Source organism: Equus asinus, chromosome X (assembly GCF_041296235.1).
Source record: "Equus asinus isolate D_3611 breed Donkey chromosome X, EquAss-T2T_v2, whole genome shotgun sequence".
NCBI lineage: Eukaryota > Metazoa > Chordata > Mammalia > Perissodactyla > Equidae > Equus > Equus asinus.
In genome coordinates this window covers 68,698,331-68,986,688 of record NC_091820.1, presented here as the reverse complement: position 1 = coordinate 68,986,688, position 288,358 = coordinate 68,698,331, and the positions used below count along the sequence as shown (strand labels likewise).

At 36.4% G+C, this 288,358-nt stretch overlaps 1 protein-coding gene across 2 annotated transcripts; it reads left to right on the top strand.

Annotated features, from left to right (window-relative positions):
* Positions 1-47,853: 47,853 nt before the first annotated feature.
* Positions 47,854-203,211, top strand: CHM (CHM Rab escort protein). Of its 2 annotated transcripts, XM_014827907.3 has the most exons (15): positions 47,854-47,921; positions 68,173-68,239; positions 97,336-97,408; positions 100,148-100,272; positions 112,649-113,036; positions 117,138-117,254; positions 117,769-117,889; positions 119,441-119,666; positions 158,341-158,418; positions 168,007-168,111; positions 168,518-168,581; positions 173,528-173,624; positions 187,691-187,789; positions 193,578-193,738; positions 199,767-203,211. In XM_014827907.3, exons 1-15 carry the CDS (start codon positions 47,873-47,875, stop codon positions 199,956-199,958), a joined length of 1,962 nt encoding a protein of 653 aa, XP_014683393.1. In that variant the 5' UTR covers positions 47,854-47,872; the 3' UTR covers positions 199,959-203,211. The 2 variants fall into 2 exon arrangements, with proteins under 2 accessions (XP_014683393.1, XP_070358362.1); XM_070502261.1 differs by lacking the exon at positions 168,007-168,111 and having other exon boundaries at positions 199,767-200,561.
* The last annotated feature ends 85,147 nt before the right edge of the window (positions 203,212-288,358 follow it).

The following is a 288,358-nucleotide window of genomic DNA, read 5'->3' as shown; positions in this document are numbered from 1 at the left end:
TTTCAATTCTCTTGTAAGCCATGGACAATGTCTTCAACACAAATAAAAACATTCACACACACACTCACACACACTCCTCCCTCCTCCCTTCCCCCACAAACACATGCTCATTCTACCACTACTACTAAAATCTCAATCATGGGTTACTATGTATCTTCATCTTTGGTGCAAGCAAACAAAAGTTTCCATTTTACTGCTTTACTGCAAAAGACCCATCCTGGAGTTACCGCCATCTAGTGTCAAGTAGGGGTATTTAATCCTTTTATTTTTCAAAACTAAATTGCCTACAATTATAAAACATAAAATAACAAGAAAATAAATATAAAAACTCTGAGAGAACCCTTCAGTCTACAATATATCCGCCACAGCATTGTTTGATTGTAAATGAAAGTAATTATTTTTGTTTTCAAAGAAATTGGACTTCTTCCAGGTTTCTAGCATGTTAACATTTTACTTTGTGATGAAAATGTAAACTATACAGATATGTATTCCTTTGCATCTTAAACGTATTGAAATTCTACGCTGAAATAATATTTCTTTTTTATTGACTTACCAATTGTTTTCAATAATAATAATTTGCTATTTTTATAGAACATGCTTACATCTGTAGCTCTTATCTTGAGAAATTTCTGTGTGTGCAGGTTCCTGAGATGTTGTCACAAATGATTTCCTTGCATTCATGACTACATAAATATTGCCGTGGAGGAAAAAAGTTAACATTTGGTCAAATATTTCAGAATTCTTTCAGAAATGGGGTATTAAATGTTATGCTAAATATATCTGAAAAATCTAGCTGTGTAGGAGTTAGAAAGTTTCTTTTTTTACAACAGTGCCCTACTATCGTTTTTCAGGGTCACACACATAGTAACCTCAATCTGGAAAGTGACCTTTTGTTTAAACTAGGAAACACAGAGATACTGCAGAATTTCAGCTCAGTCTTCCTAAGAAACAAATGCATCCCTATTGACCTCAAGTGGTAACTTTCATTTAAATGTACACATTTTATAAAGAACTAATACTTAGTGTCAAATAGTGCTTATTTAAAAATTATCTGTCCTGACTTTAAAGATGCAAATAATTATATATAATAGTTTTAGTTAGTTCACTTTTCCCTGAAGAACAGGATAAAAATATCTACCATGGATACTGACCACTCCAAACGGGCAATTTAATCACTTCATCTAGTTGAAGAACTGCTGGGGTGCATAGGCCTGTTCTTTTGTCTCTGTCAGTAAGGAAAACCCTTAAATATGAATGGGTAGGTTCTGGGTCTCTAGGTTAGCAACCACTTTTCATTTCTCAGAGTCACTGGAACCAAGTCTCATTAATCTATGTCTTGTAAAAAGTTACAGAGGTCACATTAAAATGTGTGTGATATAACGGTTTCTCCATCTGGGGTAGAAAGGAAAACAAAAGTAACAGTAGATTTCTGAGGCTTAGCTCTTTCATAATTTAATATCAGAATTGAATTCAAGTGTGTCAGTGATATTACTGAGTCGTTATACTAGAAATGTAAAGATTAAAATCAGCTGAAGCCTTAGAAATAGACATCTACTAATTGATTGGAACATTTGGTCTGTGGTTGGAGTATGTTTTAAATGATTTTGAATTAAATGCAAACAGTGCTGACTCAATTATGTTGCTATTTGAGAATTACAAAAATTTATTTTCCTTACTTAAAAGGCAATCTATTTGTACCATATAAAATATTCAAAGCAATGTAAAATACTCTTTGTTCTGGTCATCATTCTCTGTTCTCATAGTCATGATTTTACCCAAGAAGTGGAATCTAAGTTGAGAAATAGTTAATGAGTGCCAGTGGGGTACCCTGGATATTATATAACACTGCTTTAATGCATGCAAATAAAAAATGTGATTGGAATTATGTAATGGTTTTAACATTAGGAAAATCCGAAATCTTTTATGTTCAATGTGAAAATAAATGGGGCATTAAATGACTAGATCGAATAAGTACAGACCCCTCAAACATCAGAAGTACATTTTCTCAGCTTGATTTCTTAAGTGGCCATGGCTTCATCTGTATTACGGGACTCTTAAATATTAAAAAAGAGTAAAATTTCTTAAATAAGTAAGATATTAATATAGCAAGAGGCATATTAGAAGCAATGTTTTGCTTTAGTGAGATAGACACAAAACATTTCTTTTCAGTTGTCCAGGAATCATCAGTGAGAATCTTATAGTAGAAATTTAACAGACATTCATTAAATAAAAGATTTATTTCTCCAAATATTCATGTTAGTTTCTTTAATTCTGAGCTAGATGTTTGACTTCAAATTTAAAATGCATGGTTTGAATTCATTCAGCATTTCTTATTTAAAGTCAGCATGTAGGTCAGGGGTTAGGCTACAGTAATTCATCAGAGGGAAATCTCCCATGTGTAAACTCTGGAGTGGGAGGTTTTGTTGTAGCATTCTGGAAAAGCAGCGAAACCCTGTATTATTGTATCCTGTGGCATCATAAGGCAAGAATCAGACTGAGAAGTAATTCCTAAATTTAAGACAAAGACAAGTTTAAAATCAGGTAACTCTGATTGTCTAAGTAACCCGAGGCAGTTACATTCAGAGAAAATGTTGTTCTGAGCCCGTTGACTGAGATTCTAATAGAGAAACGGTATTAAGAGGGTGGGAAGTTCTCAAGAATGAAAATCTCACTATACAACTAAAAATAATCCTGAAGTAAAAGAAAAGGAGAGTGAAACTAAAGAAGATGATGTGACCTTATAGGGAGCTTTCAGAAGAGCTCAGATTATAAAAGGAGGCACACAAAAGATGGAAAAATAAACATGCTCAAGGACAAACATTTTTAAATGGCACATATATACCTATTTATACAACCTATGAAGGTTGGAGCCAAGGAAGGGATAAGAACTGTAAAATTAGAAGAAAAGTTTAAAACCACCAAAGTGCCTTTTAAAAAGTAATATTTGGAGTAAGAACCAAAAAGGGCTACACTGTATACTGATGTGTTTCTCAGAGTTGGGATGTTTATTTAAAATGTCTATTCCTTCCCTTGCACTCAATGAATCCAAATCCCCAGGAATGGGCCCAGGAATCTGCATTTTAATTAATTCCCAGGTGAATTTAATTTTTTTCAAAGTAGAAAGTGAATCTAGTTTTAAAAGTCAAATAATGCCAAAAGACATCTAGTAAATAATAGTTTCCTTGGCCAATCCACTCCCAAACCCTCAGACTTCCTCCTAAAAGGTAACAACTTTCAAACGTTTCAGTTATCACTACTGGCATTTACTTCCACATTTCTAAATAATATTGCTATTTCTTGATTATTCACTTTTCAATATTGCCTTTTGACTTCCTCTTATAGTAGATAAGGATTTAGATCTCTTACACTTCCACCCTTATACTTCCCCTCCCCCACACTCCCAGTATAGTTATATCACAATTTGGGGAAAACTAGGCTTCAGTGTTTACGTTGGTATGATCATATATATCTTATTCATAGTTGAGCCAATTAGTATACTGTGATTACATTTCCTTTCTCTAACAATGCTTGTTTTTCCAGACATTAATAATTGCTTCATATACGCTTAGATTTTTCCGTACTTTTGGGTGATTCTGCCCGAATGCTCCTTCATTGTCTCAATCCTATTTTCTACACGAGCGAACACACCATATAATGCCTAACTTCCTATTTTCCCAGAAGTCTTCCCTCCTGAAGCCCTTTACCTCTCTGCTCTGCTCTGGGTTAGTTTCTCTCCAAGTCAGTCACATCTATTGTTCTAGGAATTTCCTTTGCCACCATCCTGTGTTGGATCACCTATTCCTTTAATATTCCTCCGTCCTGATTTACTCCCTTCTTTTGGTAGTCTATATCCTCCAGTTACTTTCTGAGTGCTGCATAGAAGGCACTTTTTGACTCCTGGGATGTATGAAAATATCTTTGTAGCTACCAATCAGCTTTGTAGTGTCTCATTTTTAACATGAATGGGAAGGCAAATAGTACTAGATATTTCAGGAAGGCCCTTGCTGAAAAAACAGACACCAAAATAGAGAAAACTTGGAGAGAGAATAAAAGAAAAGAGCCAAGGCTAGGAACAGAATAAAACTTTAAAATATATAAATAGTATGCTCAGACAGGTGAGACAAGATGTAGTAGCTATGAAATAAGAACAAGATACTATAAAAATAGTAATCAGTCCACAAGACTTAGAGCCTGGAAATTTAAAACATGACATAAAAAGAGAATCAGCCCTATATCCTCTCTGGTTGGTTAATATTACATTGTTGGATGTAGCCTAGTGCTCTCAAGGTTTGTGCCTGAAAACCACCTGGAGACCGTAGGTTGAACATGGCGGAGTACACAAAGACATTTATCCACTCTTCCCTCCCAAAACCACATTAAAATAATAGTAAGGGATTTTTGTTAATGCCTTAATTGTGACAGAGACCAAAACACAGAAAGGGAAATAGGAGAAAATAAAGAAAAGGCTAGGAACAGAAGAAAACTTCACAAAAATTATAATTACTATCCTTAGAGAGATGAGGAAAGATGGAAAGTGCATAGAGGTGTGGTAGCTGACTTAGCATATGAAGGAGAACAATGCACATAGGCTTGCTTTTCACCAGACCATTCTGGAGCAGTCATTTCAGCTTCCTCCAAAAGCATGTTAACTTCTCTTCTCCGTTCTTTGTGTCCATGGGTAGAGCTTGCAGATACGTAAGCTTCAATATCTTCCATGTCGGCCGGCTGATTCAGCAATAAGCCAAACAGATCTCAAAGGTCAGTATTTAGAGTTCTTGAAGAACAGACATCTCAATTTTGATAATGTCTAATTTATTAATATTTTCCTTTATGGTTAGTGCTTTTTGCGTTCTGCTTAAAAAGTCTTTGCCTACTCCAAATGATCATGACGATATTTTCCCATGTTATATTCTATTAGTTTTATTGTTTTATCTTTCACACATATTTATATTTTCAATCCTCTGAGAATTGATTTCTTTTTACAGTGTGAAATAAGGGTCTTTTTTCTTATGTATATTAAAATGACCCATTTATTTAAGTAAAGCATTCTTCCTCCATTGCACTTCAACATTGTCGTAAGTCATGTGACCATATACATGTATGTCTGTTTCTGGATTCTCTATTCCATTCCATTACTCTGTCTATACATACACCAATACTATACTATCCTAGTCAGTCTATATCACTAATAGGTATTAATATCTAGCATTTTCATTTTATTAATCTTCTTTGGGTTTATTTTTCTTGACTATTCTTGGGCTTTTGCATTTCTAATATAATTCTGAGAATTGACATCAATTTCTACATAAAACCTACTGAGTTTTTCATGGGGGTCAAAAAATATCAATTTGCAATGAATTGGCATCTTTACAATTTTGAGTCTTTTAATTCAGGAATATGGCATAAGCTTTTTCCATTAATTTTGGTCTTTTTTAAATTTCCTCTAATGTTTTATAACTTTCTATGTAAGGTTTATGCACATCTTTTGTTAGATTTGTTCTTAGGTATTTGATGATATTATAAAAGATCTTTTTTTCTCAAATTCTAACATTGATTTTTTATATTGACCTTGTATCTGGAGAACTTATTAAATTCACTTATTATTTCTGACATATGTGTGTAGATATTTCTGGATTTTCTCCATACATAACAGTGTCATGTGCAAATAATAATGCCCTTATTTTTTCATTTCCAACTCTTTTACTTTTTCTCTCATTTTTTTTTAAAGATTGGCACCTGAGCTAACAACCGTTGCCAATCTTCTTGTGTTTTTTCTGCTTTTTCTCCCCAAGTCCCCCCAGTACATAGTTGTATATTTTAGTTGTGGGTCCTTCCAGTTGTGGCATTACTTTTTATTTCTTTTTCTTGCTTTATTGCACGGGTTAGGACCTCTAGTACAATGCTGAGTGTAAGTGATGATAGCAGGTATTCTTGTCTTATTGCCACTCTCAAGAGAAAAGCTTCCAATATTTCACCACTAAAGATGATCTTTCCTGTAAGATTTTGTTTTACGTACTACTTATCAGATTAAGGAAGTGTTCTTCTATTCCTGTTTTGCTAAAAGTTTGTGGTTTTTTTTTTTTAATCATAAATGGGTGTAGAATTTTAACTCTAACTCATCTATTGAGATTATCATAGGCTTTTTCTAATTTCTCCTTCTTTTCTCATTTCTCTTTAATTGATTTTTATCAATTTAATTTATAATACATTGAGTGACTTTTCTTTACAAAAGGTTAATTTTTATTATTATCATGGATTCAAAATCCAATAGCTCATATTAAATTGTTCTCAAAAAATGTTAAATGTACCGTATGAAAAGATGGTACTCCTAAACCTACAGCTATCAAAATTTTGGTTTATTAATTGAATAATTTTTTTAATTTCATTTTACCTTGAAATTCTTGGGATAAAGCCAACTTGGCCATGATGATTATCCATTTTATATATCACTGGATTTAATTTTATAATATTTAAAAAAAAATTCATCTATGTGCATCAGAGAGATTGGCCTGTAACTTTTCTTCCTTATAATGTCCTTGTCAGACTGTGTTGTACTATTCTGATCACATAAAGTGAATTGGGAAGCATTCACCCATTTTCTATTCTCTGGAACAGTGTTTGTGTGACATTGATGCTACTTCTTCCTTAAATGTTTTGAAAGATTTACTGTCATCTGGGGCTGGAGTTTTCTTTGTGGGAAAGTTTTTAATTGTAAATTCAATTTCTTTTTTTTTTTTCTTTTTGAGGAAGGTTAGCCCTGAGCTAACATCTGCTGTCAATCCTCCTCTTTTTGCTGAGGAAGATTGGCCCTGAGCTAACATCTGTGCCCATCTTCCTCTACTTTATATGTGGGACGCCTGCCACAGCATGGCTTCAGCAGCAGTGCCTAGGTCCACGCCTGGGTTCTGAACCAGGGAACCTCAGGCTGCCAAAGCCAAGCGCACAAACTTAACCACTGTACCACCGGGCTAGCCCTTAATTCAATTTCTTTAATAGATATAATACTATTCAAATGTCTTATTTCTTGTGTCAGTTTGGTAAATTGTATTTTTCAAGGAAGTTTTATCTAAAATTGAAATTTATTGTCATAAGATTAAAATATCCTATTATCTTTTTAATATTTGTAGGATCCTTAGTGGTATTCCTGGCTTCATCCCTAATATTGGTGATTTGTGCCTTATCTTTTTGTGTGTGTGTGCCTTGAGGAGTTTTGCAAAGAGTTTATCGATTTTATTAGTCTTTGCAACTAAGTAACTTTGACTTTTTGAATTTACTCTATTGTATGTCTTCTTTCTATTTAATTAAATTCTGCTTTTATCTTTATTATTTTCCATCTACTTTCATTGAGTTTAACTTACTGTTCTTTTCCTAATTTCTTGAGATGGATATCTAGATTACTAGATAAATACACCTTTCAAACTCCTGCCTCTGTCTTGGTGAACACATCAGAAATCAGCCAACATATGAGTCTGGGAAAAACTACCACATGAGGTAGTCCCCTTTTGACTCAGAGCAGAAAAAAGGAAGAGCAAGGGATGGATATGACGGCCCACAGGCAAATGTCTAATACAGAGTGTGAAATCTGGAGAAAAATGACTTGGGTAGGACATGATAATGCTCTTTAAGTTCTCAAAGAGTTGTTTTATGGGAGAAGGACTGAATGTGTTAAATATCAATCCAGAGGTCAGTACTAGAACTAATGGGGGAAATTACAGAAAAATAGACTGCAGCTCAATATAAGAAAAAACTTTTAACAATTAGAGTCACACAAAAACAGAAGAGCTAAAGTATAGGGAATCAGGCACTCTCATAAATTTTTGGTTGGAAAGCATTTTGACAAAATCTATTAGAATTTAAAGTACTCTTTCACTCAACGATTTTACACTTAGGATTTTTTTCTATATGTATTATTGTTAATGTACACCAAGAAGTATGTGCAAGGATAGTTACTGAAGATTGCTTGCAATAGGAAAAGATTGGAAACACTCTAAAAGGCTATCAGTAGGGAATTGACTAAACAAATTATGGTAATCCATACAATTATAATACAGTGTAGCCAAATGCTGCAGATCTAGATTTACTGGAATAATGTCCAAGATATATTATGTGAAAAAAGCAACATGCAAAACAGTTTCATAGTAGGCTATCATTTACATAGCATGCTATTATTTGTGTAAAAATAAAGGAATACAAATCTACACACAGGTGTATATACTTTATATGCACAATAAGGCTGTGGATGGATACACAGGAAACTACCAAGTGGTAGAAAAAGGAATCTTGAAAGCATAGATTATCTGAATTTTCACAAACCAAATGAGTTAGAAAACTTTCACATTTCAAGTTACATTTTCATAGATAAAATAAAGAAATGTTAGCTAGATAGTTGAGTGAATACTAATTAGGGGATCAATATCAACCACAGGTAAAATCTCTGTATTGCACCACAGAGCCCTGTCTTCCGTTCTACTCAGCACGGGTAGTAATGACTTGAATGAGAACGTAGATTCATAGACCCTTAGATGAGAATATGAAACTCAGCAATGTCCATTTTAACAGAAAACTCGTAAGAGTAGCAAATACATTGGATTGAACAACAAATACGTTGTTAGTCAGTGTTTAGCCTTCTTGTCAATCAAAGTTATCTACATTTCTTAAATGTGCATTTGGATAGAAACAGAGCAGATAAGAGGAATTGCTATAATTGTCATCAGTTTCACATTTCAAATTAGAAATTTGACTATGACTATTTTCTCTATACTTGCTAAGAATTGCGAATTTGTTGAATTCCAAGTCAAAAGTGGATTGTTAGTTTTCTTTAAACCATAATAAGAAAGCTTACTAAACGGAGATTTTTCAAATCTGCCTGTAAGCATTTGAAGATTTTTTTTTAATTTTAGTTATTTCCATTACAAAAAGTTGATAAATGAAAACATGTTTTAGACTACTTAATGGATCTATTACACCTTATTAGATGACATACGAAATATTAGAAATGAGTATCTCAAGAGCAATGATGTAAGGAGATTCAGTTCACCAAAAACACAAGGATTTGCAGCTCTCTCATTTGGTATATTAAAACAATCATACAAATCTTCACCTATGCCCCTGTTGTGAATCTAAGAAAAATCAGATTTGGGTAAAGGAAAGCGGGTATAGCATCCTTGTTTCAAGACTGATGATTCTTTGACTTGCCTCATATGTACTCCTCACACGGTCAAAGTAGGACATCACTAGCTGGCAGCCCTTTTTAGATTTAACTCTTATCCATCATAACTCTTCCTCAATGCAGACTCTCAGTACAGCAGAAGCAATAGCACACTTACAAGAAAGGGTCATCTATTGTTTCCCCGTGGGAGCACCAAAAGCCATTCAAGCAGACAACACTTGGAAAAATAGGTCTCTGTACAAAGTTTTTAAATATAAGTTGTTTGTCTCAAAGGAGTATCTATGCAGAATATAACACGATTATTTTATTTACATAGGGTTTTACATGTCATTTTCCCCCCATCAGACCCTTTGAGTATACTCTCAACTTCTTGAGTTTTAGTCATTTGTTCTAAAGCCAGTAGCATGACGTTCCCAATAAGGAGTTGAAAAGCATTGATCAGTAAAACGTCCAAATCCAGCTCTATACCTGCCATGTATTCAGTTTGGCGTATTGTTTGGGAAAAAAATTAAGACTGGGAAGTAGATATTATATAAAAAAGGGGTCAATTCAAAACAGAAAATTTAATAATGTTATCTCTTTAATCATGCTCCTTTTTTTTTGCTTGTTGCTTGCGAAACATGAAGATCTACCTATAAATATCATATAATATTGTTAGAAAGATTTAAGATCTAATGAAGCATTTTCAATCTATGAGAAGTGCCAACAGTGTCAAGCCTAAAACTGCAAAGAAATTGCCAGCTCTTAAGCCCTACTTATGGGTCACTGAGATGGATCTTGACCTTATTTGGGGCACCTAACTGACAGTTTACACACTAGTGCAAGTTATACTAAATTGCATCTGTTTGGAGAGAGATATTGGATCCACAAATCAAAATTCCAGATTGAAAAAGTGCTGTGTTGCCTTCTCCTAAAGAATACATACTAAAGGCCTTTTTGCTCTCCATAGTGACTTCAAGTTTTTAACATTGTTGGCAAAAATTTTAATTGCGCACATTTTAAAAATACATTTTTATGATAATGCTAACACGTCAAGGTCAGTTTTCTAAAATGTTTGTGAAGGGACTTGTAATTTTAGAAACAGTGCAGCTATGTAACACCCTATCAAGTTTAGCTCTCTACCTGTAATTAAAAGTGATCCTTTAAATTCTACTAGAGATGCAATATTACTAGCACTGATAACTGTACCCTTGCTACCTGGTTCTCAAGTGAAGGAAGGGCTCCTGTTCACTTGATATGTTTACTCAGCTCCCACTAATGTGGATAGGCAATCCTCGAGGACAAGAAAAAAAATTATAGGTCTAGCATATGAAACACCAACTCAATAAATTTAATTCTGCAAAGATATGTGAAATTCTTCCTGACACTACAAGAATAGCAATTACAAGAGGCTTTGGTAAACAAAATAGAGGTTGAAAGGATTCAAGATTGGAGGAAACAATCTCTCTGTCAAATCCTGGCAATAAAAGTCACCACGATTTTGGTAATCTGCCTTGAAAAGTTTTGATACTATTAATGTACTGCAATGTAATCACAATACTAAAGGACAATGAAACATGTTGTCAATTAAATTTAAAACTGTGATAAACACAAATGTGCTAACTGAATTATGTGGGAGAGCACTTGCAGAATGAGAAATACCTTTGAACTCTCCCTTTTCTCTATTGATTTCAAGTTTTTAAATAAAGAAAGCCTGCAGGGTATATTTGGGATTCATTTTTTGAAACTCTAGAGTAATTGGATTTCCAAAGTCATCTTTAGAAAGAAGGATTTATCTAGATGGACAAAATCTCTGGGCGATTCTGTCTGCTCACCTGGTGAGGGACTGAGTAAGTCAGCCTTTCCATGGCCCCGAACGCAGTCCATTGAGAGGCTCAGGTGGAACATATTCACCAACCAGCCTTCGCCTAGCCTTGGAGCAGCTACAGTTGTAGCTATTCCCAACATCTTTAAAAGACAGAAGGAAATGGATTTTTTTCACTCATGCAACTCCTTTCTTTTTCCACTACCTCTGTATAAGCTCCTGTTTCCCATGTGGAAGAAAAATAGGAGTTAATTATACTCTTAAATACCTATAATATAGGTGTTTGTATAATGTAGCTCAAAAAAGATGGACTACATGAGCTCACAAGGATGCTTCTCTTTACACTGCAGTCTATTTTCCCCCAAAACACTCAAGTTCCCTCAATTTCCAGCTCTGTCCAAAACTTCTATAATCCTCATAATGATAAACTAATGCTTTCAGATTTAAGGAAGTTACCCCTTCACCACCTCTCACAATATACTCAAAATGGAAAAGCAATTGCATAAGTAAAATTTCTTAGAAAATCATGGTGAAGACTCAATTTGCACCTAGATTTAGTTGGGGTCTCCATTGAGAACTTAGGCTATGTATTTTCTAGAAATCAGGCATGTCTGGTGGTACACTAAAAGCAGGTTGGCCATGGATCTATTACATGTAAGTCCTGGGGAAAAACTCAAACCAAATGAGGGAATCGAAGCACACAAAGACAGTCAAGGAAATGGATGGGGAGGTTCACTTCTGAGTTCAGCCCCGAGATTGTCATTCAGCATGGTCCCCTGGCTGAACGTTTGTGGACCCATGGCTGAGTGCAATAAAAGAATAAAAAGGAAAAGAACTGCTTCTGTGAATCTTAAGAGTACTGAGTAGCACTTCTCTGTACCCTACTTAGTAGGATATCACACCAATGGAAGTAAAGGGTACTTTCTTCAATGGGGTTAATTACTAAAACAAAAACTGGGCAAAATACTGGTGGTTTTGGTGGGCTTCAGTGGTTATGGGTGCCTGTGGTAGGCATAGGGGTAACCTTATGTGTTGCAGTCGTGTATATAAAGCACTTAGCACAGTTTCTGACACAAAATATCTGCTCAGAAAATGCTGGCTTAATAACACGGTTATTAATAGTAGCAGCACCCTTGGTGAGTGTTACGGGTTGAATTGTGTGCCCCCCAAAATTCACTTCAGAATGTGACTGTATTTGGACATAGGGTCTTTAAAGAAGTAATTAAGTTAAAATGAGGTCATTAGGTTGGGCCCTAATCCAATAGGAGTGGTGTCCTTATATGAAGAGGAAACTTGGAGACAGGCACATACAAAGGGAAGACATGTGAAGACACAGGGAGAGGACAGCCATCCATGAGCCAAGGAGAGAAGTCTAGAACAAATCCTTCATGGCCTTTGGAGGGAGCCAATCCTGCTGACACCCTGATTTCGGACTTCTAGTTTCCAAAACCATGAGAAAATACATTTCTGTTGTTTAAGCCACCCAGTCTGTGGTATTTTGTTATGGGCATTACTAAATCAGTGGGAATTGGCAGCAACAGGATACATCATGCTAGCAAGCTGGGGGAAGAGAAGAAAATAGTGGTAGCTGATATCACTAGTTCCTAAGCATTAATTTATTCATATACATTCATTGAATAAATATTGGCTGGTCATTACCATGTGTCAGACATTATTCTAAGTGTTAGAAGTTGAAAGACCAACAAAGCATAGTCCCTATCAGTAAGGAACTCATAGTCTTGTGTATGTGTGGTCGTTTGGGAGTGCGAAAAGAGGAGGAGAGGAGGAAGGAGGGGAATGAGATGATGAAAAGGGCATAGGGCAGCAAATAAGTAAATCAATGATTACAATTCCATAATCAGCACTGTGAAAAGTAGGACAAAGTTAGACATAATGTTTTATGGATGTACAGAGGCGGGCCATCTAAATCAGAATGGGGGTCAGGAAAAGCTTTCTGAAAGAGATGTCTCTTGAACTAGGCACTGATGAGTGAATAGGAGTTAGCTAGATGAAAAGAGGAAGGGCATTTAAGACACACTAGCCCATCCTCTTCTTCTTTTTTTTTTTTTTTTTTGCTGAGGAAGTTTAGCCCTGAGCTAACATCCATTGCCAATCTTCCTCTTTTTTGGCTTGAGGAAGGTTGGCTCTGAGCTAACATCTGTGCCAATCTTCCTCTATTTTTTTGTACGTGGGACACCACCACAGCATGGCTGGTGAGTGGAGTAGGTCTGTGCCTGGGATCCAGGTCCATGAACACAGGCCACTGAAGCAGAGCACGTTGAACTTTAACCACTTGGCCACAGGGCTGGGCTTCCCTTCCCCTTCTTCCTGAATTCCTTGAACTAAATGGGGAGGTCTTGCAATAGTTATAGGGGAAGTGTCAGCAAAATTCAGTTTTGTCACTCTTCTAATTAATACAATTTATCAGGCTGGAATGGCCTAGAAAATTCAAGACTTTTACACACAGTTCACACAGTTCAGTTTTGTATTCAAACTGAAAATCGAAAGCTACACACACAGACATACACACATTTGTGAATGCTAAGAAGGCCCAATTCAGGAAGTGTAATCTTTGCTTTATAATGACTATATTGAACCCTGAGAAAAAGAGACTGAAAATAAATTTCAACTCATATTCCAACGATATAAAATTATTCTTTATTGTGCTTTTGCCAACTTCTACATGAAAACTCATTTATCCTCCCTTTGATTTCAGTATCTGATTTGTATCTAGTTCATCTACTATTCAAAATAGTCTTTCATAAGTTTAGTGAAGAGATCTGAAGTCACACAGAATAATACATGCATTAAGATTTTCTAATATCTCATTTCATGTACTAGTAGCACTCCTATGTACTATGGAATCAACTAATATCTCTGTATATCAGTTTTTTGTCTATAAGAAGGTTGATATTTTTCCTCCCAGCAAAAATGGCAAAATATATTTCAGCACAAAATAGCTGTTCTAGTTTTAAATTGTATTTGAACAGTGAATAATGTAGGCCTACGAACTGAAAAGGATGATAATAGCATCTTTGAATAGTTCAGAGGCTAAAGAAAGCAAATTTTAAAAAGGAAAGCATGACAGTAAAGAATTAAGGTGACATGTGAAATGTACTACCATTCTATTCCAAATCAGTCATTTAGGCTCACAAAGATAATGATGATGATTATGATGACATAATTATATTCAGCTAAAATATCAATTTTAATTCATCCATTTTCTTTTACAAATTAAAAAAAAACATATTTCTTTCTCTTCCCAATAGGAATGTGACCATTTAAAAATAGGTCTTCTTGCCAGTCTCCTTCTAATAACCTGCTTCAGAATGAAGAACTGAATAGTCATTCTTTGAGTGTCAAAGTTTTCACTGAATGCTTTGACTTCTATAGAAGACTGAGAATACTGTCCTTTAAACTGCTGGAGTTAGGCTTATGGTATATTTGAATACAGGCATGCCTCATTTTATTATGCTTCACTTTATTGTGTTTCACAAATATTGTGTTTTTTCCAAATTGAAGGTTTGTGGCAACCCTGTGTCAAGAAAGTCTACCAGCACCATTTTTCCAATAGCGTTTGCTCACTTTGTGTCTCTGTGTCACATTTTGGTAATTCTCACAGTACTTCAAACTTTTTCATTATTATTATATTTGTTATGGTGACCTTTGATGTTACTATTGTAATTGTTTTGGGACGCCATGAGCACAACCAGATAAGACAGTGAACTTAATAAATGCTGTATGTTCTGACTGCTCCACTGCCCAGCCGCTTCCCTGTCTCTCTCCCTCTCCTCAGGCCTCCCTATTCCCTGAGACACAACAATATTGAAATTAGGCAAGTTAATAACCCCACAATGGTCTCAGAGTGTTCGATTAAAGGAAGAGTCACATGTCTCCTACTTTAAATCAAAAACTAGAAATGATGAAGCTTAATGGAGAAGGCATGTTGAAAGCGAGATAGGCCGAAAGCTAGGCCTCTTGTGCCAAACAATTAGCCAAGTTGTGAATGCAAAGGAAAGGTTCTTGAAGGAAATTAAAAGTCTATTCCAGTGAATACATGAGTGCTAAGAAAGCAAAACAGCCTTATCGCTGATATGGAGAAAGTTTTAGTGGTCTGCATAGAAGACCAAACCAGCCACAGCGTTCCCTTAAGCCAAAGCCTAATCCAGAGCAAGGCCCTAACTCTCTTCAGTTCTCTGAGAGCTGGAATTGACTTCTTCAGAACTTCTGTTAATGTCGCTGCATTATTGGGGAATGCAGCAGATCAGGAAGATGCAGAAGAAAAGTTTGAAGCTAGCAGAGGTTGGTTTGTGAGGCCTAAACAAAGAAACCATCTCCATAACATAAAAGTGGAAGGGGAAACAGCAAGTGCTGATGTGGAAGCTGCAGCAAGTTATCCAGAAGATCTAACTAAGATTTTCAATGAAGGTGGCTACACTAAACAACAGATTTTCAGTGTAGATGAAACAGCCTATTAGAATAAGATGTCATCTAGCACTTTCATAGCTAGAGAGGAGAAGCCAATGACTGGCTTCAAAGCTTCAAACAACAGGCTGACTCTTGTTAGGGGCTAATGCATCTGGTGACTTCAAGTTGAAGCCATTGCTCATCTACCATCCTGAAAATCCTGAGGCCCTTAAGAATTATGCTAAATCTACTCCGCCTGTTCTCTGTAGATGGACCAACAAAGCCTGGATGACAGCACATCAGTTTACAACATGGTTTACTGAATATTATAAGCCCACTGTTGAGACATACTACTCAGAAAAAAGATTCCTTTCAAAATTATTGCTCATTGACAATGCACCTGGTCACCCAAGAGCTCTGATGGAGATGTACGATGAGATTAATGTTGTTTTCATGCCTGCTAACACAACATCCATTATGCAGCCCATGGATCAAGGAGTGATCTAGACTTTCAAGTCTAATTATTTAAGAAATACATTTCATAAGGCTATAGCTGCCATAGATAGTGATTCTTTTAATGGATCTGGGCAAAGTAAATTGAAAACCTTCTAGAAAGGATTCACCATTTTAGATGCTGCCAAGCACATGTGTGATTCATAGGAAGAGATCAAAATAGCAACATTAACAGAAGTTCGGAACAAGGTGATTCCAGCTCTCATGGATGACTTTGAGGGGTTCAAGACTTCAGTGGAGGAAGTAACTGCAAATGTGGTGGAAATAGCAAGAGAACTAGAATGACAAGTGGAGCCTGAAGATGTGACTGAATTGCTGCAATCTCATGATCAAACTTTAATGGATGAGGAGCTACTTCTTATGGATGAGCAAGGAAAGCGGTTTCTTTCCTTTTTTTGGTGAGGAAGATTGGCCCTGAGCTAACATCCGTGCCCATCTTCCTCTATTTTGTATGTGAGATGCTGCCACAGCATGGCTTGAGGAGTGATGTGTAGATCCAGGCCTGGGATCTGAACCCACAAACCCTGGGCTGCTGCTAACTTAACCATTACATCACCAGGCTCACCCCAAAAAAGTGGTTTCTTGAGATGGAATCTACTTTTGGTGAACTGCTGTGAATATTGTTGAAATGACAACAAAGGATTTAGAATATTACAAAAACTTAGTTGATAAAGCAGTGTCAGGGTTTGAGAGGACTGACTCCAATTTTGAAAGAAGTTCTATTGTGGGTAAAATGCTATCAAACAGCATTGCACGCTGCAGAGAAATCATGCGTTAAAGGAAGAGTCAATTTATGCAGCAAACTTCACTGTTGTCTTATGTTAAGAAATTGCCACAGCCACCCCAACCTTCAGCAACCACCGCTGTGATCAGTCAGCAGCCATCAATACGGACGCAAGACCCCCCCCCCCCACACACAAAAAGATTATAACTTGCTGAAGGCTCAGATGATGGTTAGCATTTTTTAGCAATAAAGTATTTTTTTAACTAAGGTATGTACATTGTTTTTTTTAGACGAAATGCTACTGCACACTTAGACTATAGTGTAAACATAACTTTTATATGCACTGAAACAAAAAATTCATGTGACTCACTTTACTGTGATATTCGCTTTATTGCAGTGATCTGGAACCTAATCCACAATAACTCCCAGCTAGGCCTGGATATATTTTGGACGCAGCATGGCAAGATTTTTTTCCTTACTCTATTAAGGTCCTAACCTCCCACAATAGTTTGTCCTTTTTCTGGGAAGACACCATTCATTATGAAAGGATGGAGTATGAAAACAGCTGAACTCTTGAAAAGCAGTCTATTTCAGATAAAACTCTGGCAGCTTGGGACTTTTCTAGACTCTGTCAGAAACCTAGAGATACAACAAATGCTGGTCCCAATCTCATTATGGAGGCCAGATTTAGTGTCTGAAACAGAAAATAATGCAAATAAGAACTATAATAAAATACTAAATTATGTGAAAGAGAAAAAAAGGACAACTTACCAGAATATCTCCCTTACCAACTCACGTGATGGGCAGATAGACTTTGGGATATCCAAAGAAATGCAAACAAAATTAAAATCACAGAAAATAAGATGATTATTGAGGAAAACTGTTATGTTCTCTTAAAGAGTTAACTTTTAAAAGGCTCTCCTCCAAACCACGATTAATAATCTTGTTTTCATAGCTAAATTGGAAATATTGGGAGAGAGTCCAGAATGGTGAGCTTTGTCTTGCTGTTTGTTATGGAAAGCTAACACACAAATGCCTGGCATGAAAGAAAAACTTGTTTCTGTCAAACACATTCTGTTCAGGAAGAGTGCATCCGTGTGAAAATATGACCCCTATAATACTGCCAAGTTTAGCAAAATCTAAGGCAAGCTGTCGAGGAAGTACTAAAAGCAGCTTTAACTTACACACTCAGTTTGTAAAGGCTTTCAAAAACAAGCTCAAGGAGAACACTTATAACAGACTCTTTTGGTAATTCCCCTCTCTTTCCGACTTCCTTTGTCTCAATTTAGACACTAGATAAATGTATTGTTCCTGAAAGAACTGGAAACATGATGTTTAACCTGTAACATGTTTTTCAACATTCTGGTTTGCATGTCTTGGGTATTAAAGTTTCATATTTGTTTATATTCTTTGTGAGTTTAAAATAAGGGTCTTCTGCAACAAATCTGAGTTTGCAAGAACTTATTTCCTGTGTTGTCTTTATGGTCTTTTGTTTTTGGGTTCTCTTTAAAACGTCCAAGTTAAGATATTGCATATGGGAGACATCAATGCTTTAACTTTATGAACCACCTTAAACTCTAATTTCGTGATGAAATATATGGTAAAATTCCCAAAGGAGTTTAACCAGTTTCAAAACCTTGGGGATTATGAAGGTCTTTTTCTTTTGGTCATGTATAATTTTATTTTTTTCAGGGTTGTGGGAGGTTATATTTTTTAAAAATTTCCCTAATTTTCTCATTTCTTAAATAGCACAGACAAAGCTTCAAATTGGAGCTCAGCTATGCAGTGACTCAGAGATTTCAGTGCACCCAAACTAATAGTATGTGATTTGGGTATATGTGAGTTGACTACTGTGGGTGGGTTCAACACCTGTGATCAGAGTTTTGGTGGACCTGTTATGATGTGTTGGTGAATATATATATGGTAGTAGTCAAAAACTCATACGTTTACAGGGGCCTGGCAGGTAGTATAAATGAGTGAAGTTGTCTGGCGTAAGAATAAATATCTTGAAACAGGAAGCAATTGTGGTCTTTAATTTCCCTACTTTTGATTGAGATACAGCTACAGCTTTTTCTTTGTCTGTTTTCCTTTGAATTATTTTAGGGAAAACAACAATGCAAGCAAAAGAAGAAACAGAAACTAACAATTGGATTCAAAAGTATCAATGTGCAAGATTTGGCTATGATTATCAGTTTGTGACTGCTGGTTTAGAGTGAAATATAATAATTGTTGGGCTCTCCAGATACTGTGATATCAGGCACACAGCACCATCTGCGAAGCACTTTTGCCAAGAAGTTGACCCTGAACCTAATTAAATCTCTAAAGTTAACTTTCATTTACAGAAATATAAAGGATAGAGGAACAAGTAAAATGATACCTGCAGGAAGGAGACAGACACATATAGAATGTGGGATATTCCATATGAATCATTGATGTGATTTCTCCTACTAGCCAATGGCAGGGAAAATAAAGGTGGAGAGAAGATACTGCCCTAGATTCAAAGAGACCAAACAGGCATATCGATCAAATGCAGTTGCGGATCTGATTTGGATCCTAATTCAAACACATATTTTTAAACAGTCAGAAACATTTGTTTATGGACTAGATACTAGATAATACCAAAAAATATTGTTAATTTTTTTGACATGATAATGGCATTGTGATTATGTAAGAGAGTATCCAGGATTTTTACAGATACATACGGAAGTATGTAGAGACAAAATTATGTGGTGACTGAATTTGCCTGAAAGACTTAAGAAAACTGAGAAAAAGCAAAAAAGAGATAGATAAAACATGTGAGACAAATCTTGATAATCTGGCGACGGGTATATGGGGATCCATTGTACTATTTTCTATTTTTGCTTTTGTTTGAATTTTTTCATTTAAAAATCTAAAACTGGAGAGAGTTATACTTCCAGGTATGAGAGATTAAGACCCTACTTGACAACTCTCCACCTCCACCCCTTTGCATAAAATAACTATGAAATCTGGGCATAAAACAACAAGAAAATACCTGAACATACCGGAGAGTGAATAGACGTGTCTGCTGGGTTGGTAGTGCAATGTAAGGTCACTTGGAGGAGAGAAGACAAGTACATTCCTATCTCTGCGGTTCTTATCCTGAGGCTAATTGTAGTCCGAACTTGGCTGGGAATCATGTATAAAAAAATGTACAACCTATCTCTGCCTTGTGAAAAAAGAAAATTGAACCCAGGAAACTGACTGCTGAAGAGAATGGAGGAATCCTGCAAGGGAAAGAACCAGCGAGCAGATTCCCAAACTCTGTCCAACTAAATTTCTGACTCACCTTTGAGGCATGTATGGAACGGACCAAAAGCGTCTCAGCTAAAGGCCACCTAACTCTACACTAGAGGTTGCGAACTGACAACTCATGGGTAATTTCCACACATAGACGCATTTGCACCCAATCTGAACTGAGTTTGAAGTTCAAGCCCAGCCCCCCTTCCAAAAAAATCATCTGCTAAAATAAAGAAGACAATGCTCATCAGGGAAAAATAACAGAATCCAAAATCTCTACAATTTAGCATTCAAAATATCCAGGATACAGCAGAAAATTACAAGGCACATAAAGAACCAAGAAAACGAAACACATCCGAAAGACGGAAAAAAATCAATCAGGTCTAATTCCAAGATGAATCAGTTGGTGGAGTTAATATACAACAATTTTAAAGTGGCTATAATAGCCATCCTCAGTGAAGTAAATAAAATGTGGTTTCAATAAGTAAAAATTTCAGTAAAGAAAAAGAAACAATAAAACAGAACTAAATGGAAATCTTAGAATTGAAAAATATACTTTCTGAAATTAAAAGTTCAGAATAGACTTAACAGCCAAATGGAAATGACAGAGGAATGAGTAAGTGAACTTCAAGATAGATCGATTAAAATCGTCTAATGTGAAGTACACAGAGCAAAAAGTTTGAAAAATAATGAACCGAGACTCAGGGAACCGTTAGGTGATATCAAGTGATTTGACATGTGTGTAAATGCAATACCAGAAGATGAGGTGAAACAGAATGGGGCAGAAAAATAATATTTGAAGAAATAACAGCTCAAAACTTTCCAGATCTGATGAAAGAAAGAAATTTGAAGATTCGAGATACTCAATAAATATTGTGCAGAATAAACTAAAAGAAGATCATGCCAAGGAACATCACAGTCAAACTATCGAAAGCCAGAGATAAAGAGCCAATCTGGAAAGCAGCAGGAGTAAGACAATGTGTGGGGGAGGGGACAAGGTTCAATTAACACATGACTTCTCCGAAAAGAAGGAGGACAGAAAAGAACAGAGAGAAAAAATTTTTTAATGATGAAATAAAGAAAACTGTTAACCTAGTACTTTATATTCAGCAAAAGTATTCTTCAAAAATGAAGAGGAAATAAAGACATTTTCAGGTAAAAGAAAACTAACATAATTCTATCACTAGTTTATCTGCGTTACAAGAAATGCCAAAGAAAGTTCTTCAGGTTGAAGGGAAATAATACTAGATAGAAACTCAGACCATTAGAAAAGAATAAAGAGCATCAGAAAGAGCAAATACCTGGGTAAATACAAGGACCACATTTTTCTTTGTGCCCTGTTCTTCTTAATTGCTTTATAAACCGTATAGCTGTTTAATGTAAAAATAATAATATTGTCTTGTGGGCATTAGAATGTATATAGACATAATACTTATAACAACTGTAGCAGAAAGGACATTATTAACTGTAAATGGACTGCAGAATTTAAGGATTAATAACGTAAACCCTAGGGAGATCACAAAGAAACTAAATGCAAAGAATTATAACTAAACATTTATCAGGAAATAATAATGTAATTCCAAAAAGATTCAAATAATTCAATAAAAGGCAAGAAAGGAGGGAAAGAAATGAAAAACAGGATGCAAACTAAAAACAAAAGAAGTGGTAGAATCAAACACATTAAAAATTACTGAACTAAATAGTCCAAGTAAAAGGTAGAAATTATCAAAATGGATAGAAGATATACTTTCATAGTTGAACGTAAATGGATGTAAAAGATGTACTTTACAAATAGTAAGCATAAGAAGGCTAGAATGGCCATATTGATCAGATGAAACAGATTTCAAGATGAAATATATTATGAGAGATAACGAAGGACATTTTAGAGTGACAAAAGGTCAGTGCATCAGGAAGATGTAACAATTATAAATGCATGCGTCCCATGAGAGAGCTTCAAAATACATGAAGCAATAAGTGACAAAAGTAAATGGCAAAATAGATCATTCCACAATCATGTTGGAGAATTTAATAGTCTGCATTAGTTATCTACTGCTGCATAACAAATTACCTCAAAACTTACTGGCTTAAAATGACAAACATCTATTTCACAGTTTCTATGGGTTAAGAATACCTTCTGCGGGGCTCTCACAAGGGTGCAGTCAAGGTGTTGGTTGGTGTTGCGGCCATCTCAAAGATTCCCTGGGGGAGGATGGACTTCTAAGCTCAGACACGGAACTGCTGTCAAGCCTCAGAAGAGCCACTTCAGAGGTCATTCTCTGTTGGGAGGTGTTAGGTCCTCACTGGCTTTTGACCAGAGACATTAGTTCCTTGCCACATGATCCCCTCCATGGGGTGTTCACGATTTGTTAGCTTGCTTCCTCAAGAGCAAGGGTGGAGAGAGAAAGGAATGGGGGAGCGACTCAGGGAACACTTCATATGCTGCACTGTGACCAAATTCTTTTATTTGCCTGTACTTTTGACATTCCAAATTTCTGTCTTCTCATATTGTAAATTCCTCAATAGAAGAAACCACGCCTTTTCTGTATGACATCCCTCCCCTCATAGCGTTGAACGAATTTATAGCAGAGTCAACATATTTAATGTTACTCGTGGTGTCAGGAAAGGCACACTGACATGTGCAAAGCCATCTAAATAGAACACCGAGTGGAATAAAAGACTGTAAACTGCACCTAGCTAACCATTCTATAGTCAATTGACGAAGTTTAGAATTTTGCTAGTTCCAGCTGAATTATCTCAGGCTATATTTCTTAATATAACAAAGAAAGAGGTACTTGAATTAATGGCTCTAGGTATTTTGACCTCTTGTCTGTGTATAATTGTGCTATGGAAGGGAGCTAAGGGCACCTAGCAATAGCAAAGGGGGAAAGTGAATTCTCATCCAGCTCTACTCATTGGAAGTTGCAGGATAGCAATACAAAAACTACCTGAGTCTCAGTTGCTCAGCGAAAATTAAAATCCAATCTCAGGAGCAAACTCTCACATACCATTAATGGGTTCTCTAGAGCACAGTTTCTCAAACTGTGACTATTGACAATTGTTGTTGTTAGTGCTGTCAGTCCAACGCCTGGCCACCCTGTGTACAGCAGAGGAGAACCCTGCCCGGTCTTTTTGCACCATCCTCTCCCCTTCTGGCGCTGTATCAGACAATGCTCTGCTGCTATTCATAGGGTTTTCATGACCATTTTTTTCAAATGTGGGTGCCTAGGTCCTTCTTCCTCAACATGCAGCCACCACAGTGTGACAGACCGGTGGTGTGGTTCCCTGACTGGGAAATGAACCTGGGTGTGGTGCTCTCTGAACTTTAACCTCTAGACCACCAGGCCTGTCTATTGACAACTGAAGCCGGATAATTCTTTGTGGGGGGAGGAGGGGCAGGGACTGTCGTGTGCACTGTAGGAGGTTGAAAGGCATCCCTGGCCTCTACCACTAGATGCCAGTAGTTGCACCCCCCTCCCAATTGCAAGAAACAAAAGTGTTTCTAGACATTGCCAAATGCCCCCTGGGGGGCAAAATTACCTCCCTTTGAGAACCACTCCCCTCGACAGTACTTTCCAAACTGAGAGGCACATCTTTTACTGGGTACTGAAATCAATTTAGTGGGCATCAACCAGCATTTTTTAATGAAATCAAATTGAATAGAAAACATCAGAGAGAGCCCAGCCCTGTCATACAGTGGTTAATGTTCCATGAGCTCTCCTTTGGCAGCCTGGGTTCACGGATCCCAGGTGCAGACCTACTCCACTCATTAGCCATGTTGTGGAGGTGTCCCACATACAAAATAGAGCAAGATTGGCGACAGATGTTAGCTAAGGGCGAATCTTCCTCAGGAAAAAGAAAGAAAGAAAAGAAAAAGAAAATATCGGAGCACTTAGACTGTAGTACACGTAATACATTGTGTGTGTACTGTGTTGCTATGTAAAATCTAATTTTTTTTGTCAACTTCAATCTCTCTCTACAGAAACACAGATATGCCTAAGTAATGTGATGTGCATGAGTTGTTTCTTTTTAATATTGAGGAAAAAAGTAGTAGGTTTGGTTTGAAAACTCTGAAGGAATTGTAGAAACTCTTAGACATTAGATGAGGCATCAAAACCCAGATTGACTGTGACTGGTTTTCTCTCAGTATTTATATTAGAATTAAAGGATTCTTCCAGACTCTTGTCATTATGCTGTTCTTACTCCTCTCCTATGGGTCCCTTCTATTCCTGATGATGCTTCTTAATTCTTCTATATTTCAATAGAAACTTACTATGAATTGCTCCCAGAAACGTTGGAAAGCAACTGTGCCCAGAGCACAGCTGAAAGTACTCAACCAGAATGGCTGCTTTAAGGTCACAGACTTTATCCTAGCTAATCTAAGATCTAGTAGTCCATGATCCCTGTATGAACTTCATCCAAGCTTGACCAGGCCCTACTGTGCCCTTCAAAAATATTCTCATGGCCTCCTGTCTTTATGCCTTTTCTCCTACAGTTCTTCCTGAACTCATATCCTTATCAATACTACCCATCTTTCAAGGTCTCTCCAGGGCCTCTATGATGTAATACCTTACATTCCAGTAAAAAATAATCCCTCCCTTCTCTGAACACCTTTTGTACTTCTTGTCCACACTGTAGAAGCCCTCTTAAATGACGTGACTGGGAACCACACTTTGGAGGTTACTAGCAAAAAATTAGTGAAAGATGTGACTTATCTTAAAGATTTTGTCAAAACCTAAATAATACAAATGTACATTAATTTGACAATATTTTGACACAAATGCCAAGGCTTTTTCCTTGAGAACACATCTGCCAACTGAAGTTCTGTATAGTCAGTTACTATTTGAATTTGTCTCTTTAACATAAAGAAATAACTTTTTAAATACCTTTGTAAATATATCTAAGTGCAGATTTCTTCAGATTATGATTTTTCTCAGTCTGTGGCAGTTTTTCTCTAATTCAACAAGTTTTTTAAAGCTTTTAAACTAAACCTTATCCTGTCCTCCTGAAGTATTTGACTCAGTTTTCATAAACTGACTCTTGCTGAGTATATGACCGATAGAGCAGAGGTATGGAGATAGCCCCGAGCATTCTAGTTGTGAGCATTCAGTGTGTCATTGGCATCCATCAGTATGTGGGGGGAATGAATGGCATGAGAAGGACAAGTATTTGTAGCGATTACCATTCTCATCTTTTCTAGACTCTTCCCGTCTCACTATTGCTCCAAAGGCGAAGTATGAGTAGAGAAGGGGCAGGGTAAGTTGTTGCTCATGCTTGAGATCTGCCTCCCAAAGTAGCACCTTATCCACAGTTCTAAAGGTAACAACTGGACATTGATCTAAAAATTGCTTAGACCAGTGCTTCTCAAACCATCTGTTGTGAAGTAACTTTTTAAAAAATTTGCAATTACAGACTGATACCTTGTAAAATGCAATGAGCAATTACTAGGAAAATGAAACAAAAAAAAGACATAAAATACAAGCCCCAGTTTTTTTATTATTATATTAAACATACATAAAATTACTCTGTTAAATTGCTATATATATAAAAGTAAATGTTGACTGTCAATTTCTGTACTTATCCCAGGCCAGTAACAGTTTGGGGACAGGTACTGGTCAAAGGACCTCACTTTGAGTTGCCTTAGAATATAATAAGACCTTAGAGGAAATAATGTTAATTATGCAATTGAAAACACAGTAGCTAGACCCTGAGATGGGAGTAAAAGGGTATTATTTTTGTATGTCCTCACTCACCCACTGACAAAAAAAGCGCAGGCTCTTGCACGTTCCCACAGCCCCGTTGGAAGCTGGCAAGTTCTAGCAGGCAAGGCAGCAGGGACAGAGAGGAACCTCGTGCAGAGCCTGGAGGCAAGACTGCTGTTCACGCCGGGGCTTCCTTGAAATCCCACTCCGATCCTCTTCTACATGACCTACTTCAGAAACTGCCCTGCTAGACCTAATGCCCATTAAAGAGTTACTTCCCTAAAATTCGCCACTCTGTCTAAAAGAAACCAGGAGAATTTACAAAACTAAGCCATGTTAAAAAAACTTCCTTCTTGAAATTAACATGTATTTACTCTTTTGGTGAAAATGTAAATATTTTAAGCACCTTTAAGCCTCTTTCCTTCAATTCTGTTTTCTCCTAGATGGCCCAAGATTTTCTTTTTTAAAAAGACACACAGAAAGTGAAGCCAATGAACTCCGTGTCTGGAAATGAGGGAACATTTACCTAAGAAGCAGTAAGTACCCACACTATTTCTAAATTGGAACACATTTGGTATTAGAACCAGATAGACAGTAATTATATCTACACTAAATACTTTCAGTAAACATATTAAATATGTAGTAAGTGTCAACAGATATAAATAATTTTCATAATTATAATATTCCACTGTGCTCCAGGGCTTGTAAAGGTAATTATTAGGAATTTTCTTCATTATTTTGAGTTTTAAAAATAGTTTATGCTCTTTGCTGCTAATGTACTTTCAGCAGTTATTGAACAAAGACTTATTTAAATCATTCACATTACAATTATTTCTTTTCCTTAAAATTGTGTAAGCTCCAAGAAGGTAAGGATTACGTTTTTCTGGTTCATTGCTATATCCCCAGCATCTGTCACAGTTCTTGACACATGGCCAACGTTCAACAAATGCTTGTTGAATGAATAATACCAAAAAATTTTAATGGGCTAGTTGTAATTGTTTGTTTGTGTTTGGAATTTAAGCTCTTAAAAGTGGGGTCTGTGCGTTTTAGAGTCTGTAGGGGATCTAACCTGAAGCGCATGTCCGCAGTCATTACCATCTCTAGGCAGGGGCGTGCTGGTAAACATGTGTGGTGAAAATCTTCCACCAAGTCTGAATTCAAGCTACCAGCCTGACCTTCCTGAACTTGGAGCTGGGAAGAGACGTGGACACTGCCTCTCAGGAGCCAGTGTGAGCTGGATCCAGCGTACCACTGCCCGGGAGATGTCAGTCTTCACTCTGCCCAATCAAGCTTTAGATATTGAGACCTGAAAACTGTACATTTAACATTCTCCCCTCCTAAAACAATCCTGACCAAGCCCGGCATCTTAGCAGGAGCTCTATCTCCACCAGAAAATGGGAGTCTGTAATTAGTCTTGTTGCCATAATCCAGGAGTTTTCAAAGCGAAGTTCCAGGATCAGCAGCATTAGTGTTACCTGGGAATTTTCTACGAAATTCCCAAATTCTCAGTCCCCACCCCAGCCCCATCTATCCAATCAGGAACTCTGGGAATGAGTGGAGGAATTGTGTTTTAAGCCCTCCAGGTGATTCTGCTACTTCAATTTGAAAACCACTGCTCTAAGCCAATAGTCAGTAGGCCTAAGGCACGCTCCACAGGCACCTGCACTTTCAACCAGCTGCGATCTTTCCCTCTTTCATTCATGTAATTTCAGTCAGTTTGACTTAGTTTCTGCCCCTTTCAATGAATCTTAGTCCACGTCTCTGAAGGAACTAGTGTCTTGGCCTAAACCACAAATAGAACTCTTGAAAATTAGATACAGATGCCAGCTGAGATGGAACTAGTTACTCACACTCAGGATGGCAATGTTAGTCTTCCTACCCCAACTGCAACTCTTTCTCCAGTAGCTTTTCAGTAAGCTTTCATCCTAGACTCCACAGGTTTTGGCTCTAGGCTAAAATATCTGGAAGACTTAAGTGATAGACATGGTAGTATTTTTGTTGTTGTTGTCTACCTTTTCTCACAAACTCTCTAAAAAGGTGATTTAGGTATAGTTTTAGTTTTGAGAGCCCCTAAAACAAAATGTAGGCTTAAAAAGTGTGCCCTATGTCTCCTGTAAAAAGGTTAACATATAATGAAGCCATATCTCCAATGATGACTTTCTTAGTTGTCATATTATTTAAGCACTAAATCCTGGGACTTCTTCCTAGGAAAGGCAATCCCCAGGGGCTCTTTTTGCTGTTCAGGTCTACCACAGAAGTACAGGATACATGTTAACAGGATATATGAATATAAAGCACTAAGAAAAAGAGAAAATAAAGGCTATATTTTAAATTACCAGAAACCACAAATAAAAATATACATTAGTGGGCCGGCTCCGTGGCTGAGTGGTTAAGTTCACGTGCTCCACTGCGGTAGCCCAGGGTTTCACTGGTTCGGATCCTGGGCGCAGACATGGCACTGCTCATCAGGCCATGTTGAGGAGGCGTCCCATATGCCACAACTATAAGGACCTGCAACTAAGATATACAGCCATGTACCAGGGGGGATTTGGGGGAGATAAAGCAGAAAAAAAAGAAAAAGAAAAAAGATTGGCAACAGTTGTTAGCTCAGGTGCCAATCTTTAAAAAAAAAAAAAAATATATATATATATATATAAATTAGTAAAGTCCTTGAATTCTGAGATGTGAAAGAAATCAACAGGATCTTAAAGAAATAGAATTATACATAAGTTTAAAATTCAATAAAAATAGAAAATGTAATCCTATATATTTTCCCACTATCAAGATGCTGTGGTGGACATCTATTACTTTTACTCCTGAAGAATCATTCACCAATCGGTTTGTGACAAAATATACCATAATTTTTCTTGGGGACACTATCTCTCTTCTACTCTGTTTATGTGCTTAGGGTGGATCTGAGTCCATCTCAAGCTCTAGGGGAAGCCACCTATGTCACTTGATCCTTGCCATTGAGAAAATCACATTTCCACAATGACTGGTTCAGAGATGGGCACATGGCCCAGTTGCAACTAGTGAGACTTTTACTAGGTTGATTGAAAGAAAAGCAAGTGATGTTCCCTGCTGGACAATTGTTAATGTAAGAGGATCAAGCTGCTGCAGCCATCTTGCCACTAGAAGAGGAGAGCCTAGAGTCACTGGGGGCCACCACAGTCTGAAAAAGAAGTGACACACAACAGAAGGTAGAACTGAAAAATGGAGTGAAGTGGAGCTCTAGTGACATTGCTTGGGCCAAACTCCTTGACATTTAGTTACACAAGTCAATATATTCTTTAAATTGCAGGAAGTTAGAGTTTGATTTTCTGCCTGATAAACATATATCATCATAAAGTCTGTAAGTTGTGAGCTTACAGCTACTCCACGCACCATAATGTCCTGAAGGAAGAATCCACAAAACGTCAAGGGTGCTCAATAAAGTATGTAGAACACAGGAAGATGCCTCCGCAGAACAAGCTGAACAGATAAGCTGACCGATTAAGGATCTGGAAGAAACTGGGGGCAGGTGAAAAACAACTCTTCTGAGGAAAATTGTGAGGGGATGAGGGGACATCCTGTTCTCTTTCTTGAAGACTTCAGAAAGCTAAGCCATTTGGGAAGGAACCAAATGATTAAGAAGTCTTATTGGTAAATAATGGAGAATGTTTTTGTGGATTTTTAAAACCTTACATGGGAAGCTTATTTTTACTTTTTTTGAAATGAGTTTTATACCTCAAATTTTCAAAAATATAAATCAGAAAAATGGATAAAATGCTCATTTCCTGATGGGCTATTTGTTTTATTCTGTCAAATAGTAGATAGATATCTCAACATAAAGTTATTCAGTATGTGTGTGCATGTGCACGCATATGTGTGTGAAATGTATTAATAACTTTAAGAAAGGATCACAAACTCAAATATCTAGAGATCAGGCAGATAATATACATGAAGAAAGTGGGCTATTTGAGACGAAGGATCAGTGGGATACTGTGGTGAAGTGGCAAGCAAATATGCTACTTAATTCAGTTGCCCTATGGGAATACGGATCCAGTATTGCCATATCCCCCAAGTTTTTAAGAAAGCCTCAAAATCTGTATTTTAACATGAAATACTGCAATTTTTAAATATTGGCGACTATTCTCTTGTTGTTGTCAACACTGTGCATGCCAAACAAAATAAAATCCAGCTATTAGCCACCATTTTAAATTCCAGCATTCAAGCAAGACATATTTATTGAGTTCCTACTAATATATTCTAGATCTTATTTTAATCACCGAGGATAAAAATAGTGAACAAAACAGACAACCTATCTGCCCTCATGGAGCTTACTGTCCTAGGAGCACAGAGTAGGAAACACAGTTTATAGTAATGCTTCTCATGTCCTTGTCCATAAAAGTTGACAAAAAGCAGAGTTTCAATGGAACAAATATGAAAGTGTACATGTGTTTCCACATATGTCATTTTTCCTTCCTCTTCTCTTGTAAATAAATATTAATTCAATTTGTGTCTGGGTATTATTGTTATATTATTGTGTAACAGGAATTATGTTTTTCTAATTTTCCACTGCTTGCTAGGGAGTGTGGATACTGGTAGATTTAGGGACCTTTATTTGTTGAGCTCCTGTGTGTATGTATGTGAAATATTATGAGGTAATATTTTGAGATGTTTCATCTCCACTGTCTCTATTCTTTGTATCCGTTATTCTTTCCCGCTAATTGGGCAACAGCTTTCTATATGCTCTGCCCTTCCTTGCACGATAGACTTGTCTTCGAACAAAGATGTCTAATGAGTCGCTGATTGGATTTTGAAACTTACAGCAGACATGATAATTTAAAAGCCAAAAAATTTTGATTTGTAAGAGCCAAATATGGTTGATACAAAAAAATGTTCTTGGAATTCTCAAATTTATATATGGAGCCAAAGCTGAGAACATTGAGTTTATATCATCAGCCATTAAGTGAGGTTTTTGTTTTTTGGAGGGTGGGACCCAGACCACCAGAGACCACTGTCTAGCTTCCCAAGGTGTAGTGTCCTAAAAATTAAAAGTTTCATAAGGATGTACCTTGGCAGTAGATTAGCAATGGCGGCGGGAGGTGTTCAGGAAGATAGACCTCAGGGAAGCCTGCACACATCACGCATACCTCAAAATGGTGCGTGGAAAGCAACTATGTGCTCCAGAGCCCCCAAGAAGAGATCAAGCAGTGCTGATGGAGTTAGTTTTGAAAATAAAAGGAGAAAGAGGAAGTAATAAATTTAAATCATGCACTGATTTAAAACTAAAGGTGACTGAGTTACGTTGAATTGGCAGGTTTAGGTTTCCTGCCAGTTGTGAAAATGGGATTCATGAACTAATTTAAATTACAGTACAATAAAAGTTCTGAAGCTTCACATCTGACTTTTGGGGCGGTGGAATTTATATCTGCTGCATGAGTTTGGAAAAGCTGAGGTAAACTTCAACAGTGCTGCTTATGAAAGGAGCAAGATTTAAAGGTCCAGAGGGAAAGATCTTGGATCAAAGAAGATACAAGTCAGCAAGACTGGACAAGAAAGGAAGATTGAAAGTAGAAAGAAACGAGAGGATGGAAATTCACTGCTCCCTGCCTAACACACACACACACACACACACACACGCACACAGATTGGTGGTGCAACTAGGGAAACCTGGAAGGAGACGTATATCTACTGAGGATGTTTGTAATTAAATTCTATGCAACAGGCAACGTGATCCTTCCTGTGTTCCCACGAATGTTCAGTAAAACTCAAAACAAAAAAAGCAAATAAAAAAAAACAGCAATGATAGGTTCATTATGATTGGAATTCTTGTGAAAGCCAGTGAAGCAGTCAAGATTTGTGTCAAGGTTTGTGGGAGGCCAAATTACATTCCCAATATGCAAATAGGGTGTGCAACCAATAAGTGAGCTTTAAAGAGTTAGTTATGTGTGAGAGAGTTCAACACAGGAATTATGTCTCAAATGTCTTGGTATCTCTCTGAACATCAGTTATCTAATCTATAAAATGAAGATGAAGATATGTACCCTGTAAAGTTGCCCAAAAGATTAGAGATAATATATTTAAAATACCTAACATATAGTGTCTGGCACAGCAACGCCATGAGAAATTATGGCAATTGCAATATTACTGTTATTATTAATATACCTCATTGCATTTAGCTTTTAAAATCAATATACATTGTCCAAAATTAGACATTATTCTGCCATTTAAAAACTCTGCCTTTAGCCCATATGTTATAAAGGAGCTTGTTTCAATCTTCCTTTGTCAATGTCTCAATCAGCGTATATTTTTAATGAACCACGTAAGAATTCATATATTGATTACATCGAGAAAAAAAAACTGGCTTGATCACCTAACAATTATAAAGATATCCAAAATATATGTTGTATTACTTAAAAAATCTTTATGTGAAGAAATAAGTTTAGACAGATTTATTTAGCTACAGCCACACAGACCTCTTTCCTGTTCTTGAAACATATCTTGACTTTTATGCTTTTTTTCTTGTTGAAGACCAGCCCTCCAAGCAGGAGGAAGGGCTCCTTCCTTTGCATGTCCATGACATCTTGTTTATTCCTTTATGCTGGCATTTATCATTGAATGCCTGGTATTATAAGCCATTTGTTTGTCTCTTCTCTCAAAGAAGAATATGTCCACTTCTTATTCATCTTTATACACTCTGCTAGTGTCTTGTACCTAGTAGGTCTACTCAATATATATTTTAACTTTAACAATTTTTTATTCTTTCTCATTTACATTCTCCAAGAAATGCTGTGAATATATCTTCTTAAATAAACCGATCTCAAGATTTTTAAATAACCTTTGCTTTATCCTAAATGTTATGATATTAGTTTGAAGGTCTTATGTTAGCCCCAAACAATTAGAGAAATGCAGCTAAAAATCATAATGAGATGCTATTTCGCATTCACTAGGATGGCTGGCATAAAAAAATCAGATCACAACAAGTGTTGTTGAAGATACGGAGAAATCAGAACCCTGATACAATGCTGGTGGAAATGTAAAATGATGCAGTCACTTTGGAAAACAGTCTGGAAATTCCTCAAGCCGTTAAACATGGAGTTACCACCTGACCCATCAATTCCATTCCTAGGTATATATCTAAGAGAAATGAAAACATATGTCTATTCAAAAATTTGCACACTAATATTCATGGCAGCATTATTCATAATAGCCAAAAGGCAGAGACAACCCAAATGTCCATAAACTGACAAGTGGATAAACAAACTGGTACATCCATACAATGGAATATTATTCAGCCATAAAAAGGAATGAAGTACTGATACATGCTGTGACATGGATGAACCTTGAAAACATTATACTAAGTGAAAGAAGCCAGTCACAAAAGACTACATATGGTGTGATTTCACTCACATGAAATGTCCAGAACAGGGAAATCCACAGAGATAGAAAGTAGACTAGTGGTGGCCAGGAGCTGGGAAGTGGGGGTGGCACCAAAAGGGGAGAGTGGGTGATAGCTAAAGGGTGTGGGTTTTCTTTTGGGGATGATGAAAATGTTCTAAAATTGACTGTGTTGGTTGTTGCACAATTCTGTGAATAAACTAAAAATCCACTGAATTTTACACTTTACACGGGTGAACTCTATGGTATATGGAACTATTTTTCAATAAAGCTGTTTTAACAAACTCTGCTTTATCCTAAACACTGAGAACATTAGTTTGAAAGCCTGCTATTGGTCCCAAACATCTACTTCTTGTAACAATGCAAATGAAACAGCATAGTAAACTAATACATAAATAACATTTAAACACACAGCTCTAGTCACTTCACTGAATTTATTATTGAACTTCACTTGTTTGCTTGCCGTTCCCTAAATTTTATTCTCTTACTTTTTTTCTTTACTGTATGGGTCACTTGTCATCTTAGAAATCAGTGCCAGTAAAATTTCTATTGGCCAATAAGAGGAAATGGCACTTTCTTAATACAGGAAGGAAACAGACGCAAGGACCCTCCTTATAGCCGTGCAGGCTGTGCAGGGTGTGTGCTGCACTGCTCCAGAGGATGTCATTTACATAGCCCACAGTGCGAATGCTGCCTCCTAGAACTGGGCAATGTGATAGCCTTGATAAAATCTTCTTTGCTTTCAGTGCCATTCTCTAATTATGTAGGGTCAAGTGTGACTTCTCCTCACTTATTCTCATACCCACTCCACAACATATTGACTGGTCTGTCATTTCTACTGATATGTCTGCCAAATTCATTCTCATTCCATTCTCGCTACCACTGCCCTAGTTTAATCACTCATTTTTCTTTCCTAAATTATTCCAACAGTCTCCTAACTGATCTTTCTACTATATCCATCATATCACAAGCCGAATTTTCTTCTAAAGATACAATTATATCTTTCCCTGTACAAAAAGCTCTCAGTGCTTCCAGTTACCTATAAATTCCACAATTCTTAGCCTGCCATTTAAAATCCCTCGTGATCTCACTCTAACCTAGTTTGCAAATCTCATCTTTAACCAATTCTTTCCGTGTTTCATACTACAACCACATAGCTCTATTCTCTGTTCCTCAAACCCATCATGCACTTTGCTGCCTCCATACCTCAGATCATGTTCTCTCTCTTGTTTATAACGTCCTTTCCATCTGGTTAAATTCTACTCTTTCCTTAGGGCCTAGCCTAAATGCTACCATATTTTGGATGCTTTCTCCTATCCTTCCTGGCAGAATGAATAGATCTTTATTCTGTAGGTTCCTACTATTTTATTTACACCTTTCTTATCATACTCATCTTATGGCTGGTATTATAAAACATCTGTGTGTCGATCCTTTCCATCATGACTCCTCATCTCTCTTAATCATCTCTGAATATAACAGGTGCTTAAAAATGTTCAATGAATGGAAAGAAAAATAAATGTACCATATTGGATTTGTGAAAGACAAAATCAACGGCAGATGAAAAGAAAGAGCTATATAAAACACAATAAAATAAAAAGATAGTGAAGAAGATGCTGAAGTCCTACTATAGGTTGGATCCTTTAAATAAAAACTCAGAAAAGCTATGAGTTTGTATCATAGGAAATATACAATTGATGACTGATGATTCACATTTTAAAAATATCTTTTCGTAGAAGCTGTTTGATGGCTTCTTAAAATAAAAAGGCTTACAACAGAAAATATAAAGAGGAGTAAGTGAATGTGTGAAATTGAGGCTAAATAAGCAAGAATAACGTTGATAGCATTTCTAAACTGAAGTATTTCTTTTTTTCCCTTCTAATTGTAGCAAATCCAATTGTAGCACATCTCACATTTGTAATTTGTATGATTGTGGTCACAAACATTTCCCACATTATCCATACCTCAACTGCCATGACACTATTTCTTATTCTGAGAATAGGTCTGGAGCAGGCCCCATGGCCTAGTGGTTAAGTTTGGTGTGCTCCACTTTGGCAGCCTGGGTTTGGTTCCCAGGCATGGACCTACATCACTCGTTGGTTGCCATGCTGTGGTGGCAACCCACATGCAAAAACAGAGGAAGGCTGGCACAGATGTTAGCTCAGGGCGAATCTTCCTCAAGCAAAAAGAGGAAGATTGGCAACAGATTTTAGCTCAGGGTAAATCTTCCTCAGCAAAAAGAAAAAATAAAAAAGAATAGGTCTGATGGAACCAGGGAGTTTACAAAGGAAAAGCAAAGACAAACTTATAATTTTAGTTACAAAGATTAATGTCTTCTTTTGGTGATCCTAAACTAATATTTATTAGATTATATCCAAAATTCTGTCAATGTTACATTTTAGGAAGTCAAACCACACCACTTCTATACGATTTGCACAGATCTGTCATTTTATTAAAATAAAAGCGTACTTCCAGGATAATTAAGGACATTGATTATTATTCCAGTTGACTAATAACTACGATTTTGCACATAAGTTTCTGTAGTTTAAACATTTCAGAGTTCTACTAGGAGAAATTACACATGGCACGTGGTACATTTCACCTCTCTCAACTTCACCATTATTTAACTTCTATGGCAAAGGTCAAACCAACTTTTTAGTAGGTCTAAATGCCTAGAAACAGGCAGTGATAAATATATGGAGCTACACATTCATGTACATACAGGAAATGCACCTTGGGGGGAGGGTTTTCAAATCAGAAATTCTGATGAATTGTAAATCCTAAACTCATGTCGTTCTGAGATAAGGGCATCTGTGCCTAAGATGCAAGCTCTGGTATAACTTCTTGTAAGAGGAAAAACATACAAATCATCATTTCCATGCATTTAAAAAAGACATCTCTGAGCCAACTTGGAACATATGAAACTTCCCCAAATAGAATGAACGTAAGAGTTTTACTTTATACTTCCATTAACTGTTCTCAAAACACACAAACAAAAAATATTTCAACTCAATATTCATTAACTTTATTTAAGAATTGTCATGCTCCAGGCATTGTGATAGGTGCTGCAGAGGACTGGAAGATGAGAAAAAAATAAATAAGTTGTGTTCTCCAGGTAGTTTCAGTCTGATAGGTGAGATAGGTAAAGACAGAACTAACTATAATTTAAGATTTATATCAGTAAGTGCCCTCAAAAAATGGCTAAAGCAGAATTGAGTTTGCATTATACATACTTTTTATCCAGCATCATTTTTTGGGGGTACAACTCCTGTACCAATCTGTAGTTCTGATGGTCCTGTTAATTATTGTGTCACCTTGCCTCCATCTCAGACCCCTTCCCCCAGAGTGACCATGTGACACAAGCAGGCCAATCTCACTGGGCTGTCCTGTGCCACAGTGATTGGACTATGTGTGGGCACATGACCCAAGCAAGGTGTCCTAAATATTTTCTCTTCATCCCTCCAGATCCATTATCCACCCTTTTCTACTCTGCTCTGAGTTCGAGGAGGCTGACCTTTATGAAATACATTAACGGGCTTCTTTGCCCTCTGTCTTCTTGTTGGCTTCAACCAATGGGGAGCCTCAAGAGATTAAAAGAAGGGAGGAAAATGAGACCAGGGTATTTATTCCTGTGGTCCCTTCCTTGCAAGCTTGCTGCAAATTGACTACAACCCTCTACTGAAGTCACAGCACCTGCCAGGTGGCCTTCTCCATACAGCTACCCTCTCTGGACTCAGGTAACTCTTCCCACCTCTTCTCTCTTCTGGTCCAGAGATGACAACAACTCTCTTCTGTCCTAATTCCTGCACAATTCTCTGTAGGTTTCCCCAAACTCTGACAACAAATTACCCAGGTTGAGTGTGCCCTTAATTTCTGCTGGAATTCTGATAGACAGGAACAGAGTCTTTCCTTATACATGGAGCTGAGGAGAGACAGATAGACAGGAACAGAGTCTTTCCTTATACATCGAGCTGAGGAGAGACAAAGAGACTCTCTACTTTTGGATAACAAACTGTAAGGATTTAAATGGGTCTTTCCAACAGCTATTTTTCCTGACAATTAAGAGACTGCCTACGGAATGAGGGAAATCTTCACAGGCAATCAAGGAAGTAGGACCAAGAGATGGGAAGAGAGAGAGAGAGCGCGAGCACACCTCAGGGTCTAGTCATAGTTAAGACATCTTCACCCGTTGTCTATCCTGGTTACGTAAACCAATAAATTCTCTTTTTGCTTGAGCTATTTTGAGTTGGCATTCTGTCACTTGCAACTAAAAGAATCCTGAATAATACAGGACTTAAAAGGAAGAAGATATATCACCCAGTTTGGGAGATCAGTGAAGCTTATATGAAGCAGGTGGCTGATGAGAGGGATTTTGAAGGAAATGTGTGACTTTTAGGGCAAAGATAGGGAATAGAAATGCTTTTCAGTGAAAGGAAAAATTTGAATAAAGACACGGAGACATCAAAATGTTCAGGGAATAGGGAACTGACCAGTTTTGCTTGACCATAGAGTACAGGCAGTGGAGAAGTAGTGGAGATGAAGCTGGAAAGGTCAAATTAGGGCTTGACTTGGCTAAAACGTTTGGGATGGGGTGGGGGCATATGTTTCTGGGATGTAGCAGTGGCAGTTCTCTCCACGACTCAGCATGACTGAAATGTCACCTTCAGATGGATTATAGTACTTTATTTTTCTACTAGCTGCCTATGGCTGAATAAGAAATCACCTTGGAAATTAGTGTCTTAAAACAATAAATATTTATTACCTCACAGTTTCTTTGGGTTAGGAATTCAGGAGCAGCTTAGCTGAGTGGTTCTGTTTTGGAATCTCTCATTAGGATGCAGTCAAGATGGCAGCTAAGGCTGCAGTCATTTGAAGGTTTAACTGGGGATGGAAGATCCACTTCCAAGATGGCTCACTCACAAGGCTGCTGGCAGGAGGCCTTGGTTCCTTGCTACATGTAGGCAGAAGTTATTGCCGCATAGACCTCTCCATAGAGTCATTTCAGTGTCCTCATGAACTGACAACTGGCTTTTCCCAGAGCGGGTGATCCTAGACGGAATGAGGTGGAAACTGCAATATCTTAAATGACCTGTTCTCTGAAATCACACCCCATCATTTCCACAGAATCCTATTTGTACACACGTCAGCCAATTTTGTGTGGGAAGAGACTGCACAGGGCATGACTGCCAGGATGTGGGGCCCATTGAGGCCATTTTGGAGGCTGACTGCCACAGTTTTGAAAACTTGTAATTTGTATACTGCTGTAGGGAGATTATGACTGCAACTGGGGTTTCACCATTAATGCAGCTGCTTTCACATGTTTTGATAGCCCTCTGACAATTCTCACAGACTCCTTATGATACCATGCTCATACTGGTACCATTGTATGGAGGGTTTTCAGTGCTAGGCTGAATTGGCATTAGTTGTTTTATTTCCAATCATGTCATGATGTGATATTAATATGTTATTAATACATCACTCAGAACTCCAAACTTAATATAAAAATTGTACAAATCAACATTGTAGCGGTAGGGTTTCCTAACCCTAGAAATGGGGAAAAAAGAAGGAAAATGAAGAAATGGGCAAAAAAGAAGGAAATACACCTCTCCAGAGGTATTCAAAATAGGATAGCATTTTCCAAATAGAATAGCTTTTTTCCAGCTGCCTGGAATAATTTGGCTATGAACTGGGCTGAAGGCAAAGGATAGATAGACCATCTCTTAAGATCTGTTCTCATCTTATGATTTCTTGATTACTATTTAGATTTGAGTTAATATTTCTCATATTTGAATAGTGATAATAAAAACCTCTTCCAGTTGTAACTTTTAGGTGAAGAAACAGTTTGCAGAGAACCATCTGTAATTGTCTCTCATTTTGTAGGGCTTGTATGCTAATTTGTTTTTGGCTACATGGGCATTATAAAATCTTTTAATCAAAACTTTTTTTTTGCAGTACTCACCCAGGCTACCTGAAGACAAAGGGGTGTTATTGTAAGAATACACTGCAGTTTGCAGGAATTGAAGGAAAAGAGACAAAACACAACCAATCTTCATGGGACAGAGACCACAACTTTTCTCTCACAAGAGCAGGAACTTGCTCTTGCTCCCATGGCAACTGGACTTCTTTGTGCAGGTCTCCTCCACTCTCCTTTCTCCCGATCAGTTGACTTCCTTTTTACTTATCTTGATTATGGCTATATACAAGATGGATGCCTCACATCATGACGGCTCCAGCCCTCTTTACAACAAAACAAATCTCAATACTTTTTTCCAGCTTCTGTTATACTGCATCTTCCATTTCTGTCATTTATTTAGAATTTCCTGAAAAGAGAATCTGATTGGCCCAGGTTATCTTTTTAAAACAGGCCTCAAGTCCAGGCATAAATCTTTGCAGGCCATGGATTCTCTTGGGTCAGCTTTATTCTTTGCCCTCCAACCAACTGTGGTTAGAGGCTTGAAGTCATGTGGTATTTAAAACATGACTGTTGCCTTTTGGCAGGGGTGTTGGAGGGGTAGCTTCCACGAGAAGGTATAGTGGCAATGGTAGACATTGCTACTACAGAAATACAGAGACAATTCCTGCTTTTCAGTAGGCGTTTCAAATATTTCTCTCCAAACTCCTGTTGTGTACCTATATACAATATAAAATATGGTTCAAATGACCCCATTACATTCAAACTTGGAACAAAGATAGTCCAATCATGATGTGATTCTTTCTATTCTTAATGGTTTGATTTATATATAAACTTAATAAAACATTATCCTTGAGGATTAGAGAAAACTAAAAGCTCTGAATCTTAGGTTATTCAACCATTTCCTGATAAAGACTAATTAAAAATGCTTTTGCAGTGAAATAAAACATGAATGTATTATAGTAAAAACAAACTGTAGTAATGAAACACAAATAATAGGAGAGACTACTAGTACAAACTGTAAAATATTTTAAAATTTTACTATGAATAGCCATGTTATAAATTCTGATGTAAAGTTTTGTCAGCAAATTTGAGAATAGTTTATAGTTTGAGATTAAATATCTCTTTAAATAAAAAATTTTTTCTCATTAAAAATGAAAAGTCAAATACAATTAAATGTGAAACCATCCCATGATGCTGATTTCCATGTGTTTGTCTGAACTTTTTACTTTGTGCAACCATACAAACAATTTATTATATTGAAATTTTAAGGATAATAAAACACAAGAAAACAAATTAAATTATTGAATGGTGAAATGCAAATGAATAGTGTTTATACTTAATCTTTGCAATGTGTGTGCTTGAATATGTTTAGACAATTTTAATTAACTGGATGCTAGTTTGATAAAATATAGGGAAACTTTGCAATCAGGCCACTGAATATTCAGTTTAATTATGTTGGTATGCTCTTCTATTTGCTTCTAATGCTAAGGATCCATTGGTAAAATGAATGCCCATTTTGTGGTCTGTTATGCAGAAAATGTTTAATCCAGTGTTTGATTTACTCTGTTAAATCTTCCTTATTGAATGTGCTTATTCATCCATGCAGAATTGGGTATGCTGCTTTCTGTTACTATGACATTACAATTAAGCAGCTAAAAGAAGAACAGCAAGACTTTCTGTAAAGGTTCATGAAATTCCCACAAAATTATTCATAGTTTATTGTTTTGTTTTGTTTTGCAAAGACTATGAAAAAAAGCAAATGCATTCTGAATATTTCTGTGTTGAAGAAGCTGACAAATATAATAGTACAAATAATCATTTTGTTATTCAAACTAGCACTTAAAATATATTTCTGATATAGTGGAAATGATTGCTGTCATGACATTGATTATCTTTTAAAGATGGAAATGAACATGAACTCAAAGAACCTGAATTTTATACAACAGAAAATGGTACGATGGAATAATATTTGTACATATTTGAAATGGAAAAGTCCAAGTTGACTTCATCTGGGTATACTGTAAAACTCCTGAAAGAGTTTTTATGCTCACAGGAGTACTACTTTGTGTAGTTTCAGGTTATTCTCCAGTAGACTGGACTTTCTCCACTTTTAGCTGTTTTATTGTCCAGAGCACTTATGCCTGTGAATATTTATTACTAACGTGAACATAGACTTAGAGACAGAAAATTGTTAATTCAAAGGAAGTTCTAACAGTAGTTCTGCATTTACAAAAATTTCCTTTATAAGTCTGAAACTTGTAATAAGGTGTTAATAATCCACTTCCTGAAATGTTATTGCTTGTTTGTCTTGGTGTTAAAAGATATATGTTCATACAGACATAACTATTTTCTAAGAATCTCTCTAAAACTTAAAGAAATCAGGGTATCGATGGTTTATCTGACACTCTTACTTTAGTTTATACTAGAAGATCAGTGACTGGTTAGTTTGGTTGTTTAAAATATGGTAAGAATGAGATTCCACGATAGTGGATTCAATTTGTGTGTGTGTGCGCATGTGTGTGTAAAATTATGTGACTGCTGGATCATAAACTACTAATAACACTAACATCTTGGAAGAGTGTGTAATAGTTCTGGTCCACCTGGTCTATTACCACACCCAGAAACTTTTTGCTGTGTCCTACTGATGATGGGGCAATAATATCATCTACGAAAACATAAGAAATACCATTCTGGGTCAGACCAATAGTCCAGCCTAGTGTTTCCCAAAGTGTGTTCTGTGGTTTAAAAGTTATTATGAAATCCTCACAGTTTATATGTATATTTGTTATAAAAGATTTGAAGAGTCCTCCAGTAAAGAAACCATTTAATTTTAATTTCTCCCTAATTGTTTTCATTTGATCATGAAAGCCCTATTAATCTCCTGCAGAATTACGTTTCCTCAGAGTATACCTTGGGAAAAAGGCTAACCATGGGCACTGAGAGGGGTTTCATAGGGGAGTATTAAGATCTCCATCCCTTTTGCATTCAAGAAATATTTATTAAACTCTTACTCAATATAGGCATTCTTCTAGATGCTTGGAATAATTCAGCGAGCAAAGATTCCCACATTCCTCCTACTTTTACAATCCTTGAGTTTATATAAGCCTTTCTTATATATGTTTATATATTCAATTCCCAAGCCATGTTGGAGTGAAAGAATTTATATTTTATTTAAGAACAGATTACTTATGCTATGGTACTGCATGTCAAAATAACCATTAACATAAAAGTTACTTTTTGGTCACATGAATTTAAAACCCAAAGGTCAGGAAAATATTGAAATGATCAACACAGTGTTATATCTTTGCAAATAAGAATTAAAAAGTTCACCTGTCTATAGGATAAATTACAAATGATAAAATGCTAAATCACCAAGCACATGCATTTAAAATATTGACAGATATTGTCAAATAACCATCCAAAGAAATCGTATCAATTTCCACTTCCATTAGCAGCATGAGTGTGCCCGCTTCCCCATACCTTTACCAATACTGTGTGTTATCAAATATTTTCATTTTTGCCAATCCGATTGTTGAAAATTGGTATCTCCCACATGCTCACAATGACTACTACTGCTGCTGCTGCTGCTCCTACTACTAACAACAACACTTACTGAGTGCTTACTACGAGTCAAATATAGTTGTAAATATTTTATTTATTTACCCCTCGTAACCACCATGGAAGGTAAGTAATATTATTGCTGCCATTTTACAGATAAGGAAACTGAGGTTCATAGAGGTTAAATAACTTACCTGAGTCCGTTCAGTTGGTAAATGATGGAATTAGGACTCAAATCTAGGAAGTATGGCAAGAGTCTGAGCTCAGAACCATTATCCTATACTGCCTCTCTAAGAAGAGGATGTCCATCGCAGCAGTATTTGTAGTAGCCAAAGACTAGGAAAACACCTAAATATCCATCAACAGAGGAATATTAAATTAATCACGGTGTATCCATATAATGGAATTATAGGAAGCCATTAAAAATGAGGCATCCCTATATGGCCTGAGAACACAGGATCTCCCAAACACATTAAGTGAAAACATAAAGGTGTAAGGTGAGAAATAATGTTTATAGCATGCTACCATTTGTGTCAAAAAAGAAATAAAGGGATTACTGCTCCCCTCACACATAAACACACACACACAATCTCTAGCAGGATTCACAGAAGATGGATATTAGTGCTTATCTCTGGGGAGGACAACTAGAGGGGCAGAGAGGGTATGGAGGCTTATTTCTCTTACTAGTCTTTGAACTTTTGTGACTGGATTTTTTTATTAACCATGCGTGTATTACTTGTTCAATTACAAACACAAAACCAGCAGATGAAACAAGTTTACTGGGCAATCAACTCATTTTATTCCAATTTAAAATACTACTCAGGTGTTGTTTCCTGAAGATTTTCTATAGTTTATTATTCATCCAATCATTCAGCAGATTTTTTAAAAATTTATTTTTTTGACAAACAAAAATTATATATATTTAAGGTGTACAATGTGATGTTTTGGTATATGTATACAGTATGAAGTGATTACCACAATCAAACCAATTAACATATCTATCACCTCCCATAGTTACCATTTTTTTGTGTGGTGAAAACACTTGAGGCCTAAATCTCAGCAAATGTCAAGTATACAATACATTATCAGTGACTACAGTCACCATGCTGTACATTAGGTCTCCAGAACTTATTCATCTTGTAACTGAAATTTTGAACCATTTGATCAATATCTCCCTTTTTCCCCTAACTCCCAGCCTCTAGTACCCACCATTCTACTCTCTGTTACTATAAGTTCAACTTAAAAAATTTCTTTTTAGATTCCACATATAAGTGAGGTCATGTGATATTTGTCTTTCTGTGTCTGGCTTATTTCACTTAGCGTAACATTTTCCAGATTCATCCACGTTGTTGAAAATGGCAAGATTTCCTTCTTTTTAAAGGCTGAATAATATTCCATATATATATATATATATGTATGCACATATATATATATATATATATATATATACACACACACACACACACACACACCACATTTTCTTTATCCATTCATCTGTTGATGAACACAAGTTGTTTCCATATCTTGGCTACTGTGAATAATGATGCAATGAACATGGGACTGCAGATACCTCTTTGAGATGGTGATTTTATTTTCTTTGAATATATACCCATAAGTGAGATTTCAACAGATATTTTCAGTGCCTATTATGTGCCAGGCTCTGAATGATGTATTGGAAATATAATGATGAACAATATAGGCACAGTCCTTGACTTTGTGGAACTTACCTTCTAGGAGGATGGCAGATATGAAACTAGAAATTGCACAGGTAATTTGATATTTGCAATCATGAAAAGTTCAACAAAGGAGGAGTACAGGGAGACAGGAGACCTAGGCTAGACCGAGGACTCAATGAAGACTCGGCAGAGTATGTGATATTTCGAATGAACTGCAAAATGAGTAGGGTTAAGCTAGGAGAAAGGGGGAAGAAGGATAAAAGTGCACCTCAGGCACATGGAAGAGCATGTCTGAAGTCCCTGAAGCAGGAAGGAGCATGGGGTATTAGAGGAAGTGAAGGAGAGCCAATATGGCTGGAGCTTAGAGAGAGAAGGGTGCGAGGTATGAGATGAGACAGGAGAATTCAGCAGGGCCTTTTAGACCATGTTTAAAATTTTGGAGTGTATCTTAGGAGCAATGGGAACTCATGAAGGCTTTAGTAGAGGAGGACATGATCAGATTTGAATTTTCAAATTTTACTCTACCTGCAGTGTGGAGAGTGGACTTGAGAGAAGCAAACATGAATAAGGGCTCTAGCTGAGACCCACTGTAGTAGTCTAGGCAAGAGATTATGGGGCAGTGAAGATTGAGAGGTAGATGTATTTACAATATATCTTTGAGATAAATCTGCAAGAGTTGCTGATGAATTGGCCTAAGGGTGAAAGAGAGTGATACATCAAGGATGATTCTTAAGTTTTTGACTTAACTGACTCCAAGGCGGTACCATTTCTAAAGTAAATAACATTGGACAAAGAAGTTTGGGAGTGGGGTTGAACTGTTCAGGAGTTCAGTATTCAACGTGTTCAGAAGAGATGTTGCATAAAGGGTTGGATATATAGATCCGGAACTAAAGGAAAGGCCAGGGATAGAGACTATTAAACTACTATTCATAAAATATGATACATCAGATCCCACAGTTGAGTAAACTTCTGAATACAAGGTAAATGTTCAGGGCATCATGGTTTTTCAACTCAGGAAATCAATAAGTACAAAATTAGTGTCACAGTGATTTAATAGGGTAGTCAATTTGTAGGTATCCATCATCTCATTGTACTGTGACTTACTCAAATAAAATATTACAGTTCTCAAAAATAGATGTCCTTAGAATAACAGAATATATAACAATTAAGCTGCTTTGCTTTATATTTTACTGACATTATCAACTCCTATATTTATCTTTATTTTGTGAAAAATCTACAAAAATGCATTTGAAAGAAAAGGTATTTTGAGCATTTTCCCCATGCAGAGGCTTTAAGTTTTTCAAATGTAATAATCTTTTCCATGCCCAGAGAGGGTGTGATAACTTTAGAGGAAGGACAGCTAAATATAGGCTGGCAATTTTATCTTCCTGGGAGTTGTGTTTTCTAGCCTCAGAAAAAAAGGGATTTAAAATTTGGGGCAAAACATATTGGAAAATTAGAACTACAGAGTAATCACTCGTTTATTTTTTCTTACTCCACTAGATAGAAACTTCATGAAGACAGGGGCTTTTCTCTTTTTGGTTCATTGCTGTAATCCCAGTGTCTCAATTGGTTCCTTGCACATAGTAGGTATTCAATGAATATTTGAGGAAAATGGAATGAATTAATGAGTTGTGTCTTCACAGTGTGGTTGTGTTTGTTAGAAAATTCCTGAATCCATAGAAAGTCAGATATACTCATATTGAAAAGGATATATATATATACACACACATATACATGTATAGACATATATCTCCAAAGTAAGATGGAAATACTTTTATTTATCATGTTTTTAACCATCCATCTATGGCCTCTCTCTATTAGAGGAGATTTTGGAAAGTTTCCTGTGTTTACCTTGGGAAATCTATTAATTTCCGTTTTCATTGGTGGTATTAAGAGTCTCACAGATCTCATAGATATGATCTTTTTCACTTCTGATAATACTCAAAACTGTCTTTTCACATCAAGGCAAATGGTAGAGTGGTTTACTGAACAATACATTACACTTCTCAGAGGAATCTCTTTTACACAAAATATTCATCAGAGGACACATCACATCAGAATTGTTCAATATAACAAGATAATCCATAAAAGAAATTAATAAAACATGCACGATGTCGCTAATGATTATGGCAAAATGAGGGGGAAAAAACCCCAGTAAAATACAATTTCAAGAATTTTCATGGAACTCAAGCAAAGTAACAAACACCTATTGAGCATCTTCAAAATATAAGACACAGTATCGTGGTGGGCAGATATAAAAGTGGAGACGAAGTCCCTGTCTCCATAGTGCTTACCATCCCACAGGGAAGTCGGAACTAAGCTCAGTTCAGCAAACACCTATTGAATTCCTACTCTGCACCAGGCTTATGTTAGATGCAGGGGGTAAAAAGATGAGGCACAGTCCCTGTCATTCTGAGGCTTATAATTTAGAATGCTGTATATCTAGATGTGTATTTTTGTGAGTACGTCTGGGGCTATGTGTACTGTGCAGGAGCCAACATAAATGCAAATAATTTCAGCGCAATATGGGAGGGTATGACAGACTGGTAGCACTAAGTAGGGAAATTTAACCCCAAATAGGGAGGAGATGACAGGAGGAGGTGGTGGAAGCAGAGGTGAATCTTGGGGATAAGTGCTAGCTAGAGAATGGGAAGATCATTCCCCGCTGAAGGAAGAGCGTGACTGGGGAACCATAAACAGCTCAGAGGGCAGGTGGTGAGGGAAGCTCCACTGCTGCACTCTCTCTTTGAATTATTTTGAAACTCTTGCAAAATAACTACATAATGAATTTCTGGGATCAAAAAAGTACCCTCCCTCACTCCCATGCTCCCTCCCCCTCTTTTCTGCTTTGGTACTGTCAGACAGCAAAGCATGTTAAATGACGGGGAGAGGGGGTGGGAGGAGGCCGACCTTGAAATACGTATGATGGCTATGTTAGCTGCTTGGCATAGACAATCTAAACCCCCTCACCAAATCCAATCAGTTTAATATAAAGCCCATTTTACCTTGATTATTTCTGCGGTGGCTTATCAGGAGAATCTTGTACGGACTCCTCGTATACGTATAGAAAACGAGCTTCAGAATCAATAAACGCTTATCAAGCAAATACTACGCTTTCGTATTTTTTCCCCTCCTGTAAAGCAAGGCTAATTTTGCAAATATATATCGCCAAGGTGGCTGTTTGGACTAACTAGAACAAATAGAAGCGGTGAGGGTTCCTTTCGGACGAAACTAGGGCGAGAGGTTTTCTGTGGGTTTTCATTGGGGAGACATAGAGACGAAAAAAAGTAGGGGATACAGTTTGAAGGTATTGTGTGAAAAATTATGCCTCGGGGCTAAAACGAAAGTACAGACACGCTGGGGGAATCAGTCTGCAGGCTGGAATGAAAATTTCCTTTGTTCACAGAGCAACCCCCTTTCAATTTCACTCCGCCCTCCGTGTCTCCTAGCAATTCTTGCTTCATCTTTGTCAAGGGGTACACAGGTCTTCCCACATTCATCCTAGCCATCGGAGTAAAAATCTACATCTTTTTTCTACCCAGACCTCCAGGCTAAATGTGCTACTGTACTCAGCCTGGAAAATGAATCGAGCTTTTAATATTCGTCTAAACATTTCAAATACAACGCTGTAGCCGCCTACCTGGACCTGCCACCCAAGAACTACAATACCCAGAATGCACTGTTTTCCCTTCCGCCTTCTACCAAAGCAATGCCTAACTTGATCTCATTTCCACAAGCAATAGTCACATGACACGTTTCCTGTCAAGATGGCGGATAATCTCCCTTCGGAGTTTGATGTGATCGTAATAGGGACGGGTATGTGTGGCTCTGGTACTCCCCGGACAAAGTGTAGGAAGTCTATCTCGTTCCTACCTTCTCTGTCAGTGGCGAGGATTGGCGAGAAATGCCGAGGATCGAGTATGGGAGGGAGGAACAGAAAGGAAGTGAGGTAGTCTGGAGTCAGCGCGGGACTTGGCAGCTCCAGGGAGGGGCTTGGACCCGCGGCATTTAGCGCCATTTGAGTAGGGGTCGATCTGGTCGATGCCGATTGCTGAGGTTGGTTGCTGCGGGTGATTCTTGTAATTTACTTAGAGGGAGGTGGGTTTGCAGTGTCATGAGAATGGACGGTCGGGATTTTATCAATGGAGACGCCTTTGGCATGATATTATGATTCCCTCGTTGATTTCAAGGTGATATTACCCATCATTTTGTCTCGCCATTTCATAGGAATTTTTCATATATTTGTATAATCCTAGGGTGCACTGCAGCTCGGATACAGCTTAATCCTCAGTTTTGCGAGAAAGATGCTCAGTTGTTGCCCTTGTGCGTATTAATGTACCAGGGCGCGGAAACGGACTTTTTTTTATTGTGTTGAGAAGCTTAGGGAATTGTATTTTGTTGAGGTAGCCATTATTCCTGCTTTATGGTGCTCAAAGAAAGCATTTTGCTTTCTACCACCCACCTGTCTGCCCACAATGAAATGAGCTGTGAACAAGCTCCTGTTAATTTCAGTTCAGGTGTGTGACCTTATCTTCCCCTTTTTTTCCCATCGTTTACTCTCCATGTTTTGGGTGGAGCCAGAAACCCCTAAGCAATTTCTAGTTGACAGTTCAATGTACAGCACGTGGCAGAAGACCTTAGGCAGCAGTTGGTATTTTGTTTTTCTTAACAGTGTAAGGAGTGGATTTTAGATGGGGTGAAATACGTTGTTGAGTGGAGTTTCTCCTGTCTGCAGAATGTGGTAGGCCAGAGAAGGTCTGGTGGATGAGACCCTGCCTATTGTGTTCATGAATTTAGTTCGTTGTCTTCTCAAACAGTAGGAGCAGCCATGTTACCAGGGCGGGAGTAAAAGTAATAGCTACCTGTTTTCGAATGCTTATTGTTTGCTAATGGATGTGCTAAGCACTCTACAGACCATATGTAATCCTCACAACAGCCTTATTAGAATAGGTATTCTCTACACTTTACAAAAGAGGAAAAAGGAGGCTAGAAAGGTTGCAGTTTGCTCAAGATCACACAGCTGGTAAATTTCCAAAGGCCCATTCCATTCTAGAAGGAGAATCAGTGGTTCTGATCCTCAGAGTTAACCCATATTAGTAAAAGTAATTGGGAAAACGTGGTTCTAGACCTTGCTTGGCCATTAGCTAGCTGTGTGAGTTGCTAGGGCTAGGCACTTAATCTCTTGAGTCTCAGTTTCAGTGTTTTTGAATATAGGAAGTGTAAACCAGATAGCATTTTAGGTGTTGTCTAACCAAAAATTCTCTTATTCTAATTGCACCTGAGTAATTGTTCACAGAACAGCAAGGACATGTTTATTTCCAACCTGAAAACTGAATGGGTGCAGATAACCTGGCTCCAGTTGCTGCGTATAGATGTTTGATGAGGGCTGGAAGGAGCCAATAGACTATTCTCTTATTTTCTCTAGTCTATCCTAAAACTAAGAACATCCATTTTAGAATAGTTATACCATACTGGGATCTATATTATTGCCTTTCTTTTTTGTTCCCTAGGAATTTAGGGGTATTTTAAAAATTTTTCTTGAATCATTAGGAGATTTTTTTGTTATCTGGATTCAAATTTTAATGGATGAGCACTAATTCTTATTATTAAATGCTGTTAAGTCTTATAATAAATTTTGCCTTCTGGTTCAGTTCATGATATGGACTACAGCCATCCTGTTGGAGTCTATTATAATAGAGGTAGGAAGACACAGTGAGTGATCCAGAAAATTGCATCAGGAGGCATTTGGTGTTATTTGGAAAAAGATTCATTTTAGACTTATTCCAGTGAGAGTAATCTTGTTTCTCAAAGCATGAGAAAAACTTATTTGAAGTTAATCTTAAAAGTTAAGGTGTTCATATCGCACAATGGTGAACACATTCCGAGTTTATCAAGCACATTGCTTAAATTTATGATATGGAGCTTTTTTTTTAGGTTCGTCACATTGGGGAAATTGGATGAAAGTCATTTTCCAAATAAATGATTCCAATAATGCCAGTCATTACTTAATTGGAATTGTTTTTAATGTGTTTGGACTCTTCTGAAATAGTTTGCTGAAAGTAGCCTTTAAAATGTGTTTGCTTTGCTAAATGTACTAGCTTGAGTAAATCATAGGAAAAGCAGTGTTTCGTAGATTAAATTTTACCAACAAAAGCAAAATTAATCATGCATGTATCAGAAACATGAAGAAATAGGCTATGAGATGTAATTTTTCTTTTAGCGGATTTAGTTCCAGTTAAAATGTCAAGAGACAGTTGCTTCCAGTAAAATCTGTGGATAATATTTTAGATCCTTTTGACCTTAATTAATATGTATTTCTTCATTTTTCATAACACAAGGTTTTCCTAGAGATCATGTTTTGAAGAGATTATGGGAAAGTAAAGTTTCGTATGTATTTTCTTAGTTAAGCCCATTTCCTTCTGATTACAAAATACAGGAAATCTCTTTCAAACACCCAAAGGCAGAGGACTAAGATAAAATACTTAAACCATGGAAAATACAGAAGAAAATGGACTAAGGAAGGAGGGTCAACTGGAGTCTCAAGGGAGACGACAAAAATAGATATGTGACAAGTGTCTACAAAGTGGCCTTCAGTTTGGGTACACATTGTCATTTTAAAGACTTTTTGTCATTTGAAAAGACGTTCGAATGATAATTTTGTGGTTGTAGAGAAGTATCTTTGGCTTCAGGTTAAAAATAGTCCCAGTAGCGTAACACGTTACCGGAGGTGACTTATCCAGCAACCTGTGTAATCTGCGGCAGAGCCCACAACTCAATAGAAGAGCAGGCAAGATGGAAGGTACAGGAGCTATGTGATAATATCCACATGCTTTTTACGTAGGGGAGTCCCCTCAGGCCCTCACTTAGAGCACACTCATTCTTGTTCTAGAAATACTTCTAGCATGCTCAGAGCGTATTAGAAGATAGAAGGAGTGTTATCAACTTCTGCAAAAGGTGTGTTTGGGGGGTGTCCTTAGACATAAGTGGCAGTTCATATCCTCTGGGAAAGGGAAGAGACAATCATCTAAAATGAAAAACCTACAGCATTTTTCAGGGTATTCAACCCACATTTACCGAGAACCTCGTGCCTGCCCTTGTGAAGTTTCCTGTATTGCCTGTTCTCAGGAACTATTTGGGGTTCCTGAAAGTCACATCCTCAGAGCTGTTCTTAAGCCATTGTGGGCTTTTCATTGCATCCTTCTTGCTTTCTGAAGACCACATAGAGATTCAGTCTGCATCCCTTTCCATTCTGAAGTACACCACACACATTATATTTTGGAGTTCTTCCCCCACGATGGGCTGTGGAGTAGGCTAGCTTAAACCTTTTCCTGCAGAGAATAAACACATAGATCCTTTTGGATTTAAGAGTTTTATTGCTAAAGATTATGGGGAAAGAAATGAGATAACCCAAATAATAAACGTGGAGAAATTACAGGAATATTGCTCCTAAATCCTGACTGTCTTGCTAGATAGTGCTCAGCATAGTGTGGCAGCTTGGCCTTCCTACTGGGTGACTTTGGGCAAATTGCATAACCTTGGGATGTCAGTTTGTGCATCTGTGAAGTGAGAGATTTGAATCAGGTTACCTCTAAAGTAAGCACCTACGGACTCTAAAATTTACCATTTTGTGTGCGTAATTATTACCCTGGGTCCTTGAGAAAAGGCTAAATTCTGTATAGTCCTTTTAAGAAGTCAAGTCAGTGCTTAATACACTTTAGAAATTTTTCAATCAAAATAGTTCGTAAAAAGATTTCTTGAAAATGATAAGCTGCTTTTATCAGAAATGGTCGTGTAGGTAACACAGCTCTGTCTCCTTGATGTTGGCTGAGAATTGAAATGTTAAGATAGTTAGCCTTAGCCGGCAGCTCATTGACGTTAATGCTTATGATGATGGTGGAGTAGCTTCACTTCTCTAAGCACTGGGGGATAGTAATGCTGTAGGAGGTGTTGTGCAAACTAATATTTACCAAATACCAGTTTGTGCCAGATTCTATGCCGAGCGATTTCCCATATATGTATCTCATGTAATCATTTCCCAGGATGACTGTATGTGGTTCTAACATCATAGGATGTCCATATGTCCTCTGCCTGCATTTCCAAACATCTATGCACTTACGGTCTAGAGCAGGGTTTTTTTTTCAATTGCAAGATACTGCCTATTTGTGGGTCTTGAAACCAATTCCAGTATTTTTTTAAAAAATGTAGAGTAGAAAATAGCAGAATACATTACATGTAGTAAGGATGAGAATACTTTTATGAAACACATTTCATATGTGTATAGTAGATCACTATAGTATACACATATACATATATATATATTACATACACACACATGCGTATACATATGGTATTTTTTTTCTTTGGAGGGATGGCCTCGGTAAAAAGTTTTAAAGTCTAGAGAATGTTGATTAAATGAATAACAGTGAGTAGGAATGAAAATGGTATTTCTGAAAATGGTATTTCAGAAGTCCTTTAGTTTTATGAATGTTATACGATCCGTACATTTTATTTACATTAACATGTATGTGTCTCATTTGAGAAATATGGTATAGTGATGACAGTGTGGCTCTGAAGTCAGACTGGATTTGAATCATCTCTGCCCCTTGTGCCATCTCACACATCTTCCTTAATGTCTGTGTCAGTTTTCTCATCCTTAAATGAGAATAAACCTCACAGAGCAGTGTAGAGGATTCAGTGAAATAATTCCTGTACAGTGATTACTAAGTGCTCAGAAAACGTAGTTGATTTTTATGGCACATAATGCTATACTGAGGTGCTTTTATCATGACTACTTTTGCCTGAATGCTTCCCAGGAAGGACTCCTGCTTTCCATGGAGAGCAGTGGAAGGATTCAGGTGTCTCAGTCATCTCCCTCCTCTTTCCATTGGCTGCTTGCTGGGAAAGACCTTTGTGTGTCTATTACCATTATTTCTATCAGATTTCTTATCTGGTGGTTTACACATTTTCTATGTTTTTTCTTTTATTCTGTTTTGTTCACCAGCTTGCATTGTCATTTGTTTTGCCTAAAAGTTTTGAACAGATTTCTCTTATTTTGGGCATAGTATGAAATTCTTCCTTGTCGGTGTAAGAATACTGAAGGAGCTAAAGAAAGCCTACAGATTTTGCTGTTCTGAAAAATGCTTTGCAATTCTTCAGGCAGTTATTGATGGGAAAGTGTGTCTTTTCTGCTCTCATACCTAGAAAAGTAAAGGGAGTTATCTAACTCTGAAGAAGATTCTGGGAGAGGCTTACCTTTCCCTGTAAATCAGAAGTTTGAGCCAATCTTTCAGAGAGAGCCGCATCTGCAGCATCGTTTTCATCTGCCATACTTCATGTCGTTTTCTCATTTTCTCCTGTGTTCTCATGTTTTGGATAACTCAAGCTACAGCAGTTAAAATCAAATACGCCGCTCACCATCACATTTCATGTTTAGCCTAAAATCCCAATGCACGGAAACAATTATAATTCCATATAATTGACCTGTTACTCATGCTAAATCATCTGCTATTCAGTTTCAGTGCGGTCTTTTAACTGAAAAGTTAGGCTGTGCCTGCTATGTATGTAAATGGTTTTAAAAGTAAAATGGACTAAAAATCACATCAGTTCCCAGTTTATATTAATATATTACAAAACTATATATATGTATAGTGTGTGTGTAAATATATATATATATATATAAAATATGCTCGACAGATTGGAAACATTTTGGGGATATTTAGTTGTGACCAACAAAATAGCGGTACTTTGAAAGACTGAGTTATTGTCTTTTTGCTTTTCCAATAATCCTATTAAAGGGAAGTATAAAAAGATAATAATTTATCATAGATGTGGTTTCTCAAAGCATGATTATAGGAGCTGTCATATTATCATATTGAGATTATTTAAAAAATAGTTTGCAAATAGAAGAGACCAAGGGCAGCTTGGCCAGTGTGGTGCTTAGCATAAATGTTTCATCTCATATTGGATTTTACCAAGAGCTTAAGTGGGTAATGTCATGCCACTTGACTGATTGGGTTTATATCACATTTAGAAAAGTACCAACGTCTGCTTTTTCTTCTGAGTAGTGTTCTTACATATCTTTTTTGTCCAGCCCAGTGTTCATGATGAGTTACAATGGCTATTAGTTAATGGCAGTTTTAGTCATTTTATGTTACTTTGAAATGTTTTGGATCATATATCTGTGATCCAAATTTGCACATTTGTTAAACTAGTTTTCTGTATATGGATTTAAAGTAATTATCATGGGAAAGTTTACACAAGCTAAAGTATAGGGAAATAACGTATTATGTACAGATATCAGGCATATTAGGAAGACGCCAAGTTGTGAGTTCTAATCCTTATTTTCCATGGACTGTGTTACTTTGGCGTGAGCTGTCTAAGCTAAACAGATGACAACTAGAGAATTAATTTTAGTACCTACAACACACTGTTAAACAAGTATATGAAAACAATTTTGTAGCATTTATTATATGCCTAGTGCTGTGCTAAGTCCTTAAAATGCATTATTTCCTCTGATTCTCACAATAACCCTGTCTGTGATAGATATGATTATCTCCATTTTACAAGTGTGGAACCTAAGCCTTAGTTAAGTTTGACTTAGGTCAAGCTGTGAAGGCTGGAGTTAACTCTGGCTTGTTGCATTCTTCCAAGTGAAAAAATACCTTATACTATTTAGACTAGTGTGCCCTAGCTTAGTGGTTGGCACTTGCTTCATTTTTGGGAGTTACCATTGTTGACATTAAAATCCTGATGCTAAGAAAGCCTTGTGGTGTTAACTCATTATTGACAGCGTCATGATATCTGTGTCAGCTTGCAAACCTTTTGATGAAGGTGAACTGAATGACCTGGTGGTGTTTTTCCCTTAAAACTAGAAAAAAAACCAGAATCACAGCCACTAAAGGAGTGGCAAGAAGTGCGATCAGAGAATACAGTCATATTTCAAACGACAGTGTTTCCCTTGGGATTATTTATTGATTCTGAGATACTTAATTTCCCACTCAAATAAAATGATTATTAAAAATGACCTCTAGGCTGTTTGTGCATGTTCTGGAGTTTACCATATTATGTCTTTTTAAGTTTTCTTCACTTGCAAATTAAATTTTCAAGATCAAGCATGGTACTCATTGTCCTGTTTATGAAGCTTTTCGTTTTGTGGTTGAGTATTCTTTTGGTTCCTACAATTTTCAACAATTGTTGGCACTTACAATGGATGCATTTTAATTGACAGAGTGGATATGGTAATATCTTTTTCCTCCAAGGGCCTTGTCATTAACAAATGACAATAATATCTAACACTTTTATGTATATACTTCCAGACTTTTTCTCACTATGTGTGTATAGATGTATGTATACTTTTCTATGTTTATGAAAGTATCTTTTTTTAGATGCTGTTTTTGACTTCACAATATGTCATGGACATCATTTAATGTCAACCAAATATTCTTCCTTAGTGCCCTTTTTTAAAACTTTATTTGGAGATAATTGTAGACTCTCATGAAGTGGTAGGAAATAATATAGGAAGATCCTGTATACGCTTCACCCAGTTTCCCCCAATGGTAAGTAACATCTTGCATAACTATAGCATAACCAGGAAATTGACCTTACCCAATGACCTTTTTCACATTTCACCAGTTTTACATGTACTTGTGTGTGTGTGTGTGTGTATGTGTGTGTGTGTGTTTTAGTTCTGTGCAGTTTTATCACATTTGTAGATTGGTGTGAACACCACCACATCCAGATGCAGAACAGTTTCATCATCAGAATCTCTTGTGGTACCTATTTATAGCCACAGACACTTCCCCCTTCCCCCATCTGTAAGCCCTGGCAACCCCTACTCTGTCCTCCATCTCTAATTATGTGATTGTGTCATTTCAGAAATCTTATTAAATGTCATTGTAAATAGATGCTTAGTAAATACTCTCTTCTAAAGATGTCCTGTCGTTTATTTAAACACTCAACTTTTGTTAGACATTTAAGATTTTCACTTTTTCACTTTTATAAACTAATGCTGTGATGAACACATCATACCTAAATCTTTTGTGCATATTTAACTATTTCCTCAGGATAAATACCTGGAACTGTAATTGTTGGGTTGAATTTTCAGAGGGTGGTTCAGTAACGCTTCTAGTTTATATTGATCAATTGCCTGAAGGAAAGTTTGCCAATCTATAATACCCCCAGCAGAGTATGAGAATGCTTATTTCCCCATATTCTTTTGGCTATGTATTACGTATACTCTGAATGTCTCTCTCAGTGTAGTCTTTTTAAAAGTGGGAAGTAGAAAGTGGGAATAGTCAGAGCCATCTGGTCTATATAGAAGTGATAACTTTCCCTCTTTGAAATCTCAAAAACAAAAGGTAATATTTGAATATGTAAAAAATTATAGCATCTACCCTGAAAAATAGCAAACTGAAAGAAAAAGGAAAACAGAGTGGGGTTATTTGCAACTCATAACAAAGGATTAACTACATAAAAAGAGTACATTCAAATTTATATGAAAAATATCAAGATCTCTATAGATAAATAGGCAGAGAATGTAAACAGACAGGAGAAGATAGAAGTAGTCAACAAGCTGTTGGGAAAATATTTTTTCTTATTAAGAGTCAAATGCAAAATAGCCTAATAATTAAAAAAATTAAGAGTAATAACTAAGTGTTGGTAAAGTTGTATTCAATTGATATGCTGATGATACTATAAATTGGGACAACACTTTGGCAAAGTAATATGACAGTTTGTACTAAGAGTTGTCAATATGTTCATTCTGTTACACTGAATAACTCCAAATCTGAGAATTTATTCTGAGAAAATCATTCAATAGAGATAAAAAGCTACAAGGGTGACAACATCTATTTTAAAGCTGCTTATCATAGTACAATTTGAAAATAATATAAACGTTGTATATCAGAGAGCCCCCATACCTCAGAAGCTGGGTACTGATGCAGTAGGCAGTCTTACAGGATGGCCCGGCATCTGATCCACAGCTTTCTTTTTTGTTATAAAATATCATACATACAAATGAAATATATGTGTGTGTATGTATATGTATATTTATTTATTTATTTCAGTGAACAGTAATAAAGTGAATGGCATGTGTGTATGACCCAGCTAAAAAAAAAGAACATTACCGGTACTGTAGAAGCTCCCTGTGTGTACCACCACCATCTAGCTCCTCTTCCTTTCCCACAAATTTAGCCATTATGGTAAGTTTTATTGATTGTTCCCTTGCATTTTTTCGAAGTGTTTTTTACCGCGTGTATGTATCTCGAAACAATATATTGTTTTATCTGTTTTTGACCCTTGTCGAACTTTTGGAATTCTACTGTATGTATTCTTTTGTGACTTGTTCTGTTGATGGGTGTTATGTCTTGTGAGATTCATCTGTACAGATTCATATAGCTGTAGTCCCCCCCATGCACACACACACACTGCTATTATATAGTATTCTAGGTTTGCAGATCTTCAACTTCAGTTGGTTATATCTGTTTACCAAAGTAATTGTATTTATTTGCCCTTTGGTTTTCAGCTTTTCAAGCCCCTGCCCTCCTCAAGAAATGTGTAATTCATGACAAGATCAGCTCATTCTATACCCACCATTCGGCAACTTTTTCAGTCAGTAATCCTCACCTTTCTATCCATTTAGGGCTTTTTTTCTCATCTAGCGTATAGACCATATTTAACTTTGCACAATCTCCCATCCTAAAATACCTTTTTACAAAGGGCACAGACTTGTGTCCAGTTCATCATCATGCATTGCTTCTGCTTGCTGTGTCCTGTAAGTCTATTTTATTCTAGGCTAGTTTTCTTTTCTTTTTCTTTTTTTTTGTTTATAAGCTTTTTTTTTTTTTTTTTTATTTCTTCTCCCCAAAGCCCCCCGGTACATAGTTGTGTATTCTGCGTTGTGGGTTCCTCTAGTTGTGGCATGTGGGACGCTGCCTCAGCGTGGTCTGACGAGCAGTGCCATGTCCGCGCCCAGGATTCGAACCGACGAAACACTGGGCCGCCTGCAGCGGAGCGCGCGAACTTAACCGCTCGGCTACGGGGCCAGCCCCTCTTTTTCTTTCTTTTTAATGATGACTGAGATGTTGAAGAGACTGGGCCAGTGACCCTACAAAATGTTCTACCTTTTGAATTTGGCTGCTTTCTTCCCTATAGTATCATTTACCTTGTTCCTCTAGCTTGTGTTTTTCCTGTAAAATGAAAGTTAGATCTATAGGCTTGATGGAGTCAAGGTTAACATTTTTGGCTAGAAAACATCTTTGGTAATATGGATGCTATGTTGGATCATACCAGAAGACACGTAATATCTGGTTAATGGACCATGAGTGTTACTAAAATTGACCCTGTAGTAGGATAATGACGATCTGATACCTCCATTGTATGGATATATTTTCCCCCTTTGTATTGAAAATAATCTATATATTGCTAATTTGGTACTGTACAACTGTTCAGCTTGATACCAGCTATTCACATAATTCTTTTGACATCAATAAGTAATCCACGTATAAATAAGTATTTTCATTAGGACTTGCAAAATGATGTTTTTTCCCCCAGTCCTTTGATTTCTTTTCCATTTAATAGTTGCCACTGAATGCCAGTTTCTTAATTTACAAAAGGGAATATACCTTTCTAGCATTACTGGTGTGTAGGGGTTAGAGTACCCATTTCTAAGAATCAAGTCATTTAGGAAACTGAATTAATTGTCAGGTTACTTGGTAGGGGTGGACAAAGAGATTGAGATGTGCTGAAGCAGTAGGATATAGGACTTAAGAGCACAGACTCTGGAGCCAGACTGGCTAGCTTCCAGTATTGACTTTGCTATTTACTGGGTATATGACTTTGGGCAAATGAGTTAACCCGTCAGTGTTTCAGTTTCCTCATCCTCTCCTGCCTTGTGTATCCATGTGGACAAGGACTGGAAAATAAAAGAAAAATGAAAAAGAAGTTCTGTTAGTGGTCAGGGTATGGATGATTAAAATGTTTTCTTTAGTTTTGTATCATATTTACAATGTAAGAGAGGAAACGAAAACGAAAAGTAACTGTCATGCTGCTTTTTAGGTATTTTTAATGTGCATTTTAAAGTGCAGACTTTGATCATGATTCATGAACCTTTTATGTTGAGTTTGGTTTATCCTTCTTGATACAGTGTTTAAGAAATTCTTAATGCAATAAAATTGTAATTTTCATTAGATAAAATTTTATCCTTCAACTGTTTTATTTTAATAAACTCAATGTAATCACTGTTCAGCTTTTTAATAAGCAGGATAGGATAATTATCCTCAGTGTTTTCTCAGTGATATGTAGTCAGTTTTCTCTTAAATACATATTAAGACTACATTTAAAATTTAATTTGAAGTGTTTTTACCTTAAGGAATGTTGCATAGTTAAAAAGAACAAATTAAGTCCTTTCATATTTAGTTTATGAGGCTCATTTCTTTTTCTCTACTTTTTAAAAAATGAGTTTCATGATAGGATTTCATATAAGGGAAGAAGATTATTTGTGTGATTTTATAACATTCTTGGAATGAGCACACAGTCTCTCTCATTGTCTCTTTTAGTCTCATAGCTTTATAAGTAATACAATAAAGGTCACTTTTCCTCTGTGGCACATAAGTAAAAATATGTTCTGAACAAAGAAACTTTGTTTTCCTCATCACAAGTTAAATATTGTTATTAAGTTAGAAGAGAGCTCAGCTGGGATATCCTTTGCTGTGAAAAGATTATTTTGGTCGCTTAAATTGATAAAACAGAAATATTAGTGTTAAGAAAATTAAGTAAAAATTAATTGTAGTGGAATCTGCTTATTTTGTTTCCCGACATGGAATAGGTCTTTGGCCAATATTTACATTACTTAATAAAACTTTCATTAAGAGAATTTGAGTTGATGTAGTTTTCTCGATGTAGGTAAAAAAACAGAATAATAAATCTCAGCTTTCCAAGGGATTATTTTATTTGGTAGGCCCTGTCTTTCATTACCTCTCTAAAATTTGGTATTGAATTTTATTTTTTAAACTTTTTATTATGGAAAATGTCAAACATAAACAAGTAGAATAAAATAACCCCTCATGTACTCATCTCCCAGTTACAACGGTTATCGATTTCTGGCCTGTCTTGTTTTCTCTGTACCCTCCATCTTCTCCTCATTTCACCAGCCAACCCTGGATTGTTTTTAAGGCAGATACCAGATTTCATACCATTACATCTGTAAACATTTCAATATATATGTAAGAGATAAGGTCCCTCTCTTGTAAGCGTAAGTGCAGTAACTTCATGCCCGTTTGCATCTTCAGTTTTTCCGAAGGCTCTTATCCATGGTGTTGGTTTGCTCTAGTGTTCCTTCTAGTTTAGTTTTCATGTCTGAAATGATTTTTGCTTTAATTTCTTCTTGAGTCATTTCACTCTCTTTTCAAATGTTCCTGTTATCTAATCACTATGCTTTCGAGTTTTTTACATTCTTATTTATGTTGATCTTTCACAGCTTCTATCATTTTCTTAATTTCTTCCAGCTTATATTGCCATAGTTGTAGTTTTCATCTGATTCGCAAGCATGTCTTTCTGGCATGTTTTCATTGTCTGTTGGGATGTCATTTCACTCCTTATTCTGTTTTTTACTGTACATTGAATGGGATTCAACCAAGATCCTTTTGCGTTGCTCATTTTTAAGCGAAACAAGTTTTCCATGTGTTTTTAATAGGAAATGCGGATCAGGAGGGCTTTTCTAACTTCTCTGCTCTGGATCTCTTCTGTGTTTTCACAAAGTAATAAAAAAACACAGCCTGAGATCTGCGATCTGCTGGCTGTGTTACCCTCTCCGAGTTTTGTATGGACCTTCTCTTTCCTTTGCTCTATTTTTCCTGTTCTGCTGAATTTGGATTGGATTCCCAATAGTTACTCCTCAGCGCAAGGGTTTTTCTAGAGCGAGAGTGCGGTTTGCCAATTTCCTAAATTCTTAGGGCCCAACTCCACCCCTCAGCACCCCACCACTCTAAGCACTCCCAGGAGTTCGTTTGCCCTCATCCACAGGTTGGAGCCTGCAAAGTGCCCTCCCACTTTCTGCCGGTGTTCTCAGAATGGCCTGCGCAGCTTCCGGGGAATGCCTGGCTCTCAGGGCTGTCACAGATTTCTTTGCCTTCCCTTCATTTCCTCTTGCACACTTTCTGATACCATGTGGGTCTTAAAGCTATTGGTGATCGGTTTGTAATGACCTGCTTGTATTTTGGAGTTCATCGTGATATTTTGTCCCCTAGCTTTGCTGTAGATGTCTCTGGGTGTTTGGTTTTGGTGTCCTGGTTGCACTGTTTTTCTGGAGGTCTTGGAGGATATTCAACAACTTTGATGCTAATGCCATCTTCCCAGAATCCTGTTTTCATTTTTAAGTTCAGGTCATTTGCCCAAGAACAGAGGCCAAGTTGTTGATCTGCCATTAAGATTCACCTTTGAGAACGCATAACAAACCTTATGGGTCACTTAGTTCAAGCCCTTCATTTTATCTGTAAGGAAGCTGAATTCTAGAGAGGTTAAGTAACTTTCCAGCTATTTCGTATAAACCTGAAAACCAGAATCTTTCTCCTGACTCTCAGTACCCTGAAGATTGAAGCAGTGTTCTTGTTATTAGACACTCCGAAAAGCTCACACTATATTGAATTTTAAAAAATTAACGTAAGTTTCGCGAATTTTTTATGGATAGTATATTTTTCTAAAGTTGTAAAGATTATATAGATATTAATAATAATATTTTCTCCCATGAGGAAGAAATCCACAGATATTAAATTACTACATTTACTAATATGTTTGGCATTTTGTGTAAGTCAAAGTGAATTAAAATAACTGTCAGTTTAAAAACAATATTTTTGTCTGTATTTCTTGGTAGTTTCTTAAGCTACTTTCACTGGCAGTTTTTTTTTCTTTTTTAAGGTAACCACTAAAAAGTAAATATAAGATATAAAGTTTTAATTTGGAATTTAATAGGAATGAGCAAAGCTGCTTGAACCTGGGTTGAAATTCCATTTCTGCCTACTTTTGTGATGTCATTTCTTTTGACTAGCTGTGACCTGAGTTAAGCGCAGAGTTTTGCCTTTGCATTGCTCAGTCTAGTCATTCTGTACCTAATGTTTCTGCTTTGTTTGCAGTGGTGCAGAAGGATCGTTCATCGGGTTGTTTAAGTAGTAAATGATGTGGCTCTCTAAAAACTTGTTGTACTCACAAGTTTTTTCTTGCCAGTAATTCTGCTTCTTTTCCTAAGAAGTTATTCTTTATAAAAAAACATCACAGTAAATTTTCTAGTTCTGTGTAATTTTCTTTCCATTCTGGTCCTCACTGGTTATAAATAACACATGAAATGACTTTCAAGGTAGAAAGCAGGAATCCATTTTGAAATGTTCTATAAAATAAAGAGTGATTTATGGTTTCTTTATGATTTGGGCTGAAAGCACTCGGGCTTTGCCAGGTCATCAAAGTCCTGTCAGGGGAATCTATTATTTATTGTTCGATATGCTGGGAGTGGTGTAAGTACTTTATTTTATGTTTATCTTATGTAAGTATAGTGTTAGGAAAAATCAATTCCAGATACTAATACAGTTTTAGGAATAGATCGGAGAAAACTAACCTAAATATTATAGTTGTAAATGTGAGGTTCAACATTAAGGATTTGGATGAAAGGGGGATTTTGAAAAAGGAAGGAGTAATGGTTTCGTTCCTGTGAAATAGTTTAGATGAGATTGTTGAAAATATTAATTTCATACCTCTTTGGTGCTGATTTTAGTCTAGCCCCTTCATCTGATAATGACACATCTCTATCTTATCTAGACAAGTTTTGGAAACTTGCAGACAACCAGGACTACACATGTTTGTTATATGATCGTATAACATTTCATAAGCTTCTAATATATTTTTTCTAGCTACCAACTTTATAACAGAACCTCAACTGAGACGGGCATAATGTAACAAACCTCAGTTTCCCCCATTCCAAACTGTTATGAAATGCTAATTTAATACCTAATATTTACCTGTGTTAGATAAAAATGACTTGCCGGTAAAAGTTGTTGGTCTTGCATCAGAATTACACATTTTCCCTATAATGCTTTGGCAGAGTTCTTTGATACAGCCTCACTAATGAGTTTGATAATCATATTCAATAATGTGATGTGTTTAAATGATATTGTTTGATAAAATTCTATAGTGTACATATAGAAAAGGCTATTTGACATTTTAAAAAACTATTTTAAGTCGTTAGATCTTTGAAGATAATGTAAGTAAATAGTAAACAAGTAAGTTTTTTTCCCCCCTCAAATATGTAATCTTATCAAAGGGATAAGAAGAGAAGGGAAGAGAACCAATATTTATTTATTTATTTTATTTTATTGAGCTAACGTTGGTTTATAACATTATGTAAGTTTCAGGTGTACAACATTATAATTAGACATCTGTGTGTACTACGGCATGTTCACCACCGAAAGTCTCGTTTGCATCCGTTACCGTACAGTTGATCACCTTTACACATTTTGCCCTCCTCCTCCCCACTTCCCCTCTGGTAACCAATCTATTGTCTACTTCTATGAGTTTTTGTTTTGTTTTCTATATTCTACATATGAGTAAAATTGTATGGTATTTGTCTTTTTCTGTCGGACTTATTTCACTTAGTTTAATACCCTCAAGGTCTATCCATGTTGTTGCACTGGCAAGATTTCATCTTTTTATGGCTGAATAATATTCCATTGTGTGTGTGTGCCGTATCTTCTTTATCAGTTCATCTTTCTCTGGGCATTTAGGTTTCCCTGTCCTGGCTGTTGTAAATAATGCTGCAATGAACATAGGGGTGCATATTATCTTTTTAAATTAGTGTTTTCATATTCTTTGAATAAATACCCAAAAGTGGAATAGCTGGATCATATGGTAGTTCTATTTGTAATTTTTTGAGGAATCTTCATACTGTTTTCCATAGTGACTGGACTAATTTCCATTCCCACCAACAGTGTACAAGGGTTCCCTTTTCTCCAACACTTGTTATTTCTTGTCTTTTTGATATAGCTGTTCTAATGGGCGTGAGGTGATATTGCTTTGTGGTTTTGATTTGCATTTCCCTAATAATTAGTGATGTTGAACATCTTTTCATGTGCCTGTTGGCCATCTGTATATCTTTGGAAAAATGTCTATTAAGATTCTTTGCACATTTTTTTAATTGGGTTACTTATTTCTTTGTTGTTGAGTTGTATGAGTTCTTTATATATTTTGGATATTAATCCCTTATTGGATGTATGATTTGCAAATATCTTCTCCCATTTGGTAGGTTTCATTTTGTTGATGGTTTCCTTTGCTGTGCCGAAGCTTTTTAGTTTGCTGTAGTCCCTTTTGTTTCCCTTGCTTGAGGAGACATATCCAAAGAGATATGGCTAAGACCAATGTCAAAGAGTATACTGCCTATGTTTTTTTCTAGGAGTTTTATGAGAACCAATATTTATTGAGTGTCAGTGACATGCTAGGAGGCACTGTGTAAGGTGTTTTGTTTTTTTATCATTTTGTACCTATTCTTCCCTTCAACCCTTATTATTAACCCCACTTTCCAGTTGAAAACATTATACTTGTATATTTGTATTCACATATTTTACAGTGTGTTTCCCCTGTATTGCTGTGTGATTTGACTCTGATCTAGGTTATCTGTTTCTAACTTACATCTGGCTTTGCCTTGTGGGAAAGACGGTATAATTCAATGTAAGCCTATGTATGTTTCATATACATGCCTCACAAGGATGTTGTGTGAATTTGAGTAATGATTCAGAAGTTCACTTTTTATGGTGCCCAGTGTTAAAAAAGATTTTATTTTGAAATTAATCACGGATTTAAATGCTATTAAAATTGAGCTTATAAATATGAATTTAAACAAAACAAGTGGTTATTTTATTTTGCTTAATTATCAATAAGACCAAAAAGTTTATTAAATTTTCCTAAACAAGAGTTAACCAAAAAACCCTGAAACTTAAAGTTCCAATTATATATGAGTTCATCCTTCATGCTGTGACTAGGGTTGTTTTTCTGAAGCACTGATTTGATCGTGCTGTTCTTCTGGCTACTCCCTGTTCCTTACAGGTTCAAGTTCAGACTCCACACTTTGGCTCCAACCATTCTTTTTGGAGCATTACCTTTTGGTTCTCTCTTCCTTCACCCTTTGCCAGGAATACTCCTTTCCATTTTCCTTTTTTCTTCTTCTACACTCTTCGGTTGGGTTATTACAGATCTTGGAAGACCCAGCTAGTGTACCCTGCTCTCTTCGCAGCTTTAGCTCCTCTCTACAAAGGAAATGCTTCTTTCCATTGTGTTTCTCTAGCAGTTTTAATTGCATTTATTATTTTAATCCCTTTAAATTCTTGTTCTTTACACTCTGAGCTCTTTTCGGCTAAGAATTGTCTTAATCTTATCTTTTTTTTTCTTACCACCTATCACAGTCTGTTTCATCCCTCTCTCCCTCTTCCCTTTCCCCATTTTCTCTTTCTCCAAATATTTATGGAGAATTACTACGTGCCTCCTCTGTTCAAGGAACTCAGTGTTTATTGAATGAGTGGGAAGAAATATGAAATCCTGGCCAAGAAGACATTACTAACTGTAGTATTAGTCTGTTATTTTAATCATTCTAAGCATGAAGATAATAGGCCCTGGCCATTTAACATAGGAATAGCCTATCAGTTTCACAAAGTTGTGGGATGTCTGGATGAAAGTATTAAGGGAAAACACAAATGATAGTCATTTTGGTTTTATGTAATTTGGTCTTAAATCATGTTCACTATTGAAATCCATCCTTGTCTTTGCTTTGTCAGCAGAGACATGACTCCTGACAGTGTTGATTGCAGCTGTGGAAATAACCACATATGTATTTGCTTATCCAAAATAACAGCTTATTTGGGCCAAACAGAAGAGTGATTTTATTATTTGCCAGTGGAGTTGGCATCTGGTAAAAATAGGTGCATGTTTCGAGTAGTATTTAGATGAAAGTCTAGTGCTTCTAAAATATCTTTATGAAGAATAATAAAAGTAAATAGTGCTTATAGAGCCAATACCCTGTACTAACAACTGAACAATCCTATGAGGTAGATGGTGGTATTCCCATTGATGGATCAAGAAACAAAGACTCGGAGAAGTCAAGTGACTTGTCTGAGGTCACACAGCTAGTTAAGCAGCAAAACTAAGACGAAACCTAGGTCTGTCTGATTGACACCATACCGATTTCGTTACATTGCTGTCCTGCCCTTAAATCCTCATTCTCAGACTCATGTCCAAGTTGGAGAGAGTGAATTTATGTGGTATTTTGAATTTGAGATACCAAATTACTGAATTACTTGATCTTTGGCGAGTTGTTTAACCGTTCTCATCCCATTTCTCATATGGATAATACTGCCTGCCTTCCAGGATTATAATGTGGATTAAATGAGATGATGGATGTAAAAAGACATTGTGAACCATAATGGCCTATGCTAATGTTTGGTGGTATTATTAATGCTGTCGTTATTACATGCTTTAACATACTAATTCTGTTTCCTGAATATTTCTTTGCTGTTGTCCTTTTTAACTGAGCTGCTTAACAGCTTTTAAAGTACCATAGTGACTGCATTTCATGAATAAGAAAAGTTATTTCTTTAGGTGTAAAAAGTTCAGATAGTTTTAAGATAAAAAATATTAGAACAACATAGTTTTAACTTTTTGAAGAAGTAAGTGTGCTTAACTATTTAAAACTTTCTCCTATTTCCTTCCACACCACAAATTCTCACTTTGTTTTTATTTGAATTGTATCCAGAGTTAAGGTTGAAACTTTATGATGGCTTATTTCCAATAATTGATATTTAATGGCTATATTCAGTACATTCGGTCAGAACAACTTTTTTGAACCAAACATTATATACCCACAGTGTTCACCACTGGAAAACTCTAGTTCTTCCGTGAATGCAGCTGGAGCTTGTGTTTAATGTGGTTTTTAACTGGAGATTGACTATGTCAATTGCTTCCACATGGGTATTGCTTTTTGCATAAAGGAGATAACTGTTCCCTTTTCTTGAAATCCATGACGCTTAGTGTGTAGTTTAAACCCTTGCCAAAAGAATGGTGCTGTTTCTTTTCTATTAGGTAAAAATCCAAGTGGCTCAGGGCGTTTTATTGTAGCGAGTCAGTAGTAGCCCTATAGAATTGCATCAAACCTTCAAAACATGCTTTGTTTGTCTGACTGATAGAAAAGATTTAATAGCCTCTATTGAAATGGTAGATCTCACGATAAAAAGTTATAGAAGAGTCTTGAACTTACAATATAAGGTATTGACTAGCCGATGTAGCAGAACACCTGAATTTTTTTTATTATCCAGTCATTATCTTTGATTAAAACAATTTTTTTTGCTGGTACTGGTCATAGTAATATATTTCCTCTTATGATAACCAGCTTTATGGTGGGGCTCAATTTAATTCCCAAACAGTAATGTCCTTTTCAAACTTCTGTGTTAACCAGAAAGTAAAATCATATAGCTTGTGAGTGGCCTCTTTTTAAACTAGCTAACCTAGCGGCTTAAATTCAAAGATGTGTGCCGTTCCCGCTTAGAGACGCTGTGGCTTTGGAGTTATATTTGAGTTCCAATTTCAACTCTAAAGCTTTTGTTTTAAAGCATTGGGCAGCAAGTCAACATATTTGCACCCTAGTGTCATCTTCGTCTCTAAAATGTGTGTGCAGATGCTTCTCTCTCACTGCAGTGGGGAGAGTCAGATGAGCTAGTGTGTGAATGTGTTGTTCAAATGACTAAATAACAAAGTGCTGTAGGAACAATATTTTGGCAGTTGCTCATTTATGGTAATTTGCAGGTCAAAAGAACTTAAGTACTTGATTTTTAAAAATATCTCTTCCACATAGTAAAATTTTCAGTATTAGTAGGATCTGTTTAAGAAAACATCCAGTGGTATAATAATATAAACTTTATGATTTTGAATACAAGGATGAGTCTCTTTTGTTAAACTCTTCTATACAGCGATGGCATGAATTGAACATTTTGTGTACTCTCTATATATATTTCTACATTCTAAATGATATAGGTGTGTGTTTTTATAGGTTTGCCTGAATCCATCATTGCGGCTGCATGTTCAAGAAGTGGCCAGAGGGTTCTGCATGTTGATTCGTAAGTTTATCAATGGTAGCATTTACTACTTCCTAAATATCTCTATATATAATTAAAATTTAAATATATGTGTGTGTGTATATATATGTGTATATGTATGTCATATATGAACTTTTTAAGTTAAAAAATGATTGGAATTGTTTAATTTTCACCAGAAATATGTGAACTATGTAACATACAAGTTTTACTATTATACTATGTGAAACAGTGATGTTTCCTTTGAGAATAAGCCAATTATTATGTACCACAATTTTATTTTTCACAAGTGGTTTTTGTTTTTGTTTTTTTGGCAAAGGAAGAGTGGCCCTGAGCTAACATCTGTTGCCAATCTTCCTCTTATTGCTTGAGGAAGATTGGCCCTGAGCTAACATCTGTGCCAGTCTTCCTGTGTTTTGTATGTGGGATGCCACCACAGCATGACTTGATGAGTGGTGTGTAGGTCCGTGCCCAGGATCTGAACCTGTGAACCCAGGGCTGCTGAAGCTGAGCACACGAACTTAACCACGACACCACTGGGCCGGCCCCATGATTTTGTTTTTTAAATGATAAATAATTCTCCAAGATGCTTGGAACCCTCACACCTGCCCTTTTTCTTAAATATATGTGTGTGGGTGTATACAACCTGTATGCTGTTGTATTTAAGCTTCATGTTTGATTGTTGAAAAATTTAGTTAATAGATTTAGAGTATTTGGTTTTTAAGAAATTCATCAAAATTTAAAGTCTTAGAAAAAATTTAACTAAGAAAAATATCTAGAGTTTTGTTTTCCCCCTTTTCCCGTAAATGTGATGATAAAACAGAAGTTCTTGGAACATTCAAGTTTACAATAAAGCTGAGCTTAAATCTCGCCATTCCTGCTTCCTCCGGAAACATACCCCTAACTTGCCACCTGTCTAATGGTTTTGATCATTGTATCTTGGCACTTGAATTGTTCATTAAATAGGAGTGAAAAAGAAACAAGAAATGGACTTCATATTTTCTGTTAGATGTTAACCACATTGTTTCTCAGAATGCCAGAATAGAAAGAATAACTAGATTCATTATTATTTGTAGTGCCTTCTAATATATTATTATCCTGTTGTAAATATGTAGGAATTCAAAAAGTAGTGTTAGTTCATTTACATTTAACCCTTTCTAAATTTATTTTGAAAGCACATTAACTCCTCAGTTATTGGATGAAATTTCTAAATCAAATTAGTTTTAGTTTTCAAATAAGTTCTGCCCTTGGAATATTTTTTTTACTATTGTATGCGTAACTGCTTGTGTGTTAATGTCTTAATTTAGTTTTTTTGACATATTGTTGATTCACCTGCTGAAAAATCTGCCACCTTGAAAGCCCAGGTACTGGGCCAGTTTGCTGTAAGAGGCTTAATAAAAACATTAATTCCAATTTATTTTCCCTAACACTAATTAACCTAAAATTGAAAATAAAGTGATTTGTTGTGCTCGCCCTATGTGTTACTCATCATATCAGTCTTCTTTACACGTTCTGTAATTTAATTCCCATTGCAGCCCAGTGAGGTAGGTGGTGTTACCCCAATCTAACAAATGGTGACTGTGGGTAATTTTTCTAACTTTACCCAGCTAGTGCATGTCTAACTTTAAATTCGAATTTATTTTGTGTTTTCTTATTCTAAAACCTGAGGTCTTCCCAGAATGAAGAGTATTTTAGAAATCACAGAAGGTTTACTGATATTCAAAAATAAATTTTGATTTGGAATATAAGAAGCTAAATCTTATTTTGATAAATAGTGAATCAAGTAGAAAGGCTTGATAATGTGGGTGCCTTAAGAACTTACAGCTTAATGGAAATAGTATTTCAAAGTGACAAAACTTTTTTCTTCTGTTTTAGATCTTCAGCCTTGGTGGCTTTTGAGAGTTTAGATGCATCTAGGTATTGATTTATAGGATGTTTTCCTGCTTTGGGCCAGGTTTAAATATTTTCTCATTTTTATTCATTTTAGCATTTAAAGCTCTTCATAGATTCAGTCTTCCTCAGCCCTGTCTTTCATTTCTGTTTTACATGTACACTAGGACCATATTATCTCTGTTCCGTGGACATATCTTCCCATGCTTTTATTAAAAATAACTTGTGAATAGTGGTAAAAGGCACATAACATAAAATTTGCCATTTTAACCATTTTTAAGCATAGAGTTCAGGAGTGTTAAGTATATTCGTGGTGTTGTGCAACAGATCTCCAGAACTCTTGATCTTGCAGAACTGAAATTCTCTACCCATTAAACAATAATTCCCTATTCCTTTTGCCTCCAGGCCCTGGCAACCACCATTCTACTTTCTGTCTCCATGAATTTGATTGCTCTGAAAACCTAATATAATTAGAATCATGCAATATTTGTCTTTGTGTGATTGTCCTGTTTCACTCAGCATAATGTCCTCAAGTTGCATCTATTTTGTATCATGTGTCAGAATTTCCTTCCTTTTTCAGACTGAATAATATTCCATTGTCTGTGTATACCACATCCATTCATCTGTTGATAAACATTTGGGTGCTTCCACCTCTTGACTGTAGTGAATAATGCTGCTGTGAACGTGGATGTGCAAATATATCCTCGAGATCCTGCTTTCAATTCTTTTGGATATATACCCAGAATTGGGATTGCTAGATCATATGGTAATTCTATTTTTAATTTTTTGAGGCACTGCCATACTATTTTCCGCAGCAGCTGTACCATTTCACATTCCTACCAACTCCCCATGCTCTAGCTCCACTGCGAAGTCGTGTATGGGCTTTTAAGCCAGGATGCCTGGGTTCAAATCCTGATTTCTCCACTTACTAGGCATGTAACCTTTGACAAGTTATGGAATCTTTCTATACCTCAGTTTCTTGATATAAAGGGCATAATAATAGTACTTAATGTATGAGATTGTTAGTAGGATTAAATAAAATAATCTGTAAACCCTCAGTAAATGTTAACTTCAAGTAATACTGCTGCTGCTGTTACTACCTAGATTCAAACAGTGAAGCCAGAGAAAAGAGCGACTAATCGTGCCTGGGAGATTAGTGGAAAGTATCACAGAGATGATATTTCAGCTTAGCCTTGAAAGATGAGTAAGGGTTTATGAGGAGTTACAGCATTCCAGAGAGAGGAAACAGATTGAAAGGGCATGACACGCTAGGTAAATGGGGAGAATTTTATGACTGAGAGATTGGCTCAGTGAGTTGGATTAGTGAGAGTTGAAACTAGAGGTGATGGGAGCCATATTGGTAAGGCCTAGATGCTGCAGTAGGGAGTGTTGATTTTATCCTTAATCCTTATCTTTATTGTCTTTATGTCTTTCCCTCAAACGCATATTCAGTCCTTCAGCATATCCTGTCAGCTCTACTTCCAAGACATAACTCAAATCTAACTAGTTTTCTCTGTCTCCACTCTTTCTTCTGGTTCATTCCACCATCGTTTACCATTGAACTACTCCAAAAATCTCCTAATTAATTAGTCTCTCTGTTTTCAGTACTGCTCCCAGTATTTAGCCAGTTCATCCTTTCTAACTGCATCACATATGCCTCTCTCCCTTGCTTGCAATGCTCTGCTATATAGCTCTAATTATGGACTCATTTTTTATTCTTAATATTTTTTGTGCCTTTTTTATTCTTTCTCCTTGATCTCTTTTGCCAGAGATTTATCTATATCATTAGTCTTTTCAAAGAACCAGCTTTTGCTTCGTCGTTTCCTTCTGTGGTATCTTTGTTTTCTATCTAATTAATATTTATGTTTATCTTTATTATTTCCTTCCTTCTGCTTTCTTTGGCTTGAAATCACTCTTGTTCTTTTTCTAGCGTCTTGAATTAAATTCTTATTTCTTTATATTTAAGCTTTTCTGTTTATTTGTGATTCTGGTTCCTTCTTGGGATCGCATTAGCTGACTTTCATGAGTATTAAGTATTTTCTAATAGCCATTATGATTTCTTCTTTGATCCATTAGTTATTTAGAGGTATGTTTTTAAATTTTCAGATACATTTTTTATTTCAATATCTTATTGAATTTATAATTCCAAACACTCGTGACAAAACATGCAAATGAGGAAGTAAAAACATTCTAGCGTGCCTCCTCTCTTTTCTTGCCTGCACCCCGCTTTCCCTCTCTACCCTGAGTCTCAACTCCTGGAAGCAGCTACTGTTAACCTTTTATATGTCCTACAATATGCTGTTCAGAAGAAGAAGTTTCAGAAAAATATGTAAGTTTTTATCCTGTGCACGTTAGATTCAGTGTAGAAAAAGTGACAAGATACTGAGCAGTTCCAACACCAAAGATCCCTTGTGTCGCCTTTTTATATCCATACCCACCTCCCTCCCCTGCCTCCCCTATTTGTAACCCTGGCAACTACTGATTTGTTTTTTAGCTCTATAATTTTGTCATTTTCAGTATGAAACTGTACAGTATGCAGCTTTTTGTCATTGGCTTTTTTCACTCAGCAAAATGCCCTTGGAGGTTCATCAAGGTTGCTGCATGCATCAATAGTTTGCTCCTTTTTATTGCTGAATAGTATTCCACATTACATATGTGTCATAGTTTGTTTAACCATTCACTTGAAGGGCATCTGGGCCAATTCCAGTTCTCGGCTATTACAGATAAAATTGCTGTGTGAACATTCGTCTATAGGTTTGTGTGTGTGTGTGAACTTAAGTTTTTATTTTTCTGGGATATGCTCTGGAGTACAATTACTGGGTCATGTGGTAATGGCATGCTTAGGTTTTTAAAAAACTGCAAAGTATTTTCCAGAGTGCCTATACCGTTTTACATTCCCGGTAGCAATGTTCAAGTGATCCAGTTTCTCTACATCGTGACCAGTATTTGGTATTGTCAGAGTTTTGGGGGGGGGTGGGGGGATCCTGATTGTTGTGCAGTGATATCTCATTGTGATTTTAATTCACAATTCCTTAATGTCTAATGATGTTGAACATTTTTCGTGTGCTTATTTGCTATCTGTATCTCCTCTTTGATAAAATGTCTTCATGTCTTTAGCCTATTTTCTAATTGGATTGTTTGTTTTGCTATTAAGTTTTGAGAGTTCTTTATACTTTCTAAACAAATATATTTTTTAACTTTATGGTTTTTTTGGTAATTGGTTTCTAATTTAATTACATTACTGTCAGATAATGAGCTCTGCATGATATCAATTATTTGGTATTTTTCAGAATTGCTTGATGGTTTGGAGCTATATGACTCCATGTGGCTTAAAAGCAATATTTTTCAGTATGGAGATTCTTCAAAAAATTAAAAATAGAACTAACTATCATCCAGCTATTCCACTTCTAAGTATTTATCCAAAGAACTTGAAAACACTAATTTGAAAAGATATATGTACCCCGATGTTCATTGCATTCATAGCCAAGACTTGGAAGCAATCTAAGCACCTGTTGATAGATGAACAGATAAAGAAGATATGGTATTTATATACACGCACACACACACACAGACACACACACACTGTGGAATACTACTCAGCCATGAAAAAGATGAAATCTTGCTATGTGTGACACGGATGGACCTTTGAGGGTATTATACTAAGTGAAAGTCAGAGAAAGACAAATACTGTATGATTTCACTTATATGTGAAATCTAAAAAAGAAAACAAATGAACAAACAAAACAAAAACAAACTCATAGTCACAGAAAATAGATTGGTGGTTACCAGAGAAGGAGAGTTGGGGGAGAGCGAAATGGATGAAGGGGATCAGTTGGATGGATGGATGGTAATTAGACTTACAGTGGTGATCACTATGTAGTGTATACAAATATCGAATTGTAATGTTGCAAACCTGAAATAGTGGTACACCAGTTTTACCGCAATAAAAAAGTGAACAGAATTATAAAGAAAAATAAAAATTCCACAATCAGCAGGAAAATTTTAATATACATCTCCACAATTAATAAATTGATCAAATACTAGAAATTCTGAATAGCAAAATTAACAAATTTGATCTATTTCCATAGTTAAAGTTTACATTCCCACCAGTGGTGTACGAGGGTTCCCTTTTCTCCACATCCTCTCTAACACTTGTTACTTTTTGTCTTTTTGATAATAACCATTCTAACAGATGTGAGGTCATAGCTCATTGTGGTTTTGATTTGTATTTCCTTGGTAATTAGTGATGTTGAACATTTTTCCATGTGCCTCTTAGCCATCTGTGTGTCTTTGGAAAAACATCTATTCAGAGCCTCTGCCCATTTTTAATCAGGTTGTTTGTTTTGTTCTTGTATTAGTTCCTTATATATTTTGGATATTAGCCCCTTATTGGATATAAGATTTGCAAATATCTTTTCCCATTTAGTAGGTTGCCGTTTTTTTTATTGGTTTCCTTTGCTGTGCAGAAGCTGTTTAGTTTGATGTTGTCACATTTGTTTATTTTTGCTTTTGTTTCCCTTGCTCTTGAAATCACATCCAGAAAAAAACATTGCTAAGATTGATGTCAAGGAGCATATTGCCTATCCTTTCTTCTAGAAATTTTATGGTTTCAGGTCTCACATTCAAGTCTTTAATCCATTTTGAGTTAATTTTTGTATATGTTGTAAGATAGTGGTCTAGTTTCATTCTTTTGCATGGGGTTGTCCAGTTTTCCCAGCACAATTTATTGAAGAGACTGTCTTTTCCCTATTGTATGTTCTTGGTTCCTTGGTCATAAATTAATTGTCCATTTACATGTGGGTTCATTTCTTGGCTCTCAGTTCTGTTCTGTTGATCTGTGTGTCTGTTTTTATGCCTAATTCTTTTAATTTTTGCTTTATGTATTCTGAGTGTATATTCAGAGACATATAGATTTAGAATTATATCCTTATGTACTTGCCTTCTGTTTTTCCTGAGAATGGTTTTTTGCCTTAAATTCTGTTTTGTATGATATTACATAGTGATATCAGATTTCTTTGTTTTTCCCCAAATGTATCTTTTCTGCCCTTTTACTTTTAATCTTTTTGTACCTCTTTGTTATAGATGTGCCTCTTGCAAATAGCATGTAAGTAGATTTTATTGACTTAATTCAATTTGTCAATCTGTCTTTTAAATGAATTTGGTCCATTTACATTTACTGTGATTCACTAATATTTGGATATATTTCTACCATCTTACGTGCTTTCTCTGTACCCTGCCTTTTCTTGGCTTTTTTCTCTCACCTTTCTACCTTTTATTGAATAGACAGAGGTATGTTTATACCCTTTTTCCCTCCCCACAACTAGTTTGGAGTTATAAATGAAATTTCTATTTATTTTAGAATAGAACCTTAAACAGTTTTAGAACCTTAAAGTTTTCATATATATATTCAAATTAAATTCCAAAACTAATCAAAGTATTTACTCTTGGCAAGCAATACAAGGGCCACCCCTCTCATGTTTGTTATTATGTAGCATTTTGGTGATACTTTGATCTTATACCCCTTTTGGTTATTGTTGTTATTACTTTATTTTTTTTCAGTCAGTGCTTATCTAGATTTCCCTACATCTTTACCAGTTTCTTTGCTTACTCTTCATTCTGGGGCCAATATCCTGCTTCCTGCATTTCAACCTAAATCTGTTAGTGGTGAGCTCTGTCTTTGTCTTTTGATGCCTTTATTTCACTCTCAATCTCAAATTTTAGTTTAGTTGGTTCTGTGATTGCACGTTGAGAGTGATTTTCTTTCAGCACTTCTTTCTCTGACTTGTTTTGTTACTGTTGAGAAATGTCATTCTTTTGTAGATGAATTCTCTTTTCTGATTGCTTTAATATTCTCCTGTTTTTCTTTATAGTTATAGTCTTACTCTTATCTGTCTAGGTGTGGATTTTATTTCTTTTTATCCTGTTCAGAACTTGTTTTACTTCTTGAAATCAAATGATTTATGCCTTTTATTGGTGGGATAATTCTGAACTGTTTCTTTAAACATTACCTCTTTCTTAGTGTTTCTTTTGGAAATTCTCTTATATTTTGGACTTTCTCATTCTATCTTTTATGCTTGTTAATGTCTCTTTCTTATTTTTCATCTTTTTACCTTTGATACTGCATTCTGGGTAGTTTCCTCAGCTTTATCTTCTAGTTCTGGGATTCCAAGCTATGGCCCACAGGTCAGCTATTTATTTTTGTAAATAAAGTCTTATTAGAACCATGCTTATGACAAATAAAAATGGCAAGTAATAGGATATATTGGAGTATATGAGGAAGCCATTTTGTGTAAACCTAATTCGGCCTGACCTTGTCTTTCCAAAAGGGCCTGACTGAGGCCGTTGAGCATGCATTGTATATCTGCTTTAGAGATTCCCTATGGTAAGAGCAAAGGCCCTTGAGATAAAGGTGCAACTTCTCTCCCCTTCCCAACGTTGGCATCTCCTTAAAGATTAAACATCTTTCTTTAGGCTGGGAACTGATTGCAGCACTCATATGTCACTGCCCAGCTTGAGGCAATGGACCTGCCACCCTGTGGGGTTCACTGAGACAGCAGGCCTATCTGCCGTTTCCATCAATCGCTGTGCTGACAGAGCAGCCTCGTGACTATTGTAAAAGGGACATTTCAATCATATGTGAAGCATACTCTTTGAGGGTATATAACCACCCTGTGTACCCCCACCTCTTTGGAGTGCTCTTTTACTTTGTGGAAAGACTCTCCTGGGTTATAATCCTAAGATTTAAGCTCAGAATAAACTCACCCAAATTTTCATTTATAGATTGGTTATGGATTATTTTCGTTGACACTTGTATATTTATACATAGACATGTTTACATATTGACTATGGCTGCTTTCACACTACAAAGACAGAATTAAGTAGCTGCAACAAAAACCACGTGGCCTACAAAGCCAAAAAATTCACTGTCTGGCCCTTTATAGAAAATGTTTGCAGACCTCTTTTTTAGTTTATTAATCCTGTCTTGCGATGTGTCTAATTTTCTGTTTAACCCGTCATTTTTGTTTTTTTCAGTGAATTTCATTTCTAGATGTTCTGTTTGGTTATGTTTTAAAGCTTTCATGTCCTTTCCTTGTGTTTCAATTCATTATTTCATTTTTTTTAAACATGTAAACTATTTATCACATAATTCTATTATGTGAAGTTCTTGGAGATTTAATACTGCTGTTTGTTACTTTCTTTCCAGCTTTAGGGTCAGTATTTTTTCCTTTTTTTCCCCCTAAAATGTTTAATTTCAAATTTTTCTTTATCTCTGAGAATCCTGTGTGACCTTGTTGAGGGAGTATGGTCCTACTAAGTGGTTTTGTGTTTCCTGTTGTTTGGTCACCCAGTGCTATTACTGACTATGTTAGTTTCCTATTGCTGCTGTGACAAATTACCGCAAATGTAGTAGTTTAAAGCAACACAAATTTATTCTTTTATAGTTCTGCAGGTCAGAAGTACGAAATGAATCTCATAGGGCTGAAATCAAGGTGTAGGCTGACAGTGCTACATTCCTTTTTGGAGGTTCTGGGGGGGACTCTGTTTTCTTTTCTTTCCCAGCTTCCAGAGGCCACTTGTATTCCTTCCTCATGGCCCCTTCTTCCATCTTCAGGTGCATCACTTCAACCTCTGTCATACCATCTCATTTATCTGCCTTTGACCTTTTTGTCTCCCTCCTATAAGGAAGCTTGTGTTTGCATTGGGCTTACCTGGGTAATCTAGGATGTTCTTCCCATCTCAGGATCCTTAATTTATTCACATTATTAAAGTTTCTTTGCCATGTAAGATAACATATTCATACATTTTGGGGATTAGAATGTGGACATCTTTGGGGAACCATTGTTCTGTCTACTACACTGGCCCAAAGCAATTTTTATGTTAATTTCTAGGCATGAGGGTTCCTGGTTTATGCAAGTAGTATACAGTAGAGCACCATAATCACCTGTGGTTCAGGTTTGCAGTTATAAATTCTCAGAGAAATTTCCCCTTCCACCTACACGTGCTTCAGCAGCATCCCACCATGTACCCTCTCTGAATATACAATATTCTCTCATATCTTTATGCCTTTTTTTATGCTTGCCCCTATTCTATGTGAACAGTTCTTACTCCTCCTCCAGGACATAGCTAAAATACTGCTTCTAGTGACATCTTCCTTGATACTCCCAGTAGTATCAATTTTTCTGTTTCTCTGTACTTTCAAGTATTCTGTACATTTTTGTAATGTAACATTTTTCACACAGTATTGTTATTGTTTATAGATCTGTTGGCCCTATTAGACTCTTGGATCATGTCTTAGGTTATCTTTATGTCCCCAGTACCTAAGAGGCCTGGAGTATAGCAGTCTCTACATAAATATTTGATAAATATATAAATGTTAAGAATATCGCTATGTGCCAAGCCACTGTTCTGGTGATGAGAATTTAGACTTGCTTCATACATGCTGAATGCAGCATTGGTCCTTGCTGATCCACAGATGGTAGTTTAGAAGGGAGTCATCTGTTGATGAGAAAGTTCAGGTTTGCCCAGGGTCAAAAGAGCAGATGACTGGGACCAAAACTCAGGTCTTATTCCTATTCCACCATTCTCTGAAATATATCACACTAACTTTGTTATTGATGGTGATTTGAATTACTCCAACTAATTCTAATTTGTAGACACAGTAGAAAATCATTACCTTGTATTTTTGCGTATTTCTCAATTAAGCTGTACTGTTGAATAGGTTAGAACCATGCTTCTCAAACTGTAGTGGTATTCTAGCACTTAGTTGGGTGGTGGTGGAATATGAAGCCAAAGGATAAACAGTGGAGCATCTGCTTGGTTTGTAAATTTTATAAACATTATAATGCATTAAATGCATTAAATTAAAACATTAAAATTTTTAGAACAGATTTTAGACTTATGATGAAGTTGCAAAATTAGTACAGAGAATTTCTGTGTATGCTTTATTCAGTTTCCCCTAATGCTATTATCTTATGTAGCCACAGTACAATGATCAAAACTCAGAAATTAATTGGTGGAATACTAACCACTAAACTACAGACTTAATTTGAACTTCACTAGTATTTTTAATAATTGTTTTCTCTTCCAGGATCCCATTGCATTTAGTTGTTAATTGTCTCAAAGTATCTCCCCCAATGTGCATTGATGTTTGCCTAATTGTTATTTTCTATTTTCCTCTTCCCATCTTCATTTATTTGTTGTAATTCTTTTGTAAAGAGCTATCTCTTCTCCCCCACTTATTTATTCAATTATTTATATCTGTATGGGTTCATGGATATTTATTTTATTCTGTGGATTATAATCTAATACTACCATTGTTTATTTTATTGCTCAGATTGTTCCAGCTTTGGTCATCGTGAGTTCCTTCCAGGCAGTTTCTATGTCTTTGTGAAATGTCCAGTCCTTATTTGAGCACTTCCTTCCTTTTTGACACTGCAAGATGCTCCAGGCTCATCTTGTGTTTTCACTGCTCTAGCCCTAGAATCAACCACTTATCCAGGAGCCCTCTCTCCATGTATTTGATAATAATATTTAGAAACCAAGTTCTGAGTATTACGTGTGCTCATTCCTACTGGGGTGTTACTGCCTCTAGGGGCCCTCAGTGGACAGAGCTAGTTAGTATATTTATGTATATTAAGCCATTCATACATACACATCTATATTTAAATGTTTATAATTTAAATAGTTTATAATTAAAATAAATGCGAAGTGTCCAGTGCTAATAGGGTGATGGCTCTGTTCCATAAGGACTCAGACTCCTCCTTTCTGGTTTCTGTACCCTCCCCTAAAGTATTCCTTGTTTGCATGGTCTAAACTGGGTCACAGATTTGCCCAGCTTCCATCTTCCAAGCAGACAGAGTGTGATAGACCCTTGTCCTTTTATGGCCTGGGCCTAGAGTGGCGTGTATCACTTCTGCTCCTATTTCCTAGACAAAACCTTGGTCACATATCCGCATACATTTGTATAGTTGTATAGTTCATGGAGGCGTGAAACCCGTTCCTAGCTCAATGGCCACATGTCTACTCCCAGCTGGGGGAGAAGGGGAGATTTTGGTGGACAGGTAGTAGTCACTGCTGTGGGTTCGTAAGATTTCTTATAGAAGATATACTTTAAAAAAGAAAAAACATTTTGACGTGTCAAAAATATTGTTTTACAGTTAATTGTAATGGTCCGTATATTTTTTTCCAGCAAACACACTACAATTTAACCACTTCTGTACTGCAGTATTTTAAGTTATTTCCAATTTCTAAACAAAATGTGGTCATCTGTATGCATATGGATTTTTTTATAGATGTCTAATACTTTGGGGAAAAAGGTCTGCAATTTTTACCATGTTTGTATATTTGTAAAATGATCATATGATCTTTTTCTTGAATTTAAATTGTCACAAAGTCAGTTTGACCTTTTGAGTTTGTATAACTCCTGTGCCTCAATAACTAAATGTAATGGTGAAGAATTAGGTAAAATTCACTTTTTTTCCTAGAAGATTTATGTAGTTAGGCAGTAGAATAGTGACCTGAACTGATAATTTCCTCCTGACAAATTGACTGGTGTTATTTTTCTTATTTCAATGAAAGTCTTTTTTACATTAGAACATTAAATATTAAATAAGGCCAAAGCTATGAGAATAACAGCAGGCAAAAATGCACTTTGATTTTTTTATGTGTATGTATTATATTTATGACTTTGTGAAGATGAACTTAGTACTTTACTTTTCTGCCACTATTTGCATTTATATACCATTTAAGTGGTGGACGTTGATGGCTCTGAAGTGGCCCATTATAAAATACTAAGTACAACCTTTGTTGACTTATAAATGCTATCCGAGCATCATCACTATTAACAGTAGCTAATCTTACTCAAAATAGTCACTTCATTGCTCTGTTGTCATAAATTTCTGTAGACAGATTTTAAACGAAAGTTAACTTCTGCCAAATTGTAATTAAAGGAGCTCTATTTTTGTGTGCCAGCTATCTGTCTCAATAAATGTAAAATCTGTGGTTCTTTTCAGAGAACCGCATTTACTGTAGATATTAATGAGCTGTTGACATGTGAAATTTTAAGAATAGATGTTGTGATTTAGAAAACCAATTTGCAATTCAAACTATAGAGATTGGCATTTACTTTAGACTTGAAGTTGCTAAAGGGAGGTGCAACAAGACCAAAAGTTTATACTGAACAGAATCTACTTTTACTGATATGTGTTTGTCTCCACAGCCTCGGTCAGTCTTTTCTGCTAATCATATATGCGATTGTTTGGTTTTATTTTGTCTCCTATCAGTCTTCACTGCTACAATTGCTTCAGACAGAGAGAAATAAACTAAATAAATTGAAAGTAATGATGTTACCTCACTGCCTTTATTTAAATTCATGTTTTCTTTTAAAAAGAGTATTCAATGTTTGAGGTCCTTGAATCGCATTATGTTACGTTTTTAGTGGATCTATGATATGGGCCCAAATGAATATCATAAATACAACTGTTGATGTTTTACTCTTTTATGATAACCATGTTCTTATTCCTAGAAGTTGAAAACATAGCTATACTTTACTAATTTGACCAAAGAAGCATATTAATCTAAGTAGTATTATCTTGTAGGGTTAAGAACTGATGTCACTATATCACATGTCTATCAGTTTCTGGGCTAGATTTCTCTTTGGTCTGACAAATGAAATTTCTTTTCTACTTAGGAATTGTGATAAAGAGAAGTAAACAATTATTTTGTCTCTGGAGTTGTGTTTTATTCTCGTTTGTTTGTTTGAAAAGATCTTTTTCCCCTAATCATAAAAATATACATACGCTTGTCTTAAAAATTTATGCAATATAAGTCTATATATTACATGCACATATACATATATACGTGAAAAATATGCATGTCATTCCTCCCACATACTACTCTCAAGAGACCACTGTTAGTGTGGTTAATTCTATCTGGAAGACTTACAGATAGTTTCATGAGAGAAGAATGAGTGCTTAAGTGAAAGGATAAAATGAATAGATGAGGTGAAAATATGCCATAATAGTGTCTCATCATCACTTCTATGTATTTGCTCATTCTTTTCTCATTTAAGAATATTATTTAGTAATATTATGTTGTGGTACTAATAGTGAACAAACAATAAAAACTAATTTTTTTTGACAGATAAATAGTTGATCAAAACTAAATGAGATCATATAGGATTGTGTTAGGAATATTCACCCTGTTTCTTGAGAGTGGTAGAGCTATGGCTGACCATTTCAAAGCGTGCTTTCTGGGATCACTGTTTCTCTACCGTTGACTTGACGTTGTTTTGACATCCCCTTTTTCTCTTTGTAGTTGTTCATCACTATGTTTTGGCACCGAGGTGAGAGAGACAGAAGTTTGTTAAGAATGGTCACTTCTCAGGAGATATATACGTTAATTAGAAACCAGTTGTAAAACCAAATGAGATCATGGGCTTTGCTAGTCCCTGAGTATCGAGAGGTGAACAAAATAGACCATGACACCTGCCCTCATGATGACCTTGAACCCTAGTAGGGGGATATAGACATTAAACATGTTTAGGAGCTGGCCCGGTGGCACAGCGGTTAATTGTGCACGTTCTGCTTCAGCGGCCCGGGGTTCGCTGGTTCGGATCCCAGGTGCAGACATGGCACCACTTGGCAACAGCCATACTGTGGTGGGCGTCCCACGTATAAAGTAGAGGAAGATGGGCACAGATGTTAGTTCAGGGCCAGTCTTCCTCAGCAAAAAGAGGAGGATTGGCAGCAGTTAGCTCTGGGCTAATCTTCCTCAAAACAAACAAACAAAACACCCAAAAATGTTTAAATTTTGTATTATACATTGTGCTTATGAAGGAAACAAGGGTAGTGCTATAAGAGAGTAATAGGGGCATTGTTTAGATTTGGTGGTGGGAGAGGGGCATGAATGGGAGTGGTAACAATAACCTCTTCTGGGCTTCTCACCATGAATGTGAAACTATGAAGATCTTTGAGAGCTAGCAGCATTTTCCTTTTATAGAAAGAGTTACTTGATTTCTTATTAGAGGCAAATTTTTTATGGCTTCATGTGTAACGCTCTACGTCATTGAGTCAGCTCAGAAACTGCATCTGCAGTTGTCTCCCAAATCGATTGGGTGATATTTTTCTGCTCTAGAAATTAACTCTACGTATGTGGAGATAAGTGAAAAATTTAGGTCTATGGCTTGCTTCTGTAATGAAAGGACAAAAATACTGTGTGTAGATGTTCAGTGGTTATTAGCTCCTAAAAAAAGAAACCAGTAGTGATTCAACAGCTTCTCTTACTGTGAAGTTTCTTTTTAGTGGCTTTTACTTCTTAGAAATTGAGGTGTGTTTATGTTTTCTTTAAGGAAAAAAGTAAAATAACATGTCTCTTTCTCTTATATTGGAATGCTCGCACATGTGTGAATAAGGTAGCTCAAAGATAAGTTTTTGAAAGGTTTTAGATTTAAGACTACCATAAATGGATAGGAAAATAAAAGAAAATGTAGCCTCACTTAGAAGAAAATTTTTATTTTTACCTTCTATTATTTAGATAAAAGAAAGAAAACAGTGCGCTCCTGTAAGGGTGAGAAAAATGTATATGAAATATCAAACAATCAAGGGTTATCCTAGTTTTCTCCTTTCTGTGTTCTCCCATGTTAAAAACAGATTTCATGATGTCTGTGGCACTCATTTATGAGTGAAAGTAATTTTCATTTGCTTAACCTAATCAAGTATTCAAGACATGCTGTATGCTATTAGAGACGATGTGATGTAATAATAATAGCTATCATTTACTGAATATTTGCTCAGTACTGTGTTAGGTACTTGACAAATATTAACTTATTTAATTCTTACTACATTTCTCTAAAAGAAGTATAATTTCCCTCCTTTAACAGATGAGGAAACAAACTCAGAGAACTGAAATAACTTGTCCAATGTCACATATCTATTAAGAGGAAGAACCAGGATTTAAACCCAGCTTCATTTGACTGCAAAGCCTGTGGTCTTTCACTAACATAAGTTGTAGGGTTGGGAAACAATTACTGGGCTTGATGGTCAAGAGTCATGATTGTCACTGATTACTTATGTCACTTATGTTGTTTTCCGGAACCATAAAATGGGTCTAGTGCACAACCTCCCTTGAAGAGTCACTGTGAGGGCCCAGTGGGATATATGTAAAAGGTTGAGGTGTGGCCAGGAAGGTCTGACAGTGAAAGGTACCAGGTTTACTAAAACAGACTTTTATTTTGGAATCATCAGGAATATGTTCAGCCTTTATTTTGAAGGGCAGTGCGGGAAAAAAATCCTTGGAAGCAATTCACGATTTTTTATGGTTTTGAAACAGAAATGTCATTTTATCTTTAGGTCACTGAAATCTGTGTGACAGGAGCTTCATTTGCAAATGACAGTTCTTGCATAAGGAGGATTTTTTCCCATAGAGCTCAAACAGAGGCTAGATTGATTGAGACAGCTCTTTTCAGAAATCATGGTGCATCAGCTTCTCTCTAGATATTACTAATTTTGACTTGTTTGATTCAGTGGGTTTGAATTAGGGTAGCTTTCACACACAAACTAGAAAACGACATGCAAAGGTCATTGAATGTACATATGCATTTTTCCACTATATCTCCCTCCCTCACCCTTCTCCCCTTGAGCAATTTCTTTACCATTCACCCTCTTTTGCAAAGAAAATAAAGAGAAATCTTTTATATTTTTCTTCCTCCTTGTTTTGTTTGTTTGCCTTTTGTTTTTACTTTGAAATGGCAAGTATTCCTATCAGCTCCTTGGGGGTTTGAAGAATATTAGTCACCTTCACAGCTGGAAGCAGAGTGATCTACAGCAATAAAGCTTAAAGCTTTTTCCTGTCACTCTAATTTCCATTTTTTCCCCCAATAATGAAAATGGCGTTTGATTTGCCTTTCCATGACAAAGAAAGTGTTGAATTTTAGGAGCCGTGACTGCTTTGAAGTAGAGGGTAGGAAAAAATGGGAGAGCGACTCAGCAGTCCTCAATCCTTTGATCCGTCAGTTCGGTCCTTTTCTTAGCAGTGTCTCCATTCCTGGCTCACTGTGTCTCTTCTTCCTTCTCTGGGTTTTCAGTGAACCTAGCTGTGGCTGGCTGGCACTGGACTCTGCTAGTTGCCAGTGAAAGGGCACTAGATACTCCTGTGGGCTTGTTCCCCTGTGTCCACAGTTTGGGAGGGGAGGAGGAGGTGGAGGAGGATGTAACCTACTATGTGCTAGGCTCTACTATGTGCAGAGCTATGGAAGCACAGAGATAAGCCTTTCTGGTTATACGTTGGAGAGCTGGAGGCTTCACAGAGAAGGTGATATTGGATTTGAGTAGTTCTCACTGGTCTCACTAGTTCCATCATTAGTTTTGTGAAGGAATAGCATTTGGGCATAGGGAATAGCAGTAATAAAAGCAAAAAGACATGCAGGCACTTGGTTTGCTAATGCTATGTTGAGTGTGTGGTTGTGGCTGATGCATTGGGTACACGGCTGAGAAGGGTGATGTCCACAGATAAGCCTGGAGAGTTAAGTTGGAACTAAGTTTTGAAGGATCTAGTAGTGATGCCAAGGATTTTGGACTCAATTCTCGAGGCATTAGTAAACCATTAAACATCTTTAAGCCAGGGAATGGTCTAATGTGGTCTGCTGAGACTTGATCACGATGGCAGTAATGTAGAGGCTGGGTTGAAAGGGAAAGAGACTAGAGACAGGGAAGCCTTTGAGGAGGCTAATGAATAAATGGGATAAGAGATAGGGCCTAAAGTAAGGCAGCAGTGGTAGGGATGGCAAGGATAGAAGAGGTTTGAGAAATTAACTACAATTGACACATGAGGAAGCCATGATGAGCAACTTCAAGATTTTATTTTTATTGAGCTAACATTGGTTTATAATATTATATAAGTTGCGTGGGTACGACATTGTAATTCGACTTCTGTATACACTACAGCATGCTCACCACCAAAATCTAGTTTCCATCCGTCACCTTACAATTGACCATCTTTACTCATTTCACCCTCCCCCAACTCCCCTTCCCCTCTGGTAACCAGGAATCTGTTCTCTTTATCTCTGTGTTTGTTTTTGTTTTGTTTTGGTTGGTTGGTTCTTTTGTTTTTTTATATTCCACATGTGAGTGAAATCATACAGTATTGAGCTTTCTACATCTGACTTATTTCACTTATCCTAATACCCTCAAGGTGTGAGGTGGTATCTCATTGTGGTTTTGATTTGTATTTCCCTAATGATTAGTCATGTTGAACATCTTTTCACGTGCCTACTGGCCATCTGTATATATTCTTTGGAAAAATGTCTATTCAGAGCCTCTGTCCATTTTTTAATTAGGTTGTTTGTTTTTTTGTCATTGGGTTCTATGAGTTCTTTGTATATCTTGCATATTGACCCCTTATTGAATATATAATTTACGAATATCTTCTCTCAATTGGTATGTTCTCTTTTCATTTTGTTGATGATTTCCTTTGCTATGCAGAAGGTTTTTAGTTTAATGTATTTCCATTTGTTTGTTTTTGGTTTTGTTTCCCCTGCCTGAGGAAGCATAGCCAAAAAGATATCGCTAAGACCAATGTCAAGGAGCATACTGCCTGTGCTTTCTTCTAGGAGTTTGATGGTTTCAGGTCTTACATTCAAGCATTTAATCCATTTTGAGTTAATTTTTGCGTATGGTCTAAGATAATGGTCTAGTTTCTTTTGCATGTGGCTGTCCAGTTTTCTCAGCATGATTTATTGAAGAGACTTTCCTTTCTCCATTGTATGTTCTTGGCTCCTTTGTCATAAATAAGTTGTCCATATATGTGTGGGATTATTTCTGGGCTCTCAATTCTGTTCTGTTGATCTGTGTTTTCTGCCAATACCATGCTATTTTGATTATTATGGCTTTTTTTTTTAATTTGAAATCAGGGAGTGTGATACCTCCAGCTTTGTTCTTTTTCCTCGGGAGTGCTTTGGCTACTTGGGATCTTTTCTGATTCCATACAAATTTTAGGATTCTTTGTTCTGTTTCTGTGAAAGATGTCATTGGGATTTTAATAGGGATTGCATTGAATCTGTAGATTGCTTTAGGTAATATGGACATTTTAACGGTGTTAATTCTTCTAGTCCATGACCATGGAATATCTTTTTATTTCTTTGTGTCTCTTCAATTTCTTTCAACAATGTCTTACAGTTTTCAGTGTACAGGTCTTTCACAAACTCTTTGGTTAAATTTATTCCTAGGTATTCTATTCTTTTTGTTGTGATTATCAATGGGACTGTTATCTTAATTTTTCTTTTGACTAGTTTGTTGTTAGTGTATAGAAACACAACAGATTTTTGTATATTGATATTGTGTCCTGCAACTGTACTGTATTTGCTTATTATTTCTAAAAGTTTTTCGGTGGATTCTTTAGGGTTTTCTATATATAAAATCATGTCATCCACAAATAGAGACAGTTTTACTTCTTCCTTTCCAATTTGGATACCTTTTCTTTCTTTTTCTTGCCTCATTGGTCCAGCTAAGACTTTCAACATTATGTTGAATAAAAGTGGCAAGAATGAGCATCCTTCTCTTGTTCCTGATCTTAGAGGGATAGCTTTCAGTTTTTCACTGAGTATGATATTAGCCCATATATGGCCTTTATTACATTGTGGTATGTTCCTTCTATACCCATTTTATTGAGAGTTTTTTTCATAAATGAATGTTGAATTTTGTCAAATGCCTTTTCTGCTTCTCTTAAGATGATCATATGATTTTTATCTTTCATTTTGTTAATATGGTGTATCGTGTTGATTGATCATCAGATGTTCAACAATCCTTGCATTCCTGGAATAAATCCCACTTGATCATGGTGTATGATCCTTTTACTGTATTGTTGTAGTTGGTTTGCTGATATTTTGTTGAGGATTTGTGCATTTATATTCATGAGAGATAGTGGCCTATAATTTTTCGTGTCTGTGTTGCCCTTATTTGCTTTTAGTACCAGGGTTATACTGGCCTTGTAAAAGGAGTTAGGAAGCATTCCCTCCTCTTCAATTTTAGAAGAATTTGAGAAGGGTAGGTATTAAATCTTATTTGAATGTTTCGTAGCATTTACCAGTGAAACCATCTGGTCCTGGAGTTTTGTTTTTTACGAGGTTTTTGATTACTCTTTCAATCTCCTTACTAGTGATTAGTCTTCAGACTTTTTGTTTCTTCATGATTCAGTCTTGGAAGGTTGTATTATTCTAAGAATTTATCCATTTCTTCTAGGTTGTCCAATTTGTTAGTGTATAGCTGTTCATAGTAGGCTATTATAATCCTTTGTGTTTCTGTGGTATCTGTTGTAACTTCTCTTTCATTTCTGATTTTTTTTATTTGAGCCTTCTCTCTTTTTCTTCTTAAAGAGTCCAGCTAAAGGTTTTTCAATTTTTATCTTTTCAAAGAACCAGTTCTTAGTTTCATTGTTCTTTTTTCTATTGTCTTTTTAATCTCTATTTCGTTTATTTCTGCTCTGATTTTTATATTTCCTTCCTTCTACTGACTTTGGACTTTGTTCTTTTTCTGGTTTATTTAGATAAGGTTAGACTGTTCATTTGAGGTTTTTCTTGTTTTTGAGGTAGGCCTGTATTACTATAAACTTCCCTCATAGTACTACTATTGTTGCATTTCATAGGTTTTGGTATGTCATGTTTTCATTTGTCTCCAGATATTTTTTGATTTCTCCTTTGATTTATTCATTGACCCAGTAGTTCTTCAGTAGCATGTTGTTTAGTCTCCACATATTTGTGATTTTTCCAGCTTTCTTCTTGTAGTTGATTTTTGGTTTCATGCTGTTGTCATTGGAAAAGATGCTTGATGTAATTTCAGTCTTCTTAAATTAAGTGAGACTTGTTTTGTGTCCCAACATATGGTCTATCCTGGAGTATGTTCCATGTGCACTTGAGAAGAATGTGTATTCTGCTGCTTTTGGATGAAATGTTCTGTATATGTCTATTAAGTCCATTTGATCTAATGTTTCATTTAAGGCCAGTGTTTCCTTGTTGACTTTCTGTCTGGATGATCTAGCCATTGAAGTAAGTGAGGTGTTAAAGTATTCTATTATTAATGTGTTACTATCAGTTTCTCCCTTTAGTTCTGCTAATAATTGCTTTATGTATTTTGGTGATCCTATGTTTGGAGCATATATATTAATGTTATATCTTCTTGATGGATTGTCCACTTTATTATTATATAATGTCCATCTTTGTCTCTTGTTACCTTTTTTGGCTTGAAGTCTATTTTGTCTGATATGATTATGGGTACATTCACCTTCTTTTGACTGCCTTGCTTGGAATATCCCCTTTCGGCCCTTCACTTTGAGCCTCTGTTTGTCTTTGGAGCTGAAATGGGTCTCCTAGAGGCAGCATATTGTTGGGTCTTGTTTCTTACTCCATCCAGCAGTCTCTGTCTTTTGATTGGTGAATTTAATCTATTTACATTTAAGGTGATTATTGATACATGAGGACTTTGTACTGCCATTTTGTTTTTTGTTTTCTGGTTGCTCTATATTTCCATTGTTTCTTTTGTGTTGTGTTTCTGCTATTTTAGTTTGGTGGTTTACTATGATGTTTTTCTCAGTTTTCTTTTTTTTATGTTTTATGTCTCTGCTTTAGGCTTTTGTGGTTGCCATTAGGTTTGTCTAAAATGCCGTATAGATAAAAATAGGCCTTTTTCTGCTCATAGCATCTTATTTTCATTTGCCTGTTGAATTCTGTCCTTTTCCTCTTCCTCTTGTGTGTTTTTGTTATCACAAATTATCCCTTTTTATGTTGTGCATTTGTTACCAAATAGAAGTATCTGTAGTTATTTTTAACTAACTTTATGCTGTAATTAAGTGCTTAACCATCTATTCTGATATAGAGTTGCAGTTTTCTGATTCTGTCTGTCTATCACCTTACTCAAAGTTTTGTGTACTTTCTGCCTTTTTGTTTCATGTGGGAGAGCTCCTTTCAACATTTCTCATAAGGCAGGTCTAGTGATGATGACCTTCCTCAGCTTTTGTTTGTCTGGGAAAGCCTTTATTTCTCCTTCATATCTGAAGGATAACTTTGCTGGATAGAGTACTCTTGGCTGACAGTTTTTATCTTTCAATATTTTGAGTTATGTCATTTCACTCTCTCCTAGCAAGTAGAGTTTCTGATGAGAAATATACAGATAGCCTACTGGGGTTCCTTATAAGTTACGTCTTTTTTTCCCTGCCTGCCTTTAAAATTCTTTTTTTTTTTTTAAAGATTGGCACCTGAGCTAACATCTGTTGCCAATCTTCTCACTCTTTTTTTTCTTCTTCTTCTTCTTCTCCCCAATCCCCCCAGTACATAGTTGTATATTCTAGTTGTAGATCCTTCTGGTTGTGCTTTGTGGGACGCCACCTCAGCATAGCCTGATGAGCATTGCTGGGTCTGCACCCAGGATCTGAACTGGCAAAACCCTGGGCCACTGAATTGGTGCACACAAATTTAACCACTCAGCCATGGGGCTGGCCCCAGAATTGTTTCTTTGTCATTGACTTTTGACAGTTTTAACATAATGTGTCTTGGAGGTCTTTGTGTTGAGATAATTAGGTGTTCTATTAGCTTTATGTATTTGTATATCCAGTTCCTTCCCCATGTTTGGGAAGTTCTCCACTGTTATTTCTTTAAATAAGCTCTCTGCTCTGCTCTCCATCTCTTCTCCTTCTGAGATATCCATTACTGTTATGTTGTCTTTTCTAATGGAGTCAGATAATTCTCATAGAATTTCTACAATTTTTTTAATGTCCTAGTTCTCTCTCCTCTTCTACATGTATTATATCTATATATAGGTTTCTATCTTTGAGTTTGCTAATTCTCTCTTCCACAGGCTCTTCTTTATTTCTAGTGCTTTCCAATGCATTCTTCATCTCATTTACTGAGTTCTTCAGCTCCCATATTTCTGTTTGGCTTGCTTTTAGAGTTTCAATCTCTTTGGTAAAAAGTGTTCCTTCTGTTTGTTAATTTTATTCCTGAATTAATTGAACTGCCTTTCTGAATTTTCTTGGTACTCATTGAATTTCTTCATGATAGCTATTTTGAATTCTCTACCAGGTCACAATCTTTTGTGACTTTAAGTTCAGTTTCTGGAGAATTGTCATTTTCTTTTTGTGATACTGTGTTACTGTGGTTTTTCATGGTGCATGCTGAGTTGTTCCTCTGCTAGTGAATTTTCAGTAATGACACCTTTCTTATTTAGGTAAAGCTTTGTTTACTTTGATTGTAACAATTCAACAGGTTGGTAATTAGAAGCCTTTCTTTTGTTTTTCAATAGGTGGCGCTATAGCATAAGTTTTTGTTTTTCCTTATGTGAGCTGCCTCTGGCTATATTTGAGAATTGGCACTTTCCACCCTCTACCATCTCTGTAAGAGGTGTTGCCAGTGCCCTCCACGTCACTGCTGGTGCTCTTTTCCCTGCAGTTGCTGATGTTGCCACTGGGGGCACTGGGATGGCAGGTGCCTCCATTACATCCAGGGTCACCTGGGTCTTGGAGACAACCACTGTGATTGAGGGAGGGGAGATGAAGTTGCAGGAGCCTCTCTCATGTCTGGGGTTTTTGGTTTGTGAGCAAGGGGGCGAGAGTTGTAGGTCCCACTGTGGCTGGAAGGACCAGGGTTGTGGGCCTCACTGCCACTGCTGCCTGGTTCCCTGGGGCTACAGGTGCTGCTGCTGCTGGAGGCCAGTGTCCTGGGTGCCGCCCCTGCTGCTGCTACAAGGTTCCCTGGGTCTGCAGGCTCAGCTGCCATGGGTCCAGGGTTGCAGGCACCACCTCCACTGTTCCCATGTTTTCCCCAATTCTGTATATTCCAATCCACCCATCTTCAAATGTACAGATGTGTGGATCTCTCCAGTGTCCTGGTGTGTAAGGCAGAGGAACCTTTATAGAGTTATGGAGTTGTAAATTGAAGGGGATAGAGATGCAGCCATGATGGCATCACTGCCATGATGCTGACATCACTCCTGGAATTCAAGATTTTTTAGCACAAGCAGCTGTAATAATGATGTTTGTATATGTTGAAATGGGGAAACCAAGAGGAAAACCAAGTTGGAAGTGGGGGATTGATAATAAATTTATCTCTTGGACATGTACAGATTAAAGTTAATCTGGGATATTTGGTGAAGGGATATGTTCAGTAAGCTGATGACTCATGATCTGTACTTTTAGCCCAGAAATAGCTATGAGTCTAGAGCTCACTAGTGGGGCCCGGATTGGAGATACCAATTTGTGAGTCATCAAGGGAGAAGTGAAAATTGGATCAGTAGGAATAGATGAGATCAAAGAGGGAAAGAGAACTGAGGGCAACCTTTGTATATTACCTACTCATCTACCTGGTTTGGTGTCTAAAAATGAATTTGAATGGATGGACTAGTGTGGAATGACTAATAACTCTAAACATGGAATGGTATCTTTCCAGCCCTAATGACTGGGAATACAGCCTGGTATTTCATTCTGACAGACTGGTCTGATTGCCAGAGCAACTTCCTGTAGCCTCATGGGACTTTTTAAAAACCAAGTAAGGGCTTGGTCTCCTCTCTAAAATTAGAATTGCATCTGCATATTCTACCAAGGAGGCTCATCTTCCTTATTGTTGAAATGAGGGGATAGTGAAAGGAGCTTGGGTTTCTTGTGTATCAGGTACGTGGTGCTTTTAGTAAATGAGAGTTTGCATAGGGCTTAAGTTTCCTAGCCTGTTCTGTTATTTGTCAACCAGGAAGATAGAAACGTGTCATGATTCCTTGTAGTACTCCAACCAAATTTAAATGGAAAAGAGCCTCTTTTACTGTGTGTAGTGTATTGTACTCAATAATAGCTGGCAAATTGATACTAGTAGACATTCCTACCCCTATCATGCATAGAAAGAGACTTGTGCAAATTAAATATGAAATATGCAATAAAATTGGTTGTATTTTAGGTCCTAGAAATGAATAGTTCCTCCAGCTCTGGCATTAGAATCAACGTAGTCATGAAGTTATTATCCCATTTTCATTATCTGGATGAATTGGAGAAGCAAAAGAAAATTAGGCTTCATTCCACCTAATGTCTGTAAACAGATCCCATTGCCTTATAGTAAGTCAAATTCCAGGATATGTATTATATGCTTATGTTTATAATTTTAAATGTTTCAATCTTGTATGTCATAGGAAACAGTGGCATGAGGGAACTTTCTAGACCAATGGCGATGTTCTTTATCTTGATAAAGTTCTTAGTTATACAAGTGTATGCATTTACTAAAACATTAAATGGTACACTTAAGATCTGTGCTTTTCACTGTATGTAATTTTATCTCAGAAAGAAGAACCATAAATAAATACTGAACTCTAGTTAATGATATGCATGCTGAAGTGTTCCAGATTGAAGGTACTGGATGTGTACAACTAACTATGAAATGCATAAAACAATAAGATGGAATGATGGATGGATAAAAGAATGACTACATGGGTAGTTGTGTAATAAAACAAATACAGTAAAAATGTTCATGTTAGAATCTAGGTAGTGGATACATAAGTGTTCACGGTACAATTTTTTCACCTTTTCTGTATGTGTGAAAATTATAATAAAATGTTAGAAAAACAGAAGTAATATAACATGAGTTTTCAAACACTGACCATGATGTGCCAGTTTCCAAGGTATTTGCCTCTATTATCAAAAGCTAGAAAAACTCTAAGAAGAGCCATCTTGCCGTTTCTTTCCATTATTAGATGACCTGAGGTCAGTTCATGGTCAAAATCTATTTTTCTCCCCTATACGTGGTCATATGGTTTTTGACAGAGCTAATTGGTTCTAGTATTTTTCCATGCAGCTCCCATTTTCAACTTTTCCTGTTGATGTGCTCTTAACATCAGCATCTGGTGATCTCATCCAATTATGTATGTAAAAGGTGAAACATGGTTTTCATTACTGTGGTCTTTCTGACTAAAAAGGGTAACATAATTATTAATAAACTCACTATGAAACTAGCACAGGTTTTGACTAAATTCGTTTTGGTATTTGTATGGTTCTAAATGTGGTTTATAATATCCTTTAAAGAGAAAGCCAAGAACTTTAGGTATCAAAATCAATATGACAAAAAGAAAAAAAAATCATTGTAACATTCTAATATGCTCTCTAGAATAGTATTGCAATAGAAATTGTAAAATCTAAAGCTCACAAAATATTTTCTTAAATTTTATCTTTAAAGATACAGCTTCAGAACTCTCACATTCATATGCAATTTGCAAAATACTATTTCCACTGTCTTTAAAACTGTTTCTGTGGGGAATGACAAGGCTAGATTACTGGTTTTATTTTTAAAACCGTATAGATACAATTTGTTTTAAGGACAAAGTGAGAACTTCCTGACTGAAGAAAAAAGGGAAATGAAATGTTTTCTGCCAATTTTGTGCCACCACTGCCTTTGTACATCAAGTAAAGGAAAAAGTAGTTTATTATGAAGGATGATGTTTATCTCTACTGCCAGAACACTATTTTATATGATGAAAAAGACTACCTTAAAACTAGAGTCTCTTTGTGGAACTAGAAAATGAGTAATCACAATATTTAAACAGCAAACACAAAACTAATGTCTCAAGCCCTCTAAAGCTTCACACTGGGAAAGTGACCTAAAATTTTCAGCTAAAATAGTAAAAAGCACAAATTGATGTTTTTATTTTCAAAGATAGAAATGCCCAATAATCACAATACTGAGGTATAGCTCTCCATTGTGTGAAATGTTGACCTTAATACTGTAGAAAGCCTGGTTTTAATCTTTCTAAAGTTTCACAAAGCTTACTCAGAGTACCACCTAAGTTTTTCCAGACACTGAAAGAAAATATGTTACACAACTGTCTCCATTAACATCAATGAATAAAACAACAGAAAAATATGGTATTAAACCAGTAACAAGAGATTTCTCATCCTTTACACCGTATTTAATGTTAAAGCAACATCACTTTGTGTAATGTCTACTAACAGAAAAGAAATACATTACAGGTGGACATAAAGAAAATTGAATTGTATGAGTAGGCTGAGCATTAAACCTATTAATTAGAGCCTATTAATTAAATCCCACAATGTTCTTTTCCATTGTGCACCCTAATTACATTTCAGTATTGAATATTCAGCAACAGCCACAGCTACATGATGCTAAACTACATCCTGTATTGGGAAATGGCTTTTGTAAGCAAGTAAAACAACATTGACAAAAGAACGGGCTACTGACATTCAGGCCCATTCATTTGGGAACTGTTTAATTATTAAGGAACCCAGGAGTTGAAAATGTTTTCAAGCAGGTCACCCCTGGGGTCCAAGCTTGCTCAATGGGAAAGGGAGGCAGCATAGCTCAACCTCTGGACCTCCTACTCTATGTTCACTGCTCCCACAATTCCGTTCCCTAGCAGAGTGGTAATACCACCTTCGACTGACAGCATTCTTAATTTTCCAAATTGTTTTCACAACTATTTTCTCATGGATTCTTCCGGCAGTCCTCTGAGGCAGGTAGGGTGTTATTTTACAGGTGAGGACAGTGAGACCTGTCTCTGTAAAGTCACTAGTTCAGGGCGACACAGCTACAGTTGGCAGAACTGCAATTGAAACTCGTTTCTCCTGAACTGGAAGCTTTTCCATTGCAACATAAACAATCTCCAACTTCTAAGCTGGCTAGCATCATTTCATCCACAGGGTATGATCATAGGAGTTGGGGTTCAAAGAAGCCAAACACTTAGATGTCAAATAGCACCTGGCCCTGATTACTAAGTTCACCTTTTCCAAAATGTATCCCATCAATGACATGGGCTGTTAGTAAGTGTTCCAAGAAAAAAAAGGTACAATGACAAAATAAGTTTGGAAAATGCTAGGTTTAAAAAGTTAACCACCCCCAAAAAATGGTTTGTTTACGGCAGAGCTTCTCAACACCGTCAAACATATCAATGTCTGTTCTTTCCAAGAGGGAACACTGATGAGCATTTTATTTTGAAAAAGCATTTGAAGGGATTAGGCTTCAACAGAACATATTTTGAGAAATTCTGGCTTAATTCATGTTAAGGGGAAGAAAAAAAACAGCATACTATATATGTTGAGCTTATCATTTTCCATTCACTATCTCACTTAATCTTCACAAGAATCCTGAGAGATTGGTGCTATAATTATTGCCATTTTAAAATGAGAAAAAGCAGAAAAAGCCCAAATGTGACATTGAGTATCTTGTCTAACTCACTCAGCGGGGAAATAGCAAAACTCGGATTTAAGCCCAGAGCATATCAGACCCCAAAGCCTATGCTCTTTCCACCATATAACATTGTTTGGTATGATATACAAGATTGAAATGTTTAAAGTTATAAACATAACCATATAATACGTATCCTGGAATCTGACTTACTATAAGTAAAGGCAATGGGATCTGTTTACAATCATTAGATGGAATGAAGTCTAATTTTTGTTTTGCTTCTCCATTTCATCTAGATATGAAAATTGGATAGTAACTTCATGACTACGTTGACTCTAATGCCAGAGCTGGAGGAGCTATTCATTTCTGATGAATAATAGTTCACTCAGTTATCAATAGAAATATTGTTCTTGTTAGACTTATCACAAAAGCCGTGATGTGAATAACTGTGTCTCAGGATCTGCTTTTATATTTTGCCCTGAAGGTGAAGAATAGCACAGGGCCTTTCACTAGATCTAGAGTAGCCAATTATGTATGTGTGTATGTGTGTATATGTGTGTGTGTGTATACACACACACACACATATACACACATATTTTTTTCTTGGTGTAGGAGATAGGTTTGGTGGTTGTAGTGGTAGTGAATATTGAACTGCTTTTAGAAAACTTAGCAGTTTTTCCAGTAGCTTTCTTTGAGATCTACCAAGATTTTCTTTCCAGCCATTTCTGTTCACCCAGGAGTCAGATTTGTTCATGTTACCTGCTCAGTCCTCATATCAAGCTATTCACAATCACATGCTCACTGGCATTTGATCAGTGGAAAAAGCTCTAGGGAGGCAAAAGTGATTTTTTAACTCCTTATACAGTGAAAAGTTACATTTGGGATCTGAGAGGTCCACTTCTATTTTGTCAGCATACCATTTCCTCTAATCTCAACATCCCAATTATGTGTGCTTTTGAACTCTGAGGCAGCAGTATTGAAAATGAAATGAGTTGAAGAGTCAAGGGTGGTTTGTTCAGGAAGATTGGTGACTTGATTTTTATACCCTTTTCTTTACCCTTATTTTTTATTGTTACAGAAGAAGCTACTATGGAGGAAACTGGGCCAGTTTTAGCTTTTCAGGACTGTTGTCCTGGCTAAAGGAATACCAGGTAAAGTTCTTATCTCATTTTTTTAATCTACTAGATTGTATTTTGTGCCACATAATAACCCTGCATTGAAGAAAACGCTCAGCTTCATCTGTAATATAGGATTGATACCTCATTTTTATTTACCTACTTAACAAAAATAATGCAGTCACCTTTTCAGCTAATATTTTTCCATTGCCTTCTTTATATAGGTGTTACTTTTTAAATGTAAATAGATATGTTGGCTGAAGAGTAAACCATATATACTTGATACCATTTCCTAGTTATTCTCTGTGCCCAAATATAAGGCAAGATTTTTTCCCAAAAATAGACTTTCAGAAAAAATATTTCAGTCCTTATAAAGTCTCACATATTACTAGTTGCTATTTCAGTTAGTATATTTTGAAAAAAAAAACTATTTGGGGAAGATACATTAATTTGAAATGATCTCGGTCATTGGTAGTTTTGCATATTTATAGAAATCATCTGACAGAATCACTAAAAACAAAAAGCAAGGAAAGAAATTTAATATAAATGTATTAAGTTTTTTCCTAAGGGTGGGATCTCACTACTACAACTGTTGGATATCATTGTAAAGAAGTTTTTTAGAGCTCATTTACAGCATAGTAATATGGGGAGTTGGTAATGTCATGGAGTTTACCAATTTTTATGAGACGGATTAAAAAAACTGACCTACTTTTCCGTAAATAGTACATGTGGCTTGAAGTGAAATTCCTACTGAGAACATCATACATGAAATCAGAAACTACTGTATCTCAAAAGAGTTTAGACAGTTGGGAAAGGAGGATGATATACTCTAGAAAATTGTATTCAGTTAGCTAAGACTTACTAAGCACTTACCATGTGCCAAGCACCACACCAAGCGTTGTAGTTGTCCTGATTGATTTAATGGTGTACATGACTCAAAAAGTGCCTCTAGTGATGACAAAGACAGTGACATTGAAGATGCAGTTTGAATAATAGCATTACATGAAGTGAGAGTGTGGAGAAACAAGCAATATTTGTAAAGTAGCATTTCATATAATAATTCAAGCTATGTATAAATAAAGTAAATGTCGTAAGTAGACTTTTAACTGTTTTATCTATATGCCTTAAATACTCATGTATTTATGTTGATCAGAAACCCTTTTTTGAACCTTATCCTTGGGGAGTATGTATGAGGGTCACCTTATATTGAAGCATAGTTAGTACATCCCTGAGAAAATTTAGTCCAGATTCTCAGAACAACAGCAAAAATGCTCTAGTTGTCTGAATGGGAAACTTTTGGTGAGTGAAAGGATTTTTAAAAAATAAATTTTGGTAATGGGTTAGATTTATTAAAATAAAAATATTTTTGTAGGTATTTCTTTCATTTTAATGCTTCTTTTACTCTAATGTCTCGACTCTGTCACCATATCTTCTTCCACTTCACTCTCCGTTCCTGATCCACAGTTCTTTTTTCAGGCTGGTAACCGTATCTATACATTCAAAGTTCCTGTACTTTACCTCCTCTTCTACTTGTGTTGGGATGTTTCATACTATCTAATGATTACACTGATAATAAGAGCTATCTGCCACTACTTTTCTTCAACTTAAAATGTTAAATTCAGGAGAACAAAGTCTTTTAAAAATAATTATTGAGTCTGGCCCCATGGCTGGATGCTTAAAGTTCCACATGCTCTGCTTTGGTGGCCCAGGTTCATGGGTTTGGATCCCAGGCACGGACCTACTCCACTCACCAGCCATGTTGTGGAGGCATCCCGTGTACAAAATAGAGGAAGATTGGCACAGCTGTTAGCTCAGGGTGGATCTTCCTCAGCAAAATCAAATAAAAGATTACTGCCTTACTTTATGAAATCTGTACGTTTAGAAATTTTCTGACGTGAATTGACTTAAAAGAAATGATCTCATAGTTATATTTCACTACTAGTTCTTTGAGTATATCGCATACATTTAAAAATTTTTTTCTTTGAGAGATGTGTGTGAAGTAGATTAAAATTTGAAACAGATTAAAGATAGATCCTTGATATTTGGAAAAGGTATATCTTGACATCTTCAAAAATCCACTGTATTCAAATATTGCTATGTCGTGAAAATTTTCTCCATAAAATGTAATTATGAATTATTGAAAAGTTTAAAGGATTGCTTTCAACCCTTAGCGAGAGTTTACATATTTTATTATATATTCTTGTTTTTATTGTCTTTCTGAATATAAAATATTCAGGGGTCGATTATTATAAAGTCTTTAGTTATATTGGGCTGAGTACTTTTCAAAAATACTTTTACATGTAATCAAAATTTGACATGGCTAGTGACAAACCTTCAAAGATCTGAAAGCAAGTAAGAATGAAGTAATTTTGAGCCTGCTGTTTTGATAACAAAATGTAGAAACTTTATTAATAAATAATATGTACAACAGCCACGCTTGATTCTCAGCAGATGGAGGGTTAGTTGTCCTAGTTCTTAAGCAAGTCAAAGCAGCCTTGTCCAAATGACTGCATCACATTGTCGCATATCCTGATAGAAATCTGTAAACCAGAGCTAGCTTTTGATAGGATAGATTTTTGTACACTGTTTCCTTCTCCTTCCTTTCAAGTTGGCACTCTGCTGGAGTTGCTTTAGTGACTCTGAAGTGATACCCTTCTTTCAGTTTGGATGGGATGAAAGGGAAAGTGTGAATTTAGAAAGGCATAAATTTTCTCAGAAAAGTAGAGGTCCAGATTGCTCAATTTAATTAAAATTTCTCGTCTGTATTTTGTTTAGGAAAACAGTGACATTGTGAATGAAAGCCCAGCATGGCAAGAGCAGATCCTTGAAAATGAAGAAGCCATTGCTCTTAGCAGGAAGGACAAAACCATTCAACATGTGGAAGTATTTTGCTATGCCAGGTATGACAAGTATTTAGTTAGAATAAACTAAGTTAATGACTTCTTATCCACACATCTGCAGAAGATGCCAACAGGAAGGATTTGTATGGCATTGGCTGCTACAAGTCTAATTGATATGCTGGTTTGCCTTTTTTAAAATGTAACTTTCAGTTTTCTCTGTTTAGGTAATAATAGTAACAATTTCTTATGTTAATGACTTAGAATTTACCAAGCTCTTTTAAATACATTATCTTATTTGATCCTTATGACAATCCTATGCTAGGATAGCGCAGATAGTATTAGTTGCATTTTTTTTTTTAACAGAATCCTCAGTGGAGCTCAAAGAGATTAATTTGCTGAAGGTCATATGGCTTGAGAAGTGCCAGGGCCATGCTTAAGCTAGATATAGGGGTGGAGCCCAAGATTAAAACCCAGGGGTTTTTTTTTTTTTTTTAAAGATTTTTTTATTTTTTCCTTTTTCTCCCCAAAGCCCCCCGGTACATAGTTGTGTATTCTTCGTTGTGGGTTCCTCTAGTTGTGGCATGTGGGACGCTGCCTCAGTGTGGTCTGACGAGCAGTGCCATGTCCGCGCCCAGGATTCGAACCGACGAAACACTGGGCCGCCTGCAGCGGAGCGCGCGAACGTAACCACTCGGCCACGGGGCCAGCCCCATTAAAACCCAGGGTTTTTTAATCCTAGTTCAGTGTTCTTCCAACTCTTCTTAGATAATATTTATTGTAGCAAAATGAAAAATTATAATTTTGAATTAAAAAATTGAGTGGTTGTAGCGTTTGGGGACATATTTTTGTAAATCAGGAGAGAACAGGGGCAAGTAAGAATGTTTTAAGTGTCTCTTTCTGAGAGAATCCGTTGTTTTAAAACAATTGGAATAGTTAATTTTTTCAGATGACATGGTCGATAGGCTCGAAGGTAACAATCACATAGTTTAGTGCAATCATTCAAGTAGTCATAGAGTAAAGAGATTTAGAATGTCAGACTGTCAAGCACTTTAATAGTAATGATCGCTTAAAATCCAAGACACTGGAGATTCTTCAGGATATGCTCTGTCATTTTACGTATTCTTGTTGTGACATAGAGCTAAGTGTGACCTGAGTCCGTGGAAAGTTTGGTAACTTGTGGTTGGTTTCTCAAACTATGTTCATATCTTTCAGATAACTAGCATTTTCTCCCATAAATACACAGTTGATTTTCTGCAAAAGGGCCTCCTTTGAAATGTCAGGTATAGATTGTGATTTACATAATGTTAAATGGCTTTCAGTATGAGAAAGGTATAACTCTGATTTTGTTTAGAACCAGTGTAGACAGATTTATAACAAAAGGTGGTCTCATACAATTTAATGAAACCAGGATTAAATATTTGACATCTTTCTTTTGCGTTTATGAATACTACTTGACTAGAATGTAGTGACAGCCACACTCTGCCCCTTTGAGAGGTACTTTTTGATGTTCCTGGGCCTCGGATTTCTCTACTTTTTATGACAATTGAGGTTTATAGTTTCTAATGACTGAACTGACACATTGTGAGTGCAGAGGAAGTCATCTCGTTTTCAATTTCTGATCTCTTCAGTTTCATTTTTGGAACTTCTCAAAGTATTAAAGTAAAAGATTGGAGGTAGAAGGTTTCTTTTAAAACAGAGAAGTAGGACTCTGTTCTGTGTTCCTCTCATTGCCCGTTAGAGCATGGAGGAAGAGGTGAACTGGGATAATATTCTATGTATCTTCATTTGCTTGGAAGACGTAGCTGATTATTAATGTCATAGTAAGCAGGAAAAGCCCTGAGAGCATCCAGTGGAGGAATGTATAGAAAATACACTTGCCTATAATAGGTTCTATGCACATGGGTAAACAGGAATAACAATATCTCACTTAGCCCCAGACAGACTATGGCATTCTTAACCTTTTGGATCATGGCCACAAACTGGAAATTATGTGAAAGGGACTAGGGCCAAAATAACTGTCCCAGGGCCAAAATAGGTGATGTTCTAGGAGAGATCATCACCCAGGACTCGCTGACTTAAATCAGAAGCCCTGTTTAATACATATTTCTGACAACCTTATTTTCTGGTTTTTCTACCACAGTAGTTTAAAGCAGCAAATAGGAAAGAGGTATTTGATAGAGGCAAGCACACTGAGAACCACACCAAGACCAGGATTGTAGTCCTGCCTTTACCCTTCAGCTTGCTGTGTGATACGGAGCAAGAGATGTCTCCTCTCTAGGCCTCTGTTTTACTGTTGGCAAAATACGAAGGGTTTGGACTAGGTGATCTCAGACGTCCCTCTGGGCTGTAACATGATGGTATTTTAGGTGCTAGTTGATAGACTAACAGAGAAGTAGACAGCATCAGTAAGCTTTGGGCCATTTCTAGTGTGGTGGCAGATGGCTTTTCATACCAAAAGATCCCTCAAGGACATCACTGGGTTACAGCATAGTGTAACAATTGATGATCATAATTATATTCCTGTGTCTTCAGGCAAAAGTTAAACTATGTTTTTTTATCCTCAACTTGAAAAGGTAGGGGAATTTGAAATGTACTTTAGAAAGATGAGTATTAAAAATGATTACAAGAAAAATTTTAACATTTTTGAGAGATTAGCTTAGGTTGTCTAGAAAATTCCCTCATTTTCTCTCTGAATAAGTAAGGATATCACTGTGTAATAGATCCTTGACATTCTTGTGTGATATATCAAAGAATCTTTGTGAATCCCCTTTTATAAATAATGAAAAATATGGTATAGGTGCCTGGCTTTTTGTTGTTTCTTTTTTACGTATGTGTTATTGATATTAATATTGTATTTTGTGGACATAGGGTGTGTGTGTTTAGTTCTATATAATTTTAACATGTGTGTTCATGTATTCATTACCACAGTCAACTTACAGGCTAGTTCCGTCACCACAATGATCACTCCTGTTGCCATTTTATAACCACACCTCATCTCCTTCCTACCCTCCCCCTAATTCTTAACTCCTGGGAACCACTGATCTGTCTTCAAGCTCTATAATTTTGTCATTTTGAGAATGTTATGGAAATGGAACAGTACAGTATGTAACCTTTTGCCATGGGCTTTTTTCACTCAGCATAGTCACTTGGAGATTTGTCCAGGTTGTTGCATACATCAATAGTTTGTTCCTTTTTGTTGCTGAGTAGTATTCCATGGTATGGGTGTACCACAGTTCATTTAATCCTTCACCCATTGAAGAACATCTGGGTTGTTTCCACTTTTGTCTATTACAAATAAAACTGCTATGCATGTTTGTTTACAGGATTTTGTGTGAACGTAAGTTTTTGTTTCTCTAGGATAAGTGCCCAAGTGTATAATTGCTAGGTCATATGATAATTGCATGTTTAGTTTTAAAAGAAACTCATGAACTGTTTTCCAGAGGAGCTGTACCATTTTATATTCCCCCCAGAAATGGATGAGTGGTTGTTTCTCCATGTCCTCGCCAGCATTTGGTGTTGTCACTTTGTTTTTATTTTAGCCATTCTTATAGGTATGTAGTGATATCTCGTTGTGGTTTTAATTTGCGTTTCGCTGATGGCTGATTGTGAACATCTTTTCATTTGCTCATTTGCCATCCATATATCCTTTTTGGCGAAATGTCTGTTCATGTCTTTTGCTCATTTTGTTGGATTAATTTTTACCTGTGGAGTTTTGAGAGTTCTTTATATGTTCTAAATATGTGTCCTTTGTCAGATATGTGGTTTGCAAGTATTTTCCCCCAGTCTGTAGCTTCTCTTTCAACAGGATATTTTGCAGAGCAAATATTTTAAATGTTTGGGTTTTTTTTCATTTTTGGTGAGGAAGATTGTCCCTGAGCTAACATCTGTGCCCATCTTCCTCTATTTTATGTGTGGGACGCCTGCCACAGCATGGCATGATGAGTAGTGCATAGGTCCGCGCCCGGGATCTGAACCAGTGAACCCTGGGCTGCCAAAGCAGAGTGTGCGAACTTAACTGCTACGCCACCAGGCTGGGCCTGCAAACATTTTAAATTTTGATGAGATCCAATTTATCAATTTTTTTTGTGGATTGCACTTTTGGTCTCAAATCTGAGACTCTTTGCCCAGCTGTAGATTGAGAAGATTTTCTCCTATTTCTAAAAAAAGTTTTATGTTTTACATTTAAGTCCATGATCCACTTTGAATTAATTTTGTATAAGGTGTAAGGTTTGGGTCACTGTTCATTTATTTAACTTAAGTATATCCAGGTGCTTCAGCACTATTTGTTGAAAAGGCTGTTTTTCCCCCATTGAATTACCCTGGCATCTTTGTCAAACATCAGTTGGCTGTTCTTGAATGGGTCTATTTCTGGATTCTCTGTTCTGTTCCATTGATCTATATGTCTTTTCCCACACCAATAGCACACTATCTTGATTTCAGCAGCTATATAGTAGGACTTAATATCAGGTAGAATGATTCTTCCAAATTTATTCTTCGTTAAGATTGTTTTAGCTATTTCAGAGTTTGTGCCTTTTCATGTAAAGGTTTTATTAAGCTTGTCTATGTCTAGAAAATGTTGCTGGAATTTTGATAGGAATTGCATTAAAGCTATAGATCAACTTGGAGAGAATTGACATGTTTATTATTTTGAGTCTTCCATTCCATCAATAAGCTATGTCTCTCCATTTATGGAGGTTGTCTTTGATTTCTTTCTATAGAATTGTGTAATTTTCAGCATACCAATCCTGTACATGTATTGTTAATTGTATACCTAAGTATTTAATTTTCTTTGGAGCAATTGCAAGTGGCATTGTCTTTTTAGTTTTGATTTTTACATGTTCATTATTATTTCTAGAAATGCAATTGATTTTTGTGTTGATTTTTATATCCTGAGAGCTTGCTAAACTCACTTATTCTTGCAATATTTTTTGTAGATTCCTTGGGAATTTTACATAGACAGTCATATCTTCTGTAGAGGAACAGTGTTATGTCTTCCTTTCCATTGGCTTTTTTTGGAGTCTATTTTCTATTGAGCATCATGAGTTTTCTGTCCATAGCTACATACCACAAGTTAATTATGTTTTCTGCTTATCCTTAGGCTCACTTAACGAGCAGAAAGGAAGTTATTATCACTTCCTGAGGACTTTGTAATTATACACTAATGCTGGGTAATCATTTAGGGTCTCTCACTTGCCAGTTATCTTGTTCTTGCACGCTATTCTCTCAGCATGTGCAAATCAAATCTACAATTTGACCAAATGACAAATTGCCAAAAGTCCTACACTTTAACGGTCATTCACATCAAGCGTTTACTGTATTTAGTTACATCAAGCAGACAGAGAGCAGTCAAACTGTAATCCTTGGTACACTGCATACATAGAACATTGTTTTAAATATTTTGGTAAATTTTCAAAATACCATTAACGACAGCTTTATAATGATATGAATTCTGAAATATTATGACTTGTTTCCCGTTTTAGACCAGACGCGTTAGCTTATTTATAGAGTTGATGTTTATTAGGCCCAAATCTCTGGCTTGATTCTCAGATATGCCACTTGATATTTCATCAGGGAGGAATAGAGTATATGTCTCTTGGCCATAAACAATATTACAGCTGTAACCAGTAGCCTCTCAATTTTTTTTTTTTTTTTGGTTTATAACATTGTGTAATTTCGGGTGTACATTATTGTTTACCAATTTCTGAATATACTTCATTGTGCTCATCCCCAGTAGTCTAATTTTTACCCATCACCATACATATGTGCCCCTATATCCCTTTAGCCCTATCCAAAGAACTTGAAATCAATGATCCAAAGAGATTTATGCACCCCTGTGTTCATTGCAGCATCATTCTTAATAGCCAAGATGTGGAAGCAACCCAGGAGCCCTTCTACAGATGAATGGATAAAAAAGGTGTGGTATATATGTATACAGTGGAATACTACTCAGCTGTAAAAAAAGTAGCCACTCAATTTTTAATCTTTGATTACAAGTAGGACGGGGCAAGGATGCAAGTAGATCACTGCAAACCCGTCACTACTGCTTGGAAAATACCTCAAAGTACACAGCAAGTCAGTAACACCATATTCTAATGTAAATATATAGAATAGCGCATTACTTTTTGATTGTTGACTTATTTTCAAAAATAATTCTGAAGCATTCAACCTAAAGGTTTTTAGTGATCTTTTGAACATTACATTTAGTACTTTTGGTTATTGCAAAATTAGGCTAGATGCTAAAATAAAAATTGTAGTGATTAGTCTATTATCATAGCTTATGTTCAGGTATCACAAACTCTATAAAGAACAATCCTGATTGTTTTGTTATATCAGAGCTTTGTTATCCCAAGTGCTTGAAAGAAGTGGGATAATTTCCAGTTTGGGCCAGAAATACTTTTGCTGTACATAGATTGTTTTTGATTGAAACAAATTTTGTGATTATACAGTTGACTTACGGAAGGGAAGTGAGAGAGGACTAGCATTTATTGGATGTTATCTTTGTGGCAACTGCCATAACCTGGTGCTTTACATATTTTATTTCATTCAACTTCATTTAGTCTGTGCTCCAGCCGTGTGCATGAGCTGTAGGTCTATATTACTGACAAATGAAGTGAAGCTCAGGAGAGCCATGGATAGCAGACCCAGGATTTGAACCCACGCCCATCTAACTCAAAAGCTTGTGCTGTTTCCATTGTGTCCTGTTGTATTTCAGGCAGCAGATAAATACATATATGCACATCAAGGGAGCCATTCCACCAGGTGAATAAAGTATTTCCTTTGTGAAGACTGGCACCTGAGGAAGTGCATTTACTTCTTTAATTTACTAGCATACTATTTAGCATTGTAAAGTAGCTGTATCGATAATGGGGAATTAAAGTGCCTAACCCCCAGTGTTGGGAAGATGAGGGATGAATCCGGGATCCTTTAATAGTTGTGATTGTAGTTTATATGCCACAAAATGTTCTTGTAGTTTATATGGGAGAATAAACGCAGCTACTCTTTCTAGTTTTAAATATTCAACAGACAATGAAAAGGCACAATACATTAATTCACACTGAAGTCACACAAACTCAAACAATTCTTAGGTGAAAGATTGGTTGTCTGTTAATTGCACAGTGCCATGTAGTTTCTTTAGTGAGAAGAGATTTTGTCTTTCTAAAATATTGGCAAGAGCTTGTGCTTTTACTGCCCTATTTTTGTTTTGCATAATATTGAGCATTGTTTCCACTTTTCTGGCATGATACTGTTAAAGCAGGATGAAACCTTGCTTCTTAGATTTGCAAATGAACCAACTCTCTAGTGGATTGATACCAAAATAAAGATATTATTGTAATAGTAATCTAAAATTCTGCTTATTTTGGATTCTAAAATTTTAATTTAAAAAATTATACAAGTAACATGAACTTCTTGGGATAAAATGGAATAATACCAATGAGAAGAAAGGAATAAAAAATTTGAAAGTATGGGGCTAGGCCCTGTGGATGAGTCGTTGAAGTTCTCTGCCCTCCACTTCAGCAGCCCGGGGTTCACGGGTTCAGATTCTGGGTGCAGACCTACTGCACTCATCAGCCATGCTCTGGAGGCATCCCACATATAAAGTAGGGGAAGATTGACACAGATGTTAGCTCAGGGCTAATCTTCCTCAGGCAAAAAAAAAAAAAAAAGAGAGGATTGGCAATGGATGTTAGCTCAGGGCAAATCTTCCTCACACAAGCACAAAAAAATTAAAGTATGAAAAATCACCCGTACTTTTTACAACTTAGGGAAAGCTATTGTTCGTCACTGTGTACAAATAAGTTTGTTTTAGGCTGCACGTGACACCGTATTCAACTAAAAGTGGTTTAAACAAGTAGATGGATGGGTAGGTGGAAGGGCAGACAGGTGAGCAGGTAAGTAGATAGGTAGTTGCAAAATTTGTTAATTGAGCATCTTAATGATGTCAGAACTCTGGGATAGCTGCTCTGCACTACTCTTAGCTTTCCATTCATAAATACAAGATGGTGGTCACCATTCCAAACAGGTTTTTGCACAAGAAAAATCTCTAAACAGGGAACTGGCCTGGTGGCATGGTGGTGAAGTTTGCACGGTCCACTTCAGTGGCCTGGGGTTCACTGGCTCAGATCCCAGGCTTAGACCTGCACACTGCCCATCAAGTCATGCTATGGCGGCGGTGTCCCACATAGAAAATGGAGGACGATTGGCACAGATATTAGCTTGGGGACAGTCTTCCTCAAGTAGAAAGAAAAAGAGGAAGATTGGCAATGGATGTTAGCTCAGGGCCAATCTTCCTCAAAAAAAAAAGAAAAAGAAAAATCTCTAAACATGAAAGGAAGGGGGAGAGTTTTTCCTGACATGTGTATGCTTCTTTTGTTATTAGACTAGAGAGTCTTTACCAAGAGTTCCCAGCAGGCTCTCCCTTGTCTCATTGGTTAAAACTAGATAACCTGTTTACTCCTAAATCAGTCACTAGCAAAGGGCAGTAAAATTACCATAATTGGTTTTGATGAATCATGATGGATCCCCTAGTTCTGGGCACCTTCTGCCTGAGAGACTTAAAATTGCAGCTCTTGTGAGAGAGGAGGGGGTAATGGTGGTTTGCTGTACACCACCTTATCCACCTTATGAAATTTTGTTCTTGGAGAAATGTGACAAGAGATTGATATTTCAGCTGCATTTTATAGTATATGCTAACATTTTAAGTTGGTAACAAATAGGGAAATATATCTACTGATACATTATATAGCAGCAATTCAAAATTGATTGCAGTGGTTTTTTATATTGCTGTTTTCTGAAACAACTTTTGGATGGTCTGATTTTTGTAACTCTTATGAGTAACCATTAAAGATTTATTTGCAGGAATAAACAGCTGGGTAGCAGTATAACGTATACTGTGCAAATCAGAAATGAATGGCCTTAGAACAAAGTGCATACATCAAAGTAAAATAATACCATTTCTGTAACAAGCTGTATTGGGGGAAAAAAGGTGTAAATGGCTGAAAAATAAATAGTGAACACCTGTGCTGCATAAATTAACCACCTGGTTGGCAATTTTTTATTTGACTCATCTAAAAGGGTGACTGTTACAAGGAATTAATAAGACACATTCACTTTGAGGTTTTCCTTTGTTACTACCATTAATTGATAAGCATTACTAGATAATATCAGAATTTATACCCCCAGATTCTCAGGGTTATATAATTAGTGAAAAAAAAATGCATTACACAAAGCAGTATTCAGCAGTTGCGATTAGGTAAAATTATCTCAAAAATATTGTTACACTATATTGTAAATGGCCTTTGAAATTCAAATTAGCAATATAAATGACTTTAGATTTCATTTATAAAATCCATTTTGATATTGAAACTTTTTATAAGAACTAATGATGCAGATCCTTGCCCTTTCTATGTTAGAATCATAGTAGCATTTTAGAACTCAAAGGTTTCTTTGAGAGCTTATAATCTGGCCACATTCATTTACAACTGACAAATGTGTTTTTATACTTTTCAAATACTTTAAAATTAATAAAATTATTTTCTTCTGAAATTTTCCTGAAAAGGTTGAATTATCTTTTTTAAGAAACTTTTTCTTTACCACGATATAAAGTTTTAAATTTGAGGGAAGATAAGTTCTTTTTGATGAACAGAATTTTGCTTACTGAGGAATTAAGTGAAATTGTGATAGTTTTCTGGGGTTTTTATAAACTTCTAGTTAGGTATTAAATTCAAGCTTGGCAGAACTCCAGAAATATTGTGGTGGTTCTTAATAGAAAGTAAGGACACATTGTGTTTTTATTGCACGTTTTCCATAGTGCTTGGGATTTCACCGAATCATGATGTTGAGAACAGTGAAACTTAATAGCTTATGAATGTAGAACAAATTCACAAAGAATAATTTCTTTCCTTACCTTTATCCCTTTAATTAAATATTCTGACTTATACCTTTGAGGTTGTCCAACACTGGTTAATGCATATCATTCATGCTAGAAAACCCACTGTCTCAAAATGTTCTAAGAGGGCCTCTGACTAGATCAGTTTCTCTGCTCAGTTTCCATGGTGTCATCATCATGGTCTGTTATAAGAGAAGTTGCCATATTCTGTCTTATCGTAAAGTGTAATTAATTATCCTGTCATTTCTTAGTTTAATCTTTGGGCGTGGAACTTTTGCTGAAAGTTGTCACCTTAGATCCCTCGTGAAACACACTTTGGTTTATTGGTTTTCAAAATAATGAAAGAGAATACAGAATGTGAACAATTCTGTAAAAAAAATATGCAAATCACATTTCATATTATCGCTCTTCATTTTTAATGTCACTAATGGCAATGGTGCTATTGTGTGGTTATGTGGCTAAAGAGCTTTCAACGTGTGATCTCAGAAAACCTAGGTACACGAGTTTTGAGTTGCCTGTTGACCTGTGGGGAGTTTAACAATATCTTATATTCGATTAATATCTTATATTTGATTAACCTTTTAGAGTTTATAAAATGCTTTTTGTATATTTTAGCTCATTTATCTTACAACAGCCTCATGAAGGGTAAGACAGATGGAATGATCTCCACTTTACAGATGAGAAATCTGAGAGATTAAGTGACTTGCCTAATATCTGCTAAATAATGCATCTAGGACTAGAACTTCTCCATTACACTTTGCTAGATCTGAGAAGTACTGTTGTAATGATATCAAGTCATTTTTTTCATTATATTTAATTAGAATTACTAGATTATAACAGTAAATATCATGGCATTTTATTTCTTGACATTTAAAATAAGTTATTTTATTCTTTCATTGTATCCTTTTTTATTGTAGTGTTTATTGTGATAATTTTAAATAAGGCACTTTTTTTCACTGCACCCAGACTTCTGAATTTACAATTTTATTTTTTTCCTGGCCTAATTTTTTGTGTTTTCTACAATAAATTTGTTTCATATGTATCTCCATCCTGTGCATGTACAAACCATTATTCATCAAGCACGTTTATAGAGCAGTGCAGTAGGTGCTGTGATGGGCACACAAGAATAGATGTTAGGGTCTTCACTCAGGGGAATTAAAGTCTAGTTCAGAAGATAAAGTGTATACTCGATACCCAAAGGTCTATTAAAAAGGAACTGATAAATAAATGCAAGGCAGACTGCATGCATGTATTATGGGGCCATGGAGTAATAGCATGATGAGTGTGGTTCGGTTAAGGAAGACTTCTCAGAAGTGAAATTTAAACTTTTTCTTAGAATGGATACGTTATTGAAGTATGTGATTATGTTTGGAGGTAGGGGAATTGTTATAGGGAGTGGGAAAAATAGCCCAGAAGAAACAATTGTTATGGGCCAAAACATGGAGATTAGAGTTGATAAATTGGGAGTTAGAGATGCCATGTTGGAAAGTAGGAGAGATGAGACCAGAAGACAGTAGATAATGAAGGTGATTTGGTTTAGAGACCGGAAGAGGAAGCTTTTGTGGGGTAGGGTTTAATTCTGATATAAGGAAGAGCTACTTTTAGTTCTTGAGCAATCTATTAGCAGTTTATTTACTTCCTAAGGCCTGTCATGTTCAGGGCATTTTTACTGTTGAGCAATGTTGAGAACTAGAGCAACTTAATGGAAATGTAGGTTCTGTGGAGAGTAAAACATCATGGAGAAATACATAACGGAGACGCACTGAGCTGGAACCTGCTGTATCAGTCAAGGCTATAATGGACTGAGAATGTTAACTATAGTAGTAACTTTGAAATTGGGGCTTCCAGTAGAGTGATAGACACTAATACTAACACAAAATACAGTAGGAAAGAATGCAGGAAGATCCTGTTAGATACCACATTGTGACAAACCGACTTAAACTTTCATGGCAGTTTTTTTCCAGCTCTGTCACACCACCAGTAATAATAATAATGATCTCTGATAACTACCACTGTTGAGCATTTCCTATGTGCCAAGCACTCTGCCAGGTTCTTTGCATGCGATGCCTCGTTTAATCTTCAAAACAACCTTGTGAGTAGTTGGTATTATCCCTATGTTGTAGATGGATAATGGAGGTCAGAGAGGGTAAATAATTTGTCTAAGTTCACAGAATTCTCTTCTCACAGGGTCAGGGTTTGAACTTGATCTGTTTGTTCTGAAGGCTGTGCTCGTAAGCACTGTGTTGATTTTTTTTAAATGTAATTCCCCATCTGCCTTAAATTCTCAAAAATGTACATGCGCTGTGGCCTGCTAAACACTAAAGTCTTTATGTGTGTTTTTCAAATCTTAATTATGTTGCATATTGTATCAAAACCTTAACAGATGAATGTTTAATGTGTGGGTCACATAAGGCAAAACGTACACTGAACTGGGTAAGATAAATGGGGTAAAGAAATAAAAATTGCCATTAAAAGTTAAATAATATAAAAAGGTAGCCAAGTGCAATTATCAAAAGCATGGTGTTGATTATTATTATAACTTGTCATTAGTCAGGATTTGCATGAAGATGTTGAAGAAGCTGGTGCGCTGCAGAAAAATCACGCTGCTGTGACATCCGCGAACTCCACAGAAGCTGCAGATTCTGCTTGCTTGCCTACAGAAGATGAGTCATTAAGCACTGCGAGCTGTGAAAGGCCTGCAGAACAAACTCCAAGCAGTGATGCAGAGAGTGCTCTAGAAGTAAATGATGCTGAAGCGACAGGGGAGAAAGAAAACCATTGTGATGATAAAACTTGTGTGCCATCAACTTCAGAAGAGGAAACAGGTGAAAATGTGCCTACAGTAGAAGACACGGCGGAGCAACCAAAGAAAAATAGGATTACTTACGCACAAATTATTAAAGAAGGCAGGAGATTTAATATTGATTTGGTATCAAAGGTAAGTACCAATTTTACCCATCTTATCGTACAACAATACTAATTTTCAATTGGTTGAAAATAGCATCTGGGCCCATAAACCCAATTTTCATATTTTTATTCTTTTAATTGTAGAACATTTGTTTTATAAAGAGATAGTAGCCAGAAGTTTATAATTCTGTTAAAATAGTCTTTAAATATAGGTTAAAAATACAATAAAAATGCTCAGTGCTGTATCACAAGGATACTTTTGTACTCAAGCACATAGTCCACCTGATGCTCTCCTACTGCGTGGACACTATGATTTCTATCAAGAGAAAAATTCTAACAAACCTAATTACAGATCCATGTTATTTATAATCAATGTATTGAATGAACTTTGTTTTAGCCCTTAGTTATAGTAACTGTTCAATCATCTATATGATGATGAACATTCTGAATAACCCAGTGCATTTTTGAAAAGTCATCTGTTCAGGTGTCGGGGCTTCAGAGGCTAGTATAATGGTAGCGGGGCAGGGGGCTGGGAATAGTGCTATTCTACTGTCTTCGGTTATGTTTCCATCCTTAACTCTAGTGTTAGGTAAGTGTGACTTCAGAGGAGTCACTGAGTCTTACGAGGGTGCAGTGTTGCACTGGATTTATAGGAAGCAAGGCTAATTTAGTGCAAAAGAATAGAAAACCAGTAAGATAAAGGATAATGGCCTTAAAGGGTTACAGTGTAGGGCTGGGTGAAAGTGGAAAGAAACAGAAACCAAATTCCATAAGTTGAGGGCAAACAATGAGAAATTGGAGAGAAGTAGGAGAGGATAGTGAGTAATAACATCAGACTCGAAACTAGGCTTTTCAATTTAATGTGCTCTTTTGAAGTTCCAAGTTATAAAGAGAGAGAGTAATGCATGCTCCTCCGGTTTGCTGACAATCCCGTGTCCTCATACTGGTGCTCTCTTTAACCCTGATGCCTGAAAATGTGACTTTCTTTTTACTACCCATTGTTTCTTTCTATCACATGGCTCTCTCTGTCTGACGATTCTGTCCTGGTCTGAGTTGGCTACTGCCTTGATCCTACTTCATATTTCTGCCCTGTCTATTCCACCTTCTCCACCTACTTTGATCCTGCCATGCTTTGAAATCTAGCATTCTTTCCCTGTTACCTTGGCTATTGATTTCTGGGTGGAAGTTTAATCATTGCTCACTAATAGTCTTCCTATTCTCATGAGCAGGAAGTAAGTTTAAAAAAAAAAACAAAACAAAAAACTGAAGCAGTCAAGTAACAAATGGGCTTTGTTCTGAAAATTGGATTTTGAATTAGCTATTTGGAATTTGGAATGCCTAACTTAAAAAACGATGATACAAGTAGTGGTTAAGAATCGAGGCTAGTTCATAAAGTGTCTAACCCTTGTGGTAGCTGAAATACCACAAAGGTCTTGCAAAGGAAAATGATAGAAGAGGGCACTGTTTTAATTTTTGGAATTAGTGTAGGAAACTATTTACTTGTATAAGAAAGTGCATGCTGGTTGTGCTGGAGAGGAAGGTAGTTTAATTAGATGCTGAGACATTTGAGAAGACTCTGAAGGAGATTTCTGGGTATTTTCATGAGTTCGAATGGTTAATAATAGTGGTTCTCTTAGGGTAAGTTGAAAACAAACATGTCTAGAGGAGTCAAGGCAGTTGTACTTTGTCCTGCATAGTTTTCATGGGCTCACACATTTAAAAAATGTCTACTAATAATCTACGATACTTACCCTACAAGGCAGGAATAGCTAAAGAACATGCAACCATAGCAATACAAGAGGCTTATTATCATTTTTTTTAATGTTAGTCAGTTAGTGAACATTTATTGATACCTGCTGTGTGGAAAGCAGTGTATTTCATGATGTTGGCAATCGGTAACTCCTTGGAAATTCCGTCTGTTCTAATAATTGCAGTGAGTACATCTAAGTTTAGGATGATTGCCAAGTATCTCCAGCCCTGCCTCTTTCTTGAAGTCCAGTGTAATATCTCCAAACTACTTGACATTTCTACACACATTCCATCTCAAAATCATCATGGTAAAAGTGACAAGTGCTTGTAGTTTACAAAACACATCCAGGTATACAGCCTTTTAAAAAGTAATCTTATAGGGGCCGGCTGGGTGGCTCAGTGGTTAAGTGCGCACATTCCGCTTTGGCAGCCTGGGATTCGCCAGTTTGGATCCTGGGTATGGACATGGCACCACTTGGCAAGCCATGCTGTGGTAGACATCCCACATATACAGTAGAGGAAGATGGGCACAGATGTTAGCTCAGGGCCAGTCTTCCTCAGCAAAGAAAGGAGGATTGGCAGTGGATGTTAGCTCAGGGCTAATCTTCCTCAAAAAAAGTAAATAAATAAATAAAAAAGTAATCTTATAGCTCAGGGTAGGTTAGTTAAATGAAATACTTGATAGTCTTATACCATTTATGCTAATAAAGAAGATGATCAAAGATGATGTTCTTACAATTAAAACTCATTTCTAACAAAGCCAATACCCTTAATGATTATGGAACCAACATGCCAAGTAAACCAAAAGTTGTTAATTATTAAATCCAGTTCCGATTATTTTAATCAGATTGAAGTATTCTTTAACCTCTCCCCACTGTGAAATTGCTGTGGCAGATCACTTAGAGTGATGAAAAAGAGGCTTAGGTTTAAATACGGTACATATTTGTTAATTATAACCTTCTGACAAAAGGTTAGTATAGTTTTAATTAAAATGTTGTTTTCATTCTTCAGTGATATTTTAAATGCATTATTTTTTAAACTGGCATTAAATCTTTATTAGATCTTATTAAGTGAAAACATATTTTATGTTTGATATGTTAATATTTGTGAAATTATTATGACTACTGAGGGATCATTGAATTTCAAGTATTTGTGTTTTTAAATAAATGAGGTATTTGAAGTACTTGTTTTTTATTACAATTATGGAATTAAGACGGCGATATCTTCTTAAAAACATGGGCTCTCTCAGTTGTGTAGTGTAAGGGGCTGGAGGTAATGAAGTAACATGCCATATTTAGTCGGGGTAATTGGATTAGTTTCAAAAACTGTGATGTTAATTTTGTTTTGTTCTCCACAATGCTGGACTAATATAATAGTTTATACAAATTCACCTAACTGATATTGATTTACGGAAAGTCTTTACTGACCTCATGGATACTGAGACTAATGGTTTAGTTCGATTTTTGAAATTCCCTTTTTCTTTGGAGTAAAGCTAATTTTTCTTTACTTTTTCCCCTTTATTACAGATGTAATATTTACATTTTTAAACATTATCGAGTTATAGACACTTAAAGGTTCTCAGTATAAGAAATAGCTAAATCTGTTGCATTTAACCAGATGGTTAAATTTAAAACATGTTAGGCAATACTGCTGAAGTTGCTTTTGTCTTTCTGATATTGCTTATGAGAGAGATGTTGAAAGATTAAATCAATCCCTCACATGCATGCTGGCAATAGCTGTCGTCCTCGCTTCTTGAGAAAGACACATCTCATATAAATCTAGACTTCTGGCATTATGGAGGGACCTTATGATTTGATGCTTTTGGTGGAAATGCATAACAAGTGTTTTTCTTTCTTGGTTAATGAGGAGGTCCAGCTAGCCAGTTTCTTCTTAATAACCACTTGGCCTTGTAGAAGGCTCCAGCCCCTTATCTAAAACCCTCGGGACCTGGTGTGTTCTGTTATTCAGATTAAAAAAATATTTTAGAAAGTAATGAAGTACATATGCTATATGTGATGTAACATTCTCAGCAGTATCTGAGGAGGTACTCTATAATTAAACATATTAATATTTCCGCAGTCAAATGTATAAATATTTACTTTAAGTGGGATAAACACGGAAGAGCCTTATATCAGTTTGGGTCAAGTTTTATTGCCAAGCCAGTTATGAAAAAGCTTTGGATTCCAGAGTTTTTTGGGTTTTGAGTTTCAGATGATCAATTGTGAACTTGTAATAAGTTGTGTTTTGTGTTATAATATTAATAGGTTTAAAGATTTTTTACAAATAATTTAAAATGTAACAAATTTTACCTTTATTTAGTGTTTATCAACTTTGCCTCTATTTCACCTTTTATTTCATCCTCCAAAATATTTTCTTTGTACAGCTGCTGTATTCTCGAGGATTGCTAATTGATCTTCTAATCAAATCTAATGTTAGTCGATATGCAGAGTTCAAAAATATTACCAGGATTCTTGCATTTCGAGAAGGAAGAGTGGAACAGGTACTGTGCTGATCAAGTATTGTAACTGAGTATGAGCTTAATTGTTGATTATGGTTCGTTTTGGAAGATAAGCAAATAAGATTATTTTCCTGGTAAAGCAGCAAATTCCAATCCTGCATGGTGATTTACAAATGTAAATAGTAAGAGATTGCTCAGTTAAGAAGTTTAGTGTTAATTTTTTCATGAGTTATTCTGCAGCTTGATGTTGGTGTTGAGAGGGTGTTAATTTCAGGCAGCCTTGGTAGATTTAAGCTGTCATTTGCTCCCAGTTAGGAGTGACATGCCACTGGTCTCGTAATGGCATAAGGAGCAACTTGGCAGAATTAAGTAAAAGAGCTCACAAGTTAATTAGCTCTGAAGTCACAGAGGTGCCATTAGTACTGGTGGAAGGTAACATGAAACAGCCTGACTAGAATGGAAATAATAATCTTATTATATTTAAAGGGAAAAAATGTAATTTGGAATAATTGTATCACTAGGAAGCAGTTTCTTAACTTAAGATCATGTTTTTCAGGTTCCTTGTTCCAGAGCAGATGTCTTTAATAGCAAACAACTTACTATGGTAGAAAAGCGAATGCTAATGAAGTTTCTTACATTTTGTATGGAGTATGAGGAACATCCTGATGAATATAAAGGTATTGTTTTTCATTAAATTGTGTTCTTCAATTTTGAGCTTGCTTATTATTTTAATGTGCTTGCTCTGATGTAGTGAGCTACTTGCTACTCTTCTAAAATACATTCTTACTCTGCACTATCCAGTTGGTTAGCCATTAGCAACATGTAGCTTTCTAAATTTAAATTAATTAAAATTAAATAAAATTTAAAATTAAATTTCTCAGTTGCACTAGCACATTTAAGGTGCTCAGTGGCCACATGTGGCTAGTGACTATTGTTGCCACTGTGCAGCTATAGAACATTTTGATTATCACAGAAATGCTGTGCTGGGTGTTAACTTTTATTCTTGTTAATACTGCTGTCAACTGGTTCTTCATAGGTAATACTCTCTTCTCATTGTTCCATTAATTTTTTTCATCAGTAATTTTAAAAATGCGTATATTTATCCATTTTTCCAGGATTACTTTTGCTTAGAATATTGAATTATTCATTTTGACTGATTCAGAAAAGAGGCTAGATGGTATGAGAGGGAACCACTGGATTAGAAGACATAGTTTGTAGTCTTGGCTTCGACTCATCTTACTGTGTCATTTGTGGCCAGTTACTTCACAGTTTGTTGAAAATTGAATATGCCATTTTAGTATCAGAGCCTTACAATTTCGGTAAAAGTTATCCAAAATGGGAATATACGTTTGGGCTGGAAAAGTTATCCAAAATACGAATATACTATTGATGATTTATTTATAAAGTTACAAAGAAAAATACAGCAGTTTTTTTTTTTAACTAGGTAGAATATTAAAAAAAGCTCTTGCTCTGAAAGCTTCCGGTGCATTAGATACTGCCAAATTGTTCTCCACAGTGGTGTAAAGTTAGAATCTCTCAATAAATTTTTGTAATTTTTATTCATTAATATAAATTATTTCCATAAAGTTTTTGTGTTTTGTCATGAAATTGTATTTCCTACCACTAGCAGTCCAATTAAAGTTTGTTCTGATCTTGTTTTAAAGGAGTTTTTACAGGTCCCTGATGTTTTGAGGTAGGATTATAAGGCAGTAAGATTGATTCCACTAGCCACACAGAAATTACCTTCCTTACGTTTTAGTCCCAGTTCATTGTTCCTAGTTTTAGTAAGAAATATATATTTCAAAAAAATCAAGTATTACTCTATCGTCTTCACCAAAAACTTTCCATTTGTCATATTTATTTAATATTTCCAAGTGCAATTACTGGCATTATTCTGCAGTTTTAATAATAATTAAGATCATTGCCAACCATGGAAGCCTATTCTGATGGTTAATGAATTAGTTAATGCTTTTCTAGTGTTTTAAATCTGTAAAATACTAAACGAAAGTTAAAATTTAAAAATTGTGCCATCAATCCAATTAGGATAGTGAGATTGTTTCTAGTATTTTTTTCTCCAAAATCAATGGTCTCTGTCTAAAATATAATAATATTACCACCTGTGTCCTTTGCCAAGTGTTTTAAGCAGACTTGATCTCATTTTTGTGCAGTGGTTTTAAATTGGTTTGTTTCTGATTTTAATTGACAAATTTTCATTTTTCTTTTCATAGCCTATGAGGAGATTACATTTTCTGAATATTTAAAAACTCAAAAATTAACCCCCAACCTCCAATATTTTGTCCTGCATTCAATTGCAATGACATCAGAGACAGCCAGCAGCACCATAGATGGTCTCAAAGCTACCAAAAATTTTCTTCACTGTCTTGGGCGATACGGCAACACTCCATTTTTGTTTCCTTTATATGGCCAAGGAGAACTCCCTCAGTGCTTCTGCAGGTAAGACTGGCATTGGTTCTCTTGTCTCTTCTTAAGGTGATAATTAGTTACAGATGAAAATTAGAAAGACAAAAATGAGATTTATTGAAGATTTAGTATATGCAAAGATATACTTTGTTGTTCTACTCTTTTATAATTTATCTATTTGCCTGTCTACATATCTACCTAAATGATATATTCAGTTTGGCCTGTTTTTGAGCTTTATAAAATAGAATCATACTGTGAATTCCTTTACTCACTCAATGTTATGTTTCAAAGCATCATCCTTGTTGTGTATAATTATAGTTAACGTATTTTCATTGTTATACAGTATTCCATTGTGAATGATTTATTCTTCCATTTTTCTGTTGATGAAGACAGTATATATCCAGTTTTTTGCTGTTATTAGCATCCTCTGTTTCAGGATATACATGTCAAGAGTTTCTCTAGGATAAATATTTAAGAGTGGAATTCCCAAGTCATGGGATATATGAATATTCATACAAGATAGTGCCTGATTGTTTCTCCATAGAGTTGTACCAATTTACATCCCCCTAGCAATATGTAAGAATTCCCATAGCTCTACGTCTTTGCCAATGTTTGGTATTATCAGAATTTTTAGTTTTTGTCAATCTAACTCACATAAAATATCATCATATTGTGTTTTTATTTTACATTTCCCATATTACTTATGAGGACGAGCGTCGTCTTCTATGGTTGTTGGCTATTTATGTTTTCTCTTCTGAGAAATGTTTGTTAGTGTCTTTTTCCCATTTGTCTGTTGTGTTGTTTTTTTTTTATTGATTTGTAGGAGTTTTTGTATATCCTGAATACTAATCTTTTCTCAGTTATATGTGTCACATATATCTTGCCTTATGGTATTTATGATGCATGGAGATCATTAAGATTACTGTAGTCAAATATAGCGATCTCTTCTTTTAAACTTAACTCTTTTGAGGGTAGTAGAGCATAGTAGTTAAGAACCTGGACTGTGGAGACAGACTGCCTAGATTTAAATTCTGGCCCCTTCATTTATTAGCCATGTAACTTGGGACAAGTTACACAATTATGTTTTCAAAGAATCAACTTTTGGGTGTTTTGATCCCCTCTATTTTAGCTTTGTGTCCTAGTTCATTAATTTCTGTTCTTTCTTAATACTTTATTTTGCTTTCTTTGGGTTTTGTTCAGCTCATCCCTCTTTGTCCCTGCCAATTCTTAGGCTGAAACCTAATGAGTTGAATTTTCATCTTTTAAAATTTTCTAATAAAAGCATTTAAGATGATAAAGTTCTAACTAAAGTTCTAACTCCTGTTTTGAATCCTACACAGTTATTACGTATTCTTTTCATTATCTTTTAGTCCTAAGTATCTTTATTTCCGTTATGGTTTCTTCATTGACCCATGATTTATTATGAGGTGTTTTAAAATAGCTAATTTGCTTGGTTCTTCTTACCATCTAATTTAATTGTATTGTGTCTAGAAAATATGTTTTTATGGTACTCAGTCTTTGAACTTTATTTTATGACTTCATATGTCATCAGTTTTTGTTATGTTTCCATGTGTGCTTGGGACAAAGGTGTTTATCTAGTTGTTGGGTACAGGGTGCTCTAATTATTGGTCTTGGAGTCTAATAAGTCAACCCTTGAGTTGTTATTTTCAAACTTTATTTTTATTGGGGATTTTCCTTTAATCTATCAATAATAGAGAAACGTGTTTTGAAATCTCCCATTATAATGTTTGATTTGTCAATTTCTCCCTATAATCCTATCAATTTCTACCTTATATTTATTTTGAGGCAATTTATTAAGGTCATAACAATTTATAACTCTGTAATCTTCCTGGTGAATTTAATATTTTACATTATCTGTTGACTTTCTCCATCCCAAAGGTATTTTTTTCTTAAAGTCTACTTTGTCTGATAGCCAAATAGCTACTCCAACTTTTTAGTGTTTTCCTATTACATCCTTCTCCATCTCTTTGTTTTTCAGTTTTTCTGAGTCTATATTTAGAGCTCTACATAGGATATTATTACATGTTTTTAATCCCGTCTGACAGTCTCTGTCTTCTACCAAGCAGGATGAGTCCTGTTAACAGGAACCTGTTCCTTCCTTCTGAAGGGTATAATTTTATTTTATTTTATTATTATCATTTTATTTATTTTTATTGCAGTAGCATTGGTTTATAACATTATATAAATTTCAGTGTACATCATTATATTTTGATTTCTGTGTAGATTACATCATGTTCACCACCCAAAGACTAATTACAATCTATCACCTAGCTTACATCTGTTGGTAGTAAATACTTCCTAGTTGGTGTGTATATGAAAATAACTTTGTTTTGTCTTTTTGTCTTGGGTAAAGATTTGCTAGGTAAATATTCCAGTGTTGGCAATTCTTTTCTCTCAGTACTTCAAAATTTTATTCCACTGTCATTTGAGTTCCATTTTTGCTGTTGAAAAGTTTGATGTCAGCTTGTCATTTCTTTATAAGTAATATCTCTTTCTCTTAGACTATTTTTAAGATAGTTTGTTTTTGGTGTTCTGCATTTTCACTATAGTGAACTTAGGTGATGGTTTCTTTGTATTTTTCTAGCTTGGTATATGTTGTACTGTATGAAATTAACAATATTAAACTGTTTTGATCTATAGTTCCATTTGGTTCAAACAACTACATCGTATTTCTTCTATCTGTGAATTGTAATTTATCATTTTGGAAAACTATCAGCCAGTATCTTTGCAGATAGTGTTTTTCCTCCATTATCTCTCTTCTCATCTTTTTGGAACCCCAAATAGATAATGTTTTAGAACTTAGCACTCTCTCTTCCCTATTTTTTAATCTCCCTTTCGTATTTTCTGTCCTCTTGTCATTCTGGCTGCATTCTGGGTACTTTATTAAGATCCCTTTATTAAGATTTATTAAGGGTAGTTTATTAATTCTCTTCACGTGTGACTAATCTGTAGTTTAGCCCTTTTATTTTTTTACCTTGATATTTACCTCAATATTTTTATTCTACTTTTTCCCCTTATCTTCATTGTCATTGATATTCTCTTTTTCTTGTTCATTTTTTTCATATATAGATATTTTACATTTTGTCATGTGTTGTTTCTGTTGATTCATGTTAATGGTTTTATTTCCTTATGCCATGCTTATCTTTAAGAGTTTGTATTTCATTGATTTTAGTCTATGGAAATCTGGGGACCCAAATTAAGGCTGCTTTCCTTCAAGATTTGTGTTTGTTTCAGCCAGAATACACTACGCCTTGGGACCATTTCAACTCCCTTCGGGGGATCCTTATTTAATAAAGGAGCCCCCGATCCGGTTCCCACACTGATAGGGGCAGCACGACTTGTTTTTTTTTTAAGTGCAGTGTTTGTTGCTCAAAGCTTCAACTTCAGCTCAAGGTTTATTTGTACTGTGCGTAGGTGTGTGTTTGGGATTGGGAGATTTCCTGTGGACATTTCTCCTATTTCCTTCAATCTCAGCAGTGCAATAAAAATTATGTTTAATGTAAGAAATAATTTTTTTGATAGTAACAGGAAGTCCCTTCACAGTATCCAGCCCAATATACTGCTGGAAGTAGGTATTTTCAAATCTACCTTTCTGAACTATGTGATTTTATGAATGAAGGTGAGAATGTTATTAATTTGAAAGTAACTTCATTCTGAGTGATAGGTCTATGTATTTACAGACAAGTTCTTCCTCTTCCAATGACTTGCCAGAGTAGGGCTGAATAGGAAATGCATGTTCCTCCTCCCCCGCCCCCCCCCCCCCACCAGGGCCAGAGATCCTCCTATCAATTGAAACTAAGAGGGAAGTTCTTTGGTTCTCTTAATCATTCTTTTCCTCTTCCTGTGGCCTTGCCTGATTCAAAAGAAGCCACGCTCTTTTCTCTTGTGTTGCCATTTGCTACTCACTTCTGCAGAGCTTTAGGGGAAGGAATAGGGACAGAATGAACAGATGACTGAGGAGTGTGCAGCTCACAGGCTTCCTTCCCAGCACTTTATGAAAATGGGATATTTAACTTCATTCCTACTTTGCCACCAAATCCCTATATTTCCTTTCTTAATTCATACATTTTGTAAATATGTATTTGACGTTTATTTGTTGTTTTTAAGGGAAAACACATTTAAAAGTTTTGCTTGTTTGTCCTGTACTGATATAAAATTTCAGAATGAGACCCATATGTATTGAATCCTAGACAAAGAAAATATTTTTCCCCAAAGATAATTGTAACTTCCTTGAGGCTGAGGTCTTATCAGCCTTCCATATCTTTGTATGCTCTGCAGAAGCTATCTCAGAATTCTGTGTGTGGTTCAGATTCATTGCTTATTATAGGAATTACACCTCACTCCGATTCAAAGCGATACTTTCAGGGAATGATATAATTAAATGTATATATATGTGTATATAGGTGGATATTAAAGACAACAATAAAAAGCTCTTTCTGTTGTTTTTTAAGTAGTATATTAAACTTTTGGGTTATTCTTTGGTAATTGATGTAACTCTGAGTTCTTCCTACATATTATATATGTGAGTCTATCTATGAATTATAATAAAAATGCATTTATTTGGCCTAGGGATATTAGCTTTTAATTTTATATTTGATTTCCTGCATAATGCTTTATAATTTCGTATAAATATTGTTCTGTTTATATCCTAAAGTAGTAACACTACCACCATCTATACATCACAGCCTGCACTTTTTATCACCAGGTTATCAGAATTAGGTGTCACCTGTTCTATGATTTCTAACCACCATTCTATATTCTGTTTTAATATAAGCCTCTTAAGCGTTTCTCACAGCCAGTTACAGTGTGTTCTCATCAAGGCTACTGTTATAAATGGCATGCATGCATATTTATGTGAAGGATTCAAAGACATTTGTAAGTCATATCCTTGCATTCTAAATTCTGCATAAACAGTATACCATTTTAACTACTAGAGATAACTTTCATGACTAAACGCGCTTTGAGGTTTTTATAAATTTAAATAGGTAGATTGTTTTTTTCAGCAAAGAAAATGAAGCTTATTTATTGTACTACCTACTCCCCATTAATATGTCAAGATACATAAATTGGGCCATATTGGACGAAAAGTCATTGAAACCTATATATTTTTCTAGTCTAGCAAGCCATAGAATTTTCCCTACTATATATTAGTTGGTTAATATTTTTTCTGGCACACTGCACAGGACATGTATGCAGTATATAGGTTTTTAAACTCTCATGATATATCTTCCAAACAGAAGTCCTTTTTAAGCCCCTGGCTAATTTATTTCTGTTATCTGTGTGGTTGGTAACATAGGAGCCTTTGGAACTACTTTCTAGTTCAGAATAGGTTTCATATACTGTCTCATATTTTCATAACCTGTGAAACAGAGCAGTACCAGTGCGAGCAAACACACATTTTTTTTATAAGTTGACCTAGACTGTCCAAAGATTGTTACTTGTTTTTTTTGCAAAGAGAGGGTATTTACTACTGGTAGTTTACTAGATAATTCAGTCTTTCATTCTTCAGTGGCCTAGATTTTATTTTATTTTTTTCTTTAATGCAGTAGGATTGTTAAAATGTAAAGGATGGGTATGTTTTACTTTTAACATGTAAATAAATTGTGTGTGTGTGTGTGTGTGTATAAAATCACCACCAAATACTTTCTACCAGGTGTTTGTACCCAAATGACATTTTCCTGAGTATTGTAGGTGGAAAAATGAATAGACGTGAGATCTACGTCAGGAAATTGTGGAACACAAGTTGATCTCTAACTTATAGCTTTTAAAAAGAGAATGAGAGAACACTGAAAGTCCAAAATATGTAAGTAACTTGCTCAGGATTATAGGAACAGCATGGAAGGACAGGAAAGGGAATCTCCCATTTGAGGCATTCAGTCAGTAATGGTGGAAAGAACAATGCCCAAAATGGGCCTTGTAGATGCTCTGTGATTTTGTCATAACCATAGTATTTGTTTTTTAATATAAATTGTAGGGTATTTTATGTTGTTTTGTCTTTTTCTTCTACGTTAAAAAAATACCCTTCTTTAGTCCAAAGTCCAAGATCAAAACATACACTTTATTGAATGTTTTATCGTTCCATTTGAAGAACTCATAGTAGAAAACATCCCACAGACCAAAATAACCTACTTCTTTTATTCTCTAATAACCAACTTTTTTTTACTCAGAGATTTTCAGAAATCTAAGAGATATTTGTTAATCTGCATCAGCCTTTAGAAAACCAAGAGAAGTGTTAAAATTGGCCAAAGATTATACTGATAGAAGATTTTATAAGTTTATTTATTCAATTGCATGTGAAGTCAGAGCAAAATTGTGATGGCTTTTTAGTGTCTGCCCCAATGTTTTTGCCCTTCCACCCAACCAAGTTAGACTATAGGTTAGATATATGGATCTAGATTCTTTAACAGTACATTATTTTTTCCTTCAACAGCATTCTCCTTAATCTCTTTTCTTGTAAAACTCTCCCTACTATTCTGGCAGTAATATGACAAAAAAAAATGAGAAGAAAGCTTTGATATTGTTTTGACTGGTTTGTCTAATTTGCAAATGAAGAAAGTTAATATAAAAAGAGGCTGAGGCTAGAAACCAGATTTCCTGATATGCATTCTTCATGACTAACCTCTCAGAATTTTTGAACAACGTTTTCGGAAAAAATTACAAGGGGATAGTTAATAAAAATAGTTGTTTTGGGGGGATTTTTTAATATTTGTGGTATTTGTCAGCTTTTAACAACTTATCGTTTGCTGTGATTTCTTTCTCACTGTCAATATGTAGTCACTTTCCAAAGAAAAGCAGGAGAGAGTAAGAACCACTCTTACAGTGTTCTAGAGACACGTGCCCATTCTGTGCCTAATAGGAAATGCCCATTTAGATGAATAAAGAAGTTCTTTCACGTCCCGTATTTTACCACATTGATAAAGGGAAAAGGGAAAACAGACCATGAGCAAATCTGTCTCCCCTCCACCCCTATAACTTGTATGTGTGCATTTGGTAAACACTAATGCGAACGAGCCCAGCGGCAGTTGGTTTTATACATTTTGAAGACTAGTTAGCATTGCTCTGTTTCATCCTCTCAACCCCATTGGTTGACTCCCACAGTGTCATAGGGAGGACTTCATGGTACACCTAAATGTAGGTATAGAAACTGACCCCATGTCTAACTGGTAGATTTGACCAGTCCAAATGCGCGCGTTTGTAAAGCTTGATTATTGAATGAAGCCTTAAATATTTGAAATTAAATGTTAAAAATTTGACAAGTGAATTCAAAAGACACAGATTAATTAAACATTAAGTGCATAAATCTTATGGATAAGTAGGAAATATTTTCACAGTGGATCCCTACACACTATTGTTTTGCAAACTGCAACTTGAGTAGAGCTGCAGTGAGATATGCCAAAGGTTCTTATTCTAGAGTCCATAGGTCCTTGGAGTTTGTATACAAAATGTTTCATGTGTGTTTTTATGAAAAGAATATAGTCTCCTCAAATTTTCACAGGCATCCCTGACCTAAAATCAAAGGTTGAGAACTATTATAAGTTTTCAATTAAAAAAAACTGTCCTTATGTTTTACTCAGATAATCATTCCTTACATGCTTATAAAAAGAAGAGGTCCTAAAGAGTGAATAGCAAAGGTGCTTCTGGAGTCTAAAGACTGAGGAGAGATGGGAAAACTTGGAAGTGTAATTTACAGGCACCTCTTTGGATAGATGCAAGGAGATATCTCTGCTCTAGTGGTGTGGAGAAGTAGTAAGTATAATATAGTGAACAAGAGGCTACGTTTTAGAGCCAGACCAATGGGGTCAAATCCTGGTTCTGCCATTTACTAGCTGTGCATCCTTGAAAGTTATTTAACCTCTCTATGCTCCAGTTTCTTCATTTTCCATAAGGATAATAATAGTCTCTGTCTCATAGGTTGTGAGGATTAAAATGACTTAATATCTAGAATGTGCTTAAAACAGTGCTTGCCTTTGTAAGTACTACATAAGTGTTAGCTATTATTACTATTTGTGTTAATATTATTATAATTATTGCTGCTGCTGCTGTTCTAGAATTCCACCAGGGTTAGTCTGAGGCCAAGTTAGGGACTGAGCCAGATTGAGTGTTGTAATCCAGAGGGTCAATAAACTTTTTCTGTAAGGGATCAGATAGTAAGTAGTTGAGGCTTTGGACGCCAGATGGTCTCCCTTGAAACTATTTGCAATCATAGACAATATGTAAAAGAGTGGACATGGCTGTGTTCCAAAAAACTTTATAAAAATAGGTGGCGGGTTTTCCAACCCCAGTTTAATCAGTTGAATAGTCTTTTGTGTGCAAAATATAATAATTTTTTAAAACCCCAATATTAGGAGATTATACAAGATTGCCTCAGTGCAATGCCTAGTATGTATTAGCCATTCATTAAATATTTGATGGATAAGTGAATAGTAGCTATTTGTGAATTGCTGCAAAAATTGTGTGTTAAACCACAGAGCAGTGTTTCTTAAGCTGTCACCTGTGTCAGAATTTAACCCACTGATTACTGGGCCCCATCCCCAGAGTTTCTGAGTTGTAAATCTGGGATGGCCTGAAAATTTGCATTTCTAATAAGTTCCCAGATGTTGCTAATGCTGCTTGTGTAGGGAACACTGCTGAAGAGGAAGCAACCAGGGAAATTGCTGTCTGGGCCCAATTCTAATCAAAAAAAAAAAAAAAAAAGATTTAAAGTGACAGAAAACTTGTGAAGAAGCATCTATGTCATTTGTTGTAAATGCGATTATTTTCGTTTCTTCCCATTTAATTCCACGGCTAATTCAACAGTCTATGACATAGACAGACTTTGATGTCAATGTCAAGAGTGTTTACTCTAGTTGAGGAAAGAAAATGTGCACTCATGAACCAATTAGAGAATAAGAAAATAGATTTCATCAGGTTCCAGAATGTGCAATGTAGGTATGAATGCTATCAGTACTCAGAAATGATTGGAACGAGCCTAAACTGACATGATATGAAATTAATTTAATCAAGACATGCAGACAACACTTTGATGAAGTTATAGGAATCTTGAACTGCTCTGTCCAGAAAAGAGCAAGAAGATTGGGTCCCACTCTGAGCCAAGAACTGTCAGTGTTCTGACCCCACCTGTCACTGAGCGTGGTCCATTTACGTGAGATGCATAATTGTTCTAGAGGCTCTTGGTTTAGGCTAGTGTTTCTCAGTCTGGGCACTGTTGACATTTTTGGCAGGATAACTCTTTACTGTGTTGAGGGAAGGCTGTCCTGTGCATTATAGGATGTTTAGCAGCATCCTTGGCCTCTACCCGCTAGGTGCAACTGCCTTCACCCACTTACTTGCGGCAGACAAAAATGTCTCCTGGCATTACCAAATGTCCATTAGGGGCAAAACACTCCCTGTGGTGTACTCTACTTTAGCTAGATGTTGAAAGGCAGGGAGAATAAAATGTTATTGTGGTCCATTCTTACAATCTTATTATTCAATTTTTGGTTCTACAATCTAGACCTATGTAAAAATTCTTTAAGGAAGAGAACAGTTTAAAATATCTTGGCATTGGAATCAATGGAGTAATTCATGCAGCTCTTTTAGCAAAGTGCTCAACACGTAGAAGATGCTAAATAGATATTAAAAAGCAAATTCTTATATAGCGTGTAATCTTAATAGTTAGGGAAAAAATGCAAATACTAAAAAAATAGAAAACACACAGACAATCACCTTTATAAAGGATACAGGCCCTATTCCCCATCCTTGAATTCCACCCCTAGAGTTAGCCATTGTTAAGTTAGTTACATATCTTCCCATCTTTTCTGTGCTTATACAGACATCTTTGTATAAATGTGTACATATATGCATACTTAAAAAAAATTTAAATGGCTGAATAGTTCTATGGTATATGGATATCTGTACCGTAATTTATTTAACCATTTTCTTATTGTTTGTATCATCATGCTAAAATTAAAATTTTCTTTATTATATAAAAATAAATGAAATTTTGGAAACAGAAGTACTACTATTTATTACTATTGTAATTACCTTAAATCCTATCACCTGTTAGCAATAACCACACCGAACATTTTGGTGTATTTTCTTCTCTTTTTCAGTCCACACATTTGAAAAATATATCATTACAATCCTCTTATTTTTTTTTACTTGACCATCTTGAATTATAGCACAAGCAAACTTGAAGCCATCCTCTTAAAAGCACGTATCTCAGCTTAAAATAGACAACAGTGGAAGGCTGGGTATAGTAACGGGAGTTCTTAAAAATTCAAGAGTCCTTCACTTGGCATCCAATGCCTGGAATCAATCACCTTGGTTTCAGGAATTTAGGGGTAAATACTCTGAAATTGCATGCCAGATTTTGTGTGTGTGACGAGCATAGCTGCATTTTTAGGAAGAGAATTCATAGTTTCTGTCAGTGTCTCAAGGGAGTCTTATCACCTCCCAAACAGCTCTCAAGTGAGAGCTGTCCTTATTAAATTAGAGGAGCAATGGGGAGTAGATTATCCAACAGCTTGTCTCCCAAAAGTTTGAAGACTGTTATTTGAGTAGATTTTTATAAACTGTAGAATCCTGGAGGGTAAAATAAGCACAGCAACATACCTCATTTTCTGAATCTTTTGTATATGATTTTAAAGACAGTTTCCCCTCTAGTTGATAATTGATATTGGCATAGATATGATACATAAAGTATAGAGGGTAAGCATGATTATGTTTGTAGGATCATTTGTTTGTTTTTCCCTAGAGGAGAGAATGTTGCATGGGATAAATAGCAGGGTGGGGAGATAATCCATCATTTTGAAACCTGTTCTCTGGTGATGGATGGATAGATTGGTAAAGTAACTCAATAATCTTCATTTTTTTTCCAGGTTATTCACAGATCAGTGAGCGTTGTCACTAATAAAGCAATGGAATGCTTTTGTGTCCTTGCCTGCATTATTCCTCAGGTTTTGACAGGAAAAGACTTTTAATTTGGAAATAACCTTTTATTAAAACTTACATTATATTTAAGTGTGTGGTGCTGGAGCATTTATTGTGACTCTCATGAATATTTTAGAATTATTTTGGCTATACAAATTATACAGTTTGAGTTTCTGTTTTAGTAATAGTCCCCTTCAAAGCTAACTAATTCAGATACTTGTTATCCTCATAGGTAGGTACAAACACTTACCCAATCGTTTTCTCCTCAGGCTACGTATGTATACTACTCCAGATCTTAAAATAATTCTAATAACATATTAGAGTGAAAGGCGGCTGGCTCCATATAGGGCAAGAGTGATATCTGAATTAAGTCCAGTGTTTGGAGCTGCGATTTTAGTTTGGTTAAATTGAAATGTAGCACTCTGTTATTGCATAGACTAGCATTTTAGGAATCATTCAAAACAATTCTTGACCCATCTCTTTGGAACCAATTAGTCTTGTGCAAGTATAATAGAAATAATATGTGAAGTCTGTTTATTTTCAAGCTGATTCAAAAAACAAGCAAAAAATCTGAAGGCAGCCAGATTACAAAGATCTAAGGCTCTGTTTGCTGGCAAGGGTAAGTCTGTGTTAGATAGTTGAGTTTCCATGTGTTTTCTACTATTCCCCTGTTTAAATTGGTTTTGTTCCAGTTTGATCCGATTAATATGATCACATACAATTGTAATGAAGCTGTTCATCTCCAATTCTTCATCAATTTGCCTTCTGCTTTGCTAGGGAATGCTCAAAAGCCGAGTCTTTTTATAAAATTCCTTGTCACGTTTCATGAATCTTGAACATATTTCCACGTGTTAGAAAAGGTTCAGTCTCAGAATTGGGTTCTGATTCCAGCTCTGTCATGTTATTATTTGCATGAACTTAAACATGTGATTTAACTTCTCAGAGCCTCAATTGTCTTACCTGTATTGTGGAAAAAGTAATTAAATCTAATCCTCCCTCCTGCCCTGGGCACTGTGAGACTCAAATGTGATGATCTTAGGGAAAGTGCGTTGAAAATTGCCTGACACCAGTGTAGAGCATTATAACATAAAAGCTGAATGACTTCACGGTCTTGGTATTTAGAATGAATGCATTTGTAGTCACTGAAACTTTAATTTATATATTATAGACTATTCATTCAGTTTATACAAACTAAATCTGGTATTTAGAATTTAATCATGTAACTAAATTACCTAATAATTTGTCTGTTGATAGATATATTTACTGTATAAAATTTCATCATCTCTATGTCTCCTATAGTTCCTAGCTTGTAGCCTTCTACAGAATAAACGCTCCATAATTTTTTCCTTACTATTGGACTTGGTATATTTTACTCATAGGTGGTCAACTGCTTAGAACTCTGGCTGGCACATAGTAGGTGCTTAATAAATATTTAAAAAATTGAATTAGAAATTACTGTGGAAAGAGATTAAATACTGCAGGATAGAAGCTGTGTTTTTCTTTCATTCGCCAGAGAAATAATTTGTAAAAGAGAGCTCTTTGGGGGCTGAAATAATTAATGTCATCTTCAGCCATTCCTCCTCCTTATTTCTCTATCCCTTTATGCCTCCTCCTCCCCACTCCCCAAGTTAGGCAATAGGTTGTCACTTGCCTGATATAATAAAAGGGAACAAAAGTTTTGCCAAAAAAACCCCCTCCACTTACATATGGTAAAACTTCACTGATTTTAATCTCATCAATTCAGGATTCATAACAATTTGAATGTTTTTACTTTGTACTCTGTATGTAAATGAATGAATCGCATAAACAGTAAGGTATATTTAGCCTGCTCAAGAAACCAAACTAGTTTGAACTACTTTTTAAATGACTCCTGCAATCTTTAATTCATGTACACTTGAAAGTCATAAACCTGTAATTTATAATTTACACTTAGACTGGTATCCCTACATTATTTCATACACATGCACGTGTATTTACAAATAGCCACATCTTTCAAACATTTTGCTTTCCCATCTAGAGTTTCTAAAAGAACAGTGGGATTCACAGTGTGGCTGTTTTTGTTAAGTAAATCTCTTTTGACTCTATTAGAACTTGAAAATACTCATTCTTGAATCCACAAGCTTTAATCATGGTCACATATGCATGGGCTCATATTCTTCAGGTGCAGTTAAAAATAGAATTAACTCGAAAATAGCCTCTTTCGATAGTACACATTTATTGAATGAGCAATTAACTTTGATCCTAATTTTATGTTTTAACATATTGTGAGGGGTAGCATAGTGTAGTAGTTAAGAGTAGAGACCCTGAAGCCAGACTTTCTAAGTTTGAATCCTGCCTCATAATAAGTGCTACATGAGCCTTTGTTATATAAAATGAAATAATTTACTAACTGCATTAAGTTGTGCATAGTGTGTGAATTCAGGTTCTTAGCTATAGTAGGGTGGCCCCAAATGCCTAAGGAATTGAGAGCCAAACTTCTTACTGGAGTGTTTCCACCTTCCATGATGTTTTCAAAATCACTACTTAACTGTCAGCCGGTAGGGGTCCCATGACAGAAGTGGTTGTACCAAGATCAGAGCTGCTGCTATCTGAAATCTAGCACAGTACCTACTCCCCTCCCTGGAATTAGCTTTCTTGCTTGTTCTTTTTTTTGTGAGGTTTGACTTGACTTTTCCCTGCATAGTGGTAGTGTGTGCTATGATGTAATTTCACAAGCAAATACGGAGGGAAACAAGCATTAGTCCTTCGTACTTCTAAAAGTAGAAATAAAGACTGCTATTGAATGTCTGGTTAGGACATGAATGTTTTGATACTTGAAATGGGCTCTTTAAGACCAGCAAACTAAGGCGGTGTCTGTATGGTACAGGTAAATCAAGTGTGACAGAAGAATTTGGACTCCTGTTTTTACATTTTAACTTAAATATTCTGGCTATAATGAGACTGTACTATTTATCACCAATATAGTTTCTGTTTTATAATAATTAGAGATCTAATCATATCAAAACTTACATGAGAAAAGAAATATTGCTTTATTTCTGAATAGTTGCTGGGATAGAAAATAATTTGCCTTGGAATGTAAACTTCGGAACTGTAAACTTTAAGACCCCAATGAACACACCGATGCGTATTGATGTTCAGTCAATCGAACAGACTGAGTGTTTCTGCTGTTAACCATTCTTTATGGAGATGGTCTTAGTCACAGAAATGTACTAATAAAATTGATCTGACCATTGCATTCAGAAATCTTTTTAAGATACCCTCATATATGATCTATAGTTAGTGATATTAGGAAAATTAATGTGTCAACCTTGCACATTAAAACTTGAGCTTCTATACATTTTGTTCCCGCTGGAAGATGTCAAACCATGGATAAAATCTCTCCATAGTAGGATGTTTTCCCTAGGGATACAAAGCAAGTCTGGAAACTTATGTGTGTTTAATTCCTTACTGTCAGTTTGGAGTATATAGTTAATATGTTGAAATGGCATGAGAAACACACCGTACTGATCTATGGGAAATAAAAGCAAGGTAGCAAAAAAGGAGGACACCAAAGACAGCAAAGCACAAAAGCATAGTGAAAGGTAGCTGGGCAGCTTTGAGATTCTCTTTGTTGCAGGATACCCTTTTATTTTGTTGGTAATAGGATATTTAGACAATCAGTTCTCAACTCCTTTCTGTGTCAACATACATGATAGATGCGTTTGTATGTTTAAGCCATTCCCAGGGCTATACCCAGAGTTTTTAGAGGCTTGGGCATAGATAAGAGAGGCTATAGGCTCTGCATAGGTACCTCTGTAAAACCACTGTGTTTTTCCCCCAGACTTAAGGCACACTGTTTCTCAGAACGAACACCAAGGTTGAGAACCACTGTGTTATTAAACTAAGCATGAAATTCATACTAGATCTGGAATTCACCTAGGAGTGACGGCTTTTAGCCATCTTGCTAAATGGAAGTTAGCTTATTAACATCCAATATGTATATTTTAAGGCAAAGGAAAATGTAATTTTAGACGTCTTGTTTGGAAGAAAAAAATAGTATCTAAGATATATGAACTATATAGCTCTCTATCATTCTAGACTTTTATGTGTTTTTAATTCCATAAAGCCAATTGAAAAAATGTATTTTCAGCAGTGTATATATTAAGTAAGCATAGGGTTCTGTTTATTTTTTTGCTATTTTCTTTCCTAACTTTCTACTGCATACTTTCTGGTTATACCTTGCAGCAACTTGACCTTTATTTTTTTCCTGAAAGGAAGTATTTTTTTTCTTTTTCTGCTTATCAAAATAAATCACACTTATGATACGAAATTTAGTACAGAAGATATGAAGAACTAAAAATTACATTGATGAGATGATCATTTTTATCAGAATTACTTTGATTCATTTTAGTTTGGTTTTAAAATGGCTTTCATAAGATTCATCATCTTTGACCATTCTGTTATTAGGATCCCAGCCTTAATTTTATACACAGTGTCAAAACTGCTCGAGTGCTTGAAAACTACAACAGAACCTCCTGATTGTTCAATATGGTATCATTTTGTAAACAAATTTGTTGTTGTGTGTAAATTTGAAAACTCTGAAGGGTTTTTTTCCCCTACCATAGCTGCTAGTGTTGTAAGCATGTTTTGCCTTTTTCACTATTTACATAGTTTATTGACAAAGGAAGAAACTGATCCTTCTACAAATAACTTGATAAAAACTTGAAGTTTCTGTGAGAGGAAGAGCTACAAGAGATAATAAACTTGAGTCTATATATCGGAAAAACTAAGTTATGGGAAAGGATTACCCACATCCTCTTTTCTTTTTTTTTTTTTTTTAAGTATTATCACAAGCTTCCGGAGAGGACTGGGAAGATGAGAGTATATTTCAGAGGCCAAGCTATCAAAGTTGAAGCATTTTTTCCCAGAATATAGGAATAGTATATAAAACAGTTTAATGTTTATATACTACTTTTTACAAGAGTAAATAATGCTAGTTATTCTGGTTATTAAATTAGAAACTAGAAGTTTCACTGAAATCAACCTTTTCTACATTAGAAGTTTTTAAAAATAAACCTATAAAAATACAAAAAGTTTCTGAGATCTTGGAGACTTGTACTGGTTCTGATCTCACTTTTTCCTATCCAGTGAATATGTCACCTTTGAAACAAATATGTTCCCTAGCCAAAGGTAGAGGCCCTAAACCTGTCTTGCAAATATGTACTTTTGATTCCAACAGGAACCTACTAAGAGTGTTTATTGTGTTTGTTACCACCAATACATTTACAACTTTTGAACATTTGTTTGGTAGCCGTATGCATTTTGTCTAAACACACATGCACTCACTCACACTCACATGCACACGCTAATTCAGTCAAGGCATAGTAAGTATGGGTAATAGTTAATGAGGTTATACCAAAGACCTAAAACTGATACTTTTTTACACAAAAACTTAGGGAAGCATTGACTATAAACTTGGCCTCTCTGTTTTATCACATGTAAATTTAGAATAAAAATTAAAATTCATTAAATAAGATATGTATTGATTGCTTTATACTAGCCCTTCTGTAGGTGCTAAACATACATTGTTGAAAACAGAAAGTCTCTGATTGCGGGGATATGTTGAAGAGTGTTAGAGAGTAGACAAATAAAATTTAAGAGAGTGATATGTGCTGTGAATTAAAGAAGATAGAGTGATATAGCAGGAAGTGACTATTGGCAGGGGTAGGGAGGTGCCCCTTTAGTTGCTGTGATGGTCAAAGAAGTCCTCTCTGGAGGCTGGCATTTGAGGGTGGTGGGACCAAAATATGGTAAGGCATAAGCTTTTGAAAATTTGAAGAAAGAGCTTTCTGGGCAACAAGAACTGCATCAGAGGTCTAAGGTAGGGTCTTTTGAGATACGAAAAGGTTAATATGACTGGGACACAGTGAGCATGTTAATCAGGAGAAGAGTTTGTGACAGTATCCCAACTGAGGCCATTGGTGAGCATACAGATTGTTGCTACTTGCTTCTTTGCAGCATTACTGTGCCCCAATAATTTCTTATATTCAAACTTTCTAGCTTTTGAAATATGACTTTTTGTTTAAGGATTACTTTTTTACTTCTGTGGGAAAATATGCATCATGTTTAATTTGCTTTATTGGTTTGATGTAGTTATATGATTCAACAGCTTTGATGATAAGACCTCAGCTGAAGGTCTAGAGAACTTTAAAAAAATAAAATGCAACATTAAATCTAGGACACAGAATGTTCTGTGTGTAAAAATAGATTAAATGAGAATAATATATTAATGCGAGGCCTTGCCATTTTTCCTCTGATCTCCCTCCAAAGCTCTTAGGGCCTTGTGCCCAGTATTTATCCTAAGAGGCAGAGAAGGTCTCTTACCACCTTTAGGAAAAACTCTTGGTTAAAGCTAAGACTTACTGTTCATTTTTCATATACAGAATTGCACATACATAACTTTAGAAATGAAAACATTGCCTTACATTTTACATTTATGAATTTGGAGAATATTTTCAAAGATTCTTTTCTGTGTATTTTCAAATTCTAAAGCCTTAATACAGGTCAGTTTTTATTCTTGTAATTTCAAAATTAGTACAACTGAATATGTATAAAATAATTCTTCCGTTTTGAAAATAAAGAGATTAGGTGAAGAGACACTTTCTGTTTTGTCGCATTTTTCTCGGGAAAATTACATCCACACAGTATACTTGTAGCAACAGATGTGGTAACCCTGAAGTCTATTTTCTTTCTTGTTACATTCGTTTTTAATTAAAGAAAACAACTAGTTGGAGGCAGTTGCTTTCTGTGAAATGTAGTGAAGATTTTTTTGGAAGTGACCTTCACTTTATTAGCTGAAGCACTAATCAGCAGAATTAATAGAATAATCAAATTATATACAAACTCATAAATCGTCATGAATAGTGCTGTCAAAAGTTCAGCTATTAATGGGTTCTATTGTTTTGCAGCTGTATTAAAAAAAATTACAACTGCTGATTCCTACCTTGATAGGCACTGAAATTGCTTTTTTAAAGGCTATGTAGGATTGGGGCTACCAGCCAAAAATTTTCACAACTGTTAATTTATCTGCAATACAATTTGATGTCACCAGGGCAAAGTTGAAATTGAGTACAGTGTTGGTATGCTCTCTTTCAGTAAAATCTGACTCATTGTTGGAAGCAGTACTCAATTAATTAAAGTTCTGTTGGTTGAAATGTCTGTTGTTTGGGGTTATTGACATCAAAGAGTTAGGTTATACTCCAAATATAACCAATTATCCAAATAATGTATTGGATGGATGTTATGTTGCTTTTGTGGATTTTACTTGAGCTTGTTATAAACAAGTAGTTGAATTGGCAGTTTAATATTTGAAACTTACAGAAAAAATATATCTCATTAGACTCAGTGTTTCATATTTCTTAGGAACTATTTACATAGATTCCCTTGCTCTTTTTAACTAATTACCATGGGACAAATGGGAAATTCCTTGCTGCTGAGTTTCATATTTTTTGCAGTTGCGTGTATGGGAATAGTAGATCTCCACCACTTGTGTCACATAGTTGATGATACTTAAAAACAACATCTAGCCACAGCTTTGTGCAGTCAAGCATTATACTCTGTCAGAGCCTATTAAAATTTATTTTTGAAAAAAATCCAAGACTTGGTGAAGTTACAAAACAAGTTGTCATTTTTTAAATTAATGTGCAGTGTAATTATTTTATTTTGTATCTTTGAAAGTGACGTTTTCCTTTTTCTTCCTCTAATTTTGACAAAAGAAAGACATGTTCACAAGTGAGGAAAATTGTCTTTACTCTCAGTCATTAGGTAGACCCAGATATTAATTTCACATGAATGACCATTGCTTATTTTTCAAATTTGTATTTTTATTGTGTTATTTCTTAACTCTCTCAAATGTCTCAAAAGTATGATGAATATCTCTGTATTACATGGTAAATAACTGAAGTATAAAATGTGTTAGCATTCTATGGAAGAGGAATTCAAAATAAGTTTTAAACTTTGATTTATCACTAACTCTCATCTCATAGGTGGATTTTTTTAAAAGAAAACTAAAGAAAGAAGCCAAGATAAATCTAAATACACAGACTTTCCCCGAGATACCTCTATTGTTTGTTACAGTCAATTTGAAATAGAAACACCTCACTTGTTTTCAGAAAAATAAATTGTGGCCACCTCAGAACATCAAATATCTTTCCCTTTTCCATATCTTCTGTAGCTAATGAGATAGATACTCTCAGAATTCTACCAATTCTATTAACTGTTGCATTTTACTATCTTTGACTGATTTCTTTTGGTTTTAGAAGATCCATATTTTAAATTTTAATGCGCAACATCCTGAATAATAGTCATTTAACATAGAACATTCATGGCAAGGTAAATAAAAAAATACTAAAAGAAAACAGTGAAGAACTGAGGCATAGGGATTGCGATGACAAATGTCTCCAGGGGCCAGGTAGGTCGTAGAAAGAAAGTGAAGTGGGCTGGAAGGACCCTGTGGGAGTAGTAGAGACCATGGTGAACTGTTGAGCACAGGACACATCTAAAGGGAACAGCTGCTCTGTGATCATAGGTCTCAACTGCAAGTCCAGTATCGCCAGATTTTCTCTTTTTCAAAGAAGCCAGATCCAGATTGTTTACACCAAGGTAACTTTTTTTTTTCCGACTGTGAGGTCATACAAAACTTATCTACAGGCAGATGTAACCCATGGACTTCCAGTTGTTTCCTCCTTGTTGTAGGTAAATGACAATTTTTATTTGTACATCTAAAAGAATGATATATTTCACCTAATTGAGATTTTTTAAAACTTATAGCCATTCCAAAATACTTCTTCATTGCATCAGACTTATAGTTAGCAACTGTGGTATGTAGTGAATTTATGCCATGCATATGCCACCTCAGAATTGAATTTTGAGTTACTGTGTAAATTGAGCATCCCTTAAGGAAACCCCAGGCGTTCCAGTGGTATTTTACTTCTCACAAATCGACAGCCTAGAAAATCTGGGGTTAACCTTTGACTCTGTCCTAGTTACTGTGTTATTCTCAGTTTTCTGCAGTTACACTTTCCTGAGTTTCTACTCTTCTGCCATGGTCCAGGACTTATCACTTACTGGATTCCTGCTATAACCCCTAACTGCCCTCCTGCTCCCAGTATCCGACATGTCACTTCCAGTAGCATTCTGTTGTCTATCACATCAGATCCAAATACTTCTACCTACCTTTTAACCCCATGCCATAATCATTTTATCCTTTAGCTCCTTCTTGTTGTTCCCCAATTGGTACATCCATTCAGTGATTCAGGTTATCAATGCACATTCTCACCTTTCTGTATTTTCTCATATTTTCCCACCTTTTAGAATCTGCCTCCACCCTAAACAGTCTAATCTGTTCCTCTTCAAGCCTTGACTTAAGCCCAGCGATCAATCTTCTTCCACTACCTCTGGCTGCTAGAAGCTGCGTGCTTTTAGGCAAGTAGTTTAACTTCTCTGATTTTCTATAACAGGAAGTTGGTCTAGCTGTTTTAAAGGTTTCCTCCAGTTCTGACATTCTGTAACTCCTCCTTCAACACATGTTGACTTCTCTATTCTTCAAACTCCCTTATAGTACTTCTAGTCTCTACCATATAATATAGTCTTTAATTTTTCTCTAGTTTTTACACTTAATAATGTCATTTGTCTCATATGCTTAGTAGAAGGCCAAGTCCGTAACTTATACTTTGGCATCTACTGTGGAACTCGTGCACTGCAGGTGGCTAGTTGGCTGATTTAAGCAATTTCAGTCTTATCCACGACCCTAGGGGAATGATGGCTGACAGCTCTACCTTCAGTGCCAGGCTAGTACCATTAACCTTTGAGCTGAGAAAGCTTGCAGGCCTTTCCTAGGATTTGCCTAACACAAGTGACTATCCTTTTTTTTATTTCACTATATGAACTAATATGTGTCAGCAAAGGGAAAAAAATGAAAGTATCTGGGATCATAGAGATCTGGGTCTCATTTGTGTGCAAACTATCTCATTTTAAAATGTGACAGTCAGTATTGAGCAGGGGTTCAGTTTTGGAAGGGCAGTTAAAGGAAATTAGTTGATTTGGGTTACGGAGAAGGTATAGAGGGTACATAGTTTAAAGAAGGAGCCCAGGAACCACAGAGGAATAAGGCTAACTATTTGACCTGACAGTCAGTTTTGTAATAAACAGCTAAAGGGTGAAATTATTGAACATATAATCCACAGGGGGAGAGAATATGGTTTTTGTGAGGTAATTATACCTCAACCATCTAACAGGGTTCTTTGAGAGGGGTAAATATGGTGTGAACAAGGGGGAGCCAGTGAACATTTAGATTTTCAAAAAGCCTTTGATAAGATTTTGTACCAAAGACTGCTTTAAAAAATGTCCTCTCACCAAGGGGTTGGGGATAATGTTTAGTCATGCATAGAGATCTAGTTTAAACACAGGAAGGAAGGAACGGGTGGTTGAAATGAACTCTTACTTGCATGGGGAGGTTATTACAGTATGCTCTCCCAAGAATCAATGTTTAGTTTGTTTATTTTAACATTTTTATAAATGATTGGAGAGTCAGGGTAGTAACTCTTCCAGCTGCTTCCCAATTTATAGTTGACACTGAGAGCTTGTAGATAGTAAAATATTAAGCTGAAGAGTATTAGCTGAAGGACTGTTTCACAAGGCAATGTGAGAAGGCTGGAAAACGGCATGAGTGACTGTCTCTCTAAGAAGATGGCACTGCACGTATTTTCCAACCTATAAAAGGAATCTAGAGGTCATTGCGTAGGGATCTCTGAAGACATTAGCTTTGGATATTCTTGTGTCTGCCATTCAGAAAGACCTACATAATACTGGACATAGTCATGAAGGGCACTAGAAATAAAAGAGAGATTCAAAATTGATGCCTCTTTACCTGTGTTATTTGTACAATTTGAGTTTTGAAGGCTAGGTGGCAAAGTGGATCAAGGATTTAAATAAGGATTATTCAAATAAGTGAATATATCATGTACAGAATGTCAAAACAGAGAAAGAGGCTGAGAAAGGAGAGTAATCAAAAGAAATTTCGTTGAGAACCTAAGTAGGTTTACTGTAAGACTTGTTTGCTATATCCCAAAAGTTTTAACAAAAGGCTTCCTTTTGAATTTGAAAGATCTGTTTTTGAATGAATTTGTAGATATGTGGCAGATGAGAAACGGGCTGTTAGCCTGAGTGTTCAGACTGAAAAGTTCATTTTTATTAAGAGCTTAGTTTAAATTATAATATGTTTAAAGAGTAGTTAGGAAATGCCAGCATTTTCCCATCAAAAGCTCTGTTGATGTCATCGTGATAGGCTATATTGAAGAATCATTGAGTTGGCATGGTGGTTCTGGCCCTTATACAAACCAGGGAGCCATTCCACACACTGAACTGTAGATACAGAGCCTAGGTTGTGACACAGGCATATAAATTGACCCCCAATATTTTTGGAAGGCTTTATTTTTTTAAGATTGAATGATGACTTGTATTCTATAATTTATGCTAATTTATTCTGGGCCCCGGTACAGTTATTAATATAGATCTGTTTCTGTCATCCAATATATAGTTTTATTGTGACTTTTCCTATAGAAGGTTAAATTTAAGGACAGCTGGAAAAGCTGAAAAAAATGAATACATCATCTGCAAAATGTCACCTAGAACAGAGGAAGCTAGATATATGGCTAAGATCTATAAAATAAAGGCAGTTTCTGGGAGTGAGTGTTTTGGAGGCTATGTATTGCTTTTTGACAGCTTTTTCTAAGTTAAGCATGATGATTATGCCTTGCAAGAGTGACAGCAGTACTTAAAGGGCAATCCATCTGCCCACAACCTTTTCAATGAGTGTGAAATTTGCATCAAAAGCCCCATTGGACTCAGGTACTTGTACCTTATAATTTCTTGAATTATCAACAGTGCTCTGTCCTTCCAGGTCCACGGCAGCTCCTTCAAGTCACGGAAACTAATCTGTTCCTTGTGCCCTCCCATCTAGAGATTAGTATCCAGAATATTAAGTAGTTATCTTGATGAATCGCCAGGAGATAGTGGTTGTGAAGGCTGGTAACAATTAGCTGGCTCTAATAATCCGAGTGGAGGAAGAGTGTTTCCACAGAACCCCTTCAAAGCGCTACGGTACTTCAAAGCGGTACAGGAAGTCTGGATCCGGTTGGAGCAGTTGCATTTGATTGTTACTCATTTCAGAGGGGAGACTGCTCTCATGAGTATATGAATTACCTTAAACTTGTCTTTAGGAAGAAATCTCTGCTACATCTAGTCCATCAGCAGTTCTTGTCAGCTTTATGTCTCAAATATGTCCCTAGTCTCCCCACTTCGTCTCCATTGCCACTACCCTGTTTCAGGCCACCATCATCTCTTACTTGGTCTACTGCAAATGTGACTGGCCTCCCTTTTCCACTCTTGCTCCGTTGACAATTCTCGCATAGCAGCCAGGCTCATCTTTTAAAAAATACAAATCTGATCATGTCACTGCCCTGCTCAGAACCTTCTGGTGGCTACTTATTATACTTAGAATAAAATTCAAGGTCTTCACTCTGGCCTTTGAAGGCCTGCACGATCAGGCCCCTTACTAGCTCTGTGACCCCAATTCACACTGTATTTCTGCCTGTTTACTATGTTCCAGCCCCACTGGCTGTCCCGCTCTTCCTCAAATACAGTGAGCTAGTTTGCAATTCCACAGTTTCAAATTTGCTGTGCCCTCTGCTTAGAATATTCTTCCTCCAGACCTTCATATGTTGATTTCTTATGATCACTCAGGTCTCAGCTTAGATAATTTCTCAAAGAGGCTGTGCCTGATTACCCTGTCTAACGTTCAGACTCCCGCATCATCCTCACATTATCCTGCATTGTTTCAGAAGACATATCACGATCTACTATTATTTTATTTCTTGTTTATTGTCTCTCTTGTGCACTAGATAAGTTACATGTCAGCATTTTTCTTGTTTACTTTTGTATCCCTAGTGCCCAGAACTACATCTAGTGCATAGCAGGCCTAGTTTCACAAGTATTTGGGAATGAAGAAGTAAATCTCAGTGCTTGTCCTTATCAGCATCAAAAGTTCTCTTAGAACTGCCGCAGTTCCCACCAGGAAAGGTAGTTGAATCCACCAGATGCCTAAGTTGCTTAAATTGTGTTAGAAGAATATAGGCTTTGGACACAGGGAAGCAAATTGTCACAGTCAGTAACAGCAATGTTGCCTGCAGACCCCACATGGGTAGTACAGTCTGTGATCTTTGTCCCCTCTGCTGTACAAAGTAATAGCTAACCAAAGCTACAGTTTATTGAATGTTTACAATGTACCAGGCCCAGAAAAAATCACTTCATACACATTAACTCATTTAATCCATGCAACACCCCTATACAGTAGGTATTATTATTATCATCCCCATTTTATAGTCTTGAGAACTGAAGTATAGTCACACAGCTAGTAAGTAGGGGATTCAGGATAGGCACCTAGGTAGTCTGAGTCCAGAGATAGACTGTCCACGTTGATTTCACAACCACCTCCAAGAGCTGAGCTCTGCAACTTGTATATCACAGCTGGGATTATACACTTGACTTTTAGTGACCTTTTAGTTTTGGTGATCACTACTTGCCAAACAAGTTCCCTTGGGTTCTGTCACCACGACCAATATCAGATAGGGCTTGCCATTTTGGCCATACTGGATCACTGTGAATGAGACCCATGTTGTAATGGAGCACTCATTTAAGGGGTTTTTTTTTGATGGCCTGTCTTAATAGTCTAAACTTTTTTTTTTTCTGCTTTATCTCCTCAAACCCCCACTGTACATAGTTGTATATCTTAGTTGCAGGTCCTTCTAGTTGTGGGATGTGGGACGCCGCCTCAACGTGGCCTGACAAGCGGTGCCACGTCCGCGCCCAGGATCCGAACCCTGGGCCGCCACAGCAGAGCGTGAGAACTCAACCACTCAGCCACGGAGACGGCCCCTAATAGTCTAAACTTTTGTAGGTAATGAATTCCAAGAACTTCTAGCAAGGATGAGGCCTGGCTGGAGATTGTTACGAACATACTGTTTCCTGAGGCTGCAGGAGTCATTACTTATTGTTTAGCTCTTGCTCTAGAGAAAGCGTTTAGTTCTGGGCCAATAGAAAGTCTATGCTGAGTTGGAGGACAATAGTTAGAGTCGTAGAGGGAATCTTGGGGGTGGAGGTGGGGATGAGGCTGTGACTTATGTGCTGCGCTGTTTTGCGTTCCCAGGAGACAGACCAACTAGCGCAGAAACGCATCCTTCACTTCTGACACCCAACACACAATCACTCCCCTTCCCCCTACTTCCTGCTAGATACCCGACACCAGATACCAAGAAAGAAAAAAAGAAATGGTATGAGTAAACAGTCTGCAAAGTAATATAAATATGTAACCAGTAAACGTGATGTAGTAATATAAATATGCAATATAAGTATGTCCCATAAACATGCTATATGCTATGTAATATATTTATTAGAACTGTGTGTGCGCATGTGTGTGTCAACAGCACTAAGACTTTTGGGGCCCCCTGTGTGTGTGTATATTTAAGTGTGAAAAATAAACACACATACTTGCAGGCCTTCCCACACATTTTTCAGACCAGCCGGCACTGGGTAAACATGATAGAAAAACTCAATGTGTCATTTTAAGTATAGTGCTCTGATAAACATATACGTCTGAATGTAGTTCCCAGTAAGTAACGCAGTTGAACTTTGTATAGATGAAGCTTTATTATCTTTTATGAAACTTAGACGTGTCTGTTTACTGTTGAATGGAACTTCTGCTTTTCCAGTACAATTTAGGCTAGGGTGTCACTAAAGCACAATGATGATGATCAATGGTTACTCAGAATTCTCTTGTAACAGACCTTTTTTTAATTTGTTTTTTAATGGTATTTGATACTCTTTCAAAGGTATTTTTGTAGTGACTTAGTTTTGGTAGTGCTATCTACTGTTTTTAGTACATTTGTAGATTTTCTTTTTTAAGTAAGTCCCATAAAACTTATAATTGATTGCCTCTAGGCCCCATAGTACCCTATAGGAGGCAGATGGATATAGAGCTGCCTTGCCAGGAATTATGTTAGGTCCCTGCACCAAAGTTGGGGCCTGACTGGCATCTCAGCTGTGTTCACCGTCTTTGGTAGCTTCATTGTCCATCATTAAAGGCATGTTAACCCTTGGATCACTAGGCTACCATTTAATGCACTGGAATAAAACGTGTCTTTTGGAGCCTTATTACCTTCAAATAAATTCATGGTAAAGTGTTTGCCTCCTACCAACAGCACTTTCTTTATTTAAAAAATCTCTAGCTTACCAATATACTTTATAAATCACTTTTTAAAATGTGGATTGCAAAGTATTCATAATTTGCTAGATACTCTAAAGATGAGTCTTCTCACAGTTATTCTTACTCGGAGCTTATGTTCTATCTAAAATGAAGCCACACATAATCCATTTAACATGTACAGATAGAAAATAAACATATACTTTTTGGGAGACAAGAATGTATATAAGTTGAGAAATTATTTTACTGTTTGTAATAATCTTTGTAATTTTTTGGGAATTAGAACAACTCTGAGAGGAACTTTGACCAAGTGACTCCATATTGCTTTCCTTCATAATGCCAAAAAAGGTGGTATTGACAATGAGGCAGTTTACTATGATGGTTAACAGAGAAGCCACTGGCACCAGATTGTCAGAGGTTTTATTTAGCAATACCATTTACTAAATGACCCTGAGCAATTCACTAGACCCCTCTTTGCCTCAGTTTCCAAAACTGTAAAACACTGCCTCATAGAGTTGTTGGATGCAGTGTGTTAATAGATGCAAAGCATCTAGCATTTAGTAAGCACTCAGTGCTAGCTGTGATGATTATTTGTATTGTTGTTACTGTTAGAGACTGTGCCCCAAAGACCAGTGTGTAGCCAACAATTATTTCCTCACTTCTCATGTAATGCCCTACTTCTGTAAATGACTGCTATTTGAGTTTTGAATGCAGCTCTCAAGAACTGCTTCCTCGTGTCCTTCTTACCCGCTTATGAAAGGTTTCCTTGATGGCTTATTGCTACCAAGTAGCCCTACCCCAACGAAAAGAATTTTTTGAAGGCTAAGTATGAGAACGAGTGATAAGAATGGCACACAGAGTAGTCTTCATCAATCCCCTCATTTTGCCTGGCACTTTTTACAAACCACTGGTTTTTGTCACTTGGGCATAAGGTACGTGAGGAAAATACAGAGGTGAGAGAGAAAAAAATGCCACCATTGTGAGCAAAACACATCTCCCCTAGCAGGGAAGACTGGTGTGGGGAAAAAAGCCAATGAGAAGCAGTATACAAAACGTATACAGTCATCCCTTGGTATCTGCGGGAAATTGATTCCAGGATCTCCCGCAGATAACAAAATCTAGGGATGTCATGTACCTTAGTCAGTTCTCCATATCCGCAGGTTCCACATCTGCAGATTCAACCAACCGTGGATCACAAATAATAAATACACAATCTGTGGTTGGTTGAATTCACGGATGCGGGACCCACATGTGCAGAGGGCTGACTGTATGCACATGGAACTGTATGCTTTGCAGTTGCAGAAATTTATAGTAGATATCAAGTCATTCTTTCCACGTGCACAAAATACTTCCTATGTTCTCGTTTAAAATTAAGAGGAAATTTGTTAGATTATCATGACAGCGTCTCAGTATTGGACTTCTTACTCTATTGACCATCATCCACACAAACCAGTTCTTAACATTCTTTACATTCCTGTATTTCTTCCATATGTTACCACCCAAGGGGGGGTGGTCATCTGCCCGCCGCAAGACGTGCCAATAGTCAAGAGGCAAGTAAGTAGGAGAGAAAGGACTTTCTATTACAGCTTGCTAGCAAGAGGGAAGATGGCCAACTAATGTCTGAAAGAACTGTCTTAAGGGGGCACAGGATCTTGAAGCAGTTCTATAGGCCACTGGGTTATAGGGGAGGGAGTCAGGAAATGTTGAACCCCCTGGTGTTGCAGACTGGGAGTTGCCACATCAGATCTTGTGATTGTCATGGATATCAGCATAGAATCTCTGTCCAGAGGCCATCACATTCCTAGAGAACTCAAAAGAGCAAAGTTATCATCTTATCACTGCTGGGAGGGGCAATAAAACCCACAGAGCCTGCAGCTGCCCTGGAGACAGACCCTTGCTTATCTAGCAAGCTAAAGCAAAGATTCAAAGGGGCTGGTGAGTCAGGATTAGTTAATCAGAAGTCATTCAAAGTTACAATATGGTTTCTTTTTTACAATATGACTTCCCTTATGTCAACCTTGTGCTGATCCGGTATCAGTTCCCCCCTTTTGTTGTTCATCCTCAACCTTGAGGGGTATCCTGTTGATGAGGGGCAGAGGTTGTTCCATCTCATTGAACCATTCTCCTAGTAAGACGGTGATGCAGGTAGATGGGCTTCCAAAGTCAGGCCTATATTGTGTAAGCAAGTAACAAGGTATTCACTAAGACAGAAAGAAAAACAAGGTTAATTGTGGGAGTAAACTATAAACCAGTTTCTGAGCCCAAGTGGCAGCCAGTCAAAAAGATTTCTAGGTGTCAGAGTCGAAGCATCCTTCACAGTTTGAAATGTCTCTGATGATGTCATTGGATGTTCAGGTATCTTTCTGAGTGGCTTACATAGCAGCAGACATGAATCTCTCTTAAATTTATATCAAGTCCTCTAGCTTCAGTTTGCAAGGCTTCATGAAAAAGGTCAGGTTCGATTCTCAGTGATTCCAAATGAAAATGATGGGAAGAATTGAAAATGTTAGTTTGGAGATTTGCAGCCAGATATTTCAGGAGACTAGAAGAATTCAAGATCCTGTCCAGTTAACAAATATAAGAAAAACCTCAAAGACAATTAACAGAACTAGAATCTAATATCCATGAATGTGTACTATAGCTTCTACCAAAACATAATTTTTCTCTCTAAAATCACCCTCAGTTTTTACAAAAGATGGCCTAATTAAGATTAACTGGTTTGCAAAATAAGTCTAGTTTCAATAAAACTTGATCCAATTATTTACGTAAGTGCAGCAAGAATAGTAATTGATTGTATAGGCTCTTTTAAATCAGCTTTGCTGGAACTTTTTATAAGGAATCTCAGATTGAACTTTAAAGGCTTCTTGAGGCCAGAAAAGCCAAGCCAAGGGCTTGTCATCAGATTTTGCCTGCAAAACCTACAGATTTGGGTGGATTCCTGTCTTCTCAAGGTCCCTCAAAATATTTCAAGGTTTCAGGCGCCTACCAGATATGTGACCTTCCTTAGTTACCTGGTAAAGTTGGTGCAAACTCTGTAAATGAGGTATCAGGCCACTATTTCCATGTGACTTTATTCCAGAAAGTCAACCTTTATTCCTCAAAAGCTGTCTTGTCATATCTGAGTCTGTATGTTTCTCTCAAATATGACATTTCACTCCAAAGCCTTGGTATTATAACCAGTGTTTCCAATTGTGTCCTGTTATAAGGAGAACAGATTCTTATTGAACTTATGAAAATAACTATATTGCCATGAAAACAATACTCACTCAGTAAGAGTTTCCAAATTCTAGAGGGATCAAGTAGGGAGAAAAAGATAAATGTTTCAATTCTGCTCAGAAGGGTATAATTTTACCAAATTGCTACGTCATAGTTAGCATCAGAGAAAAAAGATTTCCTTAAATCTGAAACAAAACAAAACAAAACATCAAAGAATCAGCAATATCTCAAATGAAAAGTCATAAATTATAATTATCTTCATCAGTTCATTCAGTCCTGTGTAATTGGTTCTTGATCTTAATCTTCTGTCAGCAGTTTCATGAAGTCATCAGTTTCTCTGTTAGAGTTCCGTAATTTCTTACCCTGTTCAGTTTTATGATCTGAAAGTTTATCAGAAACCTGAATTCTAGAATAAGTGTCAGTCCTTTCCAGGAATCTCTCTGAAGATGAAACATATTTTCAAAAGCAGAGGAAAACAACTATCTGCAAATGACAGAAAACTCAAAAAAGAGCAATTGACAAAGAAACTTGTCACATACAACACTTCAAGTGACATACAACAACTTCAAGATAATAATTGGAATTATGGCTGACAACCAGGACAGATCAGAATTTTTGAAATGTTGTGTAATTTTTAAAACATTTATATGAATAACATTTACTCACATAATACCACCTAAGAAGGTTTATCATCACTTATTTGACAATGCTTCCCATGTAATTTAACATGCCAAATAAACCTAATAAGTTTAATATCTTCCTCCTTATAGGAAGAGAGAGTGAATTTCCTTGAGAAGTCTCAGGCCCTCTGAAAATCCCCAGAGAAATTTTCTCCTTTCTTCCAGGTGAAAAGAAAGCCTTTATTCAGGACTTGAGTATCTTTTTGGGGCATGGGGGAGAGAGCTTGTCAAAACTATCAAAAGGTTTTAAAATGCTTGTTCAAATAGGAAACAGCATTCACTGAGCAACAATACTCAGTTATCTGTTCAATCAAAGTGACAACAGAAACAGTCAAGGGCAAACAGTTAAAATAGTCAAAAGACCTTAACAGAGAGACCTAAGTCTTTTTTGAGCATAGGAAATTATTTTAACAAAACATAGTTTTTCTGTCTTTTAGGTAGACTTACTTAAAAGTAAAGAAAAGCCTTTTTTAACCTCTTTATCAAGAGCTTATCAAAAGTTCAAGAAAATTATCCTTTTAAGAGTAAGAAGGCCACTTCTAATTTTGCATCAGCTTACTTTTGACATTAAAATTCATTTACTTAATTTAATTTCCTTTAATCTTATCCCACTTCACCATGCATAAAACTCCTGGAGATTTTACTTTCACGAACTGTCACTTACTTTTTACATTCAGAAGTTGTCTCGTCCCCCCCCGCCCTTTTTTTCTTTCTTACTACTTTAGGACAAATTCATCCTTTTTTTAAGAAGATAAACTAAAATCTCCATTCTTTATATCTTCTCTACTGGAATCATTTTACTTTCCTTGTATACAGACTTTCTAGAAATATGTGCTTTCTCACAGAAAATTTCTCAGCATGTACAAAACATGTCTATCAACAAACTAAGCATTTTTTAGTTTCTCTGAGATAAGACACCAAAGGCAGACAAATCTATGCTTAATAATGAATTTCTAACATGTTATCTTATCTGCAAATGACCTAGATACTCAACACGTTTTTATCATTCAACTTAATTTAGCTGAACTCTGAAGTTTTAGCTTACCAAAAAGAATTTGGAAGCTGTTTTTTCAAGTATAGAAGCCATGAAACATAATTATTGTACCTAAGAACTCTTACCCATTTTCATCTATCTAAATCATTTATTTCTAACAATTATGTTTAGAAAACTTCCTGAGACATTAGACAAAATTAGCTATCATTTAAAGCTATTTTTGCTGACAAATTTGTAACAAGTATTATGAGCTTATTTGACTACTAAACCCAGGCTGCATGTCTACATCATATCCAAATACTGACAACTCTGAGGACATGCTTATTTTGATCAAATCAACAAACTTAAACAAGCTTTCATTTACCAAAGATTAATTTATGTCATGTTAACTTGAAAGACATTTGAGTTAATTTCTGTTACATTTAGAATTTATCTTAGTGCTTACTTTAAGCCAATTTGAATAGAGCTCTTAATTTTGGCCATACCATCTGGAGGTAGAGAAATTTCTCATTTACAACATATACATATGGATACATATATGAGCACACAGGTAAACATAGGGACCTTACAGTTGCCTTTAAAGTTTTATGAATCAGGTGCAATACAAAACTCACTAGTCTATGAGAAACATTTGCATTTCAAACAGTGGCTCTTAAGTCCTAGAGAAGATGGGAACAGAAAGTTTACATCGTAAAGACATAGAGAAGCCCTTCAGGTTTTCTCTAAGATGGAGTTTCTGGGGCATAACCCGTCCAATTGAAAGTGTTTTCAATTAATTAAAATGCACCCAAGTGGTGAGTCTCCTGGGGTGCTTGCGGTGTTCCCCATGGCAGTAAAGCCAGGGTCTGACTATCATCAGACTTGGAGAAGGGTGCAAAGCCTGACTGCAAGTGTCAATATAGTTATAAGATTTAGTCAAGGCCCACCCAGCCTAGGCACTTACTCCCTGAGCCTGCACAAGGCAAGCCAGGGAGGCAAGAGGCAAAGACCTGGAGTGGGCCAGGGGCTGGGGGGTCCCAACAACAGGGTTGATAGTTAAGTCCCTGGCAAAGGTTTCTAAGTTTTCAATTTTACAGAAGGTCTGGCCTGAACTTAACCTCGACTTGGTGACAACAGAGGAGGTGAAAACAAGACAGACAAAGAAGGGAAAGAGGTGATCAGGTCTTGCCCTCATGGCCTCTTCCCAAGGGTTATTGATAAGAGTCACACAAACAACAGTTCCCATGCCAGGACATGCAACCACAGCAGGACAGTTTACAGAATAAGTTATAGGTCTCCTGTACCCATAACTGACTCAGTAGGCACCCAAAATACTCAACGAGTCCTTGACAGGATACGAAACAGGGTTCCAGATTTTCAGTCAAATGACTGACCCAGGAGCCAACCTGGAATCATTCCAGGTGCCCCCAAACCAGTGGGGAGCTCCCAGGGGTGGATCATGGACTCTCTGAAGCCAGAAACTGCAGCCCCAGCCTGGAAGTACTCCAGGTGCACAAACAGAAATGAGAACCACCAAGAGAGGGCACCCCACTTGGGGTCGCTGGGGTGATAAAGCCTGGAAATCAGAGGAGAGCACCCAGGGGTGGGGCCTTTGACTTTAAAGATTTCTTTGTTTCTCTGTTCAAAAGCTCAAAAGAAGCTCCCAAATAGCCACTGTAACTTTAAATTATGCCAGGTTATCTTGCCAGCTGTTTACAATTACCTGCGTTTTTAGGGGGCTTTTCTCAAGGTGGCCGCAACAAACAAGGTAATTTCCAAAGAGACTTTGTTATGATCACCAAGAAACTCAGTCCCCAAACAGCTATTTTAAACTATTTACTGACACAGACACAGCCAAACCAGGCACCAGTGAACTAGTTCCCAGATTTAGGATATAAAGTCCTACAACTGTTCGCACTCTTGAGTGCATGCCCAAATGGTCTTATTGGACCCCAGATGGAGGGGAAGGGAGTTTATTGAGCGTCCTTGAGGCATCTTACCCTGTTCCAGATTGAGCCCATTGACTGACCAGATGTAACTGTTTCTCTCTTTACCTCAATCAGCGTTTGGAGGCAGCCAGCGTTGGTCCAGGAAAGGAGGAAGGGCAGTTCCTGGAGACAAGGAGAGCCTCGGCAGCTGCTATGGACTTACATGCCTGTCCTAGGTCATCTGGCCACAAGAAGGGCTTAGGGTCCCACGTGTAGTACCAAATTTGTTACCACCCAGGGGAAAATTATTTGCCCACCGTAAGACATGGCAATAGTCAAAGCAAGGTAGTAGGAGAGAAATGACTTTTTATTACAGCTTGCAAGCAATAGGGAAGATGGCCAACTAATGTCTGAAAGAACCCTCTTAAGCAGGGCACAGGATCTTGAAGCAGTTCTATAGGCCACTGGGTTATAGGGGAGGGAGTCAGGAAATGTTGAACCCCCTGGTGTTGCAGACTGGGAGTTGCCACATCAGATCTTGTGATTGTCATGGATATCAGCATAGAATTTCTGTCCAGAGACCGTCACATTCCCAGAGAACTTAAAAGAACAAAATTTTCATCTTATCACAGCTGGGAGGGGCCACAAAATCTACAGAGCCTGCAGCTGCCCTGGAGACAGACCCTTGCTTATCTAGCAAGCTAAAGCAAAGATTCAAAGGGGCTGGTGAGTCAGGATTAGTTAATCAGAAGTCATTCAAAATTACAGTATGGTTTCTTTTCTACAAGATGGCTTTCCTTATATCAACCTTGTGTTGCGCCGGTATCAGATATAGTATATGTCCACTGTTAATATGAAACCAGGTCATTTTTTGATGGCTTAATGAAATAAATAGTTATAGATGGCTCTATTGCATTTTATATTTAAGTGTCTTTTTCAGAGGCCCCATTTACCCTAAAAACTTAAGAGAAATTAATTTTCAAACAGAAAGATACTTGTTAATATCATATACTAAAGTAGCATGTGTTTCATAAACTGTAATCTATAGTGAAAGGAGGTCTTTGTTGAAAATTATATTTAATTTTAGTTAAGTGGATTTTTCATGCTTTTGATAATACTGTAATAGTCGTGGCATAATGTCTTATGATTTTTTAACCTTATACAATTTCCCACTGATTCTGAACTTGATCTCCTTGCTTTTCTTCTAATCTGGGAAGATATTTAAAAATTGTTTTTCCCCATGTGGGGAATTGGTGAGTGTGTGTGTGCGTAAACATGAAGCAGTCTGACTGACTGAAATGAAGAGCTGCGTAGGTCAGTTGGTAACAACTCATCTATAGCTGCTTACGAGGAAGTTGGAAACAGTGATGCTACTACTCACATGACGAAAAGAAATCCCCTGGCAAATGAGAAAGCTAATTGTATGATCTACACTTTTAACTTGCTTGTCCATTTTGGGGCCTTGACCTAATTCAGCCTGTTTACGTTTAGTGAGCCAGTAATATTTCATGTGCCTATGACTTCTTTCAGTAATGTCAGGAAGTTAATGAAGGTTACGCTGATTAACTTGATCACATCAACTTCACTGTGTCAATATTCCCCTACCAACAACAGGCAGCTGAATACCACTTGGGAAATGCAAACAGTCCAACAGAAAGATGACTTTTTCTGTCCTTAGAAACTATCGAGTGAAATGTCTCAAATAGTACCAGCTGTACTAGCACAATTAAGATTGTTCCATAATTTGATATTTGACTGGGGAACAAGATTAGCAAGAAGGGAGAATAATCTTTTAGCTGGTGTCCTAGGGTAAAATTTGGAGTCTACAGGATTTTCAGGCACATGAAATTTTGCTTGGTTGCTCTAATGTGGCATTTCTTGTATTATTCTAAATTCCTCAATGGAAAAAAAAACCCCCTGATTTCCTTGTTGTTTTATAGTAGAAGGAATTATTATCTAACCTCACCTACCCTAACTAGCTTGGTCATGTCCACTAAAATGATTAAATTTAGAAAGACAATAGGAATATTATGACACAGAGAATGTCACTTATCTCTACCATTCATTTTTATTTTTTATTATGATCAGATTATGAAATATTTTAAGATTATTTCAGAAAGTACAGAGAATAATATAAAGACCACCCACGTAACCACTTACAGTTTTGTCAAATCTTAGCATTTTGCCATATTTGCTCTCAATATGTTTTTTAAAGAAACTGAGCAATTGAAAGCTTCAGTGTAACTTTCACTCCCTCCCTTCCCAGAGATAACTTGTATCCTGAATTTGGTGTTTATAATTCCCTTAAATGTTTGTGAACTTTTGCTACATATATATGTATCCATAAATGATATACAGTATTATTTTACATATGAAGTTTTGAAACTTTTTAGAAATAATATCACTCTGGACATATTCTTCCCTGAGTTGCTCTTATCAGATACTCAATTTTTATGTTTTTGTCATTTATCCATGTTTATGGTGGGGCTGTAGTTCATTCATTTAAATTGTTTATAGTACTCCATTATACAAAGTGAGAGATTAAGCCAAGTGTATAGTTAGACGGTGCAGTCCCCACAGGACCACTCTCACTTCTGACACCAACTGCATGTTTGACGGATTCCCCAAACCACCCTCAAGTTTGATAGTTAACTAGAAGGACTCCCAGGACTCACTAAAAGCTGTGATACTCACAGTTATGCTTTATTACAGGGAATGGGTATAGATTGAAATCAGTCAAGAGAAGAAGTGCATAGGATGGAGTACAGGGGCGTTCCGAATGTGGAGCTTCCAGTTGTCTTCTCCCCATGGAGTCAAGACAGTGTTAGTCTCCTAGCATTGATGTGTGTCAATATGCACAGAGGATGGCCAATCAGGGAAGCTCACATGAGCTTCAGTGTCCAGAGTTTTTATTGGAGCTCCATCACACTCCGGCATGACTGATTGCCCATAGGGCTGAGCTCAGTCTACAGCCCCTCTAGAGGTTGACTGATACCACATAACTGAACGCCTCCACTCTAAATTACACTGTTGATCTTTCTGGGATGGCTAGTCCCTACCCTAAGACTTGTTGATGTGGCCAACCCTCACTCTAAATCATATTGTTAGACTGTCTGGTGACCCAAGGCCCACAAGCAAACAAAGAGACTCCTTTCAAACTTGACGTTCCAAGGGCTTAGAGATCACCTCCCAGAAGCCAAATATAAAGGCCAGATCTTTTTGTGGGCCAGGTTACATTCTTTATTACATGTATGAATATACCACATTTTATTTTATCTATTCTCTTGATGGATATTTGGGTTGCATGTGGCATATACAAAAATAATACCTTTTTATTATTTAGTTAAGGAATGCTTATGTAATACTTACAGTGTATCAGATGCTGTGTAGCTTCTTTTCAAGTATTAATTCATTTAATCCCCAGAAGAATCCTATATGAGATAAATGCTACTATTCTCATTCTGTCAATGAAGAAAATAGGATACAGGAAGGCTAAATACCTTGTTCAGAGTCACACAGCCAGTAGATGGAATAGCTGAGATATAAACTGAGGCAGTCAGAATCCTTCCTTATAACCATTATGCTATGCTGCCTAAAACCAATGCAGCAACAAATATTTTTATACACAACTTCTTGTATACACGTATGAGAGTTTTTATAAGATAAATGCCAAACAGTAGAATTGCTACACTGTAGGTATATGCATCTTTAACTTTATTAGCTACTGCCAAATTGTTATCCAAACTGATATTTTTAAACAATTTGTAAGGTATTTGCACGTTTTTCCTAATCCGTGACTTGTCCTTTCACTTTCTTTTATTGTCCAGATGTTTATAATTTTAAAGTACTCCATTTTTTCGATATTTTTCTTTATGATTTTGCTTTTTGCATCTTAAGAAATATTTCTTTCCCCTGAGCTCAAAATTACATCCTCCTATATTTTCTTCTAGAAGTTTTCTTTTTCTATTTATGCCTTTCATCTACCTGGAATTGATTCTGAATATAGCGTAAAGCAAGGATATAATTATTTTCCCCATATTGTCTCAAAGCTTTTCAATGGTCCATTCTTTCCCCACTGGTCTATAATGCCACCTCTGTCATAATCATGTTCATATACATATGGGTTTTTGTGTTAGTTTGCTATTGCTGCCATAACAAATTACCACAAACTTAGTAGCTTAAAACAACACAAATTTGTTAGCTTACATTCCTCGAGTTCGGAAGTCTAAAATGAGTAGCAAGGATGCCTTCCTTCTTGGGGCTCTGGGGAAGAGGCTGTTTCTTGTCTTCTCCAGCTTATAAAGGCTCCCTGTATTCCTTGGCTTGTTTCCCCCTTCCAGCAATGGCGTCACTCCAACCTCTGCTTCCGTCTTCAGATCTTCTCTCACTTTGACCCTCCTGCTTCCTTTTTGATCACATTGCACCCACTGGAATCATCCAGGAAAATCTCCCCATCTGAAGATCCTTAATTTAATTATATCTGCAAAATCCTTGCTATGTGAGGGAATATATCCACAGGTTCCAGGGATGAGGATGTGAACATCTTTGATGGGGGTATTATTCAGCCTACCACGATCTCTTTCTGGACTTTTCATTATTATTATGTTTTTAATTCATCCCTTTTAAGCATATTTATTTTATAATCTCTATCTGATAGTTCTACCATCTGAATAAAGTTTTCGGCAGTCTAATCCTGGTGTTTTGTTGTGTCTGTTGATTCTTACTAGGATAAGATATGTTTCTTCATCTGTTGTATAATTTTGAATTATAAACTCATCACAGGGCACAATCTCATGTGGCCTGTGTTGAAGCCATATCACTCCAGAAAGCAATTGCTTTCTACCAAGTCTCCAGGGGTACTACTGACCCAGAGCCACTTTTTATGACATTTTCTTGGTTAAGGGTTTTTTGAATCATATAGTAGTGTAACTTCAAACCCCCAACCTGTGTAAGGTTGTAAATTCAGAGGTGAAATTTTCCACCACCCAGGGCTTTAGATAAAACTTTCGTTTTCGCCCTCTTTTAGTAAGTGGATCTTTTCCCTAGATAACCCTTTCACTGAGGTGTAGTCCTTTAAGGATCCCGACGTTATGAGGGAATATTGCCTTTTCCACTCCCTGCCTTGTCTGGATTCTAAGACTTCTCCTTTCCCTATGTGGGCATTAAAACCCAAGCCCTTAGATTCCTGGGATAGGCAAACTTCTTAGAGCTTCTGCAGCATGAACTCATGTGCTTACTGCTCTAGTTTTTAGTTCCGAGTTTAGTTTTTGCTTACTTTTATGGTAAGCAAAATCTCTAGGGGTCTCCTAGAGTCTTCCCTGCTTGTTTTCTCCTTAACACTTCTCTGTGGCCACTTCTTTTGAGAGTCTCATACATCACCTCTTGAGTAATCAGTAGCTGGTTTGGGGGGGATAGCTGAGCTTTGCTTAGGGACACCTTTGGCTTGGTCACAATTCTAGGCTTCCACATTATATTATTAGCAGTAGTACCTCTGCTGAATCAAAATACAACTGATCTTACCTCTGAGATATTCTTAATACCGTGATAGACAAAATAATAAATTGTCAAAATCCTATTTCTGTAAGACTAATTATTAAATGTAAGATAATTTAAAAGAAAATAACATTATACCTTAATTTTCAACTCAAGAATCCTAATTCTCATTTTCCTCTTCTCTTCCTAGGATGTGTGCTGTGTTTGGTGGAATCTATTGTCTTCGCCATTCAGTACAGTGCCTTGTTGTGGACAAAGAATCCAGAAAGTAAGGATGATATAAGTTACCTTCCTATATTTACACCGCAAGCACAGGTGAAAAATGCTAAAGTCGATTATAAAAAAATGATTCTTCAAAGATCCTCCTTGGTATTAATAACATATCAACCTTGATTAAAAGTAATTTGTATTTAGATCCTCCAGAACAAGGAAAGTGAGTTCAGAATATAGAAACTAAATTAATTTCCCTGCAATATGACTATAGCTCCTGATCATCCAAGCTTAGAAGACAAATCATTTCAGCTGCTGGGGTGGGTGATGAGTGATGTTAGTTTTCCTTGTGGCCTTACCTCCTCTAATTGATTTTCATCAGATGACAACAAAGCCCTCTGTTATTGCATTTTTAAAAATGGAGCTCACCTAAAGACTCATCAGATTAATCTCTGCTGATAATGCATGTCACTCCAAGAGAAAAGACTTTAATGACTTTTTAGGTAGATTGTTGTCATAAACTATGCTGCCCTGTTATCTGAGGATAAATTCTTTTACAACCGTATCAGGCCTGCAGGCTGGGTTCGGATTGAAATAAGAATGTACCTGCCTTTAAAAAAAGCTGAGCACCATCTATTCATCTGTGTATTTTTATACTTCAATTATATTTTTCTAGGATTTATTATTTAGTTACTAAGATATGCTCTTGCCTGAATTACACTAAAAAGCATTCTTTGATTTCTTGGTTTTACATTGAAACTTAAGTGGGTCAACTGGGTCAAGTGTTAGGAGCTGTTTAAATTGCTACGTGTTTTTCTTTTTTGTTATGTGTTCTTAAGCATCTACTGACCTATGTCTCTTGTATGGCTGTTTGTAGGGGTATATAAAGAAATAGTGTTGTTCAGGTCATAAAATACGTTAATATCTTAAACTGAAAACTTAACAATGCAAATTTTAATGTTTCTTTCATTTTACAATAATGTGTAGTCTAAGTGGCATAAACTGTTAACTTCTTATAGACTAGTTATAGCACAATAAGTAGTATTTTGAGATATGGGGGAGAAAAAAATTCAACCCTAGAACATGTGATATTTAGATAGTGAATTCACTTTAGAAAAGTAATCCTCAAGTATAAGATAAAATAGACGCATTGTTTAAAAGCTTGTGAAGTACCTTTAGCACTTAAACAGAAAGGTACCACATAAATGAAACCTGATAATCCAAAGTGAAAAATCTGTCCCCGAAGGCCCAGGATATTCATGTATTGGCTCATGAAGAGCTCTGTGGAGGTTCACGAAGGAATAGTTGTCTTTATGACTCTTAGGGTCATTTTGCCTTATGCATTCATTTTGAAGCGTGAGTATGTTCCCAAGATGGAAAGCCAGATAATGAATTGCTTGTTTGGTGCTTATTTACTTAGATCCTTTTACCTTTTTGGGCCCCATTCCAGTCCGCCATATTACTCTTAGTGACAGGCAGAATTTGCATGGCTTATGTTTGTTTAAAAAAAAAACATGGATACATTAGTACAGTAATAGCTTTTGTTGAACTAAAGGCTACATTTACCTTAACTTTCACTTAGTTTTTATTACAGACTCTGAACAGAGGAGCTCTTCTTTTATGGTCTGCAGATTTCAGTTGTAGCAGATAGCTGAGGGCTAAGGGTCTAAAGACCAAAGTTTGGTAGTTTTCAATTTTTAATGTGCGTAAGAATCACCAGGTGAACTTGTTAAAAAAAATGCCAATTTCTGTGCCTCACCCTCTGAGAGTGAAGTTGGATAATGTGCTTAGAGTGGAGCCAGGTAATTTGCAGTTTTAAGGAACACCCCCAGTGGATCTAATGTAGGTGCTCCTCAGATGACACTGAGAAACTCTGATCTGTGAGGTAAAGTTCAGGATTTAAGCCAATGGTACTTGGTTCCAGGATGGACTTGGGGTTCTGGGTCTTAATTCATTCTAAGCCCTTATCAAGATGAACCTTTTAGATCTACTGGAATCAAATACGAATTTTAAATAACAGACACTGCTTCAGATTTAACATTTCTTTTGTATCATCATAGAAAGACCTCAAACATAGCAATTATTATCTAACAACTCCTAAGGCATACGTGATCAGGTAGCCCTGGACTGAGAAGACGTGGAACTCCATCATTACCATGAATGATAGTGGGCAAGTCACTTTTCTTTGGACCAGTTCCTTTATCTGTAGGACGAGTTAGATGGACTCTGCAATAATCCCAAATTTCCTCCCAGATGTGACATGCTTTGGTTGAGTTACTGAAAGTACTTAGAAAGTACTTAGTTTTTCTTTATCATTTAGAAATAAATTATCTTAAAATGTTTTATATGCCCAAATGTAGGCCATTCTCACATATTGGGTAATCTTCAGTACCAGTGAGAAATTCAAAATTTTTGAAGAACTTGTAATTGTCTACTTTTATGGATATAAATGAAATAGCAAAATGTCTACTTATTCTATTTATTAAATTGTTATTTTACTAGAACTCCAGTTTTCCAAGTGAATATCTTTTTCCTGTCCATCTTGGTTGATGAAGATACAGCCATTTTGGATTCTGGGTATAATTCTCTTCCTGGAAAATTTATTCCAAGCCATAAGTATTTATTTCCTTATAGTAAGAGAGTTTTTAAAATTTGACCTGCATTCATAATATTCATGATACTACAATATTCTAACTGTACTGAATTACTTAAGTGATCTTTAAAAGTTTTAAGAGACAACCAGTACTTGAAAATTGTAAATTCATACCTTCACTAATAATTACCATATTTATAATAATTTTTGTCTCTTTAAAAAAAAGAATCCATTTTATGACGTCAAGTAGTTTTTGTAAATATCTAAAGCTGGCATTGATTGAAGTTGACTCAGGCCAATGTATCTTTCCCAAACACTACTTTGTCATTCAAAATCAAATAATTGAGAGAGCTACCAGTAATAGTAGATATTTTGTCAGGACTTAAATGTAAAGTGAGGGATAATTTTTTGAGGGAAAAACCTTGAGTTTTTATTTGGGCATATCCAACATACATTTCTTTTTAAGGAATACAAGTTGAGTCAAACAACTCTTTATTCTAAGTGTAATTAGAATATTAATCAAAGAATTTGCATTTGTTTCCTTATGGTCTTAGATCACCTTTCTTTCCCTATTTTTCTGTGTGGAACACTTGACATCTCCTTTCCCCATTTGGTGTAGTTACAAGCTACTCCAGCTTCAGGTCTAACATTATTTCCTAATCCCACAGACTAGATCAGAACCCTCTGCCAGCCTCCCAAGTCAGGTCCCCTTGTGTGATTGTTTGTCAGTTCCCAGTAAGAAAAGGCAGGATCTCACTACTGTATCTCCAGAACTAAGGTACGTTCCTGTCACCCTCTATACTCAATAGCTATGTATTGAATGAATGAATGAAGATGAAAACCTGATGATAGCTTTTTGTGCGTTTCTTTTCACCTTCCATTGAGGAAAGGTGATAGAAGCATAAAGATCATAGCACTGAATTTGATGTGGTGATTATACATCAAAGTATTACGTGAACTTTGAGAGAAGAAATATGAAATACATAACCAAATGCATACTTATTTTCAGCTAGGTCTTATTTTTCATTTTTGTTTAATTTGCTTTTTCTGAGGTCCACATTGACTATGCTCTCTTTCTATATTATCCATTGGCTCTGCTTTCTTAATTTTCAGAGGACATAGGTATCAGTAGTTCTTTTCTGTACCCTCACTAAATTCTAATACTGAACCCCTCTGTTGAATGCTTCTGGAAATGCTGAATGCTCTTGTTGAACAGCTTTCTTTGCAGCTGTGCTGACCATGTAAAACTCCTATAAATTAGATTTCGCCGTTTAGTAGTACAGCATTTGATGTTAAGTTAGGGTATGAATGACCTTGGACCAGATATATCTGTAACCAATAGTCTGAATCTAATTACTTCAGCTAGTGTGCCTTGTGTACTTCAGCTGTCTCACTTGCTAGATTTCCTACTATGACTATTTCTGAGTGAGAGGTTTTTCTGATATTGTGAATAACTATACCTTTTCTAGATACTTGGACATTAGTAATGAATAGTATGTTAGACCAAGCATGAGGTGACCGATTCTTAATACCATTCGTCATTGTAGGAAAATCACTGAATTTCTGATTTTAGCATGTCTTGTTGGCAAAATGGTAGTGATAATATTCTAGATATTTAACCTTCACCAACCCCCACGCTAGTTGCTATGGGGATAAAGAGATGAATAAAACATGGACCTTGCCCTTGTGTACAAAGAGACAGTAAAGAGTGCAGCCTTTAAAGTCAGATAGACCTGGATCTGTATCCTGGCTTCCCCACTTACTAGCTGAGTGAACTTTAACCAGTTGTTTTTAACCTCTCTGTGCTCCAGTTTCTTTATCTATAAAGTGGGACATGACAGTACCTACCTTATTGGGGTATTATGAGTATTAAATGAACAGATAAAGCACATAGAACCATTTATTACACATAGCAAGAGCTCAGTACATGTTAGCTAGTAGCAATTATTAATGTTAACTAGATACTTTGGAATCCCATGGAGGCGATATGTTGTAAAGGTCTTCTATGCTATGCTAAAGAATTTGGACTATAATCAGTGGTAGTTTTAAGTAGGTAAATAAGATTAGATTTGCTGCTTTTAAGTTAGTAATTCTGGCAGTGGTTTGGAAGAAGCACTGTGATGGAAAGAGATTCTTTGCCTTCTAAATCAGAGATTCTGTGTTTTTGTTTCTGTCTCTACACTGTTCACGTGCACAGAAAACTTCCATCATCCATCCATCCACTCAGCCTTCCATGCAACAAGTATTGGTTGTTTTCTGTGTGCCAGGCACTGGGGATACAGCAGAGAACAAGACAATCATGGTCTTTGTTCTCATGGAGCTTAGAGTCTACTGGGGGACGTTAGAGAACAAATAAATTAATGAGATAATTACACACTGAGATCTGTTCAATATGCGGATCTGCCTCTGTCCCTCCCTGTGTAAAAAGCTTCAGTGGCTTTATATCACTTGAGAATCAAGTCTAAGACCCTTTTACGTGACACATGAGACTCTGGGATCTAACCTCTGGCTGCCTCTCTAAACTCATCTCTCTTCCCTCCCTGCTTCCATTTTATTGTCAGTTAATACTGAACTGCTTATGATTTCCTGTAATCTCTTGTTTGCCTCTGTTTCCCTGCAAATGCTGCCTTTTTACCTGAAGTTTTCTGCTTATTTGCTTTATTCGCTGGTTTTCAGCCTTTAAAAGCAGCTAATGCATCACTTCCTCCGAAGAACATTGCTGATACTCCACCCCTCCCCCTAAGCTGAGTTAGATCCCTCCCCTTAGTACTCGCATGATGCTCTGTCCTCATCTCTTACCACCTACCAACTTGCTACCAGTCCATTGTCTTATTAGTCTTAACAAGAGTCTAAGGCAGTGTGATTGGAGATGGAGAGAAGAGGCTTGTTTCAAGAAATCTTTATAAGGTGGAGTCAAAATTGAGTAGCAGGTTAGATGTGGGAAGAGAGGTTCTGAACTAGGGAAATTCTGTAACTAACTGGTCATGTCATGACCTAAGACAGGGATTCGAAGGAGGGAAGCAGGTGAGGAGGCATGATGAAGTCAGTTTGGGGAATGCTAGGTTTAAAAGGGATTGGAGTCTATCCAGAAAAAAATAGATAATAGGCAGTGAAAAATACAGATACAGAGTTTGAGATTGGTCAGAGCAGAGAACTATAGATGTGGAGTTAATCTGTTAATGGTGTTTGAAACTATTGCAGTGGATTTTTAACCCCCCAAAAATTAGTGATAAGCATTTTAGAATGGTTTTATCAAAGAAGTGTCATTTGAATTAATGTGTGCGAGAAAGCATAGAAGGGCATAATGAGTAGGGAGAATTATTTTGTTTCTTGCAATGATTGGGAATCTTATAATTTCCTTAGTTATTATATTTTCCTTTTAATTTTTTCATGTGTGATTTCTGCATTCCTCATCATACAATTAGTTGGGATATTAATTCTGAAGATCATAGACACTGGATACCTGTTTTAATGTTAATTTTTCTCTTCTGGGCCAAATTCCAGATAAAGAGTTTTCATCTTGCGGAGTGTTTTCTTCCTTATCGTCACTTTGCTATTTATGCCCTCATGTCACTGAACCAAGAACTGAATAACTGTTGTGATTTGTTGGTTTAGAAAGCTCAGCTCTAGAAATGTTCTGTCTGGCTTCAGTGATTCTTATGATCAGCTTGGTCATTGTGTCCCTGTAACTAGAAACTCCTATCATGTTTCTCCTCAATTTACTATTTATGAGTCTCAGCAAGGCCCTCAACTAAATCCAAAATGCTGTTAATCTTTAATGGCTGCCTCAGGTTCACGTGGGAGGAGTGGGCAGGAGGGGATTTTAGTGTCTCTGGCAGCACTGTTTCATTTTGCTGTTTTCCATTACTTGAATGTCATCTAATTTTTTATATTAATCTTTATAATACAAAGTTTAAGTCTAGGTCCCAAATCAATATTCCTTTCTTTGTTGTTCTCCCAATTAGGCCTAATATATGACAGTAAGTCAAGCATTGGAGGGGAAAACAAATCCTATCACTTACTTAAACTTATCTTGGTTTGAATAGCTTTGCTCAGACCTAGAGCTCTAGTAGAGTGAGAGTGTCGGGTGAGTTGTGTTATTGTCTACCAGACTGACTGGGCGTATGTGACCATCACTTCAGTTTCTGTAGAAATTGGATTTTTTCCTGTGGCGATAGCTCTTGACTTTTCTTTACCTAGCGCCGTGTAAAGATACATCACTAGCAGTGGCATGCTCACCAGTGATTCTTCCCTGGGATTTGGGAGCTTATCAGAATCTCCAGGGGTACTGATAATTTTAAAAAGTCCCCCAGGCGTGATTCTGATTTGCTTCCTTCTCCTCCTCCTCCTCCTCTTCTTCTTCTTCCTCTGAGAATTACTGTTTGATCCAGAAGCTTCAGCATAAATAGGCCCATTTATTGGTACACTGTCCTTCCAGAGTTCAGCTCCCTAATCCTCACGCCCCCGCACTTCCCTTTGGTGTGGTCCCCAGTAGTTCTTTCTAATACCGTAATTCTGAAACCAATGTCTACCTCTCACCGCAGGTGTAGCTACCACCGAAGCAGCCCTCTTAGTCTTTGGAAGCCTACAAAGCAAGGCGGCCCCCACAAGCTTGAGGGCCAGGTTTAACTGTGTGGTTTATTTAAACGGAAGCCCTTTGCAAAGACTTAGACTACAGTGCAGAATTTATACTAACACCACTCCCCCGCCCAATTTTATTCCAACATTTTATAATGAAACGTTTCAAATCTACATCAAAGTTGAAAGAATTTCATGGTGAACACCTGTAAATTCACCACCTAGATTCTACAATTAACATTTTAATACATTTGCTTAATCATAGATCTACCCAAAAATTCATCCCTCTACCCATATATTCATCTTTTTAGCATTTTATAGTAAATTCCAGATAGCAGTACAATTCCCCCTAAATATCTTGGCATACATTTTATTAACTAGAGTTTAATATTTGTTTATAGCCTTTTTTAATGTTAAATTTACATACAGTAAAGTGCCCAAATCTTAAGTGCTCATTAGCTGAGTTTTGACAGATGATAAATCTGAATAACCCAAATCCCTATCAAGATATAGAAGATTTTAACAACCTCTCTTTTTCTGCCCAGATTATTCCCTATTGACTTTCTATAATCTCTGAGTTAAAGGTAAGAAAAAGGCTTGTCAGTGTTTCCAGGACAAATAGGGATCAATGTTTGGTGACAAATCAACAGATTTCTCTTCTCCATTGCCTAAAGTACCTTGTGTTTTGAATTGTATATTAATGTTTTAAAACAGGAGACTGAATGAATACATTATCTTTTCAGTTTTTAAATAATTATTTTAGAAAATACTGTATCTAGGTATAAATACCTTATATTTAGTTAAGTATTTTATAAGGCAAGAGATCTAGTTTAATGAAATGTGAGGAGATATCCATAGAAACATAAGTGGTGAAGAGAAAAGAAGTAGAGATGAGATGGGAAAAAAATAATATAAATAGTAAGGTAATATAATGTGTGTATTAATATGTGGTTAATTGATTAAAATATATATTGTGTATATCTAACATCACGAGATGTAGTCTATCGTGACAACAGTGGCATGCCATTTATTCAAGAATATCAGCATGTCATAACCTTAGGAAATGCACATTAATTTCCTCTCACAATTGTTCTTGGGTGTTCATCGCCTTATTTTTAATGCCTTTATGCCTGGTAAATATTTCGTATTTGGCTTGTTTTTAGAGTGATGTAGCATATTTTAATTTGTACCAGTATATTTAAAATATGGTATAAGTTTGAAATTATTTGCTTTTATTTTATGAGGAGCAATATATAAGTGTATTTCTGATGAAATAATTCTGGTCCCAAAAGGAGAAGCTGTAAGAAAAGTAAATTGTGATATTTCCATAATAAAAAGATAAAGCAAACATGCAGGCATTTGCATACAGTTCCTGAAATATTGCATGCTGGCTTTGTCAGTGCTGGTAAGTCCATTTCAAGGATGTTGCCCTTAGTCCATTAGTTTGGATAATGAGCCCTATAAAGTACATTTATAACTTGTGGCACTGCAAGGAGATGGATTCTAATTTTCATCCTTTTATCTAGACACATTGAAAGAAGGTCAATGGAGGGTTCTATATGATTCATTGTCCCAACACATATCGGATGACAGAGACCTGATAATGTCCATGCATAAGTGTTTTCCTTATTTGGAAACAGCACTTGAAAGAAATCTTTCTATGATCATCCTTTGAAGTAAAGTGGAAACATATTAAAAGAAGCTCTATCCTTTTTGTTGTTGTTGTTTAAAACATTATCACACGTGTGACCAGATAGCTATTCTTGAACAAAAGAGAAAGCAACACTGAACAGAAAAATAAAAAGCCTTTGGTGGCTTTTACAGGCTGTGAATGATACAACAAGATATTTAATCAACTTTTCTCTCCCCCTTTTCTTAGATCTGTTAAGAAAAAGAAAGAGCCTGTTTTCTAAACAAAGGAAGAGCTTCTATGTTCCTTAACATTTTAGAAAAGCTTATACTATAATACTTATCCTAACTTTACTGTTATTACTGACATTCAAAATAAATATGTAAGTTCTATTCCAAGCTTATTTTATAGTTTAAAAGACTTCAGAATAGCAAGAGGAATATATATTCTGTAATTTGGTGTCAATTTTGTGTGTGCATGTGTGTGAGGAAGATTGGCTCTGAGCTAACATCTATTGCCAATTTTCCTCTTTTTGCTTGAGGAAGATTGTCGCTGAGCTAACATCTGTGCCAATCTTCCTTTATTTTATGTGGGATGCTGCCACAGAGTGGCTTGATGAGTGGTGCTAGGTCCACACCCAGGATCCAAACCTGCGAACCCCGGGCTGCTGAAGCGAAGCACGCAAACTCAACCACTACACCACTAGGCCGGCCCCTGTGTCAACTTTTTTAATTTTGTCTCCCAAGAAATTGGTTTTAGATTCAAAATTGGTAGCTGATTATGTTCATTTTCTTTATTATCTAATCATTAATGAGAACTTTCTGCTATGCTTATCTTCTTCATAGATGTAAAGCAATCATAGATCAGTTTGGTCAGAGAATAATCTCTAAGCATTTCCTTGTGGAGGACAGTTACTTTTCTGAGAACACATGCTCGCATGTGCAATACAGGTAAGGCACCCCTCTACACACTGTCTAAGGGAAGGTGAAACTTAAGAAAATTGATCTGCGTGATTACATTGACACTTCTGTTAAGACTTTGTTCTTCAAGTAAGATGTAACTGTATACCAAACCGAGGATATATTCAATATGTTACCACTGTTCTCTTATAGGGTCTGGTTTTGGGGGAGCCTAGCCTAATTTCGACTCCTTTGCATCAGCTGGGGTTTGTCTGCAGGTCACACATCCTTCTTTCATGAGCCAAGGAAAGATTAAAGCAGAACTTGACTTGATTTGGGGAGGTGACACTTTTATCGTGACTTAAATCTTTGAAACATGCCTTCTGGTGGTTATATAGCTGTAAATGAAACTTATTCATGGAATCTGAATCACTGATTAACTTTTCGTGCATTACAGGCAGATCTCCAGAGCAGTCCTGATTACAGATAGATCTGTACTAAAAACAGATTCAGACCAACAGGTAATTTTAGTCCTGTACTTAAACACGTTGCTAACTTAATCTACATGGTTAGAAGTATAAGATAATATCAGTGAAATAAAATGTATTAAGCCATATGTGCTAATACATTTGTTACATTTAAAATATATATATATATAATAGCAATTATGTAATAATCTTGATTTCTTTAATATTTCCTTCCAGCAGAACAAATAATTGTGTTTTATGTAGCAGATTTATTGTAGGAAAATTGGACTAAATCCTAGTTGTCAACAACTATTTCTATGAAATTGAAAATATATTGTTATGGGAGGAAGAAGAGAGTCCCAAGAGAATACCTTTAAAAATCTTGGCGGAAAAGGCTTTATGCTAACCAACCCCACAGCAGTGGGGGTAAACCACCATTATGCCCGGTGTGAATGAATATCAGCGCACATTTCCAGTTCTGATATTTGCTCATCACCATTGTTCATTTCAGCATCCTCTTCTTCCTCCTCACTCCCAATTCTATAGGAATGTGTTTATGCCTGTGGACTTTCCTGAGTCTGAACACTTAAATTCCAGAAGTATGCCCCCTTCTTCTGACCATGTTTTACAGTGACTGATAAAATCAGCTTACTCAGTAAGTGTGCCTGTTAGACCTATTCTATATACTACCGCTAAAAATAGGTTCCTAAAATTCCTTAAGTTGGGAGCTTTCTATTGCATGAAACAAATATGTTCATTATGCATGTGAGCATAAATACTTTCATTTAATCATTCAGCAAACATTGAGTGCCTTTTATATGCCAGGTAGTGTGCTAGGTTCTGAGGAAACAGTGCTAACCATGATAGCATCTCTGCTCTCATAGCTCGCAGACTGAAGGATACAGATACAGACAGATAAATAGCAACTACAGTTCAGTGTGACAAGTGTGAGCAAGGAATGATACAGCAGTTATTGTAGCACTCATCACACTGTGCTGTAATTGCCAGCCCACTTGAGCTTTGTGAGTGGGTCAAAGTGTGACAGGGAGGCAGAAAAGTGAAGAGAGCAAATAGAGACAATTCTGAAGAAGCTAAGCTGTGAAGAGTAAGAGAGAGGAAGTGGTTCTTCAAGAGGGATGTGGAAGTGAAGAGGGCTTTTCTTTAAAAGATTGGTGTATACTTCAGCTGATGGGGATGGGAGCTAGTAGAGAGGGAGAGGGTGAAGATACCCAGGAGAAAAGAGGGTAATTGATGCAGTGAGGTCCAGGTAAAGGCCAGGGAGGATGGGATTCAGAGAACAGGTAAGAGCATTGCCCTTAGATGGGATGTGAGACACTTTGAAATGAGAAGGTGGATGCAGGACCATTTGGTGGTTTGGGAGTTCCCGTCTGATGGGTTCCATTTAGTCTTTAAATTACAGGGTGAGGTCATCACCTGAGAATGAGGGTGTGAGAGTGGAGAATGGGTCAAAGCTCAAGGAAAGGTGTAAACTAATCACTGTGGGGAGTTGGAGAATGACCTATCTTGTGGTCAGATGACTGGGCAGTGTCGATGGCCCAGTTGAGTCTGGAAGTCATGGGTTTACAGTGGCGTTAATCTGCCCCTATTCTTCCAGCTCTTTCCTTCTCTTACCCCTACCCAGCCTGCTCACTGACCTGTTAAGAGACCTACAATTCCTTGTCCCCTCTGTTTCCTCCCAGATTGCGAGCTCCCTTGAGCCCTCTTCCTTTTCCATGTCTTAGACCCCTTGGTGGATCTTCTGAACTGCCCCCCACCAACACTTTCAATTCTCATGTAGCCGTGTTCTTCCACTGTACCCACAGAAGAAAATCCCATCCTTGAATGAGCCTGTAATCTACATCTGCATCACTGAGGGCTGCTTGAGAAAACCACTCAACCACACAGACTGGCACTGCCTCAAACTCAAGGGTGCTAACCTCATTCAGCTGGATCCTCAGCACTCACCACCAATTAGCTCTTCCACTGGCCTCAGAAAGCTCCCTCTCCTTTTTCCTCCAGTGTCCAGTCCAAGTCTTCACTGTTTTGCCCACCTTTCTCTCCTTTATGCTTCTTTTATTCCCCCTGCTTCACTGAAAAAAGTGAGGCCACCTGCTAAGCACAATGGCCCTTGACCTCGTGCCTCACCACACACAACTTATGTACACCAGCATAGAGACTAATGAGAGGGGTCCCCTTGTTTTCCAAGGCAAACCCCTTTCACGGATGCCCTTCACACACACACACACACACACACACACAGAACTACCCCGTATCCTGTTCTCTCTCCTGCATCTTCGGCCTCTCCTCACTACTGACAACTTCCCCTCCACCTATATACATGTACTAGCATTTTCTCTTCCAAAAATAAAAAAAAAACACAAAAAATGCTCCCTTGACTCTGCCCCCTTCTCTAGCTAGTATCCGATCTCTCCCTTGCTCTTATCAACATTTTCAAGACAGTATCTCTGCTTACTGCCTCTAGCTCCTTACCTCTCAACTCGTTTCTAAACCAACCTGGCTTCTACCTTCACATTTCTACCATAATTTCTCTTGCTAAGTTCATTACTAACTTCATAATAGTCAGGGCCACAGGACATTTTTTGATTTTTGTCTGCTAGGTCTTTTCTGCTATATGTGACAATGTTGATTACTCCTTTTCTCTTGAAATTCTCTACTTCTTTGGCTTCCATGACACTGTGCTCTCCTGGTTCTCCTCCTAACTCTCTGGCTATTCCCTCTCTTCTTCCTTTGTGGGCTCCATGCTCCTCTTAAATATCGGGGCTCCTCAGGGTTCTCACTTCAGCCTACAATACCTCTTACTCTGTGCACATTTGCCACTTGACTCCATTTACTCTTATGGTTCCAACTCTGCATAAATGTTGGTGACAGTTACTTCTATATCTCCCAGGAGTGTTGACCTACATGTCAAACTTCCTGCTGGACATCTATCCCAAGGGCTCTTCAAACTGAACATACTCAGAGCTGAAGTCACCGTCTTCCCTCTCAAAACTACCCATCCTGTGTTCCTTACCTCCCTGGATAGTGCTGGCATCCTTTCAAAACCAGCTTCTTCCTCCCATCTCTGACATCTCATGAGCCTCTGGGTCCTGTCAGTGGACTTCCTAGAAGTTGCTCCAATCTGCTTTTCCTCTCAGTCCTTATTCTCACTGTTCCAGTTTCAGAACTCATCATCTCTACCATCTTACTGGTCGCCCTGCCTCTCACGTTGTCTCCTCTTCCACACAGCCATCAGAGGGATCAATCTAAAATGTACATGTGGTTTGCCTTTCTTTTGTTTGCTATGTGGGATTTTTCCCTCTTTTTAAATTTTTAAAGCATAAATAAAATGATGAAACTTAAAGATAGAAAGAATAGGCGTAGGTCTAGGTGAATTTTATGGAAGTGGTATCAGAAGGTTGCAGGAATTCTTTTTTGATGGCTTTTATAATCTCGATGAGGTTTAAGACAGTTGCCTTCTAAGAGTTCAGGAGGTGGAAGGCACTGTGGTATAAAAGGTTACTGACTGTATCTCAATTTTAAAAAGTTATAGATGATAGTTTTAAGAAACAAAAGTACTTACATGTTGGTGCAGTCCTTAAGATACCTTTCCAGTTATGTGCATGTTTGTAGACATAATCATTTGATAATTATTGCACAACATTAGATGCATGTCACTGGCTCCTCTCTCTTTAATGCTAAAGTACAACATTTTCTTTCATGGACAGCAGCAAAGGGAGTTAAGAGGAATATAGAGAACACAGTTTTTGAGATATCTTAAGGCCAAAAATGTACATATAAGTAATATGATAGTAGGATAATCATGGTTATCAAACGAATTTCTATTTTTAGGACTCATTGTAGGCATTTCTTCTGTGTGCTATCAATGTGACATTACCAGTCAAAATCTAAGCATAGTGCTCACAGGTAAAAGTGCAAATGGGGCTGTACCTTTCAGCAAGTATTTCCTCTTTGAGAGGATTTAGTTTCCTCAGATTGAAGATTAGATTGAGAATTGATATTGAAACTTTTGGTTCTATAGAGAAATATTAACCTGATGGACATTTAAAGTCTTTTAAATATAAAGCCATATGGCATATCAGTAGTGACTAGGGCAGCATACTGCATATCAATAAATATTATTATTGTTTTTGGTGAGGAAGATTGGCCCTGAGATAATAACATCTGTTGCCAGCCTTCCTCTTTTTGCTTGAGGAAGATTTGTCGCTGAGCGAACACCTGTGCCAATCTGCCTCCATTTTTTATATGTGGGACTCTGCCACAGCATAGCTTGATGAATGATGTAGGTCCGTGCCTGGGATCCAAACCCACCAACCCCAGGCCACTGAAGCAGCGTATGCAAACTCAACCACTACACCACCGGGCCAACGCCTCAATAAACATTATTTAATAATAATTTTACGTTTCACTTTTAATTCTTAGTTATTAATGGAGTCCTTAAATTAATTCGAAACCACTCATTTTGAAAAATTTTGGTATATGTTTGACTATACTTTGGTATATGTTGCCATATACTTTGCTTGTTTCAATATCTTTGGGATTTGTAAAATTTTTAATTTTTAGTACTCTGTAACTGCTTTTTAGCCATTATGAATAACAAAAATTGATTTAATATGATCTCATTTCAAATACTGAAGTGCATATAATTCAGGAGTAATAACTCATAATTGCATTCTTTGAAAATAATTGAAGGATTTAATAAATATTAAAGATTGAAATATTTCTTGTCTATGAATTATATGAATACAGTATATATAATATATAAATGAATAATACAGAAATTGGATGTTAAGACACATGTGCATGTTATATGTTTCTAATTCTGTTCCGAGGTTAAATCCTTACAAATTAAATTTTTTCAAACATTAATGAGTACTTGAAAAAAGACGCTCAGTTTGGAAGTTAACTATGTTCTCATGAATGATAGAAGAATGAAAATAAGATCTAACAACCATGTCTGATACTTTGTTTCTACTTTTTAGATTTCCATTTTGACAGTGCCAGCAGAGGAACCAGGGACTTTTGCTGTTCGGGTCATTGAGTTATGTTCTTCAACAATGACCTGCATGAAAGGCACATGTAAGCACAATGGAATCTGGTTGTCTTTTGTGTTTGTGTAGGAAGTAAAGGGCAGGCAGCTATTATTACAGTTGTCAGGGTTGTGTTTATAGAGTTTTGCCATATTTTTTTTATTCGCAGTATTTGTTTGCACAGTGTATGTGCGTACAATAAGTCGTTTCATACCTTCCCCTCGCCTATGTGCGTTTCTGTGGCTAACTCTTCACAGGCAGCATTCTTAAGGTCTCCAGTGAGAAAATTTCCGTGACTTCCAATTCTTTCTTAATTGAAACACTTTAACAAAATTATTTTTCCTTACTACTGGTTTTCTTCTTTACTTCTTAGAATTCTTAACCCAATTACTGAATTTCTACCTTGTATAAATTCTCAATTTCTTTCTTTTTTAAAGTTAGAGACTGCTTTTCTGTCTATTCTTTCACCTCATACAGCCTGGTGAGGGGTGGGAGTCTAGGCTACCCATGTCGCCTTTAACGGCAGATGCGCACGTGGGGTCGCAGTTTTTTCTGTGGTGTTTGACTGGAATAGAGCAATTATTGCCAAAAAGTTTTCTGTCTTAACTAGGTTGCCCCTTTCCTGGTCCTTTGACTAGAAGGAGAGAAGCTTTTGTTGGGAGTTTTTTAGTCTGAGTCCATTGATATTTCTGGTTTGCAAATTTCTCTGGTAACCAGTCTGGGAGATATGAGGGAAAAGAAAACCCAGGGAACTCTGCCATTTTGTTCTTTTGGTCCCAAGGTCCATAGCGGGTCTGCTTTCTTCTCTCCACCTCTCAGAGTCTTATTATGTTTGTTTTATATATTATGTTCAAGATTTTTAGCCGTACTTAGCAGGAGGAATAGAGAAAATTACCTTTATTCCATCTTTCTCGAGGTGGAAGTCCCAACATGTCTAGAGTTTTAGGGCTTTTGATGTATAATGTCAAATTGCCGCCTTCCCAAAGTTGTATCAACTTATATATCCAGTGGTATTTTATAAGCAAGCGTATCTACTTCTCCAAACCCTCGAGAGCACTGGATATTATCTTATCAAAACTCCTTTGCCAATTTTAAAGGTGAAAAATGGTATTTTGTTTCAATTTGTATTTAATAACTCATGAAGTTGAACATCCTTTCATAATGCTTATTGGATATTTATACTTCTTTTGTGAATGCCTTATTCATTTCCTTTATCTATTGCTTATTCTTTTCTTATCAACTTATAAAGCAATATAAACATTAAGGGGATCAACCCTTGATCTTACGTGTCACAAGTATGTTTCTCAGTTCGTTAAACATTTCTTTTAAAGCATAGGGTAAGTTTAGGGCCTTATTCTAGTTCTCGGGAGTAGGACAGAAAGTGAGAAAAGAAAGAATTCATGATCTCAGACACTTTAAATGTACTGGGAAAGAGAAAAACAACAACATAAATGAACTAAAACCAAAATCACAGCCACAGAGCAAGGTAGCATAAACTAAGGATACAAGCAACGAGTGCTGAATGGAGGAGAAGTCATTGTCTAAAATGATCTGGGGGGCTAGCCCAGTGGTGCAGCAGTTAAGTTTGCGCGTTCCGCTTTGGCGGCCGCGGTTCGCCGGTTCGGATCCCAGGTGGGGACGTGGCACCGCTTGGCAAGCCATGCTGTGGCGGGCGTCCCACATATAAAGTAGAGGAAGTTGGGCACAAATGTTAGCTCAGGTCTAGTCTTCCTCAGCAAAAAGAGGAGGATTGGCAGCAGATGTTAGCTCAGGGCTAATCTTCCTCAAAAAATAAAAATAAAAAAAAATAAAATGATCTAGGAATGCTTCAAGAAAAATATGGGATGTGATCTTGGCCTTAAAAATGGTATATAAGAAACTTTGCAGTTTCATATTAATTATAATGCTAATAGAAGGTTTGCTTGTATAAGTTTTATATGTTATGAGTAAAATTTCTTAACTAATTTTGTCTTCTGAGGGATGAATATATTTGTGTGTGTTTATGTATACATATGCACACATGCATATATGCACTTATAGGTACATCAGTGTATTTATAGGAAACAAATTCCAAAGAGCATATGCCAAAATGGTCACAGCAGTGGTTATCACTAAGTGATGGGAATGCAGGTAACTGTATAACCCTGTGAAGTGGGTACTGTTAGCTCCATATTATCGATTAGGAAAGTAAGGTTTAGGGAGTTTAATTCGATTGCCTAAGATCACACACTTCAGTAAGTGGCAGAGCAGAGATTCAAACATGATTTCTTCTGAATCAGGGCCCATACAGCCTACCTCTATGCTGATGCGGAAAATTAAACAAAATAATAACACTGTCCTCATACACTGTTATTTCTGTGGTCATAAATCATAAATATTGTGCCAACTCTAAAACTATGGACTCTTTCCTATCATACAATAAAGAAAATGATGTCCTAACATTCTGTAATGATAGTCATTCAACAAATATTTATTGAGCTCCGACTAAATGTTACATGCCCATGGATATCAATGAATTAGGGCTGTTGTAAAGATTTAATGTTTATAACGCATTTAACACAACAGAGTGCCTGACAAAGAGTAAACATGTAATAAATGGCAGCTGCTATGAATAATTAGAAGAAGAATACCATTACCAATATACTGGGCTATGGATACTACATGTAGCAAAATATTATTATTATTATTATTATTTTTTTTTGAGGAAGATTAGCCCTGAGCTAACATCTGCTGCCAATCCTCCTCTTTTTGCTGAGGAAGACTGGCCCTGAGCTAACATCTGTGCCCATCTTCCTCTACTTTATATGTGGGACACCTACCACAGCATGGTGTGCCAAGCAGTGCCATGTCCGCATCTGGGATCTGAACCGGTGAACCCCGGGCCGCTGAAGCAGAACCTGCGCACTTAACCGCTACGCCACTGGGCTGGCCCCCAAAATATTATTCTTTTTAGAATTACCATGTTTTGTCTTACCTTTGTGTCTTTGCACTGTTCCCTTGACCTAAAGTGGCCTTGCCAACCAGTTAAATACCTTTTCATCCTTTGAATCCTAGTTCAAATATTACCACCTTTCACAAGTTTTTCCCCTGACTCATTCATTCACTTAGGCTTGTACCCCTCTGTTTAGGTAGAACCTTGAACTTCCCTCTAGGTTAACATTTATTCCATTTTAATAATAATGATAACTAACATTTATTAAGTACTTAGTATCTGCAGGCACTGCTCTAAGTACTTTACATGGATTAACTTAATTTATCCCTCACAACAATTCTATGAGATAGGTCCCATTGTCTTCTCAATTATTCAGATGAGGAAACTGAGGCACAGAAAAGGTAAATTATTTACCCAGGGTCACTGAGCTAGTATGAGGGAGAAGCAGAATTTGAATCCAGGCAGTCTGCCTCTAGAGCCTACGTTTTTAACCATCATGCCGCACTGCTTCTCAGAGCAATTATAGCATAATTCGCTTTACATCTCTCTTCCAATAAGAGGAGCCGAACCATGGCTTACCATTTCTATCCCTAAAACTTAAGTATGTACATGATGCTTAGCACTGCTGAGTAAATGAAAGGAAAAAAACTACATGCCAAGTCTTATTTCTAAAGTGACATTTTCTGACTTTAAAGTTAAAAGACTAAAGTTGCTTGGAATCTTTTTACCCACTAGCAAATGAAAAACAAGGGATTTTAAAGCACTCTATCTTAATATGTCATGAAAGTTAAATTATTTCAACAAGTTACTTATTTTTTGACTCGTCTACCTAATGTTGTGGGAATCAATTTCCAGCTTGACTTTTTAGGATATTTAAGAAGAATACTGGAATAGTGGAAAGAATATTGGCCCAACAGTCTACCGAATTGCTTCCAATTGTTACTTGACATTGGACAAGTTTCTTAATTTCTTGCATCTTGGTTTCTTCATTGCAAATTGTGGGGTGGGGGGTTAGTCTAAATAATTTAGAAAAATCCCATACAAATTGAACACCCTCAATGGTCAAGATTTTGCATGTGTCTGGAAAAAGCCACGTGTCCTGTGTAAGTTTGATGGTGTATATGACATTATTTTAAGCAAAATGGCTAAGATCCTTTTTCTTCAAAGCCCTCTCCAACTCTGGCTTTCTCACTTTTTTTCATGATAAAATTATCTCACTGATTTTTGCTATAGCTTAGTCAATTTGTAAATACAAAACCAGCGGTATAAACAAGTGGACTGGCTTTGATTTTTTTTTTTTTTTTAGTCTCAATAGTAAGGTTTACACCAGGAAGGTTGACTGAAAGAGATAAGTTTGAATTTATTGTTTATACTTTGCCTTGTTCCAGAAAAAAAGAGTTCATGTTCATTGTTAAATCCTGTATGCTTTCTTCCTGTAATAACATGTGCTATTTAAAGTCTTAGTTAATAGTTATAATACAGTTAATGCTTGATGTACTATATGCAAGATTTAAGAAATACACTGAGACAGAAGCTGAAATTTTTATCATCCACTTGCTTTTATTACTTAATTGAAGTTTGGCTTCTTCTCCTCCTCCTCCTCCGTTTCTTATGCTTTGGGCCTGCTCACAGACTTTCAAGAATAATTTGTAACTTGGAATTTAAAAGTCTTTAATGGCGTATTTTCCTGCTGCTGCCCTAATTGAGAGCCATTGATGTCACAACTAGTCGCAAGTTGTTCTGCTCGTGGTAATTAGCTTGTCTGTCTCCCGAAACAGAACTAGTGATGATATCATAGAAGGCTTTAAACCACCTTTTCCCTTTTATTTTTTTTCTATTTCAAGTCAGAAAAAAGGACAAAGAAGAATATGCCATGTCTTTATCTATCCAAAACTCTTCCCAACTCATTTATTTTCCTCTTTTGCAGCTACCTTGTTATAGGCAAATTACTTAGTTTACAATGTTGCACGATTATTCTCTTCCCTAACTACTTTTACTTCTAAATCTCTAAGGGTTTTGTCTTTTTGCTGAACCTTTTGAATAAATCATATCCTGAACACAATAGAAGAGATTTTTAGAACTTAGATCATTGTTTCTTCACAGAAAAATTTCATTATTTCCCAGATCAAGCACCAAAAGATGAAAATGCTGAATATTCATGGTGTAAGAACCCACCTTTTGAGGGAAGAGTGTATGGAATTTGACATTACTCTCACTCAAAAAAAAAATGTATCTTCAAAAGAATTTGTCTCAATTAGGATTCTTGAGAGAAGGCTTTTTGCTATTCTCTCTGAATGTTCTTGTTTTCATATATCTAGATTAGCTATGTTGTGGATTTCTCATATTTATACTAATTATGTTGTTGAGCTATTAATGATCATCCATGTGCTCATTGTCTTGTAAAAGTCAAAAAATATAATATTGAGGAAGAACAAATTCTAAGTATTGTATAAATTTGATATTTTTATATCATTAATTAGATTTTATTGTGACTTATTTTTCTCATCAAACATTTAAGAGAAGTGGACAAATACATCTAGACTTTGGTCGCATTGTATAAATAACAGGCAGATAATCAGTATTGCCAGCAGAGTGGAACCAAATGCCTTCACTTGCCTTAAAAATTGAGGCTGTAATGATGAAATCATGAGCTAAACTCATCGTTCTTCCTGTTGGAAGAATCACTTAAACACTAATGTTGGCAACCACTGTGGCTAATGCAGTTATACCTGAGTAAATCACACGTAATCAAAATGTGTACCTGCGGGACTTTGTCACTTGTACCCATTCCTTAAAGGTAATAAAATGCAATTTATAGAAAGTCCATGATGTGAAGTTTGGTGATTTATACTTTAGTTGTTTAACAAAGAAATGCATTTTAAAGACATGTTATTCGTGAGCAAATTAGCTTGTTTGTAAGCCATACTTACTTATTACATAATTATGGCTTTTGGAGAAAAGATGGGGGCATTCTTTAGTAAAAGTTTCAGTCTTTTTTTACTTTTAAATACTGGGTTTTATTAATGTCTAATCTAGTATAGTTCATTCTTCATTAGCCATAGCAATCTATATGTAAAGATTTATTTTCCTTTTAAAGATGTTATTGATTTCAAAGGTATTTTTTTCTCACTTAAACGAATGTGAGAAGATGAAGGAATTTAAATGTGTTACAAGTACTCTGCTCTTAGCTAATGAAGGTTTTATGTTATTCTTTCTGAGCCCATACTAAGTATTCACTTGTTGACTAATTCCGATACTCAGTTCATCTTTACCTCTGTTCAGTATCCACTGCTCAAAGTCACCCATTCTTAAATCAGCACCAGCTTTACTTTCTTACCTGAATGCAGGGTAGAAGTTTGTGACCTTTTACAGTGTAATTCTGGGTTGACCAGTACTATCATACTTTATGTTCAACATTCAGTTACCGTGCTGCGTTCAGTGAAGTATAATGCGTAAGTTTCATTTTGTAGTCTTTCTTAAAGAGAATCTTATATTAATGTTTTAAGCATCATATTAAAAAGAATGTATAATTAAGTGTTTTCAACTTTTTAACAATTTTAATTTTCCTTTTTAGAAATCACATGTTTTAGACTTTTTATTCTTCCTGTGTTACGCAAATGCTGCACTATAGTCTTAAGTATGTGGTCAAGAATGTGCTTAAGACAGTAAAATACCTTGAGTTCACTTTCACTTTTTAGTCTCTTTAATTTTGTGAAATTTTCATGGATGTCATGTTGCCTTATATTTAGCTATGTTTGGCTTGATTTAGAATTTGTAAAACTGTAAGTGTGCAACTGAAGTTTACCTTCACATGGTATGGGGATGGTATGTATGAAAGGTACTTGCAAGGCAACTGAATAGTTCATTTAACAAGGAAGATGCACTTGAACGACACACTGTTGTGTGGTAGTTGAGCACATAGGCTGGGTTCAAATCCCAGCTCTTTTACATACCAGCTGATTGACCTAAGACAAGTTACTTAAGCTCTCTGTGCCTCGGCTTCCGTGTCTAGAAAATAGGGATAATGATAGTACCTACCTCAGGATTGTTATCAGGATCAAATTCATGGGAACAGTGTATGGCACTCATAAGTGCTCAATACTTTACTTTAAAATTAATCACCAGAGGGGCTGGCCCCGTGGCTGAGTGGTTAAGTTCGCGCACTCCGCTGCAGGCGGCCCAGTGTTTCGTTGGTTCGAATGCTGGGCGTGGACATGGCACTGCTCATCAAACCACGCTGAGGCAGCGTCCCACATGCCACAACTAGAAGGACCCACAACGAAGAATAGACAACTATGCACTGGGGGGGCTTTGGGGAGAAAAAGGAAAAAAAATAAAATCTTTAAAAAAAAAAAAAATTAATCACCAGAGTTAGAACTCTAGGGGCCCTAGAAGTGTGTACCAAGACGTGGATGGATACCCTTGGAGACATGTCTTGGTGAGCTGAGTTAGTGATTGTTCCCTCATTTATTTCAGAATAATTTCCTGCTCCAAAAGCAGACCTCTGACCTGAGTAACAGAAGCCTCTAGCAGAGATGCCTTCTAAGGAAACCTGAAATACCTTTTGTTCCAAATAAAAATATTTTAGGTGATTTGTTAAATGAGTTTTCATTACAATGGAATTGGGGATAGATAGGAAAGATTTGAAAGCCAGTTAGAAATACTCATTAGCATGTAAACACTAGTCAATAATGTGTCAATTCCTTAGCACCCCCTAGTGTGCTGTAGTCTCCCCAAATACGTTCTTCAGATAGCTGAATGGATCCTTTAGGATTGAAATTTTTACAGTTTTTTAATAATTATCTTTCTAGCATGTTTCACATGTTTCCGTGCTATTCTATACTGAATATATGAAACATTTTAACCTTTTTTCCTCATAACTTAGAGATATTGTGAACATTATTTATTATAGTCTATGGTAATCCAGTGATGCCCTTGAGGCCGATTGAGTGTTTAGGCCTATTTGTCCCTATGCTAAATGACCCTATACTGGCATTCTTTTATCATTTCTTACGTCTACATTTTATTTGTCTTCCTCTGGCTGTTTTCATGCAGCTGTCAGGATGTTCTTTCTGGCAGCACATTCCACTGACCTCCCTTCCCCCTTATTTGCTGCTTGTAATCCACAGAGGGCCAAAAAGCAAGATAGCCAAGCTTGTTGAATTACGTGTATAACCAAGTTCTGAGCCAGTGGTTGTGTTCGTCTGTGGGCATTGTAACATTTACCTCAGGTGCCAAAAAGCCTTTTTTTGAGGGGGGAAGGGGCAGCATATTCCCTGATTCTGGATTGTGTGTGAAAGTCCTCTGATTAAGTGAGATGTTACTGTAATTGCAATGTAAACAGAGGTCAATATCAGTTAAGTTGGTATTTTGATACAGTGATAGCAAATCATTGTTATCCATTCATGTAGGGCTTTTGTGAGCAACCCAGGGTTAGCTTAGTTATTTTATCCTTTTTAAAGTAATGTTACATTTTTTTTTTAAACTGTAAGTCAATTTAAGTTCCCCTCCCCTCAGCTAATTTGGTTCAAGTTATTAAGTATTTGAAATGTATTTATTGTTTTCTAAAGCTGAACAAGTCGTATTTTTCACCCACGTAGTCCATCTTTCAGAACATACCTTCCATCTTTATTTTCTCCTCACCTTTCTTATATCCTAAATGAATCTAATGTGGGTTTTATTTCCTTTTAAAATCCTTTGTAAAGGAGTAAAACATCATCTCTGCAGCACTTCCATTTGGCGTTCAAGTTCACACTCTTTACAGTACTTATTCATATTCTAGGCAGTTTGAAATTTTTTTGTACAAAATAATTAGGCAGTAACAGCTGTTTTATTCTGGGATGTGATGTTACCGGATATTATTTATCTGTGATATGATTATACATTTGTGACTATATATACTAATGAATAATCAAGAATTTTATGTAGGTACTAGTTTATATAATTTTTCTGCTTTTATGACCCTGGAAAGAAAATGTTATATACTATCTTTTATAAAAATGAATTTAGATAATCATTTAAAACAATTATTGGGGTCTGGCCTGGTGGTGTAGCGGTTAAGTTCACGCGCTCCACGTCAGTGGCCCAGGGTTCACCGGTTTGGATCCCAGGGAGCAGACCTATGCACCGCTTAGCAAGCCTTGCTGTGGCAGGCATCCCACATATAAAATATAGGAAGATGGGCACAGATGTTAGCCCAGGGCCAGTCTTCCTCAGCAAAAAGAAGAGGATTGGCCACAGATGTTAGCTCAGGTCTAGTCTTCCTCAAAAAAAAAAACAAAAAATCATTGACACCTTTTTACTTGTCTCTTTTGTCTTTTGAAAATGTAACTACATACATTATTTTTTATTGGCATTGTCACAAAGCATGTATTTGATTTTATAAGTAAACTTATTTTTCCTTGTGATCTTAAGTTGGCATTCAAGAGTTTTTTTCATTAAATTCTATTGAGAAAGTACAGGCTGACTCTGGAATTAGTCTGGAGTTTTTCATGGTTGGATTCAGAAACCAAATTGTGTGCCATATGTCATCAAACTCAGTTCCTTACTTGGGTACCATAAAGAAAATGTGTTTCTGACCTTTTCTATCTTATTGACACAGTCATATATTCTTACCTGGACTATATTACATAAATTACATTTGGCCTTTTTGCCTATATGGAAGACAAGTTATGAGCCACACTGATTCCTATATACATGAATTATATATTCCTAGTTAGGTTGCACAACGAAATGGACTTGTTGACTAGCTCATACATAAAGTTTCTTTAAATGCGTTTGGAACAGTTTTGCCTACTTGTATAGAGTGAATGGCTGCTATGTGTGGTAATCTTAGAAGCACGAGGAGTAGATTTCTTTCTTTTTTCAGCAGCATTCACTTAGGTTTTACATTCATGTTTGTAATGCCATCAGTTGTTGGCTTAAAATCTGTCATCATTGAAAGAATCATGGCTGATGAGTAGGGAGTTAGAGCCATATAACTTTAGAACTAGAAGAAGTCTTGTAGATGAACTAATTCCACCCCTTCCATTTAATCATGAGGACACTGAGGCCAGAGAGAGAAACCAACTCAGCCAGCTAGATACAGACAGAGAGCAGAAGTAACACCAGACCTGGATACACCATCCTCTACTGTGTCACCCTGCTACGGTACATTGGACTTAGCACTTTTGTATGTTCTCATTATTGTTGTGCAAATTTGGTGTAGAAATTTCACTTCTTGTGTGTTTCAAAAAAAAAAAAACTGCAACTTGTAAGAGGGCAGTAGCTTATTACATGAGAGACCAGTGTTCCAAACTCAGTTTTAGAGAACTGAAAGTGTGTTGTTATTTCTAGTTTTGTATTGAGTGATGTCTGGCTTCTGAATTTCAGATGCCCTTGGTTCGGTGGTGCTGGTTGTGACTGGCACTCCATTCACCAGTTTTTCAAGTATTACCCTTCCATTCTGTGAATTAAAGCTTATTTCATGCTAAGGTTTCTTTAAAGCCAATACCAATATAAGTATATTGCCAACAGAGGAATTGTGATAGAGAACACATTTTGTCATCTTTTAGCCCATTAAGCCTTTAAGCAGTTTCTAAATGAAGTAAAAAGAGCACAGTTTATAAAAGGTAGACTCAGTTTAAAAATTTCTTTTGGGGTAGGTTATAATCTCACGTGATGCTAGTGGGTTATGTTTCTGATTCTCTCGCATCTTCCATGGTATTAGTAATAGTTGTTAATTGGTAGTAATGAATGTAATGCTTTTAGGAAAGCACTTGCCCCATCTGATCTAATTTATCGTCATTTTTAGCATTTATTGAGCAAATTAATCCTGTGGGAAAGAATTAAAGTCACAGAATGCAAACAAGCATTTTACACAGAGAGTTAAATTTTAGTAGAAATGTGACAACGTGTTTGGTTTTGTGATTGCCCTAATGCCTTAAGGTCTTCAAACTTTTTGCTTCTGGACCCCTTGAGCACTTACTTATAAGTTGACATATACAATTTTTTATCGTAAGATTAAAATAATTGAGAAGAATAGGACATTATAAATATTGATATGTAATAGTAAAACTCTAACATCACTCTTTTAAATCTATTCAGTGGAATTTAAGTACAGAGGTGTTTGATATCCACTATCAACCATTTAAAAAATAAATGAAATAGAATTTTTTGCTAATTTGATGATAAGCTACTAAGTGTTTTAAAAAATATCTTCTGGATTGAGTAATTAATACAGTTGTTATTTGTGCACAATTAAACTATCATAAATATATTACAGTTTTGATAAAGGTTTATTAAATACAAAATAATTTTATTGAAATACATTGCTTAATAAAGCGGAAGGAGGCAGGGTTGAGAATCTGGACGATGACTCCCTTGTAGTTATTGTACCTTCTGAAAAGTCCTCCCGTATCTTGGTACACACCCCAGTTTGCGGACTGTGCCTTAAGCGACTGGCCGCGCCTTCCACAGGAGCTTGTTACAGTTACTGCACAACATGGTTTAGTGACTGAGAGCAGGCACTCGAGAGGCAGACCATTTGGCCTTGACTTCCAGCTCTGAGTCCCAGCTCTGCCTGATACTAATTGCATAACTTGGGGAAATCTGCTTAACTGCAGTGTTCCTCTGTTTTCTCACCTGTAAAATGACGTTAACAGTTGTGTTGCCCAGGCGAAATGAAATACTTCTAACATGCTTAGAATAGTGTCTGACGTATGCAGGTTAGCTGTACAGTCAATTCTAGATAATCTTAAATTCTTTTGAGAATGTTATAGGTGTATCTTAAAGTGTCTGTGAGCGTTTCTCAGGCAGATTTAAATAATTTGAGGATTATCTATTGATACTTTGCTTACCTCTATCCTGGTTGATCAAATAATTTCCTAAATTTCATATAAAAAACTAGTAAAAATTTCGCCATGCATGTGTATGCGTACATATATTTGTGTGCTTGCCTATATCTATTTAAGCCTGTGAAGACTTAATGTCTGCCCATGATAGGGAAGTAAGTTATCTTTAGTCACAAATGCTTATTGAACACCCACTGTAAATGAAAGTTACATTTGGCAGACAAAGAAGCGAAAAACGTACTCTAAACCTTGCCCCTGCAAGAAACTTACAAGAGATATGAAGATTAATAGACCAATTTTGAAAATAACTTGAATTTATTCAAAAATAACAATCTCTCTGATTTGAAGAGAAGCAATGAATTCAGATTCACCAAGACAAGGAAGTGATATAGGTAACAGGAAAAGCAGAAAGTGTAGGAAGGAAAAGCAGTTGTTCATACCTTAAATTTGTAAATCAGTTAATAATGTAGCATCTAAGCAGAATCAAGGTATAGACATTGGAATTCAGGTTCTGAGTGTCTTTAAGTTTTGTTTCTAATAATTGCTATAAAACTCATTAAGTACAAGATGGTAACTGACTTCACTGCTAGAAATTTTTGCTAGCGCTCCCTGAACTGAACTCTGTTATGTTATTAGGAAACATAAGGATGCTCTTACTCCAGTGTATTTCTTTTATATATCCTGTTGAACAGAACCAGTAGTTTACCATTAAGATATTTTTCAAAATATACTGTTCTATTTATATTCATATTCATCTACTTTTTCCCTGGTACACGTTAATTGAATAGGAAAGAACTGGAAAATTGAGAACCTGGGCATGAACATTTTGTGAGACTGTGGGATGAGAGACAGGACAGTTTCTCTTGAGCTTTATATTAGGGATTTCTGCCTTTGTAGTTATACACACTGTTTAATCCAACAATTATCTCAAAAGTTTACAGTCCCTCCCCTCCAAAGTTATATGGCATTTTAAAATTTAAGTTAATCAGGAATAATTTTGTTGTGAAGGTTATTATACCTTTTAAAATAATTATCATACTTTCTACAATGTCACAGAACCAATGGAAATCATTGTTACATTCATGTAAAAATATTGCTTAAACAAAGTAGATCTTTTATTAGGCCATACATAAGTCAGGAAACTTCTTAGAGTATCACTTTCTTTGGACCTGGAAAAAAATATTACAAAATTTGATTTTAGCTCACATGGTTATTAAGAGCCCCTCAGTTTATGCTTAGATATATTTTACAGCAGTTCAATGTGGAATGAATTTTAATAATGAGAATCCTATTCTGATGTTTGGCTTTCATTATAAATTTTGAACTATCTTCCTAGGTTTAAAAAAAAAATGTCTAGTGGGTGAAATAAACTTTTGAAAAAGAAGTGGGTGTACTTTTCTCCTGTGTTTTAGGGGAAGGAATTTCTCAGTGCTTGTTCTGTTCTCTCATACATTCTTTCTGCCCTTATTCTATCCCACCCCAAGCCCTTGCCAGGACCATAAGAATTTCGCCCATTTAGGGATTCTTAGTCCTTTTTTTCAGCATACTGAACTTTTCGTCCATCCTTTACCTCTCTGTGTAAGCCTGTAGGAATTCTAAATGCCTTAGGCTCCAGTATTTCACTTCTGTGAAGGGCCTTTTTTGTACGTGATATTCTCTAACCCAAACATTCTCCAAGGTCCAGGCCCCATGAATCTGTAAATGCAAAAGGAAAACGATTTGGAATTCCTAAAAATATTATAGACTGTTTTAACTTGTGCCATTTTACGGACTTTCAAGCATATGTATGATTAAAACTAAGCCAACAGTGTTCCTCTAAAAGGTTTTTTAGAGAACCCTATAATGAATAGATGATTTGTTGTTAACTTATCAGTGAAGTTTGTATAAATGGATTCTTCTGTCCGAAGATTATTGTGTTCTCTTAGGTAAATAAATACTTTCTAAAGTATTTTATTATTTTTTTAAAACACTTTCAGTCTTTTCTACACAATTACTTTACTTAGTAATTCTTTACTCACCCTCTTTGGGAGTGTTATAAGGATAACTTAAGCTCTTTCTATGAATAAGTGGTTTCCTAATAAGCTTTTCTACTCTGCTAGTTTTACAAAATGAGCCAACAACTGCCACTTCCTCTAGGGTCTTAAGTGTGCTCTCTTACTACTAGTTAACACAGATAGTATATGGTTAATGGTTTTAACATGTCCCCCATCACTAGATTATAAACGCTTTGAAGGCAGGAGGCATGACTTGCTCAGCTCTGTATGCCCTATGGCACCAGCTTAGTGCCTTATATATGAGTACATAGTGAAATTTGTGATAAGTAGGAACTCAAAATATTATTTTTTTAAACAGATTTGGTTCATTTGACTTGTACATCTTCTAAAACAGCAAGAGAAGATTTGGAACCAGTTGTGCAGAAATTGTTTACTCCATATACCGAAACGGAGATAGGTAAGGACAATAATCAGTGATTCCTGATGGAAAGGTAATGTACCCGTTTTACTGTTCAGTATCTCACGCATGTTTCCGCAATTTGACTGAAATGTGATGTATTCAGCAACAATGCTTACGTGTTTTACTAGGATCTTGACACATTCTCATCCTAAAAATGGGAAAATATTCACTCTATAATGGTAAAGGAAAACTATACATCTCACACAATGTGTATAATTAAGTGCAAAAAAATACATTCGTATGTGCACAGACTCACGTGCATAGAAAAAAGGCTGCCAGGAAATCTCAATTTTGGTGGGATTATGGACAATTTTTTTTCCTTTTAATTTTCTTTATTTTACAGGTGTACAAAGAGTATGTATTTGTTTATCAGAAAAAAATTATCCTCACTTACAAAAAAAAGTTGGTTCAACTGAGAGAAGATTAAAATATTGACAAATATAGGAATCTTTCTTAACTAATAATTGTCTTTTAATGCATGGCATGCTAGCGATGTGATGAATGTTTAGCTCTCAAAATATACATGCCACTATGCTGCTTATTCACGGTGGAAAAATGCTTTCAACTGCAAGTTTTTCACCTTTTCTCCGCACACTATAAGGTGGCTGTTGTAGCTATGAATGGAGCAAATTGTAGTGTGTTTTGTATGCAAATGATCAAAGACTAGCCTGATGGATCTTCTTCATTTATATGAAGCGAGGGTGATTTTCATTATAAGATTTGCATGTCCACTTGAGTCTTGGCCAGTTTCCTCATTGATTCATGTATCTTCATTTTCTTTGGATGCTATGTTTGTCCAGGCAACCATTTATTTACTCCTACCTATTTTAGTTCATCCCCTATGTGTCTTATTTTTTTCTTAATGCAGAGATAGTGCATAGAGGAGCATTTATATTTACTTAAGAAAACAAACTGGTCTGTTCTCAAGAGCTAATATCAATATAATTAGTTACTTCTTGAGCTGCCTGAATAAAATCCTTCAATATGAAAATTGGGGGCCGGCCCGGTGACACAGCGGTTAAGTGCGCACGTTCCACTTTGGCGGCCCGGTGTTTGCCGGTTCAGATCGAGGGTGAGGACACGGCACCGCTTGGCAAAAAGCCGTGCTGTGGTGGGCGTCCCACATATAAAGTAGACGAAGATGGGCACAGATGTTAGCTCAGGGCCAGTCTTCCTCAGCGAAAAGAGGAGGATTGGCAGCAGTTAGCTCAGGGCTAATCATCCTCAAAAAGGAAAAAAGAAAGTTTACTTCACTTTAGTTTGGAATTTAATTTGTTCCATATTTACATAATTTTCTTCATTGGAAAATGTTTGGATTATTGTTAAACATTTGATTGCAAAGTTATGGTACATGATAATATTCCTAAACCTAATGTGGTATCATAGTTTTATACTTGGCTTTAATTACCATATAAAAATTCTGAATTCCTTCTTTATTTCTGAAATTTTTCATAATTTTTTTGTTGTAGTTTTATTGTGTGGTCGTCCCAAATGATACACTAAATTTGAACCTTGTATCATTGCTCTTTACTTTTTAAATGCTTTTAATTTTCTTTCTTAAAAAATCAAGCTGGGAGAAATTACATGTTCATTACCTAGCATTCTCTAGCCATTTTAGGTTTTTAAACATTAATCTTAATGGTTAAAGTGATCCCTTTTTGAAATGATGTATTGTTTAGAAGCCGAGCGAAATTCTTTAGTAAGAACTATGCTCAGAGGGGTCCTCAGGTGCACCGAGGCACTGAAAAGCTAGTTTTCACTGACACATAGGCCTTTTTATCATCAGGATGAGGTAGTGGTCATATTTTAATTAAAATGTCAGAACAAATACTGTTGGAGTTATTGAAAATGAATCACCAGATAAAGTGAGCACTGGGCCATGGCAGGTCAAAGAGGCAAAGTCACCTGGAGAAGAGAACTCAATTCATTTTCCTGCCTAAATGAGGAAGAAGGAACTTTATGAGCAGTATGAACTTTTAATACATTAAAGCACATTCTTCTCTGTAGCAAAAGCCCCTATTTGCACAGGTTGGTGGCTTTTATTATTATGTTTTAGTTATTTAACAATATAAAACTTTATGCTTTAGAGCATTGCAAATATTTTGTTTTAAAACTTGTGCCAAAGGAATAGCATTTGAGTTTATTTTCTTTTTCTTTGTGAGTTCTGTGTTCTGAGTAATGCTGTGTTTCATAAGCCTTTGTGAAAGTCAGCATAGTCACCTTGCAAGGAAGGTTATTTATTGTAAAAGATAGTGGTCTCTTCTCAAATACGGTACTTCTTTGCTAATGTTATGTAAGAAATTTCTGTAGGGTTGTGAAGATATTCCCTCTGTTCTCTCTCTCTCTTATTTTTCATGTTTAGGGCATCAGCCAAGCTCTTGACGTTTGCACTGTCTTAAGAAGCAGTTGTACTAATACTTCCAAGAACCCTACCTCCCATGCTCCTTTAAGAGCATCAAAGATCTCTAAACCTTTTCCTACTTCCTACTCCAAAGCAATTTCAGATATTTTATGCTTCATGAACCTGATTCTGCAGGTGAGAAAGTTAGGTGATTGCTCACTATTCGTATGTGCATAATTATTCCAGACTCCAGAATATCCTTCAAAGCACTGAGTGAGCAGTATGTTCTAGTATGTTCTAGTCTCCCTTACCAGTTCTACCGAACTGTCCTCAGTGGTTTCTTATTTTACGCAGGAAATTGAGATTTTCAGTACTAAGTGAAGCAAGAGTTTCTTTAGTGCTATATCTTGAAATGTCTACAACAGAGTGTCATCACTGCACCATCTTCTCTCTTTTTCCCGCCGTTGTGCACGGTATGTGGAGTTGTCTCATTCCATCTCATTCATTTCCTGTCTCAAAAAAGCAGCACTGCCTAAAAATAGAAATTCCCCTTATAGGTGTTATTTTAAAGTCAGTGGCTGGTAAGGGTGTTAAGTAATTGTTGGGCTGAGAAGTCAAATGCCTTAGTTCCTTTATGTGTTTGTTGTGTCCAGACTAGGTCATGGCTGTGACAGTCTCCTACTCTCTTTATGTCATTCTACTCTGCTATGGTACTAAAGTAGTTTATTCTCTCCCTAAACGTGGCGTGCAACTATAGACACGCAGCTATAGAGCAACTATATTGGTTTCATTTGGTAGCCATTGTTGATTTTCTTCTGCCTGCCTTATTTTGTGCTTCCCCTAGTTTAATTTGCTTAAGATCTTATTCTAAATTACCTATTATTTGTTTAGTCCTCTGCACTAATTGAATGAAATGAGCTATTACAGAAAACCGTTTCTACTTCTGGCCAAGTAATATATTCCTAGCAAAACCTCGGTAACTTTAATATTTTTTTTGACAATTGTGCACTTCATAACATGTTATTTTTCTACCCATCCCTCTGCCTTCAAACTGACCTCAAAGAAAGATGAAGCAATTGCGTGTCTCTTTGAGAGTTTTAAGGTCAAAGCCTGGTAACTCCCTTGTATCTGGAGCTTTATCTTCAGCCTATGTCAACTTTTGATCTTCCTCGTGGTTTCTTTTCAAAGCTTCAAGCTCTATGAAATTTATTTCCCATAATCTATTGAATTATTCATTTTCCTCAACTTTTATTGAGTGAAAGCCCTCCTCTGAACTGGAATACAAGGTAAACTCTCTTAGTATACGTTTAGAAATGGACTGGGCAATATTAAAGGACTTCCAAACTTTAGCCCGCTTTTCTGCAATCCTCCCCCAATCTGGTGTCACAAATCACGAGTGCTGTGTTTAAGTATCTTCCTGTAAGATTTAGTGAAACTAAATTCACCAATAAATATAGTAAAAGCCATATGGTTTTGGCTGTGAAATATGAGTTCCTTGTGTTCCTTTATTTTGTCAATAAATAGGTTTTGCCACCTATTATGTGCTTACATGAAGTTAGTACTACCTTAGACTCATAGATCTTAGCATTAGAAAGGGGCATCTTAAGGGATCACTTCTTCCATTCAGATTTTCTTCATTCTATCATGCTATTAATTATGGATTATTCAGGATGGACTAGAAAAATAACATATTTGGAATTCTCTTAGTGGCGATATTTTATTTTATTTTATTTTATTTTATTTTTTATTTATTTACTTTTTTGAGGAAGATTAGCCCTGAGCTAACATCTGCCGCCAATCCTCCTCTTTTTGCTGAGGAAGCCTGGCCCTGAGCTAATATCCGTGCCCATCTTCCTCTGCTTTATATGTGGGACACCTACCACAGCATGGCTTGCCAAGTGGTACCATGTCCGCATCTGGGATCTGAACCAGTGAACCCAGGGCCTCCAAAGTGTAATGTGTGAACTTAACTGCTGCACCACTGGGCCGGCCCCTAGATATTTTAAATTAAATGTAATAAAATCCTATTTATCCTGAATTGGGGAATGGGGCATTCTTGTTATATGAATACTGCAATTAGCTGAGAATTCTCTACCTTGATTACCAATTTAACACTAAGTTAATTAACTAGATAATTATGCCTTTAGCATTTTCTTTATGATTCACAAGATGCCTCATGTTCTTGGATAATTTTCATATACATTTGTTATTATCATCGTACAGAATTTGAATTTTTGTTCAGATTCAGGCTAAAGAAAACACTGTAGTCAATAAATATATTAACAGCAATGTTTTGTTTTCAACCAAAGAAGATTTAATTATAACATTTCTAGGGAAGAAAGGCAGAGAAATAATTATTAAGATAGCTAGGAATAGGCTTTAAGTATTGAGGTTTAATAAGGTTGGACCTTTTAATAAGCACATCATATTTTGCTTATACCTGAAAACAGGATTAAAATCAATTCAGAAATTATTCCTTGAGCATCTGTTGTGTGCTAGACCCTGTATTAGGAAACATAAAAAAGCAAGAGAGTAAGGACTAAGTCTACTTCCTCCATGTAGCCCCTGCTCTTAGCCCAATGGCTAACATATACAATAGACGCTTGCCGTTAGATGAGAGAATGTGTGCTCGAAACAACTTGCTGTCTCACAAGCTTATTTTTGTTATTTGTTCGTTGATTGCCATTACTTTCGTGATCCAGTAGAACAAAGTGTTAATGAGTTAGAACATCAAAGTTTTAATCCTGTATATACTATTTTTTAATAACAGCTTTATTGAGATATAATTCATATACCATACAGTTGACTCATTTAAAGTATAAAATTCAGTTTTTAATATGTTCACAGAATTGTTCAAACATAACCACAGTTAACTTTAGAATATTTCCATCACCCCCGAAAGAAACCCCATACCCATTAGCAGCCATCCTCCACTTAGTCCCATTTCCTCCCAGCCCTAGGTAACCACTAGTCTACTTCCCATCTCTATGGATTTGTCTATTCTGGACATCTCATAATCCTGTATATAGCATTGCTTACTATATAATTTTTCAAGTTGGTTGTCCATGTGAAACATAAAATCAATTTATCTTCTCACTTCATAGGCATAATTTAAGGAGGAATGTGATCATAAGCACTTTGATACTGGTAAGGAGAAATAATAGAAATCTAAGGGAACACGATTGGAGTTAAATCTAAGTAACTTACTAATAAAGTAATTTTTAAAATCTAACTTGTCTTAGGTTGAAAAGCCATTATTGCTTGAACTGTCATACACATGTATTAGAGTGTGTGGATACAGATTTACTGTTGTTTACATACAAAGCTCTGATTTACTACAATATATATATATAGTCAGGGCTTTGTTAATAATTGGCTGCATATTGTAGTAATTGACAGGCATACTGTGCTCTAGATGTAAGTAAAAGTTATCTCTACATTTAGAAAATGAAGAAGTTGAAAAGCCAAGACTTCTGTGGGCCCTTTACTTCAATATGAGAGACTCTTCAGACATCAGCAGGAGCTCTTACAATGATTTGCCATCCAACGTTTACGTCTGCTCTGGCCCAGACTGCAGTTTAGGAAGTGATAATGCAGTCAAACAGGTAAGGCTGTTGGTGTTTCTCATTTTTGTGTTACAAAGTTGGTGTGGCAGGGAAAGTGAATTGGTTTTTCCTCTGGGAGATGAGAAAAGAGACTAGAAAAGCATCTCTCTCGTTTAATACCATTTCTGCAACTTGCCCCTAAACTTTTTTCCGTGAACGACAAAGCTACTTTAAATATAATTTAAATAAAGTATTGTTATTTTCACATTCTTGAATATAATGATGAATTATGAGAGATCACTTATGAGTTCCATTGTGGGAAAAAGGATGGAAGATGTTAGAAATACATATTCAGAAAAATGAAGTTATAATACCAGTATTTTAAAGAAACATTGCTTCTAATTTAAACTGTTGGCCTATCAATATATTATTCTGAAATACACAAACCTGTTTTTCTGTTAACCTGAGTCATTTCAGTACCTAGTAAGGCATACAAAATGTAATTTTTAAATGGTTTTGAGGTGTTTTCTTCTCTTGGATAAGAAAATGTAAGTTAGAGTTTTTCACAATTAACATGATCCCTTTAATGTTTTGACACAAGCCAGTGTCCCAGGAGCTACTATCATAGCTGCCGACGAGTGTGTTGAATCAAGGGGGAATTGTGTGGCGGCACTCCTAGTCAAAGCTATGAAGAGGGACAGGGCAGGCTGACACAAGCTGCGAAAAGTGAACAATGATTCCATTATGCTGAAGATCCATATACGTATACAAATACACTTCTCTGCACTTGATAGGAAGAGAAGAGCAAAAAATATCATTTTTTTGAGGCACAAGTCGAGATTTTTCACAGATATAGTTGGCACATCTGTCTATTGAATCAATAAATGGATATTTTAACATTGTTTTAAGACCTCAGATGGAAGTTTCATTCCCACTACTGGCAGGAATCTTACAGGAGCAAATTGTCCTCATTGAGCCTTTGATCTAATTTTTAGTCATAGCAGCAAGGCCATGACCCATACATTTACAGTTTTTTGCCAGATTCTCTTATTTCTCATCTTTGGAGTCTAACAGTCATCCTGGAGAATCATATTCAGCCAGTTATAACAAACAAAAGCAGAAAGTCACATCGCTCGTCCATCATTCATTCTCTTAATTTTATAGGAACCCAAGGTGGTTCAAGCTCTACATTTATGGCTTAGGGCCAGCCCTGATGGCCTAGTGGTTTAGTTTAACTTGCTCGGCTTCGGCGGCCCAGGTTTGGTTCCTGGGCATGGACCTACAACACTCCTCTGTCAGTGGCCATGCTGTCATGGTGGCTCATGTACAAAAAGAGGAAGATTGGCAACAGATGTTAGTTCAGGGCGAATCTTCCTCAGCAAAAGGAAGAAGTTTGGCAATAGGTGTTAGCTCAGGGCAAATCTTCCTCAGCAAAAAAAAAAGAAAATAAAAAGAATATTGTTAAACAACTCAAAAAAAAAGATTTACATTTATGGCTTAAAGTGACCAGCCCATTTTTGCTTTGATGTTCCATTTTTTTTCCAAGCAGAAATTGCCACCAAGTTTTCAGCTAGGTAACTTAGGTCATTTTTATTCCTGAGTGAAGTTTAATATTTTTTAACCAAAATGGAAGTCCTTTTAAATAAGGACTTATTTTACAAGTGCTAATGCAATCTAAACTGCAAGCTAAAAGGTTATAATTAAAGGGTAATTTTTTCATGAGATAATTTGCTTTAGGAGTATAGTTGTCACGGTAGAAAACAGTATAATGCTGTTTTGGGTACTAATTATTATATACTATTAAATATAAGTAGTTTTAAATTTGTTATATAACTTTTAACCTCACATCAGTTTGGGGAGAAATATTATAATGCCTACTTTAAAGGGCATAAATAATAATATTTACAAATAGCCAGTTTATTCAAATAAACTGTATTCTGATCCCAGTATATCATCCTGTGTTCATTCTAATCACTAATTGATGACTTCTGTTTTCCAAATTGTCTATAAAAGCTCTTAGAACATCACCTAGGCTTTGTCTGTGTAGAAAACATAAGCACCTACAGATTTCTTTTTTTAGAAAAAAATGCCTCATTTTACGAGTTAGCAAGTTTACATCTGCTTTTCTTAGTTGGAAATGTATAGACGTTGAATAACATAGACCTGTCCCCTTGTGTTCCTCTGGAACTATTTGTGATTTGAAGACATACTGAAAATATAAAGTGATCTGTGTTTAATACTCACAACTGGAAGTTGTGTGCAGGAGCACACCATGACCTTCCCTGTTATCACCACAAGGATGCCAGTCTAAGTGATAGTTGCAATTCTTTCTGTGACTTGCTAGTTTATGTTGCTTCAGTTTTTGTCTGAACCTGACATACAACATCTCTTTTCTTAACACAGGTAGTGTCTCATTTACCCACACATACTGATGAACAGATTGGTCTATAGTCTCTTTCTCCCAAGACATTAATAGCTCACTCCTCCTTCAGGAGCCCCCCTCCCCTAGGGGCTGCCACTACCGTGGGAGCAAGAAGAGTTCAATAGTGCTGTACTCTTTGTATTATACTTCAGGCATAAAATGGGTTAAATTGGCTGATATGGGCTGGGCTGGCAACTTCCCCACCACTTAGAATGCTTTTATGGACAGATTAGCACCTGGCTTGTGAGTTTTGGTACATAATTTGTGAGGTGAAGACTAGCTTTATAGGTCATATGAACTATCAAGTTACTCACATATTGCAGTATCATTTGCTTTCTCATGCCATTGAAAGAGAGGGCAATTTTATGTGTCACATTTTCTAAAGCTCCCATTCACTGAGCATTTCTGTGTGCCAGGCACTATCCTAAGCATCTCACATATATTATCTTATTTGGTCTTCACAACAACCCTATGAGGCAAATATCTGTGACATCCCCGTTTTACAGATGAAGAAGCTAAGGCCCAAAGGGGCTAAATAACTTGTCCAAAGGTCACACACCCAGTAAGTTTTTGAGCCGGGATTTAACCTCAAGTCTGTTGGACTCCAGTGCTCATACACTCATCTAGTGAGCTGTGCTACTTTCATCTTGTTAATGTAGACGCATCCTAAATGCGTTGAACTGCTAGATTGACAAAATATTTCTTTTTGTTTTGTGTAGATATATGTTAAATCAACAGGAATATCTTAAATAACTCAGCTTGTCCTCTACTTCCCAATATAAGGAAACCAAGTAACAATATGAAACTCTTGACCCTGTAAACTAATTTCTGGCGTAAAGGGCAGGGAGGATTAAAAATTGACAGTTTACTACTCTGAACTGACCGCTTTATGACAATTCTCAGAACTGGGGCTGAGTTGACAAATGAAATGCAGCCGACCAAGGAGCCTTAGGTCAACCTTCTGGAACATGGCAGTTGTCCCCAAAAGGTTCCAGCAGTTAGAGAGAGGAGAGACTTGGGCAGAGCTGGAGGCTGACTGTAGGAAATTGACGTCAGCGAGGGCCAGTGCCAGACAGGCTGAAGGCGAGAGTTCCACAAGCAGGTGGAGCACGAATAAGGGTAGTGCGGCAGCCTGCACTTGGGTGGCAGTCTCAGGAGACATCGTTCGTGACAGGGATATATGGAAACAGATCAAGTGGGATCCAGTCACAGGGACTGGGGTTCAGGGGCAAATCTACAGGGAGGTGGCAAAAGGGAGACAAGGGGTGAGACATAGAGGAACTGAAGTAAAAGTACTAGTATTGACGATAATAGTTATTATTATTATATTTATATTCAACATTTGTATAATATACAGTTTTTAAAGTTCTCCCATTCATTAAAAATATATATATTGAGATTCTACTGCACGCCAAGCACTAAGATCCAGAATTGACTAAAACCCAGTTGCGATCATCCCTGGAGGAGCGCTGTCTGGTAGAGGAGAAGAACATGTGAACCAATGACAGTGCAGGGCAGTAGACGCGATAACAGAATAATAGCCAAAGTCCAGAAGTAATACAGAGGAATCCTGAGCTCTACCCAGGAGTCAGAGAACCTTACAAGAGGGATATAAAAGATGAGTAGTGGTTCCTCATCTAAATGGAAACATTCTAGGCGCTATAGCATCTGCAGCAGTCCAGGATGTCAACATCATGGTGTGTTGAAGAAAGTACAAATAAACAAGTATTAGTGAAGCAGGAAGTTTGAGAGGTGGAGATGGAATGAAGGACAAGATGGTAAGACTGGAGAGGGTAGGCCTGCTGGGTTTTGGATGTCATAGTGGGGATCTTGGATTTTTATCCTGTTGGGAGTGGGGAGTCATTGCAGAGTTTTAAGCCAGAAAGTGGCATAAACAGAATTTCATTTTCCATAGATGGCTCTCCGGGCAGCATGGAGATGGATTACATAGGGAGCCCTTGAGGCAAGGTGGCCAGTCCAGTTCTGAGACGTTGCAGTTGCCTGGGGGAAAGATTGTGGGTGCCTGGGCTGTGTCTGTAGGGAAGGACCAGATGGAGGCAAGAACTAGGAGATAAAATTGATGGGATTTGGTGATTGAACGCAAGCAGCGAGTGAAGGGGAGGGAGAACTTCTACAGACAAACAAGATAGAGATAAAAGACAAAAAAGACCATTAGAGGAACTGAAGCATGAGGTAGAGGCTCCGCCTGACCTCAGTCCTGCTTCTAAGGCTATGTCTCCAGCAACGACATGCGGTGAGTTCCCAAGGTGGAAAGCAAAGCAAGCGTCTCAAATATTTAATTTCAAAATATCCATAATAAAATGGCATGTCCAAAAATGCACCCTTGGCCTGTACTCAAGAGGGGAAAAAAGCTGTTTTTCTCTCCCTGTCCCTTCTTTTGACTCCACATCAAAGCTCAAAAGTTTGTTTACTACCCCTCCACCCACTCCCAAAGAATATCAGTTTTAATCACCTGATGCAGCAGTCTACCAACCGTAGATGGCCAAATGGTAAATCGTTTAAATTTTGCAGCCCACGTGGTCTCTGTTGCACCTATTCAACTCTGCCATTGCAGGGCAAAAGCAGCCATAGACAATAGATAGATGAATGAACGTGACTGTGTTCCAATAAAACTTTATTTACAATAACACGCGGCAGGCTGGATTTGGCCTATGGGCCGTAGTTGTCAGCTCCAGGCCTAGAGGATGACCTTGTGTGTATGTCAGGAAGAAGGGTTGAAGTGGTACAGAAATCATTATAGCCTTTAAAACAAGCCTGTATCTTAAAACCCTGTAATGACTTTCATTTACCAATAAGAGTGTAAGCTCCTTAGCATGGCAGGGACCCTTATCTAACAATGAGCTGTATTCATCTCAATAAAAGCAGTAAAATGTTTAGAATAGAATAACAGTGCTAATTGCCACATTTACTTTCTTGTGTGTGTGTGCATTTGTCGTTGTTAATGAAGGTCACATTTACTTTCTTATTCTCTTACTCTGCCAGACTACACTCACTTAAATCTTGACATTTTAACTTATGTTATTATTAATAACAATGATAACAGCTGCCATATATAGAGGCTTACTCTCTGCCATTTTATAGACAAGGAAAGCAAGGCTCGGAAGTTGAGTAAGCATTCCCCAAATCATATTGCTGTTAAGTGACAGAGCCAGCGTTTGCGCATGGCTGTCTACTCAGAGTCGGTGATCTTGAACACTGTGCTATACTTCTTAAAGCCCAGGGGGAAAAAAATTATACTAGAAGAACAAATAGTTGAGCAAAAATGAAGAATTTTCTTGATTTGAACAATGACTTGTTAAAATTATTATATGCCAAATTGTACAGAAAGACTATTAAGGGAAATTGTATTTCTATTGACATGTAGAATGAATGTCCTTAAATTCTCAACTATCTCAACATTTGATAAAGACTCTAATCAAGTACTGATATACTTGAAGGATGGACCTGAAGGTGTGTAAAGAATTAGAAGGAAAAAACTCAGGGAATTCTGAAAGCAGATTTTTAGAATGTCTTATATACTGGGTAAGGTTATATAACTTAAAGAAATTTTTGAGTTGATAGTTTATTCTTTTTAATACTGCCAGAAAGCCACGTACATTTTACACTGATGTCCAAAAACTATTGTGTCCTTTCTTCTCTGGCCAGGCTGAAACCCTTTTCCACCAAATCTGCCCCAATGAAGACTTCTGTCCACCACCACCAAATCCTGAAGACATTATCCTTGATGGAGACAGTGTGCAACCAGAGGCTTCAGAATCCAGTGCCATACCAGAGGCCAATTCAGAGACTCCCAGGGAAAGTGCAAACCTGGGAAACCCAGAGGAGCCCTCTGAATAATGGATATGCACCAAACTGGATACCCCACTTTGGAAATTCCTTCTGGCCTCAGAGTCTTCTTGTTGGAAGTACTGTTTGAAAAATGTTAGAAAGCAGCAGCCAGTTGACATGCAGAATTACCAAGAGAAACAGGTCATAGAAATCCAAAAGGGGGTTTTTCTTGAAGAGGACATTCCAAGAACACAGAACACTTGTAAAGCACATTGACTTGCTTGCTTTAAGATACCAAACCTGTGGAATTAGCAGATAAAAATTATAAATGGATTGATTCCCAAGAATATAGCTATGGATATGAAAGTGATCCTATGCATCGTTAATAATTCTGTGGTATTAGGACAGCTTTTGCTTGCCACTTTGGATCTTTGTTTGAAAGCCACATCTTCAGAATCAGCTCATATATTTCCTCTGGTTATTTGAATTATATTGTCTTTGTGGGTATGAGTATCATGACACAAATGACAAAAGCATATTAAGTATAGTTGAGAAAAATTAAACTATCGTGATCCAGGCAGGAGCCTATGTTTGGAATAGAGGTTTGTTTTGTTTTCTATCTTGAGAAGTATTGAAAATTCTAATATTAAAGTAGACATTTTTACAAAGAAATCGTGAGTCCACTACTCAGTGTTTTTTTAATGTTAGCAGTGATATTTGTATGTGAATCATTTACACACTAGGAGAGCTCAGTACTGAAGAAATGGAAGGAAAGACTTGGATAGGCTTATCAGTATTTGGAAATTCTGTCTAGTCAAGAAACTGGAGCACTAGCCTAATCGACTATGGACCTAATTTAGTCCTAGCTGTGCTACTGACATTAGGCAAATTGTTTAATTTCTGGGCCTTGGTTCCTCCATATGTAAGGTGGAAATAGTAATACTCTGTCTACTGTGCAAATGATTTTGAAGATAAATGCAGTGCCATCTTTAGAATGGTTTTTCTGGAAGAAAAGATGTTTCAGAATTTTCCCCTTAACTTGGAAGTGAATTTCAGAAATCTCCTGCAGCAAATACTTGTTTGCTGTCAACTCCCCCAACACAATAGATGAGTGTTTTTATTGTATTAAGCTTTTAAAATAAAAATCTATTTCCTAAATTAGTATTTTATAGTCTTATACATTAGTAAGCATAGTAAAATGTAGAATTGTGGTTTTGAATCTTAATAAGGAAAACACTCTCTAAGTTCTTCATATTCCTTTTCTGGTAGGTAAACCTGAAACCATCAAGGACTCTGATAGAGTATGACAACTGGTAAGCCCTCATATGCACTTAACATAAAAATGTTCAGGCTGTACATAGGCAGCAAATCTAGTTACAGTGACAGTGCCTATATTAAAATTTTTCCAAATGCCAAGCTCTGATGGTTTACTTTTTTTGAGCAATAGTTTGGACTTAATAACTTACTTCAATAAATAAATACATGAAAAGTTTGTTGCCGTGCAGTCTGGCCTATATCGCTGATCAAGGAGCCATGGCTACCATGGAAGCACATAGCTCTTCCACGCTGTAGCTGCAGCGCAGCTCTGACCTCTCCAGATTTCTGCGCAGATCTTAAAGGAAGCTAGCTCTGTTGGCTCACAGACTCATGGGAAATGGAAAGAACCAAGGAATGTAGCTTTTGCCTCACCTTTCCAGACCCCTGCAGATATAGCTCAATCTAGATGAAAGGAAAACCTCCCCAGCCTCTCAGGCTATTCCTAACCCCTCTGCCCATTGTACAGCCCCTCTCCTGTCTCTTTCGTCCCCTTTCCCTCTCTTCCCCTTTTATAATGTTATACAAATCAGGGACAGTAAATCACATTAAAACCTACTTTGATATATGAATTCAGACCTTGCTTAAGTCAAATCATGTTTCCTAAAACCCAACTGTGGCATGCACTAAATGCACAATACATGCCTATAAGCACCGGCTATTGGCCCTGCCCCTCAATACCAGCAATATAAAAGGTTCCACTATATGAGAGTATTGAGTCTGAATACAATTGCAATTAAGTTGCACAAATTAAGATATTATATTTTGTTATAGTCTTAGAATTAAGGCCTCTCTGAATGCATCATGCACATTTGTGTAAACAGCTAATCAGGGTAGGCCCAGAATAGCTAGAAAAGTTCTGACAGCTTTACTGCAGCTATCTCTGTGTAGAACAATGAAGGGGATATTCTGTGGTCTCATGGCCCAACCCATATTGTACCCTATTTCATCCGTTAGCTAGCACCAGAATCTCTCTTCCAGGTTATTTATTAAATACTGTTGAAACGTTTAAAAGCTCCTCAATATGGTTAGTGATAATTAAGATACAACTGTTAAAAACATTGTGTTAGAGAACTTTAGATATTTCCTGTTGCCTCAGAATGTAATAGAAATTATTCTAAGAGCTTTCTTTCTAGCTATCTTAATTACTGCAAATAAATAATTTGTTTTCATAGTTTTAAGATGAAAAAAAACTTTTTGTTTTGTAAGACTGTAAGCCTGAAGTCATATGAATAAAAATAATACGTTGTAGGTGATGCAGAAATTTCAGTAGCTAATTTAAAATTTTGGAAATTGCTATTATCAAAGAATTTTGATTCGTGTGTTTAAAATGTTTAGTTATGCATGCTTCTTATTAACCAAAAATGATAATGCCATTGAGTTTAGAGATCAATATGAAAACCAATTACTAACCCTATGTTGATACTGTATTTTTGTCTAGTTGGTATGCCTGCCCAGGAAAACATATATATATATTATAAACATATATATTTTTATAGGAAAGCTGAGTTATAATTTTTCCCTATCTCCTATGATGTTTAGTTGCCCATAGTAAAATAGCATGTTAACGGTTAACTTCTAGAACGGTAGTTTCTGAGATTGGCAGCCTTTTGTCTAAAATAATGGCCATGCTAATGATTAACTTCTGATACATCTGTCGTTCCCAAGAAGGCAGCCCTTTGTCTAAAGTCCTTAAGACTTCAAAAAAATTTGTTGAAATTTGATTGCTAAGTAGTAGTGATCCTTTAAAGCAGGAATTAAACAATTTTCATACAAATAAGTTATTTACTGCTATTGGTATCAAATAATTTCTTTTCTGCTCTTGGTTAATTTTCTTATATGCATTTCAAAAAGCATGAATACATGATTTATAATTTGCACACTGTAACGGTAATTTTTTCAGAGGAAATAAAGTCTGTTTTCAGTGCCTTTCAGGTGTGATGTCCTATTTTCTTAATATTAAAATCTTATATATGTGCCAAGAAAATAAAGATTGCCTTGGAACTGATTTATTTGTTGATATCAGTCTGTCATTTAAGTACTTAGTTAATTGTCCAGCTGTATACTTGGTTTTGTTTCTAGGCATCTGTCAACTGTGAGAGGTTTGTAAGAAAGGCAATCAAATGATACACGAATATGATTTACTTAGCGAACTGTTGCAGATGCCAGCATCAGACCTCATTCTGTTTGAAATCAGTGCTGTGAGGCGTGGGCTATGGCTTTGCAGTACATTGATTGCCTACAAACTGTTTTCACATCTCACTTAGTGTATGAGAATCTGAAATGTTTTTCATATTTACTTGGCGAATGAAAACTTGAAATGTTTTTCTCTGTGGTAGTTGGGTCCCCAACTGCTTACTTGCAACAGACAAGAGACTACTGATGTTCTTTTTATGCAGACATCATTCGTTGAACTATGATTTGTTCTTGAATCAAATAGTTAAAGCAGAGTGACATTTTCTGTCAATTCCAAGTAGTTTCTAAAGCTTCTCAGACAGGATGCATTCAAAAGATAACAGGACTCTTTCAAAACTGGCAATTTATCCATGCGATTATTAATAAATCAAGTTTAAGAAAGATAAGGTTAATTGAATTTTTAAACAAGTAGCTGTATTATCCTTCAAGCACCTTGGAGCTCATACAGTATTCACACTTTTTTTTCAAACAAGTACTTTGATGTGTTTGATTTCTCCTCTTTAATGAAGGCTTTCGTAAAACACCAGTTAAGTGGTTTAACACTTAGCATCCCAGGTCACATTTTGAAGGCCACTTTTCTTTCCATCAATGCAGTTTAGCTGTGGAGCTGCAATGAGATGCCCTTCTATACAAATTGCCACGTCTGCTTTTTCTGGTGATGATGACTGTTAGGACCATTTGACAGGTAATCATTAGAACTTGAATCCTCGTAGACTGTAGGGTCTTTTCGCCTATCACTGAAGGGGGATTTATGCTGGTAACTCCTATTAATGTTAATAGCACTTGCATGTGTAAATCCTCTTCCTATCAATGAGACAGTTGACCCCTAAAAGCTATTCTTTAGAAATGGACACTTGCTGATCTAGAAGCATTAATGAATTACTCTATTCAGGATTTTCACATGTGGAAAAAATTAGCAAGACTGTACTAATTCAGCAGAGGATTTGTTTGTAGAGCTTGAAAAGATGAAATACTAGCTCTTAATTTTCCATTCCCATTTCTAAGGTGTTAGATACTATTACTCTGTTTCATATTACCAACATAGTTTTTTATTCTTATTTTTGAAAGAATTAAATAATTTTGCCCAGAATTTAATCGAAGTCACATTTTAATGTGCCAGTCCTAGCCTATAAGTTCTGGAAATATTGAACATTTTAAAGCTATGTAATACCCCAGTCTCATAGTAATCAAGGAAATGCAGACCAAACCAGGAGATTTATTTTGCTTATCAAGTTGGAAGAATCCAAAGGATCAATACTATCCAGAGTGGTGAGGGTGTAGGGAAAAGGCACTCTTGTACATTATGTCTACGAGTGTAAATTAGCTATACCCTCTTTGACCAGTAATTGGGCAGTGCCTATCTAAATTTTAAATACACATACCCTTTGACCAAGCAGTTGCACTTCTAAAAATCTATCTTACAGAAAGTTTTGTACATGTACACAAAAATACATGATTGCTCACTATAGCATTTTTTTTTAAATTTTGGAGATAAATGTTCATTAAGAGGAGACTGGCTTAAATAGTTAATACATGCATTCTGTAGTATAGAATACTATGCAGCTGCTAAAAAGAATGAGGTACATCTATGTGTAATAGATCTCCGACATACTTAAAAATCAATTCACAGAATATATTAACTTGTTTATGTAAAAATCAAAACCCTATATGTATTGCAAGTGTGTGTGTGTATATACACGTACATATTACAGGAAAAGTTTGAAGAGTGTACATACTAAACTGATAACAGTGGTTATGCTGGGAAGAGAGATTGGGATTCACAGGGGGGAGAGTAAAAGGATGCTTTAACTTCTATGTAATTTTTTTTTAGAATTTTTATAGCAAGTATTCATGTATCTTATGAAAAAAATCTGTTTAATAGTCCCAAACCAAATTTATATGTGAGACCACCAAAAATAGTGACTTCAGATGTTGGAATATATTAATGGTTTTATAAAGTGCAATTAAGATGTGACATATAATAGGTGACTAGCTAGATAAATTATGATACATCCATTACAGTGGAAGACTATGCGGTTGTTAAATGGAATTGGGAAAGCATACACTGCTCTAGTGTGAGTTCCAAGACATTAAGTGACACAAGCACTCTATACCCAAAAGTGTATATATAATATCTGCATTTTGTGTAAGAAGGGGAGGGGTATTCAAAACATACAGATATAAATGGTTACCTTTTGGGAAAGGCAAGAGACAGCACAGGGATGGAAGCTAGACATCTTGGAATGTTCCTTGTTTTATGGTTTTGACTTGAAACCAAAAGCAATCCTTAAACTGAAAACAAACTTAAACCATTGAACATAACCATATATTGAGTTGCTGGCATAACTGTATGGAGAAGCATTATGTTTTCTATTGTTTTTTACAATTGTTTTCGTCCCTGTTTTCTAGAGGAGAGTGTTAAGCCGGAGATTAATTTCCACAGGGAGACCAAACTTTCTTTTTAGGGAGTAGATTTTTATTTATTTTTTTTGCAGGGGAAGATTTGCCCTAAGCGAACATCTGTTGCAAATCTTCCTCCTTTTTTCTTCCTTACCCCCCGCCAAAGCCCCAGGACATGGTTGTGTATAGTTATAAGTTCTGCTGATTCTTCTATGTGAGCCACCGCTACAGCATGGCTACTGACAAACGAGTGGCATAGTTCTGCACCCGGCAACCAAACCTGGGCCACCAAAGCAGAATGCGCCAAACATTAACTGGTAGGCCATCAGGACTGGCTCAGAGAAGAAATATTTTAGGAGATTTTAAAGCACAGTGTTTAAGCATACATTCTAAGCAGCGGAGGTGGAGTACACAACACAAAGAAATTTAAACTTTATTTTAAATAAAGTTTGGTGATAGTGGCAATATTTGTATAGATAAAATAATAATGTTGATGTGATTAGTAACCAATATATTCAGAATAAAAAAAGATAATATGCAAGCAAACTAAAAACCCTGTGATCTTTAATTAGGGTTATAAATATCAATATAAACTTAAGATGAATTTTTCTCATTCTAAAAATTACATATTTTCTAGCTAGGAAGCTGGCAAAGTCTACCACTGTCACATCAAAAGGACATAATAACCAACTCAAAGAGACTCCCATTAGTCATAGATGAGGCCATTTAAGAATCAAGTGTTTATAATGACACTTCAAAGTATCAAACAAACTTCGTTGACGAACCATGAAGATTGCTTTAGCACCAACCCTTTATTCTAGAAAATAATGAAGATAAGGCAAGTACCTTTCCTGTAAAAATGTATGTCAAGGTATTCGAATAGTTCTTGAAGGAAAGTCCTCATAAAGGGATCACAATTGAATGCATGAGGAATGATAGAATTAGAAAACTAACCATTTTGTAAACTCAGTATGGTAATGGACCTAGGCAGTGATTATCAATGGCTGCTAAAACCTTTAGTTGAAAGGTTGATGCAGACATCACCTGAATCTACTGATAAATTTTAAAATCACTAGGAGTAAAAAATATGATGTTATAAGCCTCCTGATGTGTTGTAACAGGAAGTATACAGCACTAACTGGGAAGAATTCTTGCCAAAATAAAAATGAAAAACAAATTCAACCTGAGTATAATCAAGCCTCTAGATCTAACTACCAATTATAGACCCTAGGGGGATAGAAGAACTCGTTAAATGACACCACAAAGATACAATGTATAAAATTCTACAGCACAAATTACCTGATTTTATCAACAATTAACTGGCATAGAAAAAAAGAGAAGGAGCACTGTTACAGAGTAAAGGAGACTTTAGAGACAGATCAACCAAGAGCAACATGCTGACCTTGTTTTGACCAAACAAAATGTGTTTTGAAAGGAGCAAAAAATGAACCGTTTTGAGGCAATCGGGGAGGATTGAGCATTGCTTGGGTGTTACTCGATATTAAGGGATTCATTTTAACTGCTGGGTGTGATCGTGTTAATTCTTTTAGAGGCACTGTCTGTTATAGGTTTTTAATAATAGATAAGCAAATATAACAAAACGTTAACAACGTTTGAATCTGGGTTATCTATATGGGAGTTTGTGTCTATTCTGTATTTTTGCTTGTGTTTAAAATTTTTCATAGCAAATTTTTTAAAGGACATATAAAAGCCCGTTGATTAATAATAATAATAACCTATAGATAGTATCTTACTTTACAACATGATTACTCTCCCTTATTTCTAAGAAAGAGGGGGCTGGCCCCGTGGCCGAGTGGTTAAGTTCGCGCGCTCCACTGCAGCCGGCCCAGTGTTTCGTTGGTTTGAATCCTGGGCGTGGACATGGCACTGCTCATCAAACGACGCTGAGGCAGCGTCCCGCATGCCACAACTAGAAGGACCCACAACGAAGAATATACAACTATGCACTGGGGGGCTTTGGGGAGAAAAAGGAAAAAGTAAAATCTTTAAAAAAAAAAAAGGAAAAAGAAAGAGGACTTACAGGATTCAGTCCTCGCCTATATATTTTGTTCTAGAATGTTCTGAAACCATGGGCTATAAAAATTACATTTGCGTGTATTGCCTTTCGTCTATCTAGGGTCAGAGAGAGAGCTTTGCTGAGCAACTTCTTTGGCACAAGGGCAAGTACAGGAAAAATAAACATGTTTACAGAGTGCCTCTCTCTCTCTTTGTCTCTCTCATCTCTGTCTCTATCTCAGTCTCTATCTCTATTTCTATCTTTCTTTAACTGAAAATAGCATTATTGAGTCCCATGGAGTGGGTAAATTGATATTCTTGCAACTTAGATAATCTACTTTGTTATGTACTTTGTTCACTAGACAAATACCGACAGTAAAATTTTAATGACTTTTAACCTCTAAAGTATTTCTCTCTAGGCGTTTTTTTAGATATTACAACATGGAGACTGATAGTAATTTCCAACGTGAAACCTGTCCGGTGGCTGTAGACATTTGGGCTTGTGACCACTACTCTATGGGAATCTGTTGAATATAGTCATACTTTTTAAGAAACTAAGCTGAAAATATATATTGTACAATAAACATGCCCCAATTATCCACATCAAAAATTCAAACTTTTCCCTATAATAAAAATACAGTTCAACTGTTATCAACTGTTATTCTCAAGAATTGTTGTTGATAGGACAGTAGATCTCCTATTATTCTTTTTTGCAATAATTTTATTGAGATCATAATGACTTATCATGTAATTTCAGATATACATTAGTATTTATCAATTTCTGAATAGACTTCATTTTACTCACCACTAGAAGTCTAATTTTTGTCTGTCACTGTACTTATGTTCCCCTTTACCCCTTTCACCCACCCCCAGCCCCCTTCCCCTCTGATGACTACTAATTTGTTCTCTTTATCCATATATTTGTTTATCTTCCACATATGAGTGAAATCATGAAGTATTTGTCTTTCTCTGTCTGGCTTTTTTCCCTCAGCATCATACCCTCAAGGACCATCCATGTTGTTGCAAATGGGACAATTTTGTCTTTTTTATGGCTGAGTAGTATTCCGTTGTATATATCCATCACATCTTCTTTATCCATTCATCTGTAGAAGGGCACTTGGCTTGCTTCCAGGTCTTGGCTATTGTGAATAATGCTGCTGCAGTGAATATAGGGGTGTGTAAATCTCTTTCGATCATTGATTTCAAGTTCTTTAGATAAATAACCAGTAGTGGGATAGCTGGATTGTATGGTATTTCTATTTTTAATTTTCGGAGAAATATCCATACTGTTTTCCATAGTGGCTGCACCAGTTTGCATTCCCACCAGCAGTGCATGCGAGTTCCCTTTTCGCCACATCCTCTCCAACATTTGTTATTTTTTGTCTTGGTAATTATAGCCCTTCAGACTGGTATAAGGTGATATCTTAGTGTAGTTTTGAATAACATTTCCCTAATAATTAGTGATGTTGAACAATGTTTCATGTGTCTGTTGGCCATCTGTATATCTTCTCTGGAAAAATGTCTGTTCATATCCTCTGCCCATTTTTTGATCTGGTTGTTTTTTTGTTGTTGGATTGTATGAGTTCTTTATATATTTTGGAAATTATCCCCTTGTCAGATATATGATTTGCAAATACTTTCTCCAAGTTGGTGGGTTGTCTTTTCGTTTTGTTCCTGGTTTCCCTTGCCTTGCAGAAGCTTTTTAGTCTGATCTAGTCCCATTTGTAATTTTTTCTTTTGTTTTCCTTGCCTGAGTAGACATGATATTCAAAAAGATGCTGCTAGGACCAATGTCAAATAATGTGCTGCCTATTATTTTCTTCTAGGATTTTTATGGTTTCAGGTCTTACATTAAAGACTTTAATCCATTTTGAATTAATTTTTGTGTATGGTGCAAGACAATGCTCTACTTTCATTCTTTTGTGTGTGGCTGCCCAGTTTTCCCAACACCATTTATTGAGGAGACTTTCCTTTGTCCATGACATGTTCTTGGCTCCTTTGTTAAAGAGTAACTGTCCATAGATGTGTGGTTTTATTTCTGGGATGTAAATTCTGTTCCACTGATCTGTGTGTCTGTTTTTGTGCCAGTACCATGCTTTTTTGATTACTATAGCTTTGTAGTATATTTTGTAATCAGGTATTGCGATGCCTCCAGCTTTCTTCTTTTTTCTCAGGATTCCTTTGGCTAATTGACGTCTTTTTTGTTCCATATAAATTTTAGGACTCTTTGTTCTATTTCTGTGAAGAATGTTATTGAGATTCTGATTGGGATTGCATTGAAACTGTAGTTGCTTTAGGTAATATGGACTTTTTAACTATGTTTATTCTTCCCACCCATGAGCACGGAATATCTTTCCATTTCTTTATGTCTTCTTCAATTTATTTCAATAAGGTCTTGTAGTTTTCAGTTTATAGGTCTCTACCTCTCTGGTTAAGTTTATTCCTAGATATTTTATTCTTTTCGTTGCGTTTGTAAATGGGACTGTATCCTTGACTTCTCTTTCTGCCAGTTCCTTGTTAGTGTGTAGAAATGCAACTGATTTTTGCACATTGATTTTGTACCCTCCCACTTTGCTGTAGTTGTTGATTATTTCTAATAGTTTTCTGATGGATTCTTTAGGGTTTTCTACATATAGAATCATGTAATCTGCAAACAGAGTTTCACTTCTTCCTTTCCAATTTGGATTCCTTTTATTTCTTTTTCTTGTCTAATTGATCTGGCCAACACCTCCATTACTATGTTGACTAGGAGTGATGAGAGTGGGCACACTTGTCTTGTTCCTGTTCTCAGAGGGATGGTTTTCAATTTTTCCCCATTGATTATGATGTTGGCTGTGGGTTTGTCATATATGGCCTTTATTATGTGGAGGTACTTTCCTTCTATACACATTTTATTCAGAGATTTTATCATAAATGGATGTTGGATCTTGTCAAATGCTTTCTCTGCATTTCTTAAGATGATCATGTGATTCTTATGCCTCATTTTGTTAATGTGGTGTATCATTGATTTGTGGATACTGAATCATCCCTGCATACCTGGAATAAATCTCAGTTGATCATGGTGTATAATCCTTTTAATGTATTGCTGTACTCAGATTGGCAATATTTTGTTGAGGAGTTTGGCATCATGCTCATCAGCAATATTGGCCTATGATTTTCCTTTTTGTGCTGTCCTTGTCTGCTTTTGGTATCAGGGTAATATTGGCCTCATAGAATGAGTCAGGAAGCATTCCATCTTCTTCAGGTTTTGCAATAGTTTGAGAAGGATAAGTATTAAGTCTTCTTTGAATGTTTGGTAGAATTCTCCAGAGAAGCCATCTGGTCCTGGACTTTTGGTTTTTGTGAGGTTTTTGCTTACTGATTCAATCTCTTTACTTGTGATTAGTCTATTCAGATTTTCTATTTCTTCTTCATTCAGTTTTGGGAGGTTGTATGATTCTAAGAATTTATCCATTTCATCTAGGTTATCCAATTTGTGAGCATATACTTTTTCATAGTATTCTCTTATAACCCTTTGTGTTTCTGTGGTGTCTATTGTAATTTCTCTTCTTTCTAATTTTATTTCTAATTTTATTTATTTGAGCCTTCTCTCTCTCTTTCTTGTTGAGTCTGGCTAAGGGTTTGTCAATTTTGTTTATCTTCCCCAAGAACCAGCACTTAGTTTCAGTAATCCTTTCTATTGTTTTTAGTCTCTATTTCATTTAATTCTGCTCTGATTTTTATTATTTCCCTCCTTCTGCTTACTTTGGGCTTTGTTTGTTCTTCTTTTTCTACTTCTGTTAGGTGCAGTTTAAGATAACTTCCTTGATATTTTTCTTGTTGAGTGGGCCTGTATTGCTATGAATTTCCCTCTTATGACCAGTTTTGTTGCATCCCATAATAGGTGGTATGTCGTATTTTTATTTTCATTTGTCTCCAGGCATTTTTTAATTTCTCCTTTGATTTCTTCATTGATCCAATGGTTGTTCAGTAGCATGTTGTTTAGTCTCCACATATTTCTGACTTTCCCAGTTTTTTTCTTGTAGTTGACTTCTAATTTCATAGCATCATGGTCAGAAAAGATGCTTGATATGATTTCAATTTTTTAATGATTTATTAAATTTTTTAAGGCTTACCTTGTTCCTCAACATATGATCTATTTTTGAGAATGATCCATGTGCACTTGAGAAGAATGTGTATTCTGTTGTTTTTGGATGGAATGCTCTCTCTATATATCTATTGTCCATCTGATCAAGTGTTTCATTTAAAGCCACTATTTCCCTGTTGACTTTCTTTCTGGATTATCTGTCCATTGATGGAAGTGGGGTGTTGAGCTCCCCTATTATTATTGTGTTGCTGTTAATTTCTCACTTTAGGTCTGTTAATAGTTGTTTTGTGCAGTTTGGTGCTCCTGTGTTAGATGCATATATATTAATAAGTGTTATGTCCTCTTGGCAGAATGTCCCTTTTATCATTATATAATGCTACTCTCTGTGTCTCATTGCCATTTTTAACTTGAAGTCTGCTTTGTCTGATATAAGTATGGCAACACCTGGTTTCTTTTGTTTGCCATTAGCTTGGAGTATCCTCTTCATTCCTTTCACTCTGAGCCTATGTTTCTCTTTAGAGCTGAGATGTGTTTCCTGGAGGCAGCATATTGTTGGGTCTTGTTTTTTAATCCATCCAGCTACTCTGTGTCTTTTTATTGGACAATTCAATCCATTTACATTTAGAGTGATTATTGATATATAAGGGATTGATACTGCCATTTTATCTCTTGTTTTCTGTTTGTTCTACATTTCCATTTTTTCTCTTCCTGTGTAGTTATGAATGCCATTTCATTTTGGTGGTTTTCTGAGGAGGTTTTTTCACTTTTCTCTCTTTTCTGAATTGTGGCTCTGCTCTGATTTTTTATTTAGCGGTTACCACAAGGTTTGTGTAAAAGATCTCATAGATTAAATAGTCCATTTTCTCATAGCCTCTTATCTCCATTAGCCTAAGCAGGTTCCATCCCTCTCCTCTTCCCCTTCTGAGTTATTGTTGTCACAAGTTATTCTGTTTTGTGTTGTGAGTTTGTGACTAAGTTGAAGTGTTTATAATTACTTTGATGCTTTCCTTCCCCTTATCTTTTAAGTTATAATTGAGGACTTGCTTCCCTGCTCTAATAGGGATCTGCAATTTTCTGATTTTGTCTATTTGTCTCCTTGCTCAAAGCTTTTTTAACCTTTGCCTTTTTGTTTCAATTATGAGGTCTTCCTTTATCATTTCTTCTAAGGGAGATCTAGTGTCAATGAAATCCCTCAGCTTTTGTTTATCTGGGAAAGCTTTTTTTTCCCATTGTATCTGAAGGAAAGTTTGGCTGGGTAGAGTATTCTTGGCTGAAAGTTTTTGTCTTTCAGTATTTTAAATATATCATTCCATTCTCCCCTAGCCTATAAGGTTTCTGTTGAGAAAGCCACTGAAAGTCTGATAGGGGTTCCTTTGTAGGTTATTTTCTTCTGCCTTGCTGCCCTTACTATTTTATCTTTGTCATCAACTTTTGCCAGTTTTAATATTATATGCCTTGGAGAATGTCTTTTTGCATTGATGTAACTAGGAGTTTTATTGGTTTCCTGTAGTTGTAAATCTGGTTCCTTCCCCAGGTTTAGGAATTTCTCAGCTATTATTTCTTTGAACAAGCTCTCTGCTCCTTTCTCCCTCCCTTCTACCTCCAAATACCTATAATCCTCATGTTGCTTTTCCTAATTAAGTCAGATATTTCTTGAAGAATTCCTTCATTTTTTAAAAATCTTAGGTCTCTCTCCCCCTCCACCTGTAGCATTTCTATATTTCTACCCTCTAACTCACTAATTCTTTCCTCCATAGAATCAGCTCAGTTTTTTAACTATTCTACATTATTTTTTATTTCATTGTGTTCTTCTTATCCAAAATTTCTGCTTGTTTTTTTTTTTTATAGTTTCAATCTCTTTGGTGAAGTATTCCTCCTTCTCATTAATTTTATTCCTGAGCTCATTGAACTGTCTTTCTGGGTTTTCTTGTAACTTGTTGAGTTTCTTTATGATAATTATTTTGAATTCTCCATCATTTAGACTGTAAATTTCTGTGCCTTCAAGTTTGGTTTCTGGAGAATTATCATTTTCATTCTGGTCTGAATTGTTGCTGTAGTTTCTCATGGTGTTTGATGAACTAATCTTATTTTGTCAGTGCATTTGTGATAGTATTAGGTCAAAGATTCCACATGCTACAGCTAGTGGGAAGCAGGAGCTGAGTTTCTGGTCCCACACCATCTGCTGGAAGTTGTGGGGGTACTGTGGGTTCTTGAACTGACCTGGAGACTACACTGTGCTTGGTGGATGAGGCTTCCTCATGGGGTCCGACCCAGGGCCACTCCTTCAGGTCTCAGTGGCAAGGTGGGCTCCTCCAGCACCAGGAAAGTGATCACAATGAGTGGAGACCACTCCAGTTGTTTTTATCCCATTAGAGCTACTGATGGAACAAGTGAATAAGTCAATTGAAATTTGGACAGTTGTGTGTGTGTGTGTGTGTGTGCGTGTGTATGTATGTGAGAAAGATTCACCCTGAGCTAACATCCATTGCCAATGCTCCTTTGCTTTTTGCTTGAGTAAGATTAGCCCTGAGCTAACATCTGTGCCAATCTTCCTCTACTTTGTTTGTGGGATGCCTCCAGAGCATGGCTGATGAATGGAGTAGGTCTGCACCCAGGATCCAAACCTGTGAACCTGGACTGCTGAAGCAGAGCATACAGACCTTTAGCAACTCAGCTGTGGGTCAGGCCAGCCCTGACAGTTTTCTTTAAATTGAAGTAGTTGATACAGAGGGCCCAGGAACCAAGGCAGCCCATGCCCCCAGAGGCTCTAGGAACCACAGCATTACCTATGACCCAGCCCCCTCCCTGTCTCCCCACAGCAGTGCCTTCGACCCTGGCCCTCCCAGCAGCATGGCCTCCATTGAAGACCCTGGTATCCCCATAGCACAGCGGTGCTGGTAACCAGAGATTCCAGGAACTGTGTTCACACCCGAGACCAGAGGCTCCAGAAACCACAGTGGCACTCGTGGCTCAGCCCTTGCCCCTCCTCCAGCATTCAAAGGTGACATCCACAACCTGAGGCTCCAGGAGCCACTGTGGCACTTCAGCCTAGAGGCTCGAGGAATGGCAGTGCTGCCTGTGACAGAGCCCCCTCACCCTACCTTCAGCAGCAGTGCCTCTGACCTCTGTACTCCCAGTATTGAGGGCTACATTCAGGACCCTGGTGACCCCACGAGCAGTGGTGGCACCCATGACCTGAGGTTCCAGGAACAATGCTGGTGCTTGAAACCAAAGGCTCTAGGAACTGTGGTTGCACCTGTGACCAAGGTACAACTCCCTCCATGGTAGTGATGCCCGTGGCCCTGGAGACTGCTCCTTCTCCCCCTCCCCCACTGCAATAGGGGAAACTGCAAGCCAGGTGACACCAGAAGCAGCAGAGGTGCTCACCAGCCCTGTGACACTGGTGGTAACACCCATGACTGCAAAAAATTGTAAGCAGCAAGGCACCAACAATGCTGGAGATACACGCAGTACAATGAGGGCACTGACAACAACTCTAGCAGATGCAGTGGAGGGTGGAAAGCACAAGTTCTCAGCTACAATCAGAAGGAGCTCAAAATGAAAGTAAACAAAGCCTTACCTAAATAAGAAAGGTGTTTGCTACTACAAATGTGCCAGGAGAGGAACAACTCATCAAGCACCATGAAAAACTACAGTAATATGGTTTCACAAAAACAAAATGACAATTCTCCAGAAAAAAAAATTTGAAGTCACAGAAGATTGTGATCTAACTGACATAAAATTCAAAATAGCTGTCATGAACAAACTCAGTAAGTGACAAGGAAACTCAGAATCAGTTCCCTGAGCTCAGGAGTAAATTTAATGAACAAAAGGAGTACTTCACCAAAGAGACTGAAAGTCTAAAAAAGACCCAAACAGAAATTCTGGAGCTGAAAAACACAATAAATGAGATGAAGAATAAAACAGAAGCACTGGAAATAGAACAGATGGTATGGAAGAGGGAATTAGTAAGCTCAAAGATAGAAATATATAAATGATTCAGGTGGAAGAGGACAGAGAACGAAGATTCTTTTAAAAATGGAGCAACTCTATGAGAAATATTAGACTCAATTAGGAAATGCACCATAAAGATAATGGGTATCGCATAAAGAGAAGAGAGGGAGAAAGGAGAAGAGAGCTTATTCAAAGAAATAATAGCTGAAAACTTCCCAAACCTTGGTAACGAACTGGATATACAAGTTTATGAAGCTAATAGAACACCTAATTATTGCAATGGAAAAAAAAAAACCTTCTCTAAGGCACATTATATTAAAAGTATCAAAAGTCAATGACATAGAAAAAATATCAAGGGCAGCCAGAGAGGAAAAGAACAATAACCTATAAAGGAACACCCATTAGGCTGTCAGCAGATTTTTTAGCAGAAACTCTACAAGCTGGAGGAGAGTGGAATGACATATTCAAAGTATTGAAAGATAACTGTTAGCCAAGAATACTCTATCCAGCAGTTATCCTTCAGATGTGAAGGAGAAATAAAGGCTTTCCAAAACAAACAAAAGCTGAGGGAGTTCACCACCACTAGACCTGCCTTACGAGAAATATTGAAAAGAGCCCTCCTACCTGAAATGAAAAAAGCAAAGGTACACAAAGCTTTAAACAAAGTAATAAATAGACAGAGTCAGAAAATTGTAATTCTATATCAGAATAGGTTATTAAACAATTATAACATAAAGCTAAAGGGAAAGGAAGCATTAAAAGTAACTATGACAACTTCAATTTGGTAATGAACTCATACAAAAAGGAATAATTTGTGATAACAAAAACCTAGAAAGGGAAGAGGAAAAGGATGAAACCTACATAGGCAAATGAAGATAAGATGCTATCAGCAGAAAAAAGACTATCTCGTCTACAAGATATTTTATACAAACCTCATGGTAACCACAAAACAAGTATTTAAAGTAGAGTCATGAGAAATAAAAGAAGAGGAAACTGAGAAACACATCACAGAAAACCACCAAATTTAAATGGCAGACAGGAACACAAGGAAGAAGAAACAATGGAAATATAGAGCAACCAGGAAACAAAAGATAAAATGGCAGTATTAAGTCCTCATATATCGATAATCACCCTAAATCTAAACGGACTGAATTCACCAATTGAAAGACACAGAGTGTTTGGATGGGTTAAAATACAATACCCAACAATATACTGCTTCCAGGAGGCCCATCTCCTCTCTAAAGACAAACATAGCAGCATTATTATTTTTTTTTGAGGAAGATTAGCCCTGAGCTAACTACTGCCAGTCCTCCTCTTTTTTCTGGGGAAGACTGGCCCTGAGCTAACATCCGTGCCCATCTTCCTTTACTTTTTTATATGTGGGATTCCTACCACAGCATGGCGTGCCAAGCAGTGTCGCGTCCGCACCCAGGATCCGAACAGGCGAACCCTGGGCTGCTGAGAAGCAGAACATGTGAACTTAACCACTGCACCACTGGGCCGGCCCAGCAGCATTATTTACAATACTTAAGACCTGGAAGCAACCCAAGTGCCCATCAATGAATGAATGGATAAAGACGATGTGGTATATATATATGTATATACTTATATATATATATGTGTGTGTGTGTGTGTGTGTGTACTTAGAGGGTATTATGCTAAGTGAAATAAGTCAGATGGAGAAAGACAAATACTGTATGATTTCACTCATATGTGGAAGATAAGTGAACACATAGATAAGGAGAACAGATTGATGGTTACCAGAGGGAAAGGGGGTTGAAGGAAGATGAAAGGGGTAAAAGGGCACATATGTATGGTGACAGGTAAAACTAGACTATTGGTGGTGAACAAAATGCAGTCTACACAGAAACTGAAATAGAATAAGGTGCACCTGAAATTTACACAATTGTATAAGACAATATGACCTCAATAAAATAACTTAAGAAAATAAAGATACATATAGGCTCAGAGTGAAGGGGTAGAAGATGATACTCCAAGCAAATGGCAACCCAAAGTAAGTGGGTGTAGCTATACTTATATCAGACAAAATAGATTTCAAGCCAAAAAGATAACAAGAGACAAAGATGGATATTATATAACGATAAAGGGGACAATCCATCAAGAAACATGACTTTTATTAATATACATGCACCTAAAATAGGAGCATGAAAGTATATAAAGTAACTATTAACAGACTTAAAGAGATAAACTGACAGCAACACAATAATAGTAGGGGACTTAAACACCCCACTTATATCAATGGATAGATCATCCAGATACGAATTTAATGAGGAAACATTGGCATTACATGAAACACTAGACGTGATGGACTTCATAGATATATATAGAACATTCCATCCAAAAGTAGAAGAATACACATTATTCTCAAATGCACATGGAACCTTCTCAAAGATAGACCATATGTTGGGATACAAAAGAAGTCTCAATAAGTTTAAGAAGATCGAAATCATATCAAGCATCTTTTGCAACCACAATGGTATGAAACTAGAAATCAACTACAAGAAGAAAGCTGGAAAAGTCAGAAATATGTGGAGACTAAACAACATGCTATTGAACAAATACTGGATGAATGAACAAATCAAAGGAGAAATAAAAAAAAATACCTGGAGACAAATGAACATGAAATCACAGCATAGCAAAATCTATGGGATGCAGCAAAAGTGGTACTATGAGGGAACTTTACAGCAATATAGGAATACCTCAACAAATAAGAAAAAGCTCAAATAAACAACTTAACACTATACCTAAAAGAACTAGAAAAAGAAGAATAAATGAAGCCCAGAGTCAGTAGAAGGAAGGAAATAATGAAAATGAGAGTGGAAATAAATGAAATAGAGATTAAAAAGACAATAGAAAAGATCAATGAAACTAAGAGCTGGTTCTTTGAGAAGAAGCAAAATTGACAAACCTTTAGCTAGACTTACTAAGAAAGAAAAGAGAACAAAAATAAAATAAGAAATGAAAAGGGAGAAATTACAACAGATACCACAGAAATACAAAGGACTCTAACAGAATAGTATGAAAAGCTATACATCAACCAATTGGATAACCTACAAGAAATAGGTAATTCTTAGAATCATACAACCTCTCAAAACTTAATTAAGAAGAAATAAAGAATCTGAATAGACCTATGACTAGTAAGGAAATCGAAACAGTAATCAAAAAGCTCCCAAAAAATAAAAGTCTAGGACCAGATGACCTCTCTGGCGAATTCTACCTACCATTCAAAGAAGATTTAACAGTTATATTTCTCAAACTCTTCTAAAAAACAGAAGAGGCAAGAATGCTTCCTAACTCATTTTACAAGGCCAAAATTACCCTGATAGCAAAACCAGACAAGGACAACACAAAAAAGGAAAATTACAGGCCAATATCACTGATGAACATAGATGCAAAAATCTTCAACAAAATATTAGCAAACCAAATACAACAATGAATTAAAAGGATTATACACCACAATCAAGTGGGATTTATTTCAGGGGTGCATTTCAGGGATTCAATATCCACAAATCAATCAATGTGGTATACCACATTAACAAAATAAAGATTGAAAAGCACATGATCATCTCAATAAATGCAGAGAAAACATTTGACAAGATTCAGCTTCCATTTATGATAACTCTCAATAAAATGGGTTATAGAAGGTAAGCACCTCAATATAAAAAAGGCCATATATGACAAACCCACAGCTAACATCATATTCAATAGTGAAGCACTGAAAACTATCCCTCTAAGAACAAGAACCAGACAAAGATGCCTACTTTCACCACTTTTATTTAACATAGTGTTGGTAGTCCTAGCCAGAGCAATCAGACAATAAAAAGAAATGAAAGGGATCCAAATTGGAAAGGAAGACGTAAAACTATCACTATTTGTAGATGACATGGTTTTATATATAGAAATCCCTAGAAAATCCACCAAAAAACTGTTAGAAATACTGAATACAGTAAAGTTGCAGGGTACAAACAACATATAAAAATCAGTTGTCTTTCTATACACTAACAAAAATCTGGCAGAAAGAGAAATCAAGAATACAATTCCATCCACAATTGCAACAAAAAGAATAAAATACCTAGTAATAAATTTAACCAAGGAGGTCAAAGACCTGTACAATGAAAACTATAAGACGTTGAAAGAAATCAAAGAAGACGCAAAGAAATGGAAAGATATTGTGTGTTCATAGATTGGAAGAATTAACATAGTTAAAATGTCCATAATTCCTAAAGCACTCTAAAAATTCAATGCAATCCCAATCAGAATCCCAATGACTTTTTCACAGAAATTGAACAAAGAATCCTAAAATTTATATGGAACAACAAAGCATCTCGAATAGCCAAAGCATTCCTGAGAAAAAAGGACAAAGCTGGAGGTTTCATATTCTCTGATTTCAAAATATATTACAAAGCTATAGTAGTCAAAACAGCATGATACTGGCAAAAAAACAGATACACAGATCAATGGAACAGAATTGAGGGCCCAGAAATAAACCGACACATCTATGGACAGCTAATTTTCAGCAAAGGAGCCAAGAACATACAATGGAGAAAGGAAAGTCTCTTCAATAAATGGTTTTGGGAAAACTGGACAGCCACTTACAAAAGAATTAAAGTAGACCATTATCTCAAACCATAAACAAAAATTAACTCAAAATGAATGAAAGACGTGAATATAAGACTGGAACCCACAGAACTCCTAGAAGAAAACACAGGCCATACACTCTTTGATATTGGTCTTAGCAGTATCTTTTTGAATATGTCTCCTCAGACAAGGGGAAAAAAGAGAAAATAAACAAATGGGACTGCATCAAACTAAAACGCTTCTGCATAGTAAAGGAAACTATTAACAAAACAAAAATACAGCCTACCTGCTGGGAGAAGATATTTGTAAATTATATATCCAATAAGGGCTTAATATCCAAAATATATAAAGAAACCATACAATTCAACAAAAAACCCCAAATAACCCAATCGAAAACGAGGCAGAAAATCTGAACAGTTTTCCAAAGATATACAGATGACCCAACAGACACATGAAAAGATGTTCAACATCACTAAGTATTAGAGAAATGCAAATCAAAACCACAATGAGATATCACCTTACACCTGTCAGAATGACTATTACTAAAAAGACAAGAAATAATAAGTGTTGGGGAGGATGTAGAGAAAAGGGAAGCCTCGTACACCACTGGGGGGAATGTAAACTTGTGCAGCCACTATGGAAAACAGTGTGGAGATTCCTCAAAAAATTAAAACTAGAAATACCATATGATCCAGCTATTACACTTCTGAGTATTTATCCAAGGAACATGAAAACACTAATTCAAAAAGACATATGCACCCCTATGTTCATTGCAGCATTATTCACAACAGCCAAGATTTGGAAACAACCTATGTTCCCATCAATGGATAAACGGATAAAGAAGATGTGGTATATATACACAATGGAATAGTACTCGGCCATAAAAAAGGTGAGATCTTGCCATTTGTGGCAACATGGATGGACCTTGATGGTATTATGTTAAGCGAAATAAGTCAAACTGAGAAAGACAAACAGCATATGATTTCACTCACATGTGGAACATAAAAAAACAACACGTAGTTACAGTGAACAGATTGGTGATTACCAGAGGGGAATAGAGGTGTAGGGAGGGTGAAAGAGATAAATAGGCAGGTGTATACAGTGATGGATGGAAACTAGACTTTTGGTAAATAACATGGTATAGTCTATACAGAAGTCAAAATACAATGATGTACACCTGAAATTTATATAATGTTATAAATCAATGTCACCTCAATTAATAAAATAAAATAAATACAAGGCTCTGATCATGTCACTTCTTTCTTTAAAAACCTTTCCATATTAAATACAATCTGAACTCTTTAGCATAATGTATGAGACAACACCCCCAAAAACCAAAACGTTCCTCTTTGGCTTCATTTCCTGTCATTCTACCTAACTCCCCTCCTCACACTCTATTCTTGAGTCACAATGAACTTCTCAGTATCTTCAAACTCTTTGGCCCATTGCATATATACTTTCTTTTTGTGGAATGCCCTCACCTCTCTCTGCTAACGCCATACCTCTTTTCCCCTGACAAGCTTCTATTCTGCCTTTAAAGCCCAGCTTTAATGTTACATCAATTGCTAATACTTTGGCCACTCTACTTGGTAAAGACGCTTTTTTTTTTTTTTAATTTTTCCCCTGTGCCCCTGACAGCACTGTTCATAAAGCCCTTATCTCACTGGACTCCACGTTTTCTGATTTTATTTCTCTCTTCTAGACAGTGAACAAGTTGAGGGCAGGGACCCTGCTATTTGTCCTTGCATCTCCAGCCCCTACCAACACTTGGCTCATCACCATGCCTCTCCTGCATAACCCTGCTCCTCTGGCCACCATAGTTTCGATCTAGGGTGGGGACAGGCCCCTGACCCACTTTGAAATTGGGACGCCTAAAGAGTTTGACTTTCTGAGTGGCTGACCCATAACACAAAATCTCTTTTGCTATAGACAGCCATATTTTCCACCATGTGGCCAGGAGAACAAAATTAGTTTACAATGAAAGAAGCAGTGATGAGACACAGAACTGCCTGGTGAACCTGGAATTGGTTTCTGAGAGCTTTCTAATTCCAAGATCCAGTCCTTCCTGAGGCCCAGTATCATTCCTGCCCTTGGGATTTTTGAGACTGATCTGTCTCCCTATAATCAGATTTCCTTTGATATTCAGGAAATGTGTATTGATTTCTGACACTTACAAAGTTTTAACTAAATAAATATGTCTGGGAAATTTAATTATTAGAACCTCCAAAACTGCCTCTATCTGTGTGTATGTGTGTGTGTATGTTTGTGAATGCATTTGTGTATCGTGCAGATTTGAATTTTTACCAATTAGGAAATGTTGTAAAATGTTCGAGTCCAAAGCTCCACACAGAAGGGAAAGTAAAACAAGGAAGAAAGCAAATATTATCACACTTGAGAAGAACTTTGGCAGAGAATTATCTCAGTGATTTCTCACATACCACTATCAAAATATTCTGAGAAAAACCATAGGAGAGTCATTACCCATCTAATGAGTATGTGCTGTAAAAAGCAGCTGAGGTTACAACAGAAGTCAATTATAGTTAGGGTACTTAACCTAGTGCCTTTGGAGCAAGTGATCTGAAATTGACCTTTTTTGATTTGAATTTGTCTTAGAAATATGTTTGCCAAATAACGCTCTGGAATAAGACTCTTAAAATACTTGCTCTTAAGTTCAAATACAGTTTAAAGTTTTGCCGAAATCCACCTTTGTTTGGTATGCAAGCTATTAGCATAGTAAGCAAACATTTGAAATAGTTTTACAGGTTGATAAGTGTACAAAGCATAAGATACACCCCAAGTTCTATACCCTAAGGAGCTTAGAATTTTGAAGTCAGAAATGGGCAATGTACCAGAAAGTGGTTTCTGTTGGTTGAGCTTATGCGATAGCAACAAAAAGATTTGTGCAGAACTTAAAACTACTCTTTATTAATCTTTATTATGACTGGAAAAAATTGCCTACGGGAAGTGCCATTCATTTTCTAAATCTGGATTTGAAAAGAATAGGGATAGATAAGCTGAACTTTGAACATCATTTGTCATTCAGATCTTTTGAAAATAATTTTTGACTGCTAGATTTGAGATGCTAATCCATTTTCAGGCACATCCTGTTTTAAGAGAACACTCTATAAGAAGATCTAGATTTATAAAGCACAACATTTTGAAGGGCGACTGTGCGCGTTACAAAGTGGTTCTTTGCTTTACCAAAGAATTCAGGCTTCTTTTAAGTAGGAGTTCGTAGGAGTTCTCAGGTGGTACATATTAGCGCTGCATACTGTTAACTTCTATGTAGGGAGAGGTAGGTGTGGTATAGTAGAACCACTGACAAATGAAGATCAAATTGAAGATAAAGCACTTATAAAATGATTGTGAAAGTAAAGGACAGAAGTCTAGTTTGAACACTACTTTGCAGGAGTACAACTGTAGCATAAAGTGTGTTGCACTTAAAGATTATTTGGGGAGTACAGTGCACTTCTAATAATAGAACTCATCCATCTATCAGATTACCCCCAATAAGTCTATGTGAAGTTGCCATCCAAAAATACTCCTTTACACTTGATTCATATTTTTTATTAATTCCACATGGTCATAATCTTGACCAAAAGACTATATGGTGGCTAGTTCTTTTTTCTTTTTCTTGCTATGTCTAATAGTAAGTTGTAAAACCATGAAATTCACGCTGTGGTGTGGGCCTCATAAATAATCAAATTTTGATCTTCTTTACTAGAACCTGGGAAGACTGCCTGTGTAAGCCTACCTCAGAAATGGAGTATAGAATATGTGAAATATCATAGAATGTGAAAAATCATGAGTACTCAATGTATATTTATGATTAGGATTGAGGGGCCTAAATAGAGCCAGAAGTGGGATCCCAAGCTATGGCTCATGCCATATGATCCTATATAGCCTCTCCTGATGGCATGTTGGGGTAGCTTACATCTCTCCCTTTGTCTCCTTCACTCTCTGAATGGCCAGAAATATGTGGTGGTAGAGCAGGAGCACCTTGGCAGGATATAGCAAAGCCAAGATGGAGAGCCATCCAGTCCACCCACAATGCCATTTTAGCTCTATTCAGTATTATACCCCTAAGAGAAATTGCCTTCTTTTTATTAAATATTTATATGGAAAGAAAACCTCACAAGAAACAACTGCAAAACATTTATTCAGCAAAAAGATTTCTGAACATCTCTAATATACAAGGCCAAAGACATGGAATGAAGCCTGACTATATTGTAGTAGAACGAAGAAACAACGGCTAAAATGAATGAGAGGGAGGATAGCTTAAGAGACCATTTACTTCTAGTCCAATCTCCTGATTTTGTATATGGAGAAACTGAGACCAAGAGAGAGGAAGTAACTTGTCCAAAAACCTTGAAGCTAGAAACATAGGAAGATTTAACAGTTAATGGTGTGGGTTTGTAGTCAGAGAGACCTGGGTTTGACTCCTGGTTCCTCCACTTGTTAAATGTAACTCTTGGCAAGTTATTTCAGCCTCTGTATTTATCCATTTCTTTGTTTGCTGAATGGAAATGATGATAGTACCTACTCCATAGGATTTGTGTAAGAATGAATATGAAAAACTCCACGTGAAGCACTCACCAGTGCCCTGCACATAGAAAAGTACTCAATAAAAGCCAACATTACTGTTGCATGATTCAGGATGGAGCTGGGATTAGGACCCAGCTTTCCTAATTGCCAGACTGCAACAGCAGATGTGCTAGAGAATCTTTAGTAAACTTGAACATATATTTTCTAGTTGTAGCCCGTTAATCAGACCACAGTCCCTCTCATTATCTGGTAGTAGTGGTTTTAGATATTTTAACCTACAAGTTGAAAAGTGACATCTATGATTCCATTAAAAGAGACAATTAAATCTAAATATTCAGATTCAATCCCAAGAGAAACAGCACAGCACACTCTCCAAGTTACATTTTATCGAGTAAACTGTTTCTAAATACCTGAAATTTAGTCCTGAGTCACAGGAATTCAGGAGACATGAAATTCAAGCTTTTGCTGTTGGAAAAGCATTTGTTATGAATTCCAACACTAGCTTTATTTACAGGCTTTTTGCCCATATTCTCATAGTGACCGGTGCATCACAGGCTAAAATGGAAACGTCATGGAAATACTGTAAATCTCTGTGGCAATTGGGATTTGGGACGTGACAAGGAAGATCCAAACAGATGCAGTGGCTGCCTGCATAGGAGGTCTGATCAAAGGAAAGTTGAAAAGAAAGTACTACTTGTGCCATAACTTGAACAGACAATAAGTACTCAACTAACAACTCCATTTGTGGTAAGAAAATGTACCTGGATGCGCATCAAGAACGTGCTATATGTTTAAATAAAGTTTTGTAAGAAAAGTCATTGACTTGTTTTTCTGTTCATGTTGCAATCCAGACCGAAAGAATATTTTGCAGGTATTTCCTATGAAAACCTTAACCTCTGGATAGAATGTTTTTTTGAAAAATATCTCAGTTCAATCACAGTGGTGGGCACTCTTTCCCTGTTGCTCCTTCATATATCACAATACCTGTCTGAATGAGCAATGTTGATGTTACATACACAAAAGATAATGCTTCTGCAGCAATAAAAATATCTTAAAAGAACACAAAGAATTCAGATGTATATATAAACAAGGTATTTGGGAAGTGTCTGGAAGGCTGTAAGCACTATAAATGTTTGTTAAATAAATAAACAAAATAGGCAATTAACGTCATGGAAGAAAATCCACAATATATGGTTAAACAAAAAAAGCAAGTTACAAAAACAGCATTATAGCATGATCCAATTTTGTGAAAAAGAGACAAGTCTATGTGCATATGTATATATACGTGCAAACTCTAGAAGAGCACATACAAAATGGTAACAGTAGTTATCTTTGAATTGTGCAATTTTATGAATAATCTCTTTTCCTTTATACTTCTTTTAATTTTCCACATTTTTTGAGATATTCATTCACCACCACTTCTAATATCACTCCTCACCAGATATGAAACTGTTGTTTGCTGTGTTCTTTCAGATATTTTTCTGTGCAGCCACACAAGCACCCAGATGCTATGAGTATACTGGTATAGGATCTTTTTAAATTTTTTTAAAACATAAATTGTGTCATATCATAGTTCTGTAACTTACTTTTTTCAAAAACAATATATCTTAGACATAAAAACATACCAATACATAAAAATTTGCTTCCTTCTTTTTAATTTCTGCGTAGTGTTCCATGGTATTAAATCCATTTAACCAATCATTATTAATGAACATTCAGGTGTTTCTAGTTTTATTATTATTACAAGCAATGATTCAACAAACATGTCATACATATATCTCTGTTCACATGTATATTTCTGATGAATAGATTCTCAGAGGTTGAATTCTGGGGTTAAATAGTATGTACATTTTAAATTTTGATCGAGACTGCCAAATGGTATTCCTAAAAGACTTTTATTAATTTGCACTCTCATTAATACTGGATATTATTATTCTTTTATTGTCTGCCAATCTAATGGGCCAAAAAATGGCATCATATTGTATATTTTGCATTTCCCTGATTACATATGCATCTGATCATATGTTTATTGGTGATTTTGAATGACCTCATTTGTGGCTTCTTAATCCATGCCCTTGACACTATTATGATTTGTAAGAGTTTTAAAAAGTATATTGCATATTAATTCTTTGTTATATATGTTATAAATATTTTTCCCCACTCTAGATTTTAACATCGTGTATGGGGTGACTTATTACCCAGAAATTTTAAACTTTGATGTAGTCAAATCACTCAATATTTTCCTTAATGGCTTCTAGACTTTACATCTTATTTAGGAAAGTCTTCCCCAACTCAATATTATGAAAATAAGTCCTACATGTTTTTCAAATACCTTTAAAGTATTTTTAAACTTTTGGTTCTTTAGCCCACCTAAAATTTATTTGAGGAAATTATGTGAGATAGAAATCTACTATAACTTTTTACATATGAATATCGAATTGCCCTGATACCATTTATTGACTAGTTCATCTCATTCATACTAATTTGGAATACTATCATTATCAAATATTAAGTTTCTATTCTAGACTCCATCCAATTTCATTGATATTTTTGTTTATTCCTAGAATAATACCACATTACTTTAATTACTATGATTTTGTAACATGTTTTGATACCCGTTAGAGTCACCCCCTCTACTTCATTTTTTTCTTCAAAATTGTCTTGGCTAGTCTAGGCCTTTTGCTTTTTCATATATATTTTAGAATCAACTCATCAATTCAATACACAAACATGCACATAAATCTTTATTGTAATTTTGATTGGAATTGTATCCAATCCTATTCCACATTTCCATCCATGAACATGGTATATCACTCCATTTATTTATATTTTCCTTATGCTTTTCAGTAATCTTATACTTTTTGGCAGAGACTGATAATAGTCACCAAATATCCACATTCAGCTATACATTTTCCATCCTCCCTTGAAGATAGGTTAGGGTGATTGGGCAGTGAAGAGCCATTTTGCCTCCTCCATTCCTTTCTCCCTCTTCCACAACTAACTAATAGGCCACATATTCCAGGTAGCATTGCCACAAGTCAGAACCTTCCAGGAACCCTCAGATATCTCTTGAAAGAAAGCTGTGCCAGAGGGCCACCTGACTCACATCAACTGTAACTAGAGCAAGAAATAAATTTGTGTTGTGTTTAATGAGGATTTCAGGGATTATGTGTCACCATGGCATAGCCTAGTATTATTCCAAGCTCTTGCCAATCTTTTATTTATGCTTGGGTATCTTATAGTGTTTTAAAATTTTGTTTTATAATAATTGGCTGCTGATGTATATAGTAACAAAATTAATTTTATATATTGATCTTCTATCTATCAACGTTGATAAACTCTCTTATCAACAATTTATCCATAGATTCTTTTTAGTTTTCATGTGGATAATTCATTGGTGACTAACTACAGTCTTATTTCTTTCTTTTCAACCTTTTAACTTTTATTTCTTTTTCCTGTCTTACTTCATTGTCTAGGACCCCCAATACAATGGTGAACATAAGTGGTGATAGCAGACATACCTTTATTTTTCCTGGGTGTAAAAAAGAAATGATTAAAACATTTCACCTTGAGTTTAATGTTTATTGTAGTATCTTGTAGACACTCTTTATGAGGTTAGGGAAGTTGACTTCTATTCCTAGTTTCCTAAGAGCTTTTATCAGGAATGGGCAAAGAATTTTGAGAAAAGGCTTTTCTGCATCTATTTATTGATTGCCTATTATAGGTCAGGCACTGATCATGTGTTTTACTTCTTTAATCTGTTGATGTAGTAATCTACACTGTTTTTCTATATTAAACCATCCTTACATTTCTCCTGTTGATATAGATATTCCACCTCTGGGTTAATTGAAAGCCCACATGTTGCTAGCGCCTAGCATCGGTGCTGTCACAATATAAGCTTTCAGTAAGTATTGGCTAATTGAATGAATGACGATAAACAGAATGTTTTACTAATATTAATTATCATTTCACTTAATCATTGGTATCTTTTATTATTATACATATAAGATTCACAGCAGCAGAATTTTATAAAACACAAATCTGAAGCAAATTTGAGTTAAAAATAAACCAAATATGCTTAACCAAACCCAAGATTAACATTATATATCTTTCCACATAAGAAGAGCTAAGGAAATTATTTATTGATTTGTAAAAATAATATTGATATCCCATGTGGTTTTGTTCTTTTCCTTGCACCATTTTCAGTGGGATGTTAAATACCATTAATATAAACTCAAGGTGAATAATATATAGTGAGAAGAGCAAAGATTTTGAAGTCAGACAGACTTAGTCTCAATTCCTGTCCCTTTGACTTCTTAAGCTGTGTGAATTTGGGCAAATTCACCTCTCTGAGTTTCAATTTCCTTATCTGTAAAACAAGAATAATAATATTTGCTTCATTATGTTACTGTGATTACATTAAGCAATCAAAAGTAATTAATATAAAATATATGGCATATTGTAGACCCTAAATAAGTATTAATTCGACAAATGAATAAGAATAAATGAATAAGCATTGGATCAAGATGGTGGAGTAGGACTACCTTAGCTCACCTCCTCCCATGGACACATCAAAACTACAGCTACATATAGAACAACTATCACCGAGAACAACCTGAAGACTAGCAGAACAGCTTTTCCACAACTAAGGACATAAAAAATTAGCCACATCCTGACAGGTAGTATGGGTGGAGATGTGGTCTAGTCAGAACTCACACCTCTGGCATGACAACTCACAAGTGGGAGGAATATAAAAACTGTGAAGTTCCTCCTTGAGCAGCCAGGAGCCCACGCCATACACTGAGCTTCCCAGCCCAGGGGGCCTGCACTGGGAAGAGGAGCTCTCATAATGTCTTTGAAAACCAAGAGCGCTTACATCCAGCAGAGCTGGAGGGCTATAGGAAACCAAGACTCCACTCTTAAAGGGCACATGCACAAACTCACTTGCTCTGAGTCCCAGCACAGAGGAAGCAGTTGGAAAAGTGCCTGAGTTGTACATGAAGGATATTCATTGACTAATTTTAGGGCATGTGCCATACAGGCAGGGATGTTGGAACTTTCTCTGGGGTACCTAGCTAGCCTGGTCCTGGTAGGCGCCATTTCTAACACTTGCCATCTACCTTGTTAGCACCACTCACTTGCCCAAATGTTCCCCTGCAAACTCACCCTGGCTGAGGCCCTTCCAAAGCAGCTCCCATCCCAGAGGCCAGCAGTCATGGCTCAGACACAACAGGAGGGTGCATGCTGCCTACACAGAGGACATACCTGGAGAACCTGGCCCTAAGAACCAAGGGAGATTGTGCTACTAGCCCCACAGGACACATTCTACATAAGGCCACCCCTTCAAGACTGGGAGAAATAGCTGATCTACCTGATACACAGAAACAAACACAGAGGATTAGGCAAAATGAGGGGACAGACGAATATGTTCAAAATGAAAAAACATGACAAAAACATCAGAAAAAGAACTAAATGGAGATAAGCAATCTACCAGATAAAGAGTTCAAAGTAACTGTCATAAAGATACTCACTAAACTCAGGAGAAGAATGGATGAACATAGTGAGACCTTCCACCAAGAGAAAATATAAAAAAGGACCAATCAGAGCTGAAGAATACAATAACTGAAAAGAAAAATACACTAGAGGAAATCAACAGCAGATTAGATGATGCAGAAGAATGAACTGGCAATCTGAAAGACAGGGTAGTGGAAACCACCCAATTGGAACAGCAAAAAGAAAAAAAATACAAAAAAAATGAAGATAGCTTAAGTAACTTCTGGAACAACATCAAGCATATTAACATTCACATTATAGGGATGCCAGAAGGAGAAGAGAGAGGGAAGGGACAGAAAACCTATTTGAAAAAATAATAGCTGAAAAATTCCCCAACCTGGCAAAGAAAATCAACATCCAAGTCCAGGAAGCACAGAGAGTCCCAAATAAGATGAACCCAAAGAGACTCACACCAAGATACATTATAATTAAAATGTCAAAAGCTAAATATAAAGAGAGACTCTTAAAAGCAGCAAGAGAAAAACAACTAGTTATGTACAAGGGAACCTCCATAAGAATATCAGCTGATTTTTCAGCAGAAACTTTAAAGGCCAAAAGAGAGTGGCATGATATATTCAAAGTACCGAAAGGAAAAGACGTATGACCAAAAATTCTCTACCCAGCAAGGTTACTATTCAGCATTGAAAGAGAGATAAAGAGTTTTCCAGACAAGCAAAAGCTAAAGGAGTTCATCACCACTAAACTGGCCTTATGAGAAATGTTAAAGAGACTTCTTTAAATGGAAAAGTAAAGGCCCTCACTAGAAATTTTAAAAAATTATGAAAGAAAAAAATCTCACTGGTAATGGCAAATATAGTAAAGTTAGTGGATCAACCATCTATATAGCTATTTTGAAAGTTAAAAGACACAAGTAGTAAAATAATCTATATCTACAATAAGTAGTTAAGGGATACACAAAAATAGAAAGATGTAAAATATGATGTCAAAAATGTAGAACACAGAGAGGACAGTAAAAATTTAGTGCTTTTAGAATGTGCTTGATCTTAAATGGCTGTCACCTTAAATAGACTACCATATACATAGACTGTTATATATAAACCAAAACCCAAAAACCTATAATAGATACACAAAAAATAAAGAGAAAGGAATATAAACATAACACCAAAGAATGTCATTGGATCACAAGGGAAGGAAGCAAGAGAAGAGTAAAGGAACAGAGAACTACAAAAACAACCAGAAAACAATTAACAAAATGGCAATAAGTACAGACCTATCAATAATTACTTTAAATATAAATGGACTAAACACTCCAATCAAAAGACATAGTGAGGCTGAGTGGATAAAAAACAAGACCCATATATGTCCTGCCTACAAGAGGCTCACAGACTGAAAAGTGAGAGGATGGAAAAAGATATTCCATGCAAATGGAAATGAAAAGAAAGCTGAGGTAGCAATACTAATATAAGACAAAATAGACTTTAAAACAAAGACAAGAGGCAATTAAAGTCTTTATATAATGATAAAGGGATCAATACAATAAGAGGATGTAAAATTTGTAATATCTATGAACCCAAATATACCTAAATATATAAAGCAAATATTAACAAGCATAAAGGGAGAAATTGACAGTGATAAAGTAATAGTAGGATACTTTATTATCCCACTTACATCAATGAATAGATCATCCAGACAAAATCAACAAGGAAACATTGGCCTTAAACAAAACATTAGACCAGACGGACTTAATAGATATATACAGAACATTACATATAAAAACTGCAGAATACACATTCTTTTCAAGTGCACACAGAACATTTTCTAGGATAGATCGCAAGTCTCAAAAATTTAAGAAGACTGAAATCATATCAAGCATCTTTTCTAACCACAGTGGTATGAAACTAGAAATCAATTACAAGAATAAAATTGGATAAAACACAAATTCGTGGATGCCAAACAACATGCTACTAAACAGCCAATGGGTCAATGAAGAAATCAAAGAGGAAATCAAAAAATATTTTGAGACAAATGAAAATGGAGACACAATATCCCAAAATATATGAGATGCAGCAAAAGCAGTTCTAAGAGGGAAGTTTATATTATCACAGGCCTACCACAAGAAACAAGAAAAACTCAAATAAGCAATCTAATTTTACATCTTAAGGAATTAGAAAAAGAAGGACAAACAAAACCCAAAGTTAGCAAGTGGAAGGAAATACTGAAGATCAGAGCAGAAATAAATGAAATAAAGAATTTAAAAAACAATAAAAAAGATTAATAAAATTAAGAGCTCGTTCTTTGAAAAGATAAAATTGATAAACTTTTAGCCAGACTGACCAAGAAAAAAAGAGAGAAGGCTGAAATAAATAAAATCAGAATGAAAACGATGTTACAACCACAGGAATACAAAGGGTCGTAAAAGATTACTACAAACAATTATATGCCAACAATTGGACAACCTAGAAGAAATGAAAATTCCTAGAAACATACAATCTTTTAATTGAATCAGGAAGACATAGAAAATTTGAACTGGTGATTATCAGTAATAAAATTGAATCAGTAATCAAAAAACTCCCAACAAACAAAAGTCCAGGACCAGACAGCTTCATAAGCAAATGCTACAAAACATTTAAAGAAGAGTTAATACCTATCCTCAAACTATTCCAAAAAATTGAAGAGCAAGGAGCATCTTCAAACTCATTCTACTAGGCCAGCATTACCATGATACCAAAACCAGACAAAGACAACATAAAACAAGAAAATTACAGGACAATATTCCTGATGAATGTAGATATAAAAATCTTCAATAAAATATTAGCAAACTAAATTCAACAATACATTAAAAGGATCATAACCATGATCAAGTGGGATTTATTCCAGGGATGCAAGGATGGTTCAATATCCACAAATCAATCAATGTGATACACCATATTAACAAAATGAAGGATAAAAATCATATGATCATCTCAATAAATGAATAAAAAGCATTTGACAAAATTCAACATCCATTTATGATAAAAATTCTGAACAAAGTGGGTATAGAGGGAACATATCTCAAAATAATAAAGGCCACATATGACAAACCTACAGCTAACATCATTCTCATTGGTGAAAAGCTGAAAGCATTTTCTCTAAGATCAGGAACTAAACAAGGATGCCCACTCTTGCCATTTTTATTGAACATAGTATTGGTTCTCAACCATAGCAATCAGACAAGAAAAAGAAATAAAAGACATCTAAATTGGAAAGGAAGACATAAAACTGTCACTATTTGCAGATGATATGATACTATATATAGAAAACCCTAAAGACGCCACCAAAAAACTATTAAAACTAATAAATGTATTCAGTAAATTTGGAGGATACAAAATCAATATGCAGAAATCTGTTGCATTTCTATACACTAATAACAAACTATCAGAAATAGAAATTAAGAAAACAATCCCATTTACAACTGCATCAAAAAGAGTAAAATACCTAGGAATAAATTTAATAAAGAAGACGAAAGACCTGTACTCTGAAAACTGTAAGATATTGATGAAATAAATTGAATATAATACAAATAAATGGAAAGATACACCATAGTCATGGATTGGAAGAATTAATACTGTCATATGTCACTTAACAGGGATACATTCTGAGAAACATGTCATTAGGTGATTTTGTCATTGTGTGACCGTCATAGAGTGTATTTATACAAACCAAGATGGTATAGCCTATTACACACCTAGGCTATATGGTATAACCTATTCCTCCTAGTCTGCAAACCTATACAGCATGTTACTGTACTAAATACTATAGGCAATTGTAACACAATGGTAAATACTTGAGAATCTAAACATATATAAAGATAGAAAAGATATACTAAAAATATGGTATAAAAAATAAAATCTGGTACACCTATATAGGGCAGTCACCATGAATGGAGCCTGCAGGATTGGAAGTTGCTCTAGGTGAGTCAGTGAGTAAATGGAGAGTGAATGTGAAGGCCTAGGACATTACTGTACATGACTGTAGACTTTATAAACACTGTACACTTTTAGGTTACACTAAATTTACAAACAAATATTTTTCTTTCTTCAATAATAAATTGACCCTAGCTTACTGTAACTTTTTTATGTTGTAGAGTTTTTAATTTTTTATAACTTTTTCACTCTTTTTAAATAACATGTAGTTTAAAACACAGAATGTACAGTTAGACAAAAATATTTTTCTTTATATCTTTATTCTATAAGCTTTTGTCTATTTTTAAAAGTTTTTAGTTTTTTTTTAAATTTTAAACTCTTTTGTTACAAACAAAGACAAAAACATACACATTAACCTAGGCTCACACAGGGTCAGGGTCATCAATATCATTGTCATCCTCCTCCACACCTTGTCCCACTGGAAGGACGTCAAGAGCAATAACACATATAGAGCTGTCATCTCCCGTGATAACAACGCCTTCTTCTGTAACACTTCCTGAAGGATCTACCTGAGGATCTTGTTGAGGAGGTGTCACTCTTTTCAGAAATATGTCCATGGTGGTTTGCTTCATTTTTATCACAGATTTGCTCGTAAACAGATAATGTACCATGAACATTCTTCTCTATTAATGAAAGCCTTTCAGTGTTGAGGTCCATATTTTCAAACTTTTTAAGGAGATTGTTGAGGTCTGCAAAAGCTTCTGTTAAACTCTTCACTGTAAATTATCTTGGAGGTTCTTTTTCTTTTTCCTCTGTAGTTTCCTTTTCTGTTGCCTCTTCTCCAGCTATGCGTTCCTGTTCCAATTCCAACAACTCCTTATTAGTCAATTCCTCAGGAACCACCTCCAGGAACTTCTCCATGTTGTCCTCATTCACACCTATGTTAAAGTTGTTTGCCCTCTGAACAACAACCTTCTTGATTTTTGCAACCTCATCATCCTTGGCAAATCCTTTGAAGTCGTGAACGAACCTCTTCAGTGTCTTCTTGCAGATGCCATTCATACACTCCTTGGTGACATCACCCCAAGCCCAAGCAACCCAAGCAAGATTCTTTTTTCTTTTGAAGAAGATTAGCCCTGAGCTAACATCTGCTGCCAATCCTTCTCTTTTTTTTTCTGAGGAAGACTGGCCCTGAGCTAACATGCATGCCCATCTTCCTCTACTTTATATGTGGGACACCTGCCACAGCGTAGCTTGCCAAGCCATGCCATGTCCACACCCGGGATCCGAACCGGCGAATCCCAGGCCTCCAAAGCAGAATGTGCGAACTTAACTGCTGTGCCACCAGGCCGGCCCCCCAGGCAAGATTCTTGATGCAGTCACAGATGCTATAATCCTTCCAGAATTGCCTCAGTGTCTTCTTGGTGTCTTCCTCAGTTGTAGCAATAGCCTAGGCAAAGGCCCTCCTCATGTAGTAGTCCTTAAAAGCTGATAAAAATCCTTGATCCATTGGTTGGATTAAAGAGATGGTGATTGGAGGGAGAAACACTGCTTTGAAATTGAGATGAAGATCACCAACAAAAGGAGGACACCTGGGAGTGTTATCAACAATAAACAAAATCTTGAAAGATGTGTTATTCTCTAAACAGTACTTCTCCATTCTGCTGGCATAGCAATTCAGGATGGCATCTTGGAAGAGAGGTGGGTCATCCATGACTTCTTATTGCTCCTGTAGTACACGGCAGTTTGTGCTTACTTATATGCTTGAGGGCCCTGGGGTTCTCAAGGTGTCAGATCACAAAGGGTTTCAATTTGTAGCTTGTAGTGTTGCCCCCAAGCAAGACTGTTATCCTGTCCTTAAAAGTATTGAAACCTGGAGACTTGCCCTCCTTCTGGGTGAAAGTCCTTTGAGATATCCGTTTCCAGAATAGGGAGGTTTCATCCGTACTAAATATTTGCTCTGGCAAGTAATTTTCCTCCACAATCAGCTTATCCAGAGTTTCCAAAAAATTCTTCAACTGCCTTCACACCAGCGCTCACAAACTCACCACTCACTTTCACATTATGTAATGAATAATGATTCTTGAATTGTTTAAACTTCCCCGAGCTAGCAACTAGCAGTAAATTTAGCATTGTAGTCAGGTCCAGCCTTTTCTTTCAACATCACAAAGAAATTTTTGACTTTGGCTGTGATTGTAATGGTGCCAAGAGGCATATGCTTCTGTGTCTGGTCTTCAAATCAGGGATTAGAAGTTTCTCCATTTTCGTTAGTGTCATTGCCTTCAATAAAGCATATCCTTTAACAACTTCCATCACATTGTTCTTGTTCTTCAAGATTGAAGCTTTGATGGAATGGGACATGCCTGACTGGCAAGCATTAACCATCACTGATTTTCCACATTTATGGTCCTTAATCTCTTTTAATTTTGTTTCCAAATCAGTCACTCAATGTGGCCTCTTACTGGCAACATTAGCAGTGGATTTTATATGCTTAGGGGCATGATGAACAAAACAACATGAGATTAAATCAAGCACAAGAGAAAATGATTCAATCAAGAGATGTGGTAAACACAATATGTATGAGGCTGTTGCCAGTGTAACAGCATAGTGTTTTACAGTAAACTTTTTTTATAAGTAGAAAGAGTACACTTCAAAATAACAATAAAGTGTATACTACAGTAAATACATAAACTAGTAACGTAGTCATTTATTATCATTATCAGGTATTATGTACTGTACATAATTATATGTGCTATACTTTTATATGATTGGCAGCACGGTAGGTTTGCTTACAACATCATCACCACAAACACGAGTAATGCATTGTGCTACAACATTATGATGGCTACGATGTCACTAGGTGATAAGAGTTTTTCAGCTTCATTATAATCTTATGGGACCACTGTCATATATGCAGTCTGTCATTGACCAAAATATCATTATGCTGTGTATGGCTATATTGTTAAAATGCCCATATTACCCAAAGCAGTAGACAGATTCAATGTAATCCCTATCAAAATACCAATGGCATTTTTCACAGAAAAAGAACAAATAATCCTAAAATTTGTGTGGAACCACTAAGGACCCTGAATAGCCAAAGCAATCTTGTGAAATAACAAAGCTGGAGGTATTACACTCCCTGGTTTCAAACTATACTACAAAGCTATAGTAATCAACACTGTATGGTACTGGCACAAAAACAGACACATAGATCAATGTAACAGAACATAAAATGCAGAAATAAACCCACTCTTATGTGGTCATTTAATCTACGACAAAGGAGGCAAGAATATACAATGGGGAAAAGGCAGTATTTTCAATAAATGGCACTGGAAAAACTGGACATCTACATGCAAAAGAATGAACCTGGACACTTTCTTGTGCCATATGTAAAAATAAACTCAAAATGGATTAAAGATTTAAATGTAAAACCAGAAGCCATAAAACTCTTAGAAGAAAACATAGGCAGTCAGCTCTTTGACATCAGTCTTAGCAATATTTTTATGGATCTGTCTCCTCAGGCAAAGGCAACAAAAGAAAACATAAATAAATGGGTCTACATCAAACTAAAAAGCTTTTGCACAGCAAAAGAAAACATCAACAAAACAAAAAGACAACCTACAGAATGGGAGAAGATATTTGAAAATGATATATCAGATAAGGGATTAATATCTAATATATATAAAGAACTCCTACAACTCAATATTAAAAAAAATAATAATTTGATTAAAATATGGCAGAGGATATGAATAGACATTTTCCAAATAAGACACACAGATGGTCAACACACACATGAAAAGATGGTCAACATCACGAATCATCAGGGAAATTCAAATCAAAACCACAATGAGATATCACCTCGCACCTGTCAGAATGGCTATTATCAAAAAGACAACAAATAACAAATGTTGACAAGGATGTGGAGAAAAGGGAACCCTCATACACTTCTGGTGGAAATGCAATTGGTGCAGCCACTATGAAAAACAGTATGGAGGTTCCTCAAAAAATTAAAAATGGGGGCTGGCCCTGGGGCCTAGTGGTTAAGTTTGGCACCCTCCACTTCAGTGGCCTGAGTTTGGTTCCTGGGGTGGATCTAAACCACTCTTTGGTGGACATGCTGTGGTGGCGATCCACATACAAAATAAAGGAAGATTGGCATGGATGTTAGCTCAGGGCTAATTTTCCTCAGGAAAAAAAATTAAAAATAGAACTAACATATGATCCAACAATTCCACTTCTGGGTATTTATCTGAAGAAAATGAAAATATTAATTTGGAAAGTTATATGCACCCCTCTGTTCATTGCAGCCTGATTTACAATAGTCAAGATATGGAAACAACCTAAGTTTTCACAGTAGATGAATGAGTAAAGAAGTAGTGGAATATTACTCAGCCATAAAAAATAATGAAAATTTTCCATTTGCTACAACATAGATTGACCTAGAGGATATTTTGCTAAGTGAAATAAGTTAGACAGAGAAAGACAAATACCATATGATTTTACTTGTATGTGGAATCTAAAAAGTAAAACAAATGAACCAACCAAACAAAACAGAAACACACTCATAGATACAAAGAACATACTAGTGGTTGCCAGAGAGGTGGAGAATGAGAGATGAGTGAAATAGGTGAAGGGGATTAAGAAGTACAAAGTTTCGGTTACAAAATAAACGTGTCACAGGGATGTAATGTATAGCATAGAGAATATAGTCAATAATATTATAATAACTTTGTATGGTGACAGATGGTTACTAGACTTACCATGATGGTCCTTTTGTAATGTATATAAATGGTGAATCACTATGTTGTACACCTGAAACTAATATAATATTTATGTCAACTCTACTTCAATTACTCCGATGAAGTAGTGAGTTCCTCATCTCCAGAGATGAGAAGGCTTCAAGCAAAATCTGATGATTCTTTGTCAGAGACTTTTGCATTGAGTACATGCTTGGAATTCCATGATCTCTAACGACCCTTATAACTGTGAGAAAAGTCCTATTTATATTTGTCTTACTAGAAAGTTAAGCTATCATAGAATCATGTTAAATAAACAATTTCTCTAGAGATGGAATCTATAGGTTTTCCCATATTTCTTCAGTAACTTACACAGGTCCATAGGGATTTTCAAATAGTCATGTAGATATAATTCCTCATCTAGACAAGAGTGACCATCTAGACAGATTGTCTTCAGATGTTAAGTTAAAGTTTAGAATGTGCATATACATGTCTTTGTCTTCTGCCTCTCTGTCTCTGTATATACACATATATTTGAAATATATAACATATATGTGAAATATAAAACATATATTTGAAAGTTCTATATATACAAATGTTTCTATAGCATATGCATATGGTTCCTATAATCATTCTATCCAAACCAAATTCTAAAGATTTAGGCAAAAATATATCTTGAATTTGATATAAATCTTTCTATACTAAGGCATTTAGTCCATCTGAAGGTGAAAGTTGTGGCAATTAGGAGCCATTAATAATGATTAGAAAGGAGCCAAATGGTAAAATTACTTTTCGAAAAGAAACAAAGACTTCATAATAAATACACAAAACACAACTTAGTAAGCAGCAAAAATAATTGAGTCCAAAATACCCAATTCAGCGAGCAAGATAAAAGAATAGAAAAAAAGGATAAATGAAAATGCTCCTTTCTCAGAAAAATGTAATATGTCAAGAATTCTAAAAATAGGAAATCTATAAATGAAGTCCTCCCAGCTTTTCACAGTTCTAAAGAAACTAAGTTTCTTTTTTGGTTGGTGACTGTCATGAGTGGTTGACAGGTTGTTCACATTTAGAAATATGTAATTAAACTCACTCAAAGCAGCAATTGGCTAAATTTATGTTATCTATATCTTCTCACCTTGAGAGCTATTGTTAATCTCACATAGGTGCCTCAGCTCTATTTTCAAACATTTATATAACTAAGCTGTCAATAAATATTGTTCAGAGTTTAATTATATTACCCAGCATTTTTCCTGTAAAGGAAACAGCTACTCTAATCCACTTTATGTTCAGGTGTATTCTCTCTTTTTCTCTCTCCACAGTGTTTATTTTTGACTGAATAGAATTATTATTTTGGTAAGAATACTTGATGTTCTCACATTTGTTTGGAAAAATAAAGTTCCGATAAACCAATTTGAATTTCCCAAACTTTTCCATGAGAATAACGCATTAGAAATAAGGTCTTTATAAAGAAGATGAAGGATAAAGAGGAGGCTGTGGAGGAGGGATGGAAGAGGAGAGGAGAGGAGAGGAGAGGGAAGAGCAAGTTTTCAACGAAGTCATCTAACTCTAATGAATGTCTCTTTCCTGTCTCCTGCAGAATCTATCATTGAGGTTAGAGAGATTTACTAAACTTAGTGGTCTACCCCTGGAAAACTTTATTCTTGGGACCATTTTCAATGAGTGAGATGAGGTTAGGAGACACATGGTGTCTATATTACTTGGATAATATAAATGTCACTGGCTCTCCTCAATCAGTGGCTTTAGACAGTAAACTTTCAGCTCTATCCCTAGCATAGTGCCTGTCAATTAGTAGGGATTCAATCTCTGTTGAGTTAAATTGACTAAGATACGCTGTATTAAACCTTTTAATGCCACATAAGACACTCATCACAGGGAAATTTACTGGCAGTCCCTGCCCCTGAATAACTTCCAAAGCAAAGCAATAAACTAAAACAGTCACTGAAGGTAACTATTACTGAAGGTGGGAGAAGTTTTCATTGAAACTGCTCCTAAGTGACAGGTTTACATGACAATGCAATGGTCCAGGATTTTAAAACCTTAAATATTTTTTCAGTGAATGTCTGTGAACTAATGTAAAGTAATGTGACAGACACTGAAGATTTGCTTCTCAAAAGCCATTCATAACCCCCTTTCCCCTTGCTTTCATCTGCTATCAGAGCTGTCTCACAGGCAGATAAGACCATGTGACATGAAAGTAGCCAAAGAGATATAAGCAAATTTGTGCTAGGTAGGGTCTATGTGAAAGCTTCATCTTTCCTGATATGAAGGAACTAGCTTAGGTGATCAGGCCCTTCACTCATTTGCCCTAATCCCTCCTCCCTTTTATGAGTTTAGACATGATAACTTGAAATGAAGGCACTATCTTATGACCACGAAATGGGAAACATGAATATAAAATCCAAACTTATAAGAATGGCAGAATAGAAAGAGGAAGAACCTGGATCCTTGAGGGTACCATTGGCAGCTGCACCAGACTTGGTCTACCTATCTATGAACTTCCTGTTACATGAGTCATATAAACCCTTTTTTGTCTTTTATTTTTTATAGTATAACAGTGTCCTTTGCTGAGTCGTCTTCTTTGCCCTCAATTGCAACTTCCTTTGGTGATATGTGAAATTATTTTAGATTCAGTTTATTATGCACAAAGCCCTTGTATTATTTTTCCCTGGAAACAGTATCCATAGCCCATAAGTACTGTTTTCCACAATCATCCCTAGAAACAAAGCAAAGAAAGCCAATCAAAATATGTCAATAAACATCTTTTATTGCTAAATGAAAAAAAAATAAGAACAAAAAATTGTGTGTGCTTATATATCTCCTAATTTTGTTCATAAACAAATAGGCAAAGAAAAAAGGCATGAAGTAAATGAGGCATGTAGAAAATATGTTAAAGTAGTAATCTCTAGGTGGTGGGATTTGGAGTGAGTTTTATTTTGTTAATATTTTTGATATTGAACATGTATTAAAAATAAGCCTTATTAATTTTATCATTTTAAAAACATATATTAATGTTTTCCCTATAATGAATCAATACTTTTCTTTAACTTAGGTTTTATTTGTATTTTGATGTGTAGAGTTATGTCTTTAAGCCTCTAGGAACTGTTGTCTATTAATGTAGAGTAGGGAACTATTTGAGAAAGTTTTCTGAAATCCCTATATGACCATTCATTGTGTCAGTTAAAGGCTTACACCAAAAACAATGTTTGAAAAGTCACATTTTACAAAGAGACATTTAAACTACAAATTCTAGAAATCAGCCCATCCTTACAAATAGGGAGGAATTGGGAAGATGGCAATGATACATAATGCTAGATCACTCTATCTCCCTCCTTCTTTCCTGGGTCTCTTTTCAGTCTAAACACTCTCCCAGGGTAATCAATCCCCTCCCATGGCTTCAATTGCACTTTATTTGCTGATGACAAATGCACACACACACATACACAGACACAAGATCTCCTGAACTCCAGTCCCATATGTCTCACTACCTATTGGACATCTCCACTTAAATGCTCCCAGGACCCCTGACACTCAACTTGTCCAAAATCAAACACATTATCTCATAGCTTTCTACTCCCAGTTTTTCTTCTCCTCTTGTTATTTCCTATTCCTTAAGGAATGGCACCCACATGAAACCAACCTGTTGACCAGAACCAGACACCTAGGAATCATGTCATCCTTTGTCCTTTTTAGTACCCTTTACCAATTCTTGTCACCAAATCCTTGTGATTCTGTCTTAAATTACTATTTAATATGTCTCCTCCTCTCTATTTCAACTGTCATTGCTCTGGTCCAAAACATCATCATCTCTCAGCTGGACCCGTGCACTAGGCTGCTAACTGGACTGGTCTGCTTACCTCCAATTTTGTTCTCCTAGAATTCTTTTAACATAGTGCTACCAGAACAATCTTTCTAAAATGTAAATATGATCATATCATTCTTCTGCTTGAAATCTTTTAATGTCTTTCTAACCCCTACCCTACCCCTCTGCAGTCTATGCTCCAACCATTCAGGATTATTTGAAGTTCATTGAAGGTGCCATGCTTTCTCTTGCCTGTGCATTTGCACATGCCATTTCTACTTTTTCTTTTTTTTTTATAGATTTAATTTTTTTTTCCTTTTTCTCCCCAAAGACCCCCGGTACATAGTTGTATATTCTTCGTTGTGGGTCCTTCTAGTTGTGGCATGTGGGACGCTGCCTAGCGTGGTTTGATGAGCAGTGCCATGTCCGCGCCCAGGATTTGAACCAACGAAACACTGGGCCGCCTGCAGCAGAGGACGCGAACTTAACCACTCGGCCACGGGACCAGCCCCCATTTCTACTTTCTTGATACCCTTTCTCTGCCTGGATATCTGCTACATTAAGACTCTTCTTACATCACCTCTCCCAAAAGCCTTCTCTGTCACTCCCAGTTCAGGCTAAGTACCAGGTTAAAGTACATTCTCTATACTTCTGTTTACATTGCCTAGCATTGTCATTGTCTATTTTCACAGGTCTGTCTGTCCAATAGACTGGTGAGCTCTTTGAGAGCAGAGACTGTGTCTTAGTCATCTCAGAGTTTCTGAATTGTGTTTCCTTAAGTCTTCGGCTTTGTGTGTTTTAGAATAATAAATCTGCTCTTCTTAGGATAAGTTCAGTTCTAGGTTTTCTCTGAATTTTGCAGGCTACAACAACTCTTCTATGGCGACACAAAATCAGTTAAAAACTACCACCCTTTGAAAGAAGTTGCTCAGAATTCAGAATACAGAGTGTGTCTCCTTTCTTGGAATGTGGAAGAAAAAACGTCTACAAACTGTGAGAACAAACCCAAATTAGTATTTCAACAAAGGATCCTGTGACAGAGTACAGATGCTACTTTAAGGACAATAAACTATTACTACAAGAGAAAGCCTTGAGAAGTTCTCTTTTGTCTTTTTCTTTGCCTAAAGCAGGTCAAAATTTTCCATTGTTTTTTCTAAAATACAAAATACACGTGGGAGTGATTTAAACACATCGTAAAATCTGAATTCAGTTCAAAATTGAGTAATTGTAATAAAATAAAGAAGATTTTACTGAGTTAAAATGATGGGAATGGAAATAAAGTTCATTTAGGCCATATAGGGGTTGGTTGGAAACATCTTCTAACACAACAATTTTTGATTAGGAAATAACAAAATTTTAGAGCCAAAAAGATCCCCTTTTCAGATAAGCAAAAATCTTAGCATTGGTACAGTGGCAAAAAAAAATTGCTGTGCATACTTGTAATTTTTAAAAATGCAGGATTCTAACTTCTACTCATTTTGCCAGCAAGAAAATATCTACTTATTCTACTTCTAGTATCAGCCATATAGTTTAGATTGGTAGGCTTTCAGGAGAAGATAGCCTTTTAAAATTGATCATCAGCAAAATTACTTCCAAATTCCAATTAAAGCTTTCAGCACGGACCCAAGTTAAATTGGGTCAGAGTCAAGGGCAGCATGTTACAAATGCTGCTTCCATTCTACTTGAACATGCTGAGAGGTAGCTATGACATGCCTGCTGAAATGGGAGTTATGATTTCTGAACAGTCTCAGTCTGAGAGCAGAGGAGAGGTCAGAGGAAATATCTGACAATTAAATAAATGAGGTCAATAGGAAAAATGCAACAAGCAAAGCAATCTTCTTTTTAGAATAGAAATGTGTGTTTTTTTTAAAGCCAGGTTTAACTTTTATTAATCAGATTTTTATGATTTACTAAGACTAATAATTAGCTAGCAGCTAACACACAGCACATCATCTGTAACAAGCATTTCTTAGGTGCTTCATATACATTAATTCAAATCAGTGAAGTAAGAACTATTATCATCCCAATTTTCACAGATGAGGAAACTGAGGCACAGAGAAGTTAAATAATTTACCCAATATCACACAGTTAAGTGGCAAAATCAAGGTTTAAACACAGGCAATTTGATTCCAAGGCCAGGACAATTAAAGTATGTGGAAATTTGGTCATTTGGATTTTGTAAAAGCAATAAATAAATCTAAACCCACACTCCCTGCCCACTTTCCCCTACTAACTTAGCTTTGTTTCCTTCACTTGGTAATAGTTTAGGGGGTTAAACTAAAAAGAGAGAGTACCAGTCAAATGCCTGATTTTGATGCAAATCTTCCTCACTTATTTAAAATATAACATACTGGACAATTTTAGTAGCTCAATTTCTGTAAAATTTTTTACCCAACAACTTTAGAGCAGAAATGCCATGATAAGCCATCAATAACCTCACTGTGGAAGAGTTTTCTTATCTGACCTCCATTAAGAGTAAGTAACATATTTCATATTTAGAATCTTCTAGTCTAATAATGTAGGCTGCTGAGAAACAGCTTTATAGGTGTAGTTTTCACTAGCACAGAGTAGTGCAGAGTATACTATGCCATCAGATAAATGAATGCCTAGTTTAATATTTCAACAAAATTAAATGAGCTCCATCTAGCCCATGAAAACTAGGTCCTAACAGGAAAACTGGATCAATAAGGCCCAGGTTGTTTGAAAGGAGGCTGGATTATACCCAGGAACTGAGAAACATATCACATCCTTCTTCACATAATGCAAGAGATACGACCCTGTTCAATTGTTAAAAGATACTGAGAAGTGAGCAAAATCATGAAATTTGAGCTAAGTGGCTCTACTCAAGCTTAATTGCTGGTGTCAAAAGATGCATATGAAGATCATATTTTCCAAAGGCTCTAAACTTTAATCTGATATAATATGACAATAGAATGCAACCAATGGTACCAGTGTATCCTTGAAAGTGTATAATCTCAGTGTGCAACTCAAACTATTTATTCTGCCTTATTTAATTATACAGCCTGGTTGACAACACTCAGTACAAACAGTCCATTCTAATGCCTTATGAAGAGAATACCTGAGTCCAGGTACCTAAATGCTGCCAGAATAGTGATAAATGGCTAAATCACCTTCTTCTGACACGAATAGCAGCACTGATTCAACAGTGTGAAGTGTTGTTTAGCAGAGGAAACAGTGAGTGTTAATGATATGCTGTAAATATGTACTGGAAAAAAATGCAGAGGACAGGTGCAAACAATTTTCTGTGTGGAAAATCAAATATAGTTGTAATGATATGTGATAGAACGGCAGATGTTTCCGAGAACAAACACGGCTTCCATCACTAATGCTTTCCTTATTTTTTTGTCACTTTCATTGACCAACAGAAACATTGCTTTGTTTAGGGTTTAATAAAAACAGAGGCAATTAAAGTGTAAGACAAAATGACATTTTATTGAAATATATTTTACTTCTGTACACGATTTGTTAGCAGAGGGAGAACTGCTTCATTTTTAATTAGGTCCAAATCCTTGTCTTCATAGGCTTGCTGGATAAGGCAGTGAGCTTTCCTATTTATGAAGAACTGATGAAAAAAGTCGTATTATTTTTATACTACAATAGCTCTGATTATGAAATATGTATTTTGGATTTTTCAAAAAATATTCATTTTATGCATATTTAAAATGAACTGACATTCTTATGAGAATGAATGCCATTGACTCTCATATATTTTTCTATTATTAGGAACATGCAAAATATCTAAGCTCACAGACATAGAAGTCTTTTTATATAGATCTTTGTGTCTATAAGAAGGGAGGGGAAACCAAGGGAAATGGAGGGAAACATGTGGGTATACAAATGTATAACCGCAAAGGGATAGGATTGGTGGACAAGGGATACTGGTCCTGTTATCAGCAAGTTACCATCAAGAAGGGCTTTTATGAATGGATGGGGGAAACCTTCCAAGGTTACTGGGACTAGGGAGGAGTTATGCCCATTTTTTTTTAAGATTTTATTTTTCCTTTTTCTCCCAGAAGCCCCCCAGTACATAGTTGTGTATTTTTAGTTGTGGGTCCTTCTAGTTGTGGCATGTGGGATGCCGCCTCAGCATGGCTTGATGAGTGGTGCCATGTCGACGCCCAGGATTCAAACCGGTGAAACCCTGGGCCGCCAAAGCGGAGCGCAGAAACTTAACCACTCAGCCACGGGGCTGGCCCCGAGTCATGCCCTTTTTAAAAGGAAGTAATGCAGGAAGAAAGAAGTTACAACTTGGTTCCTTTTTTTCCTTCCAGAGTTAGGGTACTGTGAGCAGGATATTGTGGAGTAATCTAAAGAACTCAGAATATAGATGAAGATGTGCCAGAACCCAGAAAGTTGTCCTCGAGTTTTGAAACAGGAGAAACAAAAATGACTAAAACACTAAGAAAAGGGAGAAAAGTTGGAGCACTAACAACAGCATAGGACGGTGGGGAAGCTGAAAAAATCATATTCCTTAATTTTTTAATAATTGTGAGACAACGAGCATTCAAAAAAGTAGAGTTTGGGCTAAATTTGGGAATTTAAATCTTTTGTATATCATGTATAGACATTACTTAGAGCTGATTTTTTATTAAAATTATTTCTTATCAAATTTATGAACTTTGTAAGATCTAGGAAAGAGAGATTCGGTATGTCTTTTTAATATGAAACCTATTCCCAAAACTGCTGACAAAGGGAGAATGTGTGTGTGTGTGTGTGTGTGTGAGCAGGAGCAGGAGACTGATGGTGTGAGTGGAGCTGAGGAAAACAGTACTCAAAGACAACGTATGTTATGACTATTTCAGTTTCAAGTGAAGGCTAACCCAACTTGAACTAGTTTAAACGAGGGAGAAAACTATTGTTTTGTGTAAATGAAAAGCCCAGAGCCTCAGGCAGAGCTGGTTCCACATAATCAAACACTCTTTTCCTCCTTTACTCAGATTTTCTCTTTGTGCTTTATCTTTTGGAAAATCCCCTCCCATGGTAGTAACAAGTATAGGTTTACACCATATTTATATATCTCTCAATTGCAGACACAGAATTTCTTATTCAAGTTCTAGCAAAAGTTCTAAAAATTTCCCTTACTGATTGGCTTAGATCACTTTCCCATTCCTGAACAAATCTCTTTGGCTGAGGGAATGGGATACTCCTATTGGAAATGTCTGTCATCTTACCACTCCTGTGGTCAGTCAGAGGAGTCAACCCAACAAAAAAAAAGTTCTGTTACTAAAGGAGGAATGGAGTGGGAGAAAATGTTAAGCAGGCAAAACTGTAGGTAATACAATTGACTGACTATCAGCAATATGTTCAAATTGATGTGAGAAGGGCACATATAATATGAGTGTAACAAAAAACAATGTAAAATATTTCAATCTCAATTATCAGGATATTCTATATAAAAATATCAGTGGAGTACATGCCTATTTTTTTTCAGACAACAACCTTCATTTTTACTTATTTTTTAAATTTTTTTTTGAGGAAGATTAGCCCTGAGCTAACATCCGCTGCCAATCCTCCTCTTTGGTGAGGAAGATTGGCCCTGGGCTAACATCTGTGCCCATCTTCCTCTATTTTATATGTGGGACACCTGTCACAACATGGCTTGATAAACAGTGCTAGGTCCGCATCCAGGATTCGAACTGGCAAACCCTGGGCTGCCTCAGCGGTGCATGCAAACTTAATTGGTATGCCACTGGGCCGGACCCACAACCTTCATTTTTAATTATTATTTCTCCAGTACAATCCTTGGGCCAATTGCATTAGAATTACTTGATAATCTTGTTAAAAATACAGTTTCCTGGATTCTAACCTAAACCTGTTGAATCAGAATCTACAAATAAATTTGTTGTCCAGGAATCTACATTTTTAGCAGGTATCTGGGTGATTCTTATGCACATAAAAGCTCCAGAACCATGACTCTATGTTATTTAGACACATTGAATTGTAATACTTGGAAGAGGAGATGTGTTTCGGTTCGTGACTAGGGATGTAAATCCAGTCAAGCCCATTATCAGTTCTCAAGCAATGTTTGATGCATTAAATAATCATACCTTGCTAGTTCAGACTAATTAGGTAGATGTCTCAAGAGTTGTTGAAAATGGAAAACCACAGGTTATTTTTTAAAAGAAATGTGGGGACTTCTGGCTACGGTGTAGTGATAAAGACAACAAAAATTGTCTGTCCCCAAACAACAAAATAAAACTCAACGATATTGTTTAAAAATCCAATCACCACTTCAGGGCTCTGGGACTTGGACAGAAGCAAGCAAGAAATCAAGAAACACTTATTGATGAAAAACTGAATTTCAAGTAAGAACAATGAGAGTCTGTGAAGTTCCTGTCTGGGGCTGCTCCCATCCCACCTCCATATCAGTAGGCAAGGTAGTTCTGCCACAGTGGAACTGGCAGTAAAAACCAGCAGCTTCACTGGTAGAAGGGGCTAACTTGATTTGGAGTAGAGCATGAACGACCTATGTGCAATGGCATTGTTAGCAAAAGTGAACAATTTGGTAGAAAATAAACAGAGAAAGCCAGCAGCAATGTGAAGCCTTGATTGAAGTCAGTGGCAGACCAACCAACTAGCTGAAATTTAATAAGGAAATTCTGGATATGAAAAAACCATAGAGGAGCTATCTTTGGCTGTGCAAGAGGCTGCATGAATGCACAGCGAGACCTGAAAGGACCTAGTGGAAATTATAGCTGGGGAGCAATTGAAAATGGCCTGAATTTTTACACACACATAAAACCACACACAAATCCATCAGCAGTGGGTGGATGCCTTATTGACTCAAGTTGTTTGAGCATAACCTCTGACCAATCATTAGCTGACCATTAAATTATGAAAACCCAGAGGTGACTCCTAAGAAGCCAGGCTCAAAAGAAAAAATAAGAATTAAAAAAATAAGCAGAGCCATCAGAGACCACAAAGCATGTGGGAGACAGATTCTGCAGATTAAGTCCAGGGAAGCTACAAATAAGACCAACAACCACCACCACCTTTGGAGGGGGTGAAGAATCTAGGGCTCATTTCCAGTTTTGAAATAAAAAAAAGACAATACATGAAAAGAAACAGAAAAGAGTGATTCAAACTCAGGAAAAAAAGTAGTCAATAGAAACTTCCTGAGTGGGCCCAGATGTTGGATTAGCAGACAAGGACTTCAAAGCAGCTGATAAATATGTTCAAAGAATTAAAGGAAGCAGTGTTTAAGAATTAAAGAAAAATATGATGACAATGATATAACAAATAGCAAATCTCAATAAAAAACACTTTAAAATGAACCAATTGGAAATTCTGCAGTTGAAATTACAGTAACTGAAATTTAATTTACTATATTTACTCAGCATCATATTTGAAATGGCAGAGTGAGTCATCCAGTCTAAAGAACAGAGAGAAAAAAGATTGAAGAAAAATGAACAGAGCCCCAGCGACCTGTGGGACAACTTCAAGCATACCAACTTATATGTGATAGGAATCCAAGAAGAAAAGGAGAGAGAGAAGGGGTAGAAAAAATATTTGAAGAAATAATGGTCAAAAACTTTCCAAGTTTGGTGAAAAACATTGGTCAATTAAGCTCAAGTAATCCCAAGTAGGATAAACACAAAGGGATCCACATCTAGCCACATCATAGCCAAAATTTGAAAGCCTAAACCAGAAAATCTTGAAAGGAATGAGAGATAAATGACTCCTCATGTACAGACGAACTATAATATGTTTACCCTACTATTACCGTCATACTTAATGATGAAAGACTGAATGCTTCTCCCTTAACATCAGAAACAAGGGAGGGATGTAAGTTTTTGCTGCTCCTACTTAATATTTCCTGGATGTTCTAGCCAGTGTAATCAGGACAGAAAAAGAAGAAACAAGCACCCAAATCTCAAAAGAAGTAAAACTCTATTTGTAGATGGTATGACATTATATGTAGACCACAAAAAACTTTAGAACTAATAAGCAGACATAGAAAGATCGCAGGATACAAGATACAAAATTCAATTATGTTTCTATATATGATCAATGAAAAATCTGGAAATGAAATTAAGAATACAATTCTATTCATTATAGCATCAAAAAGAATAAAATACTTAGGAATAATTTTAACAAAAGAAGTGTATGACTTATACCTTGAAAACTAGAAAATATTGCAAAGAAAACTTAAAAGATTTAAATTCCCTATGTCCATCTATATATTCAATTCCGGTCAAACTCCCAGCAGAATTTTTTTTAAAGGAATTGACAAAACGATCCAAAAATTTATATAGGAATGCAAAGGACCCGGACCCAGAATAGCCAACCAATTTGGGGAAGAACAGAGTTGGAGGACTTCAGCTACCCAACTTCAAAACCTACTATAAACCTACTGTAATGAAGACAGTGTGGCACTGGCCTAAGGATAGATATATGGATCAATGGAACAAAACAGAGTCCAGAAATAAGCTCTTAACTTTATGGTCAATTGATTTCTTTAAGGTTGCTAGGTAATTAAATGGGAAAAGGATAAACTTTTCAGCAAATGATTTTGGATATCCACATACAAAAAAAAAAAAAAAAGAACTTCTACCTTTACCTCACACCATCCACAAAAATTAATTTTATTTTTTAATAGCTTTATTGAAATATATTTCACAAACCACAAAATTCACCTATTTTCAGTTTAGTGGTTTGTAGTATATTTACAGAGTTGTGCAACCATCATCACGATCTAATTTTCGAAGATTCTCAGCACTCCAGAAAGAAATCCTGGACACAGTAGCAGTCATGCCCCATTCCCACTACTTCCTTCCACCACAATTCCCCCAGGCAATCACTAGTATGCCCTCTGTCTCTATGTTTATTCTGGACATTTTACATAAACGATGTCATACAATGTGTTTAAAGGGATCGTAGATCTAAATGTAGCAGCTAAAATGATCAAAAACTTGAGGAAAACATTGAGACAAATTTTGTGTTATGTAAATTGTATCTCAATAAAGTAGTTAATTGTTTCAGTTTCTATGACTGCATAATAAATTACCCCAAAACTTAGGTTGTGCAACTTATTCTGCTCATGGAGTCTATGTATCAGGGCATACAGCATAGAGGAGATGGTTTGTTTCTTCTCCACAATGCCTGGAACCTCAGCTAAAATACTAAAAGCCTGAAGGATGGAATCATGATGAGGCTTGTTTACCCTCATGTCTGATCGTTAATGCTGTCAGTCAATAACTAGGACTGTCAGCTTAACTATGCACATGTGGTCTCTCCTTGTGGTATGTCGGGACTCCTTACAACATGGTGTGTTTGTCTAATGTTTGTCTCATGATTAGACTGGGAATGACCACAGAGGTAAAGTGCCATTCTCATCACATCACACCAAAGGTATATGCTATCGACATGACTTATCACTTACCACTGTTGATGTTAACCTGGACAATCTGGCCAAGGTGGTGTTTGCCAGATTTCTCCACTGTAAAGTTCCTTTACCCCCTCCCCCTTTTCATACTCTACTTTTTGGAAACAAGTCACTAAGCACAATCTACTTAAAGAGTGAAGAGTTATGCCTCATCTCCTCGAAGGAATTATATAAGTTATGTGAAATTTTTATGCAAGAGATATTTGTCTATTCTCCACTTATTTACTTATTCAATAATTTATTACTATCAGTATGGAGTCATAGATATTTATTTTGTACTTTTGGTTATAAACCAATACTACTTTATTTTGTTGCTCATATTTCTCCAGCTTTGCCCATTGGGAGCTCCTTCAGTTGGCTTCAGTGTCCCTTTGACTCCTATCTTTGTGAGTGTGTGTGTGTGTGCACGCGCCTGCGTGTGTGTGTGTATCGAGCACTTCCTTACTTTATGGCGTTACAAAATACTCAAAGTTCATGTTGTATATTTACTACTTCAGCCAAAGAATCAGCCATTTCTCCAAAGAGCTCTGGTTCTTTTTATTGAATAGTGGCATTAGATATCAATTTCTGTAGACTAAGTGTGCTCATAGGAGTTTCATTGCTTTGAGACTCACACAGCTGTCAGAGCAAGAATATATATATATACACACTAACCCATTTGTGCATCCATATCTATAAATATTTCCATATGCATCCATATGTATTTATTAAACTAAGCATGAGTTCATACTGAGATCTCCAACTCTAATCCAATAACATATGGATCATTCTAGCCTTCTCCCCTTGGTTGTTTTTAAACCCCTTTTTCAACAGTGAGAAACCTGGCACCCATCATTCGTTATCCATTTATTTATTTGTTCAATCACAGTATATATCTACAGCAGTTTCAGAGTTGTATCTGTTTACTTTTTTAAAACTTACTTTCATTTCCCATTTTCACTTCAGCAATAGAACTAAACACACAAGTTCCAAGGTACAATGTGATAGATTTGCTTAGGAATCAGTATTTTTAAGATTTTACCCATTATACTATGTAACATCAGGACGAAAAATCAAAGATTGCTTAAGAGAAAAGAAGATACATAATTTTAAAAACAATCGTTTCCCCTTCTTTTCTGATTTTTCTTTTTATTGTGGTAAAATATACACAATATAAGATATACCACGTTAACCACTTTTAGTGTACAATTTAGTGGCATTAAATATTTTCACAATGTTATGTAACCATTGCCACTATCCATTTCCAGAACTTTTTCATCATCTCTTACTGAAGCTCTCTACTCATTAAACCATAAGTCCCCACACTCTTTCCATATCCTCTGATAGACTTCATTACACTTTCTGTCTCTATGAATTTGCTCATTCTAGTAATACCTATAAATGGAATCATAGAATAGTTGTCTTTTTCCTCCTGGCTTGTTTCACTTAGCATAATGTTTTCAAGGTTTATCCGTGTTGTACAATGTGTCAGAATTTCCTTCTATTTTAAGGCTGAGTAATATTTCATTGTATGTGTATACTACATTTTGTTTATCTATTCATCTGTTGGTGGACATTTTGTTATTTCAACCTTTTGTCTGTTGTGAATAATACTGCTAGGAACATGGGTGTACAAGTATCTGTTTGAGTGCCTGCTTTCAATTCTTTGGATATATACCTAGAAGTGAACTTGATAAATCACATGGTAATTCTATGTTTAACTGTTTGAGGAACCACCAAACAGCTTTTCACAGTGGTTGCACAATTTTACATTCTCACCAGCAATGCACAAGGGCTCTAATTTCCCCACATCTTCACCAACACTTATTATTTTTATTTTTTTATTTTTATAACAGCTCTCCTAATGGGTGTTATCTTAGCCCATTCTGGCTGCTATAACAAAATAAAAGAGGGGGGACATCAGCAAGACGGCTGGATAAGATGTCCCTTGCAAGTATCCCCTCTTCAACAACAACAATTTGGCAACCATCCATAGACAAAATTGTCTTTGAGTGTGCTGTGGAATCCAGTCCCAAATGCCAAGGAACCTGGGAGGATTCTCACCCACCCACGCATCTGGTAAGAGGCATGCAGACCTTAATCTCAGCTGCAGACCCTAAAGTGGTTCATGAACCAGATACAGCTTCTCATAGCCATAGTCTTGGAGCCCCTGGAGAACACTGATTTAGACAATAATCACAGCCAAGAGAGCCTTTGTGGAAGTCCAGGAGTCCAGTGGAGAAGTTCCAGCACACCATGGGAGTAAACAATCCAAGATTTAACACATTGGAGAGGGTAAAAGGAACAGTTTGAGTTTACCTGTATCACCCTTCCCCCAAGGTGATGCAGCTCAGTGCCAAGAGAGCCCTTTTTGGCCCATAATTTCTCTTATTGGGGAAAGTGAGAGCATGGGAGTGAGCATCTGGCTTCCGCAGCTATGTGGGATGTGCCCAAAGAGACCCACTTCTCTCTTGCCCCAACCAGAGTACTGAGTCATGAGTTGCATGACTTGGGGGCAGTGAGCAGCTGAGAGAGCAGAAGCCAGGGCTTGGAATGAACTATATTAAAGGGACACAAATCCTACTAGCCACATCACAGACTCCATGGGGAGCCTCCCATGAGCCACTGGGAATGCCTCACCTGCAGATTCCCCCAACTGGCCCACGGGCACTGCCTGCATACTGTGTGCCACACTCACACACAACCCCACCACATGGCCAGCTCCCTGTGTGGTCTCTTGATGGAAACAAGAGTGAGCTTTTGCTGATGGTGAGTGAGCACATGCAGAGAGAAGTCTGGAATCTAGGGGACAGGGAGAGACCACAAACTTGAGCACTTAGCACCAACCTTGGGAGAGCAAAAGAGAAGCTGTCAACACTTGGCCTGACTTTACAGGATCAAGAGAAGGCATGCAAGCTTAAGAATTTTGTCACAGAGGGAGCAAGAAGTGTGGAGCAGGCCTATCCATAGAAGGTTTGAGAAAGCCTAAGAATCCCTAACAGGGCTGATAGAAGGGATTTCTCTCCAAAAGTCAGTCAGTAAAGACTGGAGAAGGTGATTGCTATTTCAAATGAGAAGACAGTACAGCAAGACTTCAAGAAACATGAAAAAATCAAGAAAATATGACACCACCAAAGGAACACAATCACTTTCCAGTAACCGACCCCAAACACATGGAGTATAAAAATAACTATAGCTACAGGAATTAGTCAATGAATGCAATATACAAAAAAGTACATTTTAACATAAAAAATGTAAAAGGGGGGAGTAAAAGGGTAGAGTTTTTGTGTGCAGTTGAAATTGTTATCAGCAAAAAACAGACTGTTATATTTATAAGATGTTTTACATGAGCCTCATGGTAACTACAAAGCAAAAGTCCACTGTAGATATACAAAAGATAAAGAGAAGGGAATCAAAGCATACAACTATGAAAAAATAAATTCACAAAGGAAGACTGTAAGAGAGGAAGAAGGGAACAACAAAATAGTCATAAAACAATTAAGATGGCATTAGTAAGTTCTTACCTATCAATAATTACTGTAAATGTAAATGGATTAAATTCTTCAATCAAAAGGCATAGAGTGCCTAAATGGATAAAAACAAGACCCAACTATATGCTGCCTATAAGAGCTTCACTTAAGCTTTAGGGATACACATAGGCTCAAAGTGAAGTGATGGAAAATGATATTTCATGGAAGTGGAAACCAAAGGAGAGCAAGCATAGCAATACTTATACAAGACAAAATAGATCTTATCTCAAAAGCTGTAACAAGATACAAAGAAGGTCATTATATAATGATAAAGGGATCAATTTATAAGAGAATATAACAATTGTGAATATATATACACTCAATATCAGAGCATCTAAATATATTAAGCAAATACTAAGAAATCTAAGAGAAAAATAGGCAACAATACAATAGGCAACTGGAGAGCACAGGTGTGAGAAAAGGAAAGTGGGAAATGATGCTTTTCTGGTTTGACCAAAAAATCGTATAAATGTTTATACCTTTTAGGAATATTAAGAACAAAATTAAAATATTTTTACTATGGCAAAAAATTGAAAGACAAACACTTCAAGGAAAGTTTAATTTTTGGCAGCTTCCTGTTTGTTTTGAGCCTACCCAAGTTCTGACAATATTACCAGACTCTGAAAAGTTTCTTGGTGGATTTGAATTTTGCAGCACACATTATTCACATCTCTATATTTCATGTAACAGTCCCCTCCCATTTTAAGAGCCATGTTGCCAAAGAACAGAACATAATGTAAGTGAAATTGACTATACTATGTATATAGAGCCATATAACTCACTAGGCTATTGTATAGTAATGTATTGTTTAAGCATAGGGCACCATGGAGTCAGACAGATCTGGCTTAGACTCTTAGATCCACCACCTACTATGTGGTAGAAAATTATGTAATTGACCTGTTTCTTCAATTTCTTCAACTAGAAAATGGGAATGAGTGCCTACTTCATATTGTTGTTGTGTTACGCAAAAACAGTCAATTTAATAACAAGTGGAAATGGTTAGGGTGCATAGTTTATGTCCAGCTTGCCATTGTCACTCCAACAGAGTTATAATGTGTTTCCACTTATTATATTGGCAAAATAAAATAAGTTGCTCAAACATCAAAATCAAAAAGCCAACTGTAATCTTTATGGCAGTGAGATACAGTTTAGTTACCAACAAACCAGGACTGGTTCTCTTAATCAGACACCACACAATCTATAGGGGCCAGGTAGGTGACCTAAATGAATAAAGAGGGTCTAATGTGGACTATGGCCAACTGGAGAGCACAGGTTCTGTCTAAACTAATCATTATCTACTAAACAGCTGCCACTTAGGGCAATGTGGTTTTTCCCACAGTTGCTAGATCCTCTGACTTTGCAAGAGTAGCTAGATATGCAAATTTTAGTATGACATCTCTTGATTAACTGTGGGTAACTAGTTTATAAAAAACACAAAACACTGTGTGGGCCGAACAAAAGACAACTATGGGCTGGAGGTAGCTTATGGGCCCCCATGCTGCTGTCTCTATATAACAACACATTGTATATCAGAATAAAATTATCTATAATTTACAGAGTTCATGAAAGCATAAATCTTAAGTCAATTGGCTAGGCATCAAAATCAATACAGGCATACCTTGTTTTACTGTGCTTCAGTTTATTGCACTTCACAGATATTGTGTTTTTTACAAATTGAAGATTTGTGGCAACCTTGCATCAAGCAAGTCTATTGGCACCATTTTTCCAATAGCATTTGCTCACTTTATGTCTCTGTGTCACATTTTTGTAATTCTCACAATATTTCAAATTTTTTTATTATTATTGTATTTGTTATGGTGATCTGTGATCGGTGATCTTTGATGTTGCCATTGTAATTGTTTTGGGGAGCCACAAACCACACCCATGTAAGATGGCAAAATTTCAATAAATGTTCTGTGTGTTCTGACTGCTCCGCTGAGCAGCCATTCCGCTGTCTCTCTCCCTCTCCTCAGGCCTCTCTATTCCCTGAGACGCAATCATATTGAAATTCGGCCAATTAATAAACTTACAATGGCCTCTAAATATTCTAGTGAAAGGAAGAGTCACATGTCTCTCAATTTAAATAAAAAACTAGAAACGATTAAGCTTAGTGAGGAAGGCATGTTGAAAGCTGAGACAAGCCAAAAACTAGGCCTCTTATGCCAAACGGGCAAGTTGTGAATGCAAGGGAAAAGTTCTTGAAGGAAATTAAAAGTGCTACTCCAGCGAACATGTGAATGATAAGAAAGAAAAAACAACCTTACTGCTGAAATGGAGGAAGTTTCAGTGGTCTGGATAGATCAAACCAGCCACAACGTTCCCTTATGCCAAAGCCTAATCCAGACCAAGGCCTTAACTCTTTTCAATTCTGTGAAGGCTGAGAGGGGTGAGGAAACTGTAGAAGAAAAGTTTGAAGCTAGCAGAGGTTGGTTCATGAGGTTTAAGGAAAGAAGCCATCTCCATAACATAAAAGTGCAAAGGGAAGCAGCAAGTGCTGATGTAGAAACTGCAGCAAGTTATCCAAAAAAAAAATCTAGCTAAGATAATTAGCGAAGGTGGCTACACTAATCAGATTTTCAATGTAGACAAAATGGCCTTCTATTGGTGGAAGATGCCATGTAGGACATTCATAGCTAGAGAGGAGAAGTCAATGACTGGCTTCAAAGCTTCAAGAGGCAGGCTGACTCTCTTGTTAGGGGCTAACACATCTGGTGACTCTAAGTTGAAGCCAATGTTCATTTGTCATTCTGAAAATCCTAGGGCCCTTAAGAATTCTGCTAAATCAACTCTGCCTGTGCATTATAAATGGAACAACAAAGCCTGGATGACAGCACATCTGTTTACAACGTGAATTACTGAATATTTTAAGCCCACTGTTAAGAACTACTACTCAGAAAAAAGATTCCTTTCAAAATATTATTGCTCATTGACAATGAACCTGGTCACCCAAGGGCTCTGATGGAGATGTAAAACAAGATTAATGTTGTTTTCATGCCTGCTAATACAACATCCATTCTGCAGCCCACAGATCAAGGCATAATTTCAACTGTCAAGTCTTACTATTTAAGAAATACTGTTTGTAAGGCTTTAGCTGGCATAGATAGTGATTCCTCTGATAAATCTTGGCAAAATAAATTGAAAACTTTCTGGAAAGGATTCATCATTCTAGATGCCATTAAGAACATTTGTGATTCATGGGAAGAGGTCAAAATAGCAACACTAACAGGAGTTTGCAAGAAGTTTGAGTCCAACCCTTATGGATGACTTTGAGGGGTTCAAGACTCAAGTGGAGGAAGTAACTGCGGATGTGGTGGAAATAGCAAGAGAACTAGAATTAGAAGTGGAGCCTGAAGATGTGAGTGAACTGCTACAATCTTAGGATCAAACGTTTCACATGAGGAGTTGTTTCTTATGGATGAACAAAGAAAGTGGTTTCTTGAGATGGAATCTACTCCTGGTGAAGATGCTGTGAAGATTGTTGAAATGACAACAAAGGATTTAGAATATTAGGTAACCTTAGTTGACAAAACAGTGGCAGGGTTTGAGAGGATTGACTCCAATTTTGAAAGAAGTTCGGTTGTGGGTAAAATGCTATCGAACAGCATCACATGCTACAGGGAAATCGTCCATGGAAGGAAGAGTCAATCAATGTGGCAAATTTTATTGTCTTATTTTAAGAAATTGCCACAGCCACCCCAACCTTCAGCAACGACCACCCAGATCAGTCAACAGCCATCAACATCAAGGCAAGACCCTCCACCAGCAAAAAGATTATGACTTGCTTAAGACTCAAATGTTGGTTACCATTTTTAGCAATAAATTATTTTTAATTAAGATATGTACATTGTGTTTTAGACATAATTCTATTGCATACTTAATAGTCTACAGTATAGTGCAAAGATGATTTTTTTAAAGATTGGCACCTGAGTTAACAACTGTTGCCAGCCTCTTTATTTTCTTCCCCAAAGCCCCCCAGTACATAGTTGTATATTGTAGCTGTGAGTGCCTCTGGTTGTGCTATGTGGGATGCTGCCTCAGCATGGCCTGATGAGCGGTGCCACGTCCAGGCCCATGATCCGAACTGATGAAACCCTGGGCTGCCGAAGTGGAGCACTCAAACTTAACCACTTGGCCATGGGGCAGACCCCAAAGATAATTTTTATATGAACTGGAAAACCAAAAAACTTGTGTGACTTGCTTTATTGCAATATCTGCTTTATTGCAGTAGTCTAGCACTGAACCTGCAATATGTCTGAGGTATGCCTGTATCCCATTTCAGCTAAAAATATATTTGTTTTCCATCTTATACCAAAACTGCTTCTTATCTGAGTGCAACGTGTCTGTATGGAGTTGTTTTTTTTTAAAGGAGTTTGGTTGGATTTTATCTGATATATTTTAAAGAAGAAATTTTATGTTAACCTCTCTTTTTTGATTCTCCTCAAAGTTTAGTAATAATCTTGTAGTGTAATAATATTTAATCCTAAAATGTAATGGAAATCACAATGTAGCAAGCTACTTATTGGTGAGGGTAGATTTGGGGAAGAAATAACTCAATTCCATTTTAGTTTTGAAGAGCTTTTTTATTAAGAAAAATCCAGTGTCTATTTTTCTATGAAGTTTTCAAATAAACTTGAGCTTTGCAGCTAATATAAATAATATCTTAGTGTGACTTTATATGTAATTCTTAGAAACATTGCTTTGAACATCTTTTATGTTATTGGATAACTATTTAATAATTTTCATTCCTTAAAAATAGAAGTTTCCTCTTAGTACAAAATGATTCAGAATGCCAGAAATCTGAATATTATCTAAACAAGGAATGCGGAAATTCAATCATCAACATTTTCAGCAATTTATGTTCATGTTAGATATATCACTGCCTGGATGTCACACCCTCTACTGTATAATTTATTATGTTGTTCTCATCTATTTTTCCTAATAGAGGAGGGATCTGTTTGTCCCACTCATTCTTCACAGATGCCTTACTTGGCTTTTTCACTGAGTTGAAAATTACTGTGTTGTAAATATATGTTTCTCTTTATCTTAAAATACATTTTAAAACAGTATTTTCTTTTTTATAAATATTAATACTTATTAACATCTAATTATAGACCTCGAAAACAGCTTGTCATAGAGTAAACTTTGAGAAGCAGGGAGATGGCTAAAACTCAAAATAAATACCACCTAGAATTTTGTGATTTGATTTATTCTACATGACAGACAATTGATATTATAGTAATTTTTATCACAATACTTCTTTACATATTAGTTATGTGACTGTTGATCCTATTTTAATGATCCACATTGTCATTTGTAAGCGAGCCCAGTGTTCTTTGAAAGCATGCAAGAGCATCTTCAGCTTAGACTTTCCACTTTTCAGGATGGTCATTTCAGAAAGTTCACTTCAGTGCATGTGTAGTGATCTTAAGTCTAGAGTTTGCCATTGAACTTCAACCCACAATATCTGAAAGTGTACCATGTCTATTCGCTTGATAAACTTTTCAAAGTCTACAAGTAATTCAATGTTTCCTTGAGCTCCCTTCACCAACATTTTTAGATGTTCAAGGCTACTAACCTAGCAAGGTATGAGCATAAATTTCTCACTTTCTTACTTTCATGATTTCTCACTTTATGATACTGACTCTACAAGCTGAACTCTTTCAACTTTTCTTTCAGGGTTCCTTTTTAATAAAGGTACTTTTTTTCTTCATCAATTACATCTTTGTCTCCTTAGAAATTGTATATCTTGAATAATCAGGAAAAGGAGTTTTGGTTTTTTTTTTTTACCACCTCATGGAGTTTCCTACTGCTGTACAAGTCTCTCATTTTGACATTTGTGATGAGGTTTTTAAACAAAGGACAATTTTCATTTCTACTACTGTTTTGGGATTATATGACATACAAACAACAAATACACATCTGCCTTAATGAAGCAAGGATATGACTGTGGAAATTTACATCTTTCTTTGTTTGCTCCAAATAAATAAGCCAATATAAAGGTTGCTCTCCCATTCCTAACCAACCAACAGCTGCTCCAGCAGTAGTTGGCACAGATTAGCATCCTTGCTGACATTTTTAGAGGCATAGCCAAAGGGTAAATGAACCAACAATTTAGCCTAGACTATTTCCATGACAGGTGTGCCTACAAAAGAAGGAAACACAACACAGCTGCTGAGACCTGTTAGTCCTGTGTAAAGACTCTTCTCTTTCCAAGACAGTTAATTTGATCATTTTCTTGAGGGTCACTATCTATGTTGCATGAACTATTGGTTCCTTCTGAGAGAGTTTAAGATAAAATTAAATTAAAAGGCTAGTATTACTACTACAAAATAGAAAAATTCTTTCTTTGCAGTAAGGTGAATTACCATGATATTCCTGTACTAGACATATTAATGGAGCAATTCACATATAAAGATAGCTTTAAAATATGAAGCTCTCTTGTGAAAGGAATATCATTGTTAACGTATAAGCAGGAAGAAAGGATTTTTCAACAATGAATGTGTTTTCTCAGAGTAATGTTGCATACAAACTGAAGATTGTCTCTTCTATTAAGTTGTATAATGAAAAATCAATCAGTTTAACGGTTGACAAACTTTGACATTCAAATAAAAATGTTGCTGGTATTTTCATAAAGACCTGTAAGCAAAACGAGATTCCATGACTTTAATTTATGCAACAGTAAATGTCTGCCAAAACATTGTACAAATGACTGTATAATAAAGCAATAATAACTGAAGGAATCAAGGGAAAAGAAACAGAGGCCAAACTTTTCCACTTCTGGCAGATTACAGAAATGCATTGACAAAACTGAGCAAGGCAAAAAAAAAAAACAAAAAAAGAGTCCCTCTGCTCTCTCATTATGCCAGTAGATTTTTGTTAGGGGGAGAAATTCATCTACATCATTTGCTATGTTGCTTTGACATCCTTGATCATCTCTTTTCCTCTCCACTCCCCACCCCCCAAATTTAGGATTTCCTCCATTATTTTTTCATTTGTTCTTTCTACCCTTTATCTTAGATGAATTCATATATGATCTTTATAAATCAAGCCTCAAGGCAACAAAAGGAAACAAAGAAAGCCCTAATTAATAAAATGGCCAATGCTATTTGTCTCAGATAAAACCAGTTGTTTTGATACTGATGGCACGAGAAATTTCAGTATATGCTTTACGAGTAGTCTGAATGAGATCTTTTCTATTTTACCCAGATGCTACATGGGGTTTAAGAACATTTACAAGGGAAAGACTACAGAGATGTGAATGAATGTAAGCTGTGTGAGTAGAGATGAATAGACATGGGGACTGTTGGGTAGTGAAAAAATGGTAAGGTACATAGACTAAAGAACTCAATGAGTTTGAAGAATTAATGGTGTGGGGGTGCTTGAGTACTTAAGTTGGAAAGAGGAATACTGGGTTAGAGTAGAATGCTTGAATTCAAAATTTTGGAGGCAATGCAATGATTCATGATGAGTAGAGTATAACCATGGGAATGAATCGATAAAGTGTAAGAGAGGGAAGAAATCTTTAAAGGTGAGACATCATCAGTGTGGAAAAGCAAGGGTTTTGTACAGATTATCTAAATGGATGTTGTAGTCACCAGTAATGCTACAGCATTCATGATGGAGAGAGAGTAAGACAATGAGTCAAGTGCTAAAGATTAAAATGAATGAGGAGCAGTGAACAGCATTTTAGTAGTTAACAACAACAAGAAAGTGTAGCAAGTGGCATGGCTGTTGGCATAAAATTCATAGGATCTTGGGATTTGTAGGTATAGGGAGGAGAAATGGTTTTGAAGTAACAACATGGAGCAAGGAAGATGTCTATTTCACTTCCAGGCTCTAGGTTATATGGGGCGTGAAACTGAAAATATTAACTACTTGAGAGGACTGCAGGGAAAATAGTATCTTTATTGGACATCTAGGTTTCAGTTAGACAAAGAAAGGGAAATAAAAATTTTTTAAAAAAGAAATTAAAAACATATCGGGAGGAGTAATGTCAGCAAATTTACAGGCTAGGCAGTTCTAGGCCCCTGTTCCCTCACGGAAAGGTTAAGAGAAAAGAGAAAGCCTAGCCAAAAAAAACTTATAGAAGTATTGGAAAACAGTCAAAGAGCTACAGCAACAAAGTAAATTCTCAAGGAAGAAAAAGCCACACTAATAATGGTAGAAAATTTTGTGGTATCTTTGCAAACTCTCGCCCCAAATGCTCCCCAGTATGGCACAGTCTTGGTCTGGAGGAGGAGGAATGTCAGTTCTCAATTCCATCCCTTGACTGAAGGGTGCGTATCAGACTTTATATGCAACCTTCTAGCCAATCTGGTGGCTGCATGAAGGATTGGCCTCTAACTTACCTTACTCGGATCTCAGGCAGGAGAAGAATCAGGCACTTTTGGAATAGATACATTGGGACACAGACTCACAGACAACTGAGGCAAGTGACTATGGGTGGAGGCATGCATCTAAGGCCCTGGAGAGAAGCTGAGGTGAGACTCTTTGGCAGATTAAGACATTGAAAAGCAGCCACGTATATGTGGGAAATGAAAAAGCCACACACAAGCCCAGGCTATATGTGTGCTCAGAAAAGGAACTGAGAAGAACTTAAGCTTTAACTTCAGGCTGATCCCAAGTCTTAGAACACACCCAGCTAATTAGTGAAGGACTGCCCTGGCAGTTTTAAATATGCTCAGAGAGACAGAGGAAAATATAGACAAAAAACTAATGGAAATCAGGAAAACAATAAATGAACAAAATGAGAATAGCAAAGAGATAGAAATTATAAAAATAAGCCAAATAGAAAATACAATAACTTAATTGAAAAATATACTAAAGGAGTTCAACAGTACACTTGAGGATGCAAAAAAAGAATCAGTGAACTTGGAGATAAAACATTTTAAAATAGAGGGTCTGAGGAAGAGAAAGAACAAGGAATAAATAAAAGTGAACTGAGCCTAAAGAACTAATGGGATACCATTAGGTGGACAAACATGCAGTATGGGAGTTTCAGAAGGGGCAGAGAGATTACTTGAAGAAATAATGGCTGAAAACTTCTAAAAGTTGATGAAAGATATGAATATAAAATATAAAAATCCAAGAAAATCAGCAACAAAAAATCAATAAGGAAGTAGAAGATTTGAACAACACTATAAACCCATTGGACCTAACAGATATATATATATATATATATATATATATATAGTTGATCAAAAAGATAAACAAAATTGGCAAACCTTTAGATAGATTTAATAAGAAAAAAATGAGAAGATAAATTGCTAAGATCAGAAATGAAAGCAGGGATATTACTACCAATTTTACAGTTATAAAAAGGATTATAAGAGAATACTAAAAGCAATTGTATACCAAAGAATTGAATAACCTAAATGAAATGGACAAAATCATAGAGACACACAACCTACCAAAACTGAATCATGATAAATAAAAAATCTGAATAGACTTATAAATAGTAAGGAGATTAAAATCAGGAATAACGAACCTCCTAACTAAAGAAAGCCCTGAACCAGAGAGCTTCAGAAGTGAATTTTACGAAAAATTTAAAGAATTAATACCAATCCTCCTCAAACTCTTCCAAAAAACTGAAGAGGAGGGAACACTTCTTAATATATTCTATAAAGTTGGTATTACCCTGATACAGAAGCCAGACCAAGACACTACAAGAAAAAAAAACTACAGAACAATATCTCTTATGAATATTAATGTAAAAATCCTCAACAAAAAACTAGCAAATCAAATTAAGCGGCATATATAAAGGATTACTAAGTGGGATTTCTTTCCATAATGCAAGGATGGCTCACCATATGAAAATCAATGTAATACAGCCCATTAACAAAATGAAGGAAAAAAACCCACATGATCATCTCAACGGATACATAAAAAGCACTTGACAAAATTCAACATCCTTTCGTGATAAAAACACTCAACAAACTAGGAATGGAAGGAAATTTCTTGAATATAATGAAGGCTACATATAAAAAACTTATAGCTAGCATCATACTCAATGGCAGAAGACTGAAAGCTTTTCCCTTATGATAATGAACAAGATAAAGATGAACACTGTTACCACTTCTGTTCAACAAAGTATTGGAAGTTTTATCCAGAGAAATTAAGCAAGATAAAGAAATAGAGGGTGGTGATAGGTGTTCAAGATGGTGGCATAGAAAGATTCTGATCTAACTTCTTCCCACAGACACAACAAATCTACAACTACATATGGAATAATTTCCTCTGAAAAAGACCCGAAAACAGGATGAGCAGAGCCTCTACAACAAAGGATGAAAGAACAGCATCGAGACAGGTAGGCGAGACAGAGACATTGTCTCACCAAAAAAAAAAAAAAAAAAAAAAAAATCCAGCCCACGCATGGTGATCCACAATCAGGAGAGAATTTCAACAATACAGAACATTTTCCTGAGGAGCAAGGGATTTGTGTTCTACATCAGGCACCCCAACCCTTAGATCCTGCACAGGAGACACTAGCCCCCAAATCACCTGCTTTGAAAAACAATAGGGATTATGACTGGAAAAACCATAGAACTGTAGGGAACAGAGAGCCCATTCTTAAAGGGTTTGCACACAGGCTCATTTACCCAGCCCAAAAACACCAGTTTAAAAAGTGCCTAGATCACATGTGAAGGAGACCCACTTACTAATCTTAAAATATCTACCAGAGAGCCAGAAAACTGTTGGGAATCTCCAGAGATGGAGATACTGGTGGGCACAATTTTTGCAATCTCATTCTACCTTGCTAATGCCGTCACCAGTGGGTACCACTTTAGAACTCTCCCTGTAACCTACTAGAGCCAGTGGGAGCACCCCACTGAGACCACTACCTACCCCATGCTGTATCTGCTCTGGGTGAGAGCCCTGCCCACCTCTGTACCACAGTCACACACTGCAGTCAGGCTTAATGAAAGCACCTGCTACCCCTGTCCTGCAGGCATGTTCTGCAGGCATAGCCCCACCACAAAAAGTGGACATGCACAACCCACATGGAGGATGTCCCTTGAGTGCCTAGATTTGGTGGCCAGGGGAATTGTGCTTCTGGGCCCATGTAACATCTCCTACACAAGCCCACACCTTTAAGACTGGGAGAGGTAGCTGATTTGCTTAATACATAGAAACAAACACAGAGAGTCAGGCAAAATGATGAGGTAAAGTAAAACATTCCAAATAAATGAACAAAACAAAACCTCAGAAAAGTACATTAACGAAACGGAGATAAGCAATCTACCTGATAAAGAGTACAAAGTAATGGTCAGGAGGATGCTCAATAAACTCACGAGAAGAATGGGGGAATACAGTGAGATCTTCAACAAAGAGATAGACAATATAAGAACATTCCAAACAAACAGAAGTTACAGAGCTGAAGAATACAACTGGACTGAAAACTACACTAGAGGGGTTCAACAGCAGACTGAATGAAGCAGAAGAACTGATCAGTGAGCTGGAAGACAAAGCAATAAAAGTCACCCAGTCAGAGCAACAAAAAGAAAAAAGAAATTAAAAAAGTAAAGATACCTTAAGGTATCTTTGGGACAACATAAAGTGGAATGACATTTGCATTAGAGGGGGTCCCAGAATGAGAAGAGAGATAAAGGGCCAAAAAACTTATTTCAAGAAATAACGGCTGAAAACTTCCCTAATCTGGGGAAGGAAACAGACATCCGAGTCCAAGAAACCTAGAAAGTACCAAATAAGATAAACTTAAAGACATCCAAACCAAGATACATTATAATTAAAATAGTAAAAGTTAAAGATAAAGAGAGAATCTTAAAAACAGTAAGAGAAAAACAGCTTATTATATGCAAGAAAACCCCCATAAGTCTACTAGCAGAAGAGTTTGGAAGATGGCAGCATAGGAGGATCCTGAATGCGCCTCCTCCCACAGACACAACAAATCTACAACAACCTGTGGAACAATTTCTTCTGAGAGAGATCTGGAAACTGGATGGAAAGAGCCTACACAACAAGAGATCACACAGAGAGGGATGGAAAAGGCAGAAATACAGTCCCACTGAGGCAAAAACCACATCCTAGCCGCTGCACTTCACGGTGGGGAGCAATCTCAATTGTACAAAGTTTTTCACAGAGGAGTGGGGGATTCAGGCTCTACATTAAGGCACCTCAGCCCTTAGATCCAGCACAAGAAAAGTAAGACCCCAAAACACCTGGCTTTGAAACCAATGAGGAATATTGCCAAGAAAATCTAGAACTACGGAAAGGAAAATTTACTCTAAATGGGCCCATGCAAAACTCACTCAACTCAGAAACCAGCACAAAAACACCAGATAGAAAAGTGCATATTCATTGGTAAAAGAGACTCGCTTACTAAGCTCAGAGTACATTCCAGAAAGACAGGAGGTAGTTGACCCCCGACCCCATCATGGACTGAGACAATGGTAGCAGCCATTTTTGTGACTTAATTCAGTAATGTTGACACAGACACTGACAGGTGCCATTTTGAAATCATTCCTTTAGCCTGGTAGTGCAGGGGCCTGCCCTGCCTACTAAAGCACCCAAGGAAATCAAGCACAGGCAGACAACACAGGCAGCCGTGCCCAGGGACTTGCTCTGCTCATCAGCGAGCCTGCAGCTCACTTGTGCTGCTAGGCCTTGCAACCAGCCACACACGAGATCTTCCCTGGCCACCAATGCCTGACAAATGGTTGTGCACTGCCCTGCCCACCAGCATGCCCCAAGCAATTATTCATTGCTTGGTTAGATAGCCAGCCAATGCTAGAGGTCTGCCCCACCCAAGAGTGAGCAAGTTACAGTCACTTACCGTGTAGCTAGGTGTACCTGGGACTAGCCCCACCTACCAGCATGCTTGAGACAGCTTTGCACCACTGGAACACACAGCCAGCTCATGCCAGAGGCCTGCCCTGACTACCAGTGAGCTAGCAACAGCTGTGTACTGCACAGCCAACCTCACTGGGCCTGTCCCCCACCAGTGCACCTGAGGTAACCAAGCACCACTGGGCTACGCAACCAGCCACACCAGGGGCCTGACCCACTCAACCGTGACCCCACAGTAGTTGTGCACTACCAGGCCTCACAGCTAGCCATGCTAGGGGTGTGCTCCACACAATAACTCACTTGTAGCAGCTTCCTGTGGCCAGGCCTTTCAACCAGCCAGCCCAGGGGCCAGCCCAGCCTACCCACATGCCCATACCAATAGCATCCCAAGGCTACTATGAACAATTACACACCAACAAGTTGGACAACCTAGGAAAAAAATGGACAAATTCCTAGGAAGATGCAATCTTCCAAGATTGAATCATGAAGAAAAGGAAAATTTGAATAGAAAAATTTACTAGTAAGGAGATTGAATCAGTAACCAAAATCTTCCCCCAGAAAAAGTCCAGGACCAGACAGCTCCTCGGGTGAATTCTACCAAACATTCAAAGAAGATTTAATACCAATCCTTCTCATCCTCTTCCAAAAAATTAAAGAAGAGGGAATGTGTCCAAGCTGATTTTACAAGACCAGCATTACCATGATACCAAAACCAGACAGGGACACCAAGAAAAGGAAATTATAGGGCAATATCCTTAATGAACATAGATGCAAATATCCTCAACAAAATATTAGCAAACCAAATGCAACAGTACTTTAAATGGATCATACACCATACTCAAATGGGATTTATTCCAGGGATGCAAGGATGATTCAACATCCACAAATCAATCAACATGAGACACCACATTAAAAAAATGAAGAATAAAATCATATGATCATCTCAATAGATGCAGAAAAACATTTGACAAACTTCAACGTCATATATAATAAAAACTCAACAGAGAGAGTATAGAAGGACTGTATTCAACATAATAAAGTCCATATAAGACAAACCCACAACTAATAGCATACTCAAAGATGAACAACTGAAAGCATTTCCTCTAAGATAAGGAACAAGAAAAGGATGCATACTCTTGCCATTTTTATTGAACATAGTATTAGAGACCTTTCCACAGCAATTGGGCAAGAAAAAACTATGTAAGACATCCAAATCAGAAAAGAAGTAAAACAGTCACTATTTTCAATGACATGATACTATGTATAGAAAACCCTAAAGACTCCATCTAAAAACCATTAGAACTAATCAACAATTCAGTACAGTTGCAGGTTACAAAATTAATATATGGTAATCTTTGGTGTTCCTATACACTAATAACAAATTATTAGGGAAATTAAGAAAACAATTTCTTTTACAATTGTATCAAAAAAATACCTAGAAGTAAATTTAACCAGGGAGGTGAAATACCTGTACACTGAGAATTATGAGACATTGATGAAAGAAATTGAAGAAGATATAAATAAATGGAAAGATATTCTGTGCTCATGGATTGGAAGAATTAATATTGTTTAAAATATGCATACTACCCAAAGCAATCTGCATATTGAACGCAATCCTTATCAAAATTTCATTGGCATTTTCACAGAACTAGAACAAATAATTTTAAAATTTGTGTGGAACGACAAAAGATCCTGAATAGACAAAGGAATCTGGAGGAGAGCTCAGAAATAAACCCACACATATATGGACAATTAATTTATGACAAAGGAGCTGAGAACATACAGTTGAGAAAGAACAGTCTCTTCAATAAATAGCGTTGGAAAAACTGGACAGCCACATGTAAAGGAATGAAGCTAGACCACTATCATACAACATATACAAAAATTAACTCAAAATGGATTTGAATTGAATGTAAGACCTAAAATTATAAAATTCTTAGAAGAAAACATAGGCAGCAAGCTTTTCGACATCAGGTTTGGTGATTTTTTTGTGGATATGACTCTAAAGCCAAGGAAAATAAAAGCAATACTAAACTAGTGGAACTATGTGAAACTAAAAAGTTTCTGCACAGTGAAGGAAACCATCACCAAAAAGAAAATACAACTTACTGAACGGAAGAAGATATTTGCATGACATATATTTGACAAGGGGTTAATATCCAAAACATATTAATAACTCATACAACTCAACAACATAAAAAGAACGACCTGATTAAAAAATGTGCAGAGGATCTGAATAGTCATTTTTCTGAAGAAGACATACAGATGGCCACTAGGCACATGAAAAGATGCTCAACATCACTAATTATTAGAGAAATGCAAATCAAAACTTCAATGAGATATGACCTCACACCCGTCAGAATGATTATTATTAAAAAGGCAAGAAATAACAAGTGTTGGAGAGGATGTGGAGAGAAGTAAACCCTCATACACTGTTGGTGGAAATGGAAATTGGTGCACTTACTATGGAAAACAGTCTGGAGATTCCTAAAAAGATTAAGAATAGAACTACCATATGATCCAGCTATTCCACTTCTGGGTATTTATCCAAAGAATACGAAAACATTAATTTGAAAAGGTATATGCACCCTAATGTTCACTGCAGCATTATTTACAATAGCCAAGATATGGAAACATCCAAAGTGTCCATTGATGGATGAATGGATAAAGAAGACGTTGTATATATACACAATGGAATACTACTTGGCCATAAAGAAGAAGGAAATCTTGCCATTTGTGACAACATGGATGGACCTCGAGGGTATTATGCTAAGTGAAATAAGTCAGACTGAGAAAGACAAATACTGTATGATTTCACTCATTTGTGGAATCTTAAAAAACCAACAAATGAAAAAACAAAACAAAAATAAACTCATAGATACAGTGAAGAGATTGGTGGTTACCAACAGAAAGGGGTTGGGGTGAGTGAAATGAGTGAAGGGTGTCAACTGTATGGTGCTGGATGGTAACTAGACTTCTATTGGTGATCACCTCGCAATGTATAGTGATGTCGAATTATAACATTGTACAGCTGAAACTTATATAATGTTATATATCAATTTTACCTCAATTAAAAAAATAAATAAAAGGCACACTAATTGGAAAGGTAGAAGTAACATGATCTCTGTTCACAGATGACACGACGTTATATGTTGCAAACTCTAAAGATTACACACATGCAAAATTGTTAGAGCTAATAATTGAATTCAGCAAGGTTTCGGGATACAAAATCAACAAACAAAAATCAGTTGCACTTCTATCCACAAACAATGAACAATCCAAAAGTAAAATTAGAAAACAATTCCATTTATAGTACCAGTAAAAAGAATATAGTACTTAGGAATAAGCTTTACCAAGGAGATGTATGATGGTTAATTTTATGTATCAACTTGAAGGCTGTTTTTGGATAAGAAACATTTAAATTGACAAACTTTGAGTAAGCAGATTGCCCTCCATAATGTGAGTGGGCCCCATCCAATCAGTTGAAGGCCTGAATATAAAAAAAAAGCAGCTTCCCCAGGCATAAGGGAATTCTCCATTAGACTGCCTTCAGACATCATCTGCACCATTGGCTCTACTAGGTCTCCACCTGCTGGCCTTGTATGTATATGTATACATCCAATTGTTTCTGTTTCTTTGGAAAACCCTGATTAATACAAGGTGAAAGACTTGTACACTAAAAACTATACAATGTTGCCTAAAGAAATTAAAGAAGACATAAATAAATGAAAAGACATCCTGTATTCATGGATTGGAAGACTTAGTATTGTTAAGATGGCAGTGCTACCCCAAGCAATCCACAGATTCAATACAATACCTATCAAAATCCCTGGAATGTTTTTTTTTTTAGAAACAGAAAAACCAATCCTAAAATTCATATAAAATTTCAAGTGACTGAATAGCCATAGCAACCTTGAAAAAAAAGAATGAAGTTGGAAGACTGACACTCCCTGTTTTCAGACTTTACTTCAATATTACAGTAATCAAAATGGTAGTGTGATACCAGCATAAAGACAGACACATAGACCAAAGGAATAGAATAAAGAACTAAAAAAATAAGCGTTTGCATATATATTCAAATAATTTTCAACAAGTGTACCAATATCATTCAATGAAGGAAAGGATAATATTTTCAACAATTCATTCTGGGAAAACTGGATATCTGAATGCAAAAGAATGAGATTGGACACTTACCTTACGGTATATACAAAAATTAACTCAAAACTGATGGAAGACCTAAACATAATTGCTAAAACTATAAAATTCAGAAGGAAGCATACAGGAAAATCTTCATGTCCTTGGATATGGCAATGATTTATTGGATGTGACATCAAAAGCACAGGTAACAAAAGATAAAAATAAATTAGACCATCAAAATTAGAAACTTTTGTGCATCAAAGGACACTATCAAGAGAGTGAAAAAGCAACCAAAGGATGGGAGAAAATATTTACAAATCATATATCTGATAAGAGATTAATATCCAGAATATATAAATAACACCTACAACTCAACAAAAAAACAAATAGTCCATTTAAAAATGTACAAGACTTGAATAGATATTTTTCTTAAAAAGATATACAAATAGCCAATAAGCAAATGAAAAGCTCTTCAACATCACTAACGATTAGGGAAATGCAAATCAAAACCACACTGTAATACCATCTCATACCATTAGGATGGTTATTACCAAAAACATAGAAAATAAGTGTTTTTGAGGATGTAGAGAAATTGGAACATTGTGCATTGCTGGGGAATATAAAATGGTGCAGCCACTATGGAAAAGAGTGTGAGGGTTCCTCAAAAAAAAATTCAATTTAGAATTAGCACATAATCCAGCAATTCTACTTCTAGGTATATGCTCAAAAGATTTGAAAGCAGTGACGTGAGCAGACATTTGTACACCAATATTCATACGGCATTAGTCACAATACCAAAATGTGGAGATAACCTAAATGTATATCACAGAGGAATGGATAAACAAAATGTGGTATATACATAAAATGGAATGACATTTAGCCTTAAAATAGAAGGAAATTGCGATAGATATTATAACAAGGATAAATCCTGAAGACATCATAGGTGAAATATGTCAAATGCAAAAGGTTGAATATTGTATGATCCAACTATATGGGGTACCTAGAATAGTCAAATTCATAGAGACAGAATGTAGATTATGGGTTACCAGGGCTAGGGAAGGGGTAAAGGGGGCTTACTGTTTAATAGGTATCGAATTTCAAGTTGGGAAGGTGAAAAAGTTCTGGAGATGGATAGTGGTGATGGTTGCACAACAGTGTACTGAATGCCACGGAATTGTACCCTTAAAAATGGTTAAAATGGTAAATTTTATGTTATGTATATTTTACCACAATAAAAAACAAGATACAAAATTTCAGGGGCAAAAGATTTTTTTAATTTAAAAATTAAGGTGATGGATTGTGAGTTGTCAGAGGATACAATGAATGGATTCAGTGTGGGGAAGGGATGTGAGATTGGTACAGACTAGGAGATGTAGAGAGCAGAATGGAGGCAAGAGGTAAGTGGCTGAGAGATGACCTGGGAACCTAGACTTCCTGTGGTGATTGAGGTAAAGAAAGATGTAGGGAGCTGTAAGTGGGGAGGTGATCTGTGGGAAGGGTGATCTCCCTGAAAAAGCCTTGAGATGTCTGCGTTTTATTAAAGCATGATAGTCCAATAAAGGCAATAGAGAAAAATTGTTACTGTCATGGAATTTCTGACTTCTACCAAAACTAGATTTGAATCATGTTTCTGCTACTTACCTCCTGTGTAGTACCTTGGGTAAACTTTTGAAACTAGTTTTCTCAACTGTAAAACAGCAATAAGACCTAACTGAATGAACTGTATGGGTCCAAAGAAATTACGTAGCTAAAGTACTTAATACATTGTCAGTACTAAATAAAATGGTAATTTGCTTTGATTGTTATTGTAATTATTGTTATATTCACGATCATCTTCTTTCTCTTTTACAGAAGAAACATAACACAATAGTGTAAAAGACCTGGGAATCTTGAAGGGAAAGAGGAAGGCATAGGAAAGAAGTTGTTGGAGGTTAAACTAAATCCACTTACCCATTTTGATTTGAGCTGGCTCTGTTCATGTAATTGATGGAGAAAACATGGTCAGGACACGGTTTAGACATGTTAATGGAAGAAATATGAAAGTTAAAGGCTTGTGGCTCCACACAGTTGAAGATTCTATTGTATCAAAAGAATAAAAAAGTGTTTTTATTCATTAATGTAAATGATAAAACATCTGAGTATTCTAAAAATTCTTTCCTACGTTGTAAGAACTGCATTTTCACTATTGACAGTTATAAATTTCAAGTAAGCAGAATGAAAAAATAAGAATGACTCATGATCCTAAAATCCAAAGATAACTACTATTTACTTTTGATGCATAGCCTTCCAGCTGTTTTCAACTCATATATAAACCTTTTATTAAAAATAAGATCCAACTCCATATTCTGATTTAAACTTGAGTTTTTCACTTAATACAAAATTTTGAACATCTTCTCATGTCAATAAACTAAAAATTGTGTTATTACTTTTAAGGTATGTAGTACCACATTGTATAAAAGTACCATAATTTCTTTAATCCTCTCATTGTACATTTAGTTTATTTTTGTTTTTCACTACTAAAAGCAACACTGTTTTAAACATCCTCTTAAGTAAATCTATCTACTTTGTATCATTTCCTTTAGATAAATTGCTAGAGAAAGACTTCTGAATCAAAAGCCATATAATGTGTTAAGGTATATATATATATATGTAAGAATGAAAAGAGGAGTGGCTTCAAGGCATTTGAAGTCAGAAAGGCATGAGTTGGAATTCTAGCACCTAATTTTACCAGCTGTGCGACCTTGAGGAAGTTTCTTGACCCACTGTGCTTCTGTTTCCTCATCTACAATAAAGATAATAAATAACTTCCTGCCACATAAGTTGCTGTGAGAAAATACAGAGGAAGTGCTCAGCACAGTGCCAGGCACATAGCAAGTCCTTGTTGAAATATATATTAATATATTTAAAATGTATGTATTCTTACATATAAGCCACTATAGATACTACCATGCAAGTGGTCTTAGAAGTATCAGTGAGGCCCCTTCAAAATCCTAAATTACACTAATAAAGGCAACACACAGTGGATGAGCTCAGATATATGCAAATATCACAAAAGAAAGAATGTCTCACAAGCCAAAAGTTGGAAGAAAGTACTAGACTGCAGCTTAGTCAATGGTATTGACAATGCTAAAGATTCTGATAACAGAAGGAGAGTGGTCAATTTTGAAATAGCAATATTGAGAAAGGGTATTATAGAGGTACAATCCAGGAGAAAGGGGCAGGTGAACTGACATGAATGTGTGTTCAGTAGCTCTACCCCTCCAGTGAAGGTGGGTGCATTACTATCCCAGCTGGATGACAATAGCCCTGAAAGCCCTCCAGCTCACTCCCCTTGCTCTATTCCCAGGGTTATTTAATCACTTTCTGATTATAATGTGATATAATCCCATGTAAACTTTCCTATGGAGAAGAGAATGCACTGACTAAATCTAAGTATTTCAGCCCGTGTAACCAACTAAATTAGTAAATCAGTATTGTGCTTTGTATCTCAGATTTGAGTTTTTTGTGAACTTGGGGAATGTGAGCTATTCCCCAAGATCATAGTTAGCTTTGAGAAAGTGTTAATTCTCAGTTTCTGACCTTGCAAGGTGGACTCTGGACCAAAATAAATTTATCAAGTTATGTATTAATACAGGCATCCATTTCCCACCCTTTTCCCTCAAAGTCATTTCTAAATCTTGGCGGACAAAGGCACAGAATAGGAGGAAATACAGCTTGGGTCATTATCACTTATCAATGCTTGATCCACTGACATGGATATTGTTTTCTCTAATCCTTGGTTTTCAATCCTCACAGATCATGCTGCTTTTGCCCTTGCTTCTTATGTCAAGGTCTCTTTAGTTCTGGCTTTCCCTCGGGTATCTTTTGCAGCCTCCTGGGATGCACTAGAAACGTTTTTTTCTTCTGCTTCTGTGCCATGCTGTGAGACTCTCTCCAGGCCAATCTACCAAGAGACATCACAAACCATTTCCGCTCTACTACTTCTCTCCCATGCTACATGTAGGATAACTGCCAGTCTCTGTTAGCTTATCTCTGCCAAGATGGGCTAGGTAGTCCATCCTGCTCTGTGCCATGCCAGAGTGTGAGGGAGTTCCCCCTTGGAAAAATGGCATGGGGCCTAAATCACCCCAACCTATGTGGACAGCTTATTATCCCTACTCCTCAGAACTTGGAACAGGGTTCAGGACACAGGGCTCCTTCTCAGAGACCTACCAGTTTCTAATTCCATTCTTCCCCTTTCTGAAACTTCTCTTCCCCAAGCCAAGGGACTCCTTAATTCCTCTAAGACAGGATAGAAAACTCTAACATCATACTATCTTCTGAAATTATTATGTATGACATAAACCCTATACCCCGAGACATAGGCTTCCAAAACCAAAAAACATTTTTATCTCAAACTTTTTGTATCTGCCCTGAGTTTCAAAAGTCTATATTAAAACATAAAAGCCAATGATTGCCTTTTTTTTCCCTCCCCAGTCTGCTGTAATAACACTTTATTGTTAGGCCTGTAATTTCAGAATCGTTCCAAACAAAGGCCTTTGCATCTTAGAAAATGGTATTGTGTAGCATCTGAGAGGCTGGGTATAGCACAGCCAATAACAGAGGGAAATACTGTCCATTGAGCTCCAATATTGCCCCAGATCACTGAAAGCATTCTTGCTTTTCATACAATACATGATGGTTTTGGTGACTTTTGTATGACACCCTGATAATTTATTCACCCTGCACTGTACTTTCTGTCCTTCCTTGTATTTTACTTCGACCTTTCACTAATTGCACATTCTCTAACTGCCTTTCTATTGAGATAAAGATAAGTAAGTACCAACTTCTTCATATGAACCATGTGGACCTGTTCTAGCACAGGAACACAGCTATTTTGATACCTCTGATGCTTCTCCTCTCTGGAAAAATCATCCTTTTTGACTGAAAGCAAGTTTGGGTGCAGAGAGGGCTGAGGAGATGGATTTGCTAAATTGATCCTACTAATCAATGGGATGACAAATGTGACAACAACCTCGTCCTCTTATTCAAGTACAACCTCCACTAATGGAAAAAAATACCTGAGATGTAGACCCACTCACAGAAAGTCAATAATATCTTCCTCCTACTCAAAATGACAGGACTCATCCTGGGATACATTTTTTTCAGCTTTATTGAGGTATAAATGACATATAAAATTTTAATATATTTAAAGTGTACAATGTGATGATTCCATATATGTATACATTGTGAAAGGATTCCCACAATCGAGTTAATTAACATATTCATCACCTCATGTGTGTGGTTAGAATGCTTCAGATCTACTCCCTTAACAAATTTCAGATATACAATACAGTACTATTAAGTGGAATACATTTTTAAAAACCAAATTCCATTAATCTTTTTGAAATAGGTAATACATATACATGGTACAAAATCCAAAACAAACAAATAGGTATTCAGTGAAAATTGTCTCCCCTTTACCCAGACATCCAGTTTCCCTCCTCAGAGGTAACTGTTAACAATTTCTTGAATATATTTTCTGACATATTCTATACATATTTACATTTTTTCATACAAATTACAAGATAATATAATGACTTTTTTCTTTACTTAAAACTACCATGAGGATTGTTGAATATCACTAGAGAGCTGTTTCAATTCCTCGATGGCAACGTGATATTCCGTTTTATGGATATATCACAATTCACTTAACCAGTCCGTTTGATGATCGATATCTAAGCTTGATTCAAAGCAGTCATATTATACCATTGAGATCTTCTTTTTTCTGCCTCCCTCTTCCTGGCCCCAAAGGTACTCAGTGCCTTCTTGCTGTTCTCTGGATTCTCTAAAATCTGTGTATCCTTCCCCAAATTGGCTCATCAATGGAAACATCTTTCCTCTACTGACTTTACAATTACCATTCATAGCATAGCATCTGTCACAATGTGCTCCATAAATATTGGCTTTATTTCCTCAGATTGGTTATATTAGTTGCTTTGTTCCAGAGGGAAAACAATCTGATTAACCAAATCACACTAATGTGTAAATGATCAATAACACATCTTCTTGTACTCCTTCTAGATATATTGCATTTTAAAATAAGACTTTAAAAAAAACAGAGATGAATCTCCAAGTATTTAAATGACAAATTAATGTAAATAAATCAGGCAATGTGGGATAGATACAAGTATCCTAAGGGTCATCTTTTCAACATATCTTAAATGTCATTAGACAAATTCTTATTCTGTTTATTGGTAACTCTTTGCTTTCAAAGGCTGGCTCTTTATTAAATGATCTCTAAGGTACCGTCCAGTTCTAACTTTCTCCGATTCCTAATTTCCATTACAGAGGAGCCATATTTGTAAACAAGATTTTAACATAAAGGATTAAGCCAATCACAGTCGTAGTTTGATTTTTGCAAAATTTATGCTAATTTAAAAATATCTCAATAAAACCACCTTTAAAATATATCAAAGTTTTATATTATCAATATATTAATAATTAATTAAATTGAAATTAACTATTGCTTTGCTAAATGAGACAATGGAGTCTACTCATTCAACAAGCAGAATTACTGGAGTACGTGAACACCATGAGAGTAACTGCTTATTTAAATTTTGTGCCCTAGGCACCAGACTTGCCTCACCCTAATACCAGGCCTAGTCTTTGCCATGAGGTAAGCTTAGCTCTAAGAGATAAAATAAGACTTTGCTTTCCCCTTAGTCCTAGGCCAGTGATTTTCAACTTGTGTGTCCATCAGACTCACTGGAGGGCGCTTGTTGAGACAGATTGCTGGACATGAGCCCCAGAGTTTCTGATGGAGTAATTCTGGGGTGGGGTCTGAGAGTTAGCATTTCTAACAAATTATCAAGTGATGCCAGTGATGCTTGTGCACATGCGGAGGAGTAGGGGGGACACACTTCGAGAATCACCGTCCAAATAACAAACGCCTAAGTGTCTTGCCCTGCAACTTCATGCTCTAAATTTCAAGGTTCAGGCCCTATCAACTGAAGGAAGTCTGCCTCAGTCTGTTGCTATTGGTGACTGGGCTGCTAATTTTATTTCTAGGATGAGTATTAGGAAGCCCACTTGCCCACAGAGATAAGTCACATTCTCCAATATCAGTTTTGTCAGTGGTATAGGCAATATTTTAGATTCCCATCTTCTGACTCTTGTGTCTCAATAGGTTCAGAACACCTGTGGGAAAGAAAAATGTCACTCTTTTACTGTCTCTTCCCCCAAGACCCTAACATACACCAACACAATATCAGACATATGAATCTTTTCTAGAATATCTCTATTACCTCTAAGTGGATATTTTCCAGAATTTGGAAATATACTTAGAAGTCTGTAGCTGAGGAAATCTACCAGTGGTAGGGGTAAGATTACTCTGTCAGCAAAAACAATTTTTGCTGTACGAAGTATTTATTCATACACTTAATTGGTTGTCAGTCAGTCTTTTTATCAAGAACAACAAAAAATTAAGTATATTATGCATGCCAGACACTTGTATGTGTTGAGGAAAAGTGACAAAAAAAATAGACAAGGTCCCTACTGTTGTGGAACTTACAATAAAATAAACATATATGCAAATAAACAACAAAGTATGAAGTAGTGACAAGTGCTGCGATGAAATAAAATAGGAAGTGATTGGCAAGATATATTAAGTGGAGAAAAGACACACTAAAAAGTTAAACTTTAACCTGAGCACTGAATGATAGGTGAGAAAAATACAACCTGATACAACCAGGCAAAGCTGTGAGAAAAGAAAATCAGGGAGGCCATTTAAAAGATTCTTGAGGTAGTTCAATGAGAGATGATGTCAACTAAGACTGTGAGAGGAGGGTAGAGGAAAGGGGATACCTTCAAGAAACAATTAGGAAGCAAAACCCATGATGGACTGGATATAGGGAGTAAAAGGGATGGAAGTACCAATCTATGAAACCTAGTTTCTGGCTTCAGTGAATGGGTGGTTGGTGAAGCCATGTTCAAGACAAGGAACAGTATAGGAGAAGCAACTTTGGGGAAAATGATGAGATCAGTTTTGAGTGCATTTGAGGCACCACGAGACATTTACCTGGAGACGTCCAAAAGACTGTTGGAGATTTATACATATATATGGATCTAGAGTTCAGGAGAAAGGTTTGAGCTAGCATTGCTAGTTGTCAGCGTGGTAGACAGTCATTTAAACCATGAGTATGAATGAGATAGCTCAGTAAGTATGTAGAGGAGGGGAAAGGGCCCAGGTCAGAACTTGTAGACTAATAGAGAGTGGGTTAAAAAGTGTGTCTCAAACACCATTGAATTGTGAAAATTGTCATACTCTTCAGTTATAAGATTATCTTAAAGTAATACCGTACAAAGCAGAAAAGAAACATTGTCTTTAATTAAATATTCCAAAGATCATTTCAAATCTGATGCAGTCATCTTTCCCACAAAACCAAGTCATAGACATATACCTATGTTTATGTGTTTATAGTTTGACTATTTTTCTGTATTATTGTATTTTTATGTTTAGTCATCCTATTAATTCTTTTTCTGAAAAGTCTGTCACTCCCAAAAAACAATTCACCTGATAGTTCCTTCAAGCTGTGGTCAAGTATGTTGGTTACCATTATTTTCCTCATGTGTTAGTTCAGATATGTTGAAAAGTTGATACTAAGATGGGATTAGATGTGTAAGAGACTTATTGGGAACAGGAGAAGGGTGGGAGAGACTTCACACCACAATCCGGGTCTGACACTTGTGAAAGAAGAGAAGGAAGGAGCGAGATTGGGTAAGAAGAGTCTTCAGTTGCAGCACAGTTCCAATAATGGTTCAGCCAGGCCCATGGGGAGTCCTCAAGCCAAAGTCTCCATTGAAGGAGTCCTGCATCTCTCAACAATTGTCTTGCTTTAGCATGTCCATAATGCTTAGTCATTACCTGGGAGCAGCTCCCAGGAAGCATTACCTCATCATGTATGCACCAGTGAACCCAGAGCAGTCACAGTTGGAGCCATAAGTCACTTGTGCTCCTTGTATGTAGCAGGAGATCTGAATGACATTTTTACATGGCTGCCACACCTTAATAATACTTAGTACTGTGTTGTTGACAGATGCATTAAACATGGATTATTTTTTCACATTCTAGCTTCACCTAGGACTTACTAACTATATGACCTTCAAAAACCATTAAAACTTTCTGGTCATCAGCTTCACTATTGGTAAGATGTGAATGACAATACCTGTTCTCCCTGCTTTAATAGATTTGTAAGGATCAAATGAGATGATACATAGAACATTACCATAATGTTCCACACTGGCATAGTTCAATATGGTTGCCACTTGTGGCTACTGTGCTCTTGAATTGTGTCTAATCTACATTAAGATGCGCTTTAAGTGTAAAATACACAGCAGATTTTGAAAACTTGGTACAAAAAAAGAAATAAAATATCACATTAATATTTTTTATATTGATTATATGTTGAAATGACAATATTTTGGATATATTGGATTAAATGGAATATATTACTAAAAATAATTTTACCTGGATTTTAAAACCTTTGTTTAATTTGAGGAAGACTAGCCCTGAGCTAGCATCTGCCACCAATCTTCTTCTTTTTACTGAGGAAGACTGGCCCTGAGGTAACATCTGTGCCCATCTTCCTCTACTTTGTATGTGGGACGACTGCCACAGCATGGCTTAGTGGTGCATAGGTCTGCAACTGGGATCCGAATTGGCGAACCCTGGGCCACTGAAGCAGAATTTGTGAACTTAAATGCTGTGCCACCGGGCCAGCCTCTGCTCATTTGTTAATTGCGTTGTTAGTATTTTTTTTTTGTTGAGATATATGAGTTCTTTATGTATTTTGCATGCTAACCTCTTATCAGGTGTATGGTTTGCAAATATTTTCTCCCAATTATTAGGTTATCTTTTTATGTTTTTGATGCATTCCTTTGCTGTGCGGAAGCTTTTCAGTTTGATGTAGTCCCATTTGTTTGTTTTTTCTATTGTTTCCCTTCCCTGTCAGACATGGCACTTCAAAGTATGCTGCTAAGACCGATGTTGAAGAGCATACTGCCTATGTTTTCTTCTAGAAGTTTCATGGTTTCAGGTATTACATTCAAGTCTTTAATCAATTTTGAGTTAATTTTTGTGTATGATGTAAGATAATGGTCTACTTTCATTCTTTTGCATGTGGCTGTCCAGTTTTCTAACACCATTTATTGAAGACTTTCCTTTCTCCATTGTGTGTTCTTGGCTCCATGTTGAAAATTATCTATCAATAGGTGTGTGGGTTAATTTTTGGGCTCTCATTTCTGTTACATTGATCTGGTGTCTTTTTCTGCACCAGTACCATGCTGTTTTGATTACTATAGCTTTGTAGTATATTTTGAAATCAGGGAGTGTGATACCTCCAGCTTTGTTCTTTTTTCTCAGGAATCCTTTTGCTATGCTGGGTGTTTTGTTGTTCCATACAAATTTTAGGACTCTTTATTCTATTTCTGTGAAAAATGTCATTGGAACTTTGATAGGGATTTCATTGAATTTGTATATTGATTTAGGAAGTATGGACATTTTAACTATATTAATTCTTCCAATCCAAGAGCATGGAATATCTTTCCATTTCTTTGTGTTTTCTTCAATTTCTTTCATCAATGTTTTATAGTTTTCAGTGTACAGGTCTTTCACTTCTTTGGTTAAGTTATTCCTAGGTATTTTGTTCTTTTTTTGCAGTTGTAAATGGGATTGTATTCTTAATTTCTCTTTCTGCTACTTTGTTGTTAGTGTATAGAGAAACAACTGATTTTTGTATGTTGATTTTGTATCCCACAAGTTTACTATACTCATTTATTCTTTCTAAAAGTATTTTGGTGGGTTCTTTAGGATTTTCTATATATCAAATCATGTCATTTGCAAATAGCGACCGTTTCACTTCTTCCTTTCCAATTTGGATCCCTTTTATTTCTTTTTCTTGCCCAATTTCTCTGGCTAGGACTTCCAATACTATGTTATATGGTGAACATGAGCATCCTTGTCTGGTTCCTGTTCTTAGAGGGATATCTTTCAGTTTTTCTCCATTGAGAATGATATTATCTGTGAGTTTGTCATCTATGGCCTTGATTATGTTGAGATACTTTCCTTTTATATCACTTTTATTCAGAGTTTTTATCATAAATAGATGCTCTATCTTGTCATGCTTTTTCTGCATCTATTGAGATGCTCATGTGATTTTTATTCTTCATTTTGTTAATATGGTATATCATGTTGATTGATTTGCAGAAGATAAACCATCAGTGCATTCCTGGAATAAATCCCACATGATTATGGTGTTTGATCTTTTTACTGTATTATTGTATTTGATTTGCTAGTATTTTTTTGAGGATTTTTGTGTCCATGTTCAGCAGTGATTTGGGCCTGTAATTTTCTTTTTTGTGTGTGTTGTCCTTGTCTGGTGTTCGTGTCCAGGTAAAGTTGGGCTCATAGAATGAGTTAGGAAGCTTCTTCTCCTCTTCAGTTTTTTGGAAGAGTTTGAGAAGGATAGGTATTAAGTCTTCTTCGAATGTTTGGTAGAATTCACTAGGGAAGCCATCTGGTCCTGGACTTTTATATTTTGAGAGGTTTTTGACTACTGTTTCAATCTCCTTACTGGTGATTGGTCTATTTAAACTCTCTATTTCTTCTTGATTCAGGTTTGGGAGGTTGTGTGATTTTAAGAATTTATCCATTTCTTCTGGATTATTAAATATTGGCATATAGCTTTTCGCAGTATTCTCACAATCTTTTGCATTTCTGAGGTGTGCATTGTAATTTTTCCTCTTTCATTTCTGATTCACTTGCCTTAAAGGACACATTAGACCAGATGGACTTAGTAGATATATACAGAACATTCCATCCAAAAACCACAGAATACACATTCTTTTCAAATGCCCATGGAACATTCTCCAGGATTGATCACATATTAGGTCACAAAACAAGTCTCAATAAATTTAAGAAGATTGAAATAATAACATGCATCTTTTCTGACCACAAAGGTATGAAACTGGAAATCAAAGAAAACCAGAAAAGCCACAAAAATGTGGAGATTGAACAAAATGCTACTGAACAATGATTGCGTCAATGAAGAAATCAAAGAAGAAATAAAAAAAATCCTGGAGACAAATGAAAATGAAAACAGGACATGCCAAAATCTGTGGGATACAGCAAAAGTGGTTCTACGAGGGAAGTTTATAGCAATTCAGGCCTACCTCAACAAAGAAGAAAAATCCCAAATAGACAATCTAAAAGTGCACCTAAAGGTACTGGAAAAAGAAGAACAAACAAAGCCCAAAATCAGCAGAAGGAAGGAAATAATAAAAATCAGAGCAGAAATAAATGAAATAGAGACTAAAAAAACAATGGAAAAAATTAATGAAACCAAGAACTGGTTCTTTGAAAAGATAAACAAAATTGACAAACCCTTAGCTAGACTCACCAAGAAAAAAAGAGAGAAGGCTCAAATAAATAAAATCAGAATCGAAAGAGGAGAGATTACAACGGACACCTCAGAAATACAAAAGATAATAAGAGAATACTGTGAAAATTTACACACCAACAAATGGGATAATCTAGAAGAAATGAATAAATTCTTAGAAACATGCAACCTTCCAAAACTGGACCAAGAAGATGTAGAAAATTTGAATAGACTGGTCACCAGTAAGGAGATCGAAACAGCAATTAAAAACCTCCCAAAAAATAAAAGTCCAAGACCAGATGGCTTCCCTGGTGAATTCTACCAAACATTCAAAGAAGACTTAACACCTATCCTTGTCAAACTCTTCCAAAAAATTGAAGAGGAGGGGAGGCTTCCTAACTCCTTCTATGAAGCCAACATTATCCTGATACCAAAACCAGACCAGGACAACACAAAAAAGAAATTACAGGCCAATATCATTGATGAACATCGATGCAAAAATCCTCAACAAAATACTAGCAAATCGAATACAACAATACATTAAAAAGATCATACATCATGATCAAGTGGGTTTCATTCCGGGGATACAGGGATGGTTCAACATCCACAAATCTATCAACGTGATACACCACATTAACAAAATGAAGAAAAAAAATCACATGATCATCTCAATAGATGCAGAGAAAGCATTTGACAAGATACAGCATCTATTTATGATAAAAACTCTAAATAAATTGGGTATAGAAGGAAAATACCTCAACATAATAAAGGTCATATATGACAAACCCACAGCAAATATCATTCTCAATGGAGAAAAACTGAAAGCTATCCCTCTAAGAACAGGAACCAGACAAGGATGGCCACTGTCACCACTCTTATTTAGCATAATATTGGAAGTCCTAGCCAGAGCAACCAGGCAAGAAAAAGAAATAAAGGGGATCCACATTGGAAAAGAAGTGAAACTGTCACTCTTTGCAGATGACATGATTTTACATCCAGAAAACCCTAAAGAGTCCACTAAAAAACTTTTAGAAATAATAAAGGAATACAGTCAAGTTGCGGGATACAAAATCAATGTACAAAAATCTGTTGCGTTTCTATACACTAACAACGAAGTAGCAGAAAGAGAAATTAAGAATACAATCCAATTTACAATTGCAACAAAAAGAATAAAATACCTAGGAATAAACTTAACGAAAGAGGTGAAAGATCTGTACATCGAAAACTATAAAACATTGTTGAAAGAAATCAAAGAAGACACAAAGAAATGGAAAGATATTCCATGCTCTTGGACTGGAAGAATTAACATTGTTAAAATGTCCATACTTCCTAAAGCAATCTACAGATTCAACACAATCCCTATCAAAGTTCCAACAACATTTTTTACAGAAATAGAACAAAGAATCCTAAAATTTATATGGAACAACAAAACACCCCGAATAGCCAAAGCATTCCTGAGAAAAAAGAAGAAAGCTGGAGGTATCACACTCTCCGATTTCAAATTATACTACAAAGCCATAGTAACCAAAACAGCATGGTACTGGCACAAAAACAGACACACAGACCAATGGAACAAAATTGAGAGCCCAGAAGTAAACCCACACGTTTATGGACAGCTAATATTCGACAAGGGAGCCAAGAGCATACGATGGAGAAAGGAGAGCCTCTTCAATCAATGGTGTTGGGAAAACTGGACAGCCACATGCAAAAGAATGAAAGTAGACCATTCCCTTACACCATGCACAAAAATCAACTCAAAATGGATTAAAGACTTGAATGTAAGACCCGAAACCATGAGACTTCTAGAAGAAAACATAGGCAGTACGCTCTATGACATTGGTCTGAGGAGCATATTTTCAAGTCCCATGTCTGACAGGGCAAGGGAAACAAAAGAAAAAATGAACAAATGGGACTACATCAAACTAAAAAGTTTCTGCACAGCAAAGGAAACCGTCAACAAAACGAAAAGACAACCTAACAATTGGGAGAAGATATTTGCAAACCATATATCAGATAAGGGGTTAATATCCAAAATATACAAAGAACTCATACAGCTCAACAACAAAAAAACCACCAATCCAATTAGAAAATGGGCAAAAGATCTGAACAGAGATTTCTCCAAAGAAGACATACAGATGGCCAACAGGCATATGAAAAGATGCTCAACATCATTAGCTATCAGGGAAATGGAAATCAAAACTGCAATGAGGTATCACCTCACTCCGGTCAGAATGGCTATAATTAACGAGACAGGAAACAACAATTGTTGGAGAGGGTGTGGAGAGAAGGGAACCCTTGTTCACTTCTGGTGGCAGTGCAAACTGGTGCAGCCATTATGGAAAGCAGTTTGGAGTATCCTCAGAAAATTAAGGATAGATCTACCATATGATCCAGCCATTCCACTGCTGGGTATTTATCCAAAGAACTTGAAAACACAAAGGCATAAAGATACTTGCACCCCTATGTTCATTGCGGCATTATACACAATAGCCAAGACTTGGAAGCAACCTAGGTGCCCATCAAGGGACGAATGGATAAAGAAGATGTGGTACTTATACACGATGGACTACTATTCAGCTATAAGAAATGACGAAATCCAGCCATTTGTGACAACCTGGATGGACCTTGAGGGTATTATGCTGAGTGAAATAAGTCAGAGGGAGAAAGTCAAATACCATATGATCTCACTCATAAGTAGAAGATAAAAACGACAAAAAAAAAAACACATAGCATTAGAGATTGGACTGGTGGTTACCATTGGGGAAGGAAGGAGGGGGGAGGGCAAAAGGGGTGATTAGGGTCACATGTGAGGGGATATGCTATAATTAATGTTCGGGTGGTGAACATGATGTAATGTATCCAGAATTTGAAATATGATGTACATCCAAAAAAAATAAAAATTGAAAAAAAAGAATTTATCCATTTCTTCTGGATTATTAAATATTGGCATATAGCTTTTCGTAGTATTCTCATAATCTTTTGTATTTCTAAGGTGTCCATTGTAATTTCTCCTCTTTCATTTCTGATTTTATTTATTTCAGCCTTCTCTCTTTTTTTCTTGGCAAGTCTAGCTAAAGGTTTGTCAATTTTGTTTATCTTTTCAAAGAA

What these genes read in the sequence shown, in the direction of transcription:
- CHM (XM_014827907.3), top strand. Translation starts at nt 47,873, where the DNA reads ATGGCGGATAATCTCCCTTCGGAGTTTGATGTGATCGTAATAGGGACG. An exon ending in CCTGGCTAAAGGAATACCAG is followed by an intron (nt 97,409 to 100,147) that starts GTAAAGTTCTTA and finishes TATTTTGTTTAG; the next exon opens with GAAAACAGTGACATTGTGAA. An exon ending in ACATCCTGATGAATATAAAG is followed by an intron (nt 117,890 to 119,440) that starts GTATTGTTTTTC and finishes TTCTTTTCATAG; the next exon opens with CCTATGAGGAGATTACATTT.